Genomic DNA, 279,444 nt, shown 5'->3' with positions numbered 1-279,444 from the left:
CTGGCAACACTGGTTTAAATGTACATAGTATTTTACTGAGGACATGTAAATTCAAACAATGAAGCACAAAAAAGAAACAGTGTATGCTGTTACTATATATATATATAGACTACTGTTCAAAAGTTTGGGTCAGTAAGATTTTTTAATGTTTTTAAAAGAAGTATCTTCTGCTCACCAAGGCTGCATTTATTTGATAAAAAACAATTAAAAAAACAGTAATATTGTGAAATATTATGACAATTTAAAATTACTGTTTTCTATTTTAATATATTTTAAACTGTAATTTATTCCTGTGATCAAAGCTGAATTTTCAGCATCATTACTCCAGTCTTCAGTGTTCCATGATCCTTCAGAAATCATTCTAATATGATTTGATGCTCAAGAAACATTCATTATTATTATCAATGTTGAAAACAGTTGTGTACAATTTTTTTTTCAAAATTCTTTGATGAATAGAAAGTTCAAAAGAACAGCATTTATTTAAAATAGAATATTTTCTAACATTATAAATGTCTTTACTGTAACTTTTGATCAGTTTAACTCATCCTTGATGAATAAAAGTATTGATTTATTTTATTTATTTCCCCAAAAAATAAAATTAAAATTCTTACTGACCCCAAACTTTTGAACGGTAGTGTTTAATGTTACAAAAGCTTTAGATTTCAGATAAATGCTGTTCTTTTGAACTTTCTATTCATCATAGCATCATGAAATAAAAATGTAAATTTAACTGTTTTCAACATGGATAATAATCATAAATGTTTCTTGAGCATCAAATCCGCATATTAGAATGATTTCTGAAGGATCATGTGACACTGAAGACTGGAGTAATGATGCTGAAAATTCAGCTTTGATCACAGGAATAAATTACACTTTACTGTATATTCACATAGAAAACAGCTGTTTTAAATTGGAATAATATTTCACAATATTACTGTTTTTGTTTGTATTTTTAATCAAATAAATGCAGCCTTGGTGAGCAGAATATATATATATATATATATATATATATATATATATACATACATATATATATAATGTATATTTAAAACTGTACAAAAATTTATGAATATACTTATAAATAGCAACTGGTCCCTGTCTTTGATTGTCAAGTGCAAATAATCATGTAACGCTGACCAGATTTAATGAGTGATTCTTAGAAAAAATCTAAAGACATATTCCTTCTACCATTTTAATATAAGGGTTATACAGTGGTGGAAATAATTATTTGATTCCCTGCTGATTTTGTAAGTTCGCCCACTTACAAAGAAATTAATGGTCTATCATTTTTATGGTAGGTTTATTTTAACGGATAGAGACAGAATATCAACCAAAAAATCCAGAAAAAAACACATTATATAAAGGTTGTAAATTGATTAGCATTTGATCGAGTGAAAGAAGTATTTGATCCCCAACCAACCAGCAAGAATTCTGCCTCCCACAGATTAGTCCTGTCACTTTAAGAAATTACTCCTAATGTCAGCTGGTTGTGTGTATAAAAGACACCATTCCAACCTCTCCACCACCATGGGCAAGACCAAAGAGCGTTCAAACGTCAGGGACAAGATTGTAGACCTGCACAAGGCTGGAATGGGCTACAAGACCATCAGTAAGAAGCTTGGTGAGAAGGAGACTTTTGTTGGTGTGATTATTCAGAAATGGAGAAATGAGAAAGGTGAGGGATCAGCCCTGAACTACACTGGAGGAGCCTGTTAATGATCTCAAGGCAGTTTGGACCACAGTCACCAAGCAAACTATTGGTAACACACTGAGCCGCAATTAATTGAAATCCTGCAGTGCCCGCAAGGTCCCACCGCTCAAGAAGGCACATATAGAAGCCCTTCTAAAGTTTGCCAATAAACATCTAATGATTCAGAGAAGGCTTGGGAGAAAGTGCTGTGGTCAGATGAGACCAAAACTGAGCATTTGGCATCAACTCAACTCGCCGTGTTTGGAGGAAGAGAAATGCTGACTATGACCTCGAGAACACCATCCCTACAGTCAAGCACGGAGGTGGAAACATTGCGCTCTTGGGCTGTTTCTCTGCTAAGGGTACAGGACAATTTGACTGTATTGAGGGGCCAATGGACGGGGCCATGTACCGTCAAATCTTGGACGAGAAACTCCTTCCTTCAGCCAGAACACTGAAGATGGGTCGTGGATGGGTCTTCCAGCATGAGAATGACCCAAAACATACCGCCCAGGCAACAAAGGAGTGGCTTAAGAAGAAGCACATTAAGGTATTGGAGTGGCCTAGCCAGTCTCTAGACCTTAATCCTATAGAAAATCTGTGGAGGGATCTGAAACTTTGAGTTGCCAAGCGACAGCCAAGAAACCTTAAGGATTTTGAAAGTATCCGTAAAGAGGAGTGGACCAAAATCCCTTCTGAGATGTGTGCAAACCTGGGGCCTCATTTATAAACGTTGCGTACGCACAAAAGAAGGTGTACGCCGCTCTCTACACAATAATTGGTATTTATAAAAAGCAAACTTGACGGGAAAATGTGTGGTCCTTCACGCAAACTCTGACCCAGGTGTACGCACAAAAACGGGTGAAATGAGAAATGGCGACACCGTCGGCAGATGGAAGAAACACGTGAAAGTGTGTGAAACTGTAGACCGTTGTGTAAAAGAAATGGCAATACTGCCCCTCATAAATACCATGAAGACTTCACAAAGCAAGTCTTACAATTAACAGCCTACACGAACACCCGTTTGATCGATCTGCAGTGTAAAACAAACAAAATCAAATGAAGATTACAACAGAAATACAAATTAACACATATTTGCAAAAAGAAAAGTGAAATATGTTCTGCAATAATATTGGCATGTTATGCAATTCATCACTCCACTTAATAGGGATTCCCCAATAATTGCCGCCAGTCTCTCATCAAGAGGGGTCAGCTCCGGTGTCCCCATTCCCCCACCCGTGGCAGACACACTCTGGCAATGGAGCGCTAGATGCTTTTTTGCATCGACTTTGATGTCCGACCATTTCTTTTTTATTTCGGCCACGGTCCTAGGTTGTGAGGCTGCAGCATTAACGACGTCTGCAACCTTTTGCCACTCAAGTGCCTTTTTGGCATTAGTAATGCCCACACTGTGCCCTCCAAACAACATTTTACTCCTCTTTTCCACCTCGCCAACGATAATTTCTACTTCACATTGAGTGAAGTTACGTTTCTTGGTTTTCCTCTCTGTGTTTGCCATGATTTCGCAGTCGATGAATATTAACTTGTGGGCGTTTCACGGACTATTTATGGGCAACTATGGGCGTGACATGAAGCCGCAAAAGCTGCGCTACATTTAGAATTGATTGTGATTTATTAAGGGAAAACTGCGTAGGATGTGCGTGCGTACGGTTTTATAAATCCAAATATTTCTGTGCGTACGCACGTCCTCTGTTTCATCCGTACGCCACTTCTGACGCAAATCCTACGGAAAGTTTTATAAATGAGGCCCCTGGTGACCAACTACAAGAAACGTCTTATGTGATTGCCAACAAAGGTTTCTCCACCAAGTACTAAGGCATGTTTTGCTTGGGGATCAAATACTTATTTCACTCACTGAAATGCAAATCAATTTATAACCTTTATATAATGTGTTTTTTTCTGGATTTTGGTTGATATTCTGTCTCTATCCATTAAAATAAACCTACCATAAAAATTGAAAAAAAATAAAAAAAGTGGACGAACTTACAAATTCACCAGGGGATCAAATAATAATTTTTTGCTCTTTAAATTATATTATATTATCAAATGCTCTCTAGAATCTAAAGCGTCCTGCACCTTATGCTATAAATCCCACCGGGCCAAAGCAAATGTTGACACGTCATGGAGCAACATCGGTTGGAGATGTGTTTTCGGTTGCTCAAACGCTCCGTTTTATTCTGTTTTCAAACTGTACATTGGTTAAGAATGAAATGGCTAGAATGTATTCACACCTCTACTATTGAATCCAATGTATCATCAGCGCTCGGATTCGCTTCCATGGTGCTGTCAATAGCAGTCTGTGAGGTAAACTAAATGCTATTGGCTATTTGAAAATGGGGAGGAGCCATTCAATATGTCCCGCCTTTGCTTCCTGTTCCAGTGGAAATTACATCAACCCATCATACAAAACTGTGCATTCCAAGGCACTTCAGTAAGCCTTTAATGTTATGAAGCGACGAGAATACTTTTTGTGAGCAAAAAAAAAAAAAAAATAGTAACGACTTTATTCAATAATCTCTTCCATGTCATTCTCCCACGCTATTCACGTAGTGTATACAATGCAGCGCTTCCAGCTTCTACGCCAGAACACTGGCTCATTATTGGCTGACGCTGTTCACGTGAGCACCACGACACATGCGTGTGATGCTTTAGTATCAGCTGACTAAGGAGCTGGCCAATAATGAGCCGACGTTCTGACGTAGAACCTGGAAGCGCTGCACTGTTCCCACTACTAATGTAGGGAATGGTGAATGGGAAACAATTTCGAACACTGCCACATTTATTTCAGCTGATGTAGTGCGCCCTCTAGTGTTTCATTGTCTAAAATGCAGCTGAATTGTATTGAATATTCTCCACAGTGTGGTGGCTGGAGAGCTGATCTCAGGCAAGCAATATTTGTTTTTACCATCAAACGTTTTGTTGGGCTATTTCCATTTGTACAGCATTCAACCATTCAACCATCTAGAACAGTGGTCACCCCGGTCCTCATGTCCCAGTAAAATCTGATTATTACCACAGTATTCTGCTTACAGGCACAAAATATCATCATCAGAACTTAAAAAACTTCTTAAATCTTGCTGTGGTGAAGCTATAGAAGGAACAAACCTATGGTTCTACATAATTCGTTACCATAGAATTCATATATGGTTGTCACTTTGAATATAGCAACATCAGAGCGCTTTGTTGAGCATCTGACTTCCTGTTCTGCCTCTCACCAATTTCTGTCAGCTTCACCCCACCACTGCAGTGCACTACACATCTGCGATGAGCGTTCTCAAACACTGCTGAGGAGAGAGAGGAGGGGGGAGGAGAGGAATGGATAATGAGAGAGGAGGAGAAAAAGGAGGGGGAAAAGGAAGCCAGGAATAGCAGGTTGGACAGATGTGCGGAGTCAAGAGCTAGTGTTGCCATTCAAAGCCCCGAAACACTGGTGAACAGGCACAAGCAGTCCTGCAGAATCACCATGTAGAGCTTCAGAGCGGAAGAATGGCAATGCAGTAACTGCAGTTGTGGAGGATCAACCTCAGCAGATGGTAAGACTCTGCAAAACAATGGGAATATCATCATTCTAAGGAGCTTGACAACATGGGAATGCCATCATGATTTGTTTTGGTGGATTTGCTACTGGAGCTGCGGTTTAGTAACACTTGTCTGATTGTATTGCAGTGTGGGAGGAGCAGAGAGATGCTGTGAAGGAAAAGCATTTATTTCCAGCCACTGTCGTTATAACATCCGCACATCAGGAAACATGTATGCCTTCTATTCTTTGCTGGTGTACATCTTCTACACCGTCTTTAAAAAGGAGGAGGAGGCAGCGCTCGAGGGGGCGTATGGAGAATCCCCGGAGGTATGTGTGGCCGCAGTGGACACACGTCGATAGACATGTTAATATATGCATTCCTTATTGTCCTCAGTACAATATATGCAAACAAGAAAAATAGAATGATTTATTATATTATAATATAATATATTAAATATATAGAAACAATATAGAAAACTAGAGGTAATTTCATTCAGGTGATAATTCGTTTATGCACGCATGCATGCACACGAATCGAATGTCCTCAGTGGTAGCTTTAACACCTTCCAATAATCACATTCATCTCCCTCTGTAACTGACAGGAGCCTGGCCATGTTTCCATGGAAACAAAGAGCAAGGGGAAGAGTAGCCACACCCCCAGGTTGGGCAAAAGAGGGTGTGGAAGACTGAGTGATTCAAGTAAGAATGTTTTGTTGCGTGATGTTCTAAATACAATGAAGTGCTGCTCCACATAATCAGCATTCAACCATAATCACCTTAAATTGCAGGCAGCAGCAGTGATAGTGATGGGGCGTCTCTCAGTGATGAAGATGATGAGTTTGATGAAGGTCATGGATTACCTGCCAAAACACCATTAACAGCTTTCCTGTCTTTCAAGCAAGAGGCAGAAAAGAGAAGAGCCACTAATTCTCCAACAGAACCTAGTGAAAAGGTGAAGACCTTCTAACTACACTCACATTTACCATGTTTCATAGTGGTGGTGATTTGGTGGTGGTAGTATTTCAGCAGACCCTTAGCTCTACAGTATGGCACGTCCTGATTATGCTGAGTTAGAATATGCACAATATGCCTGTGTCAACATATTTTGTTGATCCTGGAACAACATTCCTGTCTGAAAATTTAATCATAACCATATCCCTACCCCTAAACCTAACCCTACCCATAAGTTACCCCTAAAATCAGAGGGGAATAATAGATGAATAACACTGATGTAGAAGGACCGAACCCTGGTTGTAAGCCTAAAATCAAGCGTAGCGTTAGTTCTGGCAGGTCACGTTAGTCTCTCAGCTGATCCACGTCAACTTACAGGAATACGACGCCTATCACAGCATCCTATATAAGCTCCTTCAGTATTATCAGCAGCTATTGCGTTTCTCAGGAGCGAATTACCCTCCTCCATCCCCAGCTCCTCCTCTCGTCTAGTCAGGATTTGGCATTCTGATTCCTCTTGAATAATTCCTCGAATTATGGTGTATATTAAAATAGTGACATTAATGATATCTGCATACATTTATGTTGGTTCTGTTCTGTTTACCCTAACGGGGGTTATCACTGCGCTCCCTGCTCTTATCCATGCTAGGCTGCATGGATGCGCAGGGAGTTCTCGCCCAGGGCTGCGTTTCCCAAAAGCATCGTAAGCCTAAGTTGATCGTAAAAACGATCGTACGACTGATCTTAATATTATGGTCTGTTTCCCAAAAGCATCGTAGCTTAAGTAGCACTTGAAAATCTTCGTAGATCTACGAGTGCTCTGGAGTAATCGTACATCCCCAAGTGCATCGTAAGAAGACAGATTTATGAGGACACCTGCAGGACAACCGGCAGACTACACCTTTAACTTTATTCAAATGCAATGTGATTATAATATAAGGTTTTGATTGTACTTTATTGAACACTTTATTACTCTTTTTTTGTTGTTGGTTAAATTAATGTATAAATTAAATAATTAAAAAGGTCAGAAAACAAAACAAAAAATAGAAATAATTTAATCTAATAATTTTAATCAAAATTAAATGAATGAACAAAACAAAAAAAAATCCTTTAAATCTGTTAAAAATAACATCTTTGTTTCGCTCTATCTCCTCTAAAAGGACATTAATTTCATCTTTTTGAAAGGTATCTTTTCTTTTCTTTCTTTTTTTTTTTTTTGTTCAGCCATTTTGTCAGTGACTCCACCTGTAGGTGTTTTATATAGACTTGTCTTGATTGCTAATCCACAACAGATGACAATTATTAGGTTAAACGTTCAGAATACGATTCCATATAAGGTTATATTTCAGCACTATGTTAAGTGCATTTTTGGGAAACGCTCGTGGAATTGCTGCGAGCGTTCGTAACCTTGCACGTAGAAAGCGCTCTTATAAGAGCTAAGATACATCGTTATCGGGAAACCCGGCCGATACAATTTATTCACTTTAAATAAATTATAATATAAAATTATAGGATTAACAGGAATTGTAGTTGTTCAACACCACAGGAACAGTTAAAAAAAAAGTATTTTCAAAAAAAAAATACGATTGACATCGTATTCCCCTCCATGTCCGATTGAGAAGGACGTTTTGCAAAGGTCACAAAAAGCCCTCTCGGTATCCCCCTCAACACCTTTCAGCCACAAATATTCATTTTCCCAGTCTTTCTTGAACCCACACCTTCTCTTTTTAATTGATGATGGCGGTGCCTCTCAGACAGTCTCTTTCTCCATTTTTCGCATTGGAAAGCGCGCATTTAAAAGTTCCTTCCCAGTGTGTCTGGTATGCGCGTGCGTGCGCTGTCATGACAACAACGAAAAAGTTGACAACAGTCAGCAGTTCAACTGAGGGGTGGGTGTGGCAACAATAGCGTGCTGAACTGTCAAGTAATGTTCGTTTGGCTGCCTGGGGCTCGAGGATATAGAGCGACCAACTTTTTTTTTTTTGAGCAAGCATGGATTATGCGTGACACGGTCTCAATTTGCGGGACGCATGAATTGGGCTTCAAACGCTGTGCGCGCACGCGCTACGCGGGACGGCACGGGTGGTCACCCTACAGACAGGGGAGAGTCGAAAGCCGGGCGATAAAGGTCGGTAATCGGAATCAGTCCAGGAAAACATCCACAAACCCGAGGAACAAAGAAACGAATGAGACTAAATAGCAGACAAATCTAATGAAAAACTAAACAGTGCGAGCGAGGCTACATTAGTCACATTAGAAAATGAAGTTGTAGGTTGTGTTTGAATAATTACGTATCTTATTTAGCTGAGGTAAATTAAACGCAATACTCACGTATCCTTCGATGAAAAATGAGACAACACAATGAACCCAACGGGCGGTTGAAATTTAAAGGGCTGATTTTCGCACTTCAGGGCAGTGACGAGTACATGTAGTCCAGTCAGTGGTTGTCAAGACACCAGAGGCACAACCTTTAGCAATGGTGAACGGTGGTTTAATGTCAACATTGTGACAACGCTGTAACAACCTTCACCACACAACGTAGTTATAGCAACCTTTTGGCCATGTTGTTAAAACGTTGTTAGAAGGTTGGGTACGTTCAGAGCCGTAGAGAGAGTTTTTTTTTAATCTATAGTATTCTATACTCTCCGCTCGTAGTATAAATGTAGTAAAACATGTTTTTTCAGGGCTTTAGCCCTTTAAAGGGCTAAAGAAGCCCTGAAACCCTGTATATTTATATTATTATTATGGTTGTTATTAATAGTGAATAAATCTAAAGCTTTTGTGACTATTATTTTGTGTTGAATTTCTCATGAAGATGTGACCATTTTTTCCTTTTATGTAGGCTTACTAAATAATCTGGGTGCACATTTTATGTGCACATTTATTTTTTAATAGTTGAGTAAATATGAAATGTGTATTTTCCAGGTGACAGAGTCTCCATTGCTGTCTGTGATGTCCCACCTCCTGAGCTTCCTGGAGCAGTATTCCCACCTGCAACAGCTGCAGCAGCAGGCAGATCAGTACCGTCTGCAGCTATGCAGACACCGTGCCCAGCACCGGCGGAAGATGAAGGCCCTGCGTACGTCCTACCGCCAGCGCCTCAGAGACAAGAACAGTGTGATTAACAACCTGGAGGAAGTGATCGCTCAGCAGCAGAGCCCATCACCTGAAAATGAGGGTGAGAACTTTTGAACCTAAATAAATCACAGAATCTCAGTGTGAAGACTTTAGATGTGGATAATGATGAGTTTAATATTAGATGCCTCCCTTTATGTACTGTACCTTGACATTCATTGATTTTTTGGAGGCTGCCTTTTACCTTACGCAGAACCTGATTTCATCAAGTACAACATGTTCCTGGATCAACATTTTTGTTGATCCTGAAACAACATTCCATTCACCAATCAGATTTTAGGGAAAAGTTTTCCGTTTATGTCAAGTTTAGGCTTACAACCAGAGTTAGGTGCTTCTACATCACTGCTATTCACCTATCATTTCCCTCTGATTTTAGGGGTAACTTATGGGTAGGATTAGGTTTCGGGGTAGGGATATGGTTACGACCAAATTTTCAGACAGGAATGTTGTTCCAGAATCAACAAATTATGTTATATACCCAGGAACTGGTCTAACTCGGCAATATCAGGAGGTGTGTCTGTTTCTGTCTTTGCTGTTTGGTCTGTCTGAAAGATTCAGCCTTTACGTTAAAAGAATGTTTCTGAATATTTAGGCTTACATTGTATACATGTCTGTCAACCCATTTTTATTTATTTATTTATTTTACAAACTGTGGTACAGATTCAAATTATTCTTACATACTGTAGCTTTACCCAGCTAATAGGAAACTTTCTCAGAAGCTAATGTTCTGGCAAGGTTTTTCAAAGTTCTGAACAAATGTTCTTTCAGTAACATTGCAGTTTTTTTTGTTGTTGTCTTTTTTTTTATTGCTAACAAGCATCGGTCAATACTGAAGCCACATTTTCAAAACTCTTCATGCAGTCTGCATTACCATGATGAATCTTGGCCAAACAGTTAATCACCTCAGACCAACAAAACACTTTATGTATGTCTCAAAATAAGCTCCTTCCACAATAACACTGGCAACAATTCTCATTCAGAAATCATGCATTTCATTCATAAAACACTGATCTTAAAAACACTAACAACAGGGAGCATTACATAAATCATGAACTTTTATTTTTTAAGTTTGAATGATTATTTTTCACATATATGATAAGAATCAGATCTTTTTATTTTACTGACTGTATTACAACATAAAGAATTAATGAGAAATGCAGCAATTTTTCTATAGCTTTACATGTAGTAATTTACATGCAAAAAATAAAAAGTGGAAACAACAACAACAAAATCCTGAAGCTATAATAATAAGAAAAAAACAACAACAACATCAATAACATCAACAACTTGTCTAGTATAATCCCGTATGTGCAGTATTGGAGACGCAGCTGTGTCAAGAGGCCGTTCTGTTTGGAGTTTGTATGCTTTCTCTGTGTGATTTCCTCTGGGTTTCCCACACAATCCAAAAACATACAGGACATAAACACAGGAAGTGCTCAAAATACAAAGTTTCAGACATTTCTCAGAGTAGCATAAACTAGATTAGGAAGGAAGTAAAGGAAAGTGAAATATCATTTTTTATTTACTTATTTATTTATTTTTATAATGAGGTTAAGTGCTCCCAGAAAGATGAGTTTTCAGCTGTCTGTTGAATGTTGTCAGGGATTCTGCATTGAAGGCATGAAGCCTGGGAGATCATTCCACCAGCAAGGAACAGTGAGAGAAAATGTTCTGGAGAGTAATTTTGTGCCTTTCTGTGATGGTACCACAAGCCTTTCACTCATTTACCAATTGTAGGCCTCTGGTAGGGATGTAGACTCGTAAAAGCGAGTAGACCAATCACAACAGACTGGGCCATCTGACCAATCAGAGCAGAGGAAGCTCTCGAAAAGGAGGGGCTTAGAGAGACTGAATCTTAAAACGAACCAGAGAAATTAGGTGATGTTCAATGTATATTATGAGAAAATGAAAGTGTTTTTGACCTTGGATGCATGTAAACCTATTGTAGGAGACCTCCAAAACAAAATTAGGAGCCTTTAATAATAGCACAATAGGGGCACTTTAAGTTAAGAATTAAGAATGTTTTGTGAATCTGGCCCCAGATGATGTCATTGTTTGTTTTTGGATTCAGAATTTTGTTTGACGTCAATGAGGGAAGAGATAATGACCTGTTCACATCATGTGGACAGCTTAAAATTGTACTTTAATTAAATGAGAATACTGGGGAAAAGTGCCAAAAATAGCAGCTTGACGGTTTTAGAAACCGCACCTGGCAGTGACCTCAGAGCTATATGGGGCATCTGGACTCTCTGGCGGTCTGTTTCTCCTCAGACAAACATTGCATGTGTTTAAAATGCACGTCTCTTGCACTAATTCAATGTCAGATGTACTTGGCTTTGTGGTGTACTTGCACATGACTCTTAATGATCAGGATACTAGAATCTAAGGAGCTATATTAAGGTGTTTGAAAAAAGAAGGTCTACACTACCTGGCGAAATATATCCATTCCTTTTCATCTCTTGCACATTCTGCATAATTACATCATAACAATTCTGGTTGGTTGATGACACTCCAAAAATGCTCACAAACCCTTATCCTGAATAAACTGCAATAGCAATTATCCTGTTTCTTGAGAGGTAGCAGACAGAGAAAATGTAAACATCCCTCCTAAAAAGAACCAGCATTGTTAAAATTTATACTAATGAAATATATGTAAAATTAATTTAAATGTTGTTGCACAAAAAAAAATTCCATCAAATGAGAAAAATAGGTAGTTATAGCTATATACCAGCAATCTGGGCTATGCTAACCCACCAAACCTTGACCCCTTCGTCACTTTCACAAGACACTTTCAATTAATCCATTAGCCACATGAAATACAGATACAGTATGAATCATATTAATCAGATGGCTAATTGACATGGGAATACATGTGTTTGTTGCTCATGAGACGTCAATGTCTTTTATTAGCATGTAGTAAAAATACCCATTTGCCTGGATGGTACATCTACAGCACTTGGCATGTTTCTCTGTGGCTCACAGAGATGAATAAAACATTGTGAGAGCTGCTTCTCTTACAAATGCAAGTGTACTTACAAACTAGCACAGCTGAACTTCACGTGTACTGCTGTAAGATACTATATAAATCCAGTGTACAGCCGAGAGGAAATTCAGCTTTAAACACGAAAGCATAAAATGAATAGACCATGCTCTCAAGATTTAAGTTTTATTTAATGTGAGGAGGAGAACGATGAAAAAAGCACAGCAGGAAATCAGTTTCAAGGAGTATCGGTCAATTATATATTGTTTAGCGTTCATTGTACAGAAATATTGAGCACAAAATCATTCAGAATCAAATATCCCAGCCAACATTTATTGGTGGAGCCAATTTAGGCATGAAATGGGCTTGAGTTACATGTGTTCCATGTCTGCCCATATCTGAATTAGCCCATACTGTAGCTCATACCCATATTGTGCCTAGATTAATCCCACCATGAAATGTCTGGAATTACAGAAAATTGTGTAATATTTTTTGTTCAAGCCTGTTCCTCCATCACGTTTGTTCCACATCACGTTTGCGGTGGCGTCCCTGTGTGTCTCCATTCATCCTTCCCACCAACAGACTTGCTCCACCCGAGACTGGAAGCTCATATCTGACGCCGTCTGCCTCAGTAATTAGTGTAGGCTACAGCACAGGAAAAGACAGCAACTCTGACTCGGCATATCAATAATAAATGGCGGGAATCTAAATAAAATGTTGCAGAACAGTTAGGCTGCCAGGCACGTTGCACAAGTCTTTGAGTTGACAAAACCAGGACATGACAAAACCAGGAAGTAAAGGTGTGCACGCCATGTCGTAATTACCATAATTAAGAGATTTCAACTTGTAAAGAGCCTTCACGTCCTCGTAGTGCTCGTAATTACAACTTGTAAGCTGGGAATTTTCTGCAAGCTCCTGCTTGTACCACATGACCATTGTACCACCTGACTTAAAAAACGCATAAAAACGCATAATTCCCAGTCCAACGACGTGAATAAAGCTCTGAATAAAACGTTTCATAATTTCCGGCATGGCATTAACGCAGCATATGACTGTGAGAATGAATACTGATAAGAGACATGAACAGAAGAGCAGAAGCCAAAACATACGATACAACTATAAAATTAATGTGAGTAGCAAAAGAATCAGATGAGAAATGTTTGAATTTTTATTAAAATCTTGAACTTTGAACCGAAATTTAAATTGGCAACTTTTGATGGAAACACAGCTAATAACATTTATTGTGCCTTTTCAGACATAGAGACAATTACTCAAGATCCCCTTCCTCCAAAAGCTGAGTTAAAAAGACATGTTTTCAAATGAGACCTAAAAACCTCTATAGATGGAGCCTGCTGAATATGTGGAAGATTTAGGAGCAACTACTGTGAAAGCTCGATCACCCTTTGATGACTTCTTAGAACGAGGGAGTACCAACAACATTTGATCCGTCAATCTCAGCGTCCTAGCCGATGTGTAAAATCCTAAAAGGTTAGTGATATAAATTGGAGACATGTTGTAAAGAGCTTTAAAAACCAATAATAAAATCTTAAAATCAATTCTATACTGAATAATTTTTCCTTTGAGAGGAATGTCGGGCAGTGGGAGTTCTCTTTTGATGCAAAGAGGTCCACTTCTGCATCCCTGAAAATGCTCCAGATCATGCAAACCGACTGGGGGAGGATTCCCCACTCCCCCATTCCGGGACAGCATATCTGCTCCCGTGTTCATGGAGCCTGGTATGTGGACCACTCTCACTGAGCAAAGATTGTACCGGGCCCACAGGCGACATTCCAACTTTTTTAGCAGATGAGACCTGAGACCCCCTTGGTAATTTCTATAGGCTACCACTGACATGCTGTCTGATCGGACCAGGACATGGTCCCCCTTGAGTTCTGACTGGAACTCATTGAAGGCCAGAAGTACTGCCATCATTCCCAGGCAGTTGATGTGCCAATTCGTCATTGGTTCCATCCAGGAGACTACTTTCTTTCTGGATACTGAGCCCAGTTCTACCCCCAACTGATACAGATGGGGCCATTTGGTATTTGGACCAGGGATTTGGTAAAACCATGGTTCACCCTGAGAATGAGGCGGCCTTCGCGCCACACTTTAGATGGGACGGGGGCCTTCTGTGTTGTAGTGGCCGAATATGTAACAGACCCAAGGGAACTACTGAGGAGGCTGCTGCCATGAGGCCCAGTAGCTTCTGAAACATTTTCAGGGGAAGGATATCCCCGATTCTGAAAGATGCCGCTAGCCTCTGAATTTTCAGAGAGCACTCCAGTGGAATCCAGTGGAGTCCAAGACTTTCCAAGTGGCTGAGGAGCTAAGACCTGTGCGTGCATAGTTTTTCTTCGATTGGGCTAAGAGCAACCAATCATCGAGGTAGTTCAGGATGAGTACTCCCAACTGTCTCACGGGGGAGAGGACCGCATCCAGACACTTTGTAAAAGTCACGGAGCTAGGGACAGTCCGAATGGTAGGATTGTATATTGGTAAGCCACTCCTTATGCCAGATGAACTAGCTTCTTTTGAAATTCCATTCTAAACGGTCATGCCATGTGTGTGTTTGTGTGTAGGTGAGTACATGCTACCTGCATCATCTCCGGTTGGGCTGCATAAGTTGGTTCAATCTCTATGTGGGCTGCAGGGAGAGAGGAGTCAACTGAGAGGAGAGCTGCGATCGCTTCATTCACAGCTTGAGCAGAGAGAACGAGATCGCCACACTAAAGTGCAGGCCTTCCAACAGCAGGTGAGGAGCATTACTCATCCAGTCACTCATTCTATACATTCATACTATCATTCAACCCACAACATGTATTCATGCAATCAGTGATGCTTTCACATTCAGAGTATTTAATAGCACATCTCCACTTATTCCTCTCTCTACCTCACCAATGATCATGAAAGCATCTCTTTTTTACCTTTATCCAGAGAGTAATATATATAAGTCTGCATATTTCATCCATTCAGCTACCTCTCCATCAGTTTATTCAGTTTCATCCATCCTCTTCACTCATTTTTCTTGCCAGACTTACTAAGCTGACACAATTGATTTTCTCCCTGTAGATTGATGAGCTGAAGAGCTGTATTGAGGAAAGAGAAGAGGAGCTGTCCAAACTCAGAGTTACATCAGTAAGTGCTCTGCATTTGAAACTGAGCACATTAAAACCAGGCCAGACAGCCTCAAAATGATTTGTGACCAAGAGCTAATCTAGGTTGTTCTATCAGACACTTTTTTTCCAGGTCAGCTGTGACTTTTTTCTGTTTTTTTTCTTTCACCAGGGAGTAACAGACTCTGAAAAACGATTGCTTTGCTTATCAGCAGAGAATGAGAGTTTGAAACACAGTCTCACAGTGACGCAGGGTCTTCTGCAGCAGCTGTCGGTCATCCCATCCCAGTCCAGCTCTGTGCTCATCAAGGTGAGAATGTCTTTTAATGCATTGGGTACAGTAACTTATGACAACGAAACTCATATGACACTCCTGACTGTTGTCTTTACTCCCTCCCTTGTGACATTTTCAGTACGCCTCACCTCTGTGGCCCATAGACATATGCTCTCATTCACTAACCATGGGCATGCACATATTTGTAAAATCTGCAAGCAAATTTTCTACATTTAAAGGTGCAATGTGTAATATTTCTGATGATCTATTGACAGAAATGCAATATAAGATCCATAACTATGTTTTCAGTGGTGTATAAAGACCTTACTTAATGAACCGTTATGTTTTTATTACCTTAGAATGAGTCATTTATATCTACATAACCGCGGGCACCCCCCTTCTATGAAGGTCGACATATTGTGACGTCATGTTTCTACCGTAGCCGACAGCGAACAAACAGCGCTACAGAGCGCGTTTCGTCACTAACTTGAATGAGAAGCAGCAGAAAAATACGCAGCAGAATACTCAGGTTATCCCTGACTCTGCAAACGTGGAGAAAAACATGCTGTCTAAACGACGCCTCGGACATCGTAACATTAGCTATTTCCCCTTACCTAGCTGCTTTGATGCTCTTATCCATAGCTCTTATCTTATACTAACTAGCATGGAAACAAGCTATGGTAAAGTCAGTGAATAAAAGACTAACGCAATGATGAACAAGTAAAAATAACAATCGCAATAACATGTGGTTTTACTGAATAATTAAGTAAATATAATTTAATATAAAATATAATATAAAGAAACCTCATTGCTTGACTTGCTACTCTCTGCTGACTCAGACTCAGACATCTTCTGATCATCTTTTGTGTACATAGAAAAAGTCTTAGATCTTTGAGTTCAGCTCATGAAAAATGGGGGCAAAAACAAGTGTTGCGTTTATAATTTTGTTCAGTGTAGCTTGGACGTCATTATGTGTATAAGCAACGATTGTATGAATTATATGAATTATTAGTATACTATTGTACCCTATAGGAAAATGAGAACTTGCGCAGTCGTGTTCTGCAGCTGGAAAGTTCACTGCAGCAGCGGGCAGAGCAGCTGTCAACTCTGGAGCACCAGAAAGAGCAGAGCGAATGGAGGAAGGCAGAAGAGCTCAGGAGACGAGAGGACTGTGTGAGAGATCTGCAACTTGAACTAGACAAAGAACGCAACAAGGAGCCTGTGATTAAAGTAAGAAAAATGCAAGAATATTGTTGTATTTTTATCCCACTGTAACCTATAAATCATTCTCAGACATATCCATAATCTGCTACAATTAAATATTGCCCTTACCTTTTAGATTAAGGATGTAGGATGTCGATTCAGGGTCCTCAGCGGTGCCTCTAACCAGTTCAATCTTGAATTCGAATGCACTGGGTGTTTGCCAATATTAATATTCCGTTACCAAAATCATGAGATATTGATAGGGAAAAATTACTCTGAGACTTATTTAACAAATTTTACGAATCACCACAACATGATTTCGTTTTATTTTAAAAGATTCAGAATAATACAAAGACAAAAATTCCAAAGGCAAAAATAACATAAACACGACATTTCACCCAAAATGCGGCCCCAAAAAAAACTCTTCAAGGCTTTTTATACTAACCCTGTTTTTTTTGGGCCGCCTTCTAACTGTAGGCTGTCATTATAGTACAGTTAATTCCCTTATAAGGTAAATACTTGGGACTTATCCTAGTCCCTTTATTAACATAAGCTTGCAAAAGTACATATTCAAATTATCTATTTCTTCTTTCACACTTATTCTATGCAGCACATACACAAAAGCTTTATATGATAAGTTCCTCTATCGCAGCCCTCTTGACCTTTCTCTAGCTTCACACATTTTCTATGTCTGGAGCAAAAGATGTTCAAAGTCCCTTTAAAAATACATGTGGTCTTAACAACCCTAAACATGTCGTGTCCATATAACTACACACACACACAGTACACTTCTAACAATGACTCTTAAGTTCCCAAGTAATTTGAGCTTGTCCTGCAAATTCAACACATCTTCATTTGAACAGTTTATCCCATTTTCAACCATAAAACTATTTGCAATGTGTATTATTTTTTTTATTTAATGTTTTATTTAATGGCTTGTCTGATAATTTTTATTAACTTCTGTGCATAATGAATCAGTTCGTTTCAAGGAAGTTGAGCCTTAGTTGAAGATCTTCGCCAGCGCCTTTCTCTCCTTCTCCGCCTTGCGAGCTCTCTTTGCGTTGTCCCTCTGGAGGTGTTCAACTATAAGATCGTCCATAAAAATCTTAACCTTGTCTGTGACATTAACATTTCTTATTTCTGTTTCATCTTCATCCGTTACATTCAATGCATTCAGCCAGTCTTTAATATATATCATTTCTGGGGAGTTTTTAGAAGGTTTTTCAGAAGAAGATTTATCAGAAAAATTCATAATCAATTGTTCTCCAATATTTATTATGATATATATATATGTATATATATATATATATATCATATATCAATATTTATATGAACTTAAAACCTAAAAAAAGCCACAACAAACTTGATCAAATTGATTTTTAACAGATACACAAACACATACACAAAAGATACTGTATATAGGTAAGCATTTAGTGTATTACGAGAAACCGGACCAAAAATACTGATGATTTATCTTGCACTCTGGGGTATAGTATTTTGTCCAATCACATACTCTTTAGAATGAGAATCAATAATAATAAATCATCTTTTTTTTCCTGTCTTCAAGTATGTTACCCAAACCGTTGCGGTGGAGTCGCCTTCAACTCTGCGTCAACTATCTGAAGCCAGACAACAGAATGCACAGCTTTCTGGGAAGCTAAGCAACCAGAGCGAACGATGCAGACAGTTGGAGGAGAACATCAGACATTCAGATGAAGTCAGCTGCAATTTGCAACACAAGGTTTCTAAGCTTTATCCATTTGTTTTTATGATTGTATATACTGTATAACTTGAAGCTAAAGATCTTAACAGCCTATGTCGATGGGATCTCAGATACAAAATTCATGAATCATACAGTCCATGTCAGAACACAACTAGAAAACCTCAGCTCTTCTAAAAAAGCAATGGCTCCACAGATTGCTGCATATGAGAGGGAGATTGGGACCCTGAGGGAGGAGCTGCTGAAGGAGATTGGACATCTTGAGGAAAAGAAAGAGGCAGCTGTAAAAGCGGCAGCCAACTGCTCTGAGGAGCATCTCCAGAGCCTGCAGAACCAGTTCATAAGTGCGTTTACTGTATATATATACTACAAATCTTAATAGATGGTTCATGCATGTTCTTTAAAAATTGTTTTGGTGATTTCATGTTTTCTGATCCCTATAATCTTCCTTGTCTTGAATGGCACACTTGATATTGACTATAGCAGGGATGGGCAACGTCGGTCCTGGAGTGCCGCTGTCCTGCAGAGTTTAGCTCCTCCAACCCTAATCAAACACACCTGAACAAGCAAATCAATGTCTTCAGGATTACTTATGCCAAAGCCACTTGAAGGCAAGCCTGCAACCTCAGCCATAAAAAGCGTAATGACAGATAACACTGCGGTACGCAGGGAAGGATACAAGAGGCCATTTTCTTTATGTTTGTCGATGGAGAAGAGGCTTCACTATGCTGAATTTAACCGCTTTTGTGAGGAAATAGCTTATCATGTGATGAATCGACTGCCCATCGGCTAATCTTCAGCATGTAGCACATTTGTTTACGATTGATCTATTTTTAAAGTTTACACACAAAAAAAATGCTGTCTCATAAGAGAAGTCACGAACAATTGCGCAACAGGTAGGGCTCAGTTTATGGCACTTCTCATTCATTTCTATGGTATAGCGACAGAGCGTATTTAGGCCACGCCCACACGGGACGGGGGGGGGGCAATCCAACCATCTCCATTGACTTTGCATTGCGAGAGGCTGCCTTCTTGTCATTTATGACTTATAACAAAAAACAAAACAATGTCTAAAAACTGCTATGTGACAAGGTGTACAGCAAACAAGCTAAATAACCCAGAAATACATTTTTATAAGCTGTCGACCCCAAAAAACGGTTGTTTCAGGACATAAAAGTCACAGGACAAGGACACTCAAGGATCAATTGAGACAGAGCGCAACTAGTTCTCGAACTACTCTGAGAACTACGCCCACTGGAACGCGACATGATATTGTAAAAAATGCTACAGCTTAGCTTACATAAATATAATATATAAAACTGACATTTGAATATTTGACTTACCAGTGACAAAATGTTTACTGCACACGTAGACATACTGAGTGTCAGGATCCCACAATTTACCCATTCTTCCTGCTGATGCTTCATGTCTTATTGCCTGTATCCACTTTTGTCTCCTTAAAGGCTGGCTTTTACGGTTCGGAAGCTTATAAAAATTTATTTCTGGGTTTTTTCGCTTGTTTGCTGTACACCCTGTCACACAGCAGCTTTTAGGCATTTTTCTGTCTTTTGTTATAAGTCATAAATAACAAGGAGGCAGCCTCTCGCAATGCAAAGTCAATGGAGACTGTTGGATTGTTTTCCCCCTCGGTGGGTGTGGTCTTCAGATTATGATGCGTTGCCTTCAGACAGCAGCACTCCAGGACCGAAGTTGACATCCCTGGTCTATAGTGTTCGCTACACTTGTGAAGTCCACAAGACATATGATTTAGGTGTGCTCATGTGCACCCCTATTGTTGACATTGTTAAAGGTGCAGCAATGTGTATGGCTCCGCGCATGTTTATATGTAATTTCCAGCCCTCCAGAAGCGTCTGAGTGCTCTCCCTCCCACGTTACGCTCCATGAAGACCGACTATGCCAGTCTGCGCAGTCAGGTCCGCAACTTTTCTGACTTCTATGGAACAGCTATCAAAGAAGCCAAGAAACAGGTAAGCAAATATCCACTGCTGCACAAACCTGTACTAAATGTACAACTTCTGAGATCGAAGAGTTTGATATTGTCACATTTTATTTGTTGCTTTCATTTTTAAATTGTTTTCTAATATTACAACATTATTCCCTAGATAATGGCAGCTATAAATGAGATGTCAGAGGCCAACAAAGACCTTTTGGAAAAATACAGAAAGGAGGTAGCGCTCCGCAGGAAGTACCACGAGCAGCTGGTTGAGCTTAAAGGTTGGCAGTAATGACCATTTTTACCATTTCTGTCCATATGACTTAAGCAAAATATAAGAAAAGTTTTTTTGTGTGTTTTTTTTCCCACCAGGTAATATTCGTGTTCTGTGCCGTGTAAAGCCAGTACTGAAGGAAGATCAACATGAGGAAGGCCAAGCGGTAGTTGTGACAACAGACCCCCATAATGAATCTGCACTCACAGTTTTAAGCAAGGGAAAGGCCAAAAACTTTGAGCTTGATAAAGTATTTCACCCTCAGGCCACTCAAGATGAGGTAAGCAGAGTAAAAGTCATACTCACATGAAATACTAAAAGACTTATAGGCCTATCGTTAGCCTATATAGTAATGATGCACTGATATTTAATGTCTGGTTGCTATCGCTAAGTTAGTCATTATTTTCATGGCTGATATTAAAATTCTATTCTATTTTGTCTAAATAAATAAAACACTAAAATCAATCTTTTTAAATGCTACAAGTGAATTTAAGCATCACAACATTTTTAAAAAAGTATACTGCATTAATTTTGAGATTAGCTAAAGATTACACTGAACTGTAATTAAGTTATTTGTTAAGATTAAGTGAGCATTTGATGAAATTCGGGTAAAGCATGCACAAGTAGATATCCAACACTAAAGTGGAACAATAAATCTCTAAAACCAGCCAATAACCGTTGTGCGTAATAAGCAATAGTACATCCCTACAGTATAGCTTGCTTAAATGGCTTAAAGGGATAGTTCACCCAAAAAAATCTGTCATAATTTACTCACTCTCAAGTTGTTCCAACCCTGTATGAATTGTTTTCTTCTGCTGAACACAAAAGAAGATATTTTGAAGAATGTCGGTAACCAAACAATTGATGGACCCTATTGACTTCCATAGTATTTTTTTCCCCCAAACTATGGAAGTGTGTGGTTACCATCAGGTGTAACGGTGTGGGACCGTAACCGTGTGGTTACGGTCAAACATCAGCTGTTTGGTTACCCATATTCTTAAAAATATCTTCTTTTGTGTCCAGCAGAAGAAAGAAACTCATACAGGTTTGGAACAACTTGAGGGTGAGTAAATGATGACAGAACTTTTCTTTTTGTGTGAACTATCCCTTTAATTGATCAAGAAAGCATTTTTAGTAATGTTTTTGATTTTTATACCATTCTTTATCTCTCAGGTGTTCCAGGAAATTGAGCCGCTCATCACATCCTGTATAGATGGGTATCATGTTTGCATCTTTGCTTATGGCCAGACAGGATCTGGCAAGACCTATACTATGGAGGTAATATATAGGGATCTGTAACTATATACCTGTCATAACACATAGTTTCGATTTCATACTTTTGACCCAGATGATGTTTCCATTAATTATTCAATAAGACTGTCAGGTCTCATTAACCATCCGTGTCTGCTCAGGGTACTGTTGAGAACCCCGGTATCAACCAACGAGCCCTGAAACACCTGTTTAACGAGATTGAGGAAAGAAAAGACATGTGGACGTATACCGTCAGTGTCAGTTCAGTGGAAATTTACAACGAGGTCCTGAGGTATTGTATTTTACCTCTTTATCATGAAAAACTCTTTTGAATTTCAAATAAATTGTTGCCCATTCAATTAAATGTTAGAAGCATCCAAGTAAAAAGTCTAAGAATGACAGGAGGGTTGAGTAAATAATGAGTTTTCATTTTTGGGTGAACTAACCCTACAATTCAATTGTTAACAATATTGTTAACAACAGAGATCTACTCAGTAAGGATGGAGAGAAGCTTGACATCAAGATCAACCCTGATGGGACAGGACAGCTCCATGTGCCAGGACTCAGGGTCAATGAGGTCAAAAGCTTCCAGCATATCAAAAAAGTGAGTCCCAGGGTGTCATCTGTCAAGATAATGCTGACTATACAAAAAACGTCTCTCTAATAATCTGTTGTTTTTTGTAGATTTTGGCCATAGCTCGAAAGAACAGGATTACATTTGGAACGCAGATGAATGAGCATAGCTCTCGATCACATGCCTTGCTCACTGTGACTGTGCTGGGCACAGACCTCGCCAGTGGAGCCAAAACCACCGGTCAGTCCCAACGACTCTGGAACTTTAGATTGGTTGAGTTGTGAGTTCTCAAATGTCTTGAGTTCTGCTCAAACAGCCCTCTGCATCCAAAATCCCTGACCTCTCCTTTGCAGGCAAGCTGAATCTTGTGGATCTGGCTGGTTCTGAAAGGGTGTGGAAGTCTGGGGCAGAGGGGGAAAGACTGAAGGAAGCCCAGAATATCAACCGCTCACTGCTCGCTCTAGGAGATGTGATCCAAGCTCTTAAGGCCCACCAGACTCATATACCCTTCAGGAACTCACGACTCACCTACCTGCTGCAGGACTCACTAGGAAAGGGCAACAAAACCGCCATGGTTGTTCAGGTACAAGGATTTACCAAGACTCACAAGTTAACCCCATTAGCTTAGCTGTGCTAAGCCCCTTTTAAAATGACAAATGTGAAACCCAGGGTTAAGTGGAGTGTGACTATCAGGACAAAGTCTGGTCTATACTGTTACACCAAATTAGACAGGAAAGGGCCAAGGTAACTGTCCGAAATATATATCTAACAACAGTTCATTCTATTTCATATGATGCCAATGAGGTTCAGACATTCTGCCATGCAAAAACTAATTTCAGGGAGGTAGCACTCGCACAACAAAAGGAATGTAGAGTTAATATTTAATATAGTTTGTCTTCAGGGAGACACTATCAATGTGCGGGAGACAAAAACAAAAATGATAAATAAATAAATAAAAAATGCTCTGGACTGCATAGGAGGCACAACCAATAATAAAAATGCACCTTTTTTCTCAAAGGTTTTCTTACTGCCCCCCGTAGTCAATAAATCCCTTAAAACTCATCTTTGATGACCAAAATGGCATATTTAAAGTTTTTTTCCTGTGAGAATGTTTTTATTCATGCCTTAAAATAGCTTGAATGTAACACTACACCCTTGCCTCATTTAGTATACACACTGATCCATGAATATGCAAATGTGACCTGCCTCCAATCACTCATATCAGAATAGTAATGCGTTTTATGTATCGTTCTCTAGAACGTCGGACACATAACCGTAAATTAATTAATCCCGTTCGCCATCTCAGTCTGCCATCTAAAAATCAGTATACTTAGAAACACTTTGAACAACTTAGAACAATAATGGAGAAAGGCATATAGTTCATCATAACATTGCAATATACATCACATACATAATCCATCCGCTATATTGCTAAATGTACCCGATTTTTCATATCATACCTGGCTTCTCTTGAAACTCGCCTGCTTCGCAGCAGTTAATGATATGCTAAAGCCCGCCAGCACGTTGACGTGATTGGTTACAAGGAAGTTTGTGACATAAGAAACACCGGCGATTTCAAACCACGATTTTAGTCTTTTTTTCACTGCAGTTTTAAGGAGAAAATACTCAGCAATGGTGTTGACTCATGAATTTGCACATGGTTTGACAATGCGTAGACTTTGTGATAAGAGTTTCTGTCCATCCAAAAGTAGTGAGTACTGAATAATTCAAGGACGTTGGACATAGAGGACATACAAGGACATACAGTTGGGTACATGAATAGCTTATTTTTCATGTTACTAAATGCTTCAAATCTCTTACCTTACCATGAACCTTTTTAATTTTAGCTAATCTAGCAATTAGTTATCCTGGCAGCACTCATATTCTTAACAAAACCTTGTACTTAAACAATTGCATGTACTAAATATACTAAAGCAATTTTAACCAGCTTGTTCTATATGTTTTGTAAAATATCCCTCAAAGTTCTTGAATGGTCTATAGGTAGTCCATGGGAATGCCATTTGATGGATCACAGAGTTAAACAACCTCCTACACAGTAATGTCAATTTTTAAATAAACCTAATTAACTAAAATACTTGTGTAAAAATAATTTGTCTTCTTTAGGTTTCATCTCTTGAGAGCAACGTCGGAGAGACCCTGTGCTCGCTAAAGTTTGCCCAGCGAGTGTGCAAGGTGGAGCTGGGCCCTGCTGCAAGAAAAATTGAGACGGGAGGACATAATGAAAACAAAAGTTAATGCATACCATCAACCCTCACAAGTAACCACAGGACCAGAAATGGCATTAAGTGTAGATGGACAAGCCTTGCACTTTTCAGGCCGTGGCTGAGGCTTCCAATCCTACTCAAGGGCTACAGTTCTGGAAACGTCTGTGACGCCACATATTTAGCAATGGCTTTTCTCTATTAGCGGATCTGCATGTCAGTCTCACCAACACCCACCACCACCAAGACAAGCTCTCCATCAACGTAAGTTCAAAATATCACTAAAGTTCAGAGGATATTTCAGCAAATCTTGCATAAAAAAAAAAAAAAAAACATTTTTTTTTCTTCTGATTCACAACACAGGAGACCACAGTATCTTAATCGCTTGAAGTTTATACTGATATTTACTCAAAACCATAAATTATTTGGTATAATATATTTAGAAAGTAATGGCCAAAATATGTTTGTTTGTGTATGGTTGGTGTGGACGTCCATGATTATGTTGTGTATGTAGAACCAGTCGATCTGTATTTTATTAGGTACAAAGGATGTGAGTTCAGCCGAATTGCACAAAATCAGCATATGCTGACTTAATTTCCCTGCAAAGGTGGTAGCTTAGCATTTTAGATCCAGGCTAATAACCAAAAGGTCATATTTTCAACAATCTGAGGGGGTGATTCATAAACCAGATAGTTCTTGAGTTATTTGACAGCAAGAAAATGAAGCCAGCCTTTGGATAAGAAAGCATCTGTTAAAGATAAGAACGAATGTAACTATACTTGACAACAATATGTGCAATAGCTTTTTTCTTAGTGGTGTACATCTCATTTTTCGGTTTGAGAGTAAACCACACTGAATAAAATGTTACTCTTAAATATTATTATATATTTTCATTATTAATTTGTAATAAATATACAACAAAATATACATTTAAATGAATGATATAGCAGTATTAACTTTCTGGGATGTTTAGGGTAAGTTTACATTTGATGTGAATTGTCATAGTCTCTTTAGTTTTACCCATGTTAAAGTGAGAGAATAATGAATGCACTTTATTGTCAAACACTTGTGCTGTTCATACAACTTGTCTTTTAACCTAAAAAAAAAAGTGTAGAGTAGGTCTATCATTTTGTTTGAGAAAATTGGCAGAATAATTCTGGGGAAAAACAAATATTTGAGACTTGGTATGTTATAAAGAAATTGTCTCAAGTACCCAAATTAAGTTATTAACATAAAATATATTAAGTTAATGAAGTACTGCAGTTTTAGATGTAACATTCTCTTGAATATGATATTTTGTATTCTCCTCTGTAATGAGAACCTCCCATTTAATGTAGATTAATGAGGTAGGAAAGAAATACAACATGAACATGTCAGTCAAGTTTAAATGAAACCTACTGACATTGGATAATGTTTTATCATAAAGCCCAGAAAGGAAAAAGACAGAGTCAATTTAGAAAAGAAATAATTGTTTACTAATAAACAACAACAAAATAATAAAAAAGGAGAGATTTTATGTTCTTTGTGTACTCCACATGAAAACACATGCAACTCTTTCTATATCATTCTCTCTCACACAAACACTCACACTTATTATCACCTGATCTGGTTTGTGTGTAAACTCATTCTGAGCTCAGCATAAGAAATGCATTTTAAACACACACTGCAATGTAATGGGGAATAGGCCGTAAAGTTCTAGAAAATCTGTTGTGTGGGACCATCATTCAGTCGGAGTCTCCCTCTTCCATGCCAACTGCTGCGACCGCTCCCGCCAGCTCTGCCTCGCTGCCCTTGAGCCGTTCCCCTGTGGAATCACACATGCCCAGACATAAGCTATGAACATGGGGTATGAATACATGACTCAAAAACACAAGTGAGCTCTAGCTCTGATTGGTGATCTACAAAATATTTATTTTCTAGATAATACAGACTTTCATTTTTATTGTGGGTTTGAGAGAAAAAACTAGAGTGTAGTAGTAATGTGTGTGCCATCCATATATGATGTCATTAAGAGACATCAGATCTCCAGGGCTTTTTAAATCCTCACAGCAATTAGCCTTACATGAAGCACAGGCGGAGCTCATTACAAAAAGGCTTTACAACTATATAACTGATAAAAGTGATGTAGAGATGGGATAGTGCTCAGTGCTACATTGCTTTTTTTTTATGTCACCAGTCAAAAGCCATTCACACCAAGAACAATAACGATAACTATATTAGCATCCACACCAATGGACAACACCATTCTGTTTAAGTGCCTCAGTTATGTAATTTGCCACTTTAAATCCTCAAGCTCTTTAAAGTAAAAAATTTTTTTATCATTCATCAGCTGGTTCTGAATGTGATTCCAATTATATAGTTCCTGTGTCATTAACATAATAGCTCTGGTATGGAAATCTCAGAATTTTATTATTACTTAATATTGTTATTGTTATCGTACTCTTGTGTGAACGCGCCTTAAAGGGGTCATAATATGCCCTTTTACGAAGTCTTGATTTTGTTTTTGGGGTGTACTAGAATGTTTTCATGCTTGATATGTGAACAATAATGCTTTTTTAAAACAATTTTACATTATTACAGCACCTCTCTCCTCAGTCTGGCTCGAACACACCGATTTCAATAAAGCCCCTCCATCCGAAATGTGCTGTGATTGGTTAGCTGGCCCATTGTGTTGTGATTGGCACTGCTTAGCATGTGCTCAGGAAATGTCCCACCCCTCCATAACTGCAAGCTCTTCTCTATTAAGGTTATTTCAAACCAATTTGAGCCCGATTCAGACCCTGACATTGTTAACGAATAAGAGGATTGTCCAGAACAAATTTCATGCACGGCTTTCACAGGACGTTTGAGAGTGGTATGTTTTTTGTTATATTCTTATACATTATAGATACGGCGTTATCCACCATTTAATCATGATATTTGTCAGAAAACTAAGATAATAGAAACCGTAATCAAACACAAAACCATGGTTAATTTTCCTAAGGAGTGGTGAACCGTCTTACAAAAGCTACAGAAAACAAGCTGTTCTCCATAAAATTTGCAGCGCACAGTTAAATGTCCCTATTAAGTGCTGAGGAAGCCTCCAGAGCTGAAATTCAGATATGACACACGTTGTAAGTGGTACACCAATCACAACAGACTGGGCCATCTGACCAATCAGAGCAGAGCAGGCTCTCGGAAAGGAGGGGTTTAGAGAGACCTAATCATGCATCAAACCATTTCTGACACTATGTGAAAAAGAGGTGATGCTGCAATGAGAATTATGAGGAAATTAAAGTGTTTTTGACCTTGGATGCTACAATAACCTATTGTTGTAGGCCCGCTAAACAAAATTAGGAATCTTAAGAATAGCATAATAGGGTCACTTTAAGAATTCCTGTCTCAGTTAGTGTCATACTTACGTATAAGTTCAGCAATGGCTTTCTGTGTTCGCCTCTCTAGCTTCTCAAGCTTCTTGGCAACGTCCCTCTTTAGATCCCTTTTACAAATACAAAACAGTCCTTTTTTTATTAACAGCATTAAATTAATTAAACTTTATCCAAAATCAAATCACAGTGAATATGATGTATGATTCTGTTTTATCAATAAAAATTGAAGGTTTGTACCAGTCTGGTTTTCTGGGGGCAAGATTGGCCAGATCCTGAGAACACAAGTCAAGAGAAAAAATATTTATTCAAACGTTTGACAAGTAGTGTAACTGAGTGTAAGGAAACTGATGCTGTCCATATGGCATCATGTTTGAAAACTGAGACTTTGAATTGAGGGAAAAATCCACTCACCACTTCCTCAATCACAGGCTCTGGGTTTGCAGCTTCCAGTTGGTCCTTGACCTTGTCCTCCACTACAGGAATATGAAACAAGACCATTAAAGGAATAGTTCACTTAAAAATGAAAATTCTGTCATAATTTACTCACCCTCAAATTGTTTCAGACCTGTATGAATTTCTTTCTTCTGAAGACGACAAAAGCTATTTTGAAGAATGTTGGTAACCAAACAGTTGATGGACTGTTGACTATACCATTGACTTCCATAGTATTTTTTTTTCCTACTATGGAAGTCAATGGGGTCCATCAACTGTCTGGTTACTGACATTCTTCAAAATAATCTTCCTTTTTGTTCAGCAGAAGAAAGAAATTCATACAGGTTTGAAACGATTTAAAGGGTGAGTACATGATGACAGAATTTTCATTTTTAAGTGAACTATTCCTTTAAGACAACCTGTAACTCAACACCTGATCACCTGATGTAACATTATCAACCAGCATGAAAGGTCAGCTTAATTTGCAAGTTTAAACATTTGAAAATATCATTTAAAGGTACAGCCAGTAATATTTATTGTGCAGGTAAGCCAGAAGCGTTCTCACCTGATGCAGGTTTTGCTTTGGGCACCTGTCTCTCCTTCAGCTCCTCGTCCTCCGGTGTGTAATTCCTCAGCTTCAGCTCTCTGCAAACATAATTGCAAAACTATGCAATTCACTCGCAGTTATGAACAAGTGCTTAGTCACTGCCTCCATTATAACTTCTTATTATATTCAAGAAGATAATACAAAGGCTATCACAGGAAACCCCAGTAACCAGCAGGTGGCAGTGCAGATAAACGTAGTTTGGACAGTGGGCAGCTGGTGCTATATGAGTGCTGAATCCATTCTGTGGCGGCATCCAGAGAGCACATTCACTCACCATGTGTACAAAGCCTCCCTTCATCTTTGAAGAACTAGCTAATTAGCATGTAGCACCTGACCGTGTCTAGGGAGCGCAGCTGAGAGGGGTTGAAACAAGCCCAATTATGCCATCACTCAGCCGACAGGTCTATTAACATCCTTGCAAGTTGCAGCAAAATGTGCTGCTGCATCTTCAGGGAAGCACTGAGGGTTCTTCACAGCATGATCAACAGAACATGAAAGTTTGTTTCAAACTGTCCTATAGGAGACTGAGAATTCATTTTCATCAAATTGCTTACTCGTTGGTCTCTTGAGATGTGTGCCAATTTTGTTCTCAAAAAGGGGGCTACAGCAGGCTCACACTCATCACCGCCTTATGATTTTTTAATAATTCATGATATTTGTAAAAAGTGTTTACTTTGAGAAGTAGAAATTCATTAAATTAATTATTAAAAAGGTTTCACATTACATTTTTAGTCATTACACTGAAACCTTTTTTGAAAATGGAATACAAATTTCAAAAACACAAAACCAACATTAATACAAAAAGTACGTTTCTAAGAACCTGGCACATGTGCTTTTAAACTAGATTTTTAAAAACATGTTTCCTCTTCTCAATCGTGAACACTCTTATTTGTCATCAGCAATGTTTCCATCCAAAGTCGCAAATTTGACTCTTCGCACAAAATTGGAATATCACATAAAACAGTTTCCATCCCATGTGTTCAAGACAACAAAACCTGAAAATATCAGTAGTAAAAAAATGGAAGTTTCTGAAATTGGGGAAGCCACTGTGGCTCTTTTTTGTACATCATAAATTACTTGCGCCTCAGAGCAAAGCAGACAAAACGCATGTTTTTTTATGTGCATTTTTAGAATTGATGCACATCTTTGAGTTTCCATCCAGAGTTTTTTTATGCGATCTCTCAAAATTCGCATAAAAACGGGTGGATGGAAACAGCCATTTACTACAGAAGGTCCACATTCATCACCATCTGATCTAAATCAGAGCCAGTATTGAGTCAAGTGTCAACAATGTGATGTTTATTTTGTTTGTTCAAATAAATAATTCTTCTATAATGAACATAGAACTAAAAAATGTGTTTTAATATTTTTGGGGGGGACATGACATCAAACATGTCAAGGTGGTAATGAAAAAAAACCTAATTAAAAAATCTAATTCTAATCTAATCTATTTCTTAGGAAAAAAAACAATATTTTAAAGGGTACTATACGGTTATCCGGACCACATGTGATGACCTACCCCAACCCCGCCCCTAAACCTACCCGTCACTGGGGTTACGACCAACCAAGAGCGGTTGTGGTCACGTGTGGTCCGGATAACCGTATAGTACCCTTTAAAGTGTTTCATTGCTTATTTGTAAAATTTTTGTCCTCCAAATCAAAGTCATGTGGTGCGACCAACATTTAGAAATCAGTATAAAAGTTTCTCAAACCCATATGAAACCAACATGAATACAACAATTATTTATAATTTTAAAAAATCTATATTTTTAAAAGATTATTCCTCTTGTTTATTGTGGACACTTGTTTGTTATTGACCCGGCTACAGCAGGCCCACATTTGTCACTGCTTGATCTAAATGAATTTCAGTAGAGTCAAACCATGTAATTAAATGGGCTGGGAACAAACAGATTGTTAATGTCAGCTGTGTCACCACTCCTTTTCAATAGTCTTGGGTGTAGGGTTGTCAAAATAAAGCATAATGAAATGGAAACGACGTCACCCAACACAAAGCATTGCGACCGCTACCATAATAATACTCAAATTTCATAGCCAAAACCCATCAAGGGCAAGGCCCTGGAAAGCTGCACAACATATTATGACCCCAAACAAGAGTTTTGAAGCATGTTGGAAAAAAACACTCAAAGCAACCGACTGAAACAAAGAGCCGGGAACGCCTCCCTGTCCTCAACTTTCCTGAAAAGACTTCCTGACCACCTGCTGGAACAATACCGGACCACTGGCTTTCCTCATCTACAGTAGAACAGCCAAACAATCCAACATTTTCAGAATGTCAACAGCCGTTTGTCAACCCCAAGTGAGCATTTAGATTTAGAACATCCTGAAGTCCTGAATAACTTGTGGCCAAGGGTTTGGACGCACTGCCTAGAACAGTATCCTGCTTTCTAATTTAATCACATACAGAAAGATGGGACTAATGCTCAAGGGACGGAGCTGAATTGAGGGCCTTGACAGTTTGGTGGAAGGTCTCTCGTTTCTCAGAGCCAGCAAAACAACCGAGGGGACCAACATTGGGCTTCCTTCACTCTAAAATAGGCAGCAGTGGAACAATAAATCCTGGCTGCTGACAAAAGTCATTTACAAAGTACAGCAATGACAAATGCGATGTGGTGAGATGGGCTGCTGCTTTGCTTGGGAAAATTCAAAGTCAAGATGGAATTTTGATATTTGTCTTACTGCTTAAGGTGTCAAAATACTGTCTGGTGAAAGGGTGAGGTTCATTCAAAGCCTGAGCAGATATTCATTATCTGACTCACCTTACTTCAGATTTTTGACAGCTTAAACAAAAAGCCCAACAAAAGAGGATGTTTCCTCTTATTCAGGCTGGAAATAAATAAGCAGCAAACACTTTCAAGCATGATAAAGTACACTACCATTCAAAAGTTTCTGAAATAAATCTCTTAAGCCAACTTACAGCAGCATTTATTTGAGCAAAAATACAGTAAAAACAGTCAAAGTTGTGAAATATTACAATGCAAAATAATTGTCTTCTATTTAAATACATTTTAAACTGTCATTTATTCCTGTTATGCCAAAGCTGAATTTTTAAGCATCATTATGCCAGTCTTCAGTGTCACATGATCCTTCAGAAATCATTCTAATATGCTGATTTGATGCTTATTATTATCATTGTTGTTGTTGTTATTATCAAACAGTTGTGCTGCTTAGTATTTTTGTGGAAACTGAGATAAAAACAAAATCATATAAAGTTCAATAGACCCGCATATATTTGAAATATAATTATTTCATCTTTACTGTCACTTTTGATCCATTTAATGTGTACTTGCTGAATAAACATTTTTTTTTAAGTATTACAAAAGTTAATTTTGATTAATTCCAGTTGTCTCCATGAAAAAAGATCATAAAATATTTCCCTCTATAACCAGTTCAATTTTTGTTTCCCCGATTTAAAAAAAACCTGAAAGACAATTCAAACTGTCATTTTGTTTTTGTTAAGACAAGTAAATTATTTGTCAGGTATTGCAGCATTGAAGTGTCACAATAACAAGTGTGCTGGGTGGTGAATTACACCTCATTGTTTCCAAGCTGTGTCGCCATTTCAATAATGAATGTTTAAGGAGACACACCTTAAAACATTCTCTCCCAGACAATGTCCCATATCAGCTCCATTTCAAAAACCTCCTCGAAAAAAAAGTAAAGCCTTATACCCACAAAACTGTATATCAATTAAGGTTAATAGGTTAATTTGGTCATCATTTACCCGCCCTTGTGTCCTTCCAAAACTCTATGATTTTCGAACATAAAAGAAGATATTTTACTAAATGTCTCAGTGTTTTTAGTTCATACAATTGGAGTAAAAACTGTTTGGTTACCAACAATCTTCAAAATATCATCTTTTTGTTCCACAGAAGAAGGTCATACAGGCTCGAAATGACATGAGAGCAGTATTTTCTTTTTTTCGTGTGAACTATGTACTAAGGTAGACATAGTCCAGATATTGGGGACAAGTGTTTAGGAACCTTTGCAAACTGTTAATGCCAAACACGTCTTGAGCTCAGGGAGGAGGAGAGCACAAGGGTTCTGTGAATCTGAAAGTAAACAACGGAAAAAAGCAGAGAGCTCGAGGCCTTGGCTTGAGCCTGAAATAGAGCTGAGAGCAAGAGAGACCTTTACCTCGCAGCCCTTCTTAAGATCATGTAAACGGAGTACAGCTTTGTTATTTATTGCCCATTTACAACAGGCAGTCTTTTCAACGAACTCCTATTTGTTTCTAAATGGTGGAACTGAGAATTTAGTTTAGTTCTTTGCAGTATTCTTCGGTAGAAGTGACACCAGACTTTATATCTGTGTGTTTACCTGTGTCTGTCCTCTGTCTCAGAGACCTCCAGAGCTCTTTTGCTCGCAGGCTCTCCATCCTCGGGTGCCTGTCCCTGTAGTTAAAAAACAAGAACTAGTTAACGTGAACAAAAAGAAAAAATCCAAATGCTGATCCAAACCTCTGATGAACACTGACATAAAATAACACACATTAAAACTCTGATGCACAATGAATCAGAGCAAAAGCATGACTGTGCGCATTTAAGGAAACAGGTTAGTTCAACTCTAACGACAATTGTGGTATGTCGATTACCACTGATAATAACGGGCTTGTTCCAAGGAAGCACTGACTGAATCTAGTTATAGGGTGAATTCAGGGTGATTGGGACACTTTTTGCCATTGAGATTACTTGGAAAAAGTGTCTCATATTATCAACCTGAATTCACCCCTATGTTATTGTATAGAGAAGACAAATCTTTATTCCATGTAATTGTGATTATTTCTGTTATAAGTTACCAGCACAGCTGATCGGTTTGCATGACCCATCCTACTGGCGAAAAAAAAGCTTAAACCAGCCTAAAACATGCTTGCTTACCAAGCCATTCTACAACCATTGTAAGTATTTGTTCAATGATCATTCAAGCATAAAAATAAAATATCAACTGAGGCGGAAATGCTAATATTTTTAGAGCTAACTTCTTTGGATTACAGACTGGAAAAAAACTGGAAAATAAATTAATTAAAAGTAAGACGGGGGGAAACATTAAAACATTAAAATTACTCAATCCTCTTGATGACAACTGATGCTAAATGTCTCATAAAACAATCTGAAATGCTTAACGTTTAATTGTTTTGCTAACATGCTAACTAAAGCAAGTTGGCCAGTGAGCGCGCTTTATTTACCCGATGTCTTAAAGAAAATAACATTTATTACGCAACTCACTTGAAACTGTCGGTCTCGTAGAGCTTTTAATCGTTCTTTCCTTTTCAAAGCTTGCTCTTGTAAAGAACCCACAGGCTTCTCCATGGTAAAATGAAAGCATGGGTAGCAGGATCGATGAATCTGCAATCGATCATAAGGTCTGTCCGAGCGAGGCTGCTAGAGGAGCACCGAAAACAGCGATTTTGTATAAACTACCAGTCAATAATGTAAATAACTATAATACATTGACTAAAGTGATAACATAATGATAATATGATGTTTATTAAATGTTTAAAAATAGTCATTAATAAATAAACAAATGGCTGTATTTACATCATTTGATAAAATAATTATTATCAGGGATGCACCGATATTAACATTCTAGCTAACATTAATAAGCTTATAATTATGGCTGCTAACTGATAAATGGCTGATTTTAAAAAATCCAGAAAATAAAATCAATAGTTTTAAATGCTACAACAACTGCATATATAGACTTCAAAACATTCAGTAGGCTACTTATGTAAGATGGACAACTAAACGAATACGCTATACGCTATGGTCCATTCAAATAAGATATAAAGTAATAAGATAACAAAGTAATTTTAAGAAAGATTGAACAACACGTTTTAATAGGCTACATGCACACACAGCTCTATTCATAAAAGAAAAAAAGAAAAGAAAATCAAAAATCATAACGCCAAAATATGGCCTGTACAAGTTCTCCGAACAGGCAAACAAACACCCCGAACGTGACATGGTGTGGAATGTAGGGCATTGCCATGGCAATACAGCTGCCTCAAGGTCCATCCTCTTCCCAGTCACCATGTTGGCCAAACAGTCACAAATATGCACTTAGTAATAGGATACAAATATTGCATTATGAACCTTAGACTGTCATTTTTATTTGATGGATTACTAAAATGAGTAAAATGTTAAATATTTTATTTATTGTTTAAGGGTAATGGGCTAACAGTGTGGTAAATATTTGCTTTGATTTAGAATGGATCTATTGTTTAGGTTGTGGTATCTCTTGTGTCAAAGCACCATCAAAAGCATTGTTGCTCCACCCTTCAGAACTCAATAATTATGTTAAATATGGTGGTGTCGCTGCACATGCCTTTAGGAAGGACACTAAATGAGATCATTCAGACTCTCTACCATCACCAGTTTATTTGCATTGAGTTTGCATGGGTTCTCAATGGATCCAATGGCCATTGTATGGATGAAAATCTTGAATGATTTTGACTGTAAAATAGTGGTATTTTACTTTTAAAAGACTGGGCTGTGGGGAAAAAAATCACATTGTTTTGCAATAAAAACAGCAACAAGAAGGAATATTAATACGTCATAAGCCATGACAGGCCAAATGCAAGTATTAGAAAAAAAATGGAAAATAGGTTTCATATACAATACATTAATGTAGCAAAGTATGTTGTTGTGGGAAGAAGGAGGTGGGAACCAGCAAACGTGTAACACACTTTTATAATCATTAAATAAGCAAATATAAAACGAAAGTAAAGGTGGCAGCCCCTCACTGACGACGGACGACTGCCGCCACATATAAAAACAAAACATAACATAAATAGTCCAGCCAGGCCTGGTCCTCGTCCTTCACTGCCGTCGCTCCTTCTTTTACGCTTCCGAAGCTCCTCGTGAGAAATACGAGACCGGTGTCGCTCATCAGTAATCACACCACCACAGTTTAGAGTTACATTGTTTCTTTTCCAATTGATTATGTAAAAACAATTATGTACATGTACATTAGCAAAAATGGACAGTATGAGCCCTTTACTGTGTTAAAAGGAAAAAGTGATATAAAGTCATGGGATAGCTTTAATGGTTTTTGTTTTGTTTTGTTTTTTTGTGACTGGGTATGTTTAGGCATAAATTAATAATTAAAAAGACAAACAATATGGATCATAAATTTTTCTTTGTGGAGAAGAGATGATGAGTATCCTTAGCTGAACAGAGCTGCTCCACTAACATGTTCTGTTAAACTAAAAAGAGAAAAATACATTATTGGTAGGAAACCAGTTACTATTTTTAAAGGTATAATTTATAGACATTTTAAGAAAGAAATCATTTACCTGTTGAGAGTATGTTGACAGTCTGTGTTGTTGTATAGCTGAGCTCCAGAAAATCAGTAATGAGGAGGCTTTGACAGTTACAGATTTGAAAAACAAAAAGGCGGGAATAAAGAACCCTAAACTCCAACACAAAGAACCATTTCAGCATATACAGGGTTCTTCAGGATGATACGGTTCTAAATAGAAAAAAAAAAAAATAATACTTGTAAAGAACCATCTGCAGTGTCCTTTACAATGATGGAGAATTCTGTTTGTGCTTTGGTTTTACCTGTGCCTCCAGAGCTTTTTCTGGCTCTCCAATCTCAGGTGTCCATCCCCGTAGTTAAAAAAAAAACCATAATAATAATGATTAATTTATTAAAATGAGCAATGAGACAAATACCCAACGCACAGCAAAACCCTGAGACACAATGAATCAGTGCCAATGTCCTAATGTGTACAGCTCAATTTTAATCAAGATAGAAACATATCAAAACAATGTTTTCTCTTTTTTTTTGAGGACTGAGATTTTATTAAGACATGTGTTTTAATAAGTCAATGGTAATAATAACTATATACCAGCATTTACAGAAGAAAGAAAGTCATACAGGTTTGAAACAGCATGAGAGTAAGCAGCCTAAATGATCACTGGGAGCACTATCCCAAATAGGATGCAGGGAACTTATGAATAAATATAAATAAATAAACATAAAATACCCAACAACACATTATTTACACTTATTTATATTGTTTCTGTACCTATAGATTATTTTGTACATACTTCTTATATATCTTGTCTACATATATATGTGACCCTGGATCACAAAACCAGTCACAAGTTGCACGGGTATATTTGTGGCAATAGCCAACAATACACTGTATGGGTCAAAATTATCGATTTTTCTTTTATGCCAAAAATCATTAGTATATTAAGTAAAGATTATGTTCCATGAAGATATTTTTGAAATTTCCTAATGTAAATATATAAAACATTTATTTTTGTGAGTGAATGCTGCACTATCGCGAACATTAATGAACAACTTTAAAGGCGATTTTCTCAATGTTTAGATTTTTTGCACCCTCAGATTCCAGATTTTCAATAGTTGTACTTCGGCCAAATATTGTCCTATCCTAACACAGCATACATAAATGGAAAGCTTATTTAATCAGCTTTCATGTGATGTATAAATCTCAATTTTAAAAAAATTTACCCATGTGACTGGTTTTGTGGTCCAGGGTCACTTATAGTATATAGAGTATATACAGTCAAACCAAAAATTATTCAGACACCAGATATATATTTTTTTAACAGTGGGTGCAGGACACTATAGTTAATTTATGTAAGTGAAGATAGCAAAATAAAGTAAACTGTGACATATTATACCCAAAAATTCTTCATACAGTGGACTACCAGTAAAATTTATAAAAATTTGTGACCAAAAATTATTCGACACTTTGACCTGACCATGTTTTGCTTAAGTGTTTTTTCTTTAATTGCTAATGTGACCTTTTTACACCACAGACTGAACAAAATTAAGCATTGCTTGGTAACTGGTTGACCTAAATTGGTATATATATAGACAAGATAGATGAAAAAGTATGTACACAATAATTTATATAGGTACAAATGTCCCCACAAAGATGGCAATATCCAAAATCCTTGTCCTTGTTTGGACATTTTTTGGTCCCCATCCTTATAAATCATACTTAGAAACATAATCTTATAAACAGCTTATAAATGAAACTAAGTTGATGTTTTTTGAAAATGTAAAATGCCTAAGTTTCCTGTGTGGTAGGTTTAGGGTCAGGGGATAGAATATAGTTTGTTCAGTATAAAAATCATTATGGAAAGTCCCTATAAAACATGTAAACCAGGATATGTGTGTGTGTGTGTGTGTGTGTTCATGTTTTTCTATCCCGGTGGGGACTTCAACCTGAATGCACAGACTCATGGGGACTCGTGTCACCGTGGGGACGTACATTGAGGTCCCCATGAGGAAACAAGCTTATAAATCATACAGAATTATTATTATCTTTTTGAAAGTGTAAAAATGCAGAAAGTTTTCTGTGATGGGTATGTTTAAGGGCAGGGTTGGTGTTAGGGGACAGAATATACAGTTTGTACAGTATAAAAAACATTACGTCTATGGAGAGTCCCTACAAAGATAGTAAACCAGACGTGTGTGTGTATGTGTTTTATGTATATATATATATATATATATATATATATATATATATATATATATATATATATATATATATATTCTGATCTTTACTTCTTAATTACAATTTTGTTTCCACAAACCAATCCAAAAGGAAAAGTATGTGCGCTCCAGTGCAGTGACACTGTGATGCTTACTGGTTTTCCTTCATCTGTGTGTAGCTTTGAGGCAGACAGAACTCCTCCCGGCTCTTCCTCGGTTTGCTCTCTACTGCCACTGTAATGCTATAATGCTCAAGAGGAGGGCAGTGTGAACAGGGTTCTGCGTGCACTGACAAGTGCGTTTAACTCCCTTAGAATTCCTCTAGCAGAGATGCACGTTTATCCAGCGCCTATTCGGCGACATTTCTCAAATGTTGCTCTCTACATTCTCTAGTTTCTCAGGACGGAATTGTCATTTTGACCCACCCTCCGTCTAAAAGACATGCAACTTTGGGAGAGCTTGGCAACCAGGTAGTGGACCGCTGTACAGCAGCATGCTGTTTCTAGCAAACAAAATTCCCTGGATCTTCGCTGAGTCAATCCACGGATACTTCGTTTGTGGATGTATATTCAGATGGTTTGATTGACGCATAAGTGGAAGGAATACGCAGAAAGGCGAGTGAGAATGGCTTCGAAAGAGCGACTGTACGAGCTGTGGATGTTATATTACACTAAGGTGAGTCATGAGCAGGCGAACGCGCGAGCCGCTCGACACCTGTTGCCTTCTGAGTTTAATGTTGTCGCAAACTTGCCACTGTCATTTAATATTGTGTCGCATCCTGCATATATAGTTATGTGGTAAACATATTTGCCTGCCCCTTTGTGTTGGAACAGTTTCAGGAAGTGCGCCTATGGTTATTTTTTGGGAAGGTTGCGCGTGCACGTACAGAGTGAAAACATTTGACGCTCAGTTAATATTTCATTAGTATTTTGTTATGAAGCGATTGACACTTGTGATGACAAGGACTGGTAATATTTTAGCTAAGCACGACAGTTCATCACAGCTCAGTTTGGTGTTTGCAGTTATTCTGTACAGTTCTAGTGTTTACCTGTGTGAGCCAGGTAATGTCATGCTTCCTTCTCCTCACGTCTCTTAGGTAACTGTTACGTGTACACGACAACGATGTAACGTTAGCCTACTAAAAACGGAAAGTTTATTTATTTATTTTGCGGACAGGCGACAGCGTTATAAAAAAAAGACCCTGTTCACACGGATCCGCAAAAAACGATTCAAATCGCTGTAATATTCATGCCAGGCCAGTAGTTGGCGAGGTCACTTTGTAAACAAAAATTACGCGCCTCTGTTAAACACGTAATACGCATGCGCGTGACGTCACCTTTTTCACAAATTCGCGATTTTGTAGTTTTCACGGTGATAATAACTCAAACACTTGCACTTTGAAAACCGTTTTCAAAAATTTGCGTTTGCAGGCACCAAAATGCCGTTGTCGTGTAGCCTAAATGAACAGCCAAAAACGCATAAAAAGTTTTTCTTTTTTAGTTGAAATGTCTCTTGTTCATATGCAACATGACTTGCAAATTCTGTGGTTTGTTTATTTGACCAAAATCAACGGCAGTAATAAATCTGCAATGTATTATAATATTTTCATTTTAATTTTACATTGCCGTGGGTTGTCTATAGGCCTACTTCAACTAAACTTGAATTGTTTATTTATTTATTGTTTATAGTTTATTTAAATAATTCATTTTCTTTGTTATTGCTGGGATGTTTTAGATTTATTTCTCAATTAGCCATGTCCGATTCGCGAACAGATCAAGTCGAATCTTTTCAGTGAATCAGTCAAACCGGCTTCTAACGATTCGGTCTAAACATAGACAGTAACAGAAATGGACACAGTGACCCCATTGGATTCAACGGAGAAAAGTGAAGTCAATTAGAAGCACTCACTTCCTGATGGCTGAGCGTACTGCGCAGACTCAAACTGAGCTTGACGACATAGATGTGACGTGAGCAACCCGTCTGTCTTCTAGTAGCTGTGCCAAGAGAAATCTGAATCATTCCCTTCCGAAACTTGCAGAGACGGAGAGTGTGAGTAGGAGGTGTCCATGAGCTAGGAGCAGGAGCAACTTTTGTATTCTGATGAATTCATTTTGCCTCCACGTCCCCCCGATTGCCCGCGAGCTTCTCCTCCTGTCCATACGGTAATCTCTCTACTGTGCGACAGAGAGTCGCGTGGTTATGACGCAATCGTTAGCCTATTTTTACAAAAACTGCGTCCACGGGGCCATAACGTAAGATACAAGGTAATGGAGCCTTTTATACATTTAGTGTTTCTTTAGAAATAAATAATGGAAATATGGAGTCTTTAAACGCCTCAGATGTAAAGTTATTCGCTGTCAAAGTGACGCCAAAATGAATGGGAGTCAATGGAATGCTAACAGCAGGTGATGGTCTGCTAATCAATGGCGGCCCCCGAGGAAGCTTCAGTTTTGGCTGAAAGATTAGCCCCTTGGGTCTAAACAATAGTTCACGAAATCGAAATCAGCCATTAAGTGTGCTGCACACATTCTGAAAAATGAAGTACGAAATCGCATACTCTCTTGAGTAGGTACTTATTTTGAATAAGTAATTACTTCACGACCGCTAAAAAAAATTCCAGTGTATAGTCGCGACTCACTCCACCTCAGGATCACTACTGCGCACACTCTGGCGCCAAATGACGTAACCAGTGCAAGACGTCAACTGTTATTTCATGGATATTATGACATTCATCTTTTTTACAGTCTATGGTCCGAGCAGTATACTTGTCAACAGTTCACAGATTTGTTGAATCTAAAATAGAATGTTTAAGGTTTTGAGAGTTGACAGTTTTATCAGCACTTTTATGACTTTGTTTTTATGAGCTAAATCACGGTTGCAACAAACTGAACTGGGGCTCATGAAATCACGATGCAAACTATTAATAATAAAACTTAATCAACAAAAAATTGATTATCAACAGATAATGTCCTACCATAAAAAAAATAATTAACAGTTTAATCAACATCAATATGTGCACGCCAGGATATCAGGGGACACTTGATTATGCTGTGACATAAAATAATCACTGAATCATTTTTTAACTGGTTCATTGAACTATTCTGGAAGAACCCTTCTCTTCACTATGAATAAGAAATGGACATGCCCCAAGAAGAATGGTTGTTTGACAACACCCTCTGGCGGTGTATACAAAGACCAAATTGTGTATTTTTGAGAGAGATTATTTATTTTATATTGTTAAAACAAAATGTAAAGTTAGACATCCATGTATTCCATCTGAAACTCTTTCATGACCACTTTTTAGGGTCAGCAGCTGAAGTCAGCTGTAATGGCTCACTATTTGAAGTATTCTTTATGAATGGCTACCATGGTAACCAAAACAGCAGGTGCAGGATACAAGAAGCACAAGGGGTCACCATAGAGAAATGTTGACTAGCAGATCACTGTTTTAATTTGGTGCTCGCACTCTAAAATATTGTATAGTTAGCAGATTGCATGGAATAGCAGCTGTATGAATTATGCAGTGTTCTAGTCTGGTCTTGCCATTGGCACAAAGTTGTCCAGATAGCTTGGAATGTTTCTCTAGATCTCATTCATGGTATAATCCAAACCCTTTGTCATTCCATTCCCATTTATTAATAACTGCTCACATACAGGTTACAGAAATCCACACATACCAGACATGCAAAGTAGATGACATAAATGTGATTTTCCGTTAAACAATGATAAAAGGTGAAGTGTATGTGATGTTTGTACACTCATGTTTATGGGGTGGTTTCGCCCTCATGATTCAAACTCTGTTTGAAACACCCATTTTAATGGCACTGCTTGCGACTGTCTGCTGAGATTCTAACTGGATAAGGCCGACTGGATAGTTGAAAATGGACTTGTTTTTCTCTGGGCTCTTGAGGCTGTGCTCTGTTTTAAATCAATGTAAACCTCTCCTCACCTATTATGCAAGTCATTTGACCATAGAATAAGTCCTGTGTCCAGTCCTCCCAATGTAATGAGGTCTCATGGGAAGCTAGTAAAATTGGACTGACACAATGTTTGCCTTTAAGCTTTTTTATTCATTTTAAATTTGTATCATTTGCTATTACATGTTATATCAAAGTCTGGTTGTTAGTTTAAAATCGTCATGAAATGAATATTCATCCAATCTATTTTCTAAAACAATTCAGCCATGTAAAAAAATGTTTCAAAAAAAGTTTTGACCTCGTAATTTTTTATCAAAATATCATACCTGGATCTTCTGGTGAAAACCCCATCCCAGCAAGCTTGCTTTCTTCTGTCTTTATTGAGTGCAACGCACACATCTCAAGAGCCAATCAATAATTGCTGCGTAGAACCAAGTCCCCATCCTACTTTTTCCCCAATAATGTATTACTTTCAGATGTGCATCACAATATGGAAGAAAATATACTGATATACACAATATGGAAGAAATTTAGTAATATTTTAATTCTGGCTCTGATCAATATGGCACTCATTTTGGACTTACTGACACCTAGTGGTGTGGATGTAGCATTACATTAAATCAAATGTTTGCTGGTATAGATAGGCGCCATTTGCAGTCAGACATGATTAATGCATTTAATGAGGAAGTACAGAATTACAGAAAGGCTACCAAGATAAAGTGAGTCATGTGATCTCAAGATGACCACCCCCATGAGGTGACCCACTCCATATAGCTTCTATTAAACAGCTTCTATAGGCTGTTATGACAGGAGTCTTCATCACATGTGAGTCTGTGATTTCATAATACGAATGCTGGCTGCCTGACTTTAGAACTGAATACTCCTTCCCCATCAGAGGCAGCAGTACACAATCTGTGAAGAACAGCTAAGTTTAATGTCATGTCATTCTGATGATCTTGCTGTATTGTAATGTGCCAGCCTTTTTTAATTTGGCTGTTGGAGCAATGCTGCCTCTCTGTCAGACCACTTCCTCTTGAGTGTGCTGTTCAGAGGACAACACTGATGTGATAAAAACCACTTCCCGTCATGGTTGCTACCATTTGTAACCTCCCAGAACAACCTGTTTTTGAGTTGACAAACACATGGTACACATCATCATACCAGTTCAGTTCAGCTGAAGCCCAATGAGGAAGAGGTTTTGGAAAATAACACTCTTGTGTTTGTTTGTTGTGATTTCTCATGGTTGACACTGTACATTCTATGAGCATCTGATATTTGGAAGGCCTTCATAGAGGGTGATGTACAAATGAGCTTGAACTAGTTGTCTGGATCTGTATTAGAAATAGTTTTCTAATTTCTACAATAGAAGAAACAGTCCCACAAAAATAACAAACATAATGTAATTTATATCTTCCAATGTCTAACTTTGTGTGTGTGTCTGTGTATGTCTGTAAACAAAAGGAGATTCTGGAGCTTCTGGCTTCCACACAAGGAAAGTGAACGATGATTTATATTGCAAAAACTGAAATTATGTCCGCATTGGTTGTTGCATGTCACATAACCAATGTAATTTTGCGTCAATGATATCAAGCCTGGTGCGCATCTAAAGACACACATTTTTATCTGTTATAAAGAAGTTTGATGTTAATTGGCACTGGTTATTTCCTATTTGTTATTATTTATTTTTTTATTTGTTAGTTTTCATGCAAGTGCAAAAAAAAATCAGAAGAGTAGATTATCAGAGATTAACAGTTTATATCACCATCTTTGTGTGAAAAACAGAAGCGTCAAACAAAATATCTCATGTTGTTTTTCACAGAAGAAAAAGATAATACAGGGTTGAGATGAGGATGAATAAATGATGACTACTGATAGAACATCATAGAATTTTCACTAATTCTATGTTACCATCAACATGAAGAAGTACAGAACTTCTGGATTCCCTGTTATATTACAAAAATTTTTTCATTTGTTGGTTGCTCCTCACACATGTTCCTCCTAGGAGGAGGCTGACTTGACAGGTGTCTATGTTTTTACAGACTTGTTCTACCTGCTTGTTAATCTGAATAGATTTTAGTATTTTGTCACAAAAGGCTGAGAGTCCTTGTGTAGGCAGCGGTGAAAAGACATCACCCACCTCAATTCTTTCAACTGCCATTATGTACCATTGTCATGTACCAGTAAGTCAAGTTTTTTGAGATATACGTCACGTTTAAGACAAATGTTTGTGTACAGGTGCCATTATTTGACCTTAATCTGGTGTAAATGCCAGCGTTGTGCATGCGAGGCACTGAAAAGCATTTTCAGCTCTGGTTTTATCTATTCCCTCACATTCCTGCAAGCAATGAGAAACGGCCCTCGGATTCCCCAGTGTGGTGGAGCCAACAAAGAGCAACTTCTTAAAAGCAAATCTAAAAAGACTTTGTGCTGTATAGTTCAATACTTAAAGTTATTCAACAGGGCTTTTCCTTTTCAGAGCAAAACGCCCAGAGAACTAATTTAACACTCACTCTTAAAAATACAGGTTCTTTATTGGCATCTATGGTTCCAAATCCCTAACCCTAACCTGTTTTTTTAAAGAGTGTTGTGTAATCCAGGCCATCCTCTTGATGGATGCAGTTCGTACCATTCAATTACATAGCTTTGAAGAGTTTTGCTGATATATTGGATTGCCAGTTTTTTTCATACAATCTCAGAAAAAAAGGCACAAAAGCTGTCACCGGGGCAGTACCATTTCAGAAGGTACACCTTTGTACCTAAAGAGTACATAATAATACCTCAAAGGTACATTGGTACCTAAATTGTACATATTAGCACCTTTTTAAAGGGTAATTAATTTATTAATTTCCTTTTAAATATTTTTTTATCGTCACTTGACTAAGCTTCCAAACAGTTGAAATGGTTTGGGCGTTTACAGAGTGCATACTTATCACTTTGTTAAGGCCTAAGGCAGGGTTCACCAATCTCGGTCCTGGAGGGCTGCTGTCCTGCAGAGTTCAGCTCCAACCAGCTCCAACACACCTGTTTGAAAGTTTCTAGTATGCCTAGTGAGACCTTGATTAGCTGGTTGAGGTGTGTTTAATTGGGGTTGGAGCTAAACTCTGCAGGACAGCGGCCCTCCAGGACCGAGATTGGTGAACCCTGGCCTAAGGTCACTCACTGCCCAGTTTTGAAGAATGAAAAAAGCTTTATATGTAGAGCATATTACTATACATTGCAGTTCACACTGCGTGCTTACTGTAAATTGTTGTAGTGCATACTAGATCTTTCTACAGATATGTTCATATATTTAGTACGTTTAGAGGCCGAGTATAACTGCCAATGTCCACTCTTGCTCACTAATGTTTTTATCAACAGAAACAAGATCTTTCTAATAAATGCACAACAGCCCAGGATAGCACCAAAATGATTTCCATCAGGGTCTGAGTATGTAACGTTTTAAGCAGACATGAGAATGACTCTGCACTGTCAAACCCAAACCCAATTTCACAGTGCAAGTTACAGCAAACAGTTACAACCTGTTCTTTGAACAGCAGATTCATCAAAAAGATACTAAAAAAAGTTTGCTATTTCCTGATTTTGTAATGCGTTTTATGACCTTCACACATATTTAGTTTGAGTCATTGACGCAACCACTGACTTCATCACCCGCTTAAAGTGGCTGGGGATGTGCACACAAGCAGGCTGTCTGGATGAACCAGAAAGCTGTGATCTTAGCCTTGACCTCAGGCTTTTGCATTGATGTGTCATTGTTATCGTTTTTGTCCAGTGGATTTGTTTTATGTTGCAAGACGTTCTTTATTACTCAACTGCATGGTGATTTATTGGGAGATCTAATCATTCTTTTTTATGTAAATCTATGAGTCTATGTATCCGCTTGTTTGCTCCAGACAGTAGTTATAGGCTTTTCCTGTGACCAGAAAATATGAAACAGGAGAGCAGGATTTGTAGTTCTGTTTCAGTAGTAGACAGGTTTCAAAAAAAGGTTTCAGGTTTCAGACACGGTTTAATTTATGGTATTATAATCGGTTGATTATTTTGATGATTAATCGAGTAATCGGATACTTTTTTGTGGTAATAAAAATAGACCCATGTGAACAATAGCCTTTAAAATGACTTAAAATATTTTTTGTAAATATAGAATAATAATAATAATAGGTTCAAATAAAGTTTTAAAAGCAAGTAATCATATGGTTTTATTGAACAACACTTACACTGTTAAAATGCATTATGTAATCTACATAATATAACATAATCAACTTATGTACATTATGTATTAACAAATGCCTGCAGAGGGCCAACGGCCTGGTGATTGTTGTTGTTACACTTTACAGCATGATCAAAAAATCGAGATAATAAAAATTATATTTTTGCGGATGATGTTGTCATGCTGGCCCCATCAGACCAGGACCTTCAGCATGCACTGGGACGGTTTGCAGCCGAGTGCGAAGCAGCTGGGGTGAGAAACAGCACCTCCAAATCCGAGGCCATGGTTCTCAGTCGGAAAAGGGTGGCTTGCCCACTTCAGGTTGGTGGAGAGTTCCTGCCTCAGTTGGAGGAGTTCAAGTATCTTGGGGTCTTGTTCACGAGTGAGGGAAGGATGGAACGGGAGATTGACAGACGGATCGGTGCAGCTTCTGCAGTAATGCGGTCGATGTACCGGTCTGTTGTGGTGAAGAAAGAGCTGAGCCGCAAGGCGAAGCTCTCGATTTACCGGTCAATCTACATTCCTACTCTCACCTATGGTCATGAGCTGTGGGTCATGACCGAAAGGACAAGATCCCGGATACAGGAGGCCGAAATGAGCTTTCTCTGCAGGGTGGCTGGGCGCTCCCTTAGAGTTAGGGTGAGGAGCTTGGTCACTCGGGAGGAGCTCAGAGTAGAGCCGTTGCTCCTCCACATCGAGAGGAGCCAGCTGAGGTAGCTCGGGCATCTGTTCCGGATGCCTCCTGGTGTTCCGGGTGCGTCCCACCGGGAGGAGACCCCGGGGAAGACCTAGGACACGCTGGAGGGACTATGTCTCCCGGCTGGCCTGGGAACGTCTTGGTGTCCCCCCGGAAGAGCTAGAGGAAGTTTCTAGGGACAGGTAAGTCTGGGCATCTCTGCTTAGACTGCTGCTCCTGCGACCCGGCCCCGGATAAGCGGAAGAAGATGGATGGATATTGTTGTGTGCTACTGTGTTTCTTTTATTATTATGCTTATTTGTTCTTATTTGTATTATTAGCTATTTTAAAAATACTCACGGGGAACATGCTAGCACTTGCAGCATGTTAAAACATACTACAAACATGGTAAACATTTAGCAATATGCTAAAACCATAGACATGTAGGTAGGCTTTTGCCGCTCCAGACATGTCAATGTGTCTGCCATCTTGGAACGGCCAACATGATGTAGTTCATCACTACACTAATAAATCAATGAATTTTCATCAAAAAGGCCACTACATTGTGCAGCCTTTTGGTTGTAATAACCGCCAAGCTATATATTTTACACATTCTATGACTCGATCGGTAGTCACTAAATTTGGCCGATCTCACAAACCGATCACAATTTAAAGCTGTAGTCCATAACTTTTTTGTTTTCAAAATGTATATAATAAGCGAATACATAATGAATCCATTTTCCAAACCGTGTTTTTGTCTGAATCACTACAGTACCTATAATAAGTGTTTATTTTCAGACTATTAGACTGGTTCGGGTCGTACCACTGCGGAGTAGCCCAGTACCTGCGTGACTCGTCATAGACATAAACGGAGAGAAGGAGCGCCGGCTACAATGTTCTTTTGAAAGACGCATGCAGTTCTGTTTATTAACCGCTAGAGCGCCAAAAGTTACAGACTGCACCTTTAATTATATAAAACCTTAAAATGTCGCCGCTGGCGCATATGTGAATGGTATACAGATGAGGCTTTTGCGCTAAGTTCTGCTTTGTAACTTCACAAAACATTAGTAAACCATAGTAAATCGCACATCTTTATTTAAAAAAGAAGGTTGTATCGATTTAAACGAGTCCACACACAACATAACATGATGCGCAGATCTTGAGAAAATTCTCACGGGAGTGACATCATGGCATGCTGCTTTGCTAAAGGTAGGACTGCCGGGATCCAAACTCATCGTGATCATGATGCAGTGTTTTCTAACGTCATTTAAAAAAGTTATACCAATGGAATCTGGATCTCAGGTATGGTCGGTAGGGTAGGGACGATGTTTAAAGATTGGACTGTCACTGGATCGATCACTCAGATTGACAGGTCTTGATTAACCGTGTGTGTGCCATAGAATAGAAGCGCAAAGCTGAAACAGCGCTTACTCATCAATCAGGATCTTATTACTTGTTACTTTTTATATGTTATTATATAAAAAATTATATATTATATTATATTATATTATATTATATTATATGCATTTACACTTGTAGTTTTTATGTTCACTAAAACATTTGATCATTTGTTTGGAGAGGTTTTTGGACACTTGATTAAAAAGGTTACCATGGTTCCAAATGTCATAAATTTAGATTGTTTTGAGATATCAACATATAATAATAATATCAACATAAAAAATTTGGCCCAGATGCAGTTGGCATGATTGTGAACAAGCCCAAACTTGATTTTATGATCTGTCTTATATACTTTCCAATCATTTCAAGCATGAATAATAACAAAATAAATCAATAAATTGCATAACTTTTCTGGGATTTTCTCAGCAGTAATATAAGATCCTCCAAACGTGATCAAAATCTATTTTCTTTCAAATTTGAAAGGTTTTCTATCAAATGAACCATGTACTTGATGATGCCTTGTTTTATTGATTGATTGTAGAGTTATAAGCCATTACATTTAAGTATGCCACTTATCATTAAAAAAATCATTAAACATGCCTTCAGGTGTTAAAGGGTTAACAGTGACAGTCAACAGAGAGGTTACATATCACTTATATAATGTTTGAATGATCGGTATCGGCCAATCACGATAACAAGAAATCGGTAGTCGGTATATCTGCTAAAGACTGTTACAGCTATATACTGTAGATATGCATACTTGCGAATAACTATGGTTACAGACAAACACTTGCTCTCGTCTCAAGTGTTTACGGACTTACGTATATTGGCCCTTAGAAACAGCCGCTAATGATGAGGAATTACGTGTATATATATACTGTACATCTATGGCTAAAACATGATAGCAATGTTAACACATGCTATATGCTAAAACATGCTAGAAATATAGCAATGTGATAATACATGTTAGAAATGTGTTAAAAACAACTGACCAATTTACAACCTTAAACACATACTTGATCTCCACACACATTTGATTAAACATACTTATACTCTATGCAGAAGACACATTTTTAATATGACTTCGGTTTTGGAAATGATACTATTTGTTGCTTTTAAAGTCTGGCCTTGATATAGTATTGTATCTAAATGTTGAGACAATGTAACATTTAGCTAAACGTTGACTTCTTATTTTTCTTATTTTTGTTTGTTACATTTTTTTCTACAAAACCAAAACTGGCAGGCCTGGTAAAAAAAAACAGTTCAATAGAGGTGCAGTAACATTTTCAATGCTGCAGGGCAATCCACACTGCTTTTTAGAGAAAGACTTTAAAAAAAACCCAGGTGGAGGGACAAGTCCAGGCCGCTGCTGTCAAGGAGCTCCAGTACTTTCCGAGACTTCCCCATGGGACTGTTTGACTATATTTAACCCTCTTTGACTCATTTAACTTCAATCACCTGGAAGAAGGCTAATCAGGAACAGTAATTCAGCTACACTACTTTGTTCAATGGTATGTCATGAAGCTACCATTTATTCTATAGTAATTTTGATCCCCTAATACCTAATTAAGAGGAAGTGATTGTTGCCTTCTTTTAGGGTTATGTTTAAAGGACATTATCCTGTTGCTATTGTGGGTGAGGCTTGTGGCAGTTGGTGGCGGCTGTTTGTATGGAAGCCACACAGTACATGGTGCGACTGGTTGAGCCTTTTAAGTTGGTCTAGGTGTGCATAGAGTTAATTTGTCTTGAATAATCATGAAAATGTTAAAGTATTTTTAATGTTTTGCCTCGTGAAAAGTCTTTTTCACATGTGCCTTGGGGCCTGTGTTTACTGACATTGAGAATAATTAATAGAAACCCGGTGAAAAACTCTCTTTGTGTCCGCTGAGCAGCTGCAGGCGCTGAGAGCTGCAAGGAATCTCAAACAGAATGGCTCATCTGTGATTTGCCATCTTCAGAGAATACCACTGCACTCAAATATACCATTCAAGAACTGACCTGAATGTAACTAACTCTCCTTAAATCATCACAAGACAATTATCATATTTATGGAAAAGGGGAATGAATAGCAATTAGTTCTCATGAATAGGGTACTCATTAAAAAGACCAATTTGATACAATATTGTCTTAACATGGAATTAATCTCGCATGAAAAGCATGAAAGTCTCCATCTCCCCCTTGAAATGGGGATTTTGGTCTGTTCCACCTCAGCGGTTTTGACTTTCTTGACTATAACAAAAAATGAAAATCACACAACGTCAAAGTTTCAACATCAAATGTGTTTTTATTACCAAAAACTGTATGACTATACTGTATTGAATTATGACACCCAGGATTAGACTGGAAGACATAATCTCATTCGATGTTCTTAATTATTTTATTGAGAATCATTCTGTAACCAAATTCTGTAAAAAAAAAATATTTTGCAGTGTTCTTAATATTAACTGCCACTGGCATATAACATATTGTAAGAAAAATGATCAAACATATTTTTCTTGATTTTTTTTAATGCAAGTTCTATAACTTATCTTCAAAAATGTACATACATATGTTTTTTTATTTTTTATTTACTATTACGTGCCAAAAATAATAATCACACAATATCTAAAATGTATTTCGACCAAATTTTAGTTTCCATATGTTGACTTTGTTGATTTGTTCAAGTTTTGTACCTTATTCATGAAACGTCAGAAGTAGTTAAAGCTTTATTTAGAAAGTATTTAGTGTAGCTCATTTTTGTTGGCAGGTATGGCTTGTAGTAAGAGTGTTTTCCACATGACATATGGATGTGAATATGAATTTACAATGGTTTCACAATAGTTTCAGTTCTGAGATCTGCATGAAACATTTTCATTTCCCATTATCAATTAAAAAGGTTTAGCATGTTGGCTGTTGTTTTTATTTTTAACGGTTAGTTTGAGGAAGTGCAATTTTAATTCTGTTGAAATGAAGCAACCCTGACGGATTATGTAGTCGAGTAACAGCGGTTATAAGACCACCCAACCTCTGTACATAAATATAGTTATTCTCACATATTTTGTCTGCCTAACTATAACTTTTTATGTTGAAATTGGTTAAATTATTTTGAGTTAAAGTAATGGAAAAACATACATTGCCATGACTTATTGATCATATATATATATATATATATATATATATATATACACAACTCTTTTTTTTTCTTCTAAGAAAAGTGTCCAAAATGGTCTTGTAAATCTGGTATTCTCAATAAATGAAATCTGTGTCAAGTTCAAAAACTAATTTACTGGATTCAATTGTGCCAGAGCTTAAAATGGAAAACTCATTAAGGGTGATGATATAAACAGTAGGCAACACTGGGTCCACAGAGACACACTGTTGGCATTTCCCCCATTAAGCTCAGCACTTAGTTCGGATCAAGTGATCAATCGGCATAGTGAGTCAATACCAGCTCAACTGCAGTTCCGTGTCATTGCTTTAAGAGTTTAATTTTAGGGTTCCCTTCCCATGCAGATGTATGCATCTAATCAAGTCAAGGCATGCCATTTCCACCTGACTATTGATTCATACCGATGACAGAATCACTGATATATCGTCGCTCAATCTTCAGGTTTCCCTTCAGCTATTACTTGAAAGCCACACTAAATCTTTTTGACTTTTGTGGGATGAATGCACGCTATTACAGCACTCAGCCAGAGTCTGTGTGAGTCTTTGCCGAAATGAGAGGATTCTCTGTTGCACAACTGGGCTTTCAACTCTGTCAAGGTCTTTAGAAAGAATTCAGTTCAATTTACAGTGTCACAACGTTTTTGATCAGCCTTTGATAGCATGATGATTTACAATGAATTTGTCGCTGTAAATAAAAAATGTGATTTATTATTATTATTTTAATAAAAGTGAATGAGAACGGGTAAGCTCCAAAATGACAAAATAACTTCTGCACTGTATACCAAATCCTCCAAATCCAAGTCATTTGATTAATTTGATGATGACATTTCGGTCTGTTTCTCACACAGTTACACACCCTCATGATCGTTCCAGACGTTTGTTCATCTTTGAAATTCAAACGAAGATATTTTTATTGAATCCTGAGAGATTTTCTATCCCTCCATTGAAAAACTTTGATGCTTTAAAAAGTTCATTAAGAGATTGTAGAAGAAATCCATATGGTTTGAGCAATTATTCTGAAGAGACATGATCGTTTTATATGATGCACAGATTTAATTTTGGTTTTATTCACATGTAAACAATGATCAACTGTGCTTGACGTGTGAAAACAAAGTCAATGGTTCTCGGGCGTCAAGCAAGCTTCTGTTGAGTTTCCGTTTACCGTTTTTGATGTTCTATATGCGCTGATCAATGTTTATATGTTGATATTAAAACCCTAAATTAAATCTGTTCAATATAAATTCATTGCCTCTTTGATTAAACGGCTCAATTCATTTGGGATTCGTATGGGTTTGGAATGTCATGTGAGTAAATGATGACAGAATAACCCTTTAATTTGTTATTCACTGACAATCTTGAAATCTGCAGTAATTATATAAATCAGATGTCTTTCAGTAACTCAATTGATCCAGTTTACAAAACCAATGTGAATGATTTGCTCAAGAATCAGGGTGATCTTTTTCTCAAGTTCAACTCTCATAGCAGTTCGGTCATAGCTACTAACACCTCACTGGAGAGGAAGATTATCAGTGAATAACAATGTACATTTCAACCTGTTTGTAACACAAAGCTGTCGTATGTTTACAGAAGACTTTGGTGCATTAGTTGTATACATCACTATTATGAGACTTTTATGCTGAATCTTTTTTTTGTTGTTGCCCTTTTCGAAACTTAAAAAGCTCCATTCCCCATCCATCATTTTTCATTGTGTTCCTCTAATGAAAGAAAGTCATACAGGTTTTGAACAACCTGAAAGAGAATAAATAAAGACAGAATTTTCATAAAAAATGTTGTGAAAGGTTGCATGCATCATACACCGTATAGCTCACCGGTTGTCGTTCATGGCAAGGTGATACACACTCTTCCAATAAAGCTGTGGTAGCGGCAAAGAAGGAAGCGAACATGGTGACGATAAGCCCAGCTGAGAGAAGACAGGAAATGTGGCTCAGTTAAAGTGACTTGCCATTTCCTGGTTGCTTGACAGACGTACAGACAGCAAGAGAGCAGAAAAGAGCAGAGAAGTAAGCCAGTGCGTCTAAACCGAGGCATCATGATGGATTCTGATTGATACTGAGGCTTACAAGTGGACACATTCTGGACGTTTTAGAACCATTTTGGTGGGGGCTCAGCAGAGTCCGGGGTAACAAGAGCCCCTCCACCGCACATCACCTGCCATGAGACATGGACTGGCCCCTAAATGAACAGCAATTGGTAAAGTTCATTTTTTTCTACCTTGAGCAGGTTTAATGTTATTTTACAGTTGCATTCTGCTGTAGTGCACATTGCTTTAGTATACCAGAAGCCCCCTGTATTTTGTGATCAGAGTGTGTACATTTCAGAGAGTGTTTTATGAAGCTGCTGACAGCCCAACTTCCCCTATATGAGTGGGCGGATCAAGCCGCATCATTTAAGCTAAGCATAGCTCCTCGCTCTTTGAAATGTTTTCCACCAGCCGCTTTCAAGTGACAGTCACATGCAAGGGTTTATTCGTCTTGATACACATGTTCTTGCTTGTGACTCATTCTCAACAGAACTTTACAGTAAAGGTTATTGTGATCTCTCCATCAAAAGGTGAATTATATCAGCAGTTATTTTGATTCATTGATTATGCCTGGAAATACTTAATGTCAGAGTTACATTCGATCGTTAGGTCTACATTCGATCAGTTCATGCATTCCCTTGAATTTGAACCCATTGCTAGTGCCATGCTAGAGAAGTGTTCTACAAAGACTATCTCATTAAATTACCCAGACAGGACATGTGATTTGTTTAACCAGGCCTCCTGTTTTAGTTATAATTGATTCATGAGATCGAATAGCAGGGTATGACTGAAGGTTTATGCACCAGTTGTTCATGCTTCACAGCTGAGAAAAAGGGAATTTTAACAACAATATGATTTGAAGGCAGACAATGAGAATTTCTTGCAGAGTAGGTTGCAATGGTAGCGATAATAAGGAACCCAATAAAACTACATATAAATGTTTGCATTTGGCAAATGTTGTGATGTACACTCTCAGAAAAAAAAAAAGATACCCTTAGGAGTACAACAGCTTGTCACTGTGGCAGTTCAACTTTGGGACAACGCTGTACCATCTACCCCTTAAAGGTGCATACATACTACTTTAAAGTTTTAATGTGTATGTTTAATGTACTACTATGAACATTTCATGGATAAGTAAGGTACAAAGATGTCTCGTTGAGAGTGTTTGTCAAACCATATTTAATCAGATTTACTCTTTTATATTTGCACAAACAGTCTAATGGGAGACATTGCAAGTGCTACTTATTTTTGTAACTCAGCACACTATTGCTTTGAAAAAAAAAAGAGAAAAGAAATATATATATATATATATATATATATATATATATATATATATATATATATATATATGTTCTTCATCATCATCATCATCATCACATATATATATATATACTACTTGGTAATACTATAATGCGAACTATAGTAGCGAACACTACTTGTCCTATTGACGAAAGTATGGGTGTCACTGCATTGATTGCATTAAGAATTCACAGTATCCACTGTTACATTGCACAAGTTTGCATACTTTGTAGTTTCCTGTTGTGTTAACACAAGGGTGTGCATGCTCTGATTTTGGAGATAGCGCCCAGTCATGCTTTAGTAAAACCTTGTGGTGCAAAGACTTATTACGCATGTGACTTATTTTGACTATTTGGTGGGTTGCCTGAGAGACTATTGATTGTACTAGTTGATACTGGTCTTAAGGAAACAACAAATAAGCTGGTTTCGGGTTCACCTGTCCCTGATCAGATGCATTTCTTATGGGAGTTTTATGTGTTCAAAAACAGCTGGACAGAGCACAATGGACTGGAGAAGTGGTTTTAAAAGTGGAACTTTTTTTGGATTACCAAAAGTGTGCGTTTCTTCGTAACCCATTCCTTTGACAATGGGGCTGTCCTGTCAAAAGATGTTTTACCGACTCTTACTCTTTCCCTTTTTCTTTCTTTCAGAAAGATGTTGTTTACCTGCAGCAGTGGTTGGAGGCATTTGTGGCGTCTTTTGAGAAGATCATTGATGTGCAGTCGACGGAGCCTCGTCGGTGAGTCGGTTACATGCTGACCTATCAAAATGTCACAGACACAGGGAGTTGATCTGTAGGTGGTCAGGTCCAGATGGAACTCTGACTATGATGGTATTAAGCGGTCTATATTTGTTTAATTGCATATTTAACGGTTGCTGAGTTTGAAAAAATCCATCTTTTGAAAACTTACAGCCCAGTGTTGTAGTTCAGCAAGGGCTACTAATTAAAAATTTTGAAGAAGAAAAAATTGAGGCTGTCTGGAAATATGTTAATGGAATGTGACGCAATAGCCTAAGACATTCGCCTACTTTTTTTAAAAAGAGCAGACGAAACAAGGATGACCAAGGCTTATGTTCAATGACTTCAGTTAAATAAAACAAACAGTACTTTGACTTTTTTGATGTCTATTCATCAATCCTTCATCAAAACAAAACAAAAAGCAAAGCAAAATAAAAAGCAACAGCAAAACTAGACAAAAACAGCAAAACAAACATGTTTTTGTCTGCAGGCTGGAGGAATGGAGCGCCGATGTTCCCCTCCTCCCCAAGGAGGTACTGGTGTTCCTCAGCACCCAGCTGTGGCACAGCGCCCTCCACATGTCAGGGCAGGACAAGAACAGCACTGCTCCACACCCACTGCTCCTCATCAAGTTCTTCATCATCATCTGCAGGTCAGTTCCCACGGAGCACATAGTGAACACCATCATTCTCTTTGTGACAATGCCCCAGTGGCTCAAACCCCTGTTGATATGCTTCTATCTTCGAACAACAGGGATAACGCAAGGCAGCGGTTTATGCTAAATATGCTAAATTTGGTGTGTACAATAATACCAGTGCTGATGTGAATCCTTTTGAAATCTCTGCCTGCAGGAATATGGAGAACATAGACTCTGAAAAGACCCCTGGGTTTGTGTTTGAGACAATCAAGCTCCTAAACTTCTGTTTGTCTCAGGTAAGAAGTCAAAAAATCTGTGAAGCTGTTTCACTGTGGTTTGCACCACTGCTGATACATGTGGGAAATATGAGTCTAGTTTGCGTCATTTCCTAATCCCATTCCCCTCCTCTTCTTATTTTTTCTTGTCACCTCTCCGTTATCTTATCAGTAGAAGAAAGCCGCAAAATTTTCTAGTGTTACTCTAGTGTTAGATATCAAAACTAGTTCACTTAATTTGTATTGCATTTTTTGTTTATTCTAAACATACCAATGAACATTTTGTCCACTTAACTGTATGTTATGCAGCTATTGTTATCACGATACACGTGTTTACTGTGCTGATCTAACAGGTTGCATCAGAAAGCTTTGGGTGGAAGACCTCTACTTTATTCAAAGGAGTGTTTGTGTGATAACAAGCTAGGTTTGTGTATTCACAAGACTCAATCAAGCATGTGTATGTATGTTTGTTACAGCTGAAGAAGCAGCCAGATGATCAGAGCACTTTACAGTCGGTGGTACAACACGGCCTACTACTGTGCGAAAATCTCTTTGACCCTTATCAGACGTGGAGGAGACGGCAGGCAGGGTGAGTGTGTGCTGTGTGTGTGTGTGTCTGTGAGTTGGGCAGGGTGTTAAACCACAATAGGAATACGTAGGAGCCGTTGAGAGCTGCAAGCTCTGTTTCAGCTCCACTTTAACAGTTAATAACACACCCAGACCTCACATCTCAGCTCTCAAGCGTTCTTATGCTCAACTGTCTGATTTACACAAAGCATAAACTCCTCACAGCACCAATGCATCTCTTCAAACAGCACTGTTCTACCCATCCACTAAAGTGAAGTTCATGGAATAGTATGTGTTATAAAATGGATATTTCCAGCTCTACAAATGGATTGGATGTTAAAAACTGTTGTATAACAGTGACTAAACAGAAATTTAATTCTATAAACAGTCACTGTTTTGGCCTCCATAAACAGTATATTTTGGTAATTGGCAGAGGAATTGTGTAGTCCCTTGTACTGTAGTAAAGTATTACAGTGTTACCACATTCTTATGGAAACAGCCATTATGGTAATTCTGTAAAGTACCGTGGAATATGGAATGCATAAAATACCATGGTATTACAGCCTGAAAACATAATTGTATTGCTTTTATTATTATTGAATAGTTTATTACTTTTAAGAGATTTTTGCTTAAAACAAGAAAAATAAACATAATTCATGTCAATTCCATGGTGTATAAGTAGATTAATGAACTTGATGTATATATCAAAATACCACGGTATTACTGCCATTTATTATTATTATGGAATAATGTATTAGTTAGATTTATGCTTAAAACAAGAAAAAAGCAAGTTGAGAAAATAAAGAAAAGTAACAAGTCTTAATATTCTATGCTTCTACTGTTTAAGATGATTTATTGCAGTGTCCTGTAGCTTATTGCTTGAGTGATAAGTAAGAATGTGTCAAGTATTTCCACAAAGAGCTTTGATATGTGTTTTTCAGGGAGGAAGTCAGTATGCTGGAGAGAAGCAAGTATAAATTCTCCCCTCTTGTTCTGCCAGAGGAGCTTCCTTTGCTCTTCCACGGTATGTCACCCACTCCTGCCTTCTAACACAATCTTTACCCCCATTTACTCACTTCATCACATCCTGGGAGATATCACACATCCTGCCTTACATGAGACAAAATGGCTTGCTGTTTGTAAAGAACTATTGAGTAACTGAGTCTTGCAAAGACCATTGATGTAATGTACATGACAGATGAGACAGAAAAAAGAGAGAGAAATGGGATCAAGACGTTACATTTGAGGCTAGATTCCAACCGGTCTCCTCATCAGCACAAATCAACACATAAGAGAAGCAGGACTGTGTTGCAGCCTGCAGGCAATGGCCAAAACATGCGCCCTGCATGTTTACACGGACTTCTCTTACATCTTTGTCTGCTTTTGGAGGTCAGCAGAAGGGAAAGGCTGTCTCCAAGCAGACATTGGCCCACTTACCAATCCCAAGTCAAGCCGTGTCCCGTTGGAGTTAGGGCTCACTCCACTTGGAGAGTTGCCTCCTCCTGGGCGTTGGCACGTGGCACCTCTTTGCCAGACATCTGCAGAGCTGTGGGCTGATCGACGCCTAATATCTTCACGAGATTCTACAATCTCCGAGTAGAACCGGTTTATTCCGGTGTGTTGGGTACAAACAGCTAATGTGTGGGAAGGCTGGCTCGGTGTCTCGCTTGCAGCGCCATTCCCCTCTAAGGGGGGTAAGAGTGCCTTCTTGGCTCTCCAGGTGAGTTCCCCTCTTGGCATAAACCGGCTGGATTGAGTTTCCTCCGAGCATCCTCCGGGAGTCAGACTCGACTGAGTTGTCCAACGCCAGGCCCAGTACTCGAGTGCATGCCCGCTCAGTCACGCCCTGTACTGGGCTAGATGCCACATATGTTGTGCTTGCCCCTTGGTAATCCCATATGTGTATACTTCTATGGTACGGTTTCCCAGTTGGTAAACCCGTGTCTTTCCCTGGGCAGATTTTGCTAGTTGTAGTAGTTCCATTCCTTTCTAGGCAGGACCTACCGCAGAGGTATTTCCATATTTTGCACTGCCCCAAGGGTCAGTCTATATGTGTATTTCCACATGTTTCTCCCTACGGAACAGGTAAAAGGAACAGCAGCTACGACTGTCTCCATGGTAAGCCCTGTCCCTTCCACCCCGTTGGCATGGAGGACTAAAATTCAAAGCTTACATGAGGCACTAGTTAGGTTACGACTTAATGGAAGCAGTTGCCAAAAGGGCACGATACATCTTGCCAGCATCTGCATCTCTATCATTTGTAACACAGTTCAGTGGTTGTGGAGCTTTCCATTGGACCCATGGAATGTCCCTGCGGTGCCTGACCACAATGATCCACCTTCTGCACTCCATGTCAGTCTTTTCATCATAACGTCGAATGTGACTGAAAGATAGGGAACGTCTTGTTCCCTGATGGAGGGAACAGAGACATTATGTCCCTCCTGCCACTTTTGGTGAACTGAATCACAGTTGAATGGCCGGGGCCCTCGTCTCGGCTCCTCAGCATAAACCTGAATGAGTTGATGCGTGCCGCCATCTCATATACCCATATGTACGGGGAGTGGCTCGGCATTCAAATTCCACTTGCCATTTTCATTGCCCGTATTTCTAAAACTGAGAGGTGAGTGTCTCCCAAGTGAGACCTAATTTTTCAGTCTTTTTGACAAAGACGTTCCTCATGTCATGACCTCTTAAAGATTCTTGTCACTAAATGACTGGTTACACCCACAGATTACCTACAAGAGAGTGAACTAATCCCAGAGCCCCTCGTGGTGAGGCTGGTGCACCTACAGGGAGCCGTAATCAGTGGGTGCAAGGTAAATTAGACTATTTGGCCCTGTTTACATGAATTATCTACATGGGTTATACATGGGTTTCATGGGGGTCCACATACCTTACTACATGAGTCTGTTACTTGCTGTCATTTCTGTGGTGTGTGTGTGTTTCAGAGGAACGGCCTTCTCTCCATCACCCTCCAGGCTGTGAAGGACCTCATGTCTGTGTTGCGTTCCTGGTGCCTCTGTCCTGCTTTATCCCCGCAAGAGCCCAGGGACCCTCGGCTGCTTAGAATGTCCCTGCGGTGCCTGACCACAATGATCCACCTTCTGCACTCCAGCAGCCCATGTGATAGGCAGGTGGAGATCCGGACTGTACTGGACAATTACTTCCAGCTGCTCAACTGGAACCGGCCACCAGAGAGCCAGCAGGGAGATATCCTGGCCTGGGAGGATAACCTCATTATCCTTCTCGAACATATGCTGAGTAAGAGAATATTTGCCATCACTCTTTAACATTTTTCATCATTTACTCACCCTAATGTCGTTCCAAACCTGTGTGATTTACTTCTGTGGAACACAAAGGAAGATAAAGATAAAAAGTTGCACCCCATTGACTATTTATTTTGTGTTCTGCAGATTAGGGCTGTGCGATTAATCATAATTGATTTTCAATTTTCAATTTTGGCTTCCAACGATTATGAAAACAAGTTATTCGAGGTAAAACGATTATTGTGCTGCTGCCGCATTCTGTCCAGCGCACCTTTCTTTCCTTCACATGGGTGCTCTTTCGCTCCTCCCTAAAAGCCCAAAAACTTAATACACAAATTAGCCAAATAAGCAGGTGTTGTAAAATGCAGTCTACTGTTGCTAAACTGCTAGACGTGCTTGATATTAAACAGTGTTATTAAAAGTGCATTAAGCCGCAGAAGACCCTTTTCTGTGTGCGCACTCTTATTCGGAGCCAAACGCAGATAAGCAAAGTATACTAAATGGTCAAATACACACAAAAATGCCATTTTAGCGAGTATTCACGTAAATCGTTAACGTCTTAAGTGAATGTAAACAGTTGGAAGAAAATAGGATGTGTATCAATATACTGTATTGATTCAGTGCAGCTCTTAAAGTGACAGCAGCCTAATAAACCTGCTGCTGTTTGTGTTGTTAATGAGAATCAAACAACAAAAGACTGAAAAATCACCCACTGATCTTGATTGAATAACTTAAGTAGCTTTATTAAGGATTAATCTGTATTTAATGTACAGTTTACATTTGATTATATTCATTATATTAGCTATTACTTAACTGAATACCACTGATCTTCCTGAAAAACTTAAAGCACTGTTTATTTAATTTGTTGTATTTATTTGCCAGTTTTGTTTATAATTATTATTTTTTTGTTCTTATTGTGTTTTTGACTTTTGTCTTCTAAAATTGTCTTGAGGAACTTTACATTAATAAACCTAGTATTAGTTTATGCTGAAGTATCTGTAATTGTGAAATTTCACAGATACCTATATATCTGATATCTGAAATAAGACTTTGATCATATCGCCCACCAATAATTGTGTTAAAATCTTGATTTCAATATTATTATTACTAAAATAATCATGATCGGGGTTTTTTTCACAATCGAGCAGCCGTTCCTCAGAATAAAGAACTTCATACATGTTTGCAAGGGTGAGTAAATGATGCCACTAGTCTTTGGGTTTCAAATGTTAACTTGAAGTGTTCATCGGGACAATTAAGATGTTTTTGTTTAGTTTTTCTTTCTTGTAGTTTCTTTAAGTAAAGACACAGTAACCTTAGGTCAGTCATCAGTTGGTTAGTTCTGCGTTCATTTCAAGTGTTCATTTAAAGCATCCAGTGTTTTTCTATGGTGGGAGTTTCCATTTTCATGACAAATCATTTTAAAGGTATAATTCCCCTAAACATTATTTCTGTCATCTTTTACTCACCCTCATGTACGGCCTTCCAGGATTACATATATTTGAACACACCCCTTTCATTAAACAAATCATTATATGTAATGCACTGGCTTGTTTGCTTTGTTAATGAGTTGTGTTGTATTTGCACTGTCTGTTTTGTTTGCATTTATTAGGTTCTCAAGGTCTGTTTGTGTTTTTAGTTTAGTTTATTCAGTGTAGCTTTCACGTTGCCTCTAGACCTTTATATCCTCTAGGTTTCTGTTGAAATTGTGGGTTAAATTGATCATATTATTATTATTATTAATAAAATGTGAGGGAAAGTGCATATCTTATGTCCTCTACTTTCTCATCATTTCCTTTAAATAACTTTTCACTCTTTTTAAACACCTTTTCTGTCTTCACTAGTTCAATTATAATTAACATACATTTTTAAAACACAAACATTCAATTAATATAAGGTCATGAAACTGCATGCATTATAATTTTGAAACAAATAGCAAAATGCCTTTTTAGAATAGTTTTATGTGGAGTATAGTATGTATGTGTATATTGTAATGTGATATTACGTCATGATGAAACTGTCGGCATTTTACATCAAGAAAAAAATCGTTGAGATTGCATGTCAACTCAACAAAACTGTATCATGCATGGCAAATTGTAGTGCTTCTGATTCTGAATATTTAACCCAGATCACTGTGTCTGATATGTTTGATGTTGTTTAAACATTTATATTATGTTCGTGGTGAACTTCCTTCTCTTTTGGAGAAGTTCAGAGTAATTGTAGACAGTTCTCTGGAAACAATTTGAATAGAGAAGCTGTTGCATGTAGTCTCTACACCATGAGTAATGCAGACGTCCCAGTGCTTGAACGACAGGTCTGAATGTTCTTGTGTTTTTGCCCTGCAGATGCTATCCCAGAGATCCTGCAGTGTTCAGACCGGCCAGTGTTGCAGGCCATCTTTCTAACTAACAACTGTTTTGAGCACATCCTCCGCCTCATCCAGAACAGCAAGGTCAGAACGCTACCCTCTTTAACCCTCTGAGATATCTGCAGCAGCGTTTCACAATACCAGCCCTGAGGATTCAAACCATTCTCATGGCTGAAAATGGAAATGTGGCAATCTGCTGGTGTTTTTTCTGAAAGATAACAAGCAGACACCTGTCCTCGAATAAACTAATCTGAACCACAGATTTGCTACGGTTCCATCCAGAGCTTTTAGAAATAGTTTATATGCTTTCTATCATTTTTACATAAGGTATTTCTAAGGTATGTTTTTCCCTGCTTTTGAAAGTTTCCGACTAAAGGATGTCAGTAGGGATTTGAAGCTGTTCTTTCACATTTCATGAGCAGAATAAAAACTGCAACACAGTGCTTGATAAGACAGAAATGTCTCAGAAATACCATGGTCAATGGCATTTTTTTAGTCTAGATCTATTCATTTATTCAAAAATACAATAAAGGTTTAATTTAGAACATTTAAACATGCTTTAGTTTCTGAATTAAAATTCACAGTTACACTATATTTTAAGGTGTCCATGTTACAGTGTAATTATACATTTAAGTACTGAGTAATAATAATTATCTACATGTACTTACTATAAGGTTAGGGTTTGGTTTAGGGTTAGTTACATGTAATTATGCATAAGTTATAGTTATCACTTTAGTTACTACATACAAGGACACTGTAAAATAAAGTGTTACCAAATAATGTCAAACTGTCCCAATATTAAAAGCCTCACGTTTTTTATTCTTTTAATAAATAAATATTTGAAAAATATGTCTACCAAATCAAAGTCAGGTGATGCAATCATTATGCAAACATAACATAAAGAGGAAATGATATCATAGAGTGGATCCCTGCAAACCCTAATGACTGTGTGTCAAGGTCAATAAGTATCTTAAAATATTAGACAATTTGACATTTGACATGGTTAGTTCAGCTGAGGTAGTTGTAAAAGTCATGTGGTACAACTCATTAAAATATAATGATATAAAAAAATAAACAAAATCATGATATTTGCACAAAAATACTTTTCACCGTAAACTGTATTTAAAAATGTTTTTACTATAATGATTAAGATGTGTACCCTTAAAATAGGTTTCTACTTTTTACTTGATGGTTACACCACATTAGAATTTTAAGTCATAAAATTGATATAAATTGATATAAGAAAATAGTATACATTTTTCAAACCAATATTAATACAAATGTCGCAATTCTGGGAACTTGGAACAAGCTAGATTTGTCATTGACTCATCAAGCTTTGCAATATTTTACAGACAGATAAAAATTGACAACATGACAGACAATTTACAACCCAGTGCGTCAAAGTGACGAATAAAAATTATTTGTAGTGCAGCCTCTGTTTCCATCAGGTGATGAAATCTAGGTGCTGGGTCACTGGTTTGTATGTGATCCCAGTCGGTTTGGCTAAGCGGGGTGGTTTTTGAGTGTGTTGTAACTAGGCATTATGTTGTGTAATGAGGATTGCGAAGAGCTTCTCTTTTTCATCTATTACCTTTTCAGTTCTTTTTGCTTTATCTATCAGTAAGTTTAATTTCTGCTTGCTTATTTTATCTCTGACTCACTTGTGTTCATGTGTTTGTTTGTGACGGTACGTGTGTGAATGTGCGTCCGTCCTGCAGCTCTATCAGAGTAACAGGTTTATGGTGGAGTGTGAGGGCCAATGTGACCTCACTACACGTTTGCTCACAGAGGCTGAAGTGGAGCAGGTACTTTCCCTTCACCGCTGATCCAGTGTGGTGTTCGTCAGCAGGAAACCCACCCTTCACTCGACTGACACAAACGCAGACAAACACACTAATGTACAGACAGACAACTGCTGATTGAGCAACATTAGATTCTGCATAACATAACGTGCAATGTTGCCTAGGTGAATATGCAGTAGCAAAACATTTGCATGCATGTACACTTGTCTTTGCACCTGTCAGTTAGTTCACAGTTGACTTAAATGCAACAAAAGAAATGTGGAAAATAACAACATTATGCGGTTCTCTTACATGGTGATACATCCCATGATATTTGGTATTTGGATGTGAGATTGATGGTAATCACTCGTGTTCTGATGTAGAAATAAATTGCAAAAACATGTAACACCTGTTAACTTTGTCAACTACTTTATTTCCATTGTATATCAGTGTTATTTTAATATTATTTATATAATATTATACTATTGAATTACGTTTTATATTTATATTTTCAGTTATTATTTAAATTTTTAGTTTAGATTTTAGTACATATTATTAAAAATATTTTTAAATAGTTGTCATTTATTAATTAATTAGTTTCTATTTCAGTTTTAGTGTATTTATTTCAGTTAGTAATTGTATTTCTTCAACTTAAACTCATTACAGTTTTTTTGACAGAAAGAATTATCACCTTTGCATAGTTTTTTCCTAATATTTATATTTTATTTTGTAATAGTTTTAGTTAACAATAGTAACACTGTCGTGTATATACATATGGTAATCATATAGTACCATGAAATTGTAGCATTTGATACCATGGTACCATCTGAGTACTTTTTTAAAGGTTAGTGCAGTGTCAGTACACAGAGGGTGAGGATCCTGCTGATGGTGGTTTAGTGTGTGTGTGTGTGTGTGTGTGGAGAGAGAGAGTATGTGTGAAGTTCTTTGGATGTATTATTGCAAGGCCATGTCACCTTGCATGTTGTCTTGCAGTTTGCAGAGTGTTTCTAAATGTTTAGCATGTGTAGTCTGGCTGTGGTGCTGTGGGTGTAACATTTGATGTGTGTTTCATTTGGTGGTCTTTTTTGGTGGGATATTTGTGGTTGAGTGGTGGTTAATATTTCAAGGTTAAAGTGAGAAAATTGCTTTACTGTTGCATGTTTTCAGAATTTATGAATTTATCAACCTCGCTTGCTTCTCTCTGAAACTCTTCAACTAAAATTAATATTTCGCACAAAATTCCATTTTGCTCACCAAGGCTGCATTTATTTGATTGAAAATACAGTTAAAACAGTAAAATTGTGACATATTTATTAATTTAAAATAACAGTTTTTTATTATTTCTTTATTAAGTTCCTACTATTATTTTATTGTTTCTTATTATTATCAATGTACAAAACAGTTGTTCTGCTTAATATATTTGTGGAAACTGGACACATTTTTTTTTAACCATATAAAAGTCTGCAATTTGTAATCAATTTAATGCATCCTTGCTGAATAAAAGTATGATTTTTTTTTTTTTTAATAATCATACTAACTCCACATTTTTGAACGGTAGTGTATATCATTATTTACTCACTTAAATGTCATTCCAAACCCATAGTCTGTTGTTTTTGTCCATGGAAACAAAAGGAGAAATTCTGAAGTATCTTTATGCAGTTCTTATAACAGTGACCATGTCTGTCAAGCTAAAATGGACTACAAACACCATAAATGCAGAATATAAGTGGTCCATATGACTTGTGCACTCCATTCTTCTAAAGTCTTCTGAAGCCATATGATAGCAGACAAAAACACAAGTCATTAATCATCGAAAATTCACTGCAGCTTTAAATTCTCTTTTGTTTCCGTGTCACATTCAGAAATGTCACGGCCTTGGTATTATTCAAATGGGGTTGGAAATACATTAGTATGCTTAAATAATGACAGAACATTTATTCTCGGGTGAACTAATCATTTAACGTGAGATTATATGAAGATGTGAATGTGAACTAAATGATGTGTGTATTTTGCGTGTGTGTGTAGGTCTGGGAAAAGGGCTCTGACTGCATCACAGTACACGCCATTCGAGTCCTCACCGCCATTATGAGCAACTCGCCCTCTGCCAAGGTATGACATGTCTCCATCGACTCATTTCTCACACCTCCTCTCCTCTCGTTCCTTATATATGTTTCTCCTAAAGTCTCTGAAAGGTCAGCTTAGAGACGTCGCTCGTCTTATCAGCATGATAAGTCAGAGTGCTTGCGTGTGATAAATGTGCCCCTTATGCGCGTGTGGTTAATCTTATCAGCACCTTTGATGTTGTGGTGCAGAACCAGGTCACCCATGGTGACGTTATAACATGCGCTTCCTCCTTTTATTTTATGGTACTTACAGGTTAAAAAATGTCCTATTTTTTGTTTATTTATAATTTCAAAGTTTCCTCTATCAAAACTGAAATAAAGTATTTTTTTGTGACTAATTTTCAGAATGAAACTGCTACTTCTTTATGTAAATGCCTTCTATTATTATTAGCTAAACTCTTCACTGTTAGGTCAAATATAGTGTGTGCCGCCCTGTTCTTCTATAACATCATCTTTGCAATACAAACATTATACTGCAGCACAATGAAGATTTATAACTTTTTGTTTTCTCAGTTTTTGCAGCATAGTTTAAATAAATAATCTTGGTGGCCTTGTGTTGTGAAAGCAATTTACATAGTGTACTGGACTTTTTTATTTAACTTGAATTTAAAGTAAGATTCTGTTGTTGTTTTTTATGATATTCCCACTTGGAAAACATTTCTACTTTATATAATACCTTTTGTGTTTTGGTTTATTTTGGGTAACTGGGTGGGAAAAACTCCCATTGTATTCTGTGCGTGTTCAATTGTAATGTAACTGGTTTTGTATGGTTTGTCTTCCCAGGAGGTATTTAAGGAACGAATTGGCTACTCGCAGTTGTTCGATGTGTTGAAAAGTCAAGGACAGCCCACCAAAAGACTCCTGCAAGAGCTGATGAACATGGTAAGTGAGAGGAGACTAAGGCTGTTATTTTATACCCTTCCCTCACTAACTTCCCTCCGTCTCATTCACTACGATGTATGTCATTGCTTACATTGCACAAGTGCCCACTACTGGCGGATCCCTTGCAATATGTTCAAATGAAACACCCTAAGCCCTTGATCACTTGGAATCCGCAATTATTATTTACATTAAGAATATGTTTTACGCTCCATTCTATAGGCCTGTGTGTATGCTTGGGCTGTTTTTGTATATATTTTTTTGAAAATATAAAAAAATTACACAAACGAAAATAACAGTACAATAAACTATAACAGTCAGCTTAGGGTAGCTACAAGTATTATGTGGTTAAATGTCAAATTAACTCCAATATTATGCACTAGAGTTGTGTCGGGTGGGGGTAAATTAAGCGTGATCTGCTGTGATGTCACAATCGTGTTGCATTGTGGTCTATGGATCTGCCTGAAGTTTGCATATTGAGTAGACTCGCTCCCTTGATCAAAATTGAGGGGTCTAGGGTCTGTCCAAAGAAACTTCCCTCACCCACTTGACGAAGTTATGAAAGGGGTCGCCTCCCGGGGGCGGCCATCTTGAGATCACGTGACTAGCCATAATATTTGAATGGGATTCAATTTGAATGGTCACATTTTTTTTCAAAACAAAGTAATAATTTATTCAATAATAATTATATTAAAAGCCTTCTGAAAAAATACAGTAGCAATTGTGTGAAGAACTGCACGAAAGGTAATTTGATGTATGATGTGTGTTAGTGTTTAGGCTTCTTGTTATTTTACCTACATTTTACCTGTAAAGCGCACTGGTCAGCTTCTGTTGTTGTTTAAATGTTCTATAGTAGGGATTCTCAATCCCGGTCCTGGAGGACTCCCAACACTGCACATTTTGGATGAGTTTGACTCACATTTTAAAAAATGCTTCACATTCAAATATAACTGCTTCCATCCTATATAATATGCAAAAAGCAATGTCAAATGAGTAGCATGTCCGCATACAAAGTATTCAGAAAATAGTAGATGGAAAATCTAATGTTTCCACCAAGATTCTGAAGTGTGCATCCGATGTACACTTAACTATCCCACTAGGCCACAGGAGAAGAGTCTTAGTTAGTATTCAGAAATTGTGGAGAACATGACGGATATTGAAGGTCACCAATCGTTAAAGCTACACTATGTAATTTTTTATTTTTTTTTATAAATACTATAATAATCTGTAAAATAACACTGAATTCATACTACACGCATGCATACTTCTAAAACGTCGAACAAGTTCTTCATCAAATGCAATATTCAAGAATCATGACTGAGAGTCACTGTGCTATTAATAAACTTGTATCCTTACATCATTTTTTCTCTCAGGCTGTTGAAGGAGAGTATTCCCAGGCCATGCAGTTGGGCATCAGTAACGAACAGCCTTTGCTCCTGCTTCTGCAGTGGTTGCCTGATCTGGGCTCTCGCTCTCTGCAGCTGCTGGTGTCCCAGTGGCTGGCGGCCGTGTGTCGAGGAACTCTGTCCTGCCGCACTGTAGCCGTCGAGGCGGGTTTAGTGGGCGCTCTGCTGGAGGTGCTTTCCGAACCCCCGGAGCGGCTTGACCGGCAGTGTGCGGACGCCCTCCTGGGCTTGCTTCAAGACTTGGGATCTCTTTCTTTACGGCCCTGTGAACTGAAGAGTCTGCTGAAGCTTTTGCGGACTGAGCCCGGTGCACCCCCTCACCCGTACTGCGGGCGCGTTGTAAGGGTGCTCTCCGCCATAGCAGCCCGTGGGGAGGGTGGGTGCAGCGCCTTGCAGTATTTTGACCTTATGCCCCCTATGGCGGGTATTATGGTGCCAGCTATACAACGCTGGTCAGGGAGTGCGTTTGCTTTCCATGCCTGGCTGTGCCTCAACACGGACTTTCCTCCACCCCAGCACTACTACTCAGAATCCCACTTGACAAACCCGGATAATGCAGTTCGCATGGCCAAGGGACCACGCAGGAAACAGCTTTACAGGTTTAAATTATTATTATTAATAATAATAATTAATAATAATTAATAATAATTATTATCTTTATAATGTTTTTTGTTTTTCTTGTTTTTTTTCTTTTTGAAATATATATATATATATATATATATATATATATATATATATATATATATATAGTTACAATTTAAAATAACTGTTTTCTATCTTAATATATTTTAAAATGTAATTTATTACTGTGATGGCAAAGCTGAATTTGCAGTATCATTACTGCAGTCTTTAGTCACGTGATCCTTCAGAAATCATTCTAATATGCTGTTTTGCTGCTCAAGAAACATTTCTTATAATCACAGTTGAAAATGGTTGTGCTACCATTATACCATTAAGCAAATACTTTTATGCTAATTATAATAAATTATATTAAAATAAATTCAGTTTTTTTCTGAATAAATAAAAACACTAAAAACTTTAATGTCACAGGTGAGTTTAGGCATCACAACATTATTATGTACAACATTACATATTACCTTTGTCAATGTGTGTGTAAACATGTATATCATGCATCTGCAGTATTTGATCATTTTAATTTGTCTGCATCAATTAATTACAACTTAGGAATTTAACTATAACAGCAACTTTACTACTGAGGTTTGAATCAGAGATGATAATGAAATATGTGTCTTAGCACTCTCACGACCGTAATTTGTTTACAATTATATGTTGCAAACAAAATCATAGCGAGTAAGCAGTGAATATTCAATATATTTCCCAAAAAATGTTTTTACATATTGTGTACCTGTATGAGTCTAGTACATTTGTTCTAATCTATAACAAAAAAATACAAGATTCTGTACTAGTGTGTGTATTTATACATTTTAAAGCTGTATTGTGTCCTGTGTGTAGTTTCTTCACAGCAAGCGGAACTGGCTTTGAAGCTTTTTTCACCACAGAAGAAGTTTTGGTGGTTGCAGTATGTACCAAAAAAGAATACATGGCCGTTTCCTTGCCAGAACACCCATTCAATGACTGTGCCTGGGTTAGTAATCTTGCAGATAACTCACACACACATTAACATTATTTGAAGAGAAGACTGAGAACTTGTATGAAACTATAAAAATATTGCTCAAAATGGCAGCGGAAAAAGAGAGTTCCTTTCAGTTATATATATATATAATCTGTCACATGTCTCTGTCACAGATATGTCTGTCACATGTATTGTTGCTGCAGTATTAGCTTAAGCTAACTTTATGATACCAATATCAGATTTTATTGCTGAATTGACATAATATTGAAATATAATATTGAAAAACAGTTTTTCCCCATTTAAGTAGATAGGAGATTGGACTTGTATCCTACATAGGAAACAGCAGTTTTAGTATTTAAACTTAAAATTATTTTATTCCAGTCATTTGCCAAGGCAACATTTATTTAAATTACCAAAAATGATTTTTCATAGTTTTAGTTAACAATAACAACACTGGTACTGTAAAGTTGGATCTGCACAAGTCCACTGTCTATATGCAAAGTCTCATTCTTACCCTTCTTTTCTTCACTCTAGCACTCAGTCGCCATAGTTCACGTTCCTGGCCGTCGACCTTTTGGACAGAATGTGGTCACTGTTTATGTGGATGGAGAGCTGTGTAAAACAGCACCCTTGCGCTTTCCTTCTCTGAATGAGGTGAGTAAGTTTTATTGTTTGCGGTAGTTTTTTTTGTTTTTAATGTTTTGTTTTATTGGTCTTTTTGACTTTCAACGTTTCAGCCTTTCACTTCCTGCTGCATTGGATCAGCTGGACACCGGACTACTACCACTATGACTACCTCTCCAACCTTGACCAACCCGTCCCACTCGCCCTCCGAGATGGCATTTGCAGCTCACACTGGGCCGCCTACCCTTGCACGCTCCCAGTCCTTCCCAGCATCCTTTGCAGCAGCCGCAGGGGGGAGGCCAGGTTTAATTCGTGACAGTCCGGTCCACACCATCCCGGCAGGGCTTCAGGACACGGCATGGGGTTCTCCTACATCACTGGGTGGTCTTTTAGCCACGGCGTTCATCTGCCATGAAGCTCTGCAGCCTGCTCAGGCGCGAGCCTTGTTCACTGCAGGTATGAATGAGACATATAAAGCATTCATTCACAGCTCCAACCACAAAGAAACAAGCGTTAAATATGTCTATCTCTGTTTCTCTCATTTTGCTTTTAGGTCCCAATAACGTATCCCTTTTCAAAGCTGATGGTGAGCCGTCAGAAGTCAACAGTAAACTAGTGCTATACTATACCCCACAGGTAATTATCTTCTCATTGATCCATACACGTTTTGTATATTTATAATAATAGTAATATAAAATAAATATAATATAAAGTTAGGTTCTAAAGTAATAAATATATATATAGATTTTTTGTGTAAAAAAAATCTAAATCCTAAAACTTTATTTCCAAGTTTATCAAATATTTTGAATCCCTGTTGATTTTCAGTTGTGACCCCACTGTATATTTCATGACAATAATATCTACTGGCCTTATATCGAAGGATTGCCCACATTCTTTTGTCTTGTAGGCCTTTAAGAGTCAGATCTGCTTGGATCTGTCCCCGAATCATCTGTACGATGGCAGGTTGACTGGTCACAGAGTGGTGAACTGGGACGTCAAAGTATGTGTCTGTCACTGAGCTTTATTGTCTTTTAAGATCAGAATGATTTATCTATTCCTGACACCAGTACGGCCTTTTGTGTGTACCAGTGTTTGGAAATGTGTGTATTCAACACATTCTTCTGGAACAAAGCTTATGCTCACACATCTCTGCAGGAGAAGTAACCGCTAATTAAGTTTTACTATCTTGTCTAATGTGTAGGATGTGCTGAGCTCAGTAGGTGGGATGGGGGCTCTTTTGCCGCTGTTGGAGCAGGTATGTTTACTGGATAGGGGCGAGACTGTAGGTCAGGAGACTTCAGATCTTCTCGGGCCAGAGCTCACGTCCTCCAGGGGTCCTGCCGGCATGCTGCTGCCACTGGGGAAGTCATCTGGTTAGTACTCTCTCTCTCTCTCTCTCTCTCTCTCTCTCTCTCTCTCTCTCTCTCTCTCTATCTGTCTATCTATCTATCTATCTATCTATCTATCTGTCTGTCTGTCTGTGTCACTAAGTGTAAAACTAAAAACAAAAATGCTCATTGAAAGGAAAAATTTTAGACGGACTTAAGAGTTTTTTTTGCATCTGAAGTCTTCATATATATATATACACATACACACATACATACATACATGCATACATATGTGTGTATGTGCGTGTATATATAGAACTTGGTAGTATTTGTTGGAAAATAAACAAATCATTGTTTTACAGTAATTGTAGAGATAAATACATTTTATTTTTTGTAATGCATATAAAAAATGACATTATATTACAGGACTTAGAACCTAGATGAGAATCACCATTGAGAATTACAAACAGACTTCGACGTAAAACATTTTGACGCATTAAAGTGAAAAATCTGAGGGAAATGCATTTAATTCTCATTTAAATAATGTCACAATGAAAAAAATATATTAAGGGTCCTAAAATAATCCAACTTATTTTAATGGAAGTCTGCAGCATTACAGAATGAACCATTAACATATTGTTATGTGGCGCTTTGAGCTGCTTAGCACATTGATGATGTAAATTTTCTGTAATTGCTGTATGAGTCACTATTGATATTTTCTGAGCATGCTGTTTTTGCTTTGAGTTAGTGATTCATGTAGTTGTGTTTAAGTGTTTGCGTATGTGTGTATATGCCTGCGCAAGAGGCTGAAGGCAAGATTGTGTTTTTCCTGTTCTGTTATTAAACTTTTATATTTCCTTTGGCTGTTGATTTCTCATGTAATGCTGCTGTTGCAGTTATTTGTCAATGGTGCACTTCACTGATATAAAACCAATTGCTGGTGTGTGTGTGTTTGTGTGTTAGAGGGCCGTTTAGAGAAGAACAGTGTGGCAGCGTTTTTGCTGATGATTAAGAACATGCTGCGCAACCACCCGACCAATCAGGAGAGTCTGCTCCAGTGCCACGGGCCGCCCATCATCGGAGCCATGCTCGGCAAGGTACGCACACACACACACGCTGGTCAATAGAGAGGGCGTCTGGAGATCTAACAGTGTCTTCAAGGCGTAGCATCCTGTTAGGAAACACTTGTGCTAACAATCTCATGATATTACACAATACACACACATCCACAGTTTCACATGCTTTAAGGTTTTATCTGGTGCCAGGAATCTTTCAAGAAATGAACAAGCAGTGTTTGAGCATCTGGCGTAAATGCATTCAAATCAAGAGTTCACATGTGTAGCAAAACAGCACAATCAACTTCTGTGAGACATTTAACGTAATCAATATAAAGAAAAGCTGCATAGTTGTCTTTACAAAGATCAGTTACTAGGCACGTGATATTAATAAGGTAGTTTGATTAGAAGTTGATAAGTGAAAATGATACAGCATGTAATTAATAGAAACAGATGCTGATCTGCTGCGGAACATTAGGCTCAGCTTTTGGCTTATATTGTTCCACAGATTTAAAAGTCGTATCTAATCTGCTTCTGATGTACTGTGACTTGACAGGCATGTGAAGTCCTTTGAAGAGAGATTCTTGAGTTTGAGAGTTGAAAAGTGTACACACACACACACACACACACACACACACAGTTATGCAAGTATACATCCTCAGGCATAAATGCTCAGGCTGTCATTTATATACATTAATGTAGGACAAGCATTAAATTAAATTTAACTTGAAAATATATAAAAAATAAGAAAAAAGAGATCTGCACACGAATATAGGCCAAAAAGCCCACAGGATTTTATTGTCCTGAAAAAAAAAAAAAAAAAAAAAAATATATATATATATATACAGTGAGGAAAATAAGTATTTGAACACCCTGCTATTTTGCAAGTTCTCCCACTTAGAAATCATGGAGGGGTCTGAAATTGTCATCGTAGGTGCATGTCCACTGTGAGAGACATAATCTAAAAAAAAAAATCCAGAAATCACAATGTATGATTTTTTAACTATTTATTTGTATGATACAGCTGCAAATAAGTATTTGACCACCTGAGAAAATCAATGTTAATATTTGGTACAGTAGCCTTTGTTTGCAATTACAGAGGTCAAACGTTTCCTGTAGTTATTGACCAGGTTTGCACACACTGCAGGAGGGATTTTGGCCCACTCCTCCACACAGATCTTCTCTAGATCAGTCAGGTTTCTGGGCTGTCGCTGAGAAACACAGAGTTTGAGCTCCCTCCAAAGATTCTCTATTGGGTTTAGGTCTGGAGACTGGCTAGGCCACGCCAGAACCTTGATATGCTTCTTACAGAGCCACTCCTTGGTTATCCTGGCTGTGTGCTTTCGGGTCATTGTCATGTTGGAAGACCCAGCCTTCACCCATCTTCAATGCTCTAACTCGCAATACATGGCCCCGGTCATCCTCTCCTTAATACAGTGCAGTCGCCCTGTCCCATGTGCAGAAAAACACCCCCAAAGCATGATGCTACCACCCCCATGCTTCACAGTAGGGATTGTGTTCTTGGGATGGTACTCATCATTCTTCTTCCTCCAAACACGTTTAGTGGAATTATGACCAAAAAGTTCTATTTTGGTCTCATCTGACCACATGACTTTCTCCCATGACTCCTCTGGATCATCCAAATGGTCATTGGCAAACTTAAGACGGGCCTTGACATGTGCTGGTTTAAGCAGGGGAACCTTCCGTGCCATGCATGATTTCAAACCATGACGTCTTAGTGTATTACCAACAGTAACCTTGGAAACGGTGGTCCCAGCTCTTTTCAGGTCATTGACCAGCTCCTCCCGTGTAGTTCTGGGCTGATTTCTCACCTTTCTTAGGATCATTGAGACCCCACGAGGTGAGATCTTGCATGGAGCCCCAGTCCGAGGGAGATTGACAGTCATGTTTAGCTTCTTCCATTTTCTAATGATTGCTCCAACAGTGGACCTTTTTTCACCAAGCTGCTTGGCAAATTCCCCGTAGCCCTTTCCAGCCTTGTGGAGGTGTACAATTTTGTCTCTAGTGTCTTTGGACAGCTCTTTGGTCTTGGCCATGTTAGTAGTTGGATTCTTACTGATTGTATGGGGTGGACAGGTGTCTTTATGCAGCTAACGACCTCAAACAGGTGCATCTAATTTAGGATAATAAATGGAGTGGAGGTGGACATTTTAAAGGCAGACTAACAGGTCTTTGAGGGTCAGAATTATAGCTGATATACAGGTTTTCAAATACTTATTTGCAGCTGTATCATACAAATAAATAGTTAAAAAATCATATATTGTGATTTCTTGATTTTTTCTTTTTTTTTGATTATGTCTCTCACAGTGGACATGCACCTACGATGACAATTTCAGACCCCTCCATGATTTCCAAGTGGGAGAACTTGCAAAATAGCAGGGTGTTCAAATACTTATTTTCCTCACTGTGTATATATATATATATATATATATATACACAGTGAGGAAAATAAGTATTTGAACACCCTGCTATTTTGCAAGTTCTCCCACTTGGAAATCATGGAGGGGCCTGTTATAGCTATGCTGAATTTTCAACATCATTACTCTAGTCTTCAGTGTCACATGATCCTTAAGAAATCATTATAATATGCTTATTTGGTGTTTAAGGAAAATGTATTATCATTATGAATAGCTATGTTTCCATCCAAAGTTCTGAATTTAACTTGTGCGCAAAATTGGAATATTGCATAAAACATTTGCGAATAAAGCACGGATTCCATCCCATGTGTTTAAGAGAAAAAAATCGTAAATCCCTGGGTAATCCAGTTATCCAATCACATCCATTGCTGAGGCAAAGTCACATGACTTTTTTGTCAATTGAGCGTATACTTTTTTTTTAATGCACATTTTTAGAATTTATAAGCATCTTGGTGTTTCCATCTAGCATTTTTTTTTTTTTTTGATATATCCAAAAATGTGCATAAAATAGGTGGATGGAAATATAACTATCTATCTATAAATTACAGGAACGTCTGTCTGTCTGTCTGTCTGTCTGTGTGTGTGTGTGTGTCTGTTAACCACATATCTCTCGAACCGTTAGTCCGATGGATTTCAAACTTGACAGGTGTCTTGCCACAGGCATGAGTAAGTGCAGTGCCAAGTTTGACGTTGTTTGGATGAGAAATGCTAAAGATATCGTTAAATATCTCATTTTTAGAAGGTTGTTGTTTAAAAATAAACATTCTGACATTATGGGTTGTATCGGTCAAAGAAGCCCCAAGAAGGTTGTGGTTTAAAAATAAACATTCTGACATAAACACTCAGTCAGCTACACTGTTTACTTCTGAATATTATAGTTTGGTTCCTTCTGAATATTATAGTTTTCTTTACCAAGAAACCAACAATTACTAAAAACACACACAAAAACTGATTTTGCACGGGCACTTTGCACTGCTCCCTGGATCGACGGATGTGGATGTAATTCATTGTGGATGTAATTCATATTCATTTGTGGATGTAAACTGAATCTATAAGTCAGCTATGCTGTTTACTTCTGTAATTTATAGATAGATTCTGGTGCGCTTAACGTTATCGCTACTGTGTAATAGTAGCCTATGCTATTCACCAACTAAACATATCCTATTCAATGCGACCACAGTCTCTTTCACGGGCATCATTTGTAGTAGCCTATTCACAAGCTGTTTGCTCAAGCATAGCGTTTTCTTAAATATATCGGTAAAAGAAGCACTTAGAAGGTTGTGGTTTAAAAATAAACATTCTGACATAAACACTCTGTCAGCTACACTGTTTACTTCTGAATATTATATTTTATTCACGGCCATCAATTGTAGTAACCTAGCCTGCTCCCTGAATTCAATGCGTTCACAGTCTCTTTCACGGGCACCAAACCAACAATTACTAAAAACACACACAAAAACTGATTTTGCACGGGCATTTTGCACTAGTTTTTATTTAATTTTAATTTTACTTTTGATTTATATTTATTAGTAAAAAAAATATATATAATGCAAAACATAAAGCAAGCCTCCTGATACATATGTAAAGTAGGTAAAAGAGAGTTTCCCTACCATCAGAGCAACTCAAGATTGAATTGAGGTGCTATGCAACAATTAAAGTTGTGCGTCTCATGTTTAATTTAACCATAAACAAGACATTTCTAAATATTTATTTCTAATATTAATTTTGAAATATGCAAATAATGTGATAAATCATCATATCATTTAAAGGTGCAGCAAGCGATTTCTGAGAAACAATGTTGATATTTAAAATCGATGCCAAAACAAGCACACCCCTCCCTTCATTGCTCAGTCCTCAAAATAGCGAACATGCTTTGCAACACAGGCAACAACTAACAGCTGGCACAAGTATGAATGAATCAGCTGTGATTTAAACAACAGCATATCATGGTTCCATGAAACAGCAAAAAAACAATGTTACTCTCGTATCGGGCAGAAACAGTGCAACCTCTGTGTACGTTTTCAGGCCTTCCCACTCTCTAATATCTCTCCAGCGTTGGAAAGCTTTCCCAATATTAGTGCGGGTCCTAAAGCTCTTGCCTGATTGTAACCCTTCTTCTTCCAATTTTATTCCTCTGACCTTCTCCTCTTTTGTAATTTCTCTCAGCCATCTCTCTTTCTACAGTCTTTCTACAAATGTCCCTCTTGCTCACTCTCTCTCCTCTCCAATCATGAGCATATACGCCCCCTATTGATGAACTGGCTACAAGAATGTTTTGGTGCTCTGCGGATCGGTCCAATCCACATTGTTTTTTTCTCCCATTTACACAGCCAGGACTATTTAGAAACAGCACACACACCGAACACACATCTAGCAAATATTCAAAAAATTGTTTATTTAGGTTGATTTAAATTTCTCAGAAATCGCTTTAGTTAATTTGATTACAAATTGATGGATGGCTATAATAACTACAAATGCTGTCTGATCGTATTTGTCTTTTCCAGGTCCCCAGCAGTATGATGGACATGAGCGTTCTGATGGCCTGTCAGTTCCTGCTCAAGCAGGTGTCCAACGAGGGCAACAACGCCCTCCTATCACAACTGTACCAGTACCTGCTCTTTGACTTCAGGATCTGGAGCCACAGTCACTTTGCTGTCTGTCTGGGTAAAAAAAAAAAAACATCAACAACCACGACACATCACAATAGCATAAGCCATTGTTTTTTAACTGTTTGGCATTAAATGCAAATAACAATCAGGTCCTAAAGGAATAGTGGATACGTCTGTTATTATTCACCTGATTATGTCATTCCGAACCCCTTTCTCTGAATTTATGTTGCTTTGTAGGTCATGTGCAGTACCTAACCACTGTCATCAATGAAGGCAAGCTAAAAACACGCAAGAGGTACGGTGTTCAATACATCCTGGACTCGATTCGGTCACACTACAGGTGCGTTCAGATTTAAATTGTACTATTATGATTTTGGTGATAGATCCAAGTAAAAATGAAACATGTAATGCTGATGTAATTTTTTTTGGGGTCAACAGTGCGGAGAAGGATGGCAGTCCTCTGTCTGAAGAGAGGCGGACGGTGCAGATTTCTCTTTTCTCTATGCTGAAGGACCTTCTGAAATCTCCCACTGCTGAGGAGTTGCACAGTGTACTAGCCTACGCTGCTATAGTGCAGGATGAGCAACAGGTGAACCACACTAGCTCTGTTTAAAGTGTAGTTATCTGTAGCTGCCTTCAAAAGCAGTATACTAACTCCCATGGAAACTCATAAGAGACAGAAAAATAGCTGTTAGTAGTCAGACACTGGTAGGTTGACTTCCTGAAAAGAGTAAACGGTGTCTGTTTGTGTCAGATCATTGTTTATTTGAGTATCTCAACCAGCTTGACACATTAGATCAACCAGTTTTTGGGGCGGGACTATATTTGCCCAACCAATGGAATATATTTGACCCTAGAATGCATAAAGAGGGTCAAATTGACAAAATAATATATGATTTGTAGATTTCTTCAATAAATAAATAAAAATAATAGTAATAGTGAATCTAATTCTGTATTGTTCAAGTATAAAAGTATTTCTCAGAAAGGTCAATTTCATAGGATCAGGAAAATATTATATTTTTGTATGACCACCGCAGGTTTTCATAAAGAGGGTCAAACTGACCCATAAATAATTGCTTGGCATGCCATGGATTGCACATTTATCATTAATTAAAACTAAAACCATAGAAAACATTTCCACTATTTAAAATAAATTAACATTAACTTAAATTAAATTAAGTATGGAAATACAGCTAGTTGTCAAGGCACCATTTCTCATTTTCATTTAAAGTTAAAGTATTAACATTAATAACTAAAACTAAATAAACTAAAAACTGAAACTTATCAAAAACTATATTTTAAAAACTAATCAAAATGTAAAAAATTATTATTAAATATTATTAAAAATAATAACAACAAAATGACTAAAAATTCAACTTTAATTAAAATTACTATAGAAAATATAAAAATAAAATCTAATTGAATATAATTGAGAAAAATTGTAATAGTATATCAATGTTACTAATGTTACTAAACACTGACACAACATTTAGGTTCATTTACAACATTACTGAACATTTTAAGACAAATTCTTTTAATTTTATTACAGTGAAAAATAAAGATTAAAACAGAAACTTTTCTTTAAATTATTATTATTATTTTTTCATTTATTATAATGGGAATATTCTGGTAGGACTAGAGCTCGCAGAGTCGTGACTGAATATTCTCTCTCTCTCTCTCTCTCTCTCTCTCTCTCTCTCTCTCTCTCTCTCTCTCTCTCTCTCTCTCTCTCTGTAGTTGATCAGTATTCTAGATGTGTTATACACTGTGTTGAGGAGTTCTCCTCATCCACGTGAGCAGGCTGTGACGGTTCTTCTGGATCGAGGGGTGGAGCAGCTCTACTGTCTGCTGCTCAAACACAACTATGGCGACGAGGCTCGTGAGAGATTATTCCGGGTGAGAAACACTTTAAATGATGCAGAAATTGTTTTGCAGTAAGGCATGTTTTGAGTCATTGAAATCATCACGATGAGATCAGTGTCTTTCAGTGTGATATTAACACATCTTCTGCTCTTCTGCAGGTCATGTATAAAGTCCTGAAGAGCGAGCGTGTACCTGAGCGCAATAAACTGCGCATCAAACTTAGGGACTCCAGTTACCTTGGGCTGGTCTGCTCATTCGGAGACGTCCCCATCACCATGACAACTGTGCGCTGTCTGTATGAGCAGGTGCTCGCCACAGGTAAACTGAAGAAAAGGTGGGCAGTAGTTTTCAACTTATGCTTCAGGTGTTGATCGGTCTGTTTTGTTGTCTGTTTTGTGCAGATCCCAATCCTAATTTTAGAGACCTGTTGGCAGTGGCGTATCTGTCCCATCGCGCCGACCTTAATGTTCGACTAGATATTTGTCGTAAGGTGAGTGAATGCTGAAAAAATAGCTAAAACCACCCTCAGCTGGTTGGCTGGTTTTGTCAGCCTGGTCATAGCTGGTTTTTGCAGGCTGGTTTTATAGGGGTTTTGACCACTTCTTTATCTGGTCCGTTTGGTCTTAGCTGGTCAGCCTGGAAGATCAGCTGCACAACCAGCTAACTTGGCAGGGCTTGGAGACCAGCTTGATCAGCTTAATAATCAGTTTGTTTGTTTGTTTGTTTGTTTCCCAGAAGGATCAGGGAAAATTATTTTCTCTTTTAGTGAAATTAAAAGTATTAATGATAAGCTTACCCTTATGAAAATTTAACTATGGTTTTACTACACAAACCATAGTTTAACCATAGTATTTGTAGTAAAATTGTGGTTATACAAATGGTAATCAATCCGCCGGAAAAAAAACATTTTTCATTTTTGTAATGGTATTTTAAGAGGTGTTGTAGCTTTTCCCTTTCTTTGTGTTTGTCAGTTAGCCTTTGGTTAGCAAACTTGCTAAGCCTACCACCTTAGCATAGCGATAACTGTTTAAGAAAAGCTCTTTTGATACTTTGGAACATTATATCATAATAATAAGTACGTTCATGATCATGCATTACAAACCAAAATGGGATTAGATTGTGCTTTCAGTTAGCCTTTGTGGTTAACAAGCTTGCTAACGGTTTTGCTTGTTACCTTACCTTAATTGGTTAAGAAAGGTTATTTTGATTAGCTAGAACAAGATATCACAATAAAAAGAAAAAAAGCATAGTTACTATTTCAACATTTGACTCACTCTGCAAATCATCTTATCAAGTTCACACCGCCGAACAAAGCGAATCTCTCAGGTATTTCACAAGTTTTAATGGAAGATACATTCCATCTGATAATATAGATTCCCTTTGCAAAATACAACACAGTGACAGTGCATATTTAAAACTGCAAAACCAAGCCTATTTCTAAACATACACATACATACTCATCTAAATGACTAATTATTATAAGAATTAATTAACATTTCTGTCTTCATCTTTCATTCCTGTAGCTCTTCCACTTGATCTACTCTAATGAAGAGTATGTGAAGCAGCTCGCTCGTCAATCAGGCTGGCAGGATGTTCTCACCAAACTCTACGTCAAAGAATCGTACGAGGCTCGCGTTCGCAGCCAATCCAATTCTTTATCCAGCCCCACCACCTCGCTGGACCCTGTTCTTTCCAGACCCGTCTTCCATCGTGAGGACAGCGTAATGGAGGACACTCGGCAGAACGTCTACATCTCCCTCACTCCCCGCCCTGAAGAGGAGTATGAGGAGGAAGAAGGAGAAACTCAGGATGTGTCCGAGGGCTACTCTGACCTCTCCCAGTCTCCCCCATCAACCGAACAACTCAGCAACTCCCTCCACTTCAAGCCATTTGACTCTGGAGAACAAAGCAGTCATTCGTCCTCCCTGTCCAACACCGTGGACATTCCATCATCGTCCCGCCTGTTAGAGGAAGAGGAAAGTGTGTATCAGCCTCTCTCGCCCTTCAGCTCACCCTTTGAGTTGGAACTCCAAAAGGGACCTCAGACCCCTGTGGGTAGCCAGCCAGAGACCCCTTCTCCTCTGGAGCACAGCAAGACCTTCCCAGGCATGAGACCACGCAAGAGCTCCAGTCTGTCCAACGTTCTGGACGACACAAGCTATAGCACTGAACCACCTACAGACACCATCTCCAACACATCCAACCCACAGGTACATGCTGAACACCCTGGAGGTGTCCGAAATCACCCCCATACCCTATTTAAGGGGACAGCCATTTGCGCTTGTGTCCAAAACCATAGGGGACATTATCGAGTACACTCATTCAATCCCAGTTGCACTCTACTCAAAATCAAGTGTACAACAGATGTATACTCAACACCTAGCTGCTAGACCCATGCACTGTGAGCTTCACACTGAATACATATAGCATCTACAGCACTTCCGGCACACAAGTTGTCTGAATTCGCTCACTCATTTTCATTTGTTTACTCAGTGTACTATAGTAGTAAAATAATGTAGGGAATAGTGAATAAAGGTTGACGGGGTAAATTCGGGATTTAGATGCTGAAACAGGATAAACAAGGATAGACAATATAGCAGGGTGTAATTATAGACCAAGTGAAAAGCAAAGTAAAAAGCATGATAAAAGTAAACAAGTTACTTGTTCAGTGTTTAAAATTTTCAAAAAATAAAGTAAAATAGTTGGATTGAAACCCAATAATTAAAGGATGTACCAGAGTGTAGGGAGCAGGATATCATGGACACTTGACCATGCTGGAAAAAACAGACTTGCTAGACAAGATTGGCCAGGCTGCAAGATCGGTTTAATCAAGCTAAGACCAGCAAACAACCTTTTTTTTAAAGCTATTTTGACATGGGCTAATAGGTAACCATCTTGCATCCACCCAGAACCCCTCCACCAACCACATAATAATATGCTAATATCCATTCAGAACACACATGAGTCAAACTTTGTGATACTTTGATAGCTAAAAATGTGCCTCTTTATCCCCCCATTAGGCTCCAGAGGAGGAGTTGTGTAATTTGCTGACAAACATTGTATTCTCTGTGCTGTGGAGTGGCACTGAGGGATCTGAGGATGTGATATGGAGAGAGAGGGGTCAGGTGTTCTCTGTCCTTACCAAGCTTGGCTCGTCCTGCCAACTGGTGCGGCCACCTGACGACATCAAACGCAGGTCAGAAACGTAGAACTTCAATGGTTTTAATGTTGCATTAACAATTCCTCTGTCCCAGAGAGCTAAAATGAAGACTGATGTTTTTTTCAGACTGATTGAACTTTGAAGATTTAACCTTTTGAAACTGAATGAACTTTGAACAAAACCCTATCACAAAGTATTTAAATTTTGCATCTGATACCTCAAGTTGTGCAGCTTGATTTTTTAACGTAGCATGGCCGAGAAAACTGTCATAGACTTGAATTAATCTTAGACACTTGGGGATGGGCTTCTTCTTACTTGGACCAATAAGCAAAGCCATAACAACTGCACAGAACACCCTAGCAACCATACTATTGATTGCACAGAAATGGGCATTTTTCTGTTTTATACATTGTACAGCTTGTTTTAAAGAGGACCTATTATGCTTTTTTTACATTTCCATCTTTCTTTAGTGTGTAATGTTGCCGTTTGAGCATCCAAAGGGAGTTGTTCTCTATAGCAGTAAGCACTGTTTCTGAGCTCGATTGTAGTCTTTCAGGAACGTACATGTCACAATATTCCTCTTTATAATTATTCCCGTCCAAGGCATACGCAAAAAAAGGGGGACAAGGTTGAGTTGCGTTAGTAGTGTGTTAAAACTCATTGGCATTTCTGAAACACGCTCAAAGCGGTTGACCAATCACAACACACTGGTCTAGCCGGTCAATCAGAGCACATTGCTCTTTTTTTAGAAGGAGGGGTTTCATAGACACAAGAACTAAACTGGGAAGAGACACGTTAGAGACAAACTGGGAAGAGAGGTGCTGTGATAGTGTACAATATGTGGGGAAAATGTTTTAATAATTTTTTGAAAATTCAAGCATGAAAACCTGTTCTAGCAGATCTCAAAAACAAAATCAAGGCATAATATGGCCTCTTTAAGTTGCAAATGGCCCCTGTTATAAGAACAACAACTGCAACTGAAATCCAGTAGAGATCAGAGGCTGAAGGGAGGTACTGTACATTAAAGCGTTTTCTGGAATCCTTTGGTTCAGATGAGGGCAGGGTGGGGATCTCTGGAGGAGAGATCTTTGCGCTACTGGGCTGTTGCTTTTTTTGGTGTGGCTTCAGCATTGCATCAGCATAGAGCTTGTTTTTACTTTAAGTCTCAGGGCGTGCCTGTCTGATGACTTGTTCAAGACAAATTCTATTGTCTTTGTTTTGTGGCTGTGAACGAACATTATAAGCTGGTGGGGGTGGTGCAGATGCCTCATGTGTGTTCTGTGTGTTGTAGTCTGTTGGAGATGATGCTGGAGTCGTCTCTGTCAGATCTGAGGGACTCTCAGGGCGTGTCTCTGCACCATGTGCCTTCTTTGCTTCGCCTCCTCAGACTGCTCCAGGACTTCCTATTCGCCGAGGGCACTGACAATCACACACTATGGAGTGAGAAGGTTAGGAATGGATTGATATATTCTTGTACTCTGAGAATTGATTTAATAACTCACAGACTCTTATTCCAAAGCCAGAAGAGTCTGAAACAAGAAGTTGGAGGATATTCAGAAAGTTTACACTACACACAAATCCAATTTGGCTTTAAATGTGTTGGGAAAAATAATTGTATTTGGAAACAGATCATTAAGATCGTTGATGCATATTACAAATATTACAAAAAAAATGTGATTTTTAGATTTCAAAACACAGGATGAGTTTGTCAGATTTCTTTTTTTTTTCTTTTCTTTGCTGTTCAGACTAAACTACATAAATCTGACTTGTCATTACTGCAAAAATTCAGATCTTCACAACATAACACTACTTTTTAATCATATGGGATCAGTACAATTTTTTTTATGTTTTTGAAAAGTCTTCGAAAGACTCAAGGCTTTTTTTTTAAAGGTATTTTAAAGAAAATATAGTAAAAACAATAATATTGTGAAATATTATTACAATTTATTATAACTTTGTATATATGTTAAAATGTAATTTATTCCTGTGATGGCAAAGCTGAATTTTCAGCATCATTACTCCACTCTTCAGTGTCACATGATCCTTCAGAAATCATTCTAATATGCGGATTTGGAGCTCAAGAAACATTTATTATTATTATCAATGTTGAAAATAGTTGTGCTGTTTAATATTTTCATAGAAACGGTGATTTTTTTTTTGTTCTTTTTTTTTGATGAATAGAAAGTTCAAAAGAACAGCATTTATTTGAAATATAAATATATTAACATTGTAAATATTTTAAAAAAAAACATTACTGTCACTTTCAATCAATTCAGTGCTGAATAAAAGTATTAATTGCTTATTTAAAAAAAAATTGATCACAATCTTAATCTTTGACCCCAAACTTTTGAACATATGACACACAACTTGTAAGGATCTGGGTAGTGAGACAATATGAGCACACTATCCCACTCATATAGAATCTCATATGTACTGTATAATCATATATGTAATATAAATAATTAATTTTAAGGAAACTTTCTTCTGGTGTTGCTTTTTTTACTGTATACAACGTGTTCATTTTTGAATGACTATAAAAGTGCGTCTATTCGTGGCAGATCTTTGAAGGGGTGGTAAATCTGCTGGACAGGCTGCAAGCGTGGCACACGACCCCCGGGTCAGCCGGGTCTGCTGAGCTCAAAGAGATGTCTCTGATTGGCCTGCGTATCATCACTGGATACATTCAGCAGCAGCAGAACGCACAGGTACACACATATACACCCGTTTTAAACCAGGGATTCCAAGGTTGTTTTATAAAATTCTTGTTCTTTGACATTTACCAATTTGTTTTTATTAGCTGATTATTGTGTTGGATGAACTGAATGATTAATATGACAGTGTCAAACAAAACTAAATAAAATAAATTATGGTGTTGAAATTGCACACTTGTTATACTCCCTTCCTCAGGTGGAGTGTTAAAACACACACACATTTTCCATGGTCATGTTCAGAATTATTAGATATGCTTTTGGGCTTTAAAGAGCTTTTTTTTGTAAGTAGCTTTACTTCATTCCAATGGAGAGCAGATGTCCGTATATGGAGATGTGTGGGGTTTTTTATCGTTCTTCTCCAGACTTACTCAAACCCATCCCACACTCAAATTAGATCATATCAACTGAGGAACTGAATTACTGTTGGGCAGATCAGGAAAACATGTGCCTGCCTCATGGCTTCTTTCAGTCTGCTGTTCATCAGGTTGTCTGTTTATACAGCATTATGCTTGTAAATATTTCCTTTAGCAAAAATGTGCCTTAATTTAAAAAAATGGTTGTTTGTGAAAAAAGACTCTTAATTTGGTAGGGTCCGACTTTGAAAAAACACTTTAATTTTCGTATAACATGTTGCAGCATCACCTCTTTTCTCACAGAGTCTGAAACAATATGTTTCAGCTATAATTATAAAAAACTATATAAAAGCAGCTATATTACACACTGCATGAAAGGTAATATCCCCCAAAAAAACATAATAGGGGCAATTTAATTTTGACCATAAGGCACGTGTGAATATTCATAGAAATCAATAATTGGATCAAAGAATAAAAAAAAAGATGCATCCTTAAAACCGTAAAATGAAAATGGCTCAGCATATGAGCTCATATAAATAGCTGCTGTGCTCATAGGAACTCTATAATAAGCACAGCCTACCAAGTGCCACTCACCGTGAAAGCCGTATTTCAGAAATAACCCTTTAGTTATTACAAAGACAAAAGGCAAACATGAGTAGATAAGCAAGACTAACAAGGGATGACACAGGTGTGCACAATCATTTGGAGATTCATGGAGTTAAAACATGATTTTAGATGCTGTGCATGTTCAGAAAGGAATAATAGCTTATTGTTAACTGCATATATACTATACACTGCCTGTTGTTTTTTTTAATGTAAGACGGGATGCATTTTGCAGTGATAAACACTTCAACTGGCAGCATGCTACATTGTCACATTACTTTTTCGCATCGCTTGTTTTGTTTAAAGTGAATGGCATCCATGTCTTGGAAATAAAACCATAATTTTGCGTGTCATCAATCATCAATTTGTGTGTTTCTTAATTGCTGGAAGCCGATCAAATGATCAAGGCTGGTATTCTCATGTTAACTCGTCAAACTTGACAAGTCAAATGCAAGGCATTGTGGGATACAGTACCCTGCACAGTAGTACCTGTTAACAAAGGCCATCTCAGTATTCTATAATAGTGCATTGTCACAATTTAGCTGTATACAAACGCACAAAGATGAAGGAATCAGGTTCAAAAGTCTTTAATAATCCACACTGAAGATAATCCAAATAAGGCAGGCAAGCGAAACACAACCGAAAAAAGACGAGACCGGACAACTAAGAACAGAAACACATAAACTTAGGGGCAATTTACACTACACCGTTTTCAACTAAAAACGGAAGACTTTTTATGCGTTTTGGTCGTTCGTTTACATGACAACGGCGTTTTGGATGCCTGAAAACCCTAACTTTTGAAAATGGGTTTCAAAGTGCAAGTTTTTGAAAACGGTCTCCATGTAAACAACAAAAACAAAACCTCTGAAAACGATGACGTCATGCACATGCATATTACGTGTTCAGTGAAGTAATACATCCTTTCCATTCATCTTTTGGACCGCAACAATAGTATAATAACAAACAAATAATAAAATAGTTTAGCTTTTAACTACTTTTACATGACACTGTTTCTTTTCATGGCCATAGGTTAAAATCAGTCAGTTAATTTTTAATTAATGAATTAATTTAATTATGAATTAATTTCATCCTGATGATCTTTGGTATACTTTCCTTATGTGGGCCAGCTTTGCAGGTCATGCATTCTGCTTCACACGGATCCCGACGAGACGAAAACTTGGACATTTTCTCTGTAAATCATCTGTGAATTTACATTTGGGCTTTTTTTTAACGCTGTTCAGGAGCCATGTGCCACTGTTGACAAGCAAGCATTTTTTTAGGTCCAAAAAGAAAAAGAAAAAGAGGACGTATGGTCACCCTACTATATTATAGTATATAGAATAGTATACAGAGCATAACATTAACAAATTATATTCTGTTGCAGTATGTAATAAGCTAGTATTCCATTATAGTATTGTATCGTATCGCATAGTATAGTATACTGTAGTATATATACTATATAGATACAGTATATATACTGCAGGAATAATACGTAATATGATTGTATGCCATTCTGATCATATTCAAAATACTTTCACAATACACATATCAACATAAAAGCCTAATGTTGACAGGAAAAAAGACAATACACACAGACAACCCCAAAATCATGACAGTAACATGTAATATCTGCTATTTTTTGTCTCCTTAGGTGTGTGAGATGGCCTGTTTAAAGCTTCATAGCCTGCTACAAACTGTGCTATGTCTGTCCTGGGAGGAGGTGTGTTTTCTGCTGGGTCGTCTTGGCGCACCACTTTGGCCAGCAAACTCTGGTTCAGACCCAGGCGCCGAGGTTTTGCTGAGCCCGCTGGTGCCCATCGTCCGAACGCTTTTGGACCAGCATGCGGAACGCACCACCCTTCATAATCTGCTCCCCAACCTCCCCGCCACCAACGGCAGCCCCTCCTTCGCCCAGGACCTCCAGAACTACTGCAGCACTGCTGAGTGGCAGCAGTTCTTCCAGAACCACGTCAGTACAGCCCCATCTTCCTCAAACACACACACACAGCCGAGCAGACACACAGTTAGACTGTTTACCTTACGATAAGCTGGCAGCTTCTCCGTGTCAGTATATGTTACCACAAACCTTTTTTGTTTTACCTTTTTTGGATGCAGAATGACAAGAATAAGTCTCTCAGCCCTCATTCTCAGTCAAACACGAGATAAGCTCAGTCGTGAAGGATTAAAGCCCTTTTTTTCGTTGAAATAACCCATACCCTCGTTCACATCTGTTGCATATTATATAATCACCTTGGATTCATTTAAGTTCACCTAAATCTGTTCGACTGGTTTCAGAGCTGTAGACCCCTCTCTCTAAAACAGTGAATAACCTACTCAGTGGACGTGTGTTTGTTTTAGCATGAGGGCACTTTGACGGTTAATCCGCTTCCATTGTAGTGATGAACTCTTTATTTAGACCCTTTTGTTCATCCAATGCCAAAACAAGATAGAAAAATTCTGATTTATTCGCCTCATCTCACAAATCCAAAACAAACCATGCGTTTAAATGAAACCGACATCACGGCAGAGTGACCTAGAGAAGATTTATGAAGGCTGGAGTGTGACTGTGTGTGGTTATAAATCTACCCTGTTTAGACTGTTCGTGTATACAAATCACACGGTATATTACCATGCCTTAAATCGGGACGTAAACCAGGTTTTACACTATTCCCAAATATATATATCTAGGTGAGGGGAGGTGAAGAGAGAAAGTAAAATCTTTGTGTTTTGATTGTTCAGCATTAAAATGTGTCATGTTCATTAACTTTGTTTTTTAAAAGTTGATACAGTAAAATACATTTTCAGTATGAATGAAAGAAGCAAAATATCAACAACAGTAATATGATTGAAGATGATCAGTAATCATTATTATTTTAATTATATTATTAATGTTTACAATTTATTTAAAATGATCAAGTATTTTAATATTTGTAAATAAATTGTATACATTTATAATATAAATAAAATAAATATTATATTATATTATATTATATTATATTATATTATATTATATTATATTATATTATATTATATTTTTTCCAAACAATTCTACAAAAATGAAATGTACATATTAATATATATTTCTGATGTATGTCCATTTTAAACCATGTGACATGTTTTTCATAATGTATGCCTGTAGGTGGAGCCCACAATGCAGCAGTATGAGCTAGACACTTTTGGAAAGAGTCACGACCTGATGTCCAACTTTTGGAATTCCTGCTTTGATGACCTCATGAGCACTGCGCAGAGAAGAGACAAGGACCGTTCTGACTGCAAAGCCAAGTTTCAGGTGTCTGCTAACCCCAGTTATTCCAATACAGAGGGAATATGTTAGGCTGGTAAAGAGAGGATTGCTGGTTTAATCCATACATTGAGCAAACCTTGAGTGCTTACTGCTTGGGAATACTGGGATTATTTATTACACATCCCAAACCCCGAAACATAAGTGTTTATGATAGATGAGTTAATAACATGAGTTAATTTGTGCTCTTCTCTTTGCAGGAGCTCATCATTGACCCGTACCTAAAACGAGTGCGCACGGAAAACAGCCGCTACCACAGTGTGCAGAAGATGATTAACGGCCAGCAGGCGGTGGTGTGGAGGCACTGGAAATCACTGCGTAGATTACTGAGCAGTGAGAGAGGAGCATGGGCTCTCAGGTCTGCATGCGCTAAACCTTTCTGATGCTTAGTGAATATGATGCATTTATTTTACTTCTCATTTATAGATATTTATGTATGTAGTATACACAGCAGTTCAGTTATGAAACTCTAGATGGCGCAAGCTGATCGGTCGATATCTTGTCCTTTTAACAGTTTAGGGGGTTTCCCGTGCCCGACAGGCATGCTAGTCATTTGTCAGTCTTGCTCCTCCGTGTTCACGTTGTCTTCGGGTCATTTTGACCCGGAGAAGATTTTCTTTTTCCCGAAAATACTAGTTAATGTTATTGCATTGGACTGAAACTTAGTGACTTTGTTCGCAAAGGGTTTAACTACTTCTCAGATGTTTTTTGACAATTTTCGTACTTTTTTAGGGGGGGGGGTTGTCACCTTGTTACACTTGTGGTGTTATGACCGTCCTACAAAAAATGTATTATAAATCTCTCATTATACTATATTATCACCCAATATTGGATTCAATCTTTTTGTCAACTTTTGTCAAAAATTGGTACTGTTGATCACACTAGTCTACTTTAATTTTTCACTAGGAATTTTGTTTTGAAAAACTTTTATTTTGTACAAAATGGCACATAGTCACACTTGTGGTGTTCCCAGTCAAAAATGACCGGTCTACAAAAAATTGCTTATAAATCTCTCATTATTCTATATTACCACCCAATATTGGATTCAATCTTTTTGCCAACTTGTTCTCTTTCAATTAGGACTGGTTTTATGTTTCTATTTGTATCTGATTAATCGTAGGCCTCATTTATCTGAGAGTAGGCATCTCATTTTTTGAGTAAAAAAAGCATTATTTTTGAATAATTTTGGAAATATTAAATAAAATATGAAGAAAATGTTGATCACTTTTGATCACACTAGTCTACTTTAATTTTTCACCATGATGTTTGTTTCGAAATCAAAATTATTCAAAAATAATGCTTTTTTTACTCAAAAAATGAGATGCCTACTCTCAGATAAATGAGGCCTACGATTAAACAGATGCAAATAGAAATATAAAACCAGTCCTAATTGAAAGAGAACAAGTTGACAAAAAGATTGAATCCAATATTGGGTGATAATATAGCATAACAAGGGATTGATAAGCTATTTTTTATAGGCCGGTCATTTTTGACCAGGAAGATCAGAGGTGTTGAACACCACACAAGGGTTAAGTCCTTTCGATTTAAAACTCTCACTCACTCACTCACTCACCTCTAAAGACAGTATTTGCCGCCATCTAATGAATCTATTTTTTCCAGCGGAAGGAAGGCTTTTAGTGATTTTTACCCCATGAAAGTTGCATTGATACATATATTTTTTGGCTTTAATATTTGTAATGTGTAGTAACCATTTTGTAAAAGCAATAAGGTACTCGAGGTTAGTGCTGTATTGTGAATTGAAGGGGTTTACTCTGCTTCGTGTCGTGCCTAACAACGCACTTCAGCTGTGACTTATTCAAGATACAGCACAGCCTCTCGAACCTTATTGCTTACATCAGCAGCATATCTTATCTAATGGCAGTAGCAAGTACGTACTTGCTCTGCAGCAACAGAGCAGCAGTGTAGCAGATCTAGTCTGCCAAATTGATGCACCTCTTGATGAAAATAAATGTTGTGATATTATTTCCATCAAGAGGTGCATACATTTTTGGTCAAGATCTTGTATTGACAATGCAAGAGTCCAGCACTCTGTAAAGTCTCCTCCAGCACAACCCAAAGACTTTCAATTAATTTAAGACTATTCTTTCACTATTTGAGCCTTATGCACCTTGACATTGTCATCCTGGAATATGCCCATGATGTGTTTTCCTAAATGGTTGTTTAATAAATGAAAACACACTCCATCAGTTAGGGTTAGAAGAACTGTAGCCAAACATATAACATGCTAGAAACATAATCACTGCAATAATGATCCAATCATAGACTCTTAAGCATTTGCCTATTTAAATGCAAACAGCGATTTCTTTTTTTTGGTCGGGAAGTGTATATATACATGATACTTGGCCTTTGCATGTCACTTCCACTTTTCACTTTATATATGTATATATGTACATATATGTGTGAAAGTGAAAGTGACATGTGAAGGCCAAGTATGGTAACCCATACTCGGAATTTGTCCTCTGCATTTAACCCATCCAAGTTAGTGCACACACATTAGGAGCAGTGAGTAGTGAACACACACACACACACACACACACACACATGGAGCAGTGGGCAGCCATTTTTGCTGTGGGGCCCGGGGAGTGATATGGGGGTTAGGTGTCTTGCTCAAGTCTACACTCAGTCATTTCCTGCCGGTACTGAGAATCGAACCCGCAACCTTCGGGTTACCAGTCTGACTCTCTAACCAGCGCCACCGAAAATTGAGTTGAAGTGAGGTTCAGTTGTATACACTGATACTGTATATCTAAGTATTATATTGTGGTATGTGTGATGATGGACTGAGTGGAAGTGTTTGTGTTTCAGGGTTCAGCCAGAGGTGAGATGGAAACTGTCGAGTGCAGAGACGTACTCTAAAATGCGTCTGAAGCTGGTGCCAAACTACAACTTTGATTCTCACAGTGATGCCAGTGCGCTGAGAGATAACATGGGTTAGTATCCCTGTAATCTGCTAAATGAGTTTTAATAAATGAATGAATGATACGGAATAAAACAATAGGGAGTAATATATCTCAGAATGACTGTTGGTAAATGGCCATTGTGAATTTAAATTATTTTTATTTTTTTTGCCTAGACCAAGTACTTTAAAATCATCTCTCTCCACTTGAACTCTTTGTTATTTCAGTGTTAATGTTTATATGTTGGAGTTCTGGAGTTGGAGCTGTTTTTTTTTTCTCTGCAGGAGCCGACAGTCCTCGCAGCTCGACCGAACCCATCCCTCTTGCTGTTGCCAAGGAAGCCAAAGTTAGTGACATGGAGGATGACAAACTAGAAGATGAGGATTTTGTCTTCCTTGAAGAGTGAGTGTCATACTGTAATTCTGAGCACTCATTTGTTTCAAGCAAGTTATCTAAACCAAGAGATCTAAATTAAACTGGTTGATGCCAAGAACCACCAAATATGATGAACCCCTTGTAAGGAATTCTCATAAAATATATAATGAACATATTTGTATGTATTAAAAAATTGGTATGTGAATACAATACAATAGTAATAGAATAAAAATTATATTTTAATAATAGAATTAATATATTTTTAGCATGTTACCTAAAATTACCTAAAAAATGTTTTAAAAATAAAATATTCCGTCAGCATCAATATGACACCCAGTTTTCAAAATATAGTCTTTTCATAATAATAATGAGAATAAACATTTCTTCCACCGAGTAATAGTGTTACGTAGGGTGAACTCAAAAACAAAGGAGAGCTGGATCCAAATGCAGTGAGTTTAATAATAGAATAAACATAACAAATCTAACGTGGAGAGCAGAGTACCAGGGAACAGAATGAGTGCAGCAAACATAACATCCATGTAGGATAAGACTCGACAAGGAACACAAGAAACACTGGGGTTTAAAATACACCAGGCAAACAAGACACTCCTGGGATCAAAGAAAACTACAAAACATGGCACAGAACAGGAAATAACATAAAAGTCCACACAAGAGCAGTGGAAGAGCACTTGATCTCCAAGTAAACGAATCGATTGAGTAATGATTCAGCCTTTCTGGTACCTGCAAACAGCTGGGTTTTTTGTGACCGAGCGTATGTTAAGCAGGGTGTGTGTGTGTCTTTCCTCAGGGCGGAGGAGGTCGAGGAGGAGAGCCAGAAAGAAAAGCTGGTGCTCTCAGAGGAGTGTGAGCTCATCACTATTGTTGCCGTGGTACCAGGTCGTCTGGAGGTCACAACACACCACCTGTACTTCTATGATGGCAGCAGTGAGAAAGAGGAGACCGAGGAAGGTGAGTTGCTGCTTGTATCGGACCGTATATGCCGCCATATTTCCAACCTCTCTTGTTTGTCAAAAGTTTGGAATAATTGAAATGTTGTTGTTTTTTTTAAATAAGTTTCTTATGCTGCATTCATTTGATCAAAATTACTGTAAAAACATTAATATTGTAAAACATTATTACAATTTAAAGTAGCTGTTGTCTATTTTAATAAATTTTAAAGCTGAATTTTCAGCTTTAGTGTCACATGATCCTTCAGAAATCAATCTAATATGCCGATTTGGTGCTCACTTATCAATTGTTATTTATGAATTATTTATATTGATTAATAGTAATGGTTCTTATTATTATCAATGTTAAATTTGATGTTAATTTTTGATGAATATAAAGTTCAAAAGAACAGCATTTATTTGAAATATAATCTTTTGGAACTTTTGCCTTTACTTTCACCTTTGATCAGTTTAATGCACACTTGCTAAATATTAGAAATCCTTTTTTTTTCTTTTTTCTCACACTACCATTCAAAAGTTTGGGGTATCACGGTTTCCACAAGAATATTAAGCAGCATAAACTGTAATATTATATTGATAATAATAAGAATGGCTAATTAGAAGAAATGTTTCTTGAGCACCAAATCTGCATATTAGAATGATTTCCGAAAGGAGGAGTATTGATGTTAAAAATCCAGCTTTGTCACCACAAGAATAAATTACATTTTAAAATATATTAAATTTGAAAACAGTTATAGTAACAGTTCAAATTGTAATAATATTTCGCAGTATTTCTATTTTTAATGTATTTTAGATTAAATAAAAGCAGTCTTGGTGAGCATAAAAGACTTCTTACAAAAACATAAATGGATATTTATTATTTCAAACTTTTGACCAGTAGTGAATTAGATAAGATATGATTCATGATTATAATGTGTATGCTTTTGACTGTCCATCCAGGTATTGGGTTTGATTTCAAGAGGTCACTGTCACAGCTAAGGGAGGTCCACCTGAGGCGATACAACCTGCGGAGATCAGCACTAGAGCTGTTCTTCATTGACCAGGCACACTACTTCATCAACTTCAGGAAGGGGGTGAGTTCGACACAAACTGTGGTACTGTAGAGACAATGGACAAGGACACAGTAGATGGCAGCAAGCATTGGTTTCATTTGAGGTCTCCGTGTTTTTATATTTGTTTGGGTTTTCCCACAGGTGCGGAACAAAGTCTACTCCAGGATCCTGGGTCTCAGGCCGCCCAATCTCTTCTACTTTGGTTCTCGCTCTCCTCAGGAGCTCCTGAAAGCCTCCAACCTGACTCACGTACGTCTTATATGAAAGAATGCTCATAGCACAATTTTTTTCCATTTATGTGGGGAATTAAAACCTTACTACTTGCCCTGGCCAAGTGATTAACACAAACTCCAGACACATTGAGCCTTGGTGCTTATATGGGAGATTCTGATTGGAAACTGTTCTGCATTGCGTCCCAATCCCATTCCCCCCTCTCCCCCCATAATTTCCTATTCCCTCTGTATTGTATCTGCCAATAAAAAACCTGTTAAAAGGACCCAAAAAAAAAACATTTTAATTTTTGTTCCTTTTGCAGAGATGGATTTGCAGAGAGATCTCCAATTTTGAATATCTGATGCAGCTCAACACCATTGCTGGTCGCACATACAATGATTTATCCCAGTATCCAGTGGTGAGTCCTTACAGAGCCTAACCTTTGATTTGTTGTTTTTGTTTTGTTAAAATATTTGTTTTTGTTTGTTTTCATTTTGTTTCAATTTCTTTTTTGTTTTGTTGTTTTCATTTGGTTTCATTTCAATTTGTTTTCTTTCATTTCAATTGCTGTTGTTTTGTTTTTTGTTTTTGTTTTTGTTTTTGTTTCATTTCAATTTGTGTTGTTTTGTTTTATTTTGTCGTTTTCGTTTAGTTTCTATTTCGTTTAAATTTCTGTTTTGTTGTTTTCATTTAGTTTTGTATCAATTTTTGTTTGTTTTTTGTTTTCGTTTCATTTCCTTTTTTTTTTTTTTTTTATTATGTTTGGTTTTGTTGTTGTCGCTTCGTTGAAATTTTTGTTTGTTCTTTAGTTGTTTTCGTTAAAATTTTTGTTTTCGTTTTGTTTAGTTTCAATATCTTTTGTTTTGTTGTTTTCGTTGAAATTTTGTTTTGCCTTTTGTTTTGTTTTCCAAACCACTTGTCCTATGTAGTGTCGTGGGTAAGTTGGAGCTTGCCCAGCTTCTCAAGCTTAATTTTATTTATGCATTTTAATTAATTAATTAATTAATTTTTTTATATATTTTTTTTTTTAAATGTTTATATAACTTTACATTTTTACAAATTTTTGCATTTATTTTTTTTGTAATAAACCTACATTTAATTTAATCCATTTAAATTGGTGGTAAATATGCATTTAAAATCCATTTTGCTGAAAAATCTAAATGTGCATGATTCTGGTGTTGTTACTGGATATTGTACTGGTCACACGAGTCATCGCTTTTCTTCATGTGCATGTGTGTATTCTCAGTTCCCCTGGGTGTTGTGTGACTACACATCTGCTGAATTGGATCTGGAAGACCAAGCGGTTTTCAGAGATCTGTCCAAACCCATTGGTGTTGTCAACTCTCGCCATGCACAGAACGTCAGGGAGAAGTGAGACAGTCTTGCAGTCCTTATTGCAGAATTCTCATTATCAAAGAATGTGTATCACAAAACCAGAAGGATGGATAACAATACCACAAGCCGATAGCTATAACTATAGCTATAACATGATTTATAAATAGATTTAAATTAGGAAATTATAATAGTTTGATCTTTCATAAGGTAAAGCACTGTAATGTAGAATGTTCTGTCTTTCAGCTGACTTGTTAAGTGTCTTGTTGTTGTTGTTTGAATAGGTATGAGAGTTTTGAGGACCCAACAGGCACTATCGATAAGTTCCATTATGGCACACACTACTCTAATGCTGCCGGCGTCATGCACTACATGATCCGCACAGAGCCCTTCACCTCATTACATATACAGCTCCAGAGCGGCAAGTAAGATACACACTCTCTCACACACACACACACCAGTGCAGTCATACTACTGGGTAAATGCTGCAAGCTAAGGGCAGAGGAGTCCAATCCTGCTCCTGGACGACCAACATCCTTCAGAGTTTAGCTCAAACACACCTGAACCAGCTAATCAAGTTCTTCAGGATTATTAGAAACTTCCAGAAAGGCGTGTTTGGGCAGGCTGGAGCTAAACTCTTCAGGACGTTGGCCCTTCAAGCTGCATTGGACACCCCTGATCAAGGGTGTGCTTAATTTTGCTTTGGGCCACATTCAAATTATTATTATTTTTCTATAGCTGAAGACATTTGTACTTGTAATGTGTGCATTTATTCATTCCAAGTATTGTTACCTGAGGTACAAATTGAACTAAAATCTTATCATTAAAGAGGTCATATTATGCCCCATTACAAAGTCTTGATTTTATTTTTGGGATCTGATAGAATTCATGCTTAAATGTAAAAAAAAAAAAAAAAAAAAAAGAAACATTATTTTTCACATGTTGCATTGTTGCAGCATGTCTCTTCTAATGGCGCTTTTCCATTACCAGTACCAGCTCAGCTCGACTCGCCTCGGCTCGGCTTGGCTCGGCTCGGCTCACTTTTCGCTCCGTTTTCCATTGCAGATAGTACCTCCACAATAGTACCTGGTCGTCATAGCTACGCCGCAGGAAACTGCTATGACTTAATCTTTTACGCGAGATGCGCGAGACACACCCGCTACCCACACACACAGGACAATGGAGGAAATCGAGTGTATGCTGTTTTTGGATGTTTTTGTTTTTGCTGTTTTTTTTATTCAGGATACTCCGTCTGGCGCGTGCAATGATGACGCAGTGAATAGTGACGATTCTCTCTGACCAATCAGCAATCTGCCGTGTTTTCACGTCACATTTTAGTATCGCCTCAGCTCGCCTCAGCTCGCTTAGAACCTCGCCGGAGGTGGTACGAAAAAAAGTACCTGGAAGCAGGTACAGGTACAACTTTTACACAGTGTAAAACCAAACAGAGCCGAGTCGAGCCGAGGTGAGCTGGTACTGTGTAGTGGAAAAGCGCCATAAGTGTGTCTGAAACGCTCTGTTTAGTTCCGGTCTCTATGAAGCCCCTCCTTCCGAAAAGTGCAATGTGCTCTGATTGGTCGGCTGGACCCAGTGTGTTGTGATTGCTCAACCACGCAGAGCGTTTCGGAAATGTCACGCCCCTTACCTTTTTAGTGCATATACCTTAGGAGGGAATCATTTAAATGAGGAATATCGTGACGTGTACGTTCCCGGAAGAAAACTCAAGACATTTGTGGCATTTCAGGGAGTTCAGGAAAAAGTGCTTACTGATACAGAGAGTAACTCCTTTTGGAGTGGACTTTGTAACTTTGCAGAGCTAAAGAAAGTTGGGGAAAAAAGCATAATATGTCCTCTTTAAATGTAATTGATCATTTAACATTTAAATTAGTTTGATGGTTTTGACACTTCAAACTATAAAACTATGTATCCATACAGGAATATAGATCACCAACATCAAATTGTAAATGTTATAAATATTTATAATATTATAAATATTGTAAATAAAATAGCATGTTTGTTTGCACTCCCTTGTAATGACCACTAGGTTGCAGTGTTGTTTACCTGATGGTTTTTAATTAATCAGCACAATGTCATATGTCTGGGCTGCTCTTAAATGAGTGATTGTGTGTGTGTGTTTAGGTTTGATTGTGCCGACAGGCAGTTTCATTCAGTAGCAGCAGCGTGGCAGGCACGAATGGAGAGTCCAGCGGATGTGAAGGAGCTCATCCCAGAGTTCTTCTATTTCCCAGAGTTCCTGCAGAACTTGAACAGTAAGTGAGTCAATGATGAAAAGCACACTGCCACAGAAATATGTTAAATGGCCTTTACATTTTATTATGTCTTGTGTGCAGATTTTGATCTGGGATGCTTGCAAATGAATCAGGACATGGTCAATGATGTGTTGCTTCCCCCCTGGGCGTCTTCACGTGAAGACTTCATCAGGAAACACAGAAAAGCCTTGGTGTGGGAACTGACACAATATATATATAATTTACTATAACTAAATGTGTTGTCTTATGAATATCCAGTGAGTGAGTCAGATGTTTCAGTTACTGCTCTGACAAATTCAGTGAGTGATTCGTTTCTGATTCAAACTGATAGAGTCTTTTTGATAGATTCATTAATTCAGCTCATAGGAGTCATTTGCTTATGAATCAGACAATGTTTATGCTTTTTTGTGTTTATGTTTTGTTTTCTGCATGTAGAAAACACGGTTATTATAATAAAACATGTATTTTTATGTAATCACATCGACTGCAATTAACAATGGCACAAATATAATTCTGCCGTGACGCTGCAGGTTTAATGGCTCAATGGAAAAAATGCTTTTAAAACATGCACACTCTTTTGTTCTTCATCTGACACACATTCTCCTTGTGTATCTGTGTGTTTAAAGGAGTGTGAGTATGTGTCTGCTCACCTGCATGAGTGGATAGATCTCATATTCGGGTATAAGCAGCGAGGACCTGAAGCAGTGGAGGCTCTTAATGTCTTCTACTACTGCACTTATGAGGGTAAGAGACCTCTTGTGAGTTTGTATAAGTTTGAACATGTTCCTGCATGGAAAATATGACTGATCGGTGTGTGTTTTGGCTGTCAGGTGCAGTGGATCTGGACGCCATAGCTAATGAGACCGAGCGCAAGGCCCTGGAAGGCATCATCAGCAACTTTGGCCAAACGCCCTGTCAGCTTCTTAAGGTGGGATATATATATATATATATAGCTTAAGCTTAATTATATTTGATATATACTGTATGTAATATAGTAATATTGCACAAGTGAACCCTCTCTGTGTTATTCAGGAGCCTCATCCTCCCCGTATGTCAGCAGAGAACGCATTCAGGCGGCAGGCCCGTCTGGACTTACTACCCCCCAACCTTTTTGATCAGCTCAGTAAACTTAGATCCTTCAAGGAGGTAAGTCCAAATTTCTCAGTATTTTATTTCAACTGAATAATGTGCTGAAATGGCAAATTTGAGTTTGATTTAAGGAGATTGTTTTGTGAAACTGTGATTTGTTTTGTGATTGTTTTCGTGGAGGTGGTGAGTGATGGTCTGCCGTTGGTGCAAGCCATGGTGCCCAGAAATCAAACCCGCTCCTTTATCATCCCAGGTTCTGACATACTGGTAAGATTAGTTCACAGTTATGTTTACTTGTTGTATACTAATATTCGATTAGTATGAACCAATTACTTAGAACAGGAATTTTAGGGTGCAAGTGGGTCCATGGAATAGGGGGCCTCAGCAAACTTCCAAAGGGCCCTCAAGATTACTTAAAATTATGTAAAATAAGACAAAACAAACATGAATATAAATTTATAATGAATATAAATTGTCTTGTTATGCCAAGTTCTAAAATATTTTATGGGGTGAAAATTGTAATTATTATTATTTTTTTATTTTTTTATCCTAATGCAGTTAATCAATTAAGCTTTTTTGAATATTATTGTGGACAGTGATTTAAAAAATGTTGAGAACCACTTTTGTAGTCTGAGGAATATTTGAAAAATAAAGATTTTGTGGCTATTGTTAAATATGTTCTTTCAAAAAAATAAAAAAACATAATACTTTAAATTCATTTGCTGCATATCCCAAAAAAAGGATTACACGCTGTCATACTAGCAATCTTCTTTTATTATTATGTGCAAAAAAAAAATGTGCTCAGTGCATATTAAATGTGCACGTTTTTTTCATAATTTTTAAATAATGCACTATTTTTCAATCTAAAGATTGATCAGGAATTTTTTGGAACTATTGTGTTTCTTCTTTTTTTTACAGTATGAAATAAAAAAAGACATTTGCATTTAGTTCGAATAGTTTATATTTCTGTTGTTTCTATGGAGTTGTCTGTTCGCAGGGGATCAAAATTCTCGGTAAAACTGCTTTGGAATAATATTTATTGGAAAAGCATTGTACAAATAAATTTGAAATTAATTAGATATGTTACAATACAAACATTACTCTAACAGATGTCTTAACACAAAATACATATTTTCCAGATAATTTTGGTAACAATATGTCTATCTCACTCTTAATATTGTTTTCACTTAGTGTACAGGGATCTTTATCACGCATCTCTATATATCATACGTATTTATTATAGATCAGTGGTCTGTAAACATAAAAAAATATATACTCTACCATTTAAAATGTGGTGTTGGTAAGATTCTTTAATGTTTTTATGTGATTTATTTGATTAAAAATACCATAAAAAAATTAAAATAACTCTTTTCTATTTAAATACATGTTAAAATGTTATTAATTCCTGTGATGGCAAAGCTGATTTTTCAGCATCATTACTCCAGTATCACATGATCCTTCAGAAATCATTCTAATATGCTGATTTGCTGCTCAAGAAACATTTACTATTATCATCTGTGTTGAAAATTCTTTGATTAATAGAAATGTATTTTCATTTATTTGTAAGATTATAAATGTTTTACTGTCACTTTTGATCGATTCAATGCATCCTTGCTGAATTAAAGTATTCATTTCTTTCAATCTTACTGACACCAAACATCTGAACGGTAGTATATCTGCCTTTACATTTTAGTAAGGTGGTCCCTCACAAATGGTTCATCAAGTTTGGGGGTCCCTGACATCAGTAAGTTTATTGCAGAACAGACACCGGCATCTGAATGAGTTTTGAATGGCTTTTGTCCTGTTTTGAAGGTGACGGTGAGTGCTAATGGAATGATAGGCACTCATAGCTGGCTGCCCTACGACAAGAACATAGCCAATTACTTCACCTTCACCAGAGACCCCTCTGTGAGCAACCCAAAGTAAGTTTGAACAAGCACAAATATTCACTATAAACTAGGGCTGTCAAAAGATTAATCGCGATTAATCGCATCCAAAATAAAAGTTTGTGTTTAAATAATATATGTGTGTGTACTGTGTATAATTATTTTGTATATATAAATACACACACATGCATGTATATATTTAAGAAATATTTGCATACATATACTGTATATATTTATATATAATTTATATTATATATAAATATTTTTTTTTTATATATAAATAACACATTTTTCTTAAATATATACATGCATGTGTGTGTATTTCTAGATACAAATTTAATTATACACAGTACACTCACATATATTATTTAAACACAAACTTTTATTTTGGATGCGATTAATCGCGATTAATCTTTTGACAGCCCTACTATAAACACATTATATAATCATGTGCAGAGGCTTTTGATCAGTGATGTCATACGGTTTTAAAGACGAGGTTTTGTTTAGCCAGAAAGTAATTTTTTGGTGACAACACTGGTCCTTGGACAAATAATCAAAAGCTTTATAGAAGCATATAAACAGCAGCTATTTGACATCAAACTCTGGTGGTTTGGCTTCTTTCATCTCTATAATGTTCTTTAGTCAAATTGAGTCCTTTGTAGTAAAATCTCATTTGTTTTGCCAAGCCTTTCTTGTTATTTATGAGTGGTTTGCTAACATGTGTCTGATGCTTAAACACAACATTGATCTATTTCAAAATGTTCTCCCACTGTTCCTGCTGACAAGTTTAGTCCCGTTTGTTGGTACTAACCTTTTGTTTGATCTGTTTTTAGGACCCAGCGGTTCCTCAGCGGGCCGTTCTCCCCAGGGGTGGAAATGGGCTCCCAGGTGCTGGTGGTGTCCAGTGACGGGCGTCTGCTGTTCAGCGGGGGACACTGGGACTGCAGCCTGCGGGTCACTATGTTAGGCAAGGCCAAGCTGGTGGGCAGGATCTGCCGTCACATAGGTGAGAGCCGTCTGTCCGACATAGACGGACCCAAATAGCACTGAGCCAAGACGCAGCTGTAGGCGTATTAATGAGTTGTTCATTAAATATTTTTTTGCTGAAACTGAACAATTAATAACTCTCAGGTCCCTCTTGATTTAAATCATTCAGAATATGTATGGTGTAAATGCATTTGATTATGAATGCATGTCATGACGACTAATTAATGTGTATTTCTGTGGAATATAGATGTGATCACATGCCTGGCTTTGGATCTCTGTGGTATCTACCTCATCTCTGGCTCACGGGACACCACATGCATGGTGTGGCAGGTCCTACAGCAGGTTTGCTAACACAAAATACTTGTACTTTAGTTCCAAGTTAGTACAAAAATAATATTTGTTCTATATCAGAAGTATGTAGAAACATGTACCTACTCAATTCGATACTCATTTCTCTGTCTCACTGACAGACAGCTGCTTTGGAACGCTTGTGTTCCCATGTGAAGGGCGTCCGTGCTGCTTCATATCTCAAGATGATGCGTCATCATGAGATTTTTTTGACTTCTTGGTCAAAATGTCCATCGGTTCATTTTAACTAAATATACACTACCGTTTAAAAGTCAAGATATTAATACTTTTATTCAACAAGGACACATTAAAAAGATCAAAACTGACAGTAAAGACATTTATAATGTAACCTAAAAAATGTAAGCACTGTTGTTTTTATGTTTGTTCTGTTATTTTTTTATATATATACATTTTGCTCTATTGCTCATAACTCGTCAATTTTTTTTCTTGATTTTATTACTATTTACTTGAATAATTATTTGAAGCAGTATTTGCTTAATTGACAAAATTGAAGACTATATTCCTTTGTTTTATTTTAATTTGTTAATATTTATTTTAATTTAACTTTTTAAATAAAAGTATGTTTAGTAGCATATTCATTTTTGCTGTTATCGAGATGTGTTCATTTATTGATATGCTGAATTTTCATCACTTTATATAACTGACATGAGATACAGTACTGTTCAGAAGTTTGGGGTCAGTCAGATGTGTTTAATTATTAAATTAATTATTAATGTATTAAATAAAATAATACCGCAAGGATGCATTCAATTGATAAAAAGGGACAGTAAAGACATTTAATTTCATAATATTACAAAAGATTTGTATTCCAAATAAATGCTTTTTTTTTTTTTTACTTTCTATTCATCAAAGAATCCTGAAAACAATGTATCATGGTTACCACAAAAATATTAAGAACCAAAACTGTTTTCAACTGTGATGATAATAAGAAATGTTTCTTGAGCACCAAATCAGCATAATAGAATGATTTATGAAAGTATCATATGACACTGAAGACTAGAGTAATGACTGCTTTGACTCAGCTTTGCCATCACAGGAAAAAAATACATTTTAAAATATATTCAAATAGAAACCGATCATTTAAATTCTAATAATATTTCACAATATTTCAGTTTTTACTGTATTTTTGATCAAATAAATGTAGCCTTAGTGAGCGTAAGAGACTCAAAAACGACAAAAAAATCATACCGACTAAACACTTTTGAACGGTAGTGTATATAATAATAGTCCGAACTACAGCTTGATTATATAATATAACTAGTGATTATATTCTTTGATTACCTGTAGGGTGGTTTCTCTAGCGGTCTGTCTCCACGGCCCGTGCAGGTCCTCTGTGGACATGATCAAGAGGTCACGTGTGTCGCCCTCAGCACTGAGTTGGATATGGCGATCTCAGGGTCAAAGGTCAGTTTAAATCAGGCCATTTCTAAAACGTCCCTTCAGGAGTTGAACTTTATTGCATTGCCATCAGGGTTGATGAGTTTCCTCTCACTTGCTATCTTTGTCTCTCGTTCAGGATGGCACAGTAATCATGCACAGTGTGCGTCGTGGACAGTACCTGCGGACCCTGAGACCGCCGAGTGAGAGCTGCGTTCCTGCCCCTGTGGCGCACTTGGAGGTCGGCATGGAGGGGCACATAGTGGCACAGACTGTTATGGAGGGCCGCACGGCTGGAAAGGTGCTGATTGACTGCAGACCACTAAACACTGTTTGTCAAAAGAAGCAAATTGTTGCTGTCGGGCGGAAACCTTGTATCTTAATTTTTCGTCATTTTTATTTTTCCCCATAAATCACTACTCTTTATATCTGTCTGTGGGTGTTGCAAATCTAACCAATGAAAAGTATTAAAAAGAGCTTGTGACCAAAGCTTCTAACTCCATTGGTTTCTCAAACTGTAAGTCAAACCTCATAACTCCGCCCACCTCTATTGTGATTGGCCAAACGCGCGCGAAACACCAGCACCCGCCATTTTTTAAAACACACAGATTATAGCCTATATATTTACTCTACAAACTAACTCTACGAACATGGAAAACAGTGATAGATGGGCCTCTTAACCTTTACGCTGAGGAGAAAATCCAACGCAACTTTGAGGGGACCAAGGGAAACATGATTATGTATTTCTGCTCAGCTAGCAACACTGGACATCAACCACACGGCATACGCTAACAACTTTTCATTACTGTCTACTTTCTATGTATATCAGTTCTATCTAATAACATATTAGACAGGACTGTTAGACACAGACCGTAAACTAATGAACACGGAGAATGCGAGCACTGTGTGGCTCTGGCTGGCGTTCTCAGCGCCGTTAAAATAAAGGTCACAATAAGCGCGACTTGCGTCACTTCCTACTGGTGATGCGAATGCAACCAGGAAAAAGTTCCTAGGGGAACCATTAGTTCTCGGTGAACCACCCTGGTAGCTAGTTCCCAGAACTTAAGTGCGAAAATACCCGGAAGCTCCTAAAATAGTTATTGTAAGAATGGAAATTAACACATTATAAAAATGCAAAAAGAAATTATAAATAATAATAAAATATGTATTGTTTTTATATGTAGGTCCATCAGAGCAGTGCTTCTCTACCCTTGACTTTGGGCCCTGTTTTTTGACTGTTACATTGATATTTTTATATATTCTTTTCTGCCTGTAGGAGAAGTATGCACTGCATGTGTATTCTGTAAATGGCTCTCTCTTAGCATCTGAGACCTTGGATGAGAAGATTTCAGCTTTGCACCTGGTGCCTGACTACCTCATCGTGGGCACGCAACAGGGGAACCTTCACATTCGAGACTTGTACAGGTAAACACACCTCTGACGGTTATTGTACACTATCGTTCAAAAGTTTGGGCTCAGTGTTTTTTAATCGAAATTAATACTTTTATTCAGCTAGGACACATTCAATTGACCAAAAGTGACAGTAAAGACTTTGACATTGTTACAAATCAATTTGTTTCAAATAAATACTGTTCTTTTGAACTTTTTATTCATCAAAGAATCCTGAGAGAAGTCACAGTTTCCACACGATAATTAAGCTGTTTTCAGCGAGAAATGTTTCTTGAGCAGCAAATCAGCATATTAGAATGATTTCTGAAGGATCATGTGACACTGGAGTAATGATGCTGGAAATTCAGCGGTGCCATCACAGGAATACATTTCAATTTAAAAATATTCAAATAGAAAAGTTCTTTTGAATTGTAAGAACATTACTGTTTTACTGCATTTGTGATCTAATGAATGCAGCCTGTGTGAGCAAAAGAAAAAAGAAAGAAATGTTCAAATCCTACTGAGCCCAAACTTTTTAACGGTAGTGTAGGCGTACAGCTGTCCAGCTTAGCACAACCTGTTTGATCATTTTTATTTATTTATTTATCTTTATTGTAGAAGAATTCTTAAATCCTTTGTGTCATCACATTAAATCTTCAGCAGCTGGGTCCATGTTTACTTCTCATTCCCAAGTCTCTCTTTCTGTGTGTGTGTGTGTGTGTGTAGCTTAAATCTGGCTGTGGCGCCCTTGGCCCTGAAGGTCCCAGTGCGCTGTGTGTCTGTCACGAAAGAGAGCAGTCATATCCTGGTGGGCCTTGAGGATGGCAAACTCATTGTGGTGGGAGCAGGGAAACCAGAAGAGGTGAGTGAGTTTGAGAGGGTCTGTATGTGGAAGGGTTTTTAAGCCATTACGTTTTTACTGTTTGAAATAGAATGCATGCTACTCATTAAAGGAGTGACCAATGAAACTCTCACCTATATTCTGTGAGGTTACAGTGTTAGTACTTCAGCATAAAGTTGACAGTCACAGTTTACTGTTACACTACAATTCAAATGTTTGGAGCTGGTATGATTTTCTTTAATGTGTTGTGCTCTTATGCACACCAATGCTGCATTTATTTGATTAAAACAGTAATAATGTGACATATTGTTATAATTTAAACTAACTGGTTTCCATTTTAAATGTATTTTAAAAAGTAATTTATTCTTCTGATGGATCATTACTCCAGTCTTCAGTGTTACATGATCCTTCAGAACTCTTTCTATTATGCTGATTTGCTGCTTAAGAAACATTTACTATTATTATCAATGTTGATTTTTTTTTATTATTTAATATTAAATAATAATATTTTTGTGGAAACAGTGATACATATTTTCAGCATTCTTTCATGAATAGAACAGCATTTATTTGAAATAACATTGTAAATGTCTTTACTGTCACTTTTGATCAATTTAATACGTTCTTGCTAATTAAAAGTATTAATTTCTTCAACAAAAAACAAAACAAAATCCCATTGACCCGAAACGGTTGGGTACATTTTAAGTGTAACAGTTAGTAAACTTTTGTAAATATAGTAAAAATTGTGTAAACAGTGTAAAACAACTTTACAATATTAACTTTTAAAACAATATGTATATTACAATTAGTTTTTTATGGTGTACTAGACAAAATGATTCAAAATGGCATCCCTAAAATGTAATATTATTCATTATTAGCTCATGTTAGTTCATAATATATGAACTGTTTAAATGTTTTACTGCACATGTAGAAAATGAATCCGCACCTTCTTTTCTCAAGAATGTTTAAACCTTTGTCTTAATTCAGGTGCGATCAGGACAGTTTTCCCGGCGACTGTGGGGCTCCACACGCAGAATCTCCCAGGTGTCCTCAGGAGAGACCGAATACAACCCTGTTGAACCTCCTGGTAAATGAGCTGAAACCTTTGCCTCCACCGTTCCTTCAGCACTCGTCTGGTTTCCTGCAGTTCCAAAACAGAGATTGGGAAGAAGAGAGCATAATGGGAACAGTTGTGAACATCCAAAACATGCACTTTTTTATGAAAAGGGAACATTCTTCTTGACAATGCAATGATTTATACTGCTTTTAACAAACAAACATTCCAAAGATTTTTGATCAGGTGAATCAGGCGGCAAACTTTTTGAGCGTTGGCGGCTGAGACTGAACTTTAACTTTAAAAGCAGTATGTTCTGTCCTGTGAATCACAGACCGGTCTGGAGACCGAGGCACTGTAGCTCAGCGTGATGGACTTAGTCTCTGTCACTGAGTGACAAACCGTAATCACCTGAGCCGTTTAATAGTATAGTAGATCTTCCTATGCTGATTTTTGCTTCTGCTTTGCTGATCACGGTCAGCACAGCAACACTGGTACTCCATCTGACACTTGAAAGCCTTCTTATATTGAGCTATGAATGGGACAGGCAGCAACAGAGATATTTTAGCTCTGTGTTTATATGTGGGTGTGGGTGTTTGTATTGCTTTGCACGGTTACTTGCAGATGCTTTGTATGAGGCAATAATAATGACGATAAAGATCCTTTCACTCTTGTCCGTCGATGTGAAGCGCTTTGAGCCCTGCTAAGTCTTGAGACTTGATTCAGTACCACCAGTGCCTTAAAACAGGTAAACAATATAAATGTTCATAATTATGATTGATTATGACATTATATATATTAAAGGGATTGTTCACCCGAAAATTAAAATTTGTCATTGTTCCAAACCTGAATGACTTTCTCCTGCAGAACACAAAAGAAGATATATATAAGATATATATATATATTAATGCTGTCAGTTGATTAAAAAAAAATCAATGTAATTAATCTAAAATTCTAACTTTTTTTTTAAGTAATCACAATTAATAATTTTTTTCTGGGGGTGGGGGTAAAATTAGTAATTATAGCGATTCAACATCACAGTATAATAAAAAGCTATAATTTTAACATTTAATAGGCTTTAAAGAAAAGCAACTTTTAATTTTAGTGAACTTAAAAGAATATTTACATAAAGCCATTTTAATAAATGTTACATGTCGCCACAGAAACAAGTTATTTAGTTGTTTTTGGATTATGTAACCTTGTATTTTAATAAATAAGTTTGACACCAGCATTTTACACACCAGTGAAATGTCATAATTCTTGATTACAATTTCTAACAAAAACTGTTAGCCTAACTACGAAAAAGTTCAAAATGTAAAGAGTCAGGAAAAAAAAATTATAAGAACAAATAAACAAATTACATATATTGAAGAATTGTCTTTTGTTCCAATTAAAGTCAATGGGGTCCAAAACAACATTGTACGGTCAAAAAAATATTTAGGAACGGCATTACGGTGAGTGAATGATCACGTGGTTTTAATTTAGGGGTGAACTATCACTTTATTTTAAATGATGATATTCTCCATACTCGCACTGGGTAAATCTTTAATATCCTGTTATGTGTTATAAAAAAGAAAGTGCCTTCCTGTCAGTGCACTGAGGGATTCGCACAGCCATCACCAATATCCTCTTAAATGTTAAAGTCAATGAGTGCACTTGTTTGTTCTTCCACTGTAGGGATAAATTGCACTTGAAATGAAAAGCTTTTGGTTTCTTTTCATATTTACGATATGGTTTCAGAGCATCCTTGGATGCCCCTTAATGTGCTGCATTTCCAATCTCATTTAGCCTACACAAAATCTAAATCTTAATAGTTATCCACTTTTGAACTTTGCAAAGTGCCTCAACTGTGTTCTTCACTGTAATTATTAAACTATTTGTAATATGTGAAACATATGCCAGCTGGTCTTAATTGCCCTGTGAATGTGTCTGTTGGCTGAGGCCACAATTCTGTCTATGTTACCATTGGAATTTTTTTGTCTAGATGTTTTGGGGTTGTTGTTTTTCTCTTGACGCACTGAATACTTTGAAGGCTGTGCTGTATGAGTGGTGTCTGTGAGACACATGGGTTTCGGACACATCTTGCTGGCTTCTCTGGGATGGTTGCGTTCAATCTTTTGCTCTGTGCTGGATAGCAAAGTCAGCAGAGACAAAGGGAAGCACCGAGCACAACGGCCAGCAGTTACACACTGTTTAAAGGGGTTTTTTTTCTGGTATTTACTCACATTTGTATTGTTCTAAACTCATGACTTTCTTTCTTCAGTGGAATAAAATTGTACCGATCGCTCTTTTAGAACGACAATGACTGAGGACTGAGTCTTTCAAGCTTCAAATAGGACACAAAAGCACCATAAAAGTTGTCCATACAACTTGCATATTATATATTAAGTTGTACAATATGCGTTGTGTTAACAACAAACTAATATTTAAGGTGTTAATCACTGAAAATCTGGTGAGCTGTTAGCTGCTGTGACCGGGACACATGAGTGAGTTTGATTTACGAACGAATCAGGCTTTGTGAACTGGATCATTCACTGAAAAGTTCAAACTCAAAAGAACAATTTGTTCATGTTACACTCAAAAGCATTGATGGTTTCATGAAGATTTTTTAACATCCATGGACCTTTCAATTCCAAATAGGTTCTTGGATGTTTAAAATGTTCTTTGCAAGAATTTTTTTTTCTTTTAAGAACTCTCAACTGAAAGGTTCTTTGGGAAACCAAAAATGGCATTGCTGCGAAAATCCCCTTTTGGAGTGTAATGAATAATGACTTAAAATTCCACACTCAAAGCTACTGTATAATTTTTTTATATGGCTCTTTTTTTATGCTTCAGTCAACATTCATTTTAACTGCATGAACGAGAGTAAATAGAGCGACTCTTCAAAATCCTCTTTTTGTGTTTGACAAAAGAAAGAAAGTCATACAGGTTTGGAACTTCATAAGAGTGAATAATTTTCATTTTATTCCTTAAATACAATATATCACTATCACTCACAGTTTAAACTGCCACTGAAACCATTACTGTAAGATTATGTAACTTAAGGGAGTTTTTTTAGAGTGTGTGTGTGTATTATTTTTCACTGTATTTCCCAGCTACACACACACCTTGAGCCTTGAGAGTCTGTCTTGTTTGAGTTTAGTCTTAAAGATTGAATGATAGAATTTGATTTGTGATGAGAAACTGAAGCCATAAGAGTTTAAGTCCCGTTTAAGTCCCGTTATGAAACGCTTACGACTAAATCACTCCATGATTCTTTTTATGTAAAGACTATGATGTTGTCAAACTGGTTGAATTATGTTAAGCTTCATGTCTGTTCGAACAAATGATGGCTTCAAAAGAGATGTAAACAACCATTCTCTGTTGAACACATGCCCATTTCTGCTTGAGTGAGTGATGTGTTTGTGTAAATGTATATTGTTTCTTTTAATTAAATATATAAGTCTAAATAAATTGACTTGAGTTGTGGCTTATTAGGTTTAGGGAATTCGTTTTTATTGTTATATTTTCTGTTTTCATTTTAATTTCCATTAGTTTTAGTAATTTTCTGGTATGTTTTTGTCTTTTTAATTATTATTATTATTACTGTTTTTAATTTATTTTAATTTCAATTAAAATTAATGTTTATTTCTAGTATTTTTTATGTTTTTAGTTTAACTATAATAACCCAAATAATCTGTTTAAATAATGTGATTTATTTTAATTTACATATTTTTTTACTTTAAAAAAAATCATAAAAAGGAAATATAAAAACTTGTATCATAACTGATCTTACATTGTTTTTTTGTTTTTTTCCCCTCCTCAGTTCGACTCCTTTAAGATCCTAAAAAAGGTTCTTTTCTTTTCTCAAATCAAGTCTCAGTTTTTCCCTGACGTCTCAGCCTTTTATTCCCTCCTCCTGTCCTGACGTGTTAAACCCTATTAGAGTTGAAGAGGTCACAGTTACACCACATTTATCTGAGCCGGGAATCCTTTGATCTCTCAATGGGCCGAACATCCTGTTGGCTGAACCATAAACACCCCAAGGGGTACGTTTGAGTGGACGACGGGGAGGGGGGGGGAGGACTCTGGCATGGAGGGATGGAATGCGCCTCTTCCAGTCACTACATGCAGCGGGACGGAGAGGAGATGGGATGTGCTGGTTATGGTGGCAATTCTGCTCTGATCTGGGTGGATAACAATGGGAGGAGGGCTTGACACCTTGCTCTTAGTAGAACCAGGCATCTACCCTCCACCCCCAAAACAAGAGGTGGGGGAAGGGGTGTAGATTAAAACGTCTTGACAATCACTTGTTGTCTGGGTAGTTCCTGAACCACAACAACCTGCAAACAACCACAAAGCCTCCCAGTGTCCCCCACCCCCTTGTCCTGTCTCTGCGTTGTCAGGCCATGATCATCTTCCATTTCAACTATTATTATTTCTTTGCTGTGATCTGCAAATTCACACTCTGGTAACAGGCTGCCAAAGTCTTTGCATCTTTGGAGGGTTTATAGTCTTGTAATTTACAGTTCTCTGCTTCTCAGGGTCTGTTGACCATGATCCAAAGACTAAAAACTACTTAATGACTCGGGACTCACTGACATGGGTGTTGGCCCGATTACTCTAAAGATAACTATAATAATAACTATATTAGCGTCCACACCGAGGCCTATAACATTGTGTTTATTTTAAGCATGCACTGCAGTTATGTCGCCACATGTTTTTATCATTCATCAGCCAAAACAAATCGTTCTGAAAGCGATTCCAACAATAGCATTCCTCTGTGCCGTTATATGTTAGCTGTGATGTGGACTTTCCCTATTCTCATTATTAAAACTCTATTGTTACCGTTATAGTTGTTTTCCTCTGTGTGAACAAGCCTTAAAGGGTTAGTTCACTCTTAAAGGGTCAGAGGTCACTCTTCCGCCGAAACTAGACTCACGGATGACCGTTACCGGGATTATGATTATAGTTTATAAAGTTATAAATATGGATATTTTTCTTTCAAAAATGCATCGCTTCGCTTCAGAAGGCCTTTATTAACACCCTGGAGCCATATGGATTACTTTTATGATGGATGGATGAGCTTTTTTGGGCTTCAAAATCTAAGGTACCATTCACTCCCATTATAAAGCTTGGAAGAGCCAGGATATTTTTTAATATAATTGTGTCCGATTGTGTTTGGCTGAAAGAAGAAAGTCATATACATCTGACTTGAGAGTGAGTACATTTTGGGATAATTTTGGGGTGAACTAACCCTTTAAGTAAGACAATTTTTGGGTTGTTTTTTTGTGACAAATATGAACATCTGAACTGTTTACATTTTGTCAAAGTTTTCTCAATCACTGAACCATTTGTAGGCATATTACCATGGTAGCCTAACCATATTTTCCGCTAAAATGTGAGATCACTGCAGCTCGTAATACAATAATCTGATTTCTTCCTTATTTTTCAGAAGCTGCAACCAAAATTACATAGTAAGTAGCTACTACATTTGATGAGGAGCATACTTCATGTTAAAAAACGTATGTTGTATAGTGTGAATATGTGTAGTCTGAATGCAATCCGGACGTACTATATTCCCCATGTTGCCATTGACACTTGATTTACGGCGTCAGTTGGTTTGCTTCACTGCCATTCACGACTTCACTCCTGTGGCCTCATGGGATAGTAGTTTCCATGGGTGCGTCTCAATCGTCTCCCTAGTTCAGTAGTCAGGGCACTGATCAGACAGTCGGCCATTTTAAGAGCTGTCTCAATTGCAAAATCTTTCCAGTGCACTGAAACCTTCGCTCCCTAAAAAGTCCCACAATGCACCGTGAAAACCAGGGAGCATCAATGCTCACATGTTCTCTTACTGGAAATTATGAAGAGTGAAACATAAATCGTGTGAGCCAACACTACACATAACATTATATTTTAGTTACATACATCGCTAGACAGGTAGCCTAGTGAATATAATGTAGCTAACATTTATGGCTGAAATGTTGTATAGGGACATGTAACAGTCAAAGTATCATAATGTACTTTTAAATAAACAATTAATGTCAGCAAGATTTATGTACGGCTGTTGTTCATAAATACCAGTAGTAGACGTCGCCGGAAATAGAGCCTTCACTGTCCCAATGTGTAGTGAGTGAGTCAGGGTCCTTACCAGTGCCCGAATTCGTGTATGCAATATACTGATTCACAACCTAGGGAGCTAGGGAGCTGATTGAGACTCAGCCCATCATATGCACATCAGAATCTCACTGGAAGCAGTTGGGTCCTCCGAGTACTGTGTACTTAATGTAATATTCTGACAAAGGGATATTCTTTTATTTAAGACACCAGAAGTAATTGTAAAATGGGGCCTCAGTGAAGCTGTTACTTTGTTGGGCAAAATCACCCTTTTATGTTTAAACCTAGCTACTTCTAAAGCTATGTTAATTGTATGTTAGATAATTATGTTATGTTTATTAAAGATATCAAATGGATTTAAGATTTAACCTATTTATAGAATATTCCATTAAATTTTACCTGCAGTAAATTTAGTTTTTATGGGAACTGCCAAAGTAATTTTTATATTTGATAGTTAATATCTAAATCTTAAAATTGACGTTATTTTTAACAAATTATCAGAAAAAACAAGAATGATATTCTCTGTAAACTGACAGGGCATCTTAAAAAAAAGGGGGGGCTCTTAGACGTTAGTTCCCTAGTAGCCTACACACAGTTGAGAGTTCAGTCATTAAGACCTACCAGGAACGAAAGGAAAAGGCGAAACGAATAGGCGAAGAATTAACTGAACACCATCTCTTCTTTAGGCTACTTTCCCCCCGCTTCTTATCGGTCATTCTTTGAAGCGCTGATCATTGTATGCGAGGGAAGTCTCCATTTGTTGCTCTCTGAAGTCTCGAGACCCCATACTGAGTTTTACGACGTTACTTAAAACCCTGAAAAGTTTGTTGTGTCTCTTTTTATCTCAAAGTATTAACTGAAGCCTCTACTAGACAAAATGGGGTTTAATCTGTGCCAGTATTTGTAGTCTAGTAATTCACCTTGATAACCACCTTGTCCGTTCAAAATCTCAAAATTAACAGTTATTATAATAGGCTACACACATTTGAACAGAAAATATCAACACATTTTTAAAAATGCAAAAACAACATTTCAAAATATTTGTGCATAATTTTTACATCTGATATGACCATGTAATAAATGAACACTATGAGACAGAATTATTTTCCCACAAGAACATCATGCTGAGGAGTTTGACCTATCAACTTTTCTCCATCACGCGCCAGTCTGTCCAATCACAGAGCTCGGGCGTTTGAGGCTCTGTGCGCGCGCGTATATGGGGGTTTTATGTTCATTGTTCACCCCCTTCAGCAAAAGCTATTTAGTCAACAGCTGACCGCGACCACAGCAGCAGTCGAGTGAAGAATCGACACTAACAAGCAGATTTGACTGTGGAGACCGAAGAAAGATGATGTTGTGAACTTTTAAAGCTTCCTACGAGGATTATCCGTATTTACTGTTACAGCGCTGTTCAGTCTCGAAGGAAAAAAGACTCTTCATATATGGAAGAGAGTACCAGATACTTTCAACAGCTGCTCTATATGTCTTAAGTTTATACTTTGTCGTTATGAACATTAGTGTGTTTTGAGCACAAGAGACTCGTTGCATTATTTATTTCCCAAACACTGAGGGAAAGTCCTGAAGATGATGAAGGGAGCGATGGCAGCACTTCAACTCTGTTTGTTTATGTTGGCCGTAAAGGTGAGTTATTCTGCACTATTTATGACTTGTAAACTCGTAACAGGTCGTTTCGTTTTTTTATTTTATTTCTGGTGCGTGGCTGTAAATAGTTTTCACTTCTCATATTTTCCGACGGTAGTGTCTTTCCAGTTACGTTACTTTTAATTAGGGGAGCCCGGGGAGTGCCATGTATCTAAAACTTGATCTAGTATGCCCATGTTTTTAAGCTACATATTAAAGTAGTTTAGAAATCCACAACTTATCCCTAAACTGTATCAATTAATGTAAAGTACAAAAAGTGCCTGTTGTTACAACCTCTAACCGGTTAAGTTGTAACAACTCAAATTTAGGCTACTTGTTCAAACTACTTAAACACCCATCCTCATTTCATTGTAAACTTTTTAATTGAAACATAGAAATAAAATAGGAATAAAAACTATTTTTAATTGGAGCTAACAACAATTAAAAACATATATTGACTGACTATATGTCAGTGCAGTATATAGAAATACTTCGGGAAGTGTTACAGTTCATGTTATATATCACCTGATTCAGATGACACTTTATTTAGCATTCATTAACATTTTCACAACAAGTCAGGCATCTAATTTTACTTTCTTATATCAAACTAGCAGGTTAAGAAAGAAATCTTAGCTAAATTCTAATTGGTTAAACTGAAGGTGTGGTGTCACAACTCAACTGCATTCCAACACTCCCCGTTCTCCCTGAACTAGCATGTTAGTCTGTCAGAGAATTGCAGGATTATATTATGCAGAATGTTTGTTTGTTTTTTTCATGATTATCTTTTAATAAATTCTGGGTATTTCCTGTGACAAAAGCAAAGACAGGAAAGTAACGCCCTGTGTCTCCCTGGGATCTGCATAGCATAACTTTAATGTTTTTCTTTCACACTTAGTGCAATATCCTGCAGTTGTTCTCAGTGTGTATAAAATGTTGAAACATTACCATCCAAATGGAAAGTTTTCCAAATGATAAATTATGGAAAATAAATCAAAAATAAATACGCCCTGCAGATGTCAAAGCAGAGACAAATGGCCCTGTGATGTATTCCCATTTATCCGAACACCAAAATAAAAAGCTGCTTTTTCACTCTAAATTAAAACCGTTAATCACACAACGCCTGATTCATTTGTTCTGACTGTTACAGACGTATGCAAAACCCAAACGATGAACGTTTTTGCTTGATGATTTTGCACCCTTTTCAGGTCAGTGGTAGTTAATGCATTAAATGCTTCTGGCCTGATCCAGATCCATGTCTCCTGGTGTGTTCAAACAGTCTCTGGGGGAGCCAGGGATAGCAACAGAACCCCCCCACCCCCCCAATGCCTGTTGGTTGATAGGCAACCACAGCTTAAGAACTGCAGGGGCCCGGGATATCCGGAGCATTGTAATTATCATAATTTTCTCTTGGTCTGTGGAGAGCGAGGGGGTATAAATCGCAGCTCAGTAATTTGACTTTCCATTTAGCCACATCACTTTACTTCTTTCGGTGGGGGCCAGAATTGAGGTTTCCTCTTGAACTCACAACCTCTTTTTTTTTTTTTTTCTCTCTCTCTCTTGTTCCCCTCTCGTTTTGATAGAGAAGTCTTTGGCGGCAAACTGACACTTTTGTAAATGATCTTGAAGTTGTACAGGCCCGAGGCCGTGTTTAGCCTGTTGTGAAACAGATCTTCTGCTACTGTTGGCTGCAGGAGATAAGATAGCGGTCAGTCTCTAGCTCAGTCTCTGTGGATGTCTGTGGTTGTATGTTTGGCCGGTAGGAGTGAGGGGTCAATCCCTGTTGCCTTTAGGGGCTCATAGCTCCTTTCATGTTCTCATAATTCAGACTGCTCTTTCCAAACTCGCTCATGGCAGCACAGATGTGCTTATATATTATATTATATCATACACAGCATTGGACTTAAAGGCATAGTCAACCCCAAAAAATATTACTTACCTCACCTTCATGTCATTCCAAATCAGTATGACTTTCTTTGTTCCGTAAAGAAGAAGATATTTTGAAAAATGTCTCTGTGGTTTTTGACCATACAATGAAAGTTAATGGGGTACGATGTTGTCTTTGACCCCACTGACTTTCATTGAATGGACAAAAATAGTTCTTTAAAACATCATCTTTTTGTGTCCCGCAGGTCATACAGGTTTGGAAGGACTATTAAATGATGATTGAATTTAAATTTTTGGGTGGACTATCCCTTTACGGAAGTCCCCATCATTCAGTGTGTGGGGCATGTTTGACCTACATTATCAAGTGTGGCATCCAGACTGACATTGTCTCTCAGTGAAGGGAACGAAATGTTTGGGTAGATCAAAGATGTTTTGTGTGAAGTCGCTTCATTCATATGCATTATCTCTGCATTATGTGGAATCAGCACTGACGTGTCTGTATTCATGCCCACCCCCGTCCCTCCTCAGAGCACTACATTCCTGCTCTGCCCAAATGTTTATAGGTGTAGGTGATATATCATTTGTCCCCACTTTGTACATTCTATTTAGCTAGACTTAGGTACAAATTATATGGTGAGATATTGTCATTGAGGATGTTAAGTTCCCCTCAGCTTACTTTGTTTGGTTAGTATTAAACACCACATTAGGAAAACTGTACATTCCAATGGTACTGCTCAGAAATATCTCTGTGTCTTCCCATCTTTCCAAGAAATAATGTATACTTATTTATAGGACCCCTCCCCCCAAAAGCTTTTTCCAATTAGTTTTAATTCAAACCGTACCTGTCAAAAGTTTACTTGGGAAACTTTTAAAAATATATATGTTTTTGAAAGAAGTCTCTTATGTTCACCAAGACTGCATTTGTTTAATCAAAAATGCAGTAACAACATCAATAATATTGTGAAATATTATTACAAATTAAAATAACTGTTTTCTTTTTGAATATATTTTAAAAGTAATTTATTCCTGTGAAACATTTAACATTACTGTATTTTTGAAGAATAAGAGCATATGAGCATAAGAGACATCTTTTAAAAACATAAACAATTTTAATGTTTCCCAACTTTGGACAGGTACTATGGTAATATTATAATATTGTGAAATATCATTACAATTCAAAATAACTCTTTTATTTGAATATACACTACTGTTCAAATGTTCGGGATCGGTAAGATTTGTAACGTTTTTAAAAGAAGTCTCTTATGCTTACCAAGGCTGCATTTATTTGATTAAAAATACAAACAAAAAAAACTGTAATATTGTTAAATATTATGACAATTTAAAATAACTGTTTTCTATTTGAATGTATTTTAAAATGTAGTTTATTCCTGAGATGCAAAGTTTCAAAGAATCCTGAAAAAAATTGTACATAACTATTTTCAACATTGATGATAATAATAAACGTTTCTTGAGCAGGAAATCCGCATATTAGAATGATTTCTGAAGGATCATGTGACACTGAAGACTGGAGTGATGATGCTGACAAATTCAGGTTTGCATCAGGATTAAAGTATATTTTAAAATATATTCAAATAGAAAACAGTTATTTTAAATTGTAATAATATTTCACAATATTATTGGGTGAGTTTTGTATTTTTAATTAAATAAAGGCAGACTTGGTGAGCATAAGAGACTACTTTTAAAAAGCTAAAAAAAAATTACCGATCCCAAACTTTTGAACGACAGTGTATCTTAAAATGTCATTTATTCCTGTGATGGCAAAGCAGATTTTTTTAGCATCATTGCTCCAGTCTTCAGTGTCACATGATCCTTCAGAAATCATCCTTATACACTCTTTTGCTGCTCAAGAAATATTTCTGATTATTATCAATGTTGTGCTGCTTAATATTTTTGTGGAAACTGTGATTCAGGATTCTTTCATGAATAGAAAGAACAAAATGGCTGAATAAAAGTGATCATTTCTTTAAAAACAAAAATCTTACTGACCCCAAACTTTTGAACGGAATATATATTTTATTTACTTTATTTATTTGGATATATTACATCTTTATATATTACCATGGACATCGAGGAGGCATTTCCTTAATATTAAAATTCGTGGTTCAACAATATGGGATTTTTTACATGGCACATTCTTAAACATTTAAATTCAGTCCCTTTCAATGTATTGTATATCTGGTTAATCGCTACTCAGCTTTACTTCTTTTTAAACAATGCAAAGATCCCGGTGTTTTAAATAGACAAGTGTGGCTGAAACGCAGAATAAAGGTGCTCTTTTTACTTACAAAGTGAAGGTTGTTGCCCTGTGGGCTGCTGTGTACAAATGTGTATTAGTGTTTGAATGAGATTATGAGCTTGTGTGCTCATTCAACAGGTTTACACACGCTCTCTTGTCCCAACAGAGATCAGAGAGAAGAAGAGCGAGACATCAGAGAGGCTGCGTGGGTTTTTGCTTTCCCTCTTTGGAGGAGCTTTATATGTTAGGCATCTGTTGGCTCTTGTCAGAGCCCCAGGGGGCAGTTGGGAAGCAGAGGGGGGTGTGTGAGGGGTAATTTTCCTAAACATATGCATGTCTAAGATGCCGCAGAACTGACCTCCTCTATCACACCTGCAGGTCTGCGGGGAACATCAAAGTCTTTTCTCTTACCCAAACAGATCACACGGTCACACCCTCCCCTGAGGTCTCGAGCTGCACCGCTGTCCTCACTGCTGATGCCTCTGTTTGAACTGGGTGCAAATACACATAATGTTCCATTCCCATGAACGAGGAGTCTTTTTAAACATCCCCTAGTCACTCTCTACCCACCTCATTCTTAATAACGTATTTTATAGTTGTTTGAAAGGGTGTTGTTACACTCAGTCACTATTTATCCTCAAATTGGAGTGGTAAAGTCACACAGATTCCTTAAAGGATTAGTTCACTTAAGAATTACAATTTCCTGATCATTTACTCACTCCACATTATCCAAGATGTTCATGTCTTTCTTTCTTCAGTTGAAAAGAAATTAAGGTTTTTGAGGAAAACATTCCAGGATTTTTTTCCATATAGTGGACTTTAACGGTTATAAATGGGTTGAAGGTCCAAATTGCAGTTTCAATGCAGCTTTAAAGGGCTCTACTACACGATCCCAGGCGAGGAATAAGGGTCTTATCTAGCCAAACGGTCAGTGGTTGATAACCGTTGAAGTCCACTATATGGAGAAAAATCCTGGAACGTTTTCCTCAAAAACCTTAATTTATTTTCGACTGAAGAAAGACCGACATGAACATCTTGGATGACGTGGGGGCGAGTAAATTATCAGGAAATTTAAATTCTGAAGTGAACTAATCTTAAACTCACTTTTGGCTCTCACAGGAAACCCTGTGCAATTTAAATGCCTTTTTGGATATATTTAGTTCCCCGTCAGCTCACTATGTTTGGTGAGAATTAAACACCATATTAGGAAACTGAATTTTGTATAATTTTTATAGGGCATCCCTCTTACCATTCTTTTTTTTATGTTTTTGAGGTTTTTTAAAGTCTCTAATGCTCACCAATGCTGTATTTATTTGATCAAAAATACAGAAAATTTGTAATAATATTATTATTACTTAATATTACTGTTCTAATATATATAATGCAAAATCACAGGGAAGTGTGTGTGTGTGTGTGTGTGTGTGTGTGTGTGTGTGTGTGTGTGTGTGTGTGTGTGTGTGTGTGTGTGTGTGTTAGAAAACATAGCGTCTCTTTCACATATGCCAGTGTCAGTCTCTTAATGAATATGTACTCCACCAGGCTTCTATTGTTTAGAACTTTATAATCTTCTTTACCTATAATCTTTATAATCACCACTTATATTGTTTTTACAGTTTGTATTTATTCCGCACATTCTTTGAACATAATTGTCTGGCTGAAGATCAGTATATCTTCTTGTTTCTGCTCTAGAGACTGAAAAAATGACACTGTTAGAGAATTCCCAAAATGACACTGACATTCTGTGTCCGAGGATTGTCTTTTATGTCACTGAGAACAATATAATGCTGCAAATTCCATTTAATTATTATCACTAATTTGAATTTGACATGTGCTTGCGTGTTTTGCAGGTGGCTTTTGGCCAGGCCTGTGTCAGTGAGCAGTTCACAAAAACAGGCGAATGTTGCAGCATGTGTCCTGCGGGCTCTGGCTTGGCAACCAACTGCAGCCAGGAAGACACCAAATGTAAGCCGTGTAAAGATGGTGAGTGTTATTAAAACAAACTTTGAATAAATGCCTAAATGTGAGTATTGTTGTTTTTTGCAAATGTTTACATTCATATTCTTGATAAAAATCTCTCCCAGGCGTGTCATTCTCTGACTCTGAGAGTCTTTCAGCCTGTCGACTGTGTGCCCGCTGCCCTTTCGGCATTCCTGAACTGGCCCGCTGCACGCCCACTCAGGAGACCCAATGTGACTGCGGTGAGGGTTTCTTTCTGTGGCGGGATGGTAACAGCTCGCTGTGCGCGGCCTGCAGCATGTGTGGGCATGGAAGTGGAGTGGCTCGGGAATGTGGTCGGCTGGGAAATACCATATGTGAGCGGTGTAAACCAGGGACTTACTCAAGGGAGAGGAGCGACAGGAAACCCTGCATGCCCTGTTCGCAATGTAGTGACGAAGAGGTGGAGATCAGATCCTGCCAGCCGGATTCTGACACCGTCTGTATGGGTGAGTGTTATGTTCATTCAATTCTAGTGCACATTTATGTAAATGATCTTGGGTGTATGTATTGTGATTATTAAATCGCAAAGGATGTGATTTAATTAAATAAATATATGCACTCTATGTGTCTTTAATACTCTATTCTTTATTTTACAATGAAATATTACAATAGTAACATTTCTTGTTTTGTTTAATATTTTTATTTAAACTATTTTTTATTAATAAACTATTTTATTGTCATATATGATCATAACATGTTTGGCCAAGTTGTGCAGCCCTACAAACAAGCACAGCAAACCTGGAGTTTTTTTTTTTTTTTATTGAATAAAAAAAATTATTGCAATTTCAGAAAAATTCCAATTTGACTTTTTTTTTTTTTTTTTTTAATCGTGCAGCACTATACAACAGTGTGATTCAGCCGTCCTGATATCATAATGAAGACAAAAGCCTTATTAAAAGGATGAAAAAATAACCCTAAGTAATTTTCCGTTTAGATTTGATTATTTCTTAGGGAAAAAACTGTAAAACCGTTGTATTAAAATATTATAAATATATATATATAAAAAAAAACGTTTCTGTCAACTGAAAGTCATGTCATGTGATAAAAAAATGATATATATATATAATATATATATATATATATATATATAATATATAATATAATAAAATCTAAACTGACCTTGTCATGTTATAAAAAGGTAAAATAATTAAAAAAAATTGCTAATATGATATAGTATGTTGGGGCCGTCTCTATGAATATATATATATATAGACAATATCATATTAGCAAAAAATGTAGATTATTTTACCTTTTTATAACATGACAAGGTTAGTTTAGATTTTATTTTATATATATGAATGAATCAATGAATGATTTTATTTGGTCACAGACCCACAAGTCATATCAACAAATAAAAAAAACACAATTTACACAATGTATTTTGTGACCAAAAAGGCATAGGCTGAAGCCAAAGGCTTATTTTTTTGCCTATCCTAAATCAAAAAAGTAAAATCAAAAATCTTCCATTACCATAGAGATCCTTACCACCTATACTCACATTTTCAATCGAGTCAATATACATCCTAGCACAGCGAGAGAACAAAACAAAAACCAAAAAACATAAAACACATATGGAAAGAGAAATACTACATGAAACATTCAACGTCTAGAAGATAGCTGAATAAATAAAGTGCATAACTAAATTAATAAAAAAATAAATAAACAAAATTAAATAATAAAATTAAGTATACCTTAAATAAATATTAAATAAGCACTTCAACCACATTATATCTCATGAACAAAAAATCTTTAAACATTTTTTTAAATTGTACCAATTGTGATGATTCCTTAATAAACCTCGGTAGACTGTTCCACAGTTTTACACCACATACAGAGACACAATAACTTTTCCGTTTGGTTCGTGCACAAGCAGGTCTGAATTCAAGTTTCTGTCTTAAACTGTACACATCTTCTTTTATATTAAACAGCTGTTGTATGTTTCTTGGAAGTAATTTGTTTTTCGCTTTAAATAATATTTGTGCGGTCTGAAAATCAATCAGCTCTTTGTGTTTCATTATTTTAGATCTACAGAAAAGTGTGTTTGTGTGCTCCCTATACCCTACTTTATGAATTATTCGTATTGCCCTCTTTTGTAATAGGAATAGTGAATGTATTGAACTTTTGTAATTATTTCCCCATATCTCAGAGCAATAACTTAAATATGGCAAAACCAGTGCAAAATATAAAATTTTCATTGAATCGTGATCTACTAAATGTTTTGCCTTGCTCAATACACCCACACTTCTTGATACTTTAGAGTGTACATGTCTTATGTGAGGCTTCCAGTTAAGTTTGTCGTCTATAATTACCCCTAAAAACTTGTTTTCTCCCACCCGTTCAATGACAACCCCCTGGACTTCTAGCTGTATATGTTCATTATCCCCACGGCACCCAAATAACATTAATTTTGTTTTACTTAAGTTCAAGGATAATTTGTTTTCATTAAACCAAGTTACTAATTTATTTATTTCAAGTTTCATCATAGATAATAGTATTTCTATGTTATCCCCCGAAGAAAATAGGCTAGTATCGTCAGCAAAAAGGACCGGTTTGAGCACTGTCGATACATCACATATATCATTAATATATAAAATAAATAATTTCGGCCCCAACACTGACCCTTGAGGCACCCCGCAATTTATCTCCATATAAGAGGAAGAGTACTTATCCAGTTGCACAAACTGTTTCCTATTTCTCAAATAGTCCTCAACCCACTCCAGTGCCTTCCCCCGTATTCCATAGTGCTCTAATTTCCAAAATAAAATTTAATGATCGACAGTATCAAAGGCTTTTTTAAGATCTATAAATAATCCTGCCGCTATTTTCTTTTGCTCTATTGAATCTGTGACTTCTTCAATGGAATCCAGTAAGGCCATTGCCGTGGATCTATTTTTTCTAAATCCATATTGGTTTTCACTTAATATTTTATGTTTGTCAATGAATTTTTCTAATCTTAAATGAAACAGTTTTTCCAGAATTTTTGAAAATTGTGATAATAAAGAGACTGGTCTATAATTGGTGTACTGGTGTTTACTTCCAGATTTAAACAAAGGGATTACTTTCGCTATCTTCATTTTATTTGGAACTATGCCAGTTTGAAATGATAAATTAAATATATGAGTTAGTGGTTTTGCAATCTCTCTAATTATTTTCTTAACCAAAATCATGTCTATTTTGTTGCAGTCTATTGATGTTTTATTCTTACATTTCATTGCTATATTGATCACCTCTGTCTCATTGACTGGGTACAGAAACGTGTGTGCATTTGTTTTTTTTGCCATCACTGCATATATATATATATATATATATATATATATATATATATAATATATGTATTACAATATGGTATTAATATTGTATGATATTTTATATATATGTATGTATGTATGTATTACTAAATGGTATTAACGCCTAATAACAATGATATTTTTTAATAAAGATTTAACGATATTTGTAAAATATACAGTTTAGTTTGAAAAAAAAATAATATTGTTAAAAAATAAAATAATGATTAACGTGTGCACTCCCATGTATTCGCGGTATAAGGAAAAATATAACTTTGTACTCATTACATTTATTTATTTTTGTCAAAAATTGAATAAATGTTTTTTAAAACCATGTGAAACCAACATGGATATAAAGCATGAGTACATTTCTAAGAACTTGACACGTGCTGTTTAAACTAGATTTTTAAAAGAAGTATCCTTTTCATGGATCTTGGACCTTTTATTTGTCTTTGATTTGACGCACCTGTTAGTAAATGTGATTGTCAATCCCAAACACTGACTGTGTGAACGTAACCCGATATGCATGTGTGTCTTGGATGAAGTTTGTGCCAAGCTATATATAAAAACATTTATGCATGTGTGTGGGAGTGTGTGTGGTTAGATTGTTAACATGTGGCAGACACCTGTGTTCAGTCAGAGAGAAGCTTTTGAGAAAATGCAGCTCTCACTTTGACTTCAGATGTTCTGCTCATTCTTCAATGAGCTTAGCAACAATCCAGTCATGATCAGATTAAGAAGATAAACACGTCACATAGATTTTGTTTGATCAAATATTGTTTAGCTTTTAAAAAAAAAAAATGTATAAACTGTCATTTAAAAAGCGGCATGTCCTCATTGGATTGTGTGTTAAACTGTGGCCTGAGGTGAGTTAAATCGGTTTGGAGGTTAACCAGCTGGCTAGTGGGTCACATCCCACGTTGCCCTCTGTTCTCTACAGGGTGGAGTGACCAGTTAGATCACTTGACCTGCCGAGGTCAGGGCAGCCACACCGAGTGTTTGATCCGCACAGGCAGCCTGTGGGGTGTGTGTGTGTGCGAGAGAGAGATAGTGGACAAAAGAATGCATGCATCTGTGTGATAGTGTGTGTGGGGTGGCCTCGCCTGCACAATCTATTTCAGGATGGAGGGCGGGAGGCATGAATCCTCCTGACCATTCCACACTTTCCAACATTTCGATCTGGTATTTAGTCTGTCAGCTGTGCCTGTGCACACTGATGATGTGTTAATCACTCACAGCAGATGTGTGTCAGATGTGGGTTTCATATGTAGGCTAAAATGAGCATCTGCATTTTTCTGCAATCTAGGTGTTTGAATGCTCTAGGCTAGGGTGTACTTGAGTGTGCTTCAAACGTCTAGCCTTACTATTGTGAGTCTAATGAGTTTCACTTGATTTATGAAGACCGCACAACTACTCATTTAGTTCAACTACCAGAGGAGTATATATGCATTCATTTTTCAGATTATATCTATTTAGTTTATGTATATGTGTGTGATATGTATGTGTGTATGTATGTATGTATATTATATTATATTATATTATATTATATTATATTATATTTTTTAACATCATTACTCCAGTCTTCAGTGTCACATGATCCTTCAGAAATCATTATAATATGCTGATTAGCGGCTCAAGAAACATTTCTTATTATTATTAATGTTGAAAACAGTTGTGCTGCTTAATATTTTTTTGGAAACCGTGAAACAGTTTTTATAAGTTCATAATAACAGCATTTATTTGAAATGGAAATCTTTTGTAAGATTATAAATGTCTCTACTATATAAAAAAAACCTTTTAGTATAAAAGTGTTAATTGGCTTTTTTTCTTTTTTGAACAGTAGTATAAATATATAAAGTTACCAGTTTTTCAATATCTTGTTTGAATATATATAAAGGCAGTTCAAAATGACTTATTCTGTCAAATCTCTTTTTCCAGTGAAAGACCTCAGCATCCTGTCCCGGCCATCTGGCTCTGATGTACCACGGGAATTCCCCCGATGGCCGGCTCTGAGTGATGAAACCGAGAACAGGAGCAGCCCAACACCAGGGTCCGGATCCACTCGACTCACACCACAGGATCAAGGGGGCAACAACAACAACAACATCCTGGTTTACGTGTCCGTACTGGCTGCAGTGGTGCTCGGCCTCCTGCTCTACGTTGCCTACAAATGGTGAGGTCATACAGCGGTTTCAAGAAGAAAAACTATGCTTTACGAGATGATTTACTCAAAAATTAATTCTACTTGTATATGTAAGACAGAATACCATAATGTGTCTGTTGAGTGAAATATTATTCTTGTTGGTTTTTACTGTATATAATAAGTGTGTGAATTGGGGTGTGTGTTCAGCTGGAAGTCATGTCAGCAGAAGCAGGCTCTGGTGAAAGCACGGGTTGGCGAGTTGAATAATGCCGGGGAAGGAGAGAAATTACACAGCGACAGTGGTGTGTTCCTGGACTGTCAAAGCCTTCAGGAAAGCCAGCCCAGCAAAGGTATAAGAGAACCGCTTAAACACAGATGCATTGTCTAGGGCTGAGAATCCATTCAGATTTCCTGATTTGACTTGATTCTATAAATCAAGACCGCAAACTCAAAACAATTTATTTAAAGAACTGGCTCATAAGAGTCATTCGTTCTATCCATTTGTTGTTTTGAACGTCCAATAAGAATAATTTGTACTAATTAGTCGTCTCTTTTTACTGTTCATTAAAACAACCAGCTCATATGAGCCCTTTGTACTATTCATTCATTTATTTCAACTGTTCATTAAAATAACTTGCCAACTTTTAAGACTCATTTCTTTTTGGGAATCATCAGACTACAATGGTTGTGAGAAAGAATCGTTTCAAAAGAGCAATTTGTTGGACAATTTGACTACACTGGTTGTGTTAAGTGTTTGTTTTTGCATGTACTTGGACGGATTGTCACTCTTAGGCCCTGTTTACACCTGGTATTAAGATGCGTTTTGGTCGATCGGATCACAAGTAGACAAGGAAGACACATTCCCATTTACACCTGGTGTTTTAATCCGACAAGCACTTCTGTCCGGATTTCTTCGAGGGGAGGATCTATGTGGGTAAATGAATGGGTTTTTCAGATCTTTCGATCTAGTGAACAAAATAAGTTTGCGCAATTTACATACGAGTGCACACGGAGACGACTGAAAAACAGCTTTCGTTTCTGCTCTGACAGCCGCAAGACTACACCGAACGCTGAGTACGTGTTAGAAATCAGGAATCAGGTGAGAGAACATTGTGCTTGGTGCATTTTTCGTCTTCAAACACAACTTGGGTCTCCAGCCAACAAAGTTTGAATCCCGTCCGGCTAGCGTGCTTCACATAAAGTTTACGCGTTAGGTCAGTAAGTCATCCGATCAACCAAAACACATCTTAATACCAGGTGTAAACAGGGCCTTAGTAAGTTGCTACTGTAAGTTGCTTTTACTAAAAGTGTCTTATAAATGGCTGATTAGTAATTATCTGAACGCTTTCTCATACTCTCGGCAGGCAGCAAACGGGACAGCAAACAGGACACGCGGCTTTATGTGAACCTGCCTCCCCACAGGCAGGAGGAGGTAGAGGGGCTTCTCGCAGAAGGGGGCAGTCGGAGCTGGAGGCAGCTGGCCGCCACGCTCGGTTACGAACAGGACCGCGTGGACGTCTTTGGACGAGGCCAGGACCCCATCCACACCCTCTTAACTGATTGGGCCCAACAGGAAGGGTCCACGTTGGGCCTGCTCTGCTCCGCTCTGGCACGCATCGAGCGGCCGGACATCATCACCGCCCTCGCCGCCACCTCTCAAGGAGTGTCAGTCGTCTGAATACTTGAATATGTTCCTTACGCCTTCGTGAAAGTGAAAGAGACTCTAAAATAATAGAGGAAGAGCATCAACCGACTCATTTTCGAAGGCGAATGCCTTGCAGCGTGCACTAAGACTTTGAAGAGCAGGATTGGAAATAATAAGGGGTTTTATTAAACATAGCCTTTCACTTATGAATTTTGTTTCAACAGCATGAGATGTTCCGCCACCTCAGAACATTTTCTGCTCGAGACAGATGTTTCCTCCAGGATTCATGGGCAGTTTAAGCTTAATAAGATCCTCATTGTACTGTCAAAACAAACTCTGTTTTCTCCAAGACACATTCACGCTGAACATTTTCATTGTCAGTGTTTTGGGTGGTTCTGGTTTCAGCTGTGGTTGGTATCAAAGAACACGGACATTTCGTGAACATTTCTGCGGCCTCGTGAATGTCAGTTTTCCATTTTTGTGGAATGGGCATCATAGTGCCAGAGAAAGCATCACGCATGCGATTCAATCGTGCTTTTTGTATTTATATTTCAGTGCTTCTGTCATTCGAACAATGATCAACACCGAAGTATTCAGCTTTTATACTGTTGTTTGTCAAAGGCAATGTTATACTGTAAGGTGTTTTATGATTTCCAAAGAGGAAAACCACTAAATGGGCTGCACAAGGGAGTTGTATATTCGGAAATATATAGATGTACGGTCGAGTTGCCCTAGCGAATGATCCTCTTTGATAAAGACGAAATATGTGTCTCATTCACAATAGTGCTTGGTTTGCACTTTAATCAACAATGCAACCTAAAAGCAAAGTTATGTTTTGTGTTTTATGTGAGAGAAAAACTCTGGTGCCTTTACTTTGAACGCTCAGGTTTGTGCTTTGCTGGTCTTCTCCACCATGTATGTATTTTAGGGTCATTTCTGTATGTTAGTGCTGAGTTCTGGGCGAGACTTGATGGTTTCCGTGCTGAGAGGCTTTTCATATTAATAACATCCACGTTATGTATCTATCACTTATGTTTGTCCTTTTTTAATAATGGAATATTGATGTTTAGAGGTATCTTTGTATTTTTAAAGAAAATAAATAATGCATTGTGTGAGCAAAGAAGTAGTATTTTATGACACTAATGAGTGTTACAGTGAAAACAAGATTTGAACCTGGAATTATAGAAAATATCTCTTTCTGCACCATTAACCCTAACAGTCAAATCTGGAGCCGCCGGGTCTGATTATTCTCTTGTTGATTTAATCATAATAATACACACATCTCTTTGCCCTTCCTGTACATGTAAGCGACATGCTCTGAATAATAGTATTTCACTTTAAAACCACAGCAGAAGGTGAAGCTGTTTTTGTTTTGTTTTTTTGCTAATTGCTCAAATTGGCAAAAGAGAGAGCTGCATGTAATGTAAATCTTTTTGAGAGCCAAAAAGGTTTGTTGTGTTAATGCCAACTCGACACCCAACCGAAAACCAGTTTCTTGGCAGTCAGAATTTCTGATGTAATGACAAGCGTTCACAATAGAGTGCTTTGTTTACATAATACGAGTTCTTGCCTGTACATCTTCCTGTGATTTATGACAACAGTCAGGATTGTAAGAATGATTTAAACAGTGGGAAGTCAAGTCACCGACCGAACAATCATACAGATTGTTTCAAAGCAGCTTCACAGTGATAATAGAAAATTATTAGAACAGAGATTGTTGGCTGAACAGCAGCTCTAGAAGAAAGTCATTGTCCAACGATTGGTTAATTCCCATTGTAACAATTATTAGTCATTAGACACCGTTTTCATCTGAAAACAGAAAACTTGTAATGTGTTCTGGCTGTTCATCTACACGACAACGGAGTTTTGGTGGCCTGAGAATGCAAACTTTGAAGTAGGTTTCACATTGCAAGTTTTTGAAAACAATACCGTTATCATCTCTGTGTAAACTTCAAAAACGCGAATTTTACGTCTTTAGCAGGCATGCGCGTTTGAATGCGTATGAGTGTGGGCGCGCAGTCTTTCTTTACAAAGTGACATTGCCAATTACTTGTCTGGCATGCATAATACAGCGAATCATTTTGATAATGTTTTCAGGGAAGGGGAGGAGGCCTTCGCAGGGGATAGTGTAGTTGCCACTCTGCTGACACTTCAGGGCTGCGTTGTGGTGGTGTCTAGACACAGGTCCTTCATCAGATCTGGATATGGCCCGGATATGGCTGACTACGGTAAACCTTGGGATAAACAGAGAGACTAATATTAGCGTAGACGCCTTTCTACTTATGATGTAACAAGTACATCAGGTGTTATGGGAAGTGTTCCCGGTTCCAGCTGATCTAGTTTATGTAGCCTAACAATCATTTTACATGATTTCAATTAGAAATTGAAAATGTGTTATGTGTATTCCAGGTTAAATAGATGTGTTTTTAGTCTAGATTTAAACTGACAGAGTGTCTGCTTCCCAAACAATGCTAGGAAGACTGTTCCAGAGTTTAGGTGCTATATGGGAAAAGGATCTACCGCCAGCAGTTGATTTTGATATTCTAAGTATTATCAACTGGCCAGAATTTTGAGATCAAAACCATTTAGTGCTTTGTAAGTAATTCGCAAGATTTAAAAATGTATACAATGTTTAATAGGGAGCTAATGCAGTGTTGACAGAACCGGGCTAGAACTAGTAAGAACCAGTAAGAGCTGCTGCGTTTTGGAGCAGCTGGAATTTTTTTTTATTAAGCCATACAGGGCAACCAGCCAGTAGAGCATTACAATAATCTAGCCTTTAGGTCATGAACGCATGAACTAACTGTTCAGCATTTGTCATTGAGAGCATATGTCGTAGTTTAGATATATTTTTAAGATGGAAGAATGTGGTTTTACGGATGCTAGAAACGTGGCTTTCAAATGAAAGATTGGTATCAAAGAGCACACCCAGGTTCCTAACCGACGACGCAGATTTGACAGAACATCCATCAAGTGTTGGACAGTATTCTGGGTTATTAAGTGCAGAGGTTTTTGGTCCAATAATTAGAATCTCTTTTTTTTTTTTTTTTTTTTTTTTATTAAGTAGGAGGGAAATTACTAGTTGTCCAATTTTTTATAACAGCTATACATTCGTATCGTCAGTATCATCAGCATAACAGTGAAAACTAATGCCATGCTTCCTAATGATATTTCCCAAGGGTAGCATGTACAGAGTGAAAAGCAACAGTCCTAGTACTGAGCCTTGCGGTACGCCATACTGAACTTGTGATCGATATGACACCTCTTCGTTTACTGCAACAAACTGATAACAGTATTTTCGGGTCTATTCAAAAGAATATTGTGGTTGACAGTATCAAATACAGCACTAAAATCCAGTAACCCTAATACAACCATGATCGGATGGATAACAGCAAATCATTTGTAACTAATGAGAACCAAACAGTTGATGGGGCACAGTTTATTTCCATATGGAAAAAAAAAAAAAAAATGGATTGTGAGTCAATGGGGCCAATTAACTGTTTAGTTACAAACATTCTTCAAAATATCTTCTTTTGTGTTCCGCAGAAGAAAGAAATTCATACAGGTTTGGAACAACTTCAGGGTGAGTAAATGATGACAGAATGTTCATTTTTGGGTGAACTCTCCCTTTAAGGTAACAACTGCATGAAGGAAGCCCCCACAGAAGTTAATTTGCCTACAGACAAGGTTGATGGGAATTTTTTTTTAAAAGAAATGATTCCATTTTATTAAAAAAACTTTTTTCCCCAACCCTATGAGGTTGGCGGTAACAAAATCTGGGGCACGTTAGAGTTACTTTTACATGTCTGTGCCCTTAAACCAAAAGTGTTATTCAGGTGCTGCGGAAAACAAACTTTATCTTTTTTTAACTTTAACTTGAAAGACTCTCTCCGAATGAAACGTGTTAATGATTTCTGTGATGATCTGTTAAGTGAGAGCAGGGACTTGGGCGGCTCTGCATGCCGTCACGTACTCCAGACGGAGCTGCTTAACTGCGGTCTGGAGCAGCCCCGGAATGCCCTGGCCCTGGAGCTCTGCTCTGCACAGAGAAGGGCTGGGCTGAGGGGAGGGGAAAACCAGCTCTGCACAGATGGTTAAAGCACTGTGTAGGCAGAGTCTCTGAGCCCTGGAAGAGCCTATAATGAAAGCAGTGCACCACTTTGATTCTCTGATTTAATAGAGCCAGATCTGTGCTGTGGTGGCAGTCTCTGTCTTTGAAAACAGTGTTTAAATGTGTATAAAGTTAACATGAAACCAAAAATATAGTATTTACTTTCATTTACTACTTTGTTGGTCATATATTGTACATCAGGGTGCATGCATTTTTTTAAAATAAAAATAAAATCTCAAAAAATCTTTTATAATTTGTCATAATCTTTCATTAAATGCTATTAAATTGCCTTGTCTCTGAAATTACATTCCTTTTTGGTTAAAAGAACCAACTTTTTGATGCCAAGGACCACCAAATATGATAATCCCCTTGATAGACACGACTTAATATAAAGGCAACTATTTATTTCCATGTGCTGTAATATACAGCTCTGGAAAAATAAAATAAGAGACCAATGCTGCAAAATTAGCACTGGATTTTCTGGATTTGGTATTTATATGTATGTGTTTTAGTAAAATTAAGATTTTTGGTTTATTCTATAAACTACTGACAACATTTCTCACAAATTTCAAGAAAGAAAAAAAAAGAAGTCATTTAGAGCATTTATTTTCAGAAAATGATGAGGGGTCAGACAAAAAAAAAAAAGATGCCATGTTTTCAGACCTCGATGGAGTGTGTAGGTTTTCATTTCTTAAACAACCATGTAGGAAGACACATCATGGCCATATTCCAGGATGACAATGTTAAGATCCACCAGGCTCAAATTGAAAGAATAGTTAGGCGGGAGCATGAAGAATCATTTTCACACATGAATTGGCACCTCTGAGTCCAGACCTTAAATTCATTGAGAGTCTTTGGGATGTGCTGGAATAGACTTTACAGAGTGCTTGACTCTTGCATTGTCAATACAAGATCTTGACCAAAAATGTATGCACATCTTGTTAGGAATAACATTTATTTCCATCAAGAGGTGCATTCATTTTTGGTCAAGATGGTCAAGGGGGAATCACATTATGAAATAAATGTTTTTCTCCAAAACACGTTGGCCACAATTATTGGCACCCTTTTATTAAATACTTTTTGCAATCTCTTTTTGCCAAGATAACAGCTCTGAGTTTTCTCCTATAATGCCTGATGAGTTTGGAGAACACCTGACAAGAGATCAGAGACCATTCCTCCATACAGAATCTCTCCAGATCCTTCAGATTCACAAGTTCATGTTGGTGCTTCTTCTCTTCAGTTCACTCCACTCATCAGGTCAGGGAACTGTGACGGTCATGGCAGAAGCTTCATTTTGTTCTCCGTAACACATTTTTGTGTTGATTTTGATGTTTATTTTGGATCGTTGTCCTGATGGAAGGTCCAACCACGGCCCATTATAAGATTTCTAGCAGAGGCTGTCAGGTTTTGATTTTTTATCTGTTGATATTTGATCCACGATTGAATCCACAATGCCATGTATCTGAACAAGATGTCCAGGACCTTCAGCAGAAAAATATGCCCACAACATGGGATACTTTTTATCCTTGTGTGCACCAAACCCATCTAGCATGTTTGCTGCCAAAAAGCTCTTTTTTAAGTTTCATCTGACCACAGAACCCTGTGCCGTTTGAAGTTCCAGTCATGTCTGACCACTGAATATGCTGGAGTTTGTTTTTGGATGAGCGAGGAGGATTTACAATTGATTGGTTGGGTCCTTACATGCGCTTCGTGAACCACACGAGCACACACACGCAAGGTCTCTCGCTCCCTCTCTCTACACGTTCTTTCCCCGGTAGACGTAGAATCCACAGCTAGATCAATGAGAAACCCTATGATTACAACGACCATCATTTGAAGTGTCACACAGGTCTGAAATTATCGTACATTATAGGATTTTTTCCATTATTGATCGTACATCGTACAGAGGTCAAAATTATCGTACAAATACGATAATTATCGTACATCTGGCAACACTGATCCTCACTATCCATTAAGACAATATAGACACACGTCCTCTTCCTGGCAGATTCGTAACATCTTTAGTTGATTGGAACTTCTTAATTATTGCCCTGATGGTCAAAATGGGGATTTTCAATTCTTTAGCTATTTTCTTACAGCCACTTTCTATTTTGTGAGGCTCAACAATGATGCACATCAGAACTATATTCTTTGGTTTTACTCATTGTGACGAATGATTAAGGGAATTTGGCCTTTGTGTTTCCTCATATTTAAACTCCTGTGAAACAAGAAGTCATAGCTGGACAATTTCATGTTCCTAGTCACCCTGGTGTGCTAAAAAAAGGTAAATATTAATGGGAATATACTTCAGAGATATTTTACTCGTAAATTCTAGGGGTGCCAATAATTGTGGCCAACGTATTTTGGAGAAAAACACACACACACACACACATATATATACATACATTTTGCAGCACACATTTTTTTTTTAATGTACATTTATAATTGACAATACTTGAAAATGTCTAGTTGGGTAGGGACTTTAGTACATGACAATATAAAATTCAATTTACTTTTGGAAAAAAACTATTATATCAAGCTTTTCTAATATACAGTAAATGGTTATATATATTAGAAAAGCTTCCTAAAATATATTACCAATTATAAATGTACATTAAAAAAATTTAAGAGTGAGATAAGATTTGTTTCCAAAGATAAATTGGCTTTTTATATTGTTGTACTACAGCTAAAGCAAGTGATTAATGTATCATCTATAAAAATAATTTCAACCCATTCTAATTTAGGAAACACAATATAACAATTTGTAATATCTAAACATATAACAATTTTAACCTAATTTGCATTTTCCCCCCTTATCTTAAGAGATAATAAATGCATAAACTTATTTTTTTTTTTTTTTTTCAAGTATAGTTTTATAATTCTAAATAAATATTAATAAAATAATGGTAAATAAATTATTGCAAGTAGTTCCAGAGCAGCTTTTTGGAAGTAGTGGGAGCCATTTTCGTCACCCAGGATCAAACACGGCAGCATGTTATTGCTGGACGCTGATGAACAGACAATATTTCTTCAACACATAGCCATTAGGTGATAAGAAAACCAAGCCTTATTTTTTAGAAAACAGTTTATTTTATTTTAAAATGTTTTTACACTCAGTATGACAATGTGCTTGCACAGTACTTACAGTGGAGTGGGGTGAGACTCCTATTTGCACATAAAAAAAAAAAAAAAAATCCAAAGTCTTTCTACAGAGAAAGCAAAGGAAAAACAAACCATAATGACACCCCAACCTTTAAAATTCAACCCAATAAACGGAGCAGTGGGATAGTGCGGAATTCTGCTTGATTTAGGAACAACGGAGCTGCACCGGCGGGGCGGAGGACTCGGATCTAGTTGCATCCTTCTAATCCCGTTTTCCCAGTCTGGTATATTACACATATTTACACAAGACATTGTGGACCTTGTCTCTGCTAATGGTCTCAAAAACTAAATCTCAATATATTCACATATAAAGCAATATAATACATGTCTTGAAACAGATTTAATGCAGGTTAATAAGGTGGGGTGAATTAATTAATGGCCAGAGCTTATGGGATGGTAAACCTGATCAATCTATACGTGACAGCCACAAAAATAAGCTACAAACTGCCTGGAGGGCTTCACATATTGTGACATGAATAAAAAAAGTTAATGTAAAAACAGTGAAAGACGTTGATAAAATATCATTGCTACATAACCTTCCCCCCAGTCGAGAAGAAAAATAAGACCAGGGCAAATGGGGTTAGATCACAGACCTGCACACTTCTATAGACTAAAATCCATAAAAACAATGCTGGGCGACCCATGGCCAGTAAGTCCAAAATGACTAGTTCTGTGGATAGTTGATCTGAGACATACCATAATCCTTAGCGTCTGTCTTTCTCCTACCCTCTTTCCTCGACTAACATCAGCGAGGAATCGGGACCTTCGGCGGAGCGGGTAAGCTAATAAAAGCCCTTGGTAACAACTACAGTAATGGTGTGGGGATTTTAATGGTCCACTTATTCTTTTTTTTCCCCCTCTAGAGTTTAGGATGATCCTCTTCTCCAAATTGATGAGACTTGCCTTAGAGATAATTTGAGAAGACAAAAAGATCTTGGAAAGAGTCTGTGTAGCACCCATGGATTGCGTCCTCCGCGCTTCATACCGCAGCAGTTTATCTCATCATTAAAACGTCCCCTGTGTGGGACGGCTCAGGCAATGCCCCCTCCCAGAGCAGCATTTACGACATGGTTAGAGGGTCAGTGGAATAAAACAACAGGACTCGCGCTGGAGCCGCCCTGTCCCGACGCACCGAAACTGTTCAGGCCAGGGGTGTTCGGTTGGAAAGAGCTGCCAGGAGATTCCTGGAGTTGCTTTAGGCTAGTAAGTCCAGCTCTGTGTCTTCCTTGGGTCGGTACACAGAGCCAAACTTCTGCATGTACTTCTTGATGTACTCCTTGGTCTTGTGTTTGACGTTCTCATTGCATTCAAGATCTTCAGGGTTCTTGCAAGACTTCAGTTCCTTGTTCATCACCCCATGAGTCAGCTGTGAGCAGACACACACACACACTCAGGTTTAGAGATGTAAAATAAATCACATCTATTAACATGACATGCAGCAATCCAATGACATCATAATAAAATACTTAAGTGAGCACATCATTTGCTCCCCCTTATGCCATCCCAGATTTATATGACTGACTTTTTCAAATGAACAGAGATTTGAACAAAAATGATCAATTACTTGTGAGTCCATATAGTAGACAGATGACTCAAAAAATATATAAATAAAAAAATAACCATAGGCAGAGAGTGGCATAGGCTTATCCTTCCCCTGGCCATGGACCTGAAGCCGGCGTGGAACCTGCTGCTGCTTCTGATTGTTTTTAAAGGGAAAAGCTGCTCATAACTGCTGGTCTAGGATCAGTTTCTACGTAATAACAGCATAGCATATTGGCAATCTGGCAAACCATTCAGTGCATATCTGTGTTTACGCTATGAAGAACGTCAAATATTTTAGCAACATTGAGCAATGTAGCCAATCACAGGCATTTCTGTTGATTTCTTGAAAGCAATGGCCAATAAGGGGGGTCTTTAAAGTTAGAATCAACTCACAGCTCAAAGACAGAGTTTTTGTCCAGTGCTGAGTTCTGCTCACTCCCAAATCCTCTCGTTATAACGAAGTACAGAAAGATATAGACAGCTTTATTGATTATAACGGAACTTCGTGAGATCGCGTCATCGAAATTAACTAAGATGAGTCTCAGCTTTTTGATGATTATAAAGGGACTGATCTTTGCTCACTTTCAAGGCAATATAAAATCAGTTCAGAATTCAAATACATCTTCATGCTTGACCAGCAGCCATATACACCCAGCAAAGTTTCGGGAGTGCCATCCTCTAAATTCATGTATTTCAGCAATTATTATTGTCATGCATACATGATTTATCTTATTTTCCATAATAAAAAAAATGGTCTCATTTAATTGGGTGGACCAACCATCAAACTGAGTGGGCCAGTGTCACCCTGGCCCTTGTGCAGCCTCACCACTGCCTCTGACACGGGTCGAGTCTGATAATAGGGGTCTCGGGTCCCGGGTAATTTAAAATAAATGTGCTTTTAGAGAGTGGAATTCTTTTAAACTATCCCAACCTCGCACACAGAAAACCATTTTATAGCTACAAGATCCATCAGGAAACGCCACAGGACACTGCATCTTCATGCAGGGTTTTTCTTTTGCGTGCAGAAGCGGTTCGCCAGAGCGGAGGAGGTAAATAGTGTTGCAGTCAACACTAGCGGATCTGTGATTTATTAGGCTATCCATTTGTTTTACTTTATTTTTCCAATCCACTGGTCACGATTAAAATCTGAAATTCAAAAATCACTTGTATACATTGGGCAGGCTATAATATAAAGTAATAATAAATAAATGAAAATGAACGGAGAAGTTGGCCAAATCAGTCGGCAGGTCACGGGGATTTCTCAGAGCTCCCGATGGCCAGTCTGGGCCTGACTGGTGCATGTGGTGCCGCAGGCTGTGCACACGTCAATGCCGTTTACGTTCAGTCGGATTTGAAAAAATTGCCGTTGAGTCGGGTCTGATGTTATGGGGTCTGTCTTGGATCGGGTTTTTATTTATTTATTTATTTATTTTCATTTATGCACGGCGGGTTCGGTTAAGAAGTGATTTGTGTACAGATGTTTGGACCCGAGAAGACCTCTACTTCTTGCCTGAGTTTCACAACATGCTTACATTATGCTTCATAACATGCTGACGTTTCAGTCACATGAATGAATGCATGACAGTTGGCTGAAAGCAGTGATTTATAGCTATTTATTTTTCTCACACCCCCCTATCGTTTTGCTTCAAAAGACATCGTTTCAATTTATCAATTGTGAGGGATACATGACATGGACTCACAGAGATGGATTACTTTTTTTAAAATCTGTTTTTGTTCATCTGAAGAAAGAGTTTAAAAAAAATCTGGGACGGAATGAGGACAACAATTTGAATTTTTGGGTTGAGTTAAGGGTGTGTAAACTACATATTTTCAAAAGCAATTAGTCGGTAGGGTGGCTGAAAAAGGACACTGTGAATAATTAGAGTATTAGATAAGTTTCCTGTTTAATGTGTTCATGTATTAAATGTTTCATTTATTATATTTCTTTTTACAGTGTAATTTTTAATCAAATGTCTTAACTGCATCTTACGGTGAAATGACAGACTTATCTCTGGTAACACACACCAGACTTCTCCAATCATTTAGTCCCGCTTTACCCCATTCCTTTATTACAATCAGCTAAAAGCTTGTATTCAGATGTGCCTCCATCCAATCAACAACTGATGTATTGAACCTTTTTTTTTCTTTTCGATAATCCATTTCACACGGATGTATGTCACAGATGTAGAGTCAACTCTTTTCTTCTGTATTGTTTCACAGTTTTAAAAAGCCATAAAATAAAAAGGTGCAAGCCATCGATGTCTATGCTTGCGTAGCGATGCACGTGCTTTAACAGGTCTTATCTGAGCATTTAAAAAGACAGACATAAATGCTTTTTTGCAAAAAGAATGTTATTTGTCTGTTTTTAAAAAGCATAAAGACACACACATTACCTTTCTAGCAAGATGTTTGAAGTCTTCTGTGTTACTGATACGGCCCAGCTTGCAGTCTGGCTTGCGGTACGGATTAAGGCATTGCACAATAAACTGTGACATCTGAAGAGATAAGCAGGAGAAATTGAAAGGTTAGACGAGTCGGACACACATGAGCTACCGCTATAATAATTTGGTAAAAAAAACCCAGGAGAATCTCAAGCTCACCTCCTTGCGGAAGACTTCTTTGCTTTTTTTGGCCAGCTCACTAGACGTGTCTGCCTCGGCGGTCTTTGTAGAAAACTGTGGAAAGGGGTCAAACAAAAGCCAACGCATGAAAATAAATTGTGAATTCTGACAATTTATTTGGAATATAAAAAACACTGACGGTTTATTTGGCATATTACTCATGTAAGTGTATCTAGAAATTGTTTTAACATTTTCCAAAACATACTTGGGAGACTAAATTCTGCAACGAGCAACATTAAACACTGTAACTCCCAGAGTCCCCTTAGGTAGCCGATATGACATAAATGAGAAAAATCATGTTGAATCAATGCCAAGAGTGTCAACTCATTGTCCCAAAAAGAAATCCAAAGGGCAAATCAGTGCACATCAAACAAAATGCTGACATACTGACAACAGACAACAAAACCCCTTGGTAACGATATCTGTTCAAAGTTTAATAGTTACGATATTTTGAAGTCTAAAATGAAAGGACGATTGCTGAAAAGACAAAAGAGATTCTGCAAAGCTTGAGTCCCAAACAAGAAACCACACATAAAATGAATGCAGTTTCAGCAGCTGGGTTTGATTAGTATCAAAGAGAGCCAGAGAAAACACCAGCAAAAGGCTGGGAGAGAGAGAGAGAGAGAGAGAGAGAGAGAGAGAGAGAGAGAGAGGAGAGAGAGGAGAGAGAGAGAGAGAGAGAGAGAGAGAGAGAGAGAGAGAGAGAGAGAGAGAGAGAGAGAGAGAGAGGAAAGAAAAAAGAAATGCAGAGTGGGTAATGAGGGAGAGAAGACTTTAGTGAATGACAGACCAAGATGGTTGTGACCTTTGAATGTTGACGTCTTTAAAACAATGTTTACTGTAACTTGTTTTTGACTTTGTTTTAATTTGGTTTGGCCCGGTCATACCTCTCGTTTATTTGCATCAGATAATGTCTTAAAAGCCAATGCCTTTTAAATGCTGAGGCAAATCTAAGTGCTCTAAGTGTTTTCTTTAAAAAAAAAAAAAAAAAAAAAAAAAAAAAAAATCAAAAAAGCTTTTCTCAAATTGGATGAGCCGCATCTGCGAACCATTCCATCCTTGATGACTTGAACAACATCTTCAATTATCCAGAGAGGATAGGACAGTCTCAGGCCCCATCCACACTACTGCGTTTTAGTTTAGAAACGGAGAATTAAAACGAATACGATCTCCGTCCACACCAGCGTTTTAGCTGCGTATTAGAATTGATCTCCGTCCACATTAAAACAACTGAAAACGCGGATCAGGTGACCATTCACCAACACTGGGCATGCGCGTGCCGGTGTAAACACAACTTCATTGATAAAATTATCCCACCATGCGCTGGTTCTTCCCGGGTTAACCCAAAACCGCCGCTCCATGTATGGTCGATACCGCCGCTGCACACGGAAATTGTCACAGATCGCTTGAATAATAGCTTGCCTCCGGCGCATGTAGGCAGTTACAGCATTGTAAAATGCAGAATTTACTTGCACAACAGCTGCTAGCAAAGATATACGCCATGACTGATGACACCCAATCATAGAGCCGAGCGTGAGCCTCTACTACGTCATCGTTTCTAAAGTCCTCCGTTTTGACCTGTCTTCACTAAAACGCCCTCCGGAGATTCAAAACGAAAAAGGGGTCGGCAGCGTTTCTAAACTTCTCCGTTTTGGGTCTCCGTTTTTGCCGTTTTAGTCTGGACGGGAGGTGCAAACGTAGCAAAAGGTCTCCGTTTTTAAACGAAAACGCAGTAGTGTGGATGGGGCCTCAGGCCCAACATGCATGTACTTAAGCGAACGCTAAAAAAAGCACTTAAGTTCTAAGTTGATACTAAATCAATCAAATATAAATGAATGTATAAATAAAAAAAATAAACACCACCAGTATTTTGACAGTATTGGGTACTTAATTTGGTACCAAAACTGTCTGAATGCACGTCTTGGTCAAACATTTTTTATATCGATACCTTGACTTCGATACCAGTTCCTGAACGATCTTTTTTTGGATACCAATGAAATCTGTTTTAACAAGACTACCTTAGCCTACATATAACCTAAAAAAAAACTTTGGTTTTATTTTTTTAGTTTGTTGACTATTTTTACAGACTCATAGACTAGGCCACTGGGCGGAGGAATATATGCCCCGTGCTCAAGCGCAGCACTCGCAAAAGTAGCCTAATGGTTATCAATGTGTCTGGAAAAAATAGCAAGGAGACATTTTAATGTTGGCTGCAAAGATGAAGTTGATGTTGCGGACTCGTCATCTCCGTAGTATAGTGAACCTGTGAGCGCCTTTTTCGTTTGGATTACATAATCAGGGAGTATTTGTTTTCGATTTGAATTGGTTCGTTTAAAAGTAGACATTTCAAGCTTTCTATAAGCCCATTTCTCATGTCTGTGAGGCAAGTAGCCTATAACGCCGAGTTTCGGTTCATTTATGACGTGCTCCAGTTCTTCTTGCAGTCAAAGAAGGAGCAACTTTTTGCTCTTAAGTTTATTCCGTGCACTGTCAAGTGCTTCATCAGATTTGTTGTATTGCCTGTCTTGGCAGCAATTATCTTGTCACAAATATTGATTAATGCGCTGTTGGCATCGTGCCTGGTGAAATGTAGCCACACTTTTGATCTTTTACATCGATGGGGGTTGGGACGCTTACAAACAACAGCCTCACGTGTGAGCCACGTCTCTGGGCGTTACCGGCGTTAAACTAGTGTTTTTCCTTGATGCACTGCCACAGCCAATCATGCTGCATGCTTATTGGCTCACCGACATTGACGAGATTAACCACTTAGGTATCGAAATTTGGTACCGAACGACAAGACATTTTTTGATACTCGATGGTGTCGAGGCAATTCTGTCCGTGCCTAAAAAGTATCGAACTCGATAACCAGCCCTAATTAAAATTGGTTTATGTACCAATCTATAAATACATAGGAAATGAAGGTTGACCAGATTTTGCTGATACAATAATAATGTGTTTAAAGAAAGGCAATAAACTGATTATTGTCACAAAACTAGCAAAACCTATATACTGAATGCACTAAAACAACATTCTTAGTCTCTCTGTCTTGGAGGCAGCCCAGAGAGCCCAACTAAGTTTAAACGAAATGCCAAAAAATTATTGAAAATTGAAAAATTAAAAAAAGTTGTCAGCCACCGCCTGCATTTTGTTGTTCACAAACATTTCATGCCCCCCAGATTATTTTGTTGTATGAATATCTGAACATGCAGTATGATCTTTCAATATGAAATTTCTTTCATATCTATCATAAAAAAAAAAGAATAGACCCTCTGCTTTTAAACAAAAAAGCTGTTTTATTCTAGCCTCATGCAATCTTTTTTATTAACACTTGAATGTGGGCCAGTCCATAAAAAAAGCAACATTTGAGCAAAAAGCTGAGAAAAAAAATCACGTTTTTGTCAGACTACACCCAGATCGGACTTAGAATGATGATCAAAACATAGATGGAGCAGATCGAGTCCACCAACACCCCTAATGTTTGCACAGTCCTGTAGCTCGTCCTGGGTTGACATTTCATTCGGTAACGTTAGGCAGTTTTGATTTATATGCCGTTTAATGTTGATGATCGCATTATTTTACATATACATATCATTACATATGATATCGCTTGATTCTGCTTCTTCTTCATCTGTGTTTTGATCAGGAGATTCTGTACTCTTTTAGAAGATCAAAAAAACACGGAAAGAGATCATTTAAAAAAAATAAGTGTGTTCTTTAGCGTATTATATGCAAATACATATGACAGGCAGGTAGGACATCCTATTACTGCTATCGGACCGAAACGCAATGATTGGACACACATTTTTTGGTCCTGAGACTTCCAGACGATATATATAGAGATCTTTTAATATTAAGACCACTTCTATTATTGATTGCTATCAGGATGTGAAGAGTGTTTCAACCAGTAGAACAAAAATTGTTTATGAAAAACATAGCCTACTGTACCTTTAAGACATCTTAACCCTCTGAGGTCGGCAAACGCGCGGGCGCGTTTTGCTGGATTTTCTCCACATTGTAGCACTATAAACTTAAATTACTCCGTCATTTATGGTCATACAGAAAAAAGAAATATAAAAAAAGAATCTGTGATATTTCTACTTTTGTATGTGTCCACTTACAATCAAATCAAAACATTGTGCTTTTGTAAAATAAAGAAAATAAACAGGGTGTGCGTTCTGCCTCTCCATCGCAGTGAACTTTTTTTTCTTGAGCACGTCTATAAACTGAAACAAAACTCAGCGAATACTTGTCACACATTTATGAGCCATATACCTTTATAAACATTTAACTGTGTACTTTTAAATAATCGGATTCAAACTGAAAACAAATTTTCTCTGTTTAAGTAATTTGTATAAAACCAACAAGATGTCCAGCTTCTCAAACGCTTCCTAATTATTTTTAATTTACCACGCCCACTCGCGCAAAAGAGATTCACATGCAAATCTCCACATGGAACGTGATCGCGCTCATTAGGCCTACCTCAAAAACAAAACACCAAAACACAAGTCTCTGCTTTTAGACGCGCCTGAGCTTACATTGGATTTACATCAGAAGAAGAAGAACGCGATTTGAAGACAAGAAAGATGTAAGGTAAGAAATTCTTACATATTAGTTTGCTATTGTTGCATAAATTTCACATTGCAGTTGAACTGTTGCTAGTTATATGGTGAATATTATAATATTTAGACCCGTGTTTACTGTTACTGTGTTTGTGGATATCTGCTCAAACGTTGATATGTATATGGTAACCATAATGTTTTATATTTGAGCGCGATCGCGTTTGAATGTATCATATTTGGATCATAATCGCGTTTGAATGTATCATATTTTGCAGCGCGGCGATCGCGTTTGAATGTATCATATTTTGGATCGTGATCGCGTTTGAATGTATCATATTTTGCAGCGCGATCGCGTTTGAATGTATCATATTTTGCAGTGCGATCGCGTTTGAATGTATCATATTTTGGATCGCGATCGCATTTGAAAAGCAAACGGCTTCATGTTTTTACTATTATCTCATTTCATATCATCATAACGAATGGAAACATTTGAAGTAACATGATAATCAATATATTTTTCTCTAGCTTAGTTGTTACTGAAATCTTTTGGAAGATTTATACTGCTATAGGTTATTGTTATTATTATTTTATCCAGCACTGCGCATAGCTTATGCCTACAAGGCACAACAAACCTGGTGTTCATTATATTATATATTGTTGGAAACATTTGTGTGTGTGTATTCTGTGAATTTTAAAAAGCAATTTTAACCAGAAAAATCTCAAATTTATTCCCAAAATCGTGCAGGCCTTTCTCTTGATATCAGTATGTTCACTTTTTTTTTCAGGGCCCAGATGCCACTGAGGACTTCAACATTCACATGAGTCTCTGTACATGAACATGGTAAAGTGAAAATCAAACACCTTGGAAATGAAAGGCATGTACAATGTTTTTAGGAATGGCACAAAGGTCTCTGTCTTTGGATCATTGTTTTCAATAAGTGCTTTTTTGGCATTTGTTGTGTATCTTTGGATTATGTTGTGTTGTAAATAAATCCAAACAATTTAAAAGCCATTCTTTTTAAAATCTCCTCATTTACAGTATTGTGCAAGGTTGCTCAGAATGACAGGGCCTGATAGCTCCTAATAGGGCCGTTAGGGGAGGGTCTTTGTCTTTCTCAGGTGTGAAAAGCTTACATATTAATGACCTCCGCATAAAGCTTTTTCACACAAAACACGTCGTAAAATTTTTCAATCAATATGTTGTCTTATCTGAATGAGCAGTCGGGGTGATTTTCACAGTTTTAGAGCAAATATTCTAGGCTACGTGATACAATTTTCAAAAGTCTTGTGAAGAAATAATCAGTATGGGTTTCATGGCCTTATTTCAGTGAGAATTTTTTTTTGTATTTTCACAAACCACGCATAAATGTCATTATCTCAAAACTACAAACTTTTACATACATGCTGCTGATATATTATTGTAGCAGAGTTTGTGCTGAATACAGTGTAATTAGACTTTAGCCATGAAAATGTCACAAGTAACAGAAATAACCAGAAATGTCAGAGCATGTCAGAACACCTCCAGGGCCCAGAAAACAGCTCAGACCTCAGAGGGTTAATGCAACTAATGCAATTATTAACTCCTTTGCACATGAAATGAGTAACAAATGTCCCAAGATGCTGATCTAATGTGTAATCATGGACAGGCATCTGTTAATGTATAGTGGTGATGTCAACACTATAACAATTTCTGAATTATCCGTTTTTGCCGTTTAGATTTGGTAGATGATCTGGGTGTTATTAAAGAAGAACATTTACCATATTTCTAACTCAAGGTTGATGAAAATCCCAAGATTTTTCCCTTTAAAGCATGAGGAATCGTTTAATACCTTTGAAGGATTTTCATCGTATGTGGGCGTCCCAAGGTCCATCTCAGCCTCGTGTTCTAGACTGCCTTCCTCTGTAGTCCCATCCCAGCTGGGAGGATCCCACTGTGTTTGCCTGAAAGAGAGAGAGCACATGAAGCAATTACAATAGGACAATGGAAGACATGGTCTGTTGGTGATGTCGTAACTCAAATCAATCCATGCTGATGTCGTCAAGCTTAATTGAATAAAAGGAGGTTTGATTCTTGAAGTTTTAATGATGTACAGACTGCTTGTTTAATAAGGACCATTCATACCTGGTGATGATGTGGTAGTAATAAATTCTGCCCTCTGGGTCTCGCGCCACTTTCCAGCTGGGAGGCAGGATAATGGTTTTAGGTTTGGGAGGGGAAGGAGGCGGCAGGTCAATGATGCTGTTGGGTACGATCATTTCCTGTAGTGAATCACAGTTCAGGGGATGTTAGTCAGAATGTTGAGATTCCAGGAACCCTGTTTATAGTCTATAAAACACTAATTAGAAGCTGTCTAACAGGACCATGATAGTATATTATAGACTATGTGACCACATTAATTAATATTTAAGAGTAATAAACATATAGCTTATAGTTCTGTATCAAATTTACACGCATCACACTGAATCAACCCGCATTACAACTTGAAGACACAAATCTCCAAGTTCCTGTCTTTCAGATTTTAATTAGCATGTCTTTAAAATAGTTTTTCTTTCATCTTTATGTTTTTATTTATGCCTTTTTTTTGTTTTTTGGATAAACAGGAATAGCTTGTTCAAGTCATCTTATTTTGTTACTGGTTATAGTACGCATGTGGAATTTTTTATTTTTTTATTTGACTAATCGATTACTCATTTATGTGTTAAATTAGACTTCAAAATGACTTGAAATTCCAATTCTTAGTCCTTACATGTCTTTATGATTACCAAGAAGGAATGCTTAAAAAGACAAAGTAGGAGTAAGAGAGAAAGAGAGAGAAAGAGTAACAGCACCCTCGTCTGGTGACAGGCATGACTTGCATACCTGCTGAACTGTCTGAGAGGTGACAATGGTGGTGACGGTGCCTCCCTGCTGCACTACCACACCCTGTGGATGACCCGTGTACACCTGCTGCCCATGCAAGTAGTTGGCAGCTGGCTCAGTGTATGTCTGTACACAACCACAAACAACAGTATGCCATTACATGCTACTTGTTAAGACTGATTACGCTTAAGTGTTCACTCTTCAAAAAAACCCAAAAAACACCACCACTGAGTACATGAAGAAGTTATGCCCTGAGCTGTCATTGGGTTTAGATATTGCATGAGATGTCAGTTATACTCCTGTGTGACAACCATGATTTTCATATCTCACAGCACTGGTCCCATGGGTGATCATTTCCCAATGGACAAAATCGAGTCCCGCCTATCATTTTTTTTTTTCTCATTCGTGAAGTGGTTTCACTCAGATCCACGTCACAATAGCGAAGAAAAATGTTAGCAAATTCAGTTTCATGCAGACTTTAAAATAAAGTCAGTTACAATCTTTTTTCTTTTTTTTTCAGTCTAGCCTAACAAAAGTTGTTTTGAGATCCTTTACCCTCCCCGTAAGGATATCCTGTCTCTAGCCACTAACATAAATGGTTTGTGGTTCAAAACCAGCATGTTTCCAAGTGAAACAAAAATAAAGACAATTATTGGAAAATTCTAGCAAGAGAAATACGATATTTCACTGTAAAATTATTTTCAAATCAAGTAGAATTGTTTACTGTAAGATCATTGACATGCATTTAGAAAACAGATGGGGTTGTGCAAAACCAGTTTTATCAAACAAGAACTGCCTTTTCTTTGATGTAAATGCACAAATTTGTGCAGCGTCATAATGTTTGAATCGTGAATCCATACATTCTGGCCAACACATAAAACTAAATGCTTTAAATCTCTAAAGCTCCAAAATTAATTTAGGCATTACATTATAATGTACAGTACAAAATAGGATTTTTATTGTGGTATTTGCTAAAGATTACCACTTATTAAATGAGAACAATATTATTAAAGGTAATCTAAATGTAAAAAATAGGGGAAACTAGCAATATATTAAAATAAAATCTGTAATATCTGCCAGTAACCAATATTGTACTGATATTTTTTTCATCCCTAGTTTTTTTTCTTTTGCATGTAAAATGTTTAATTTGTAAAATGTCTCATTTGCTATCATTTTATGGAATAGCATTGCATCATATTTTGTATTTACAAAAATACCTCTCTGCTCTCTAGATATCTGCAATGAAAAACATTTACCAGTTGACCACTATGTGAGAAAAATGATTAAAAGGGAAGTACTGGTATCCAACCTGTATGACAGGAGTGCTGGTTTGCGGGTAGCCTGCAGGAATGCTATAGATGGTCTGGCAGGGCTGGCCCTGATAGTAGATGGCCGTCTGAGGCTGTGCCGTGGTAGAATACTGCTGGGTGGGCTGCGTCTGCACCGTGACCGCCTGCTGTGTGTTGGGGTCCCAGAGCGTGGTGTAGCCCTGCTGACTCTGGACCTGCGTGTTGGCTGTTTGTGCAGGCACCGACAGGACGGCCACGCTCGGGTCCTGTGCTGGCACAGCAGGCTGGATGAACTGCTGAGTCTGTGTGCCAGAGGAAAGCTCCAGAGAGGCAGAGATATGTGCCAAGCTGGAGGCAGGACAGGCCTGGGTGGTGGTGGAAGAAGAGGGTGAAGCTAGACCGAGATCTGATATGATGGGCTGAGTAGGTGTTTGTTCGAAGGGACCAGCAGCTGGGGTGACACAAAGAGGCTCTACAGGAGGTGTGGGCAGGAGCACTTTTCCTGCATTGGGATTAGTGGGATCCACATAGGTCTGGATAGGGTATCCAGGTGGGTAGGCCATGAAGCTTGGACTGGAGGTGTAGGCCAGTGGGTTAAACGGAAGCGTCTGTAATTGCTGTTGCTGTTGTTGTTGTTGCTGTTGTTGTTGTTGTTGTTGTTGTTGCTGCTGCTGTTGTTGTTGTTGCTGTTGTTGTTGTTGCTTCTGTGCTTCACGCTGAGCCATTTCCTGTTCAAAGAGCTTTCGTCGTTCCTCAGTGGACAGCTTGTTACGAGACTCTTTGGTGTGGGGTTTCTTCTTGCTGCTGTTGGCCTGCTCATAACTACAGAAAATAATACAAGAAGATCTAAGTGCCGGTAACCAGACTTTGAACATCTCTCATGTCTTTTTAAGGAATAGTTTGTACGAAAATGAAAATCATGTTTCATGTTGTTCCAAACACCTTCTCTAGGAAAGAATGAAACTTGTACAAGTTTGGAACAACATGAGGGTGATTAAATCATTTCAGAATTGTATGCATTTGTTTTATTGTGCCGTAAATCATACCGGTCATCGTTTCTGCGGCCCCTTTCATAAGCTGAAGGTGGAAGAGGGGAAGTGGAGCCTCGTCGTCTTTTCCTATCTGCACTGCGAAGGGACGATCTCTCTCCATCCCTCTCCCGTTCCCGTTCCCGTTCCCGCTCACGGTCCCAGTCCCGTTCACGCTCCCAGTCTCTGTCCCGGTCTCTGTCTCGATCCCGATCACGTTCCTTCTCTCTTTCCCGCTCTCTCTCTCGACTGCTCGAAGGAGTGCGAGGGGTCATCAGGGCTTCCCGATCACGACTGCGATCTGTTAGAGGAAAACAATGGATCAGAGGTCATTACAAAAAAGTATGAAATGGTTTAAATTAAACTGGGTAGGATAAGAGTATGATGCGTTCTTGACCTACCATTTGACTCTTTTTCAACCTGGCTCTTCTTTGGTATCCTGTAAACCTCCTGAGAGTGAAATAAAACAGCTTGTTTATTTGTGATGCATCATTATCTAGTCTTCAAGTACACTATTTCTTTTAAAGGGTAACTCTCACCAAAATGCAACCTAGGGTCTTTTTGTTAATCTACCCGAGGCAAACTTTCGTTTAAAAGCATAATTAGAATGACAACGTCAATTTTTAAGTTTGACCGTATTTTCGTTTTCGGTGAAATTACCTTTTGAATGGGAGTGCTTGAGTGCTTATTTTTAAAACACTAAGAAGGCTTGACTATTTTTGACTGACAAAATGCCGGCGGACACAGCTACAGTGAGTTGTTCAAAATCTTTTTTTTTTAGTAAACTCTGTGTACACAAACAATGTTCTCAATGCTCGAGTTCATGTGTAGAGCCCCTGGTGATACTTTGAGCAAAGTTTCATGTTGTGTCGAGCCTTCTTAGTGTTTTAAAAATAGTGATTTTGATGCTATCATTGTAGTGCCCCAAGCAATTGGAACTACAACTACAATTGAAAAAAATTCAATGCGCGGGTGCGACCTTAGCATACAGGGTAAATGTGGTTAGAAAAATCAGACTGTGTGCATACAGTATGCACTTACTATGCCAGGGTTTCTCAAACTCGGTCCTGGAGGGCCACTGTCCTGCACAGTTTAGCTCCAACCCTGATCAAACACACCTGAGCAAGCTAATCAATGTCTTCAGGATCACTAGAAACTCACAGCTAGGTGTGTTTGATCAGTGTACTCAGTGTACAGTGTACTGTGTTTTTAAAAAGTGTACTCCCGGCTTTTCTAGTATTGGCTTTATGTTAAACGCTACCTCAAAATGATCAGTCCCACTGTATTGTACTTAAAAATTACAGCATTACTAAATATACAGGTATTAGTGAGAACCAAAAAGAATCAGTATTTGCACTTGGCCTCCAAAAAAACTATATCTGCTTTTAACAAATCTTAGTCTTGCCTTTAAGTCTTTCCAACTGTCCAGCAGCCGGGCGGCCATGTCACAGATATCAGAAGCCCGAACTTGTGGCTCCTGACTGCGCTCGCTTTCGACGTCAGAAACGCCTTCCTCCTCATCTTGAGAGGGCGTTCCCACTGCAGCGCCCTCAGCTGGAACAGCCACAACAGCCAGGGCCGATGCATCAGCAGACTCTGCAGCAGCAGACTCTGCAGCTACAACAGCCTCTGATGATGTGTTTTCAGTAGAAACAGTAGCAGAAACAGGTGGAATGGTCTCCAAAGAGACAGATGGAGATTCTGTAGGTGTGCCCTCTATGGCAACAGCTGTAGAATCAGAGGTTACACTCTCCATTATAACTTCTGATGGTTGCGTGGGTGTGATTTCTGCCATGCTACAACTTTCATTCCCTTCAGAGCTGCACTGTTCAGAAGATGCATTCTCCACCTGGGTCTCAGTGATGGGAGTTTCCACATCAGCAACTACATCGTTACTAACGTCTTGTGCAGATGTGGTGTCTGTGACTGAGGGGACACTGTCTTCAACGGTCACTGACTCTGTCTGGATCTCTGATGGCTCCTCACTCTTGGTCTCTTCCACCATCTTCTCATCCTCTAGCTGTTCTTCAGGCTTACAGATGAGTTGTTCTTCAGGTTCTTGCATTACAAGTGTCTCTCCCTCACTGACAATGGCCTCTGGTATTGAAAGTGAGATTTCTACAGTTTCAGGGGGTTCCTCTTTCAATCCTGCCTCAAGCTCAGCTTGACTTTCAGAAGGTGCTTCAATGCTTTCTACTTTCACCTCCCTTTCAATCGTGGCTTCCAACCGTGAAGCCTCATCCTCCATCTCTTCCTCTTCCTCTTCCTCCTCTTCTTTTCCATCTGAAGCTTTACTAGCATCGGACAGTGCGCTGTCCAGACTGTTTTCACTGATGATCTTCAACCTGCGATAGACAGCTCGCTTGGGAGTGTCCCCGTCCAGCTCAGTGACCAGCTTGGCCGGTGGACCATCAGGAGTGTTGAGGGGCGTTTGGGCACGGGAGGTGCTCTCACTGGAGTAACCATCCTGTTCAGCCGGTTGGCTGAGTGGTCGGCTTTGAGCCCAGCGCTGGATAAACTGCAGCACTCGGCTCTCCTCCAGCATGTTCTTTGTTGAGATGGGTAGCACTGCCAGAGCCTTCATTATCTAAAAAATTTGCAACAACAACAAAAAAAACCTTTAAGAGGCTGCACCTTAAATTTCTATGTATGAGTTTAAAACTATACAGCCTTATTATAATTCAGCAACATATACTAAAATATCAGGCCACAAGGAATTTCTAGAGTTTGCTAAAGGAACATAGCAGAAATATTGAACTTTTACCTCCATCTGTAGTTTAATGTTGTTTACAGAGTTGCTCTTAGCCTCAGAAAGTTCAACCATAAATATCCACAGCAGCGAGAGGCCGTGGTGATCCAAAAACTGCTTCAGGCACAAGGGATTCTGGGTATTCTGCACAGGTGTGCAAAAAACTCAGTAAGACCAGATATCAATCATTTTTAAATGCTTAACACAAAAACATGCAGCAATATGTCTTCAAACACTGCAATGCTGTGCAATCTAATAAATCAAATTCATCTCAATGTGACATTGTTGTAGTTTACCTGGATGAGTTTAAGGCAGGTAAGTCGCTGCTCCATCGTCTCCACTCGCACCATTAGTCTGCAGAGTGCGATCACATCTTTCTCTCCACATAAGCCTTCTCCATTCTCCTGCAGAGCCTCCAGTTCCTCATCCAACTGCAGAACAACGTCAACCAGTTTAGACACCAGCAGCGTCACAGGGTAAATCCTTCTTGTTCTCGATCAAACTGAGACCGTAGCAAAAGCTCACTTCCAATTTGAAGTCATTTCATTTCATGTACGAGGAGGATGTTTCCATATTATGCCAGAAATGAAGAATGCTAGAGTGCAAACAAGCTAAAAAATCCTTAAAATGCAATTAGCTTGAATGCATGCAAAATATATTAGCCACGATATTTGTAGACTGGAACAGGCCCTGAAAGTCTCAGAGCAATTAACATGCAAGCAAGAACAAAGCTGACCCAATTCAACCACAGATCACTGCTCTAGTACTGCTGGTTTAAGATTACGCTTTGCCTACAACGATTTGAAAATCTAGCAGGCCATGTTATTTGTGTCTAGTTTTAACACATAATTCTTCAAGCACAAATGTTGTGAATAACTAACAATGTGTCTGAGTAAATAACAGATCAGGTGAGGGACTTGACATGTAAAACACTATCTGTCAATGCATGGGTTCATTCTGTCTTTCTCCTGTTATTTCCAAAAGCTGGATGTAGCACAATAATTAAGCCCTCTTCCTCACCGTGGTAAGTGCACTGTCAGTGTCTTTCTTCCGTGAGCGTTCCTTCTGTTTCTTCCCACCTGCTGCTCGGACACTGACCCGAGTCTCTCCACCAATTAAACCCCGACAGCTAGGAGCTCCACAGAAACACTTCTGGGCCTCTTTACTGGTTGACAGTAGGAGGAAGTTGTGACATTATGGTCAACATTTATGTTGTTTCATTTTCAAGAACAGTAAGGCCATATGTTATATAAATTATTTGATCTTTTACCCATATCTTTGGAACTGATAATCAAAAGTGAGCTCTGTTCCAGCTGTCACAGCTTTGGTGGTGAAGAAGCCAACACGGAGCTGGCCATTAACAGTCCACTGCAAAGGGTGCAATGGATTAGAAATTCAAAACAAAGATTTTACATGGAAATCAAAGGCTCTAAGATCCAGTAGCACTTATTCCTACATGGGCAAAATCATGTAGGGATGTGCAAAACAGACACAATCAGATGCATTTCTTAGCAATATTTGGATATATGAAACAGATATTAGGTTATAGAACAAATATGGCTAAATAACCATTTACTGCATGTTAGTAAGTAATCAAGTAGTCGTCCTTGATAATTGACTAATCATTTCAAGTGCACTTACTTTCTGAGTTTCGCAATTGGGTTCACAGCTATGATTCATGAAACGGGAACAGTTTCCTTTTAAAGTAGCATCAATTATCTGCAGACATAATGGAGACATATGCTCATCAATACATTTTTTTAACTTAATTCATGATAGTTAGCAACAACACTTCTAATTCTCATCTTTTGCACCAATGACACTAACTCACCTCATTATTTTTCAAAGCCATGAAATAATAGTGAATGTTCTTGTTTCGTGCATACTCCTTCACCCGTGCTTTAAATTCCCGGTGATCCAAAACTTCTCCGCAGTATTCTAAAACAAAGGTGTTCCTGGAAAAAAAAATATATATAAATAGTTAACTTACATAAAAGACAAAAAACATATCTAATAAGCACTTGATAACTGAAGCAAATAGTACTTACGGCTGTAGGTCTTTGCCTGCTCGTAAACCCCAACCTTTGCTCTCTGTCAAAATTACCTCAAAGTCTGCATGCTGTTTCATTTGGAAGCGCCGGTTGGAGCAGTATGCCCCATTTAAACACCGGGAAGAGCTTGAAAGAGCAAGAAAAAGGAAAAAAAAAAATATATAATCATTTTGCCTTCCATGTTCTTTCTGCAAATTAGAACCAGTTGAAGATTCCAGCCTCAACAACCGCAATTTGCCAGTTATATAAAATAAGCCAGTAACATAAACACAATATATTAATTACAGTCTATCTCAACAGGTTCTCTCTGCTAGAAAGCAAATATTATGATGTAGTAGCAGGATATCTACCACTCAATCATCAGCAAGCGATTGAGGCAATCTTCCCCACAGGCCATTATCCCTCGGGCTCGCTCTTCTCTTGAGAGGATAGCACACTCACACTGCATACGCTTGATGTCACGATGAGACTTACTCTTTTTGCTGCAAGGACAAAGATCAGATTTGATGAGCTTTAAGAAAGGTTCAAATTAAATGGACAAACATTCAGAAAATCAAAAACAGTAGAGCATGGTGCTACCAACCCAAAGAATATGAATTAATTTGCCAGGGATAAAAATGGGTGCAAAAAGGAAAAAAATAGACACTTACCGTTCAGTCAGATACATATTTTCTTCGATGAGGTCAAAGTAGGGTGGCATTTTTTTCTGCTTTGCCTTTTCCCTCCACACAGATGGATCCCGGAAGTTGTTAAGACTGAGCAGTGGGCGCTGCACCTCTTGAATTTGATGGAAAGATTCCTTACTATCTTTCAAACTCCTTGAGTTCTCATCCAAACTATCCCTTTTACTGGTCAGACCGGGCTCAGCCTCATTATCTGATTCAGATTCAAAATCTTGACGTCTCTTCTTAGGTGGGCCCCTACCTCGATGAGGCTTTTGGTTGTCTTCTCGAGGGGCTTCTGAGATGTTCTGATTTTCTGTGGTGAAGCTGCAGTTGCTACTTATCTCATGGGCTTGAACAAATGGGGATGATCCTGGAAGATCAGCAGACAGGATAGATCCTTGTTTGATCCCTACTACCCTTCTCTCACTATCATAATCATGGTCATTGGTCAGAGAGTCTGGATGGATCTGGTTAACTGAATTGAGATACTGAAAAGGCACATGCGTGTTGACTAGTCTGCTGGTTTCAGAGATGGCAGAGTGAGCCCATGGAACTTGTCTGTGAACATTATCAAACAGAGCAATTCCTGGCTGAGAAGGGCGTTCGGTGCCATGACTGCTGTCGGGTTGCTGAAATGTACTGCTGGGCTGTTCTGACTGATTGAAGTCCCAGGCCAAGCAATAACCCTTCCCACCGCTGAAGTCATTTGAGTCCCCATATTGCTGCTTTCCTCCCTTCCTTCCATTCCAGCTATCTGGTTTATCATGGTACTGATGGTGATCTGATTCGGGTCGCCTGCAATTCTTCTCAAAACTCTGAATAGAGGCTTGGTTTACCTGGGCACAGATATTTGGTCTTTCTTGGGCACCCCAGTTCTTGTCCACATGAGCACTGGTAGCCTCTGAATGGCTGGTGCTATCAATCATGTTGCTCTGCGATTGGTAGGAGACACCTTTAACATCTGGAATTACAGCTTGTGCACCGGCCTTAAAAAGTGCAGCTGATGATTCTTCAATAAGCTTGGACTTATTGTTAAAGCCATAAGCAAATTCCCTATTAATGCTTCCATGTGTATCAGTCAGTTGCTGGCCAGAAAACACTGAGGACCCAGGAGACGGTTCAGTCAAATCATTTGTCTCAAGAGCAATGGTTGAATTTTTTGGCACAACCACCACAGAGTGCAACCGCTTTAAGGAGACCCGCTCATCATCTGAATCAGAGTCCGATTCTTCACTCTCACTGTCCTCACTGTGGCATTTACCATCATGGTTTAAGGAATCAGGGTCTTGAGTTTCAGGCCTTGGTTTGTCTAAATCGATTTTCTCTTTACCAGTAGAGCGGCAATTAAGGGGAAGATCACTAAAAACCGAAGAATTTGTTGACTGAGGAATTTCAACATTCTGATTTTCTAATTCACCATGGGTATATTGGTTTCCAAGGTCAGATGTGTGGGGAATTACTTTGTGATGAGATTCAACTGAGGTTTTGTCCTGTATTTGTCCTTCTACAGATTTTTCAAATGGTAATTCAGAATCCTGTTTCTGTGTACAAGATTCATCAGGGGTAGTATCATTGTTGAACTCTATTTGTTTTACTAAAATGACCTTTTTCACATCTGGATTCATTATTTTCATAGGACTTTGATATTCTGAAGTGACTTGACCAACAATGTCCCATCTGGATTTTTTAGCGCTACCATCCTTTTTCAAAATCTCACTAGGTTGTTCAGAATTCACGCTAAGTTGCTCAGAATCTTTTTCAAAAAGTTGAGCACTCGGTGTGACAGGTATACTGATTGTACTAATGCTTAGCGATGACCCATCCAATTTAGTGTTTAATTTCAAGCATCCTCCAGCTGGTAATTCTTTCACAGAAAGAGAAAGATGGTCTGCCAGTGATCCTACTGAATCCTGACTGGGAGAGTGGCCTACGCAAAATGACTCGGCCGGTCCTTCTGTCAGAGCTTCGCTTTGGATTGGAATCTCATCTTTTATTCCAGGTTTATCAGCCTCAATGGAACTTCTAACTTCAAGGCTTCTACTTGTTGTGGAAGTGGATTTCTTCAAACTTTCAGTTGTCTTGTGACTCTCAGGGACATTTGTGCACTTTTCCAAACTACTAAGATCTTGGTTTGGAGGCTGATGCTCAGTTTGTTGATTTGTTTCGAACAAATTAACTTTGAGTGTAGCTTCATGCATCTGTTGAGAAATGCATTTAGCTTTAGGCAGAGTACAGTTGTCATCAATTTTGTTGCATTCCTTCTGAGGAGTAACTGAACTGGGGACTAACTCTGACTGTTTTGTGTTATTATTTTCTGTTGATTGTCTCTCTGTTCCAGTAACATTATTTAAAGTCTTGTGATCCACTGAACCTGTTTTTTTGGATGATGAAGTCCGAGACCCAGATGATCTGTCTGATCCTTGTGACTGATTTTTTTTTCTGTGCTCCTCATCAGAGTCAGAGCTGTTTTTATGGACCTTTTTCTCAGATGTTCGAGATGAGGTAGCTCGGTTGGAATTTGAGGTTTTAGCATTAATTTCCGATTTTGAGAGGGCACTGGATTTCCTGTGAACTGCTTCTGCTTCAGGAGAGCTCTTTCTATTGGATTCAGAATCACCAGCTTTTAAATTAGATCGTTCTGATTTTGAATGCGGTGTTCTTTTGTCTGACTCAGATGATCGAGAACAATCTGTGGGTTTTAAGTCCCTGTGGGATCTGGAGTGAGTGGATGATTTTGATTCTTTTTGTGAGCTAGAGTATGTAGAGGATCGGCTTGAGTCACTACCTCGAGTCCTTGTCCGCCGGTGGTCATCCTCCGAGTCAGAGCTGTCACGAGACCTGCCATCAGTTCGAGACCGCGAGCTTCTCCTTTCACGATGAGGAGAACTTCTATGAAACCTCCGCTCAGAATCATGGTAATGTGACCTTGACTGTCTCTCACTCCTTGACCTTTCAGATCTGGAATAAGAACTAGTTCGACAGCCTCGAGATCTGGACCGTGAACGACTTTTGGTCCTTCTTCTGTCTCTGTCAGAACGAGATGATCTTAAAGACGTGTGCCTGGAGTCACGCTCAGACTTTGCCCGACTCGACCCCTTTTCATCTTCTTTCCTATCAGGCCTCTGCTTTTCTAATTCCTCTGTTTTGAAATTAGAGGATCTCTTCACTTCATTTATCTGGGATTCAAATTTAATTTTATTTCTGTGTTCACTAGATTTCTGGCTAGATGATGTACGAATGGAATCCCCATCAGACTCCGAACCTGGAAGTGTGCTTTCTGATCGTGGCTGGGATTTTCTGTTTTCCTCATGCTCAGAAATATTGGAAGAGTCCATATCTCCCTTCCCAATATGGGAAGAAACAGGACCTTTAAGGCATGAGTCTAATTTCTCCTGAGGGTTTTCCTCTTTGATAACTATTTCAGAGGAACTATCAATGACAGAGTTCTTGTGAGACTGTTGCACTGAGGTGTCAGTTTCAACCTTGGCTGAAGATCTAATTTTGTCTGACTCAGGTGGGACTACTGGCTCTGAAATGTCTGCTGAGGCAATGCTGACAATGGAGTTATCCTCAACAACAGTAACGCTGAGAAACTGTTTCTTAAAATGCATCTTTCCAAGAACATGTTTTGATTTGAGTGGGATGGATACTGGAGCAGGTGCAGTCTGGTTCTCCCCCACTGCTGGAGTACTTGTGTCCACATTCTTGGTTTCATCAGTCTGTCCTGCTAGATCTGTAGTAGGTACAGCTCCAGCTTGCAGTGGAGAAGAATTTTCACTTGCAGATTTCTCTGGGCTTGGTGGGGCTAAAAATACATTTTGACGTGGTTTCTTTGTCTGTGCAAAGCTAAAGGAGACCTTCTGTCGACCCTGTTCCTCAAGGTTTACCTTCGACTTGTTTCCTTTAGGCAGGAGATGGTTAGTCAATACGACCCTGGGTGCAAGGCCTTTGAATATGACTTGCTTCGGGAGGCTTTCAACCTTGATCTAGTGATGCATTTAAAAAAAAAAATAGAATTTAGCATTTTATAACCATGTTGTGAGTATGTACATTTAACAAACAAAAAGATATCTAAACTTAAAGACCTACCGAACAATCGTTTACATCTTCCCTGTTGTCAAATGAACAGCATGAAAGAAAGAAAGCAGAACATTAGTCCAATTTAAAATCTCATTTTAAAGAAAATTAACAACATGCAGCCAGTTGCATAAACATAGCCATTATGTTAAGACTGTGTCTTAACCAACAAGCAATTAGTCAAATGGCAATCAGTATTTTTATGTAACTGGCAGTTATGAACAGTATTAAAAAAAATGTATGACTAACTTGTTATACTAGTCATAGCAGTTTATACAACCAGCCCCTGCTGTGAAATAACATTATTTTATCCAAAACGTCAATGCCTAAAAGTTATAAAAAGGTCTATGACACACAATTATATGGTTTATATTTTCTTCCTGTTTTTTAAGTCTCTTCATATCATACAAAACTGACACACTTGCAACAACAAATAAGCATACTGCTTGCTAGTTCTAATATGAAACCTAAATGAAGCTACCAAGCAACAACTAGGTTACATGTTCCTCTGAGACCCATTTTCTTCATCTGACCTTCATAATGGAGTCACCCCACAATGATAATAGTAGTTATGGGAGGGGCTTCTCATGCCATTCATTTGTCATATCTGTCAGCAATATTTTAATTTACCATGACCCTATTTAATATTTTTTTTAATAATGGCACCATCAAGAATCAGGTATAATAGAATGAATAGCATTTTGATGTGTGACCCACTTTAGCCATTCTAATGCAACATTTCAAATGATACTGCTAAAAAATATATCCCTAATGACACTCACTAGAAGCATAAAATAACCTGAAACATAAGGCATGTCAAATTTATTTCATACATAAGCTCAAATACTGAACACTGCACAAAAGCCAAGTGCTGCACTGTTTGCTAAAAATGCATACAGCCATGTTCAAGAAAGTCCAGCACATAAACGTGGCAAGCAAATGAGTAACAAAAGTACTGTCTAATCTTAATTTAGCCCACAATATTCAGGTTTGAATACAATTACTTATGGATTATACATTATACAGCCCATGGCCCCACACATTCCAGATGATCATGTCGTGTATTGTGATAAAAATGCTTTGGCGTTTCTCTAAAATTTGTTTTAAAATAACTAAGGGGCAGACTAAGAGGTGAAATGCAAAAAGGTTTTAAAATCTTTTAAGCCTACATAATATATGCAAGCACTCGGTTATCTAAAATCCCTCAATAGTGCAAAACCAAATTTAGCCTGGAACTGGAGAAGCAGGATTAATATTGCAGGGATGCATGGCTTAACATTCTTGCATACTGTCCGTTGACATAAGGAGCTAAAGATATAGCCTATTGGCCCATGTCAAATTGAAACTGGACATTGAATTCTGCAATTCAAGTTATGTTTACTGAAACACAATTGAAGATTACTGCAAAGCCTCTGTTCTATTAACAGCCAAAAGTGAAAGTTTTTGTTTCTGCTTGCAGTTTAAACAAATGGTACAATGCACCCTACCTGAGATCGGGATTCAACAGAGCATCCATGTTGAGGCAGATCTGATGCTGAGCAGCTTGAAGGAAGCTGCAACACTGGGGCAATCCAACTCAGAGAAGTATGCTCTCTGACAAAATGTCACACCTATGGAGAAGAGACAGCATGCCTTAATTTAGTCAATGTAGATTCCCTGATGCAAATATATTTGTTCTCCACATTTGAAAGTACAGTATTTTGTCTACAGATGAAGCTTCCAGGTATCTAATTGTTAAAAGTCTCCTCCACAGATACATCACTAGATGTTTCTATAAGTGCTAAAATATATTTTAAAGTTGCAATGAAATTAATAGAGCTATAGAATATAATCATTTTTACGATGCATTGCGATGCTGATGTGAACGATTCTGAATTGATGCATGAAAACTAACTAATCAATTTTTTTAAATGTAATTAAATAGGCCTATCAAACATACTAATGTACTGGTGTATTTCAAATAAAGTACTCTTCTCATGTATTAATAAAAATGGATGCATCCTTCAGAAGCAAAGCACTTGCATCTGAATCTGATGTTGGCAGATAATGTACCAAGCTTCTTGAAAGCAGATATTTGGGCTCATTTCGGCTTTTATGAAAAGAGCATCCATGAATGAGAAAATTAAGTTATGTTAAAAGGAGTTATTAAGCACAATAAGGCACGAAAAAGATCTCAATGCGTTACCCGCACTGACTGACACACCTGAAGCGTGTGCACAGAAAGAGTGTGTACAGAAAGAGCGTGTGCATGTCCGTTTGTCCTTAGCGAGAGCATTTGGAGTACTGTCAGGAATTTAGTGTGTCATGTTGCGCCACGCCACATGTAGACAGCATCGCTGATTATAATGGGTTCAATTTGATTTTGTGTTGTCCCGCCACTTGCTTCTGGTGTAGACACATTGTTTTGCCAGTTGTGATGTTTTAAGCAAATTCATCATCTGTTTTACCTTTACCTGGCACTAGCAGTTCTTTCACAAACTTGTCCATTATATTTTTACACGGCAATACTCAATTCTGATTCTTCAATCGGGCCATGTAGTGCTCTGTTATTCCACGACAACAGCCACTACAACTGATAAGTGGTTCCAAAACTGCCGTAAGTGATTGTAAAAAATCTGATGTGTAACATGTTAGATCCGTACATTATGTCTTAATATATAATATATTTAATACCTGCTGCTGCATGCTTCATTAATGTTGATCAAACAAAAACAATAAAAAGAGGGAATCACCCACTGCTCTTGACAGAATAACTGTTGTAGTAAGAGTGCATCGTGATGCATTGAGAATCATTTAATAATTTAATCACTTTTTGACGTTACTTTCCTGCTGGAACACGCCCCCTCAGCCGGACTGAGTGGCAAAAGAGCCTGTTGTGTGATTTAATAGGGGAAACTGCGAAAACGCGGGTAAAACAAACGATTATCAGTTTAAACTAAAGGTTGGATTTGATATAGTGTTCCTTACAACTTACCAAAGATCCAGTGATCCATGGATATTGACATGCAGCCAGGAATCATGTTTCCTGACATTTATATGTGCTTGATTTCGACGTCGGGGAAATACATAAAGCAAATTTACCCGTGAACGCTTTATATAAATACAATATAGGTAGGTCTAAATTCTGGTGATCACTTATATCATGTTATATGTATCATCCAGCCCTAAAAACTGGAGTTTCAGTTTCACTTTCAGTGTTTATTTAAAAACATCCAATTATGCAGAATGTACGATGGTAAATATTTAATTAATGAGTTGTCAATACAATATATAACAATACAATATAGGGTATGATTTTACCCCTAAATTCAGCATATTAACACAAAATGGTAACTCGCTGCCTGGAGTCCAGTTGTTTCTATGAATTGCAGCATTCCATTTGCTTCTCTGCTCTGTAGCTTTTAGGGGTATTTGCTGCCTTTCACCGCTAAGAGGCACTACAATCACCGACTTTGAAAAGTGTCAGTTTATTCTCTCTATTGCGTAATCTGACGCGGCTCGTTGAGAACTGGCCAGCAGATAAATTCAAGAGAAACTTTGTAGTTAAACGAATTCATAATCCCAATACTGAAATTACAGTACAAATTTAGAACTGAAACAAATGTAGCTTTCTATTATTGCATCAAATTTAAAGGGGTGGTATAATTCCCTTTTCACAAGATGTAAAATAAATCTCTGAGTGTGTATGTGAAGTTTTAGCTCAAAATACCCCACAGATATTTTTATATAGCATGTTAAAGTTGTCACTTTTTGAGGGTGAGCAAAAACGCCTCGTTTTGTGTCTGTACCTTTAAATGCAAATGAGCTGCTGCTCCCGGCACAGAGGGCGGAGCTTCAAGAGCTCGTCATTAGCAGCTTCGATTACCTCACACAGACATGCACTGAAAATTTAAAAAACGTTTAGCCTTTTCTGTTCAAACCGCAGTCAGAAGTGAAAACATGTAGACAACATTTCTGAATGGTTAGTTGATGAATATGTGTAGTTATCTTCTAGCCATTGATTAGCATATTCTGTCTTGATAATCTATAAATCGTGTTCCGGGGGCGGGGTTTATGTAAATGTTAGGGTTAGTGATGTCACTAACCCGGGAGGAATGTCGTGTAGTCCCTACCAGCCGTTTGTTGTAGTCCTTAAAAAGCGATTTCTGTAAAAGCAAATATCTCCCTTTGCTTTGAACTTTAAGCGTTGTAACTTTGCAGATGTTGCTTATGTTCAAACAGCAACATTACACACTAACTAAAGTTAGAAAAGTGAAATCATAATCAAACACCCCTTTAAGCAAAGTACACACGTTAACACTGTGTGCCCAGTTTTTCTATAGCTAGAAATGTAAAGGTAATGGCAATGCATGTAAAGGTTATGTGTCTTTGTTACTTCGTGTTAATTTAATTTGTTAGTAGCCCTAGATTTATGAACTGAAACACAACAGTGAAATGAATTAAACTAAATGATCGTAAAATTTAAACATTGTCAGGACTTGCTAACTGATGTTAGTCGGCAGCATTTGTGTTTAGCATTAATTAAGAATTAAATAGGCTTACCGTAGGTTGTTATGATTAGCATAATTTTCTTTAATAAATAAAAACATTTAACAAACATTGCAACAGAAAAATGTCACATCAATGAGGCTCATGCTCATAAGACAGCGTTCAGACAATAGCTCTGTGGTCAACGCTTCAAACGGTCTTAGTTCAAATCTCAGCTCTGCTAGCTTCATTCTTTTTTTCTGTATGTTTCGCCCTGGCAAATTGCACCTTGCTTACAACCATTTTTTACTTTCTGTATAGGGAACATTTTTTTTCTATTTTTAACAGAACTGCTTTTGAAATTATGATTGGAATTATTATACAAATGTAAATTCAGTCATTCTGTTGGATAATACTTGTTCCTTAGTGTAAAATGGAAATGCATGGTCATTTTATTTTATAAATATAAGCAACAACAAAAAAAAATATGGTGTAACAGAGTTATAGAACTAGACATATCTCTCTCCATTAATAATAAAAAAAGAATACAGTAGCCCATGTTTGATTGGGATTTGAACCCATGTCATCTAAATCATTGAAACCTAAGTTCTACCACTCGACCACGAAAGCCCTGAAGTTCGGTTGTTTCGCTCACACGAGAGAGGAGCGCTCTCTAGAATATAATAGTAAAAATAATCAGCGTCATTGCACCTAATTTATTTTCACTGACTGTAAGATATGCCGATAATGGTCTTTTGGTGTATTTTTTGTTTTTTTGTTATCGCGCTGCTCCGCCGAGGAATAGGCTTCTGTTGCCCACCGACGTCTACAATATGAAATATAGGCTATATTGTTGTCGTCTCTATTTTTAACTTTTGATTCTATTTTTCTGTTCTAAAAGTTTGTTATATTCTGTTTAAAATGTACTTTTACATATTTAATTTTTGCTTTTGTTAAATTTAACGAATTCTGTTGTAGCCTAATAGGCATATTTTAAAAAAAAGTTTGTTCTATTCTGTTTTTTTTTTACATATGTAATCAGTCTCATTCTTGTTGAAATAATGAAAAATGTTTTTTTTACAAGACCTGTGTTTTTTTTGTTTTGTTTTTTTAAATAAACAGATAGCCTACAAACAGAGATATATTATAATATAATAATAGACGGTAATAGGCCTTCTGGTTGACTACCTACTGTATAACATACATTTTTAAATTTTCATTTCATGTTGACTTTAATAAGCAACTAATCATATAATTATATAATTGTGCATAATTAGTTCTGTCATCATTTACTCACCCTAAAGGCCCAGATATACTTCAAGCGAAATCGAAGAACAAACTGATGTGATGTCATTTCGAACAAAATCAGGCCGAAACGAAGTTCGTTTGGAGTTTGAAACAGCTGCTAAACACCTTCCTGCTACCATTGGTCTGTGGCAATTACGTATTAGGTAGGTGTGCTCGGACGCTCCGCCTTCTTTCACATGAAAATCTTTTCTGGTTCATGTGGCTTGTTCAGTCGGTCGCGGTCTGACGTCCTTGAGTGAAAACATGAACACCCTGGAGAGCTGCTTTACAGTAAAAAATGAAGTTGTACTCCTGATGAAACGAGACACAGACACTGTTTTTCATGTTTAATACGGTAAAGCTGCTTGATTTTAATCTATTGTATAAAGTGATATGTAAATAAACGTGACTTTAAAATATCCACGATGCTATGATCATATGCTTTTCTTATGCTTTAATAAAATGTTTTCTTAATTTTGTTGTGTATTAATTTTGTGATTGAGAGGAAAGTGTGCAGCACATATTTACATATTCATCTAAACAGCGTTCTCCTCTCATCAGAGTGGGCGGCGTCAGATGTTCGATAACAGTATATCGCTGCACGCGTATTTCGAACTTCGTTTTACCCCTAAATGAAAAACGAAAAAGAACTTTGTTGTGAGTATATCGGGGCCTTTACGTTGTTCCAAACCTGTATGAGTTTCTTTCTTCTGTTGAACTAAAAAGAAAATTTTCTGAAGAATTTTGGTAACAAGACAGTTGACGGTTAGCACAGTAGGAAAAAAATACTATGCAAGTCAATGGCTACCATCTACTGGTTACCAACATTCTTCAAAACATCTTCTGTGTTCAGCAGAAGAAAGACACTCATACAGGTTTGGAACAACATAAGGGTGAGTAAAGGATGAGACTTTTTTGGGTGAACTATCCCTTTAAGACAGTAAATTAAATAAGCTTATTGACATTTCAAAAGGGAAACACTTTTCATTTAGCTGTCAAAACTATCTTTACAATATTCTGCTGCAAATTAATCTGTCACTTGTCTTGAATATTAATATGGCTGCCAATAGTAAAACAATATTTGGCCTAGTGTGTGTTCCATGTTTCTGGCTGGTAAATTACTTCTGTGTTATTCATGGATTTACAAAATGACTTTTCATATTCAGCCTACATATCATGTTAAGCATTTTGCATATGAATTGGGCTATGCAGTTAATTGTAATATTCATTCATTTCAAGTTTGATTTTTAATATCTTTAAGAATAATAATAGTTGAAGCCTTAGATTTGCTATGCTTGTCAAAACGAGAAAATGTAGAATTGAAATGGTCATCTGGCTGCTTGTAGCAGCAGACAGAAGTGGAGGGAAGAGCACTTATCTGGCTCAGCAGGACAAACTGCCTTTTGTCTCAAATGTGAAAGGTAAACTACGTGCCCTGGACGCACAATATGGGTTCTAACATAAATGAGTAAGACTGGATTATGTCGTTTGTTATGTCCAATAATTATAGCTTGATCGTTGATCATATAATAAAGAATTATAACTCGACATGTTGTTGTAAAGTGGCAAAATAAATGCTTAAATACTGCATGTGGGTGACATTTGTTTGCACAACATAGCAATGTTTTGTCTACAGATGTCTCAGCTCAATTATTGCTGTGGACGACCATAACGAAACTGAGGTTATTTAATAACACGGCATTCGGTTAGTTACCAGTAACTTCAGCAATGACTGTCTGGTTCATAATGTCAACGAGCTGGCCCTAAACCGCGCGCGGGGAGCTAAAAAATTTACCTCGTGGATATGAGGCCTACACGGAGGCCTCGCTGCATCTATTTTCACTTGTGTATCCAGGACATACGATATACATTGACATTACAATATTGTCTAATAATTTTTTAGCCATTATGTGAATTTCCAGCGACAAAGAACATCACATTTTATATAATCTTATATTTTTTGATCGGTCCCTGCATGTTGTAACGTTAGTTTCCTCGGCTCGCTGGCTAACTGCACAGTGAACTGTCGCTATGGTCACCCATTTGAAACGTCTATGATTGTTTATTTTTCATAACCGAATCTATTTGTTGAGCTTAACGGGTTATCTACAATGCCCTTTTCTCTACAAACCAAAGTGTACAGTTTGACCTATGGTTTATGCTCTGAACCCATGAAAACGGGTCACCGTGAGCGTTGGGTTAGCGAGTTAGCAGTAAAAGGACTAACTAGATAGCTCAATGGCTAACTGGTTAAAATCTGTAGTGCATGTAGGTTTTCATTGGGTATGTTTTATGTGCCAAAACAAACGCACAGCAGCTGTAAAGTACTTACTTCGTATACTTCTCCAGTTCGGTCAAGCACTCCATCTTGTAGGACAATGATGGCAGTTTCTTTCACTTGTTTTCTCCCGAAACAGCAGAACACAGACGTCAAATCCACACGGGTCAACAATTCGCCTGGTGTTAGATAGCATGCAGCTAGATCCAAATGCTTGCGTTTAATGCTCGGTCCACGGTGATCAAATAAATACACATTAGACGACTCCTCTGTACTGGTTTATCAGTACGAAGCGGGTTGTGGAAGGCACCATCCTTTTTGTTTCATGGTGTAGTAGGGCAGCCTCAGATGATCTGGCGGAGTCGATATGCGATGCACCGGTCGCGGGACTCGCGGCTCCTCCTCTCTCGTTGCGAGCCACAGCTCATGCAGTGAAGAATAAGGTCGACTGATGTCTCTGCTGTCCAGAGGGACTTATGACGATCCTAGTCGACGATCTTGGGGCCTTTGTTAAGCTACGAAATCTTCCATTACTAGATAACGTGGAATCAAATAGTTTAATGCAAAGAGAACGCGCGACAGGCTCAGCTAAAGACTATTTAGTGCAATGCTTTTGGTCAGACAGACAACATGGAACCCGGATAGGCATTCAATGGTGTGCGATCCCCAAGAAGTCAGTTCAGCATACTTGGGTTAAATTGGAAATGTGAAATTCGGAGGAAAATTGGCAAGTTGTATATGGCAAGCAGTTTATTCTTTAACACAAACTAGAATCGATTTTAATGTTACTAGTTCCAGTGGTAAGTAATCTAATTGTGACTATATATTTTTCTATTTAATTTCACTAGAAACTGAATAGGCCCATTTGTCACTATTGGGAAAGTGACTTGTAGCAAAGTAATAAATAGTAGTAGGTTATCTAATCAATATACTTGCATTTATTACTTTGCTACTACTTACTTTCCAAATAATAGCAAATGACTATTCAGTTTTAATTGTAACAAATTACTAATTTTGCCATATTTTAACTGTGGTCCAGATATCAATTATTCACTTAAGACTGGTAAATGCTTCAGTTGTTGCTGATGCTTGTTTCACTTTATCTTGCCTTACCAAACCATTCATTACTGTTAGTACTTGTTTCTTTGTTATTTCCATTTCTAATATATAATATGAATAATACTAGTGACTAGTTGAATACCAGTCACTATTAGATCACTAACTACTAGTAATTAAAATAAGTATTAGTAACATTAAATACAATAATATATATTTAAAAAAAAATGCTTGCATAAAAAATATCTGAAATATAAATTGTTAGTTTTAAGAAATCAATGTTAAACAGCTTGTGGTTTATATGGATGCAGATAAAAGCTTTGGAAATGCTGACTTTTCTCCAAACTATTATTTTCCAGGAATTTCTCCATCTGTTGTATTCAGCAGTATCTTAATAAAAGATTTCATTTATAATATATATTGTGTCTGGTTTTATGAAAAGCCCTTCCAGTGATCTCGTTTTGAACCATTCCTTGTCATTTTTTGCCAGTCTTTAAAATAATCCAATTAAAGTTAAACCTGTATGGTTTATCATTGCACTCAGACTATATATAAAGTATTTTAAAAGACATTCAGTATATACAAATTGTCAAATGCTTTGCATAGTGATGCCACAGATACCTACTGGTAGGTAATTTTTAACTAAATGTCTAATTGCACAATAGCCGTTGTGTTTGATGTTTTCTGTGGTCGACAATTCACTCAGTTAGTTTAGTTACTAATAAAACAATTAAAGGCAGATATTCTCACACATAATTACTAGCAGAGATCTCAAGCCACAGGTATGGACATTGGCTCTTCAAATAAAGGCATGTCTTAAACATTTTGATGTCTATCTCTTCTGGGGTCTATTCATTTCACAACTTGCTAACAGTTTGTGTTTAGAGCTTGAGAGTCTATCGTCTTTACTTCATTACCAATTTCAGCTGAAATGTAAAAATATTTGGGCTGATAAAAATATTAAAATATATTAAAAAAACAGTAGCATGATTATTTTGTAATAACATGGTGTTTGGTGACGATGCACAAGCCTTGCTGATCGGAGTACATAATGTAAAGTGTTGGTTATCTGTGTCTGCTTTATCTCACTGTTCAGTCATTGCTCTTAGCTTCATGAGGAAATTTGTGATGAGTTTCCAGTGGGAAACATCCTGACAGTTCCAGGTGGAGCCTCGTAGTGGAAATAGCCCTGCCTAATCCATCTTGTACTGTGCAGGTCTCTTTCTTGTCTTCAGAAGTCTCACACTTGATGAATTGTTTGTAATTCTGTACATTTTCTCTTTTCTACAGGTCTGATGTTTTGTTGTTATCTTCAAATGGCTGTGTCTGTCTAAACATATTTTGTTTGGTATGTTTGTCTTTAGTGAGAGTTCACAGTGAGAACACTTCAAAATTCCAACTTGATGACAGACCTTTTTGACTCATTTACTGTATTTTCTTTTTCAGTTAATTCTTGTGTTTTATCTATGCTACATTTTCCTGATTTTCTATTATTTTATTTATTTGTGAATATGGTATCTCAGCACCAGGCTCAGTATGATTATTTAGGCAGTGTTGGCAGCTGGCCAGGGTAACCAGCACAACCCCTTTATCATAGTCTAAAGCCTCACAGAGGTTAAAATGAGGGCATCATTGTGTTCAATGGGCCACTGAATCAGTAACCCTTTGTTGTAGCCCTATCTCAGTTAAAGGGATCTGCTCAGAGGACTATTCTGAAATCAGGTTGTTTGTAAATTTCTAGATTACAGGCGTCATTTGCTTGTTGTTGTACCAACCGTGAAACAATTATAGGGTCGTTTAACCACTATAGACAAGGGGGGCCAATCCCCCCTCCTCATGGCCAACTTGTCTCCCCAATATTTGATATTATTGATGCTTCTCTGCTGCACTCCATTGCTGTTTGTTGTTAAGATGACAAAAATATTTTTAAAAGTTATATTTTAGGCTTGTCTGCCTCAGCGTTCTAACAGCGTTCCTCGATGTCAAAATGATTGAGATGGCCAGTCAAATCATGAGGTAAGGTGGCTCCCCACCTGGGGCAAGAACACTAAGAGTACGTTTACATCACACGTACTGTATTATGCTGCCAGGCCAGTACCTGGAGATGTCACTTTGTAAAGAAATAGGCTTATAGACCGAATACGCATTCGGATGCGCATGACGTTACCGTTTTCACAAATTCTTTTTCAGAAACTTGCACTTTGAAACCTGCTTTTCATGTTTCAAGTTTGCATTTTCAGGCCCCCAAAACACCAATATCGTGTAAATGAACGGTCAAAATGCATAAAAAGTTTTCCGTTTTTAAGCTGAAAATGGTGTCGTGTAAAGGGCCTCCTAAGACAAACTTTTGCAGGATCAATATAAAATGTAATTAATATAAAATACTGAATCAACTATTCTATTTAAAATTGTGGTTTGACATTTAATTGAACAATTGACCAAAACAGACAAAGCCAAATCCCAGCTGTAAAAGAGATTCATCTGAAATTTACATTTATTCTATGACTTAAATACAGCCCATATTTAGATGGAATCTAAATAGACGGCACCACCACTAGCCCATCTTACCGCAAAGGTCTACTTTTTCCTTTTAACTTCAAAATTAAAAAAAAATATATATGTTTACTCCATAAATCTAAAACAATGTGCACACAAATCCCTCATTAACAAACATGCACACAAAAAACTTGATATTCAACATAATATGTCACAGGTCACCACTATCCCCCATGTTCAAGACATGGTTATGGCAGCAGGAACCCACAGAATCTGTGTAAACATATGTCCCTAAAAAGAGAATTTCCATTGTCATCAAAGCATATTTTTTAAATGTGTAATATTAATAGTCAATAGTTGATAATATAATATAAGCTAGTCAAAATTTCTAGGTTGTGTAACTGTCAGAAATTAAAAAAGAAAAGAAAATTAAATAATCGTAGGCTAAGTATTATGTAAGCATAGAATTTGGCATAATGTTTCATTATTTATTTTTAAAAAGTCAAGGTCATTTTTTTATACATCACATTTCAACCTTTTTTTGAAATGTCATGTTTTGTCCAGGTGTATGGAGATGTTAAAAAAAATATGTTTCAAATACAGTTTGAACTTATCTGTAAATATAAAGTTGTATACACTGGTATTCAAGATGAACTAGGCCTAATTTTGCTTGATGGTTGTTACACCACATTACACTTTATAGCCATTAAATATAAATTTTATAAATAGAACGTTCAATAAATAATAGATTTGTAGTGTGCAATTTTATATACAGCTTTTGAGTGGTATCATTTATAGGAAATGGGTCGTTGAAGATATTGGAGATTTTCTAGAATGATCATACTGGCGTCTATTGTGTCTCGTCTGTTTCTCGGTTGAGTTTTTGTGTTCAGCGCCTCCGGGTTTCCGTAGTTTTACAGATGGCGTTGGAGGAGATGCGGATGCTCTAGTTTCTTTCGGTTCGTCCTTGCGTCAGATATCACAAACAACGAAATTGTTGTTTAGTCACGGTTGGAATCGGATATACGACACCGCAGATCGGCATTAGTTTCGCATTCCTTTATATTTGGAAAGGATTGATATCTTTGTTTTGTGTAAGTTTGATTAATATTGTGCGCTTCACATTCTGGGCCTCTCACGTTTAGCATTGCCCGATACTACGGAAGACAGCTGCTGCACTCTTTGTTTACGCCAATGTTTTTTGTTATGACGGAATTGACGTTGCTCTTTATGTCATATGTTTGTTGCCGAGTGTTCGTCATTGTGTATAAACGTATATTGTGCTTATTAAAACAGTTGGGTTGGTTGGTTCGGCTGTATTCGACGACGCTCGTGAATGCTAGCTGTTTGATTCGGCGCAGTTTTGATTCCGAAAGCACAGAGGAGCTCGCGGTTCAACACAAATAGAAAGCACGAGGGATACTACAGAGGTCTACTTGTCGAAAATAATTGCGGCCAGTGTTATAAAATCGTTTGAATTTAAAGAGGGGATTTTATGCACCACGGATTTTTTTTAATTATTTTTTTATTTATTTTTACCGGATGAGAAAGCGGAAGCCATGTACAGACACTGGTTTTTGTGTGTGTGTGAAAATGCGCCCTCAGTCTTGTATTGGTTACATAAAGAAGTGCAGCGAAATGGGAAACTTGGTTGTGAATTCGAGTTGTAAAAATACCTCTTTCTTTTATCTGAAGAGTATTGCAACTGAAAATAGGACTTGTTTACTGTTCTAGTGGATGGGCTCTGTGACATCGGGAATTGACAGTCTTAAATTGACTTTTTTCTAATAGAGAAGTTTGTAGAAAATTATTTTTCCTGGATACTTAAGATGTAAATGTGAGCTGTATGTGTGTTTTATTGGCAATAAAATGGCAAGTTTGCTGGAGGGTATTGCATTTCTTAATCTCATAGTTCGCATTTAAAACAGTAGTTCTCACTCTTTTCTACCCCAAGGGCTCCCATTAAGCAAAACGGCTGATATTTCTTTAAATTCTTCTGCTGTAATGACTTAAATCTAGGGATGCACCGAAAATAAAATTCTGTGACGAAAGTTCTGGATGCACATGAATGCTTTTTTAAAAAATATTTATTTATTATTTTAAATTAGCTTTTTTTGATAATTTTATTAATATAATACTTTTTAATAAAATTCAACAATTTTAATGATACTGAATTTTTAAAAATGCAAGCCAATAATCACACTTTTATTTAAAACAGTTAGTCTAAAATTGGACTGAAAATATATTTATTTAATATCAATATATTATTCTTTATCCAGTTCTATGCAACATGATCATATTTATCATATTTATTTTTTACCTTTCGCCAAAAACCGGAAATGCCTTTTTCGGCCGATAATTTTCCGCGGCCGAAGTTTCGGTGCATCCCTACCCGAGTCAAACTTTTTTTTTTTTTTTTAGCTCGTGGTCCTTTGCCGATCTTGTTCCCCTCTTTTCTTCCTCATTCTTAAGGCATGAATGGCTCAAATAATTGATGTCCTCTTTGCTGAGGCCCCTGCTTGAGAACCACTGATTTAAAAGCATTTATAATTCACAGTTTGCACACAAGTGAAGTGGAATTGTGTGTGCGATGTATTGGGCTGTTGTTTTGTTATTTGGTTTGATGGCTGTGCAGTTTGTAAGTGGCTGTTGAGCTTCATGTAAAGTGCCTTGTTATTTTTAAATACTTAATGAGTTTATGAAATCAATTGCTGTTGATCGGTTTCTGTTGGAAATTGTGGATATATAAAACAGTAGCTAACAGAATTTAAAAGGACAAAGTATTTTACAGTTAAGCATCTGCAATATGTGTATGTATGGATGCTAGCAGTGATATTTGTAATTTCTTGTTACTTGTATACACTTTTATGATGTTTCTCTCTTGTTAGTGCGGTCAGCTGATAAGCTGTATTTGTGAATGGAGTTCATATTACTTGCACATTTGCATGCGGAAGCTGAAAGAACGACGTTAAAGGTTGGAAAACTAGTCTTTCCTGTTAATCCGAGGCACGTTATCTTGTTTTTCTGGATCAGAAGCACGTTATTACTTGCTGCAAACTGGCTGTTATTGTTGTTAGCTATATTTGTTGGCCGTGAGAGGTTTGTTTCTCCTAATTTTGTGGTTTACGGTTTGAAAATGATAGTTGGGATTTCTTTTGAATATTGTTATATGGAGGCAATGGTTGTGTCAGCGATAACGCTATTATATGTACCCCTTTTGTCTGCAGGTGCTGTTGTGTGTGCTCCATCATGGCTGTGGTCATCCGATTACAGGGACTCAGAATCACGGCTGGTTCTGAGGACATTCGCAATTTCTTCACTGGGCTCAGAATCCCTGATGGTGGGGTTCATATAATTGGTGGGGAGCTTGAGGAAGCTTTTATAATATTTGCATCTGATGAAGATGCGAGACGAGCGATGGCACGCTCAGGGGGCTGCATTAAGGGCTCTCCTGTCAACTTGCTCCTGAGTAGCAAGTCAGAAATGCAGAGTGTTCTCGAGGAAAGCACTAGAAGGTCTGAGTTAAAAGGCAGGGGAATATACAAGGAGGGTGTCAAAAGACCTTCTGTGGAACGAGGTCCTCTGCCATTCAATAAAGACATAAGAGTAGACGTACGAAGGCCGGATCATCAAGACACGAGGAACAGGCCCTCTCCATCTTCATTCAGTGAGATACGACACCAGAGAGAAGCAGAAGTGCCAGAGAGAGCGGATCTTTACTTAAAATTGACAGGGATGCCATTCTCTGCAACAAAGGACGACGTCCATAAATTTTTCAGTGGGATAAAGATTGAAGATGTTCTGTTTTTGAGAAACCCCAGAGGAACGTTTAATGGACAAAGTATTGTGCGCTTGGCTTCCAAAGAGGATGTAATCGAAGGTCTGAAAAGGGATCGGCTATACATGGGGGCACGGTATATACAACTATCAAGATGCTCTGAGGAGCAGTGGCTGGCAGCAGGAGGTGTCCCTAGACAGGACATTCGGAAAAGACCGTCCTTAGAGCGAACGAGATCTCGATCTCCTGTTTCCTTCAGGTCTAGATCACGCTCGCCCCCTCACGAAGAATACTGCGTAATGTTTGAGAACTTGCCTCATGCTGTTGAAAAGAGGGATTTGAGGATGTTTCTTCATCCGGTTACTTTGAAGGATGACCAGATTATTATCTTTGCCCAAAAAAAGGACGATAAGACCAAATCGGCTGTTGTGGTGTTTAGAAATCTCACAGACTATTGTGCTGGCTTGGCTCATAATAAGGAATTGTTGCTGCATAAGGTAGTGTACGTGTCACCCATCTCCAAGGAGAAAATGGTCACCTTGTTGGAATCGTCCATTGACGAGAGAGATGAGGTGAAAGGGTCGAGACGATCAGCTGAAGTGCCCCAGCCTCAACGAAACACTCCTGACTCTCAGTTGAGGTGTGTCTACGTACGCAATCTCCCGTTTGATGTTCGCAAGGTGGAGATCATGGACTTCTTTCATGGATTTCCACTTTCAGAGGATAGGGTTGTCTTATTGCATGACGAAAGAGGAGCTGGGCTCGGTGAGGCGTTGGTGATCTTCCAGTCTGAGAAGGAAGCCATGACGGCACAGTCCCTAAACGGACAGAGGTTTCTTGGATCCGAGGTCATGCTTAAGTGCATAACGATGGCCCAGATGCAGAATTTTGGTGTGAATGAGCAGTTGACGGTTAGCCCACAAGAAAGGAATGAAATTTTGAATGATGGTCCTCGTTTTTCGAACACCCAGATGCCTCGAGATGATTGTGAGATGCAGCCTAATTTGCGCCAGGATTATGGAGGTCATGATCGTTTTGAGCCTAATTTTGGCCGCAATAATGCATTTGGACCCGGACTGGATGGTAATGGAAGTCAACGTTATGGATCACCTGACCAACAACTTGATGGTCCGACCGGTGTTAAATTGCTCAATCTACCCTCTCAGATAAGGATCGATGAGATTTATGATTTCTTCTATGGATACAGATTGATTCCAGGATCTGCTTCATTGCAGTATGACAGAAATGGAGCTCCCAGGCGTGCTGCAACCGTAGTGTTCGAATCCTACAGGGAGGCGCTCACTGCTCTTCAAGAATTGAATGGAAGACCAATTGGCACCAGGAAGATTCAGATTGTGTTTGATTAGATATGCTTTTGGGCTACAGTTTTGATGAAACTTGTGTTTTTGTTTCTTTCTCTTTTAAGTTGTATGTGCATTTTCAGAGATTTGCCGACATGTTTTCTTTTTCTTTCTTTTTTAAAATATTGCTTTAATTTAGATTCATACCTTATCTTGACTATTCGGAAATTATGCATTTGTATGCATGTCAGTGACAGTATCTAGACTCAGTATTATTTGTGCTGTTAAATAAAGAGTAATGACTTTTGAAAGAATAAAGAGTAATGACTTTTATAATCTAATGAAATTTCACTGTACAGATGTCAGTAATGTGTGGTTTGCAGATAAAAGCAAATTTAAAAGAATCTTCTTAACATTGTGAGATTGTGAATTTCCTCCTACAACCATAAAAACTGTAATTTCGTGTTCAATGCTATTAAAGACATCAGCTTGTTCTTCTGATTTCTTTCTAAGTGTGTGTTTTTTTCTTCTTTTCTTGCAGTGGTCCACAGTGGGTTTATTATTCACAGTTGGTATGGATTCATTTGCAATCCAGTAATAATAATATGCATTTTCATTAAGTCTAAATACTTATAATTGTAAAATTACTTGATTACCAACATAATCTATAGTCTAGAAAGGGTGGTCAATCCAGGAGCTGGAGGGCTACCTTTCTGCAGACTTCAGCTTTAACCCTGCTCCAACTCACTTGACTTTTATTAACAAGACGTAATCCTGAACACAGACTGCATCTGAAAGCGCTCGCTCTCTTAGTATGTTCCAATTAGGGGTAACCAAGTCATTTTTAGAGTAAGTTATTTTGAATGTGTAGTATGAATGTAACCCTAACTGTCATGTGACCTATCACCATCAGTAGTGTCCCTTCCCTGCCATTCACAAATCCTCTCCAGTGGCTTCATGAGGTAAAGTGTCCATGTTATGTGCATTTCAGAATCTCGCCAGAAGTAGTAGGTCAACCAAGTACTTTTTACCAACTCTTGTAAGAGTCCTGTGAATTCAGACATACTACTCGTCACATAGGCCTACTGTTTTTGCCTACCATGTAGTTTGGAAGCATGTCATTTCGGATGCAGCCCTTGATTAGCCAGTTCAGGATGATAGCCTTCCAGGAGAAGAGTTGGCTACCCCTGATCTATCCACATTTTTTAACACAAGCACGGACATGGCCATTTTTACCTTGAAATGTGCAAGGCTTCCAGTGCCAGCTGCTTCCAGTTATTTTAGCTGTACAAAATAAATGACCGTAAGACTACAAAATAAAGTCATTATGCTGCAGTGCTCGATACTGCAAACTGGTATTTGCAATCATATTTGAACTAATCTTAATCATATAAACACTGTAGTGCAAATAGTTTCACCGTTTACGGCACTTAGTTATTCTTTTTAGTTTAGTAGCTAATGAATCAGAAGTCTCAAAGATTCACAGGAAATAGTTTAATTTTGTGGGAAAAACTAAGGTGGATAGGGAAAGATCTGGTGGCAACAGCTAAACCACATAATGTATAATATTTATTATTATTATTCCATGTTTCAAAGGTTTTCTCATAACATTTGTTGATGTGATGAAGTAAATTGGTTTCACTTTATTTTGATGGTCCCTTTAACACGTTCTGTTGACTATAAGTAACGCTGCACCTACATGTCTACTAACTCTCATTAGAGTGTTAGTTAAGTTAAGTATTAGTAGGGTTAGGGTTCGATTAAGTTGACATGTAGTTGCAAAATTACTTATAGTCAGTAGAGTGTCTGTTGGAGGACAATCACAATAAAGTGTTTGCAGATATTAAGCAGACAGTCTATACTCCAATGAAAGTTAGTTGACATATAGTTGCAAAGTTACTTATAGTCAACAGCACGTTCAAAAGGGACCATCAAAATAAAGTGTTACCAGTAAATTTAAGGAACATTTTTTAGAAAAAAGTAAAAGGAATCGATGAAAAGGGCCCTCGCTGTTTCATAGCGAAACATTAAAATTCCGACGCGTGTGCAAAGTTTCGTGAGTGGGCAATATGTAAATACAGGAATATATTAAGAATATCTTTATATTTATTAATTATTATAGGAATATCCTTATTTTTTAGAAAAATTGACTATTTGCATTTGAGTTGCATGGATTTTTTATTAACACTAATGTTCTGATTTTTGCATGCAGTCTGTAAAATGTGTTTTAATGCCATACTGATCACACATTATTTCACATTATTAGTCTACTGTGACTAATAATGTGAAATAATTAAAAATGCACATAACTAGGTTTCTGTAGGCGTACCATGCAGCATTAAGTATCACAACATCAATTGTCTATTTGAAGCAACTGAATCAGTATTTAATGAATTATATGTCTATTTATATGTAGATTGTATAATGCTTATTCCATTTAGTTTTTTCACAGCATGCTGTTCACAAATGGTGAAACTGTTTATCAGCATTCAGGCTTTTTTCATTTTGCTTTACAAACTGTAGCTCATTGTCATGGGGCCATTTTTCCAGGTAATTCAAACCGCAGTTGACAGCAATTTTAACAGCAAACAGTCAAATACAACCCACAACGGCTTTACATACTCATATAATCTACTGAAAAAGAAGAGGCCACTAGAGGGAACTGCAGCACAACGGATACTGTAAAAAAAAAAAAAAAAAAACACTGCTATGGTAGAAATGGGCCTTATCCTTAAAAAGGAAAGTAAGAAGGTAATGCAAATCCTAGATGGTTAGTAATAATTTTGAAGTAAGAGTTTGGGACACCATGTGTGAAAAGGGTGCAAAAATAATACACTAAAGACAATGGTCATATTGTCACATGTAGGGTGCAACCAAAAAGGCATAAATTGTAGGAGTTAAACTCAAGAGATTTTACACAAAGAATGTGCTAGTTGGCCTATGTGCATCATTGTGATTTCTATTGTCAGGTATTGACAGAAGAGTTGCAGTAAACAAGTGCACAAGCAACAGGTTGGTATTGAGGTCATACTATTGGGTCACAATGGCCAGTGCAAAGGTTTTGTGCATAGTCAAGTAAACCTAAAGCAAAGGTCTGGGTGAGAAGTTGGTGCACAGGTGAAAAGGGGGAACAATAAGCCTTTCTCAAAACTAGTTTGAAAAGTTTGTTCAGCAGGTTGGCAGTCAAAGCCTTGGGCTTCCAACTAAACAAACTGACTTGAACAACAGACCATGGAACCAGTGTTTTTGGCCTCTTACTATAGTTCACAAGTTAACCAGACCAAGAATCAGGTAGCCTAGCCTACTTCAATGAAGAACTTGCGTTCTGGACAGTTTACCTGCCTGAATGCTTAGTGAAGGCTTATATAAACCTCATGACCAAATCATAACTCAAAACCTTTCCGTGAGGATTAATTTATACCTATATCAGTGGGTGTCCTAGATAAATTTTATGAATAATTGCATATCATAATTTTCTATTTTTATTTTTATTTTTGGGGACGACCTTGATTTTTTTTTTTTTTTTTCTTTTGCAAAACTTGCTGACAATCAAAGATGTGGATAAACACAGTAATTATTATTATTATTTTCTGTATGTGATGTTGGGTGAGTTCAGAGTGATAATGAACGCACAGATGGAGTCACGAGCTCAGGCGGAATGAATTTGTTTGGAAATGACAGAGATAGACAGAGCGGTGACTGAGGCTGGACGCTACAGTGAGAACAACATGTAAGTTGCCAATATTATATTTACTCGTTTATTTTAGACTGATTGTGTTGTGACATTCTTTTACATTTTTGTCTATCGTAAAGATGTTATGTGGAGAGAAAAAAATGTGATTATCAAGGGAAAAGTTCGCAGTCATGGTGGCTAGCAGCTAGCAGCACCGTTGATGCCGATCGAGTCAGATGATAAAGTTCACGCCACCTTTATTTTTTTATATTTTACACGTATGTCGGTTTTATTTAACAATGGTATGCGCCGTTCTAGTTTTTACACTTCAAAAAGTATTTTTTCATGACTTATGCGTCGTGTGAAATATTACTGAATTAAAGCTGAATAAAATATTAAAGGTGTGGATTTGTGTTTGGTAGCTTATCTAAGTTACCAATATGTAGACTAATCTATCATCATAACTTTTCCAGGGGGTTTTGTATTTGCATTACTAAAAACGCAGCAACAGATCTGAATGCACCACCTTGCACTAGATTGGTGACCATTTGCCTCAGTTGTAATGTACTGGACAGGTTATTTGTCTGAGTGTGAATCAGGATAATACCCAGTTAAACCGTGATAACAGAAGCCCAGAAAACAGCTATTGGTGATCTACAAATAACCAATATTTATTTAAACTAAAATATGCCCTTTATGGGCATCTTGAAAATTACACTTAAATAGGCTAGCCTAAACAATAAATGATTGTAATCCAAATAGCATGTTATACTGATCTAATTGACTTCACAAGGGCATGAAAAGGATATTCTGATAAAGTCATATAAACCTATTTATGAGCTTAAATTCCAGTTTTACTCAGACTTGATCCTTAAAAGTAGGGGGAGGGGTCTTTGTGGGAAGAAAACTGACATTTGAGTACTTGAGTAAACATTCTGAACTTTAATACTATAATGTTATGGCTTTTAGACAGATTAATTTGAAAAGAAAAATGTGTGGCTGATTCTAGTTGATCTCATCCATCCATGTGGAGTCGGAAATTGCCCAGAATTTACTTGTCAATTGAAATTAATGAAAATGCAAATGAAAACACATGCATTTATTACTTCATGAATGTTTGTCACACATTAATATGCTGAAATGTTTGTCCTTAAGCAGAAGAATGGACAAGAGGATTGTAAAAAATCTGGAACCAGCAAGACCACTGCGCCGTCAAGGTTCAAAATGTGAATGTTCTCACTAAGTTTGATTCTTAAAAATGCAAAACACTGTGTCACTGTTTCATTTGATGCCATTTCTTATGTATTTTTTTCTGTGTGTGTTTGTATGCTTCTTTGGATATCTCACTTAAAGTGCCTCAAAGCTGTGCTGAGATTACACCAGTAAGCCCAATTTTATTGTCCTAAGATAATATTGTCAAGTTTTGGATTTTAATTGTAGCTGCTGGCCTCTTCTTTTTCTTATCTAATTTCTCTGAAAGAGTGTATTTTTCTGTCAGGTAACTGTTTTTACTGTTGACAGGACAACATTATTAAAGTGGAGCATTTCTATGAAATCCTGCATCTTCAAAGTCCTCAACCAAAGAAGAAAGGCATGTGTCCACCTCAACGCACTCTTCAGAATAAAGGTGCTCTATTTGGTATTTATGGTCCAATGGAAAAAATCTATGGAGCCTTTCAATTGCACAGAAAGTTCTTTATAGCAGAAAAAGGTTCTTTAGATCATTTAAAATATACTTCACACTATTTTAAGAACCATTTAATAAAAGATTATTTGGGGAACCCAAAATGGTTCTTATATGGCATCACTAGGGGCTTTCGCACTGGGTAGTTATAGGACCTATCCACCAGAGCAGGGCAGACAGCTAAATATTATCCTGGTGCCATTTTCCTTGTTGCATTTGCACCGCCAGTTGAAAATCTGAAATGATGTAAACTGGCCGACAGCGAGGAGTACCTGGACTTTGGCTTCAGTCCATCTGTCACTGTTTTCCATGTTCTTGGAGTTAGTTTGTGAAGTAAGTATATGTAAACTGTGAGTTTACACGTCTTTTTAAAAATGGCAGATGCCAGTGTTTTGTATGGCATGCGTTTGTTCAATCAGCATACACTTGTGTCACTGGAAATTCCTATTTTGCCTGGATGAACCCTACTCTGAAGTAGGATCTAACTGAGTCCAATGGGTGGAGCTTACGTCTAGCTCCCCTTCGCTAGACGTCCAGCGAAGAGGAGCGAATGTAATTTGGGTCTAATGAGTGGAGCTAGAATATCCAACCACACCCTAACCCTATTCACGACTCTATCCCTCCACCACATTAGACGTCCAGAGAGGTGGAGCTGGATGTCATTTGACTCTGCAGTGAGTACCACTTGAAAGGTGTTCCTATAGATGAATATCAGATGACGTCACCAATGTCTCCTCACTGATGTCACTCACTTCTAAAACTTGTCTGCCGCCATCTTGAGTACCTGATTCACGTCAGTCGCAAAGGAGCTAGCTATGCCTTCAATATGTTGTGTGGTGGGGTGCAACAACAAAAAAGGAGACCCCAAAATATCCTTTTACAGGCTACCTCAGGACGAAAAAAGACGCCGTAATTTGCGGGTGGGACATGTGTCCCCACCACTTTTGAAACATCTCTCGGCACGATTGTACCAATACAAATAAACAAAACATCTCCAGTTAACTAGCAGAGCATTCATTTCGTTCGTTTGTTAAATATGAGGCGATCTACTGCTGAAATATGTTGTTTCTGAAATCAAGTGATCAAAGTGCTCGTTGCGGCTGCGATCAGTGGCGCGGATACTGTGTTTGTTTGTGGCTTGCGCACAGTCTTCACTCGGACTTCAATGTGGAGAGACTCTATTCGTTCTGGTGAAATTACAAAACAAACTGCACACAAACGTGTCCCTGCCTGATATACAACCACTGATAAACATAATCGGTTTTGATGAGAAAAAAAATATATATATATGAGTGCAGATTAGAACCCAGAACCTCTGACACGCTTGGCAAAAGTTCTGCCCCTGGACCATTTAAATACAAGCTTAAAATAGTCAGATCAACATATAATATCATTGAATGCCAGGATTGGTAGTTCGGTAGCAGCGGACAGAGGCTGGAAGTACGCATCAGGTATCGCGTAGGGATCACACCCTAACGATATTATTTTTTTGAAAGTAGCGTTTCTTTTCATGGCAGTCGAGGTGCGAAATGTTGTATTTCGTAGCCATTTACTGTATCCGTACGAAGCTGTAAATAGTAGCAAGCTAGCTAGTTAGTGCTTGTCGGTACCATAGACAGTACTCGGTAGGTACTCAAGATGGCAGCAGTCAACTGGAAAAAGCGGATGACGTAAGAGGTCACGTGACTGATATTCATGTATAACTTATATTGCTCCCAGTTCCTACGGGGTGAACAAACCAAAAAGCTGGTACTTCTGCCAATAGTTATAAGAACCATGAAACCGTTCCTCTGGTGCAAAAGCCTTTTGGAGTTTATTTTTAAACTTTATAGAAGTATTAGGGAGATGACTATATCTGGAATTAGAAGTAAAACAGTGGGATGATAATATAGAGTACAGGTAAAATATTTTTCATTTTACTAAAGCAGCCCTTATAATACTTTTTTAAATATTTTTTTTACTGTAGCCGAAAGAATTTGCTACACTCGGGACTTCCTCATCAAGATGGCAAGTTGTCCAATGGCTAAGAAGAAACCTGAGTTTTTACCAGAACATCCAATCGTTTTGGAGAATGGAGTGAGTTATCCACAGATTTGATTTAGATTTTTGAAGCACTTATTTGTCAGAAGATGGTTTTATAGGTGTGTGTGATAATGAAAATGCATAGCACAACTTCCGATTATCATCTTTTCACCCAATCTAGAGAACCAATGCCGTGCCCAGATACTTTTTCACCAACTACAATAACAACAACCACGACGACGAGGACATGTAAGTGCATTCATCAAACTAATATCACAACCAATTCAAGAGTTGAAATTAGTATTTTGTGTGTTGCATATTAACGGTTTCACTTAGGGGATGATTAACAGTTTATCTATTTACATGTCTTTACACAGGGCTGCCTAATGTGGAATTTCTTAGTCTTTTTATACAATGGTCTAAAACTGCAGTGCATGGGGGCCAAAGTGGAAAGTGTTAAAAAAAAAGTTAATTTATTAACTTTCATTGTTTAAAAGGTAAAAACAACCTTGTTTTTGTAAAGAAAAAAAAAATACTGTCCTTGAATTCTTGAACACATTTGTATTCTATGTAGGTGTCGCAATGCTTGTTCCTGACCAGTCCACAGTACAGTGTTAAATGATACTAACAGGACTGATGCCTTGATCCTTGCAAAAGATTCCACATCCTAATTTGTATTAAACTCACTCTTTGTCCTTTCTTGACCATAGTCTTTCATTTTACCTTATCTGACGGTGGTGATGTCGAACTCAGGCTTTTGATCCTTGCCTAATATAGGTTGTGTTACTAGTCTAGTTTCATGATCTGCTGTGTGAAAATTTAATTATTGTGGATATTTGGACTTGAAGTGTTTAAGATTGAAGTGAAGTGCACTTTTGACTTCTAGCAAGTTGTTATGTCAGATTGGGAATTTGTTCACTTTGCTTAATTGTATTAACACTGAACATTATGGCAAGCAAAACGGAACTGCCACTATTTTTTGACAATTATTGAGCCTGTGGATGGGTAATAATAAGCTTTTTTTTTTTTAAAGGTACAGTAAGTTATTTTTTTCTTTGCAAGCATGACACTCGAAAATAGATCTCTTTTGTTCACATATGCCTATGTTTGAAATGTATTTAATTCACTGCTGTAAACTGGATTAGAGCACAGAATAAGTGTTTGTTACAGTACTGTAGCCCTTTCAGTATTATCATATTGTCTTATTAGGGGTTGCTAAAAATGGTAAAATAATCAACCACTGTGGATCTTATGCAAGAATTCCCCCCCCATGATTTGCACATCTGGGCAGAGGCAATATTTTTTTTTTTTTTTTGCATCTCATTGTAATCTGTTAACTCATTGTCTTAACTTGAAATTGGATTTGAGATGGAGATTGGATTTATTTCCGCTAAATTCTTTACATTCAATAAAATAACATGTTTTAGTTGCTGTTCTGCTTTATCGTTTTATTGAATTTCTTGCATTTTATATATACAGTATATATATATTATTTTTTTTATTATTTTTTTTACTATTTTTAATGTTTTTGAAAGAAGTCTCTTACACTCATCAAGCCTGCATTTATTTGATCAAAAATACAGATTTTTTTTTAATATTGCCAAATATTATTACAATTTAAAATAATTGTTTTCTATTGTAATATACTTTAAAATATAATGTATGTCTTTGATGCAAAGCTGAAGTTTCAGCATCATTACTTCAGTCTTCGTTGTCACGTGATCCTTCAGAAATCATTCCAATATGCTGATTGATTTATTATCAATGTTGGAAACAGTTGTGCTGCTTAATATTTTTTGGAACCTGTGATAACCCTGTGAATAAAAAGTAAAAAATAACAGCATTTATTCAAAATAGAAATCTTTACTATCACTTTTTTTCAATTTAACACATCCTTGCTAAATAAAAGTTTTAATTTCTTTAAAAAAATTAACTGACCTCAAACTTTTGAATGGTAGTGTATAGTTACAAAAGGTTTCTCTTCTAAATAAATACTAATCTTTTTTTTCTTTTTTTTCTTCTTTTTATTCAATACCGAAAGAAAATCAGCATATTAGAATGATTTCTGAAGGATTGTGAAGACGAAAATGATGCTGAAAATTCAGCTTTGCATCACAGAAATAAATTATATTTCAAAGTATATTAAAATAGAAAACCATTATTTTAAATTGTAATATTTCACAGTATTTCTTTTTTTTTTTCTTCTGTATTTTGATCAAATAAATGGAGGCTTGATGAGCATAGGAGACTTATTTCAAAAGCATTAAAAATAATGTTTCCAAACGTGTGTGTGATATTTCAAAAGTACAAATTTTATTGCTTTGATATATCAAACAAAAGCTGTTGTTCAAAATGAATTAAAATATTAATTAATACAAATTATAATTATTATAAAGTAAGTGTAACACATCTATAGTTAATGTAACGTGATTTCAGGTAAATTAAGCAACTTGTGACGGTCATCTTAAAGGAGAAGTTCACTTTTAAAATGAAAATTCTGTCATCATATAATCACCCTCATGTTGTTTCAAACCTGTATGAATTTCTTTCTTCTGCTGAACAGAAAGGAAGATATTTAGAAGAATATCAGTAACCAGGCAGTTTTTGGGTCCCATTGACTTCCATAGTAGGAAAAAAATATACTATGGAAGTCAATGGGACCAAAAAACTGTCTGGTTACTGACATTCTTCTAAATATCTTCCTTTCTGTTCAGCAGAAGAAAGAAATTCATACAGGTTTGAAACAACATGAGGGTGATTATATGATGACAGAATTTTCATTTTAAAAGTGAACTTCTCCTTTATAAATTAAAAAGTAGCCCAATGTTGTGTGATTTTTGAATGACGTCAGTGGTATCCCGCCTATGGAATCGAGGCCCCGCCCTTATCCTGATCGTTGCTATGAAGGACTTCTCAACTGTCAAATCCGTTGCTTCATCGAGCTCATCCTGCCGCAGGAGGCGGGGCTTGCGTGAAAAAAAAAAACAAGATACTCGTGCTGTGGCGTCACGTACACCAGCGGCACAGCCGGATGTTTTACAGCAACCGCTACTGACAGAAACTGGCCGTATTTTATCAAGTGACCTTCCCGGTGGACACTGAATCAGGAGGCGTTATAAACATCTAACGGTAACGAACACTGAGCTTCATTGAGAGAGACTATTCTTTTAGGAATGCTGTTCAGTCAATTTTATTGTTCGACAAAGTTCATTCTGCATAAGTTAGATGTAGGCTAGCCTAATATTTATTTGTTATACCAGACGATTTTTTTTACGTGGAAAAGTAATCTGTTGATGTGTCCATCTCAGGAGAAAACTGAAAATGCCGCTGGATGAAGAGACGAATGGAGCATGCGCTAGGTACGAATGAATCTAATGTGTTAGTGTGTTAATTTACTTCCTTATTCCGTTTGATATGCCATTGAATGATTTATGTAAATATTTCATATTCTTTACCCAACTCAAAGTATTGTATAGCGCACTGGATAAATGGCAGATTTCATTCGCTGGACACAAATGTTACGTTTAAATTACTTTCAGTTTTATGAGAAGTGATACAAAACGGAAATGATGTTCCTCACAGTGCCCTTCTCACGACCCCTGTGTTATAGTCCTCCTGATTGACTGTTTATGTTATGGTGTGTTGTTAAAGTGTTACTTTAAACCGTTTTCGTAATACTAGGGATAATAACCAACAGCTATGCTGTTTCACACCTAACTGTCAAACTTGTATTTTACCTGAATAGGTCAATATATGTGAACAATCCCCATTTAGACTCCATGACAGATGACATCCTTTACCATTTTAACCTGGGAACATCCACTCACGACTTGCCAGCGATGTTTGGAGATGTCAAAGTAAACTTTACTTTATTTCCTTTTCACTCTAAAACATGACGCCTTCAGAATGATCTGGGTCTGTCTAACTCACTTGGTTGGACTTTTTGTCTCAGTTTGTGTGCGTAGGGGGAAGCCCATGGAGGATGAAGTCTTTCACTGAATACATTGCCATAGAACTGGGACTTTCAGGCACCAACGCAGAATATCCAAATATATGTGCAGGAACCGATCGCTACGCCATGTACAAAGTTGGACCTGTGCTGTCTGTCAGTGTGAGTGAACTCAAACTCATCCATCTGTACACTACTATTCCAAAAGTTTGGGGTCAGTAAATGTTTCTTGAGCACCAACTCATCATATAAGAATGATTTCTGAAGGATTATGTGAAACTAAGTATGTTTACATGCACTCATTTTAATGGGAATGAATGTGCACAAGATCATTTTGAATCTGACTGAGAAATCACATTCAGGCGTTTACATGCTTCATTTTTTTTCAGGTCTACACCATCCCGTTCAATCAGGCCGTAATTAAATTTAGATTGCGTTCTGTCAGATCGATTGAGGTTTACGTCATTGCAAATTAAGTTTTTCTGAATATTAACATTGAATATTCTCTGTTCTAGCATGGCATGGGCATCCCATCAATCTCTATAATGTTGCATGAGCTTATCAAGCTCCTGTACCATGCCCGCTGCACTGATGTCACCGTAGTGCGCATCGGAACGTCAGGTGGAATAGGTACACTGCTTTAACCATTGAACTGCTTAATCAAAAGGGTGTTTCCATGCTTTCAAAATCAGCTCCGACCTCACCCTGGTGTTGTAAACCAGGGGATTTTTGTGAATCATTTCCTGAGTCTCAGAGTTGTCTTTGAGCTGTGTTTTTGTCTGTCTTTTGTCAGGTTTAAAGCCAGGGACTGTGTTGATTACCAAACAGTCGGTGGATTCTGTGTTTCAGCCTCGCTTTGAGCAGATCATCCTGGGTAAACCAGTGGTCAGGAGCACAGAACTCGACGGGGAACTTGCAGAGGAGCTGCTTCAGTGTGGCAAAGACCTTGCAGAGTTTGACACCGTCATTGGTAACACAATGTGCACCCTTGACTTCTACGAAGGTAGAAATATTTTCAAATGCACTCTTAAATATAATAGAATGTTTGATAATTTTGCACTGAGGTGTTTGCTGTATTTGAAGGCTCTGTCTTTGTACAGGTCAAGCACGGCTGGATGGGGCCTTCTGCTCATACAGCGAGGAAGATAAACAGAGATATCTTGCCGAAGCCTATGCCGCTGGGGTTCGTAACATTGAGATGGAGTCGTCTGTGTTTGCGGCCATGTGCAAACTGAGCAATCTTCGAGGTATGTCGTCTTTAACACACCAATTCTTCAAGTTAATGAGTAATTGTTTAGGTTAATGTAAATGGGCGTTTATGCATTTGAAATGGGTGCTAGAGGTTTATGGTCTTTTATTGCAGTTAGTCTGTTTGAGCTGACTGCTTTTGACCTCTTGTCAGACATTAAGCCTGCTAATGTTGTTTATTGTGGACTGGTTGAGATTTGATAATACGAAAGAGCTTTTTTCCTGTATTTTCAGCTGCGGTTGTGTGTGTAACACTGCTGGACAGACTGAAAGGAGACCAGATGACCAGCTCTCATGACGTCCTGAATAACTACCAGCAGCGACCTCAAGCCCTGGTCGGACATTACATCAAAAAGAAGCTGAAAGCCTCCAAGAAAAGCTAGTACACTACTAGTCAGAAAGCTTTCCAGGCAAACTTTCAGAACAGTCCTGAGCTGAAGGTAGGGAACAGTATAGTGCAGTTTTGATCAGGACAATGATTATATTAATATATGGTAAAAAGAAGAAACGCAGCTCTTATAAGTTGACCGATTTCATAAAAAATGACCAAAGTAACATAAATATCTTAATTTTCTACGATTTAACACTGCACAAGCTCATATAAATTCATGCCTTGAATATAATAGCTTCATTTACTTTTTTTTTAAATGGTAATAGGCACATTATGTTCTAGACGGTTTGATTTGTCTTAAATACCAGCTATTTATTATTGTTTTAAAATGCGCTGTATTTAAACTACTCCTGATGAAGTAGTTGTGTAAAAGGGAAATATGTTTTAGAAATGAGAGAGAACTAAACAGTTTTAGCACTAGTTACTTTATAAGAGTCCAAAAAGACTATTTAAATGACAGTAAATCTCTCTTGCTTATATTTGTCACTGTATGGTTTTGCTACAAACAAACTGTTTGTAAAATTCTACTGTAATGATTATAATCGTCTTAAGGAGAAATATTATGCAATATGTAATTAAGTTTGCAATGTTTAACATGCAAAGTGTTATTTTAATTATGTCACTGAATGTTTTGTTTTACACCATTCTGAGAAAAAAACACAAAGATTAAATAATTTAATAAATGAAAGTTGAATGAAGTTAATTTGTCTCATAAATGCAAAAAACAAGTGTTAACAATGTGACAACATTATTATGCACATCAAAGTCCATTAAGACTTGAACATTAGAATATTAAAATATGAAAATGTAATAGAGAATATTAATAGAAATGTCTGACGGAGCCTACTGAGTTGCCTCAACAGCAATTATGTTTGTATGCAGACCTTTTAGATATATTTGATATATATACTGTATATTTACTGTTATTAACATAAAATTAACCTAGCATGGTGGTTTAGACCTTTATGACTTTATCCAACAATTGAAATGAAACAGTGTCATAATTTTAGCATATTACATTTATTTATGTCTGACGTTTAATTATGCTTGGTTTCCATATGAACCCTTTTCACATTTCTGGGTTTCTCAGAAGCGGAAGTCATCATAGTTGGGTAAACTTTAAATATATAGGCTATTTTTGTGTTCCCATTTGCTCAAATAGCAAAAGAAAAACTCTGTAATAGTGTTTTCACAACTTTCAAAAAGAGGAAAAAATAGATGGAGATTGAAAATGGCAGTCAGAAGAGAGGAAGATGTCGATTTTACCTTCACTCCCATAGACGCTGTATTAAAAACACCCAGTGTCGGCTGTTATATCTGTTATAAGTGCAGACAGATCTGAGGGCAGGCCATGCAGTGCCTTATATGTGAGCATAAGGATTTTAAAATCAACGTGGAACCTGACTGGGAGCCATGTGTTATATATCTTTCTTAAACCAACATTTGGTCCCAAAGTGGCATTTTAATAAAATAAAAACTCTGTTCCCAATTTTGCCTTTTTTTATGATTTAGTTTATTTAATGTTGATGTTTATTAATTGTTACGAAATTGCACAAATTAGAATTATAAACATTTGTAACAGCGTTTTAATATTACAGCTAATATTATATTTGATTTTGTCCTTGTAATGGATCAATGAAATTGAATGGATCATTGTTGTTTGCCATTGCTGTAATGTCATATGAGTGACAGGTTGTCCCGCCCCCGCGGCAGTAAACACGTCATCGGAGAAGAGATTTCGTTGCAATACGGAGGGGAAGTTATTTTGATTAAAGATTACGGTGGCATATCAAAACAAAAAATGATGTGAACGGATAAATCATTTAGAATACTTCATTATTCCATAAAAAATATAGTCGATTTTGATTTCATGGTGTATTTGATCCAAGTACATGACTAAAATATAGCGGACCGCGATGGTTACAGCATCTAGCGCTCGATGAGATGCAGGCCAGTTTTTTTCCTCCCACACACGTCAGTGAAGTGCTGCCTGTGGCCAATCTGCTTTTGCGCGCGGACTGGATCATAAGTCAGCCGCTCCCATCCTCACATCTCTCCGCGCTCCTCATTGTGCTCTGCTGACTCAGTGCCTTAAGCATCATCCGCTCTCAACGCCACTGGCACAAACCACGACCATTGTGGAAAATAACACGGATTCAAGAAAGGACACCATGGCCAAAACAGCTATCGGTACGTGCTGCGCATTTCTTCACTTGTCATCTTAATCTATTGTTGCATTTGGAAACGCGTCAATGGAGACTGAATATGTCTATGAAAAGATCCACTGAGCGTTATACCATGTACGATCTATATAGAAAATATACAATGCTATATTAAAAATATTTTTCATATATAGCCTATTCGTGCATAAAACACATTGTACAGCTATAAGCAACTGCGACTAGAGTCTACGTTTACATGATCGGAGGCATCCCAGGTACGTTTGGCATTTCCCCCATTAATATAGTTTAGAATATTCAGTGAAGTGATTGTACCTTGCATTATGAATTAGAATAAATGGCGTACTTCGTACATTTCTGAATATAGTGGCATGTATGGAAGATGATTGGCGATGGCGCACCTGCTCCTGCTGCCTCGCATCATAATGCAGAAAGACCGCACCCAAGAAACGCTGCCCAGACAATATAGCCATAAAAACACACACACATACCTCCTCACGGAGCATTTACCTTAATAAGACATATTTAACCAGCGATACTTGCTTAATATGGAGTAATCATGAAAATTAAAGCAGCTTTTTTGTTATGGATGTCATCGTCCTTGTTTCATAGTCATGAAGTCTGAGTGCTGTCATAAACTGGCATCGAGGATAAGGTGACAGATTCTCATTCACACTCCATTTTATGTTTTAAAATAGCCACTTTATGCATTTATGAACTGAAAGCAGACTAATAAGGCTCGTCTAGAGATATACCACACAGGCCTGGCTCATTCATCATGTGCATTGTTATAATAGGCTATAACAACATTGATATTGCTCTGCTCATTTTAGTATATAAAATAGATTTAAAAAAAAAAATCTAAATGATCTATTGTGTTTATTTCCCTTGTAAAATCAGCCTCTATTTTGTTGTGGAGTCTGGTCCATGCAATTCATGACCAGATGGCATGGGCGGATTTCACTGTGCATTTTTTTTTCGGGCTCTGGTTATCTTGTAGAATTACTGAAGCAGTAAAGTCGACTTTCCGAATATATCACGGGCTGTTCTGTCAGGATGCATTGATCAGTGTAAGGCTCCTGAGCCGTGGGCCTGCTTGTTGATATTGTTAAGAGTTGCAGGAGGCCGAGGAGACGTAGATTGGGAGAACGGCCAGCCCTGCAGCAGTGGGATGCTGCATGGTGGCCTTTGCAGCACCGGACAAATAAGTATTGACACTATTTTGGACACCAGTATGTGACCCTGGCAGGAAATTGCTCCTGCGTGTGATTTGGACATCGGAAGTATGGGATATGTAGCTCATCCTAGGTTAGAACTACTTGATGACTATGATATTTACTTTATTTTCTTATGCTTGTCTCCTAGTCTGACTGATGTCTGACTGTAATTTTCTAGCTAATGTGCTTGTAATCTGTAAAACGCTACAGAGGGCAGGAAATGGGAAGTGTCATTAGTGTGCCTGCTGCATTTTTCATGAGTCTGCCAGCTCCATTTGTTTGAATGTAGAAAAGTCTCTCAGTAGACTCCATTTTTATGCTTTGTTGTATTTCAGTATTGCGTTTATCCACTTCAGTGTGTATATATATAGTGATAGTGTTTCGAAATGTCCCATATTTTTTATGTATGTTCACTGAATTCCTGATGAATCTACTTTTTTCATTGTTCATAGCTGTAATGATGATAATAAGCTTTTGAAAAGAGCTAATGTAGCTAAAGTAGCAGTGTCAATCAGTCACTCAGTTGAAGCATCATAGAGACAGACACTCAGAGATGAAGTACAGGGTATGTTATAGCCCCCAATTGAATCCTCTAGAGACCGGGTGATATGCTCCGGCCTGTAAACTTCAGCACATTTGTGCTTGAGTAGCCTATAGTGGATGTGTGTATGACTAACAAGGGGCCAATTTTGTGTTGTTCCAGCATACAAAGAGAAGATGAAGGAGCTGTCCATGCTCTCGCTCATTTGCTCCTGCTTCAGCCCTCAGACGCGCAACAACCTCGTCTGTGAGTTTGAAGGTAAGAGAGAGAACAAATTAGTTTTCATTTGAAGCAATATAGGCCTAATATTATATATGAAATGCATGCTGTATGCTATTTTGGTAACACTTTACAATAAGGTTCCATTTTAGTTAGCATTAGTCATCTACATTAGTTAACATGAACTTACAATGACAAATAGTTCTACTTTTTTTTTTACGTTAATTTCAGCATTTACGAAAACATTAAAATCAAAAGTTGTCTATGTTACCTGAGCTAACATGATCTAACAATGAACAGTTGTATTTTTATTAACAAATGTTTATTACCAAAGATTAATAACTACTGTAACAAATGTATTGTACATTTTTAATCAATGTTGTTGTTAACATTAGCTGGGGCTTTGTTGTGAAGTGGTAATGATATTTTATATAATAAATAAAAAAATAATACATTTGACATAAAAAATATAAGATGTTTATATAATAAATATAAATAAATAAATATAAGAACATATTTAAAATGCTGATAATTTCTTGATCAGAATCTTGATTAATTATGCTCTGAAATTTATGAAAAATAAATTAATTGAAAGCCCATTTGCACCACATAAGAAAAAAATCATCCTTTAGTAAAAAATGTCAAATTGATATAAAAAGTCTTAATTATTACATTCTAAGTCATAGTTATGAGACAAGTTGAAATTATGACAAAACGTCTAAATTATGAGATAAAAAGACAAAATTAAACATTTTGTCATAATTATGACTTTGTAACTTAATTAGTAATTAGTGTAATAATTTCGACTAATATTCTCATAATCGACTAATGTCAACTCAACTTTTTATCTCATAACTATGACTTAGTATCTATTTTATCTCATAGTATCTCATTATTATATTATCATTTCTACTTTTTGGCATAATTATGACTTAGTATGTCTCAATTTTGACTTTATCTCATGATTATGACTTTTTTTTTCTTAAGTGGAGGAAATGGGCTTTTTTATTTTTTTATTAAGTGAGGTCATTTAACATTGGTCATTGTCTTGTAGATATGGAAGTAAAGCCCATAAACAAAAGGGCATCAGGCCAGGCCTTCGAGGTGATCCTGAAACCACCCTCACCTGTGTCAGATGTGGCCCACAGCATCACCTCCCCTCCAAAGAAGCGGGATGTGTCACTGGAAGACATCCAGAAGAAATTGGAGGCTGCTGAGGACCGCAGGAGGGTGAGTGGAACTGAATGTATAGAAGCTTACTTATCTGTAGCAATAAAGCTTAGAATTTTATTAACACAGACAAGTGTACATGAATCAATGCATCAATAAATATTACCACTTTGAAATCCATTTAACCCTCAGGATTCAGGAAATGCATGCCCTTCCATGCCTTAATGCTTGAATGCTCATGTAGATAATGACTTTCCTCAACAGTCCCAGGAAGCTCAGGTGCTCAAAGCTCTGGCTGAGAAACGTGAGCATGAGAGAGATGTGCTGCTCAAAGCCATGGAGGAGAACAGTAACTTCAGCAAGATGGCAGAGGAAAAGCTCATCCTGAAGATGGAGCAGATCAAGGAAAACCGGGAGGCTTACCTGGCAGCCATGATGGATCGCTTGCATGAGAAGGTGAGCAAAATATGTTACACACTATATAAAATTATTTAAAATATTATATATATGGTAAGTTAATTGCTTATTTTTTATACTATTGCATTATATCTAATAATAAATAATAATAAATTAGTTTGTTAGTTAGAGGTACACTATGTAACTTTTGGCCCTGAATTCTTCATTTTGTGGAAGGACATTGTTTTGGTTGTGCTTCAGCTCTGTGTGACTGCGGATGAATATGGTTCTTTCTCATTACTTAAAAGAGAGAGAAAGATTATCCTACTGCTAATAAAACATTTACTATAGGCTTAAAGGAACACGCCACCATTTTTTGAAATAGGGGTTATTCACCGTCTCCCCTACATTTAGATAGGTGGGCAAATGCATTTTTGTCTCAGTGCATGCATTGTCTTAGTCTGGCAGCACCGCCGTTAGCTTAGCTTAGCATAATGAATTGAATCCTTTGTTGCCGGATAGCATGTCGTGAGTAAAAGTGATAAAAAAACAAAAAAACAAACAAATTACTTCTTGTGGCCTGCGTATTCACAACGAGTACAAATAGTAATGCAGATTAAGACTAGGCGATTTCCTAGGCAGATATTGACTTGGGACTATATTGAGGGAGAAGCACAGGCAAAGCACTGCTACTTGGGCGTAGAGATATCACGCTGACGCAACACCTGAAATCCGCTATCTCTGCGCCCAAGATATCTGATATATCTTCTCCCAAGTAGCTTTTTTTTTTTTTTTTGATCACTTTTACTCATGACATGCTATCCGGCAACAAAGGATTCCATTTATTATGCTAAGCTAAGCTAGCGGCGGCGCTGCCAGACTAAGACAATGCATGCACTGAGACAAAAATGCGATTGCCTACTTATCTAAATGTAGGGGAGATGGTGAATAACCCTATTTCAAAAAACGGTGGGGTGTTCCTTTAAGAGATATCATCAGTTTAGATGGAAGGGATCTCAAGCTGGCTTAAGACATTGCTGTAGCTTTACCCATTAATAGACACGGTACTTCCTTGAAAAATAAATTCCAGCACAGCGTTACAACGACCCTAATGAAATGACCCTTCACAATAGATAATGCTTTACAATGAACTCTGTTAGAGAGCTGCATATGGCAATTAATCTGTTCAATAAAATACTTTACTCACCTGTTGAGTAACCGCCATCTCCGCATCGCTTCTACATCATTTCTAATCGCTCAATTCTCGCCATCTCCAAAAATCCTAGCCAATGTTGATTGTCGTTTTATTAAGAGCTCTGTTGCGTTCTTTTTTTGCCAGAAGACTCTCCTCTGTTTGATGGTTGTTTTTTTTAACTGGTTATTCCCCGAGGTTTAGTTGCTTCATGTCAACCTTTCTCACTCGCTGTGACAACTAACCTATGCCTTTCCCACACCATACACGCATCAAAGAAGCCAGAGCAATTTTTCTCTATTCACAAATATGAGGAGATCGGCACGACGAGTGACATATGTACGCAATTTCCAACGAAAACCATCACAGTCTAAAATATAAACACTTATAATAGGCTTACCATTGTGAATCAGGGTAAGACAAAAACATGTTTGTATTGATGTATTGACTCATTTAAATTTTGTTAATTTTGAACAACAAAAAAGTTAGTGTACCTTTAATTATTCTAATGTATACTTAAATTAATGATCAGTATTATAGTATGTGATACTATGTGTCTGTTTTGGTCCTATCAGGAGCGACATGCTGCAATTGTCCGCAGGAACAAGGAGCTGAGGGAAGAGCTAATAGCATGAAGTTCTCCTCCTCCTCCTCATACTCTACATCAGCCAACCTGTCATCCTATCCTGTCATCCTATCCTGCTTACGCACACTCACACACAACCACTGGTCAAAACCAGTCAAAACAACTAGTATCACACTCGTATACTGTTTGAACGGTCTTGCTTGATTTCATAGAGTAATGGGAAGACACAAGTATTATTTTGTAAATACATCTTTTTTTAATCTATCTATCTATCTATCTATCTATCTATCTATCTATCTATCTATCTATCTATCTATCTATCTATCTATCTATCTATCTATCTATCTATCAGATTGAATGATAACAAATCAAATGTATCAAATCTACACGATACATTGTTAATCCTTTTATTATTATTGTAAGTCAGTTTCTCAGTTTTTATGTTTTGTTTTTTCGATTCAGGCACGTCTGGTTTGATCATGTGAAAGGTTTTTGGTGTTGTGAGAAAGCTGCTCGCTTACGTTTGCAGTGTTAAATGATGTGAAGTTTGGTGTAATTGTTAAGAATGCAAAAAGCTTCAGTGCTCAGGCCCCAGGTCAACATAGATTTACATTTTAAAAAGCAAACATACCCCAAGACTCATAAATATATATTGCACTTAAGTTTATATACAGCATGATCAAGACATAGCTACTTTTTCCTGACCAAATAGCTTGAGATATGAGTACTGAAACGAATAAAAACATGTTCATAGTGTCTCATTTGAAATTCTGTATTTTAGTTCCTTTGCTTAACCTCTGTGAAATGAAATATCCCTTTCTTGAAATGTTATGAACATCTGCATGTCGACATCTGCAAACGTACTCTTTTGTTGGCTGACGATTGGAAACACTGCACCCTTTCTGGACCCTTTGGACTAGACAGCTTGATATCGCCTGCATTATATTAAAAGAAAAGGAAAGAATAACCAGCCAGTTCCTATCCTGTTGCTCTATTTGGTGGCCTGCTCCACACCCACACATTGATTCAGGCCTTCGGCTCTCAAGGCTGATGTTTGTCATCTGTCTTTAGCAGGACATCTTCATTAGTACAGCGGTGTAATTAAAGGAGTTGTATCTCCCCGAATGTTCTGACATGTGTTTGGCTTGATAAAATAGGTAACATCTTTACCAGCTGAATGTATCCCCATATACTCCCAACTACAGCCTTTGACGTGTGACTATTTTCTATTTGGTTTATTTTGGTGAGATTGGAGTGAGTGTGTGTACTGTAAGTGTGTGTGTGTGTCCATGTTAGGTTGACCGAGCATTTGTGTCCTTTCTCTCCAGAGGTGAAGTGATGGGCAGATGCAGAATATGCACTGAATGATTATGATTTTATTTCGATTAATTTTCTTTCTTTTTTTAGATCACTGTCTCTTCTATAAATATGCTTGAAGTGTCTCCGGCTGCCAAACTTGTCTTTTCCCCTCTCATTTCTGTGTGTGCAAACTTTGGTGAAAATAAAGGTTTGGGGTTCTGTGAACATGGTAGACTCTGTTGTTTGCTTTTTTTATATAGCTTCTCGTAATGTCATTATAGCGCTTCACCAGCAGATGACAGTAAAGCTACTGTAACATGGGCTAAGCGAAAATGTAAATATCTAATCATCCAATTGCATGGCAGCAACTCTATGCATGTAGGCATGCAGACATGGTCAAGACGATCTGCTGAAGTTCAAATTGGGCAACAGAAGATTGGAAAAACGTTGCCTGGTCTGATGAGTCTCTATTTCTGCTGCGACATTCAGATGGTAAGGTAAGAATTTGGCGTAAACAATGTGAAAGCATGGATCCATCCTGCCTTGTATCAACGGTTCAGGCTGCCGGTGGTGGTGTAATGGTGTGGAGGATATTTTCTTGGGGCCCCTTATTACCAATGAGCATCGTTTAAACGCATCGTTTATGACCACAGTGGACAGTCTTCTGACGGCTACTTCCAGAAGGAAAACGCACCATGTTGTCAAAAAGCTCAAATCATCTCAAACTGGTTTCTTGAACATGACAGTGAGTTCATTAGTAAGTAAGTAAGTAAAGTATATTTATATAGCACCTTTCACAGACAAGGAAGGGTCACAAAGTGCTTTACAGTAAAAAATAATAATATCAAAACAAATAAAATAACAGCTGTACAAATACCATAGAAATGTAATAAATGCCAAACCATATTTTTAATTAAAAAGCTTGTCCAAGAAGATGTGTCTTCAGGTTTTTTTTTAAAGATTCCTCAGAAGCCATAGTTCTCAATGCTAAAGGGAGAGAGTTCCATAGCCTTGGAGCCACAACACAAAGCACAGTCACCTCTTGTCTTAAGATGTGTTCTGGGAATAGTTAAAAGGACTTGGCCTGAAGACCTCAGAGACCGAGGGGTGTGTGCATGTAATAAATCCTGGATGTAGGGTGCTTGACCATGCAAGGCTCTGTAATATGACTAAAGTTGTAAAATGTGCTCTTAAACCAATAGGAAGCTCCTAAACTCAAATGGCCTCCACTGTCACCAGATCTCAATCCAATAGAGCACCTTTGGGATGTGGTGGAATGGGAGATTCGCGTCATAAATATAATGATATCATGTCAATGTGAACCAAAATCTCAGAGGAATGTTTCCAGCACCTTGTTGAATCTATGCCACGAATAATTAAGGCAGTTCTGAAGGCAAAAGGGGGTCCAACCCGGTACTATATGTGTGTGTGTGTATGTGCATATGTTTGTGCATAGGTTTGCTTTGAATGTTACAGTATACTTTAATGGTAAGTACTGTTACTGTAATTAAATATAATATAAAGCTATTTATCTTGCATATATCTGTTTTGAATGTTAGATTTAAATTATACTATTCTTGTTACTGTAACTGCAAGCTGTTCCGAACATGCACCACATGCGAAAGAGATGGGGCTGTACAGGAATAAAACATAAAAAATGAAATATAAATATAAAAAAAATATAATATAAGCTATATAATAATATAAACTCAATATATCATTTTAGAGGGCAAAAAAGAAAACCCTTTTGTCTCATTCTTTCCACACGGATTCCACTTTACCAGCTGCTCAGCAGCAGTGAGAGCAGGTTCAGCCTGTGGGAAAATATGCGGAAGGCAGTAATTGATGCTAGTGCAGCAGAACAAGCAATAACATAATCATCTCTCTGCAAGAAGCCTGTTATTGCCCTACATTTTCTTATTTTCCCCCTCGTTCTGCTCTCTACAGATTCCTAAAACTAATTATTGTTTTGTTGAGTGCAGATATTTGCACTCAAAGACCTTTGTGCTATATTGTGTACTCCATTATGGTTTGCTTCATTCTGTATTTGCGGTTTCAACCACATAATTGTGATCCCCTAAAGTCCCCTAATGTGCTATTTTCATGTGCTGCACTGTTTGTGAAGGGAGTAGATTAACTTGACACACAAACACAAGTAATATTATTTACTACACATGCAACTTTTTTTCGTAAATTACTATTTACAATACTAAAGACATATTTGCTTGTAATTAATAGCAGTTATCTGGTATAGGTCAGAGATTGAACAGCAACGTATGCATGACTAATTAAGGGGAATTAATGTCTGTGTTTTATTATAAATTAATAATTAATTGGAGGTGAGCTTGATGCCGATGCACCTGCACTGCCAACATGTTTGGGTTTACAGCGAAAGGCACAAAAATTAATATGAAAGTCTTCATGATTTTTAATAATAGACCATAGGCGAATGGTTGGTATTTGGAGGTCTGGTTGGCAGGAGAGGCCAGGGAGGAACCGGAGGTGGCAGAAACCAGGGATGTGATGATGGGTGTGACCAGGACGGAGCAGAAGGTGGTAGAAGCCAGAGTGATGTGATAACAGGGTGATTCCCAGCTTCCCACGGTGGCGTTGCCGGAGAGAGGAACCATGGTGGTACGGAGTTTAACACCACCATGAGGACATTGCTGATGGAGAAGGAGCCCTGGGTGCAGACGGAGGGTAGGAAATGGTATGACTGAGGACTGTCGCGAAGCCTGAGGGAGGGCGGAGCCAGACTGAGCCGCAGGGGTAGAGTCCATGACGATAGGCTGGCGAGGTCTGACCCAGGCGGAGCTGGCAGGTCAAGGGAGCCCGGTGACGTTGCGGGCCTGATGGTCGACAGAGGAGCCAAGGGAGGGAGCAGTGGAGGCAGAGGAGTTAGGGCGAGGTAGAGGGACAGTGGCCGGAGGCAGAGCCAGGGAATCCCCCAGCCAGGTCGAGGATGGCTCATGGGATGTCTCAGGTGAATCCCCGATGCAGTGAGGAGGTAAGGGATGAACAATGGGGTAGACAGGAGGTGACAAAGACAGGGCTGGAACTAGAGGTGGTGGTAGAAAAGGGAGGGAAGGTGGGATCAGCATATCAGTATCCCAGTCCAGCACGCACTCTCTGCAATGAGGTTGTGGACGGGGAACTCCTCCATTCTCTCAGACTCCACTAGTATTTACTCTGTCACGGGCTCGGTGGCCGTCTCGCACTCCAGGTTTGACGTAAGGGGCTCAGGTTCCGGTGCGATGGTGGGCATATCCACTTCCATTGCCGTTGGCAGCTCCATCGTGCCAGGCGCTGGCACTCAATCTGCTGGGAGCTCTGGCTGTTGCTCCGTGTCGCAGGGTGGTAGTGGACTGGGCTCTGGGTCCGGTGATGAGATGGACCGGGGGTATAACCACTCTAGACATAGCAGAATCGCATTCCTCCATCTGAGTCCTTGCATGTCTGGGAGGTCTACTTGATGTTCGTAGTTCGCCCTGATCCAATACAGAGGTTTGATTATTTCGTCATCAAATGGTGAACGAATGGAAAGGTGGCAGAATTGAAGGGTGTTGTCCAACAAATTTTGGCCACTCATGGCCAGCGTAGCAAATTCAGCTGCATAATCCCTTTTGTGGTCGGTTATTCTGTTTCAATTATAAAGGTCCAAAGATGAAGATGAGTCAAAAGGTAGTGATGTTACGTTCTGTGCCAAGGTTCTCCTGTCTATACGGTAATTTCTCTACTGTGCGACAGAGAGTCGCGTGGTTATGACGCAATCGTTAGTCTATTTTTACAAAACACGGCTTCTACGGGGCCATAACGTAAGATACAAGGTAATGGAGCCTTTTATACATAGTCTTTAAACGCCTCAGATGTAAAGTTATTCGCTGTCAAAGTGACGCCAAAATGAATGGGAGTCAATGGAATGCTAACAGCAGGTGATGGCTTGTTAGCCAATGGATGCCCCATAGAAGGTACGCTTTCCGGATGCTGGATTACCCCCTTGATTGAGGCTTGTATCGCTTTAGACCAATGACGTCATTACTGACGTCTGAAGCCTCGCTTCCGCTTGACTGGTTCAGGAAGCAGTTTGAATATTGGCGCGATATTTTGACATTGAAACCCATGGGATCCCCTCAAAATGTGTGGTTGTAAAAGAGGTGAGTTTGGGTTATTTGATAGTTTTGCATGTTGTTTCGATGGAGCCAGCAAGAAAGAGAAAGATTTCCCCTGTATGGGAATACTTTGATCTGATTTCTCCATAGTTATGTTATACAATCATTATATACCACCAGAAAATACACATTATATTCATATATATAGATTAGTCTATCTGGAAATTGATTTTTTCTTCACCCTTATTTCTAAGCCTTAACTGGCGCAAAATACAGTGTATTACAGATCACATCAGGTCATCTGTAATGTATCTGTAATGTAATATTGTTTTACACTCTTTGACCACCAGGTGGTATTGTGAGCAAATGAAGCCTCGGGAAATGAACCCTTTTGTGAACCACTTGGCTGAAAAGCTTCAATGCTTCATGAGGCTTCATCTCACCACCACTATCAAAAGGTTCCAATACAAATGTATTTAATAAAGATATAAATTCAGATAATCCACAACATAACAGCGTGTCTACACACAAACAATAACCGACAATGAACTGAGGAAACACAGGAACTTAAGTATACAAAGATAACAAACTCATATACAAACAGCTGTGATGATTAAATGAATATCCATGGTAACAAACAAGTGGCGGGAAAAGTGAACAAAGACAACAGGAAATAATGGTTGCGTCCAAAAACTTAGACAGCTGACTTGTTGCCTCACTGCCCTATCAAGCAATGAATCTAAAGGCAGTGTTTGCGCACGAATGTCGCGAAACTGATTTCGGACAGACTTCTGAGGCAGCGTAACAGTTTAATGATCTACAACAAAAAAGAGCGAGCTTTGGTGAAAACTAAGTGAATATTTAATGCCTACAATAGTAATTTCTCGCTAGAAATGACATCAGGGGAAAACGTTGATCAAAAATGTTCATTTACACACAAACTGACGACCAGCCGCAAATTTCAGATGCCATCTTTATTTTTCTAGCTCAACTGTCACAGAATGGAAAGCACAGGATTGTAGGATATCAAAGGCAGCGAAGGATCCATCTATGCGGCCTTCAAAAATCGATCAGATGAAGGTATCTCAGGAGACAGGAAGTGAAACTAACATTGCATTCCGACGTGCCTTGATGCCTTCCTACCTTGGAATGCGTCCTCTGAAGGCAGCATTTATCAGCTTTTGGACACAGCCAATGATGATGACCAAACTAAAAGTCCATAAAAATGAAAACTAAACTGACAGTTCATGACATGTACATGGTTTGGATGTTGAGAGGACAAATACTAATTCAATTAATCTGACAAAAACACAGGAAAAAAGTAAATACCTTTATCATCCGACTTTTTAAGGTAACATTCTTTTGAAAATATTAAGCTTGAAATTGCTGAGTTTTTTTCTCTCAGACGAATTATGATTGTAAGTTATGACTGAGGATTGCTGTGGATTTGAAATGTTGCTTATGATGGCAGGGCTGAGACTTCTTGCATTGATTTTAGATTGAATACCAAACTGTGAACACTATCTCTATTTGACATGTCAGTGTAACCTCCAGCACTGACCCTGAGTGAATAAAAACAGAAACCCTATTGATGGCCCATCTGTGTGACTATAATGCTCTTTAATATCAGGACTATAATCCTGCCGCCTATTCTTTGTTGCAGAATTGCTTTATTATTAATCATCACCAGTAGATGTCACCGTTTCCTTTCTGCACTAAACTTGAACAGTGAGATTTATTAACCTATTTATGGACTTGTGCCAATTTTGAACTGTTTTGCTCATCAAGAACAAAGCTTCGGTTTTGCTCTTGATGTGCAGTCTGTGATATCTAAACTGCATCAGGTTAGTCCATATGGTAATTCTTCTTGTTTAAAGAAGTTGTCAAGTTAAATGTCTTATTATCATTATTATTAGCATGATCAACATGCCCACTTTATTTATTCTACAGAAGTAAACGATTTTTTTTTTTTTTTTATGGCTTGACTTTTGACCTTGTATTTAAATACAGATCTATCAAGCCCTCCCCTTTTAAAATCTGTTTATCCAATCAAATTCTCAAATATCACAGCAATGCTACTGATTGGTCAGCGGGTGGTTACTCTTATCCCTGCACTCTTTAAATCTCCCTCTGGTCTGCGCTTTTGCAACACTTTATAGCCTATACAAGTATTAAAGAGTAAAACGTCTTGTCTTGTAATTATCCTGTTGTTTCTTTGTTGTAACAATGGTTGAGCAATTCGTTGGTAAATGGAAAATGACTTCAAGTGACAATTTTGATGAATACATGAAGGCTGTAGGTAAGACAGAAATCAACTAATATTATTGTAAATACACAATAATAACTATGTTTGTAGCCTACTATGTTTTGTTTTCATGCACTTATGTCAGAATGCAACTTTTTGTCCAGTTGTATGCCTACAGTCATGCACCTGTTGTAATACCATAATGTCATTTTTTGCTTTGCAGGTGCTGGTTTTGCCTCTCGGCAAATGGCTAACCTAGCAAAACCCAGTCTGACGATTGCTTTGGATGACCAGGGGTTCATCTCTATGAAAGCTGTCACTACTTTCAAGACCCTGGAAATTAAATTCAAATTAGATGAAGAATTTGATGAGACGACAGCAGATGACAGAAAAGTGAAGGCAAGGGCATTGAAACAAACAAATAAATAAATGTGTGTTAGAAATAATTAAAAAAAAAAAAAAAAAAAAAAATATATATATATATATATATATATATATATATAGGCTATATATATATATATAATTTTTTTTTTTTTTTAAAGCATTATGTGTCCTTTCATTTTCATTCATTTCTTCATTCTCTCATTCAGACTGTTATGAGCCTTGCAGATGGTAAACTTATCCAAACGCAGACCTGGGAGGGGAAGACCACAATAATTGAAAGAGAGGTTCTGGACACCAAAATGATAGCGGTATGTGTACAAGTCAAATGCTTTCTTTACCTATGAAAATATTTATAAAAATTATATTATAAAATAAAATATGAATTTTATATATATATATATATATATATAATATAATATAATATTTTATTAGAAAACCATCTGGTTTGATTAGGCCATTGTTAATATCTCTCTCTCTCTCTCTCTCTCTCTCTCTCTCTCTCTCTCTCCCTCCTTTTTTCCACTTATCTGTACAGAAATGCACCATGGATGATGTGGTCGCTATCAGGACATATGAGAAAGATGCATGACCGGATCAAACTGTGTTTTTAAGACAGATTAAAAACTTTGTTAGATTTGAATGACTGACTCTTAATTTGATATGATATATAAATTGCTTTGTTGCAATAAAAACCTTTTTTTTGCTTTATAAACATAATAAAATAATAAAAAAGATCAAATGTCTCTTTACTCATTATTGATTGGATATAAATGATTTTTGTTCCTATATAAGAACAAAATATATGAGCAAATAGGTAAAGAATTGTAAAATAATTACATGAAATTAGTTTAGTACACACAGCATAACTTAACATAATTAGAATTAAATAATCCTAATGTAGACACTTTCATTTGAATTTGGACACAGATAAAATGGTAATCAACATGTAAAAAAAGTTGCTGCCTTAAATTAAGTACAATCAAGTTGAATGTTTAAGTCATTTCAACTTAAATTACATTAAACTGACTTGGACAAATGAGTTGAATCTTGAAAATGGCTTATCTTTTTGACGAGTTAAAGCAATGTAAAAACACATCTTGTAATAACTCATTGATCATATAATTTTTTACAGTGCAAGTTTACAAGGTCAGATCAAGTTCTGCTAGTTCAATGCTATTGCACATTTCTCTCTTCAGACTCTCCTTAGAGATTTCAAAGGCAGCCAATGCAACATTGCAGCTTTAGAATAAAAATGATATCAATTGCCATGAAACAGCTGCCACATTATGAGCCTGCATCATGCCCAATACTGCTTTCCATGCAAAATGTTTCATATTTCCATTCATCTGTGGTGTAAAATTCAAACCGCAAATGACTGCTATGGCAAGATGCTTAACATCCAATCACATACGTAAAAAGATATCATCCGAGCACCATTCATCAGCACCTCCTATAGTGCCCAGTGAACATGTGATGTGTTAATCCTCAGCAGTCCAGTTCACAATAGTTTCCTGAGTCTAATAACCTCAATACCCCCAGGATTAGCACTACTTTAGCAGTTGGAGTGGCTGACCATGCACTCCTTGCAAACTTCTGCTTCTAAAATATTTATTCCTCTTCTGTGATCCTAATCTTACCGAGTATTATAATGCAATTTATATTAAAGCATGTGGTATGAAAGAGGATTTTGATTTACTTGTAAGGATTAATGTGCATTCATCGGGACCCAAGTTAGGGTATAATTTGACAAAATAATATTTTAGGAGAGGCAACAAGTATTGTGCATTGATATGCTTTTAATTAGCTTGCTGGAAACCATTCTTTTTTTTTTCATTTAATTGTCACGGTCTGTGTGTTTAGTTTCGTTTTCATGGACTTTTAGTTTACATTCGTCAGTTACCTGTTTCCTGTGTTTCCTTTGTCCCTAGTTTCCCGCCAGTCATCAGTTGTCATGGACACTCATTTGATCATAACACCTGTTTGTTATGTTGTCATTGGCCCTGTCCCAAATGACACCCTAAACACTCGCGGTCTTCCTACGAGTCCGCACTTTCATGATGTAACGCCGCTTTGACTGTCAAGAAGAAGTCTGCTGCGAAGCTCGCTTCAGTGCGGGCTCAATGAAAGTGCACGTTGAGAGCGCATATCGACCGCAAAGGGGGCAAACTTTCAAAAAAGTCCAGTACAAATGTTACTGCCGCTCGGCAGCTGTCACAGTTGCTAGGCGACAAAAACAGTCCTCCGTAGGCTAGAACGTCCCACTTAACAACTCTCAGTCCAACCTTCGTGGCCTTCAAAGGATCCAGCCTCTGAAGTCTGAGTCCTTTGAAGGATGCAGCCTCTGAATTGGGATACACTGTGTATTTAAGTTCCTCTTTGTGCTCCTTTCAGTTGTCTGGTATTGTTTGTGTGTTCACTCTTATTGAGTTCTACACGCTGGTCCATTGCTGTTTCTAGCCATTGGATTACCTGAGTTTACTTTGTTTCACTTTATTTCAATAAAAGGACTTATATTTGATCTTATCTGCCTCTCCTCTTTTATCATCATACTTACTACATTGCAGAACACCAGACCTTAAAAGAAATGAAGCTGGATCTTACCTCCATTAATTTTGCTCCAATGGGGAGCTCTAACAGACCCAACAGGGCCACGATTTTTATGTTTCAGGGAGGTAGAGACGTATGTGGATGAATTAGTCTGTGTCAGTAACCTCACCCATTGCAATGCAACTCCTGCTGGACACTGGCCAAGTACATACATTTTTTTTTTTTTTTGCCTCTTCATGATGATTCGCTTAATCTAGTCCTGCTTTGTAAGTCGCTTTGGATAAAAGCGTCTGCCAAATGACTAAATGTACATCAACTTTGCCCTCTAGGTAAATGGATCTTCTTTAACTGTGGGCTAGGTAGAAGAGAATCCCGCCGCCAGCGTCCAGCCTCACTCACCATCCATCACCAGCCCAGAGCCAGACCCAGCGACCAGACTCTCCGCAGATAAGGAGCCAGAGCACACAGCAGACAGAGACCCATCATTACCCACCATGGACATCACTCCTGAGGCTAAGCCCGCAACGGAGACAGTGCCAGCTGCAGAGTCTGTCCCGGAAGAGATGCCTGAGGTCCCGTCTAATCAGGTGTGTGAGCCAGCCATTACATCCGTGCCTGTGGGAGTTTTAGTGAAGCTGGATAAGGAAGAGTGGCTCCACCTTGTCCCTCTGGGTACTCAGCTCCACCTCGGACTGTTGACCCTTCAGCTCCAAAGGACTTCGTCCCACCAGCTCCGCACTGGTCAGTCGTCACTCCACCAATGCCAAGGACTTCCGGGCTGTCGAATGCGCTCCATTCCTCAACCCTTACGGCATCCCTCAGGCTCCACCGGGGACCTCACTCACACCGACATCGCCTTAAGGTACATAATAAATAATACACTGGCTAACTTTTTGAGCAATGTTTGTTGGGTAATGTTGCTGTCAACGGGCAACCAGGTGAGACACAGGGCCCATGACTGATCTAAATTATCCAGATAGCAATTTGTTGCCCATTCTCAATGTAAAAGTGCCAAAACAACAATCGCTCGGCAACATTAGCCGCGGTTGGGCCAGTGGGAGCCAGAGCTTTAAACCGGTCGTGCCGGGCTAAAAGCCTCGGGCCTGTAGCACCGAGCCCAAAACCACGCTGCGTTTCCACTGTAGTGCCAGAAGCTCCACATCGCTTCACTAAAACACGCCCGTAACACGCCTCTCTGGAACAACATCACACAAACCCATCATTTCACCAACAAATGGAAGTTTTATCAGAAAACTAATCAGAAAGAAATCACTGGAAACAGTGAGATCACAAAACGAACATGATAAAAGCGACCGTTTGCCGTTGTACAGTGGCTAATGCCCAGCAACATTGCACAAAAAGTTACCCCGTGTATCATCACCTTCAGTCTTCCAGGCCCACTCAAGCAATGTTGCCGGGTCTTGAGGTCCATCGGACGTCGCCTGGGTCTCACTATCTTCCTGCGTCACCTCAGTTGGTTGGGCTCAAATTACCATCTTGGCTCCTCCCTCCATCACCGCCGTTTCCTGGGTCAGTCTGAAATCTCGTCTACCGTCCGTACCTCCTTGGACCCTACCACCATCCACTCCTCCATGGGCCCTTCCACCGTCATCTCCTCCATGGCTTCTCCTGCTGTCTTCTCCGCCCTGGTTCCTCCCATCTGCCCCCTATGGGTTTTCAGAGCATCGCCGGTGCCTCGTCCACCTCTAGAACCTCCTCCCTCTTTTCTGGCTGCTTCGTTGCTGGTTTTGTTTTACTTTATTTAAATAAAAGGACTTATATTTGATATTATCTTTATCGGACTTACTACATTACAATAATGTTCACAATTCAAAATGATTATTTTCATATTATTTTCATAATTAATTATTTGTATTATTAATATATACAATTAAGTGTTATTTTCATTAATTATTCTTCTCCTACATACAATTATAACAATTATTATATATTATAGGTTAATTATATATTGTTTATTATTATTATTATTATTTAACAACAGAAACAACAACAAAATATGATATTAATAATAATCCTTCTAAAAAAAATCCCCAAATGCTGTATTTCAGTATGGCTTCAGGCAGTTTTATATCAAATGATGTAAGCTTTATAGGGTCATGAGACAGGTTTAAGTCTGAGAGAGAGAAGCCTTGCATTTTCTCTCAATGGTCCATTGTTTTCGAAACTTTACTTATAAGGGACACCCTTTCAAGAATGCCCTTACAGCTTAAAATGTCATGGAATTTGATGATATTACCCTGCAGCAGGAGCAAACTGTTGGATTTGAAATAGCCTGTCAAGTAATTAAAGGGATAGTTCACCCAAAAAGGAATTAACTCTCCCTCAAGTTGTTCCAAACCTGTATGAATTTCTTTCTGCTGCTGAACGCAAAAGAATATATATGGGTAACCAAACAGTTGATGGGCCCCATTGACTTTTATATTATGAAAAAAAGACAAAGAAAGGAGATCAAAACATGCAAAAAAATATTAGTTTAACAGAGATCACTGTAAACTCTTAGAGTTTTATATGCTACAGTTAAGCTAACATCTGTCTTTACAAATGCAGTCTCGTCTTTGTCTGACAGTTTAAACAGTAGTTACATTTATATTTGGTTATTTATAACTAAAAATACTTATTATAGTTATTTATAACTATAATATTTATAACTAAATACTTATATTTAGTTCATTTGTGCAACTTTAAGAGTGTTTGCAACGTTAAGTAGGCTATGAGGAGCAACATTTTATTACAGCACTGCCACCTGGTGTTCAATATCATTACTATCACGTTTCTTGTTATCGTGTTCAATAACTAATCGAGCTTCCCAGTACTAGTGATGTCATACTCTTCAGTATTTTGTAAATTCCAAAATGTAAAATGTATGCTATTGGGGGTGAATGCCTTAAAAACATTTTCTATTTAAAAGACATTGACATGTATCAAAAATAGTTAATAAAGAATTAAAGATGAAAGAGAAATTTTTGCAACTTTTAAGCATATTTGTAATCATCACCTACAAGGAGACACTATAAAAGTCTTGTTTACCCATTCATTGGTAAGGGGACAATGAATAGAATCGCTCCAAGTTTGTGAAAACAATATGATTGTATGAGAGACAATATGATAAATGTAAGGTAACACTTTATTTTACAGTGTCATTGTTACATAGGTTACATGTTAGCATACTAATAACAGTAAATTATGCATAATTACATGCAACTAACCCTCAACCAAATCCCAATCCCTAACCCAATAAGTACATGCAGTTTCTTAATATTACCCAGTACTTAAATATATAATTACAGCAACGTAATAAGGACACCTTAAAATAAAGTGTAACCAAATGCAATAACTATAATCAGATTCCAAAAAAATAGGCTTATAATTAGACTATACTCTGCTTTAAAATGCTCTTAATCAGATTACAGTTTTTTTTATAGATTACATGATTACGTATTCACAGAATGACAGAAAATTATTCTTAAACTATTGATTCTACCTAATTATTCTTGTTTCACATGTCAGATATAAAAAATAAAAATAAAACATTTGAAGATATGATGGTTTTCTCAACACTGCATATCTAATCAATTCCTGCATGGCTAACAAATTTAGTCTTTCAAATAATTTTTTCCCCCCAAACACATTTCATCAACTCACAAACCTCCTGCAGTTCTTTCACAAACCCCAGTTTGAGAAAACCCAGTGATGTAATTTTAATGCATTTCATGATGTCCATATCAAAGAACGGAATATATTTTCTTTCTCTTTTCTGTGTTTTTACACAGTAATCCCATTCAAATGTGATAAAAGTAATATAAAAGTAATCAAAACAAAGTACATTACCTGAAACATGTCTAATAGATTGTTACAATTTTCTTAATGTAATTTAACCAGTAACGGACTGCAATTTTAACACAGTAAATACACATCTCAGCATGTATGTCATTATAAATAGAAATTGTAACTATATACCATGGAACTGGGATAAGGGATTACAGTTGTTCCAATTTAAAATATGATAAATTAATTCAATAACACCAGGGGAACTGGCAAAAGTTCGATCTGTGCTGCAGTGCTGCTGCACTCTACTGGAAGTCAATTGATTAATCTAATTTATTAATTTTTAAAATATACAAAGCAAAAGCAAAGTTGTTTATTTAACGATTATTTTCTTTTAGAAATACTTGCATTACCACTTCTAAAATAGAATAGTTAGCCTACCAAAAATTATTGTCATTACATTTAAACTGGGCTAACTTAGCAGTCATAAAATATTTTACGGGTGTCAGAAAAATAAATGATTATAACAGATTAAAATTTGTATAATCGTATTTTATTTACAACATCGTATTTTTTTAATCTAAGATTAATAAACAGTGAACTTGGAACATATTTCGCTTTGTAGTAACGAAAAGTCGCGCTTAAAAATAAGACCACCCTTCCTTTCGGTACTTTAGTATGGGAGCGCAACTGGTGGGACTTTTAATTTGAAATACAGAATTTCAGTGAAGGCATCGGCGTGATTGACGGAGGCTTCACGGCGGCCGAGGAGGACCCGTTCACAACAAAGGCGAGAGGCAGATTTTTATTTGGTCAAGAGTTTCACCAGACAACCGCTAAATCCTTCGGAGTCAGAAATAGAAAAAACGGCCGCTATCGTCGTGCTAATTTGGTAAGTAGGTTATTTAGATTGTATTGTTCTCCATCGGGGAAATGACTTGTTTATAACGACATGCAGTATTATTATACGTGTATGTGTCATATGGTTATAAGTTATGCTTATAAACAATCTGCATCTCTCTCTTTGATGCAACATCTTGGTTGACAAGTTGCCAAGCTAACACAGTTATCATGACTGATCTGTACATAAGCGAGCAGCTCATGTATTGATTTTATAAAAAGAAGTAACAGATGCGCTTTTGTGCGCAATAAGGAACGTGCAGGAAAAAATAAAACCGTCCAGCTATTAAAACAGTCGCTGAAAATACGCCCCGGTGACTATTTTCGTCAGTGTAAATAATGTTTTGCAATACATGACAGCACAGTCGAGTGTTGATTTCCTCGTGATTCGAGTGTGTATCTAACTTATATGTAATGTGTATGTAAATTGCAGAGGCTGTAAACACGTCGCCCAGCCCCTTCTAGGAAATCGACGTTTGGCTATAAACAGCGCAAATAATCTGGAGCAGCAAGAGCACACACACACACACACACACACACACACACACACAACAGCTGACTTCCTGCATGCCGAGCATTTCACTCTCCAACTGGAGAAATTAAACGTTAACTTATCTTAATACCCTTACAAAAGTTACCATGGTGCCCATAGTGTCCGCTCCAAAATGCCATAGTTACTACATTTGTTGTTGCTACTGATGACGAGCCATAAAAGATTTAATGAGCTCTGCTTCAGATCGTGTTTTACAGTCTCTCTGTGTCTTAAAGGTGCAGTCAGGAATTTTTGCTAATTAAACATTTGCACACAAAGGTAGCATTTTTGAGAAATTTCACATAAATGATGTACATCCACATAAAATGAAGGCTCCAGATAAATCAGGCTTCTAGAAAAAGCTGTTTTGTTCTACATGGAGTGGGTCGCCCACTTGTGGGTGCTGCCATGCTGACACCACATGACTAGCATTATTGTAATGTAGAGGCACGCATTTTCTGTAAGCTGCTTTGAAACGATATGTATTGTGAAAAGTGCTATGCAAATAAATGTTAGAGTTATGCAGTTGAGATGCATATAATTAAAAGTTTACTTCATATAGGCCTAATGTTTTACATAGACATATAAAAGCACAAAAGTTATTGAAAGTCCGTTATATGGATGCGTTTAGAATGTGATGGAGAAAAACATACATACAAATGAACAAAACAAGAAACCAACAAGCACTGCTGGTACGAAACAGCTGCAGCTGTTAAACAAAAACTTATTTTTGTGAAATATTTTGAAATTGCCATAGTATTATCAGGAGTATTTCCACCAACTGTTTTATGGTGGTGGTGGAAACTATGGGTAGCATGGTAATATCTTTTTGTAAGGGTAGATATGACAAGCGCATTACAATTTAGGTTACATTTTATTTTAAGGTGTCCGTCTTACATTGTAAGTATACATTTACAGTGAGGAAAATAAGTATTTGAATTTTATTTTTGCAAGTTCTCCCACTTAGAAATCATGGAGGGGTCTGAAATTGTCATTGTAGGTGCATGTCCACTGTGAGAGACATAATCTAAAAAGAAAAATCCAGAAATCACAATGTATGATTTTTTAACTATTTATTTGCATGATACAGCTGCAAATAAGTATTTGAACACCTGAGAAAATCAATGTTAATATTTGGTACAGTAGCCTTTGTTTGCAATTACAGAGGTCAAACGTTTCCTGTAGTTTTTCACCAGGTTTGCACACACTGCAGGAGGGATTTTGGCCCACTCCTCCACACAGATCTTCTCTAGATCAGTCAGGTTTCTGGGCTGTCGCTGAGAAACACGGAGTTTGAGCTCCCTCCAAAGATTCTCTATTGGGTTTAGGTCTGGAGACTGGCTAGGCCACGCCAGAACCTTGATATGCTTCTTACAGAGCCACTCCTTGGTTATCCTGGCTGTGTGCTTCGGGTCATTGTCATGTTGGAAGACCCAGCCTCGACCCATCTTCAATGCTCTAACTGAGGGAAGGAGGTTGTTCCCCAAAATCTCGCAATACATGGCCCTGGTCATCCTCTCCTTAATACAGAGCAGTCGCCCTGTCCCATGTGCAGAAAAACACCCCCAAAGCATGATGCTACCACCCCCATGCTTCACAGTAGGGATGGTGTTCTTGGGATGGTACTCATCATTCTTCTTCCTCCAAACACGTTTAGTGGAGTTATGACCAAAAAGTTCTGTTTTGGTCTCATCTGACCACATGACTTTCTCCCATGACTCCTCTGGATCATCCAAATGGTCATTGGCAAACTTAAGACGGGCCTTGACATGTGCTGGTTTAAGCAGGGAACCTTCCGTGCCATGCATGATTTCAAACCATGACGTCTTAGTGTATTACCAACAGTAACCTTGGAAACGGTGGTCCCAGCTCTTTTCAGGTCATTGACCAGCTCCTCCTGTGTAGTTCTTGGCTGATTTCTCACCTTTCTTAGGATCATTGAGACCCCACGAGGTGAGATCTTGCATGGAGCCCCAGTCCGAGGGAGATTGACAGTCATGTTTAGCTTCTTCCATTTTCTAATGATTGCTCCAACAGTGGACCTTTTTTCACCAAGCTGCTTGGCAATTTCCCCGTAGCCCTTTCCAGCCTTGTGGAGGTGTACAATTTTGTCTCTAGTGTCTTTGGACAGCTCTTTGGTCTTGGCCATGTTAGTAGTTGGATTCTTACTGTTCGTATGGGGTGGACAGGTGTCTTTATGCAGCTGACGACCTCAAACAGGTGCATCTAATTTAGGATAATAAATGGAGTGGAGGTGGACATTTTAAAGGCAGACTAACAGGTCTTTGAGGGTCAGAATTCTAGCTGATAGACAGGTGTTCAAATACTTATTTGCAGCTGTATCATACAAATAAATAGTTAAAAAATCAAATATTGTGATTTCTGGATTTTTTTTTTTTTTAGATTATGTCTCTCACAGTGGACATGCACCTACGATGACAATTTCAGACCCCTCCGTGATTGCCAAGTGGGAGAACTTGCAAAATAGCAGGGTGTTCAAATACTTATTTTCCTTACTGTAAGTACTGAGTATTAATAATTAACTAGTCTAGGCCTACATGTAGGCCTACTTACTGGGGTTAGGATTGGGATTTGATTTAGGGTTAGTTGTTTGTAATTATGCATGATTTATAGTTTTACTACAGTACATGTAGCGTGTGTAACAATGACACGGTAAAATAAAGTGTTACCCAGTTCCCTGCAGATATGGGACACTTTGATATGAAAATAATAAAATTATGTGTGTGTTAAGCCATCATAACCGAGTGGCTTTCTGGTATATTTTGACATGGAGAAGCTTAAAGAGATTGTTCATTAAAAAATTAGAATTATGTACTCACCCTCATGCTGTAACAAAACTCCATGACTTTCTTTTGTTCTGTGGAATATAAAATAAGATATTTGGAGAAATGTCTTGGTGTTTTCCCCACCAGATACAATGGAAGGCAATGGGAATCAAAACAATTTGGTTACCGACATTCTTCAAAATATCTTTTGCATTTTACAGAAGAAAGAAAATGACATGAGGCTGAGTAAATAATGGCAGAATAATTTTTTTTGCATGCACTATCCCTTTAATGTTGTGACTGAGACCCCTCTTTAAAATATAGTTCACTCTTATAGCTCTATAAAAGCCAACTCAAGACCACCCAAAGAGGTTAGCCATGAAACTAGGCCAGTCGAGTTTTTACCCATGAGGTTGCCTGTCTGTGGTGAAATTGAGTCTGTTTTTGCAAATGGCCTGATTTATTTTTTTCTGCTGTTGAGATACTACACCCATAATGTCAGTGTAAATATGAATACAACTGACACCTCAGGTGTCCATGTTGACAGATGGCATTTGTGGGGGCATAACTTTTGCCCTGCTGAATCCTGCCCCTCGACAGAACCTGCTCGCAGTAGGCCGACAGCAGTTGGCGGAGGGAGCCGGAAGCCCCTAGTGTTCCTGGAGGAAGTCTGTTTCTTTCCTCACAAGCTCCTATGGAGAATGAGTCAGTGTTGTTGAGACAATTAGCCGTCTGCTTCTGATCCAAGACCTGTTTTAATTTCTCTCTCTGGATGGTTGACAAGGATTTGTGTAGAAGATGGGCTGGTTTTAGGTCAGTTCTCAGTGGCGTCTATGCTCTTGCAGGTCTTCTAAAGGGTACACATGTGAAGTGGGACACGTTTAGCATCTGTCTCTGTCAGGCCTCTTCTGTGGTTAAACACATTAGTTTGTTTTGTAAGTGCTGTTTGGTTATGGTGGCGACTCGGGAGTCAGTTCACTCCAAATAACACTTCAGGCCTGTTCCTGCAGGTTTTGAGTAAACGTGGTTGTAAATGTTATACATTTAAAAGATTTTCAAATAGGATTTATTTTCTATTTGGCTAGTTTTGCGAATAACATGCTCTGTGGTGGAGTTAGATGTTTCCGATATTTGCTATGACCATGTGGACACTAATGTTAAATTCAGTTGTGAGTTCGCCTTTTAATGCTTAATCCTGTTCTGTAAGCACATAATTCAACTACATTCTACAACCGAATTGACTCCCAAAAAATTCAGGTAGTAACAACTGCATTTACAAAAATTCTATGCAGTGTGTACGGAGCCGAACTGAACAACTTGGCTGTTTGTTAATGATGTATTTAAACACCCATCAGAGATCTTTCTCTCTTCTGTATGCATGGTGCAAGAAAACCACTGGGAAAGAGGCTTGACTCATTCGTGTTGACAGATCTTGTTGGAAATGACACCAAACAAGAAAAATCCCATAATAAACCGAAATAAATCCAAATGCTTTAGATTGAAAATAAGACCAAATATTTGTTCCTCACCTTTCTGGTTTAATAACTTCATAAACCTGATTGTTTTATGTGCCAAGCCCTAAAATGCTTAAGTGGAGTTAAGTGTTAAGTGGACATGGCAACACTTCAAGAGAATGCTTCACAAAGCAGCCTTCGAGCATAAACAAAACACAACGTTTGATGTTTGTTGACAGTGGTTTAGTCAAAATCGTAGGAAAATAACGAGGATTTGGTCGCTGTAATATTACTTTGGTCAAAAATAGTGGATAACAAACGTCAGAAATCTTTGCAATTGTGGGAGTCACAAGTCTTGTTCCATTCACACACATAATAATAATTCAGGGGATTCACTCCTGTATTTAAATGCAGTTGTCACTCCTGAAACTCTACAGTGTGTAATTGGCCTATATCAGGGGTGTTCAATCCTGCTCCTGGAGGGTCCTGTAGAGTTTAGCTCCAACCTCAATTAAACACACCTGAACCAGCTAATCAAGCTCTTACTAGGCATACTAAAACATCCAGGCAGGTGTGTTGAGGCAAGTTGGAACTAAACTCTGCAGGACAGTGGCCCTCCAGGACCGAGTTTGGCCTACATGATGTAGCCAATGCCTATCTGATGAAGTTCTCCGTACATTGGACACATTGTTTGTTTTATTCTTGTTCCCAGGAAGCACACCATGTCTGCTATCTGTGGGCCCACAGGCTGAAGAGGTCTGATCGTTCTGGAGAGCTGGGAAGCGAGAGATGGGGAATACGGCCACCAAGTTCCGTAAGGCACTGATCAATGGCGATGAGGTTCTGGCCTATCAGCTCTACGAGGGCAACCCTCAGTTCAAAGAGTCACTAGACCCCAACACCTCATATGGGGAACCGTACCAACACAACACCCCACTCCATTATGCTGCCAGACATGCCATGACACGCATACTCAGGTAAGACATAGTTTCTCCTGGATATTTAGCATTTGGGCATTCTGCTTTGTTTTTATTTATATCTAGCAATCATTATGGGTCAATGGCATCTATTAGGCCTAATGTATTATTTTGTAAAAAAATTTCATTAATTTATTAAAGTACATTTCATCAGTGACTTGAATACACATTTTCTTTGATGAGCATATTTTCAATTTCTGAATTAAAATTAATATTGATATTTTTTGGGGGGCATAAAATAAAATGCCAAATGCAAGTCATGTGGTCCAACCAACATGAAAACATTTTACAATAAATAATACTATAAATAATCATGAAAACCCAAATGACTGTGTGTCAAGGTCAATATGTGTCTTAAAATATCTCATAATTTGACCTTTTTATGACAAACTAAGGTCGGTTCTGGTTATAAATTTCGTAAAATGTCATGTGGTGCAACAACTCAAAAATATAAAGATATTTATGAATTAATAATCCATATTTGTTATATATTTCAAGTAAAAAAAAAAAAAACATGATTAAGACTCAGATTTATTCAAAGTGACAGGAAAATAAATATGATATTACTTTTTGATGGTTACACCTCTTGACATGAATACAGAGGGAACAATTTGAAGAATTTGGCATGTTTTAAACCTTTCCATCATTGTGGATTCTCCTATATGTCATTGAACCGCATAACAATTGAATCTGACACTCGTAGGCCGTCTGTCAGGCTCTAGGCGTGATTTTATAAAATATTTTATTTGTTCTTAAATGCTTTCATACTGTTAGAAGTACTCAAGTCATGTACAATCAGTTTCTGCTGTTTTTCCTGTCCAGTTTGAAATGCTTTGGCCTAAAAAGTTAGGAACCTTAGGTGCCAAGCTTTGAAAGTTATTTTAAGGCAAAACAGCTGTTTCAACTACAAATGTGCTGAAGATTCTGGGTCTGAATCAGCAGGCCAGTGTTGCTCAATTTATAATTTTTGGAAAGAGATTTGGAAAGCTATATGTTCTCTCTGGGGGTGGTGTGATGTCAAAATAATCAACAGCTTATTGTATCGTCAGAATTTTAATATCGATATATTCCCAAAATCTGTTCCTTCAGCAAAACCAATGATTACTCATTTATTTCGCAGTATTTAAGTGCTTTAGTTTTTCCATTTATTTGTGACTCATCATGCCATCTTTTCACAGGTCCTTCCTCTTCAGCAAGGATGGGAACCCCAACAAACGTAACGTGCACAATGAGTCCGCACTGCATGTGTTGTGCATGGGGCCGCATATCCTGCTATCTGAAGGGGCGCTGCAGCCGCGACTGGCCCGGCCCTATGAAGATGAACGCAGGCGGGCTGAGTGCCTCCAGATGATCCTAAAGTGGACTGGTGCCAAACTGGACCGTGGTGAATATGAGAGTGCAGACGCCAGTGCCACTGATAACAAAAAGAACACACCATTACACTATGCCGCTGCCTCAGGGATGAAGACATGTGTGGAGGTATGTAAAACACATTGTAGCCTAGGTGCTTGTATTTGTCAAAATGTGCATGTGCACTGACACTGTTTTTCTGCCCCAAATCATGTGTAGTGAACACTATATAGAGAATAGGGAGTAGTCTTTGCACACAGCACCTGTCTACACCGAAACAGGTATAGCACGATACTAAGGGTACGTTTACACGACAACAATGTACTAAAAACATTTTTCCTTTGCTTTTTTTTTTTTGGTGTACAGACGACAAAGTTCCCCATTCACATCACAAAGTTCCACGGAAATTATTAAAAATGCTGTGTGTTATGCTGCCAGGCCAGTAGTTGGCGATGTCATTTTGTAAAGAAAAGCTACACGCCTATAAACTGAACATGGTATATGCATTCGCATGACGTCACTGTTTTCACGAATTCACGTTTTTTTTGTTTACATGAGGACGATAATGGTATCGTTTTCAAAAACTTGCACTTTGAAACCCGTTTTCAAAAGTTTGCGTTTTCAGGCCCCCAAAACGCCATTGTCATGTAAATGAACGGCCAAATCGCATAAAAAGTTTTCAGTTTTTAGTTGAAAATGGTGTTGTCCATTTAAACGGTCCATAACATCTCTCTGTATAGGCAGATCATAGGGAGACATTTTAATCTAATATCGTCATGTCACTTATTTAGACCCCTGACCTGGAACATTGTTTGTTTTGACAGTAGAGATGATTAAATCTTCTGTTTGCAGAAGCCTAAGAAATCCATTCAAAGAACATTAATTCCTAAAAAGTGTGCATGTTTATTGGGCAAGACTTCAATAAGGTTAATGTTAGTTACAGTGGAGAAAAATATTATTCGATCCACTGCTGATTTTCTAAGTTTGCCTACTTAAAAATAAATGAAGGGTCAATCATTTTTATGGTAGGTTTATTTGTACGGATAGAGACAGAATATCAACCAAAAAATCCAGAAAAAACACATTATTTAAAGGTTATAAATTGATTTGCATTTCAGTGAGTGAAATAAGTATTTGATCTCCAAGCAAAACATGCCTTAGTACTTGGTGGAGAAACCTTTGCTGGCAAGCACAGAGGTAAGACGTTTCTTGTAGTTGGTCACCAGGTTTGCACACATCTCAGGGGGGATTTCGGTCCATTCCTGTTTACAAATCCTCTCTAAATCCTTAAGGTTTCTTGGCTGTTGCTTGGCCTTTCGAAGTTTTAGCTTCCTCCACAGATTTTCTATAGGATTAAGGTCTAGAGACTGGCTAGGCCACTCCAAGATCTTAATGTGCTTCTTCTTAAGCCACTCCTTTGTTGCCTGGGCGGTATGTTTTGGGTCATTCTCATGCTGGAAGACCCATCCACGACCCATCTTCAGTGTTCTGGCTGAAGGAAGGAGTTTCTCGTCCAGGATTTGACGGTACATGGCCCCGTCCATTGGCCCCTCAATACAGTCAAATCGTCCTGTACCCTTAGCTAAGAAACAGCCCAAGAGCGTAATGTTTCCACCTCCGTGCTTGACTGTAGGGATGGTGTTCTCGAGGTCATAGTCAGCATTTCTCTTCCTCCAAACACGGCGAGTTGAGTTGATGCCAAATGCTCAGTTTTGGTCTCATCTGACCACAGCACTTTCTCCCAAGCCTTCTCTGAATCATTAGATGTTTATTGGCAAACTTTAGACAGGCTTCTTGAGCGGTGGGACCTTGCGGGTGCTGCAGGATTTCAATCCATTCCCGGCTCAGTGTGTTTAATAGTTTGCTTGGTGACTGTGGTCCCAACTGCCTTGAGATCATTAACAGGCTCCTCCAGTGTAGTTCAGGGCTGATCCCTCACCTTTCTCATTTCTCCATTTCTGAATAATCACACCAACAAAAGTCTCCTTCTCACCAAGCTTCTTACTGATGGTCTTGTAGCCCATTCCAGCCTTGTGCAGGTCTACAATCTTGTCCCTGACGTTTGACAGCTCTTTGGTCTTGCCCATGGTGGTGGAGAGGTAGGAATGGTGTCTTTTATACACACAACGAGCTGACATTAGGAGTAATTTCTTAAAGTGACAGGACTAATCTGTGTTTCACATGGGCACATAACCAATCTGTGGGAGGCAGAATTCTTGCTGGTTGGTTGGGGATCAAATACTTATTTCACTCGATCAAATGCTAATCAATTTATAACCTTTATATAATGTGTTTTTTCTGGATTTTTTGGTTGATATTCTGTATTTATCCATTAAAATAAAACTACCATAACAATTATATTAACCATTAATTTCTTTGTAAATGGGCAAACTTACAAAATCATCAGGGGATCAAATCATTATTTTCTCCACTATAATGCATTAGGTATCAAGCTAACATTGAACATCACTTTTTTTTTTAAAGCTAATGTTAAATAATAAATATACAATTTTTCATTGTTAATTCATGTTGATAACAGATTAACTAATGTTAACTAATGTGTACAACTTGAAATGTTAGAATGTATTAGTACATATTGAAATTTAGATTAAAATTAGATTAAAGGACCTATAATGCACTTTTTCAAAGATTTGATTTTGTATTTGGGGTCTACTAGAAAAGGTTTTCATGCTTGACATGCGTCAAAAGACGCATTATTCTTCACTTATACTACGGGGCTGTTGAATGCTTGAAACTGATTGGTTGACGAATGTTAAGGTGTGCAATTATTTTCAGGGAAACGCGTGGCTTAAGTAATTCCAGGCAGATCGTGACTGCATTACAATTCCATATCACTTCGCCAAATGATTTCAGTAATTTCAAAGGTCCTTACAGCCTACAAAAGCAAAAACAAAAAAACAAAACAAAAGAAAAACACAATGACACTGACCGAGCAAATAAATATAGTAAACAATAGGATAAAAACGACAAATTATTTCCATGTTTTTTGCCACAGAATTATGTTTTATTATGTACGGAAAGCACATAATTATTTTTCTCTTTCTCATGCTCTCTCTCCCACTCAAACACACTCATACAGTATGGATACACACTTGCACAGATACGTGTTGTCAGCGCTGCTCTGACGATTTTATCTGTAAAATAATTTAACAACTTAAAAGCTACATTAATTTCTCACTAGCGAGATCATAACTGCCCTGTTCTTGGAGCAGATAAACTTACAGTTTCGCTATTACTGACGCTGCTGCCGAATACTGTTGAGACTTCACTTGCTCTCGCTCGCTCTCTCTCTTTCTCTCTCTCTCTCTCTCTCTCTCTCTCTCTCTCTCTCGTGTTGATCTTCATGCATTCAATTTACAGTATGTTTTCATAGTTCAATGGACACTCATTTCAAAAGTGAACATATGAACTGTATATTAACAGTATTTCCCTCTCGAACCCCTCTGCAGTTTCTGGTGAAGCGTGGTGGAGACCTGTTTGCGGAGAATGAGAACAAGGAGACCCCATGTGACTGTGCAGAAAGGCAGCATCATAAGGAGCTCGCGCTCAGTCTGGAGTCTCAGATGGTCTTCTCCACTGACCCCCATGCCGAGGATATCGAGGCAGAGTATGCAGCCTTAGACCGCAGGGAGGTAAGCTCTCCAAATAAACTCTGGAATTTCTGGACATTAACATTGGCCTCAAGCCCTGATGTCCAGATGTGACAGATTTTAACCTGTGTTTTTTTTAGAACAATAAAAATATAAGAGTTTATTGCAGATGACTGAATACTGATTTCGCTGTGACTGAATGATTAACATGTAACTCTGTCTGTTTTTAAGTTTTATGAAGGTTTGAGAGTGCAAGATCTCAGAAGACTGAAGGACATGCTGATAGTGGAGACGGCAGACATGCTGCAAGCTCCTCTCTTCACCGCAGAGGCTCTTCTTCGGGCTCACGGTACGATTGTGTCACAAGATATTTTGACTCCATTCGCAGGCCCAAATTTAATTGTTATGTGTTGAACTACATATTGGTAGCTAAAAACTGAGTTTTTCTGAGGGCAACCCTCTACAATGCAAGGTTACATACCAAATTTTAAGATAGGCACCTAAAAATGCCTTTAATTAGCCAATGGCTAGTAAATTGTATGATTTCACTCGCATGTGATTGTAAGAGGCAAAAAACTAAGTTTAGCTCAGATATAATTTCATTGCCTTCTGAGCTTTATGCACTGTCGATTGGCCGATGCCCTCTGTCGCTTTCTCTCACACATGGCACTCACCGTGAGAGAAAGAGAGAGGCTTACACATGCCATGTAAAGAGAATTGAAAGTTGATCATTTGCACATGTTTTTAAGTCTTGGCACTTTATTTTTATTTATTTTTTATTGAATTTTTAGAACTCAAAAGCAACTTCCATTCATTGACAGAATATATTAACAGTATATTCAAAACAAACATACAAGAAAAGAAAAAAGAAAAAAAAGAAAAAGTAGTATAATCTTCCATTGTAAACTATTAGCTCACATTATGGATAAACAAAGTGCTCATCAGGAAAATCCAAACAACAAAGTCTTGCCAATTTAAACATTCAAGCGCAAGGAGACCTGAAAGAGAACTCAATTTGGTACCCGCTCGCTGTGAGAAGTTTTGTGTGGGCACACATTTGAAGCGCGTGCCCAGAAATCCACTTCTGACAGCAAGTGAATACTGATTTGAGTTCTCTTTCATGTCTTCTTGTGTTTGAATGGACAATTTCACACAAAATTGTGTCAAAATGCCCATCTTGGCGAGTATCCTAGTAAACATAGCTGGTTATGTCTTAAGTGAATGTAAACAGTCGAGAAAGACTATGCATGTGTATCAGTATATTGGATCTGTGCACCTTCTTAAAGTGACAGTAGCCTAATATGCCTGCTGCTGTCTGTGTTTTTAATGTTCATCAAATAACAGACTAACTACAAAAAATGCTCTTGACTGAATAACTTTTGTAACTTTAAAGGAATAGTTCACTTAAAAATGAAAATTCTGTCATCATTTACTCACCCTCAAGTTGTTTCAAACCTGTATAAATTTCTTTCTTCTGCAGAACACAAAGGAAGATATTTTGAAGCATGTCAGTAACTAGACAGTTGATGGACCCCATTGACTCAATGACATTTAAAGGGTTAGTTCACCCAAAAATGAAAATTCTGTCAGTAATTACTCACCCTCATGTTGTTCCAACCCCGTAAGACTTCTGTTCATCTTCGGAACACAAATTAAGATATTTTTGATGAAATCTGAGAGCTGGCTCACTGCTTCATAGGCTGCTAGGTAATTGATATCTGCCAGCCCAGAAAAGTTAGTAAAGACAACGTTAAAATTGTCAAAGTGACTACAGTGGCTCAACCTTAAGTTTTTCAATACTTTTTGTGCACAAAACCCCTCAAAAATAACAACTTTATTCAACTATTCATTTTCTTGTGTGTGGGCCTCTGATTGAGTTCACGTAGTGTAACAGCGCAGCGCTTCTGAATACTTTTCAAGAATACTTTTTGTGCGCAAAAAACAACAAAAATAACTACTTTATTCAACAATCTCTTCTCTTCCATGTCATTCTCCTAAGCTGTTGACGTAGTGTAACAGCACAGCACGTCTGGGTTGTACGTCAGAACGTAGGCTCACTATTGGACGACGCTGGTCATGTGTGTGATGCTGGCCAATAGTGAGCCTACGTTCTGACGTACAAACCAGAAGCGCTGCGCTGTTACACTACGTGAACTCAATCAGAGGCCCACACAGAAGAAAATGAATAGTTGTCGCTTGATAAACTTAAGGTTGAGCCACTGTAGTGACTTTGACAATTTTAACGTTGTCTTTACTAACTTTTCTGGGCTGGCAGATATCAATTACCTAGCAGCCTATGGAGGAGTGAGCCAGCTCTCTGATTTCATCAAAAATATCTTAATTTGTGTTCACAAGATGAATGAAAGTCTTACGGGGTTGTAACAACATGAGGGTGAGTAATTATTGACAGAATTTTCATTTTTGGGTGAACTATCCCTTTAAACATTTTTTCTATCTTTTCGATCAAAACCTGCTTGACTAAAAACTGATGGGCATGTAATTTGGTTTGAATGGATACAGTGCTTCTTACTTTTATGTATATGATGCTTCTGACTATTATTTAACTAACAAACATGCAAGGGGCGAGAAATTTGTAGAACTTTGTGTTGGCTGGCCGTTTGAATTCTGTGTAAATATGTAGGCATATATTCAGTGCTGGTCTACTGAGGTTCATTCTGATGTTATCCTTCCAGTACATTTGAAACCGGTATGGTATTGTGCCTGGAGAAGTTTAATAAACTAAGGTATTTTGCTTTAAAGGCAAATCTAAAAAGCAATTGTAATCTCAGAGCAGACCAAGATTCTTTCTCCTTAATTTTACAAGAGCACTCATGTTTCGGGCTGCTAAACTCTCTGGCACAAGACTCATAATTGGATCAGTGCTTTCTTTAATAATCTCCAATTATGTGAGCAGGCTGTCTAGCAGGCCTTGTTCCAGATGACTAGAACCCATGGGAGAAAAGGGCAGAGCTCTGATTCGTGTGCGCTGCTATTATTGCCACAACCTCTCTTGAGACCACCAGCTGAGGCTCAAATATGCAGTCTCACCTTCTTTTAATCTTAAACCCAAATTCACAGTTTTGACTCCTAAAACTATGATACTAAACACAGTTGAGTACAAACAATTGGGCTTGCCGATGTAATGCATTTTGAGGATTTTCATTTGGGAAAACCTTTCTTCTTTCTTTGGAAGTAAATTTTATTTGGTTGTAATTATTTGTTTAGCCTTGGTCGATGGACTGTTATCTGTCTTTTGCTGTCTGGACTGTCTCCAGGATTTCCTCTGAGAAGTGGCATGTCTTATCTATTCTTACCCTAGTGCTCTTCATTGATTCTGACCGATAAGTTCATTCAAAGATATCAAAGTATATGTCCTTTTTTATATGTCACCACTGTCCCATTGTGTAGCCTTGAACAAGAGGAACCTTTGTTCTGTTAGCAGAAAACTGGAGCTTGGAGCTAGTTCAAAATTCCTGTTTTTTTTGTTTTTTTTAAAGAATGTAATGTCTTTTTGGACTTATTATGGATTGAATGTCTTGACATGCGTTTTAATAGCTTTTTTTATTGTCTTATTCTTAGTCCTGTGTCAAATGCCGTTTTTATTTATTTTTTGTTTAATCAAGTTTTAGATGACTATCCCCTGGTTTCACAGACCAGGTTTAAACCTAGTCCCAGACAAAAATGCATGTTTGAGCTGTTTTAACTGAAAGCAACTTGTACCGACATATCTTAAAATATGTCAGTGCCATTGTTTTGTCTCATGATGCACATTTTGTAAGGCACGTTTAAAAAAGCGACTTAAATGTCCTAATTGAATTAAGATCTAATCCTGGCTTAATCTAAGCCCTGTCTGTGAAACCAGGCCTAAAAGTCTGGGTTTAGTCTAGTTTTAAAACTTTAGTCATGCTGCACAAGTTAAACTGATAACAACTAGTTTGCTCCAAATTGTTTACTGATCATGTCATTTTATTTTATTTTTCATCAGAATTATTGCACTTTCACTTACAAGCACAAATCAAGACAACATCAACTCATAAGCTTGATATATTTTACTTATATACTCATCAAGTTTCCTGGTTTATAATATTATCATATAAATTAACACTCTCTCTAAATTATGAAAACTGGTGAAACTTCTCTCAAAAAGCTAAAACAGTGAATTTCCTAATAGTAATCTCAAAATACGCTAATAGTAATCCCAAATTGCGTTAATGTTTTTCAGTTACAACAGCAAAAATTAATTTGTTGTCATGCAGAGATTTCGTAAGCAGCTTTAGGCCTATTCCATAACCAGAATTGCAAACAATATGGTTGAGATCCATGTTTGGATTTATTACAGTTCATCACTAAGAAGTTTTGATTGCAGGTTTAGTCGCAGCGGTGGCCAGTTTTTTGCAGTTTTATTTGAGCAGAATATATAATGCTTTTTTGCAGCCCTGAGAGAACGCATGCTCATGCGTGCTAGGTTGCGAAGATTAAATAAAACACCAGGCAGAAAATGTATTATTTTAATACAGCGAATACGTGCACATTAACAGCCTTGAATTAATCATAATCGACCCAGCAAACACAGAACGTTGGCACAACGTTTCCAACCTTCTAACAACGTTTTGACAACATGGCCAAAAGGTTGCTATGACTACGTTGTGTGGTGAAGGTTGTTACAGCGTTGTCACTATGTTGACATTAAACCACCGTTCAGGGCCATTGCTAAAGTTTGTGCCTCTGGTGTCTTGACAACCACTGGACATCATTATGTACTCGTCACTGCCCAGAAGCGCGAAAATCAGCCTTTTAAATTTCAACCGCCCGTTGGGTTCATTGTGTTGTCTCGGTCTTCATCGAGCAAGGATACGTGAGTATTGCGTTTAATTTACCTCAGCTAAATAGTACGTAATTATTCAAACACAACCTACAACTTCATTTTCTAATGTGACTAATGTAGCCTCGCTCGCACTGTTTAGTTTTTCATTTGATTTGTCTGCTATTTAGTCTCATTCGTTTCTTTGCTCCTCGGGTTTGTGGATGTTTTCCTGGACTGATTCTGGTTACCGACCTTTATCGCCCGGCTTTCGACTCTCTCCTGTCTGCCATGTACAGAACCCGGTTTTGTTCATTAAATGTTCTGATCTTTGCTCTTTATGTTTTATTTATTATACTTAAAATAAATTTGTATATTCGTTTATTACGTTTTTTTCTTTATTCACAAATGCATGACTTTTGGAAGTGCAATTTGATTACCATATAATAAAGTTGAATTAACGTAACCTTCTGTCATTTTTACTCTTCAAAGTGTACACTTGCATGTGTTGATTATAATTAGGCTAATTTACTGATAGCCCCATTCAATAATAAGGATAAACAATATTTAAAAAGTATATAATTATCTAACATCTGACTAAAAATTAACCTCAAAACATAAAATGCTAAATGGGGGATATATCTAATAGGCCTATCTAGCATAAAAATGTTTTTTTCAGAACGTCGTCTCTCAGTTGCTGAATGTCGCGCAACAACGTTGCTACGGCCCTGTCGCGTCTTACAATTCTACGTTGTTACAATGTTGCGAGCACGTAGACAGCGACGTTGCCATAGCAGAAATGCAACACAACAACCTTTTTGCTGGGGAGGATCACTCACGCAGTCGAATTGTGTAAGTTAAAGTTCCCGTACGAAACAGCGCGGGGGCGAACCTGTGCTTATGATTTTCCGATGGTAAAAACAAATTATATGTTGTTGTTGTATTAGCCTACTTATCAATATATTGTTAACATTTTACAAAAGTCAAACTCAAATGCAGTTACGGGGGTTTTGACCAGCGAATGTGTGCAAATGTGCATTTTGTCCGTCATTAAAACATCATATTACATTTTCATTAACAAGTTACAAACTAGTTTGTTGTAGCTATATGGGCGCTCAGTTTTTCCTGTTGTAAAATAAATTTGGCCAAAATCTCATTTTATAAAAGATGAAATGCTACCTTATGCACAGGCTATTTAAGTGTAACTTAGGCTATGTATTGGCTATGACTAGATGGCAAATGCTAGACCTCTCTCTCAGGTCCCACATGTGTCAGTCAGACATCAAATAAATCAAATATGAGCCTTTATATGTTGAGCCCTACCTGTGCACTTGCCTGCTGGCAGGTTTAATTGGATGGCAATAAAGTTTTCTCATATCCAGTGGGAAAACAACCTACTAAACATCTGGGTATTTGTTTTGTTCCCACTCAGAGGAACAGCCTTGTTGAAACGGTTTAATTATTTGTAAATTCCAGCTAATTCAAAACATTTGAAATGTGAAAATGTATATTTTTAGAATTGGTGTGACTCTTCCAATTGTTGTTTTTTTGCCAAGCACACTGACCCAAGTATCCCTTTGAAATTTAGACTGGGACAGGGAGAAACTCCTGGAAGCTTGGATGTCTAATGCTGAAGACTGCTGCCAGCGCTCAGGTGTTCAGATGCCCACTCCCCCGCCTAGAGGTTACAACACCTGGGACACCCTGCCTTCACCCCGTACGCCTCGCACCACCCGCTCATCCATCACCTCTCCGGACGAGATCAGCCTGACCCCTGCTGATGACGATCGCTCCCTGGTGAGGGATCAGATTTGGTTCTCTATTAGTAATATTTGTAGTTAATTCTACAGCCTCTTCTGTGGAGATGATATGCAATAGTTTGTTTTTCATTTTTTTGCAGTTTGTGTAATAAAATGTAAATGATTCAGTGATCAATTTGAGTGGTGTAGCAATGGGGTTAGATTGGGGCTACTAAAAGTTTGTAGGTTCAAATCCCATAAATTGAATCAATGAACTGCTACCATTGTTACCTTTTAAAAAAAATTCAGTATTCCTCATTATGAATAAAAACAGTGAAATGCTAACTCAAAATATTACACAGACCTGCAATAATTAAATATGTTAAATGGCACAAATATACTTTATGTATTTAATCTCACTTTATTAACCATTGTCTTTACTGCTGACCTTCGGTGACCCAATTTAATTATACTAATAATAAGCAAAAATGACTTTAGATAAATATCACATTTGTGTTTTTTTCAAGTAGTTGGCTGCATCCGAAATCGCATACTCTGAGTTGATACTTATTTTGAATAACTTTGCAAATAGATACTTAAAATTCTGACGTACTACATTTGCCATATTGTCATTATCATAAGACCTACCAGCATCAGTTGCATCACTTCACTGCCATTCACAAATCCTTTCTTGTGGCCTCATGGGATAGTAAAGTGTACACTTTCGGTCATCCGAGTACTTTTTACAGGCTATACAGGTGTGAATTTGCATTTCCTAGACTGAGGTTTATTCATTTCTCTTTTGGTGTGAAATAGCCTTTACATTTGCCAAAAATAGATCTGTTTTTTTTTTGTTATTAAAAAAACAAACAAGCAAGACCAGCCCAGATGAGAAAAAGTAACATATAAGTAACGTAACGCATTACTTTCCATAATAAGTAACTAAGTAATGCAATTATGTAATTCACTACTTTTAAAACCATCTTTCCCCAACGCTCCTCTCAGTATAATATATTTGAGTGTCTTTTTACACCTGCCTTGTTTGCAGAGGCTATTTACCCCCACCAGTGTCTGATTGAGCCAGACAAAATTACAAAATAAATCCCACTGGTAACCAGATCAGTGGCATGGAGAGTAAGGCAGGTTGCGTTAACTTTTGACGCAACTGACCCAAGTTTGTGTTCTGAACTCATTCTTCTCCCTTTTCCCATCGAATAGCAGCTCAGAAAGGCATTTATTTTAAATCAAAATTAGGAAAATATATTTTTGAAAAGTGAAAATAAAGTGTCTTGGGTATAAAGTGTTGGGTTGAACCTGATTTTCCTGCATCCTGTGCTTCTGATAGCCGAATGGCAGACATCAGTTAAATATGAAAGCACCTTAAGTTGCTTTTGGAGTGTTATCTAAGGGCTGGGACACAACAAGGGCTAGTTTTTGCAGTGTGTTCCGCACTTCGGCTTTAGTCGGACTTCCGTTGGCTTTATTCTGGCCGGTTGAGCATGTTGGTTAACTGGTTAGCTTTGTAAACCTGTGCACGAAAAGAAAAACGAAAGTGACAAAGCAAAGAAAAGTGGGCACACAAAGAAGGTGCTTTATATTCCAATATGCAAATATTTTCATAGTGGCATGGCCATATGTAGCCCAATTAATATAAGTGAAGACAAACTGATCAGCATGATTCATATTCAAAATGGTAAGCAAGCGCTGCTTTATTTACAGTTTGTATATTCACATTCCTAGTTCACGTTCCCTTTTTGAATGAACGTACATGCTAGTTGGCCGTCGGCTGTAGTTTTTGAAGTGTGTTCAAGCACAACTTTTTTTTCCCAGACACAGCTGACGTGAGCTGTCACAGCCGTTGGCTTTCATCACTGCTAGTTCTTTTACCTAGATTTGGTGTGTACCAGCCTTAAAATGACAAAATAGTAAAAAAGTAAGCTTTTCTTACACTCACTTACCAGCATATCACCCAGGATTATCTATATTTTTCAGAAGACCTTTAAAATGCTTTGTGAAGTGAGCTTGGTTCACAAGTGAACAATCAGTTCTTTCACATATCAATAAAGACGACATTGTAGTCTAAAAACGGGTTCCTTTCGGTGCATTATCACCACTTTCACAAAGCCAGTGAAAGCCTACACCAGAAATTAACTTGATATTCATTTAAATTCAGGCTAAATTTATTGTATAGTGCAGTTTGTCATGAGATGAATCGGCTAAATGTGATTTTATCAAACTTTTATTATTCTGATCCATTTTATACTGTTTCATCTATGTATAATGTATTTTATGTCTAGGTATACATTAATTTTGCTCTTACTAAGGTTGTTTTGTTCTCCGCTGTCAGTGCGGTATTTGTATGTGTGCAGCCTCCATGTTTGAGGAGCCTGTTGATATCCCATGTGGTCATGAGTTCTGCAGAGCATGCTGGGAAAGGTGAGCGCTTTCCTTATTAGAGCCTTTCAGCATTTTAGTCACATTACAGTCACTGTCAGTTCTCACTGCTGCTCTATTATCATGTAACAGTCATATGTACGTTGTCCTTGGCAGTTTTCTGAATCTGAAGATCCAGGAGGGGGAGGCCCATAATATCTTCTGCCCAGCCTATGACTGCTTCCAACTGGTTCCTGTTGAGGTCATTGAGAGCATTGTGTCCAGAGAGATGGACAAACGTTATCTGCAGTTTGACATCAAGGTATAATTGCATGATCAGATGCACATTAGTCTGAATTATGTGGATAGATGTCATTGTAATTGTATTATTTTGTGAAATCGTGAGTTAAACATGAGGATAAATTAAGAAAAACAGCAGTCTGTCATCATTCGGCCAGAGTTTTGATTTAAACCCTGTGATTCTGCCTTCATAGCTGGTTTTCCAGTCACACAGAGCAGTTCTCAGTGGAGTTTTACGGTTAAATGTCATTGTGAAGTCAGTTCGGAACGGTGGAACATTGAAATGGAAGCTGAGAGGATTGAAGTAACTGTAACAATGGCAGCTCTCATCTGAAAATATCTCATGACACTTCTCTCGCTGGGGAGTCCCAAGCCTTTCATTATGTTGCCATGGTGATGTTGACTCTTCCACAGGGGTGTCTGCGCTCTTGCAGCCATTTTCAGGGTCAGAGTGTACTGATGGACTTCTGGAGCTGTGGGTAAAAATTAACTTGCATCCCAGCATCATAACAAGACTCAGCAAATTAGTTGAACCTTAGAGGACAACATATTTTAGTTTAGTTCTGTTCAATTAACAAAACTTTAAGGCATATTCAGAAGATTGGGGTCAGTAAGATTTTTTTGAAAGTCAAACTTTGATTCAGCAAGGACACATTCAATTGATAAAAACTGATTGAAAAGCTGTTGCAAAAGAAGCAGCACAACTTTTTTTAACATTGATAATAATAATAAGGAAATCTTTCTTGAGAACCAAATCAGCCTATTAGATTGATTTCTGAAGGATCATGTGACACTGAAGACTGAAGCTTTGACAATAAATACAAATAAATAAAAATATATTCAAATAGAATAGAAAAAGAGTTATTTTAAATCGTAATAGAATTTCACATTCACAATATATTACTGTTTTTACTCAAATTAATGCAGCCTTGGTGAACATGAGAGACTTCTTTAAAAAAAAAAAAAATCTTACTGACCCCAAATTTTTTAAATGTTAGTGTAGTACATATTACTATCTGGGACTTGAACTCTGGTTGCTCAAAGTGCAACCATGCTACATGTCGGAATTCTACCCATAAGGCCATCGCCTCCTACACATTTAAATTTATATTAATCTGAAGCCGTTTAGCTTGGATATTTGCAAAGTAACATCTTATAGATTTGATCTCATCTAGCTCTTTTTATCTCATAATTTAGCATATATTTATATATTATTACTCATTATACATTTGACTACTCAATGCTGCATTTGACCAATCGGAATCAGAGAATCAGAGCAGAGAGCCACGTAATAAATGAATAAGGAAATGTTTTATGTTTTAAATGACTCCTTTACTTGCTCTCTCCTCTGTTCTTCCTTGCTCATTCTTTTTACTTCTTTTTCTGCTTCTCCATCAGGCATTTGTTGAGAATAATCCTGCCATCCGGTGGTGCCCGCGGGCTGGCTGTGATAGAGCAGTGCGATTGGCCGGGCAGGGACCAGGTGGCAGCACCTCTGACCCGCTCAGTTTTCCTCGCCTCCAGGCCCCTGCGGTGGACTGTGGAAAAGGCCATCTCTTCTGCTGGTCAGTGCCAGTCACTGATATAAATCTCTTAAGCCATAGTTCCAGAAGAGAGAATTTATGATTCTGAACAACTCCAGTTCACTAGAACATGATTTGAAGGATTCATATTCAAGAATGCGTGTTTGTATTGTGGCGGAAGGAGCAAACAACAGACACAGTGGGAGTGGTGTCAGGCCTCGGAGAGGTATTTATTCAAGTAAATAAACATAAAATGTCCAAAAATGGGGGAAATAAAGTGTTAAAACAAAAGGGGATCTGGTGTCCTTGGGGTAATGAAGAGATGGGATGGGTCCAGGTAAGGCGGTGGTGTCTGGCGGTCACACGCGCTTCTCTCTATTTTGTCTGAGGCGATGCACTCGGCATCGTGGCTTGTCCTCTCTAGGCCCCGACAACTGAGGGGAATAGCGGCCCGTGCCCGGTTGCATAAAGCACCTTAAGTTTTTCCCTTAAGTATGATACTTAAGGGGCGATTTCCCCTTACCTAAGAGAATAACTTAAGGGTGTTGCATATAATCTCTTAAACGGTTCTCTTAGGTAAGGGAAACATTTAAGTGTTTCACGACAGCGATCCTGGATTCACGTTATAAAAGTCTGTTGTTGCCATAGATACGCAAAACACTAACACGCCGCGTCGCGTTTAGGACAACTGTATCACACACCGGACGCGCACTTTCTCAGTTTATGGCCAGCAATATTGTTATGTTTAAGGACATTATGGAATTAAGATAATGTCTGTACGTTATGTTATGACTACTGTACTGTACAATTAAATATAATCGTTGCTATAAGTCTGCAGTCTGAACACTTTACCTCAGAGCGTCCGTTAACTGAATGAATTGAGAATATCACCTGAAAATCCGATACACACTAATTGTAGCCTACATTTATTGAATGGTAGCCGATTTATGCACGTGTAAAACATATCCCACTACTGAAAACTCCCAGTTGCAAAAAAATGCAGTGCTATAAGCAGTTGTAACACCGCAAGTAAAGAGTGGTTGTTATGTGTGACATGGTCAAGGTCGCTCTCTAGTTTGTTAGCGATATATTGCGCAAATATTGCGCGTCGATCAAATCGGTATTCTTGTAACAATTTTTCATCGCTAAGATGGTCCAAAGGGTTCTCCCTATCCTTAAAAATTCTTCTTGGCACATAATGATCTTCAGCTGGTTCCATAAATTCAGCCATGTTGTCTTATTTTTGTCCGCGTTACTCTTAAGGTTACGATTTCCAAACCTTAAATTATACTTAGGGAAATGACCGTTAAGGGGTTTTATGCAACACTTAACGCTTTTTAAGGGATTATTTAAGTGAAAAAACAGCATTTAAGGGAAATTCTAAGTGTTTATGACGTTTCACTTAAAGAAACCCTTAAGTAACACTCAAGGGTTTTTTTCTGCAACACCCTTAGGTTTAAGGGAAACATAAGGGCAAACTTAATGGAAAATTACACTTAAGGTGCTTTATGCAACCGGGCACCGGCATCCTAGCCCGTCAGCGGCATCACGCATGTTTCTCCATTCCGGACCATGGGTCCGGCGACTCGCATATTGGAGGCGTGGGAATCCCTCCGTGCTCCCTTCCTGGATCCACAAGGACACCAGTGAGCATGCACAGGGAAGAGACCGGTCTCTCAAGGAGAGGCGCGCTCAGCATTTAACAACGGCGGTTCACACGCCGCCAATTCTCCTCTTCAGCGCCCCTCCTCTCCAATCACACCCACTCCAGTCGGGAACCTGGCGAAGGGCGGCAAGTTAAGGGACGGGGTGGCACTGATTACTAGGGAGAGGCAGTCGATCCGTCACAGTATGTATGTTCTGCTCGCAGTGATCTCTGCCGATGCAGCTGGCTGTGTTTCTCTTCCCCACAGCTCTGGTCCTTATGTCCCCAACACACAAACACATAGACACATACACACACCCACACAGTGGGCTCGTATCTCATCACTGCCTGTGCCAGATCTGAGCATTATATTTGAGTCAAAACACCCTCCTCCCTTTCTCATACACAAACATTTCATCTGTCTGAGTGAATATGGATTGAATCTAATATGGAAGAGCATTCCCTAGGCTGAAGCTGTCATTTAAAGGCATTTGCGGTCAACGGTCTGCCAATGTTGTTTAATAGCAGTGGTTCTCAACTTGTGGGTCACAGTTCTGTTCTGAGTGGGTCGTGGATGGCAGGAAAAAACAGTTCTAAATGTTAAACTAGAACAGTCTCCTGAAATTGTAGGGTACTCCCCAGTTAAAGATCAAAAAATGTTACGTTACACCATGTTAATATGTTAGCAATAGCATAGATTAATCTTTTGCTCATTTTTGACACCGGTTTATCCATAAAAAGCCATGCATCCAACAACTCAAATGCACTGAACAGAAATAAGATATTCACTAGAAATGGAATTTCCCTTATACTTGGGCCCGACATCATGCTGGTGTTTCTCTTCACAGGGAGTGCCAAGGAGAGGCCCATGAACCATGTGACTGCCAAACTTGGAAGATGTGGCTTCAGAAAGTCTCTGACATGAAACCAGAAGAATGTAAGCATGTTTTCCTGTATTCCTTTGCAGTAACCACCCAGATACATTTTCTGAAGTGCTGTTCCTACCTGTCCAAAAATGGTTTTGGACCTGCAGCATCTTTATTTCTGTCTTTTTCCATTTCAGTGGCAGGTGTAAGTGAGGCGTATGAAGATGCTGCCAACTGCCTGTGGTTACTCACCAACTCCAAATCTTGTGCCAACTGCAAATCTCCCATTCAGAAGAATGAAGGCTGTAACCACATGCAATGTGCCAAGGTTATTTGCGTGATAACAATAATAGGATTTATTTATATACCAGGTTAAGTATGGGGCGGAGACATGGAGTTTTTCAGAGGTGTAGAATGCAGGCTTGAAAAGAGAGTTGGTGTGAAATCTGGAAGTGAACAAAGGGTCAAACATGATATCAAGGAATTTTAAAAGGGATTGTCAAAGTCTTAAATCAATATGGCCCACTTAGTATTAATTCTGCTTTAAAAAAAATTATTCTCTGTGCCGCTGACCAAAATGAGTTGGGAGGGTGTGTATCAGAACAGGTGGTAAAAAAAACAAAAAAACTCATCAGCAAAGCAGTTATAAGTAAGACCATGATGGCTTGTGATTTGACAAATAGAAAGTTTATAGATTATGAAAACGAGAGGGCCAAGAACAGAACCTTGGGGGACACCTTGACTGGGGGGTTATGTTTCTCAGTAGAGATGAAATATTATCTTCCAGTAGGAAGTAAACCAGTGGGGAATTGTGCAGACATGGCTGTGAGCCAAGAAAAGTGTAAATCAAGAAGACCAAAAAAGTGGAACTTTGGATGAAAACCTGATTGGAAGGATTATTTGATTGGAAGGATTATTTGAAAGTGCTGAATGTAAGCTTTGCCGCTTATCATTATGGCCTTTCATTTTATATCATAATTGAATGTTGTTGTAAAGATTAAGATTTGTTTCTAAAAGTTCTGCCTCTGCAACAGCAGGTTGACGTTGAATCATTTTAAGAATAATAGATGAGGAAATCTTGATAAATCTCTTTGATTAAAGAACAAGAAATGCGTATATGTGCCTTAGGATGTAATGCTTTACTGTAAATTCAATCTTGATCATCCTGCAGCAAGGTTACTAAACAGAGACTTTGCAAATACTAGCACTCCAAAAATAAAAAGTGAGAGAGATAGTCTCCTAGCAACACACATAATCCCTGCTGTCAGAATCCCACAACTTCTAGTGTGCCTCCTGCTAGACTGATAAATGCATTTGCTAGTGACATAATGAAAGTTGACTAATGGTTTGTTTTAGCATAGGTGTTATTAATAAAGAATGTTTGTGTGTCTGTACAGTGCAAGTATGATTTCTGCTGGATCTGTCTGGAAGAATGGAAAAAACACAGTTCCTCTACAGGAGGATACTACCGTTGCACACGCTATGAGGTCATTCAGCAGGTGGAGGAGCAGTCTAAAGAGATGACTGTTGAGGTACACATTATTTACTCATGGTCCTCATGCCTTTTAAATTAGTTCTATACATTTAAAGCACCACACAGATGTAAAGGGCATTTATAGATTGTTTAAACATTATTAGATTAATAATAGAGCTTTTAATACTGAATAAAGAAAAGATCTCGCTAATGAGTATGCCTGCACTTTTACACACTCTTAAATATTATTATTGTTATATTATTATTTGCAGGCAGAGAAGAAACACACCAACTTCCAGGAGCTGGATCGCTTCATGCACTATTACACACGCTTTAAGAACCACGAGCACAGCTACCAGGTAAAAGTCTACAAAGATCAGCCTGATTTTATGTACAATCTTTGACTAAACAACTATGTCTGGTTCACAATGCAGCTTAGTCTGGCCAAGTACTGGAACTTGACTGGAATAGACCGTCTGACCGTTTTTGTTTTTACATGCTGTTTATCAGAAAAAAGATTATACCTTAATAGTAGACTGGTGTGAAACTGCTAGTTTTAATCATGACTTTTTCTTGGTGACTGGTTAAAGACCCCGTGTGTCCTTACTCTCAGATATTTCATAAAGACAGCCTATCAGCTTAGAGCTTGCCAGATCATGAAAGTTATTTTCCAGTTTTGTAGAATATGCAGTCAGTGAGCAGAGTTCTGTGGACTGACATTAGATGGTCTTTATTTTAAAATAGTGTATCTGTATTAATCTGTATTACCCTGTCCTACAGCTTGAAGAACGCCTGCTTAAGACGGCCAAAGACAAGATGGAACAACTGAGCAAAGTTCTGAGTGGAAGTAAGATACAAAACCACACTTGTATAATTTTAATAAATTATTTCCAAGCCGTGTTATGCATGGTCAACCTTGTGTCCTTTCCCTTTGTTATAATTTACAGACTGGAAGTACAGTGTAGAGAGTAAACTTCAACATTTAGCAGCAGTTGAAGTTTAATACTTGTAGAAATTATATTTTAACTCCTGTTTCGCATTACTGTGTTGTTGCAGGTGAAGGAGGCCCTCCAGACACTACTTTCATTGAAGATGCAGTGCACGAACTACTTAAAACTCGTCGTATTCTCAAGTGCTCTTACCCTTATGGGTTCTTTCTGGAGCCCAAAAGCACAAAGAAGGAAATATTTGAACTTATGCAGGTTAATAACACAGATGCTAGTTTTGGAATATTCTTAACGTGTGATTTCTGAGTTAGTGACAACGCAGCACTCTTATTTTTCTTGTTAGACTGACTTGGAAATGGTGACTGAAGATCTTGCACAGAAAGTCAACCGGCCTTACCTCCGCACGCCTCGGCATAAGATAATCCGCGCTGCCTGCCTGGTGCAGCAAAAGAGGCAGGAGTTTCTGGCATCTGTGGCAAGAGGTGTGGCCCCCAATGATTCACCCGAAGCCCCTCGACGCAGGTAAGAGCCTCTTCCCCAATGATATACTTCTTCAAATAGTTTAAATAAAAACTGCATTTGTAACCAAGAATGGCAAGATTTTAGAAAGGCTGCATTGCCTGCAATGGCTAAATAGCTTTTTGGCTGTTGGTTAACATCTGGTTAACATCCTGTGGGTGCAACACAAATCTATGCGTGTGGCCTAGGTGATGTCAGATGAAGTTGTTTCAAGAAAGTTATTACTTGTCCAGGTCTATTAATTTGTTTTATATATTTATATATGTGTATGTTTTTTTGTTTTTTTTGTAAAAAAAAAAGTTTTTTCGAAATGTGGCTTCTTTTTGAAATGTAATGTGTTTAATTTCTGAATAAACATTATATTTTTATATATATATATATATATATATATATATATATTTATATAAAAAATATATATGTTTTTTGTTAAAGCATTTTATTTTCTCATTGTGGGATAAAAAGTTGTGAAGCAGTTTTGTTAATATATTATATGCATCTAAAAATCTTTTGTCCACCAAATTAATGCCATATGATGCAATCAGCATAGAGGACAAAAACAAAATGGGAACCTTTGAAACTGTATTTAATAAAAAAAATAATGAAGATGTGTATTTGCTGGTCATGCCACATTTGTAGTCTTAAAAAAACTATATGAAACCAACAAAAATACAGGGTACATTTCTAAGAACTTACCGTGTGTTTTAAACTAGATTTTTAAAAGACATGGCAAACTCATTTCTATGAAATAAAATTTGATGAAGTATTGTTTTTCAGCACTAGCATTGTATTTCCCAAGAGCTGCAGAAACAGAACAGAACTACACCTGCAGCCTAAAAATGTATAGGATCACATGGAACTTCATTCTTTTTTTGTTTGCGTCCACAGTTTTGCTGGTGGAACATGGGACTGGGAGTACTTGGGTTTCGCCTCTCCCGAGGTAACTGTTTTGTTTTGCTTGTTTTGAGACTTTGGCCATAGTTTGTTTAGGAGTGTCTTTGTTAAATGTATATTTGTGGCCAACTTAGTTTGTGAAGGGTGCCTGAGGTTTTGCCAGTGCATACCAGCCTATAGAACAAGATGTAGTCTTGTTGCAGCAGTTGTGAATGTGTAAGTGCATACCAGCCTATAGAACAAGATGTAGTCTTGTTGCAGCAGTTGTGAATGTGTAAGACCTGTAATGTGCAGTTAAACAGTGTACCGCTATTTTGTTCTAATCTAAAGATCCAGAGGAATCATGCCTTTCTCGGGGGAATTGATCCGAGAGAGCACTGTCAGTATACAGGAAGCCATCCGCAGGTATTAAAGAATCCTCATTAGACCCCATCTCTGGAACGGCTGAACGAACCGTGGAATGGCACCTGTCATGTACACCCCATCACTTGTGTCATTGTCAACTTTTAGTTGGTTGCATGTTTTCTTTTTTCTGTTCATACTCTATTGCCGCTGTTTATATATTTCAGACGATTGCTGTGCACTCCAGATTAAGAATTCCGATGCTGTTTTAACATCATCTGGAAACCGAGATCTTTTTCTTTTCTGGTCATATTTCCCGACATGGTCTTCTAAAAGATGCCTTTGGTCTTGTAACTTCAAAAGGCAGATTTCTGCTTTTTGCTTTGACTATGCCATGAAAGGTCATGAGAAATGGGTTTTTGCAGACATTCCAAGGTGAACCAGGTCACCACTTCAGTCTGTATTGCTGGTTGCTGCTCTTCTTTTGAAATCATGTATGCAGGCTTGCAGTTTCATTTTGCTCTGGATTTATGGCTTGTAGAAAGAGGAATAATAGTGATGCACTTTATTCAACTTTTTATTATTGATGCTTGAGCATTACCTCTCAGGAATGTTTTGTCCAAATGTATGTATTATTTAATTTTTTTGAGTTTGCTACCGTTGTTGCATGCTTATTGCATTCAGCTTCAGTTTGGTTTAGATTTGTCAACCTATGGTGAAAATAAAGTTTTAAGAAGAACAGTATAGATCAGTTATGATCTGTGAACATATATTTACTCGAAATGCCATATCTTGTTGGTTTTGTAGTAATTTTCATTACAGACTGTCAGACTGTTTGAATATGTACGTGATTTGAGGAGCTTAAAGGATTAGTTATCCAAAAAATTAAAATCCTGGCATCATGTACTCTCCCTCATGCCATTCCAAACTTGTTTGTCTCATTAATTTCACCAAATACACAAGGAAAAACCTTTAGTAATGCTGGTCACCCTTTTCATTTCAAATGATAGCTCTGTGTAATTTTTGCACATTATTAAAAATGGTCTTCACAGGTCTTGAACAACATGGTTAGTACTAATAACAGGATTTAAATTTTTGGTTGAACCATTCCTTTAAAAGGCTTTTTTGACTTTCCTCATAAAGTCTATCTGTTATTGTGAAATGATAAAGCCAATAGCCCTGAACGTTTATGTCACACAACAGAATTCCTGTAGAGAGGTGTAGGGTTCTTCTGAAAGTCTGACTTGTGTCCACAGGGTCCAGTGGGAATGCTGGTACACCTCATGAAGCAGCTTTGAAATGGGGTTGTGTGCGGTTTTGTGTTATAGGAGTATGCCGAATTCCAGTACAGACGCAGACACAGGCAACGCAGGAGAGGAGACATGGCCAGCCTCCGCAGCAACACACCCGACCCTGATGACCCAGGCCACGGCACTTTAGGTACGTTTTGTGAACGTGTTCTCGTTTTGGAGCCCATATTTGGTCCCACATGTGTGCATTTGGTGCTCCATAGTTCAAGCAGCTGCAAGTACAGTTCCATGATTGTTTTGCTGTTCTTTCCACACTAAGCTCAGCAAAAAAAGCACTGTAAATCTATTTGTCACTTTCTTTTGCAATATTGGCTTTTATGAAGCAGCATAAATTCATGTAATGAATCTGTCAGGCCTGATGTTCTGCATATGATGACACTAACAGCACTTTCTATACATTAAATCTGACTGAATCCAAATTGTTTAAGCAGTTTATAGCCAAAGTTTGTGTTCCATTCTGTGTTGATTACATGAGGTGGATTACATCCAAATGATCATTAGAGGGTCTGTAATCCCTTGTGAAAAACAAGTACACTTTTTTTTTTAAAGTGTACTTAAATGGGTTGAAATGAAAGTGATGAATATGTACTTTATTAAAATTATAACATCTGCAAGTAGAGTTTTGTGCAGGTTTCTACAAGTGCACATTCAATACAATGAAGCACACTTTTTTGTTGCAAGGAATAGTTCACATAAAGTGTGTTTACATGCACTTTAAAAGGTTGATTGATTTCATTGGAAATTTGGATTAACTGACCTAGATAATGTAGCTCAGCTTCGTCCATGATGTATTCACCATAACCGGACTGGCCTCAATTGGCCTCAGTCCTGTGCACTTGTGCCGAAAGACAGCGGTGGTGCATTCATTGAGTGTGTTTAATATTTAAAATATTTGATTACGTCAATTAGTGTTATCACTGTACCAAAATTACAGTAGCCGGTACCAATACCAGTAAAAATTTCACGGTTCTTGGTAGTTGGTACCAATTTTGGTACCAGAGCAAAAATTATTGGAACTATTTTACTATTTGAACTATTTGAAAATAAAAATATGAATTTAAATGGGTTTATTATTTATGATGATAATAATTATAAGTAAATAATAAATGTAAACAGCATTTAGCCTTCAAATGCTTAGTAAATAATGCTTATAAAAGGATCAATTGAAAAATTTGTAATGGAATGAAGGACAAGGAAACATACACATTACATATTACAGGTCTATTACACTCATACTATTTAATCCACATCTATTTTGACATACTATCTGATTGTTTTGTCCCGTCTGTTGTTTTGTCCCGTCTGTAACAAATATCTCTGTGACTGGCTACAATGATAAACGCTTCAAAAACATGTTGTAAATGGAAACCTTTGACACTCTTCACAGTGCTTAGACAGACACACGTGAGCGTTTGAAAGCAGCCGCCTATCAGTGGGTACCAAATGTACTCAGTAACACCGGTACTGCAGAAATGCTGGTATCGTCACGTTTTTAAAAATTTCAGTACCGACTTGGTAAAAAAGTACCTGTACTTTTGACAACCCTAACGTCAATTATTTGTTCTGTATTTCTGAATAGACAGATGAAGACTTGAGCTCCACTGCACAAAATCCCACTGTAGATTATAACCCTATACTCAATATGTGGTATCTCAGAAATCACTGTGGTAGCAAATCCCACCATCCCAGTATTTTTCCACCATCCCCCTTGATATCAATGATTTCGTAGTGAGATGGTGACCTCAGGGTTATTCCTTAGTATGCAAAAATAGGAAAAAGTGGAACTGCTCTAGCAAACTAACAAAACAAATGATTTTCCATTTGTCTTGTCTTACAGACACACAAGAAATTGGTGGTGGTCACAGACAGGGTCTACCCATGGTGAGTCGAGACCCTTTTGACAGAGGTTCTGTGGTAGAATGTCACAGGTGTTTATCCTCAGCTGACAGTAACGTCTGATCTTTTACCCTACAGCCTCACAGTTCCCTGGATGAGGATGATCCAAATATCCTGTTGGCCATCCAGCTGTCCCTGCAGGAGTCTGGGATAACTGCTGCCGTTGATGCTCAAGAGATCCTCGCTAACGAAGCATCTCTGGGGGCCATCGGAACATCCCTGCCCACGCGGCTGGATCCGGTGCTGTGCGGGATAGACGTGCCCCGTGCTGCCCTGAGCAGCTCTGAGCTGCTAGAGGTGGGTGACAGCCTAAAGAAGCTGGGTAATATCAGTGGCCAGAATGTCCCTCTGCGTTTCGACAATCTCAACAATCCTTCCCGTGAGCCTGCAGAGGGCCCCTTCCAAGCTCCTTCGGGACGTATGGAAACCTCTGATTTCGGTTCAGACAACGCCAACCTTCTAGGCAACATCATGGCTTGGTTTCACGACATGAATCCGCAGAATATCAGTTTGGTTCCTTCAGCCGGTGCAGCTCACCAGGAATTCAGTGCTCAGTCGGCGAGGATGATGTCAGAGCAGACCGAGTGCGCCATTCCAGAGTGGACAACAGAGGGCGATAGAGAGGCGGAGTTTGACTCCGGTATCGGCGCGGGAGAGCGTGAGCCTGTCAGGCCGACACAGCTGGACCTAGTAGGTCTTGATATGTGTCCGGTACCTCTTTCGTCCATCGAGTTGGGCGATACTCCGAGCGGTTTGAACCCGTGTCACTCCGATACCCCAAAATGTGACTCAGACCCTGACCAGCCTAGCAGTAGCTCCTCTGAATGGGAGGGTCAAGTACACCTTGTATGAAATATTGACTTCACCCACTAGTTAAACCACTTTTTTGACGAAGTAGCTGCCGGATTCTCAACCTGAGGAACAAGATCAATCCTGACGAGAAGCTTTGTATTGTCAGATATATAGAAATTGAAACTGAGATATGTAAAGAGGTTGTTTTTGAGTACTCATTCAGTACTCGTGTGTTTCAGGCCTTTGTGCTTGTGAGGCACGTGTTCTTTGCTCCCTAAAAACTCTTTCCAATCCTGGAGTGTTAAACACTTTTAAAAGAGTCAGCAACTGAACTAGAAAGAGATATGAAGACGAGATAGGAAGTGAGGTAGCCAGAAAAATCTACTGTATAGAACAGGACAGTATTGGGTGCGAGTTCCTGTTCTTTTGATTAAAAAGGATGTAAAAGATACTGTAGGTGCCAAAAACACTGGCTTGCACACACCGAGTGGAGGGTGTGCTTATCGTGCCTGCTGCTGAGGGCCTAGTCGCCTTATTGAGTACACTATCCTTCCTCTAAACTAGACCTGTAGTATCAGAGAAGTACACATCAGCATCAGGCTCACAAGAGCTGTGAGGCTGATAATAACAGAAACTAAATGAACAGTAATTGTAGTTGCGGACAACATTTCTTTTTCTATCAAACGTAATCACTGTAATCCGTCATTGGTTAATTTGAACGGAAAGTACCGGCGAGATTCGACTCGGTTCAGGAGCGCCGCACCAGCTCTGGAAAACGTTTTCTCTCTGCAACTTATCACAGTGCCTTTTCTGTGAAACTTCTCTTTATTTATAGCCTCTCTCTTGTGCTCAGAGCCCGAGTGTGGGAAGTTCCAATACACATTGTACTTGTACTTTCAGGTGGCGATTAAGCAAACTGAGCTCAATGTTTTTTAAAAGACATTTTTTATATATGTTCGGTTCCTTTCGCATGCCTCTGGCCCCTTCCCCCAGGGTGTTTTTAAAACAATTATTTAAAAAAACAAAACAACGTAAAAAAAAAAAATAATAATAATAATTTGCGGATTATATCCATCTATACTATACATTGTGTGTTAAGATGTGATATCCACATGGAAACAATGTGTAAAAATCTAATTCTCAGATAAAAAGAAAATCCATAGATGTGGTCCAGGTGCATCTCTGATAGAAAATTATGAATATGTGTATTTTACTTTGGTTTTTTCAAGACGTACCGCTTTTTGAAACCATGTTTTCTCCTCAGAATATCTAAGGTCTCATCTATGGATCATTTGGTAGAGGCTGAGACGTCTCAATGTGGTGTCCAGAAGCTGTTTTAGCTGCAGATTTACAGTACATTTCTACACATGGTGGAGCTTACCCACAGTTACCTTTTTTTTTTTTACGATTAATTTAACTGTGCTGTTTCTCGATAATAAATTATGGAAATTAAATTTCTATTTATTTGAAATTGAATGTCCTTAAAAATGAATGAAGATAAAGATAAAGTGGAATGAAAAAAAAAAAGCAAAAACAAATGAGCGCCAATATATATATTTTTGTTGTGTATATCAAAATGTAATAACACGGTGCCACTTTTCAATATCTGCTTATTACTTAAAATGTGACTGCTGAAATGATTGTTTAAAGCCATTCAGATAAATTAACAGAATGTTTTTGATTTGCTTTTATTTTCTTGCGAACACCTGGCCAACTTATCATCAGACGAAACTATCATTTCAGCTAAATCAGAGCAGCACTGAGTTTTAAGCACTTCAAAAAAATTGCACAAAATTAGTTCACTTTTCAGCCTTGGAATAACCCATTTTAGCTCATAGGTTTGTCATTATAGTGGCGGTTTTAGCTGTGGGTTTGATCGAGCAGACGCCTGATGCTTTGCTGTGGGCTTGATGTCATATGTATGTTAAAAATGACCTTATGTCCTAATGCAGTATTGCATAGCATAAAACTTTACAAAAGTGAAAATGAAGGCAAATCTGTTTGCGAAGTGTTTTTTGGAATCATTCCAATAGTTTGGAGGAGTGCACACATGATTTTTTCCCCTGTATGTACAGTATGTATGTGTGATCAGAATCAGTTAAGCTCACTAAATCGCAGTATTTCTTCGGACTAATGTATATCGCCAAAGGTGGAGGTGGAGCTGATGTCTGTTCAAAAGAAGCATATGGTAGATTTTGAACATCTGTCCAAACATGACAAAAAAAGTGAATGACAAAAGTTGTCCTGTATGTGACAGTATGCTGTGCATTAAGTAATTATAATAAAAATAGATCATGTTTTCTTGACAAAAGTGTCAAGGCTATTGTTTGGGGGAGGGGGGTGGCTTTTGTTTTTGGGGTGAGTAAAGCACATTTTGTAACCCATTACAGATTTTATATTGTTAAACATCTAATCCTTGAAATGGTATTTGCACTTTCATAATCTCTACTTGATACATTCCCAATTTATATGGAAAATACAAATGTGTGATGTTTGGCCAATGAATTGGACCGATTTGAGTGTGAATCTGAATAAAGTTGCTAAGAAAATTTCATTTGTAAAAGTGGTAGTATTCTTTGAACATAACGTACAATGAAAGCCCAGGTGCAAAATCAACATGCGGAGAGAAAAAAAACTATTATTATTTATTTGTAACCTCAGACTTGCCTTCAGATTAATTTATTTGTATCTAATACTATTAGCTTAATAATATTTGTGATGTATATTTTTATCATTTAATTTGTATCATATAATTATAATAATAATAATAATAATAATAATAAATATCAGAGTTAAATTATAAAAAAGTATAGTATATATAAATCCAGTACACATAAATCCACAGCTAGGAAATCCATAGCATTAAGCATGGAGGCAGAACCAGACGTGAAGCGGAGTGCATTTAAATCCTTTAAATCACAGCTAGCCGTGGATTATCCCGCTTATACCATGGTTATGTGCCAGCACTGACAACTTCAAGCTGGTTTTGATGTTTACAGTGCCATATTTGACTGGAAGGGTTAAAATGATGGTTATTTTCGTTGGTTACGGTGCGTGCGATTTAGCATTCTGCCCGCTTTGAATCAGACACAGAGATAAAGTAGTGCGTAAGATTACATTTATTTGAATTAATAAATGAATTATAGCATTTATTAAATTCATTATGGAAAGAGAGAGAGCGAGAGATGCGTATAACCTGCGCCTGTTCAGGGTCTCTCTCTATTAACAACAAAGCTATGAGTTTATTTAGCCTACTTCAAAACCAGCGGTTACTTGTATGAGAAATATAATGTAGCGATTTAGCAGCAAAGCTATTTTAATAAAAGTCGCTGGGCAGCGTTAAGTTTCTGGGCTCTGAGTGACGTGTGTGAAGTGGAGCCGCGATATCAAGGACCCGCTCACACTCTCGCAGAAACTGTTACAGTTTACTACAGAACAACTCATTATGTTGGTGTGAAATGAACAGTTATGGAAATGTAGAAATTAAAGTTGAAGCTCCAATCTCCTCCTGAAAATCCCCCAAAAAGTCTGTTGGTGCCTCAGTGACTACTTCGTTTAGAGAAGCTGTCAATCATGATGTCACATTCCCGTTTTTATAGCATCAAATAACTGTTATATGTTATAACTGTGTATAACTAAGACCCAACTTGTTTAAAAAAACGAACACTTAAACTTACATCAGCGTTATAAAAACTACCTAAAATGACAGGAAACATCTTTGAAAATTATTTGAAGTGTAATTTGATTGTTTAGTTTCCACTGCGTCCATTAGACTACATGGAGAGGGCGGGGTTTATGACCTATACCGGGACCATCCACTGGGGGACAATCGAGACACTTTGGCTTCACTTTTCAGGGCTTGTGCGGTACGCTTGGTTTCCACCACGGCGCCGCCATTTGGTTTCACAAGCGATAGCGGTGTGACCAAAGCAGTGGCAAAAGTTTGAGCAAAGCATGCAAACTGTTCTGTCGTTGGCTGCACAGACGAGAACACTATTTGACCCAAAAATACAGCTGTCTTATAAAGACCTCAGGGAACTGTCAACTTGAGTAAAAGTTAAACATGACGGTACATGCAAGTCGATGAGATGAATCAATGTAACAACAGAGACTACATAAATGAATCCACTAACCATTCAGAAACTTCCAGGTGCGTCTAAAAGTTGCAACATCTTCCTGAGCCTCTCCGTAAGGCAGCACTCCCGCTACTGGTTATTTCTGAGATTGGATGAGAACTGAAATTTGAAAGTTGAACATTTTGTAGATGAAAGAATATTTTGAACTGAAATTTCAGAAACATTCTGGGAACACCATAGATTTATATTACATCTTGTAAAAAGAGGCACCACCTTTAAATACAAATTATATTATAGAATTTATATAATTAATTTGAATAATAATAATAATAATGTGCTTAATAAAAAATATTTTAAGGCAAGGCTGAGGTTACAAATAAGATTCTTACTTAAAATGAAATCTATGAGGTTATTTTGTGAGCATTTGCCCTCTAGTGGGAATAAATTGGAATGACGCTTTCAGGCAACACAAATTTCAATGCCTGCTTTCTTGAACTGTAACTTCCCATGAAGTACATCTAGTAGACCACAGCACTTTAACATTCAGAAATGGGCACTTTAGGCACATGCATAATGATAGTTTTCAAAAAAAAAGGAGCTGGGTAATGTTGTATAAATCCATGCATAATTTATGACTTTATTGGATGGATGCCCAGGGGTCAGAAGTTGGGGGAATACCAGGAGGTCACGAGCGCAGTGCTTTACTGAGCCAAATGTCAGAATTTGCAAACTGCTGTTGAATTAGGGCCCGTTTTATGAGGGAGGATCAGAGATCTTGCGATGTGAAGGTCCTGTTTAGGACCAACAAAGATTCACTTTCGATTAGGTGATAGTAGTACTGCAGTGGCCAAAAAACGTTTTTGGATACTTAAGCTACATTTAAAAATGCATGAAAAAGTTTGCTTTATATTTTACATAAAACAATGTCAAACCAAATGGCATTCATTTTGAAGAGAGAAAACACAAGCACACTTCTCAAGGAAAGTTTGTTAGGTTTTCCACTAAAATGATCTTGGCAACAGTGATAAAATGGTTCAGAAAAGTGAATTTTGTTCTAAAATAATAAATGTCTCTACATACGACATTCAGAAGTGTGGTAGTGTGAATAATGTGAAACACTGCAAAAATGTAATGATTAAATAATTGTTAAGACTTTTTGTTGATGTTTTTTTAAGCCTATAATTTTGAATACTTAATGATAATCTAGTTTGCTTGATGAAATGTGATACATCCAAATCTACAGTATATAGGATTTTCATATTTGTATACTGTCAACTCGAATTGTAAGATCTTCCAAATGAATTCCTAATTGATTTACATTTTTACTGACGCTTTATTATAAGTTACATAGAAAAAAGTGACAATGTCAAAAAAGTGACAATATTGATACACATTGCAGCAGCTGATGAAAGAACTTTAAAGCGCTATAATAGATGATGCCCTTGCGGTCCAGTAGAGAGTAGTAAGTTCCCAGAGAACGAGGGAAGAGTTTCGACTCTTTTCTTGGAATCACTCTGGCACGAGGGCGTCTGTGTTATTGGCAAGCGTTGTTGGCACTCTCCGTCCCAGACTCATGGAAGCAATTCAAGACATCATTTAGAGGAGGAACTCAGAGGTTCCTCAAGAGGCCATTAAAACATGTCAGCAGAACATCCTGCATTAGATTCCCACAGTCAAAGCAAATTCAAGGTAAATCATATCGTTCTAAAAGGCATGTGAAATTGCTGCTAGTGTATTTCTGCATTCATGGACATGCATCCCTGATGTTTTTATGGGGCTATTTATAAAGGCCTATGTACTGTATGATTTTGTTCTCTGGTATAGCACAAAGCCCTTGGCGTGTTTGGATGTTTCACTGGCTCAGCTGGAATTGATTTCAAAGAAAGGATTTCACTTCGTTATGGAATTCTAGAAACAATAATTTTCCCATGAAAATCTCTTTGAAAGTAACTAGGCTGAATCGTTGTCATTCATGCAACACTCACCCATCTAGTTTTTCATTAAATAGGTTTACGTTTGGAATCGGTTTACTTTCTATTGTTATTTCATTTTGAGTCACCGTTACGATTCAAGAACATCTTTAAACTTCAAAGAGCCGCAGTGAACTGAGAAGTATAGGCTAGTTCTTGACCCTTACTAAGTGAATCATCTGTAATGTAGAATGAAGGTTTCTAGACAGTGAATGGACTTTCTGAATGGTCTCTGTAATATGAGAGATATGTCTGAGTGGTTGACCCCGAGACTTCCTCGTGAAGTTTAAACAGATAGCCTTGACAAGGCACCTCACTGGAGGATGTTATTGTAAGGAAAATCTGAACCTAAAACTGGCCGTGAGGCATCTTTTGGTCATTACGCAGCAGAGAAGGGCAGCCAGATAAATGAATAAAGGGTGAATAAGAATGAGAACTTGTCTTGAGAGAATTAAGCAAGAGGAAAAACCCCAATGAGTTTATCTGGTCTGTGATTACACAGCATTTTGAGATTAAGGAGTAAATATTCCATGAATACGTTTTATCATGTATCAGTACAGATCATTTTGTTTGGAGGAAGTTGCTATTTGCAAACTGGGATGTTTTGGGACGACTCTGTGTGAAGTCCCCTGAGACAGCATGTCTCGCAAAACTTTGGTGTTTCGGGACTCTTCAGAAATCAACACATTTCTGCAATTTTCAGCCATTTCTTTGGTAACTACATTTATATTATGTCAAATAAGAGATACATGTATTGTTTTTTGTGTATGAACAAATAGTACTTTATCATTTTATATAATTTTCCTTTAAATGGAAAGATGAGTTTTATTAGCTTGTGTTCAAAGCTAATCTCTAGGTCAAACCATTAGCCTTACAGAAAGGCTAGACTGCCAAAGAATTAAGCATGTGAACTGCAAACAATAAATGTTTTGTGATTCATTTTACATTCATTTACAAATAAATACAACATAAATTGTTTTGTAGAGAAGATTATTTTCATAAATTAACTTTTTTTTAAGATGGGCTTAAATGGTACAGTGCCACAAAACGCATGTAAACTAAAGCCAACACAAGCTAACCTAAATGAAAAAATTTAACATTTCTCAATGTGGGCACAATGAAAATTACAATGATACTTAGTCCACAGTATATTTAAGCTCCATGCATGTATTTGTAAACATATCTTTCATTTTTAAAGGAAAACATTGTCTTTTTTCACCATTACTCACTGTGGAACCATTTAAGCCCACCTTATGTGTTTCAATAGCCGCTTTCCGACCAAGTAGTTACAGGAACTTAGTTCTAGGAACTGTCCACTTCTAAACAGTTCTAAGAACTACTCTCCCCCAAACTCGGTTTTGCTGTTTGCGTTCGCACTGGCCAAGTGGCCATAGGAACTGGTAGGAGGGGTAAGGGAGTGACGCAAGCACGGTGACTTTTATTTTGACGGCGTGACAGACCTTTATTTTGGCGGCGCTGAGAACGCCAGAGCCAACAATGCTCGCATTCTCTGTGTTTATTATTTAGCGATCTGTCTAACAGTACTGTTTAACATGTTATTAGATAGAACTGTTATAGAAAGTAGACAGTATATGAAAAAAAGGTTATTAGCCTATGCCGTGTGGTTGATGTCCAGTGTTGCTAGCTGGGCAGATAAACATAATCATGATTGACTTGGTCCCCTCAAAGTTGCGTTGGATTTTCTCTTCAGCATAAAGGTTTAGAGACCCATCTATCACTGTTTTCCATGTTTTATAGTTAGTTTATGGAGTAAATATATAGGCTATAATCTGTGTGTTTACATTCTAGCCGTTTTAAAAATGGCGGGTGCTGGTGTTCCGCGTGCGTTCGGTCAATCAGCGTACACTAACGTCACGGGTAGTTCCTATAGTGCTGGTTTAGACCCTACTCTGAAGTAGGACCTAAATTAGTTCCTCCAAATGGAGTTCCTAGAACTAAAATCGTTCCTAGTTCCTGCGGTGCGAACACGCCGACATCTGGGTACTTTAGCCAATAGTTCTAGGAACTGTGAAAAGGTTCCTCCGGTCGGAAAGCGGCTAATGAGGAATCCCTCTAATTGCAAACTTTGATACATTTCCAGAAAGTGTTTAATGATAACATTTCTTTGTGTGCTTTTACCTTACTAACCTTTTAACCTTACCTACTACCTTAATTTACAACTATATTTAGATAGGCCTACAAATTACACACATTCATTCAAATGAGATAGAGCCCGTTTTGTCCTAAAGCCCCTTATGTATAACCGGGCATAATTCGGGAGCCAAGCAGAGTTAAGGTTTGAGATTCCGGGCATGGAGAGGTCCCAGAGGGACCCTACATTCCACACAGTCCTGAGCCCCTGGGACCGTCCGGCTCCGAGATACTGCCACTTTCTGCCTAGCTTTGACCGGGCAAAACTCTGCAACCAAGCCGACTTAAGGCTCCATACTCCAGGCATGGGGGCCAACTATAGGGGCCAACTCCCGGTGTGGGGGGCCCACTAGGAGAACCCCCGAAAACCCAGAGTATGGAGTCCCAACTCGGCTTCCTTCCCGAGATACACCCGGTCAAACTTCCAGCTTGACTCCAGCTACAACTCCAGTCAAACCGACTTAAGGCTCCAGACCACCGGCCACTAACACCTACCCATCACACCCAGGGCTCTAATCAAACATTAGCAAAATTATTTTTTTTAATACTTCCCTGTCACTGAATAAATATATTGATGTTTTACTTCTTTAAAATCAATACATTTTTTATATTTTGTGAATCAATGCTGATGTGTGCTTATTTGGAACACACGTGGGCTTAAATGGTGCCAAAGTACCAATTAAACCCATGCCAGACTTCTGACTTCATTTCTAAATTATCTTAATTTTATATTCTAAAATGTACATCAACTAATTAATACATGAGAGATAAATCTTGCATTTTAACAAATTAGTTTTCTTATAAACCATGTCAATATCTATGAAAAAAAACCTAGATTTATATTTTGGTGGGCTTAATAGGTACACTTACCCATGGCATTCATTTTAAAGAGAGAAAACAAAAGTACACTTCTCAAGGAAAGTTTGTTAGGTTTTCCACTAAAATGATCTTGACAACAGTGATAAAATGGTTAAGAAAAGCGAACTTTGTTCTAAAATAATAAATTGCACAGGAAAAAGTAGCAATACTCACTATTTCACATGAGTAGCTTAAGTGTTGAACTTGTCGCTCTTCCATGTACTTTATTAGACAGGTGAGCAAATGTACATAAAACTAATTAATGTTATAGCTTATGATGAAATGTTAGAATATGATCAGTATGTTATTCTAATGTTGATCTAGCTTATAGTCTCATACAGCCAACAAACTAACACATAGAATAACATTATAACTTTCAACACACTCAAATGCTGTTTAGTGTGATGGTGTAGACCAAGTGAAACAGCGCTGCATTACCTCACAAGTTTAATTCGTCTAATAAACTGACCTGTGTGAGTAATTCTGCACTTGCGTGTAGTTTGGTAGAATGAAATGTCCTTATTCCTTTATATCCACAGGACTCGCGTGTGGCGCTGATATCTGTCTTTCATTAGCAATCGCGCCCTGCTTTATACCACAGTCATGTTTAAAACATCAATATTTTCACTCATCCATAAACATTATTAGATCCATCAGCATGCCGACAAGTTCCATAATTCCACTTATGCGTCATCAACCTACGCCTTTGATATTGTATATTTAGCGACCCCCTAGCCGCGAATAAAATTACATATTGTAGCTTTAATGCTCTTTCACTCTTCCATTTTTCCTGTTGTCAACAGATGCAAGTGCGTGGAGTATTTCAATGACTGAATGCGCATCTGTATTCTGTATCAGTGTAGACCGCATCAGTGATATTAGGTTCTATTTGCTTTTGACGCGACGCTCACATACAGTGTAGGCAAATGTCAGCCTTTAAAGGGGTGGTTGATTATGATTTATTATGAACTTTAGTTAGTGTGTAATGTTGCTTTTTAAGGACTACAACAAACAGCTGGTTGGGCTACAATGAGCTTCACTGTTAGTGACATCACTAACCGTAAAATGTACATAAACCCCGCCCCCGGCAACGATATTTATAGATCATCATGACATAATATGCTAATCAATGATTAGAAGATAGTTAACGTCACATCAGCTACATAAATTCATCAACTAACCATTCAGAAATATCCTGTTGCATTCTACATGTTGTCACTTCTTCTTGAGTCTCTCCATCTTTGTCCGACTCTGGTATGAACATGAAAGGCTAAAAGTTTTTGGAATTTTCAGTGTGTCTGTGTGAGGTAATTCGAAGATGCTAACACACATGCTCTTGAAGCTCCGCCCGCTGTGTGGGGAGCAGATGCTCATTTGCATTTAAAGGGACACACACAAAAACGGTGCGTTTTTGCTCGCCCTCAAAAAGTGACAACTTTACCATGCTATAAAAAATATCTGTGAGGTATTTTGAGCTAAAACTTCACATACACACTGTGGGGACATCAGAGACTTATTTTACATCTTGTGAAAAGGGCATTATAGGACGTGACTGAATGCCAATATGCATTGTGCCTATGGTGCAATGATTTTTAGCGGAAGATCAGCGGAAGAAAGTTTGGAACAATATGAAGGTGAGATTTTCTTTTCTTTTTTATGTGATCTATCCTTTTAAGATGTTATGGATTATAAACAGCAAATCATTAAATATAAAATATAATGGGATTTTGCTGTGTGTCCCTTTAAGCATTCTTTTCCATATATTTTGAAAATGGAGCCATGACTACATCACTACCTGCCTCTGAATAAATTCAGCCTCCATTTCAGCCTCAGAGTTCAGAATGAAAATCAGTGAAATCAGCCTCAACAACTGCCTGCGTGGGAACAGGTGGTTTTCATCTCAGGTAGATCTCAATAATTGCTCCTTTGGAGTTGTAGAAAAAAGGACAAATGTTGTATAAAACATTGTGAAAAATGTGTTGCCTTTTTCTTGCAAAAGTCCATTGTTATCCAGGGACATTGCTTAATTAGGTTAATAACCAAGTCTCTTCAAAGAGAGTACAGACACCATTAGGGCAACTGACTCTAAATGATTGTAATTAATCCCAGTCCTAAGAACAATTCTCATGTTGTTATCATTAATACAATTATTTATATGATGCATTTAAAAAGACAGATTTGTTAATAAGGCACATAATTCTTGCTCCGTTTCAATCACAGTCACAAAGCTATATGAAAAAGAAGTGGTCAGACTTACATCCAGTAGTTGTCTGGAGCAGAATGAATGATTTATGGGCACTCCTTTGAATGCCATTTTGGTTATCTGACTCTTAAATTTCTCAGCAAAAATAAGTGGCAGAATTGGTGGGAAGAAAAAGCAAAAGTCTTCTAAACACCAACTGAGAGGCCCAGGGGTAATGCCAAGCCCCTGGAGATGGAGCCCAAGATGTTGTCCTGAATCAGGGTTCGTGTTGGATTACGGGTATAATGACAACATGATTACCACACAATGATTGTGCCTGCCCTGGTTACAGAAACACAATAGCAAACTGCCAGGCTTTGTTATATTGAGAAACACATAAGATGGCTGGATCCATCTAATAGAACCTTTCTTATTGTTAAACTTTATGATAAACATGCGTTTTCAACAGTATAATTATAACTTTACTGTTGAAAAAGCATGTTATCATAAAGACTCTAGTGAGTCTATTCCTGAATATGTTATGTATATCTATATGTCTATCTGACAGCTTGGTCAGAAATCATGAGATTAATGGCTATTATTTTATTCTATTGAAAGTACTACCTTTTTAGCAATAAGAAAAAAAAAAGTAAAAAAAAAAAAAATAGTACAAGGGCAATATAAAGACTTAATTTAATTCAATTTGACAAATAATACATTTTGTTGTGTTTTTTTGTGTGACAACCCCCTCACACGTTTTTATCACACATAATACATATGTTTTACACAATAAAATATTATATACCTTTATATTATTTTATATTTAAAATATATACACTACGGTTCACAAGTTTGTGGTTGGGATTTAAAAAAAGTATATATATGTTTTTGACAGAAGTCTTTTATACTCATCAAGGCTGCAATTCAAAGATACAGAAAAATCTGTAATATTGTAAAATATTATTACAATTTAAAATAACTGTTTCCTATTTTAATATGTAAACTGAATGTAATTTATTCCTGATGGCAAAGCAGAATTTTTAACATCATTACTTTAACATCATTAATTTTTAACATCATACATCATTACATCATTACATGATCCTTCAGACATCATTCTAATATGCATTTACTGTCACTTTAAAAAAAAAAAAAAAAAAAAAAAAATGAATGCAACCTTGCTGAATAAAAGTATTAATTTCTTTTCATTTTTGGGGGCCCTTTCCTATAGTGAAAAATAAATATACTAAAATGTATTTGAAATACATTTGTTTTATGCTAAGTATACTACAAATACATTTACATATTTATGTACTTAATATAAATACCCTGCAATTGTACTGTTGCTATACTAAATTTATATACTTAAAGTCTGCTAAATTGGAACAACTCATTTTGTACTTAATGCACTTTAGTAATCCAGGAATAGTACTGAGTTCCAAAGATATACTTAAGTATATTTGATTGTGCTGAAGTGTAACTATTGCTAGTATACTTTAGGTGCATTTTAAATATCTTGCATTTAAAGACTGATATTATAGAGATCATACTATCCTTACTAATAGTGATATTAAAATACATTTTAGACTTAATATTAAGAAAGGTGCATTGTGCAATAAAGAAGTACTCTAAATAAAGTCTCATTATAATATTTGTATCAGTAAGTCTCAAGCAATATGTCAGTAAATAATGGATACTATGCTCAGTATGAAACATTTTTTATTTTAAATACATTTTGGTATAGTTTTTTTCCCCACAAGGGTTGGCATCAAAAAGTTTGAAAACCACTGATGGAATCAACAGAGAACACGTCAATATCTGAATTGCAGTATGTGCCAAATTAATAGTCTATTGGGGTGCCTGTCTTAATTGTTTGGAGAGCAATGACCTTTCAAAGAAATGTGTAATCGATTGAGAGATGTAAAGATATCTGAAATGACTGATATCTATAGTAGCTAAAAAGACTAATGTTTTTCAAAGGGCAATTCGTAATAACTGATTCATGTCTCCTGGACTCCTGTGAAGGTACCAGGAGATCATTCTCTGCAGGGAAAAACTAAATCCTGTATGTAAACTACCTGGGTCATACCTTCTGCTCTCTAACACCAGCCATATGGAGAAATGGCAGGCACATGTGGTTTTGATAGGGGTGCAGTGTTAGTCCTGCTCCATGATTTCTCAGAGCAGTAACCACAGAGCAGGACTGTTACATGGGCAAAACTCACAGCGACCACATGCAGAGAGGACTGAAAAATCAACACACATGTTTGAAGTAATATGAAGGAGATCTCCGTGTATTAAGTCAAGGCCCCATGCTTCTGTGACTCACTAAGAATTTAGTTTCATAGTGGAAGCGCTGTTGATCTGATCATGGGGGTCCATCACTGAAAGCTTGATCATTAAATGGAGAGGAACTAAATTGACAGATGTTTAAAATTTGTTGGGTTTACTTAAGGTTTCTGTTTACTTTACACAGGATAGTACACATTTAGCAGATCGATGCACCAATCTTGCTCCATGTTTTAAAGGAATAGTTCAGAAAATTCTGTCATCATTTACTGTACATTTACATACACTGTCATTCCAAACCTGTATGACTTTCCTTCCTTCTTTTCAAAAGATACAGTATATATATATATATTTGTCAGTGGAGTCCATAACATCATCTTCTGTGTTTTTCTAAGAAAGTCATACATTCTCCAAAATTCTTCATTATTACTTTACACATATACATATACTTGGTGTGAAAACTTGAACTGAAATAACATAATAAATAACATTATAATGAATATACTGTGCTGTAAATTCTTCATGCTTCAGTTATTTGTTGTGTTTTAGTGTGTTGTAATGGAAAGAATGGATTCACAATGCAACTTCTGACTAGCATTTAACTTAGTTTAAAGGGCCCCTATTATAGATTTTTGAAATTGACCTTTCATGTAGTGTGTAACATAGCTCTAAGTGAATGAAAATATCCTGCAAAGTTTTAAATCTGAAAGTGCACCATATATAAAGTTATTGTCTTTCAAAAGTAAGAGTCGACTCTGAGTCAATGAAATTAATTGTTTTTCAAACGAGTCATAAGCCGTTTCGTTGTGACGTCAAGACGAAACATTAGCATATTGCCCAGCCACTTAATGGGCAATTTTGTTCCCGCAGACACCAGGGAAAACTTGAACCTCGAACCAACAGCTGATTCCTGTAGATACTGGATAGCATCATGTTGAGAAGACGCTGTGCTCTTCAATGTGAAGGTAAAGTTTTTTTTCACTGCCCAAGAACGAGTGAAGAATCAGTGGTTAAAGTTCATCTTTACCATGATATCACAGCAGTATAATCCTAAACTTGTGCTGTGTTCCCTTTATTTCACTGATGACTGCTTCTCAAATCTCGGAGTTCAATGCAGGATTCGCAAACCACTTGCTCTTGAAAGATGGTGTTCAAAAAACTTAGTTTTGAGTTTTATATTGTGTAGGTCTCCTGCTAACTGGTTAACTCACATTATTACTGTCTTACTGAAGCACTTTTTAAGCACTTTTCAAGATTAAGCATGGAGCAAGATTTGTTTTACCAACGTTTGTTACATCAGTCATTCACATTAGAGCTCGACTAATACATTGCATACATGCACTGTTATTGATACAGTTTCCACATGTTCACCGCAATATATTACAAAAATACTCGGTAAATAAATTAGTACTAGTAAAATAATCGGTTTGTTGATGGACATGCACTTGTTAATGCTGATGGTGAGGAATTACAGTTGCAACATCTCATATAATGTACCTCAAACTGAGTAGTGTATCACTGAGAAATGTCCTGCTCGAGTCGTCCTTGCAATGGAGGTTCGGGTTCAATAACTAGTTCTTCCAGTGTTTCATCATCGGACTCGCGCTTGCATTGATATGGTAAAATCAAGCGGCAACCTCCCTGTCTCTCTCTTAAAACCAACACGGAAGTGAATTCAATGGCAATTCATCGACTGGCCGCTTGAGGCTGGATGCAGAAGTGAGTCAAATCTGTATCTCCCCCATGTTAAAATGCCCAACTTTACAGCAGAAAAAACATGTTTACAGCCTGGTGCAAAAAGTGGCTTTGGTCTATATAGCTTATTTTTCCCTTCATGATATCTGTGAGGGGGGTGAATTTTTTTATAACTCATCCGTTTAAATTATATTAAGCCTTAAAATTTCTGCATAATTAAGGGTGTCCACTTTAGAGTGACGGGTGGATTCCCGCTGCTGTGGTCATTAGTCATCATTAGCTGTTTGTCTGCTGTCTGTTAGCCGTCACGTTACCTCAGTTCATTGTCTGACTGTAAAAAGAAATAAATTCGGGAGTGACGCGCTGCCAAGATGGTGACAGTCGGCCACGCCCACTTTAGGCTTCAAAAACGGTCTTCAGAAACCTACGGGTGACGTCACGGACACTACGTCCATATTTTTTTACAGTCTATGGGTAAAATCGACGTCATTGTTCATTACTGTGTTTAGTTTACCCTCAGGACAGCTGACGTTGTTATGGCAATGGGCGTTTTTGTTTTCAACCCGGTAAACCAGTCACAACAGACTGAGCTGTCTGGCCAATCAGAGCAGAGTCGCTCGCGGAAAGGAGGGATTTGAGAGATTGATTCATTTGACGAGTCGTTTGAGAATCATTGAAAAATGTATATTATGAGGAAATTAAACAGTTTTTTGACCTTTGATGCATGTAAACCTGTTGTAGGAGACTCCAAAACAATATTAGGAAACTTTAAAATAGCATAATATGGGCACTTTAAATTATAGCTTGACCATTTGTGTCATTTTGTGCATATGCTTGTTGTATTATATTTTTGTTGTGTGTATATCTGTTTAATTCATATGTATAGGATGTGTTTGAGTCAATTATCTTAATCAATTATCTTTGTCAATTAACAAAGCGCCTCTGTTGTAGCTCAAGTGGATCAATCCATTATTGACTATGATTGAATGATTTAATCTTCTTCTTCTTCAAAAACATTGTTAATGTCTTGCAGCCGAATGAGATTAACACTGCTAGCAATGCTGATTTTTGTAGCAGTTCTTTCTTGCAAAAAGCATAGATTTAGATTAGATTAGACATACGAGTCAAATGTGTATTCACACAAACACAAAAATAATCTAAGCTGTGAGTTTTTGAGGAAAGTAAAGTGTTTAGTGAGACTCTTCAGTCATTGGTCTAATTCTGGGACTTTCACACAGCTGCAGGACCTGACGTCATGGTCGTCCTCTCAGTCAGGCCAAGAGTGGCTTCTAGTTTCTGTTAAACGGTTCAATGAGTACCTCTAGAGAGAGAGAGAGAGAGAGAGAGAGAGAGAGAGAGAGAGAGAGAGAGAGCGAGCTTTTGGACACACATGCTGAATAAATGAACTCACATTGGCTTTTCTGTCGCATATTTGACCTTCGGTCAGCTGTCAGCTTTCAGAGACACTCCAAATGGGCTCTGAGATGTGTGGTTCGTGAGTCACAGGAAGCATTTTCCATTTGATGGGTCGAGAATGATGACAAGAGATAATAACAACTCCTCACCAGTCTTAGTTTTAGCACATAGGCCACCTCAGTTTCTATAGGCGCCTATTGACGGCTGGACTATAACAGTGCTATAACAGTGTTATAATATCATCTAATATTCTAATTATTTAATAGATTCTATTATTCAAAACGACCTTCAAGTTAGGAATATTTGAAGCAGTTTATCATATGAGCCAACAATAATTACTGTACTGTAATGAATCATCCTCATGATTTATTATCTTTTAGCTATAATAAGTATGTGGAACTGTTGGGGGAAACAATCCTATCAGACTGAACTAATGAGTGATTCCACAGACATCCTTATGATCTTTTAACTGAATTGCTTGTGTTAACTGCAGTCTTCTTATAGCTTATTTTATTGAATCAGTCCACTGGCTGAGCAAATTATAGTTTTGGATGCTTTGCTGTCTTTTTCTTCTTTTTTAATCTCTTAAAAATATATTTTCATTTTCACCCAGAAGATACCTAGCAAGAACATAGAGATGATAGGCGCTTGTTCACAGATGCTGACTTGAGTATGGATCATATTTCATATTTATGTGCCTGATTGGACAAAGTTGAATTTCCTATAGCAAATTGTTCAAAATAGCCTGTGAGAAAATGTGTACTCTTTCATGAGACTTAAAAAGGCTACAATTCCTTGAAGTCTTTGTGTTCATGTTTGCTGAAGTTTCTCACGTTCGGGCTTCTATGGCTGAAGTGGAAATACTGGCACCAAATGTGTCATCATTTCTGTTTTAGGTTTAACAAAGCTAAAAGTAGTGAAGTGCCACCAGTTTGAAATCGCCGTAGGTCCTTTGGCATATAAATCAACTGTGAACAAAAAGCCTTTAGTGTCAGAAACCACTGCCATTGCCCTTTTCTTTTAATGACAATGGATTGTAAATCTGTGTGGTTGTGAAAATTTGTGGTTCAACAAAGGGAGGACAGGAAACATTCTTATTATTTAGTTTTGTCCTGGTGATCAAAGCAGCTGAAAAACCATTTGGTAAGAACAAATGAAACCGGTCAGATGCAACTCTCCCATGTCTTCAACAAAACCACACTGTTTGTATGGGAATCACCATATAATCATACATTGTAATCAATGTAACCTAAACAATATGATCGAAACATCTAATATTCAATTTCTGTGATCTCAAATAGTAAACCATAAATGTGAATAAATGAATGAACAGTAATAGTTGTCATATAGTCCAGTCATTTTATGAAAAAAGGTAGGACAAATTGCAACAGAAGCAAACTCGCAGATTTTGTATCCTCAATATGTCCTGAGTAAGGAAAAAAAAGTCCTGAAGAATCCCATTAGGGGAAAAAGACCCAAATATAGCCTATTCATACGCCTATTCATTCCTTTTCTCACGTGAATAGGGTAAAAAATTTAACCTTTAGATATCACCATGAAAATTACTGAGTTGATTACTTACATCAAGACAAACAAAAAATGTATTACAAGCTTTTTGAAATTGTTTGTTAACATGGACAAACGGTGCATAATCTAATTACGTATGTGCTAATTTGCATAAATACCACAACAGATCTAAACATTGGGTATAGCCAGGTGAAAATGTCTTGTTGAATCTTGTTGACATATAACAGTAAAACACTTAATGTTAAGGTCTGAATGGAACCCATTTAGGCTACCCATGAGCATTAATACATAGAGGCAGGAAGAAGTACTTTAAACCAGCCTTTATTATTGCAGAGATGGGGTTTGGGGCTGGGTCCATGGAATTGTTTCTAGGGGTTCACTTTTTATTTTACCTACATTTTGTCTTCTGCATTCTCCTTACCCTTGTCTCCTGTTCTTCCCTCAGACTCATCCCCCAGAAACAGTCCCATGGAGTCCCAATTCCATAAGTTGGAATTGCCCCCTCCTTCAGTATCAAACGGTGAGCGAAGCCTGCTTGATATTGTCCCAGGTTAGAAAAACTGTCAGTGGTGAAATGGGCAGAGCAAACTAACAACATTAAAATGGTGTGGTTACCTGTTTATAAACAACCAAACCCCATCAACCATGCCTGTTGACAGTTCTGTTCTGTGGGAAGGGTATAAGAAGTGCTCAAATCCCCTGCACAGCCTGGAACATAACATTTATATCCATGATCTGTCATTTTTGCTATTGTCCTTGCTTGCTTCACAATACCTGCAAAACTTCTGATGATTCGACTGTGCAAGTCCACGTTAATACTGCCTGGCCTACCCGTTTTTCAGTGGTCTTTTGCAAACACGAGATTTACATATGAAGTTTGAGGCTCACGGTATGTCAGTTCCATGTACAGAACTCTTATTATTCAACTATGCCAAGATAAATACAGTTTTCCATTCTATGGCACCTTTAATACATTTTCTAAAATGGGTATCTGTACTTTTACTCAAGTTCATTTTAAGGTTTAGGCTTAGGTAAAGTGATGGATTCCTTCTAAATGAGTTAAATAAGAATTCAGACAAATTTGAATGAAACTCTTATAACGTCAAATTAGGTAAATGCATTCAGTAAATTGAATGCCTTTAAACATGTCTCTAAAGTTAAAGTCATACACAAAATGCTTACACTTTAGATGCCGTAAACATGTTAATAAATGTGTGTTTCCGTGTCTATACAAATGTGACTAAATGTTTTTGTGCTAGATCCACAATATATGTACAATTGATGAGACCATTGGCAAAGAGTGAGACAGCCGCAATAAATGACTTAAATCATAAATAATTCAATGACTTGCTGTGATGTGAAAGGCCACAGTGCTAACTGGACCATTAGCCAAAAATTCGGGAGCTTTAAAGCCCTAAAATTTCTTTTTAAAGCGTTATGAACTGTTACTTATAGTCTAATGGCTGATCCAGTGAGTGATGGTAAACTGACATTGAATTATGCCTGACAGAACAATGAAGCTTTGACAAAGACTTTTCTTCGAAAGTCAGCTCTCATGTAGAGTTTTAAAGTACTTGCCCATCTGTAACTTCCTTATGACATCTGTTTTCTTTTTATTTCTTCCTCAAGCGGTTGATAAGTGACCTCTCTTGCGGTGCTTGGCTGTCATCTTCTCCTTTCCTGGATACGGGATGGATGAGCACTCACTCTCTCTCTCTCTCTCTCTCTTTTCTGTTCCATCGGGGAGAGATGATCAGAGACAGGAGTGATGAAATCCAAGAAATTTGAAAGGAAACAGGCAGTGGGAATGTTGCATTCTATGACTAAGCATTGGTGAGTTTGACATGTTAGCAATCGTCTTGCACCCCCAAAATCACATTAATCTTTATAATAACACTTAGAAATCACCTAACCAACTGTAGTCACTTGATTCATGCTTGATGCATCTGATTGCTAAACAGAAGGAGACAACCACACGTCTCTTACGCCCGTAACTCTTAAATATTTTGAGTTTGGACAGGCTAATGAGTATTGTGAAAACATTGGTAGAGGGTTGAACCGGAGGTTCAACTCTACAGACTTTATTTCCGAATCACTGTGCAACATCAGACATGCTTTATTTCCTAGACAAGGTTTTGGGTGGTCTCAGACTAAACGGCGAGAAAGCAGAAAAATTGCAGAGTCAACTGCCATCTTTTATCGCTCTATTTTAACTCTCTGACTGTATGAATTCAAAACCTCTGAAGAACTCAAATCTAAGCAAGGTTGGAATGCTGGCTTGACAAAGCTGTTTAATTTTTTTTAAAGGTTATTTTGAAATCTGAAAGTTATATAGGCCTTATACATTTTGAATACTTCAGGGAGGTTTTTGAAGGGAGGTCTGATGTTTTGAAGGTCATACAAGCTTTTTGTAGCTTGGAAACGCTTATATGCCTTGCTATGTCATTGCTAAGTTGTCAGGCAGTTGGTATTAGTGAGACAGTCATGAAATTGGGAGCTTTGTCCCTTGAGAGGGATTTTTCCGCTGATGATGACTGGACGGAATCAGTGTGGACCTAATCAAAACTCATTAAATACAGCCACACCAGCCAGGACTAGACACAAACAGAACATCCTGATCAAACCTGCCAAAAATACAAGTTGAAGATGCCGGTCACAGAGCCAGTCACAATTAACAAAGCTTATTAGTTATTTATTTAAAACGTTATCAGTGATGGCAAATAGGCTTTTCAACTAATTTAAATCAATATTTACATAATATAATAGTAGTAAATGTATCTCTCACACACATGCAAAATCACATCTACTGTCCTGCAACAGAATAATAACCAGATGGTAACCGTAGTTGGTGTGTGGTGTTGCAAGGTGACGGATTATGTGCTAATATACACTTAACGGACACTTTATTAGGTACCCCTGTTCAACTGCTTGTTAATGCAAATATTTACTTGAAACATTTAGGCATGTAGACATGGTCAAGATGATCTGCTGAAGTTCAAACTGAGCATCAGAATGGGGGAAAAGGTGATTTAAGTGACTTTGAACGTGGAATGGTTCTTGAAACTGCTGATTTACTGGGATTTTCATGCACAACCATCTGTAGGGTGTACAGAGAATAGTAAAAAAAAAACTATCCAGTGAGCTGCAGTTCTGTGGCCAAAAATGCCTTGTTGATGCCAGAGGTCAGAGGAGAATGACCAGACTGGTTCGAGCTGATAGAAAGGCAGTAACTCAAATAATGTTACAATGGAGTTCTGCAGAAGCGCATCTCTGAACAAACAACACGTCAAACCTTGAAGCAGATGGACTACAGCAGCAGAAAACCACATCAGTGCCACTCCTGTCAGCTAAGAACAGGAAACTGAGGCTACAATTCAAACACTTTGTGCCCTTTAGTACATATTGGAAGCATTTTACCAGTAAAGGGTTTGGAGACAGTGATTCATGCTTTTGTTTCCTCTATGCTGGATTACTGAAACTCACTGTATCTTGGTGTGGCTCAGTTCTCCTTATCCCACCTTCAAATGGTACAAAATGCTGCTGCCAGGCTTCTTACTGGAATGAGGAAAAAGGGAACATATTTCTTCTGTTCTGGCTTCACTGCACAAGCTGCCGGTGCCGGTTGAATATTGTGTTAAATTTAAGCTTTTATTAAATGTGTATAATGCCTAACTGATATTGTTGCTGACATGTCCATCCCTTTGTGACCAGCAGGATAACATGCCATGTCTCAAAGCTCAAATCATCTCAAACTGGTTTCTTGTAAATGACAGTGAGTTCACTAAACTCAAATGGCCTCCACAGTCACCAGATCTCAATCCTATAGAACACCTTTGGGATGTGGTGGAACGGGAGATTCGCATCATAAATCTGCACCAACTGCGCGATGATATCATGTCAATACGGACCAAAATCTCAGAGGAACCAGCACCTTGTTCAATCTATGCCACAAAGAATTAAGGCGGTTCTGACAACTCGGTACTAGCAAGGTCTACCCAATAAAGTGTATAATATAGATGAGAAAAGAACACATAGATGGGTGGATGGGTGAATGTATGGATGATGGATGGATAGGCATCTATAGATGGATGGATGGATGGATGGATAGATGGATGTATAGGATATGTATCTATCTATCTATCTATCTATCTATCGATAGATAGATAGATAGATAGATAGATAGATAGATAGATAGATAGATGGATGGAAAGGATAGGTATCTATCTAGATAGATAGACAGATAGACATATACTATATATATATATAGTAGATGGATGGATGGATGGATGGATGGGACAGGCATCTAAAGATAGATAGATAGATAGATAGATAGATAGATAGATAGATAGATAGATAGATAGATAGATAGATAGATAGATAGATAGATAGATTACTATTTAGATAATAGATAGATAACTATTTATTTGACTATTGATTTGAGAAAATCAATGTTAATATTTGGTACAGTAGCCTTTGTTTGCAATTACAGAGGTCAAACGTTTCCTGTAGTTTTTCACCAGGTTTGCACACACTGCAGGAGGGATTTTGGCCCACTCCTCCACACAGATCTTCTCTAGATCAGTCAGGTTTCTGGGCTGTCGCTGAGAAACACGGAGTTTGAGCTCCCTCCAAAGATTCTCTATTGGGTTTAGGTCTGGAGACTGGCTAGGCCACGCCAGAACCTTGATATGCTTCTTACAGAGCCACTCCTTGGTTATCCTGGCTGTGTGCTTCGGGTCATTGTCATGTTGGAAGACCCAGCCTCGACCCATCTTCAATGCTCTAACTGAGGGAAGGAGGTTGTTCCCCAAAATCTCGCAATACATGGCCCCAGTCATCCCCTCCTTAATACAGTGCAGTCGCCCTGTCCCATGTGCAGAAAAACACCCCAAAGCATGATGCTACCACCCCCATGCTTCACAGTAGGGATGGTGTTCTTGGGATGGTACTCATCATTCTTCTTCCTCCAAACACGTTTAGTGGAATTATGACCAAAAAGTTCTATTTTGGTCTCATCTGACCACATGACTTTCTCCCATGACTCCTCTGGATCATCCAAATGGTCATTGGCAAACTTAAGACGGGCCTTGACATGTGCTGGTTTAAGCAGGGGAACCTTCCGTGCCATGCATGATTTCAAACCATGACGTCTTAGTGTATTACCAACAGTAACCTTGGAAACGGTGGTCCCAGCTCTTTTCAGGTCATTGACCAGCTCCTCCCGTGTAGTTCTGGGCTGATTTCTCACCTTTCTTAGGATCATTGAGACCCCACGAGGTGAGATCTTGCATGGGGCTCCAGTCCGAGGGAGATTGACAGTCATGTTTAGCTTCTTCTATTTTCTAATGATTGCTCCAACAGTGGACCTTTTTTCACCAAGCTGCTTGGCAATTTCCCCGTAGCCCTTTCCAGCCTTGTGGAGGTGTACAATTTTGTCTCTAGTGTCTTTGGACAGCTCTTTGGTCTTGGCCATGTTAGTAGTTGGATTCTTACTGATTTATGGGGTGGACAGGTGTCTTTATGCAGCTAACGACCTCAAACAGGTACATCTAATTTAGGATAATAAATGGAGTGGAGGTGGACATTTTAAAGGCAGACTAACAGGTCTTTGAGGGTCAGAATTCTAGCTGATAGACAGGTCTTCAAATACTTATTTGCAGCTGTATCATACAAATAAATAGTTAAAAAAATCATATATTGTGATTTCTGGATTTTTTATTTAGATTATGTCTCTCACAGTGGACATGCACCTACGATGACAATTTCAGACCCCTCCATGATTTCCAAGTGGGAGAACTTGCAAAATAGCAGGGTGTTCAAATACTTATTTTCCTCACTGTAGATAGATAGATAGATAGATAGATAGATAGATAGATAGATAGATAGATAGATAGATAGATAGATAGATAGATAGATAGATAGATAGATAAAACAGTAAAACTTCAATTAAGCAACAAAAGTAATGTGATTGAGGGCAGGGGAGTGCTAGAGCCACTACATCAGTCAAAGCAAAAGAAATGTGAACCCCACTTAAGATCTCCACGCCTGGCACAGGTAGTCAATAAAAAACTGTTTTGCGCTTCATAAAAGCAGCACATGAGCGTAATGTGAGAATGGAAAACTGAAGCCCATCGGGTTTAAAGAGGGAGAGCGTGAAGAACCATGTTAAACAGTGAGTGAGATCAGATGCCACATCGACACAGAGGTCTAATCTCAGTGTTATGACCTGGCTGTCTTGCATGCACTTACACCTCTCAGCCACCAGTGGCCACTCTTGCTCAACGAGCCGAGCATGGCTGTGTGCCTCAGACTTTCACTCAAAGACAATTTCCTTAATATTCACCTTCTTATGACTGTATGACTGTGTTTATGACAGTAAATTGGCAGGCCCCATAAAATTAAGTGGGAAAGTGACTATTAGTTTCAAATATATTTCAGCTAGTGGCACTAATGAAATGTAACATTAGCCATTCGACCTTTAACATGCACAAACTGCTACATGTGTGACCCAATCCCTTAATACTTTTACATGTTGTGATTCTCCAAATGAAAAGGTAATCTGATACATCTTACTTTAGTATGAAAATATACATAATGGGGTTTGATTCCAATTAATTCCCAGAAGACAATTTTTGTGGTTTTTCCATATGGAGGAACATCTGTATAAAATACAACTGAAGAAACCTAATGCATGATATACAGCAAAATAACCTCTGGATTATTTCCAGCTTCAACAAACTGACAAATAAGAGTACATTTACCATTTAGATAAAGTTACTACGATGGAATGTGAGGTGTTGTAAACATTTAATTATAACATGACTCAAAACAAAAACTGCAGCTGTGGAAAGGTAATGTACACTATGAACTCCAAATGAGGACAGAGAATAGAAATGACATATTTAATGGAGTTTGACAGGATTTGGAATGAAAATTTCCGTCCTATGTGGTACTTAAACTTATTTCTTAAGCTTTTACAGCCAAATGTCTCTGTCTAATTAACAAGTTTGGCTATTTCAGCTGCACCCCATTTAACAGGTGCATACAATCAGGCAGACAGACAGATGTACTGTATGCCACGGTCATTCAAGAATATGCTGTCCATTTACTTTCATTCATACGCATGCGAATGTGAGACACTGTAAACACAAGCTCAAATACTTTTTGACTTCTGCTGTGTACCAAAGTTCAACTTTGAATGTGCTTTTGCATATAGTGTAACGACAACAGAGAATATAAATGTCACAGTTTAGAGATCGCTAATGGTAAATATTATAGCATATTCTGCATAAATGTTATAACTCTAGCTAGTATAGTAGGCCTATCTCTTGCTGATCCGTTTTTAAAATCTAATATGTGATGGATGGCTGGGGAGGCCTGTGCCTGTATTTATATAGGTACTAAAATGTCAGATCTTGAAAAATGGTATATGCGCATGTAGTTTTCCATGTGTTAAATGCTCTTCTAATTTCTCCTCAAACAATCTGTTCATCCACTAGGATCATGTTGCGTTCCAATCCAATTATGCGGCCGATACAGCTTAATTTGTCACTTGAATTATTTCAGCAGCACTATCATCAGTAGAGCTGTGTCCCGCTGCAAGGAAACACGGCGGGGAGCAATTTAATGGAACACAGCAGTGCTGCTGCTCACTGATCACTCACACTTCACTGCATTATAAAGCATGTTTTGATCTAATAGGATGTTGAAATCCAAACAGGATTTTTTTTTTTCAAAGTTCAAAGGAAAGTGACTGAATTGAATTGATGACAAACTAATAATAAGCTATTATTATTATTCAAAAGAATACACATTTATTATACTATAACGACTGAACTTCTGAACTTCCCTAACTTATAGCAGCAAGAAACCCCCCCACAAAACTACAGTGGTTTTTTTTTTTTTTTTTTGCTGCTAAAAGTTAGCCAGAACAAGTCTTTTTTTACAACTGAGTTTGAATAAATCGTATTTTTGGAGTGGAAACGGAGTATGTTTTCATAGTACATCAAGTTATTTTATGATTTGATCTCTAGATTGTAAATCTAACACAGTTCTGAGGTCTTTTTTCCTTCAGTGAGCATACAATTGGGGCATCAGTCTTGCAGTTTTCTCAGCATACCGGCTACATATGAGAGCCCCAGTTGTAGTCCCAGTACGGCAACCCCACCTTCCACTAAAGAGAAATCCAACCCAATAAACAAAACTTGGGTTAGCAGGACTCATGAACTTGGTCCTGTAAAATGACATGGCGGCCCTGGAAAGTGCTCAGTAGCTTTGCACAGTGAAAACAGTCTGGACAAATGCAGGGATCACGATCCAGCTGAAATACGACATGACAAGCCAACAAAGAAGGCAACGTGTCCCATCATAGCAAGACAAGTATAAAACCTAGAGACCAAGCTGATACAAAACAGCTGAGCTAATTGTTTCAGAAATACAAAGTGGATGAGGCATTGGCTAACTGAATGCAAATCTTTGGTAATGTCTAATGGAATCGTGGTCTTAAGCAAGATGGGCATTTTTAAAACTGGAATTGCTTTTTTTTTTTCATTGCCAATAAACCCCTTTTAGGTTGAATGGTGAAAACATCCATTTCAATTTTCATGCCAAAAATGTTATACTTTCAATTTTTACTTAATTTATTACTTTCCCTTTTTGCCTTCACTAGTTTGTTTTAATAGTCCCGACTCTTGCAGTGTGACAAAATATATATTTTCCATTTAGTCATAATTAGCAAAATGCTGTTTAAATAGTCTAGCAAGTCACACCCCATGACGTTCTTACGAGCAGTATTTATTGTCAAGTACCCATTTAGACTGAATTGGCTGTTCAAATAAAGGCTATGTAAAGCAAAGTAAAAGTCCTCATGAACCATGAAAAAAATCCAAAACATAACACTGCAGTTATTTTGGACCCCATGTAAAGCCAATGAAAATATTGACCATTACCACTGACATTTCCTCTGGTGCTTTTCTGAAAAATATTGCAAAATAGGAACAAGGGAACTCCAAGTTAATAACAAAAATCCTTCAGTTCATTTGCATTTATGAGTGGATGATATTTCTTTTTCCTTTGGTAGAGCCCGAGAGTGTTCTTAATGTGAAAGACGACTCAACTTTTCAGAGAATCCTAGATGGCGATTCAATAAAATATGAGTATTTCTCAGGAGAGTTGGGTTTATATAGTAAATAAAGTACTCTCCAGCTCACATTTGGAAATAATATCTCTTGGTTGGTTGCATCGTTATTTTTAATGATTGTCTTGAAAGATAAGAAATGAATGTAACACTTTATTTTGACATTCTGTTGACTATAAGTGACACTGTGCCTACATGCCAACTAACTCTCATTAGAGTTAGGGTTAGTGGAATAAGGGGTTAGGACTAATAAGTTAACGTACTTGCAAAGTTATAGTCAGTAAAATGTATGTTGGGGGAGGATCACAATAAAATGTTCGCAGATATTAAGCAGACAGTCTACTAATACTCTAATGACAGTTGGTGGACATGTGCAGCGTCACTTATAGTCAAAAGAATTTCTAAAGGGGACCATCAAAATAAATTTACCAAAATAATTTTCTTAAAGCATGTCAACACATGGTAATTCGCTGTCATATAAGATGTATGACAGAAGATTGCATGGTTTTCTTTAGTGATGATGTATTTTTGTAAGCCAACCCAGATCACCCTGGTTCCCTTGACAAAATCCTAATAGGATTTTTCCATTGGCTTTTGGATTATTGCAGAAAATAAGCTCTGTGACTAACAAAAGTGTATGCTTCTTACACACGATAATCACAAATGAACAAAACTTGAATTTTAATGCCAAAATTCAATTGCTAAAAAAGCTAATCGTAGGCTGTAAAAAACTACATGCAAAGACTTCTCCTTCAAAGAACTCTTTTTCAGTCTTTGGAATAGTGAAATGATAGAGTGTGATGATAAACACAATGAGGTTGTGAAAGCAGACTAGTGAGTAGATGAGGCTGATCAGACTAGTGAGGCTGGGTGCCATGTAATATATCACTGATTCACGTTCACGCGACCTCAACATCTTCTGACACCCAGTGGCGAGAACATGCTCTCAATGGTGATACTGTAGTGCAGAGCCATCTCAGGGTTGTCTGTCAGCATTTTGTGCTTGCTTGGAATCATAGGAGATAATAAGGGGGAAAAAAAAGGAAAGAAAACAGAAAAAAGTGTCAGATTCACAACAATTAATGATGTATTTTATGTCATAAATGTGTAAATACTGAGATTGTGTGCTGTGCACATTTAACATTTCAGGCATTTAACCAAAACCCCCCAAAAAAACAATTTCAGGGTTTTCGCCTTCAAAAATACATCATCCCTGCAGCACTCTACAGTAACAGATAATATTGTATTATCTCTCAAATATATTATAGTGGACAGTCAAATGTAAACTTCTTGAGGAGGAATTATACAGCTGTACTCACAAAACGTGAGTAAATGAGTAAAGGTCATAAAAAACAGGGCAAATGTAATCAAAGCTTTGAATGCACAGAAATGCCGTCCTCTGGGGTGTAGTGATAATAGCTGCAGTGCTAGTTAACTAAAGCCTATTTTGAGCAGAAGAAGGTAAAAAAGCAGTTTCTGCATGTGAAAATCATTTCACTATAATTATAAACTAATTGTCAATAAGTGCACATCCCAATTAGCACATTAATTCCTAATTTGTGTAATAGGAAACAAATTTATACATAATCAAGACCCTCATATCCTCCATTTATCTCTATGTATATTATGCCTTGTGTTAGAAGGATTAATGATGGTTTCAGTCAGCTGAGTGTGGTGGCTTTAGTTCAAAATAACAATCACTGTACCACAAATCCAACACTTAGTGGTAATGATGATAAAATCACTCTCCACTCTCCATCTAGATCACTTAATCTCCCCCTTTAGGGAGGAGGAAGCAAGCAGAGCAAAATTGAACGAATTAGTGGATTGATTGATTTCCTGACAGTGAAAACACCAGTAAGGTCTGTGGCAGATCTCATTAAATGACAAGGAAGTCCAGCCCTGAGTGAGAACTTTGAGTCCCGGGCCAAGAGTGAAAGGGTGCAGAGCGTTACTTAGCAATAAAGTCAACATGGCAATTACGGTTCTATTTTGCCGAATGCGTCTGGCTTCACGTCTTCCATGTGTTCCAGAGGGACACACCCGACCCCTGGACGTCACGGAGAACAGTTCTACTCCTGGTCACGCTCACAGGAGGATTTGGAGACGTAAACACGAAAAAGACCCATGATCAAGCTCAATCAGCCTGTGGGTGGTGTGTTTAATCTGACCGAAAGCTCCAAGGCAACATACAAATATCGAAAAAAAGAAGACTTTTTCGTCAGACAAATTGGCTAAAAAAACCTGTCCCTAATCAAGTGCTGAACAACAAAGGCCTCACATCTCCTCTGGTGCAAGCCCTGTGACTGCTGTTCAGGGATCGTGATGTTAATAGGATAACATGACCCAGAATCAAACCCAGCTCTGTGTGAAAGGGAGTGACAGCAGGGGGTGTTCCTTCCAGTAAACAGTCAAAGTGCTCAAAACATCATCTGGGGTTTAATTGGCTTTAAGGTGGGCAACAGGGCGATGAGTTCATGCCAGCATTTAACCCCAGCCTGTGAGATTTGTCAGTCCCTCAGTCCCTCAGTCTGATTCATCTCCAGTTTTTTTTTTTTTCCTCTCTCAAGGAAGAGTTCATTTCCAGTCAGTCTAATAACTAGTGCTTACATGCTGAATATGACAAATAACCACTGTATTGATTGGGAAATGTTATCTGGTCTGTGTCTATTGGTTAATCACAATGTTTTAGCATTTTCCCACGTAGTATCAAGAGTACACATTTTAGAATAATTTTCAGATTTTAACCTCCTAACTGTCAGTGTCCCGCTAGCAGGATGCTACTGTAGGTGTGGCTCCACAATTTGTCATGATGATTACTAAAATCTTTTAGTCATCATCATAAATTAAGGATCATTTGAAAGCTTAAAAACTCAAAATTCAGCCTGTGAAATCCGTGTCGAAATAGGACAGTGCCTTACCATGGAAACTGTACTTTAAAAACTGTGGGGTGAGCAGTTTTTTGTTGTTGTTGTTTTTAACGTTTTTACAAATTTGATTTGACTATTTTACAATCAAATTCTTGATTAATCTTAACAAATCACATTTCACTGGAAAGGACTGGGATATTGCATATTGGGACAGATATTTATTGATTTGTGTCAAGAAAATGCATGACATTTTTTTTTTAAAACTATTTTAAGCCATCCTGCAGCCCCCTTGGAAGTTTGCTTAGGCCTCTAGTTGAGAAACACTGATTTAGATTCTTCAGAGCTGACACATTTTGCCTACATTCATGGCTGGATCCTACTGGTGAAATTACTCATTTTAATTGATACCATTAGAGTAAATGCAGACACCAGATCCTTGTGGAATATCGCTACCACAGTATCATCACATGCTGACAAATCATTGCTTTTCTGAATAATGGATGATTCAGTCATATCTCCTCTGAAGCAGGCCTATGAATGAAAGCCAGATTCAGTTCGTGTATATACTAGAATTAAGTTTCAATAGGTTTTTGTCACTCTTTAGTAGTATAAGATGACAAGGCGCTACTGCTTGAGTGAACATGGAAACCTTTTTTTTCACTGGGAGCATGTGTTAAAAAGATTGGACTGGGTTTTTGGCACATAGACTTGGATTGAAGCCCATGTCACATTTGCATTTTGTAATTTATACAAAATTAAAGCATGACAAATGATGATGAATACTCTGGCCTATAAATCTAGGAGATATAAAATATAATTTCTAAAATATTAATATATTTTTTAATGTGTATAATAAACAGTAAAGAATGACAAGCAAAAAAATAAAGAATCAAAAAATAATAAAGAAATAATTGTAAAATTCAAATAAACAATATAATTATACCATATAACAATACACTTATTTTATTTATTTATATTTATATTATTTATATATTTTTCTTGTTTTTGAAAGTAATGTAAAATTATACGCATATCTGAGAATAGAGTTACGACTGTAATGTCGTAATCCTTTGTTTTCATTTTTGGGCTGTCAACACACAACACGAAGAGTATCAATCATAATTTTAGGCTCTGCATCATTGGGACACACTCGCCACATAGTGTTGATCTAATAATATGAACCCCCAGAATCATTCAAAGAATGAGAAAAGGGTTTCATGCGTTCTCCAGAACACCGTAGGCCTGTTTTACTATTGCTAAATGTGGTGATCTATGCATGTAATAACATGCACAATCACCCACCAAGGAGAAACCGCATACTGTAAACATATGCTGTGTCAGAGTACGGTTTATTGGCATTTAATGCAAGCTGGGTCCAATCTAGACCCTGAGGGGTTTTTGTAAAAATGAGACATCCCTCTTGCACATAGTGCATTAATATTCAGGCTCAAAGGCCGGGGCTGAATCACAGAGGAAATGATCGTCATTTAAGTGTTCAGTGTTGTAAAGTAATTGTCCAGCAACCTTAAACCTTGTAATTGACATGCACGGCTATTCCGTGTGGCCAAAACAACTATATGGGGGGTGGGGACGGGGGCTGGAGTTCTGCACACAGCCCATACTGCCAATAAAGAGTCTGTGTTTCATCATGTGATTATTGTTGCGACATCAGAGTTGCTTCAATAAGCTTTTTAGAAACAGCTGGTTGTTGAAGGTGCAGTACTGGTTTACTGTATGAAACCATTATGTGGCACCATGTGAGATTTAAACCACTGTCTTTATTCCAAGAACTTTAGAAATGGACAGAAACACAATCATTCAGCGGGGTCATGAACCTATTTTATTTTTGAGAGGGCACCAATGCAGTCCTGGCTCACTTTTGATCTTAAAATTCCCGTATTATGCCCCTTTTCACAAGATGTAAAATAAGTCTCTGATGTCCCCAGAGTGTGTATGTGAAGTTTCAGCTCAAAATACCCAACAGATCATTTTTTACAGCATGTTTAAATTGTCATTTTTTGGGGCTCAGAAAAAACGCGCTGTTTTAGTGTGTGCCCTTTAAATGCAAATAAGCTGCTGCTGGACGACCCAGCGGGCGGAGCTTCACGAGCTCGCGCTCAGTCTGAGGAAAATTTCATCTCATGGAATGATGATAATATGAGAAACTCTCAGTAAGGGTGTTCATTTCGAGTCGGACAATAATGCCTACAGAGTCAGAGTGCTGTATAGAGATGAAACAGGTATAGTTTAGTAGTTTAATTACGGTTATTATAACATATTTGTCATCTGCTTGTATGTATCCATTATTTATTAATAGCCTACAAGTCTGCTGTTTCGGACCAGGTCCGAATGATTATCAAACATATACTGATGAGTTTAATAAAGTTTATTGTACATCACACAAAAGATGAAGCGTCAGTTTTACTTCAGAACATCACCGTAAGAGCTGAGTAAACACAGTAAGTTATAAGAAGTGCGCAAGTACATAAACGAATTTCGGTAGAGTTGAGGGAGCATTCCTGTGGGCGGAGGTTAGTCAAAAAACGGTTCTAGTGACGTCATTAAAGAAGGAAGTAGAGGGATGTAGTCCAAACGGGCCATTCAATGTAGGCAACTTCTGTTAAATAAAATATCTCGCTTGGCATTGAACTTTGAGCTTTATAATTTTACAGATATTATTTATGCTCTAACAGCAACATTACACACTAACTAAAGTTTGAAACATGGGATCACGAAGAACGGGACCTTTAATCTAGGGCCGTCTGCGATCTTTAAATGGTTATGTTAATACAAAACTTGCTTACGAAAACAGGCACATTGCTGTCTTTTGAAACTTTATACCATCATTTGATGTGACTGTAAGAAGTTTAACCCTCGTGTTATGTTGGAATTCTGTGCACTCCCCTTATGGTCCGGGTCAAATTGACCCGCATTGGATTCAATACAATTCCTCAAAAATCACACTATGAAAAACAACAAAGATTCAGGTTCAAACTGTAAACTTTTAATATCAGCATTTGTCAAATATTCCAAAAAATATATATCTGAAGATATGATTTAATGAAAATGTTTTTTAACCATTTTTTAAAACTATTTAAAATTTGAATATATGTTATATTTATATATATTTGCATATACATTTTTTTAACTTTTTTTTTTTTTTTTGCTTAAAACATCATAACTGAACAATTAATCAATTAATCTGAGCTCATTTTTCCTGCTGTCTATGTCGAAGTCTCAAGATATTTCAGATATCTTGAATATATAAATGAGAGCTTATTTTACTATCTGTGTCTGTCAAAGATTTTCATTTGTAATTTGCAATTAATTCTGAACACCATGATTTAGCTTTTTCTAGTGTGTTTGGTTTGGGTTAGAGCACCTTTAGATACACTTACACTTTAGAACTGGAGTTGATGCCCTGACATACATAAAATAAATGTTTTTATTTTGTGTCTGTACAGTTGCTTTTGAATAGCTGCCAATGATGGACATCACAAACGTAATAGTAATTTTGTTTGTATTTGTCAAAAAAAAAAAAAAAACACCAGTATGTTGAAACTTTGCATGCATGTTCATGATGATAAATGAGAAAAAGTCACAAAATATCAAGAAAAAAAAAAGGTTTAATATTATTTCAGGTAGCTTGAAAAAATAAATGATAGGTAATTTTTACCATCTGTGGCTGACAAAATATTTTTCTGTATTGAAATTAGTGTGGAAAACCTAATTTTTTGCTTCATAAGGTAGTAAAAAAAAAAATAAAAATAAAAAAAATATATATATATATATATAACCAAGAAATGTTATTATT

At 37.7% G+C, this 279,444-nt stretch overlaps 11 protein-coding genes across 21 annotated transcripts; 9 read left to right on the top strand and 2 right to left on the bottom strand.

Annotated features, from left to right (window-relative positions):
* The first annotated feature begins 4,991 nt into the window (after nt 1–4,991).
* On the top strand, nt 4,992–25,198 carry LOC311067154 (kinesin-like protein KIFC3). 2 transcript variants are annotated; one of them, XM_084088809.1, is made up of 20 exons: nt 4,992–5,244; nt 5,378–5,558; nt 5,834–5,930; nt 6,020–6,183; nt 9,108–9,360; nt 14,877–15,049; nt 15,367–15,432; nt 15,583–15,720; nt 16,717–16,914; nt 18,455–18,628; nt 18,804–18,951; nt 20,465–20,595; nt 20,731–20,842; nt 20,934–21,115; nt 22,009–22,113; nt 22,248–22,378; nt 22,570–22,690; nt 22,771–22,900; nt 23,014–23,243; nt 24,785–25,198. In XM_084088809.1, exons 2-20 carry the CDS (start codon nt 5,460–5,462, stop codon nt 24,914–24,916), a joined length of 2,784 nt encoding a protein of 927 aa, XP_083944935.1. In that variant the 5' UTR covers nt 4,992–5,244; nt 5,378–5,459; the 3' UTR covers nt 24,917–25,198. The 2 variants fall into 2 exon arrangements, with proteins under 2 accessions (XP_083944935.1, XP_083944936.1); XM_084088810.1 differs by lacking the exons at nt 4,992–5,244; nt 5,378–5,558; nt 5,834–5,930; nt 6,020–6,183; nt 9,108–9,360 and adding an exon at nt 14,592–14,792.
* A 1,136-nt stretch (nt 25,199–26,334) lies between these two features.
* ccdc12 (coiled-coil domain containing 12) lies at nt 26,335–34,672 on the bottom strand. Its single transcript, XM_084088811.1, has 7 exons — nt 34,533–34,672; nt 33,628–33,701; nt 29,248–29,327; nt 28,662–28,723; nt 28,488–28,522; nt 28,284–28,360; nt 26,335–26,686 (listed from the first exon to the last, which is right to left on the bottom strand). Exons 1-7 carry the CDS (start codon nt 34,614–34,616, stop codon nt 26,607–26,609), a joined length of 492 nt encoding a protein of 163 aa, XP_083944937.1. The 5' UTR covers nt 34,617–34,672; the 3' UTR covers nt 26,335–26,606.
* A 4,350-nt stretch (nt 34,673–39,022) lies between these two features.
* On the top strand, nt 39,023–111,248 carry nbeal2 (neurobeachin-like 2). The gene is made up of 54 exons (XM_084089975.1): nt 39,023–39,459; nt 56,120–56,208; nt 56,699–56,860; nt 57,060–57,141; nt 57,597–57,709; nt 58,629–58,711; nt 60,418–60,503; nt 60,636–60,948; nt 63,296–63,402; nt 67,125–67,208; nt 68,006–68,104; nt 69,475–70,106; nt 70,981–71,113; nt 71,636–71,755; nt 71,839–72,181; nt 72,279–72,361; nt 72,633–72,725; nt 72,927–73,098; nt 74,017–74,150; nt 79,051–79,210; nt 79,393–79,495; nt 79,594–79,744; nt 80,893–81,051; nt 81,177–81,336; nt 81,420–81,508; nt 82,542–83,228; nt 84,039–84,214; nt 85,470–85,626; nt 86,737–86,883; nt 89,497–89,814; nt 90,985–91,134; nt 91,347–91,504; nt 93,973–94,097; nt 94,349–94,466; nt 95,248–95,408; nt 96,347–96,480; nt 96,601–96,708; nt 96,995–97,090; nt 97,919–98,043; nt 98,289–98,429; nt 100,144–100,274; nt 100,356–100,465; nt 100,901–101,018; nt 101,105–101,202; nt 101,307–101,420; nt 101,544–101,630; nt 103,176–103,285; nt 104,083–104,255; nt 104,484–104,578; nt 105,893–106,009; nt 106,122–106,283; nt 107,259–107,407; nt 108,098–108,233; nt 109,197–111,248. The coding sequence occupies exons 1-54, from the start codon at nt 39,409–39,411 to the stop codon at nt 109,302–109,304; spliced, it is 8,310 nt and encodes a 2,769-aa protein (XP_083946101.1). The 5' UTR covers nt 39,023–39,408; the 3' UTR covers nt 109,305–111,248.
* Nucleotides 111,249–116,703: 5,455 nt separating this feature from the next.
* On the top strand, nt 116,704–131,242 carry nradd (neurotrophin receptor associated death domain). Its single transcript, XM_084089514.1, has 7 exons — nt 116,704–116,823; nt 116,856–117,003; nt 122,992–123,124; nt 123,226–123,588; nt 128,365–128,599; nt 128,777–128,919; nt 129,934–131,242. Exons 2-7 carry the CDS (start codon nt 116,947–116,949, stop codon nt 130,245–130,247), a joined length of 1,245 nt encoding a protein of 414 aa, XP_083945640.1. The 5' UTR covers nt 116,704–116,823; nt 116,856–116,946; the 3' UTR covers nt 130,248–131,242.
* A 6,159-nt stretch (nt 131,243–137,401) lies between these two features.
* setd2 (SET domain containing 2, histone lysine methyltransferase) lies at nt 137,402–169,393 on the bottom strand. 2 transcript variants are annotated; one of them, XM_084088706.1, is made up of 22 exons: nt 169,018–169,393; nt 162,419–162,541; nt 160,944–160,965; nt 156,840–160,840; nt 156,540–156,671; nt 156,187–156,315; nt 155,970–156,093; nt 155,780–155,857; nt 155,409–155,506; nt 155,159–155,303; nt 154,435–154,569; nt 154,154–154,282; nt 152,795–153,976; nt 151,791–151,839; nt 151,408–151,690; nt 150,382–151,183; nt 149,073–149,198; nt 148,335–148,471; nt 148,042–148,153; nt 141,630–141,704; nt 141,423–141,524; nt 137,402–138,853 (listed from the first exon to the last, which is right to left on the bottom strand). In XM_084088706.1, exons 2-22 carry the CDS (start codon nt 162,445–162,447, stop codon nt 138,683–138,685), a joined length of 8,061 nt encoding a protein of 2,686 aa, XP_083944832.1. In that variant the 5' UTR covers nt 162,448–162,541; nt 169,018–169,393; the 3' UTR covers nt 137,402–138,682. The 2 variants fall into 2 exon arrangements, with proteins under 2 accessions (XP_083944832.1, XP_083944833.1); XM_084088707.1 differs by lacking the exon at nt 169,018–169,393 and adding an exon at nt 167,214–167,313.
* A 4,032-nt stretch (nt 169,394–173,425) lies between these two features.
* rbm12bb (RNA binding motif protein 12Bb) lies at nt 173,426–178,095 on the top strand. The gene is made up of 2 exons (XM_084089974.1): nt 173,426–173,609; nt 175,743–178,095. The coding sequence occupies exon 2, from the start codon at nt 175,765–175,767 to the stop codon at nt 177,658–177,660; it is 1,896 nt and encodes a 631-aa protein (XP_083946100.1). The 5' UTR covers nt 173,426–173,609; nt 175,743–175,764; the 3' UTR covers nt 177,661–178,095.
* Nucleotides 178,096–180,468: 2,373 nt separating this feature from the next.
* gra (granulito) lies at nt 180,469–186,407 on the top strand. Of its 8 annotated transcripts, XR_014603288.1 has the most exons (9): nt 180,469–180,606; nt 181,211–181,324; nt 182,426–182,493; nt 182,621–182,649; nt 182,789–182,894; nt 184,918–185,027; nt 185,155–185,222; nt 185,351–185,470; nt 185,548–186,404. XR_014603288.1 is itself a non-coding variant. In XM_084089970.1 (8 exons), the coding sequence occupies exons 2-8, from the start codon at nt 181,269–181,271 to the stop codon at nt 185,358–185,360; spliced, it is 447 nt and encodes a 148-aa protein (XP_083946096.1). In that variant the 5' UTR covers nt 180,469–180,606; nt 181,211–181,268; the 3' UTR covers nt 185,361–186,407. The 8 variants fall into 8 exon arrangements, 6 of the variants coding, with proteins under 6 accessions (XP_083946096.1, XP_083946095.1, XP_083946099.1 ...); XM_084089970.1 differs by having other exon boundaries at nt 185,351–186,407; XM_084089969.1 differs by having other exon boundaries at nt 182,423–182,493; nt 185,351–186,407.
* A 1,528-nt stretch (nt 186,408–187,935) lies between these two features.
* Nucleotides 187,936–191,259, top strand: upp1 (uridine phosphorylase 1). The gene is made up of 8 exons (XM_084088904.1): nt 187,936–188,102; nt 188,282–188,332; nt 188,719–188,830; nt 188,926–189,084; nt 189,438–189,552; nt 189,716–189,925; nt 190,023–190,169; nt 190,405–191,259. Exons 2-8 carry the CDS (start codon nt 188,295–188,297, stop codon nt 190,551–190,553), a joined length of 930 nt encoding a protein of 309 aa, XP_083945030.1. The 5' UTR covers nt 187,936–188,102; nt 188,282–188,294; the 3' UTR covers nt 190,554–191,259.
* Nucleotides 191,260–192,529: 1,270 nt separating this feature from the next.
* stmn2a (stathmin 2a) lies at nt 192,530–199,586 on the top strand. The gene is made up of 5 exons (XM_084089808.1): nt 192,530–192,751; nt 194,662–194,757; nt 195,773–195,948; nt 196,153–196,344; nt 198,052–199,586. Exons 1-5 carry the CDS (start codon nt 192,733–192,735, stop codon nt 198,109–198,111), a joined length of 543 nt encoding a protein of 180 aa, XP_083945934.1. The 5' UTR covers nt 192,530–192,732; the 3' UTR covers nt 198,112–199,586.
* A 6,031-nt stretch (nt 199,587–205,617) lies between these two features.
* On the top strand, nt 205,618–206,826 carry fabp4b (fatty acid binding protein 4b). Its single transcript, XM_084090037.1, has 4 exons — nt 205,618–205,769; nt 205,939–206,114; nt 206,306–206,407; nt 206,635–206,826. The coding sequence occupies exons 1-4, from the start codon at nt 205,697–205,699 to the stop codon at nt 206,686–206,688; spliced, it is 405 nt and encodes a 134-aa protein (XP_083946163.1). The 5' UTR covers nt 205,618–205,696; the 3' UTR covers nt 206,689–206,826.
* A 6,315-nt stretch (nt 206,827–213,141) lies between these two features.
* ankib1b (ankyrin repeat and IBR domain containing 1b) lies at nt 213,142–248,009 on the top strand. Of its 2 annotated transcripts, XM_084088333.1 has the most exons (21): nt 213,157–213,324; nt 218,817–219,081; nt 220,260–220,560; nt 223,902–224,084; nt 224,274–224,391; nt 230,432–230,640; nt 232,930–233,018; nt 233,133–233,277; nt 234,654–234,820; nt 237,272–237,360; nt 237,487–237,617; nt 238,687–238,821; nt 239,036–239,122; nt 239,544–239,610; nt 239,820–239,965; nt 240,054–240,232; nt 241,115–241,166; nt 241,451–241,525; nt 242,791–242,902; nt 244,610–244,653; nt 244,747–248,009. In XM_084088333.1, the coding sequence occupies exons 2-21, from the start codon at nt 218,894–218,896 to the stop codon at nt 245,518–245,520; spliced, it is 3,291 nt and encodes a 1,096-aa protein (XP_083944459.1). In that variant the 5' UTR covers nt 213,157–213,324; nt 218,817–218,893; the 3' UTR covers nt 245,521–248,009. The 2 variants fall into 2 exon arrangements, with proteins under 2 accessions (XP_083944460.1, XP_083944459.1); XM_084088334.1 differs by lacking the exon at nt 241,451–241,525 and having other exon boundaries at nt 213,142–213,324.
* The last annotated feature ends 31,435 nt before the right edge of the window (nt 248,010–279,444 follow it).

Source organism: Abramis brama, assembly GCF_963993115.1.
Source record: "Abramis brama genome assembly, chromosome: 17".
Lineage (NCBI taxonomy): Eukaryota > Metazoa > Chordata > Actinopteri > Cypriniformes > Leuciscidae > Abramis > Abramis brama.
This window is presented reverse-complemented; position numbering and strand designations above follow the sequence as displayed.

What these genes read in the sequence shown, in the direction of transcription:
- setd2 (XM_084088706.1), bottom strand. Translation starts at nt 162,447, where the DNA reads ATGGATGCTCTGTTGAATCCCGATCTCAG. An exon ending in AAGATGTAAACGATTGTTCG is followed by an intron (nt 160,841 to 160,943) that starts GTAGGTCTTTAA and finishes ATGCATCACTAG; the next exon opens with ATCAAGGTTGAAAGCCTCCC. An exon ending in TACTACCACATCATCACCAG is followed by an intron (nt 148,154 to 148,334) that starts GTATGAATGGTC and finishes TCTCTCTTTCAG; the next exon opens with GCAAACACAGTGGGATCCTC.
- gra (XM_084089969.1), top strand. Translation starts at nt 181,269, where the DNA reads ATGACAGAGATAGACAGAGCGGTGACTGAGGCTGGACGCTACAGTGAG. An exon ending in GCTGTGCTGAGATTACACCA is followed by an intron (nt 182,650 to 182,788) that starts GTAAGCCCAATT and finishes TACTGTTGACAG; the next exon opens with GACAACATTATTAAAGTGGA. An exon ending in CAATCGTTTTGGAGAATGGA is followed by an intron (nt 185,028 to 185,154) that starts GTGAGTTATCCA and finishes CACCCAATCTAG; the next exon opens with AGAACCAATGCCGTGCCCAG.
- upp1 (XM_084088904.1), top strand. Translation starts at nt 188,295, where the DNA reads ATGCCGCTGGATGAAGAGACGAATGGAGCATGCGCTAG. An exon ending in ACGAATGGAGCATGCGCTAG is followed by an intron (nt 188,333 to 188,718) that starts GTACGAATGAAT and finishes TTACCTGAATAG; the next exon opens with GTCAATATATGTGAACAATC. An exon ending in CAAACTGAGCAATCTTCGAG is followed by an intron (nt 190,170 to 190,404) that starts GTATGTCGTCTT and finishes CTGTATTTTCAG; the next exon opens with CTGCGGTTGTGTGTGTAACA.
- rbm12bb (XM_084089974.1), top strand. Translation starts at nt 175,765, where the DNA reads ATGGCTGTGGTCATCCGATTACAGGGACTCAGAATCACGGCTGGTTCT.
- nbeal2 (XM_084089975.1), top strand. Translation starts at nt 39,409, where the DNA reads ATGGCTTCGAAAGAGCGACTGTACGAGCTGTGGATGTTATATTACACT. An exon ending in CAGTCGACGGAGCCTCGTCG is followed by an intron (nt 56,209 to 56,698) that starts GTGAGTCGGTTA and finishes TTTTGTCTGCAG; the next exon opens with GCTGGAGGAATGGAGCGCCG. An exon ending in TGGCGATCTCAGGGTCAAAG is followed by an intron (nt 106,010 to 106,121) that starts GTCAGTTTAAAT and finishes TCTCTCGTTCAG; the next exon opens with GATGGCACAGTAATCATGCA.
- stmn2a (XM_084089808.1), top strand. An exon ending in CTGCTGAGGACCGCAGGAGG is followed by an intron (nt 195,949 to 196,152) that starts GTGAGTGGAACT and finishes TTTCCTCAACAG; the next exon opens with TCCCAGGAAGCTCAGGTGCT. An exon ending in TGGATCGCTTGCATGAGAAG is followed by an intron (nt 196,345 to 198,051) that starts GTGAGCAAAATA and finishes TGGTCCTATCAG; the next exon opens with GAGCGACATGCTGCAATTGT.
- fabp4b (XM_084090037.1), top strand. Translation starts at nt 205,697, where the DNA reads ATGGTTGAGCAATTCGTTGGTAAATGGAAAATGACTTCAAGTGACAAT. An exon ending in TGAATACATGAAGGCTGTAG is followed by an intron (nt 205,770 to 205,938) that starts GTAAGACAGAAA and finishes TTTGCTTTGCAG; the next exon opens with GTGCTGGTTTTGCCTCTCGG. An exon ending in TGGACACCAAAATGATAGCG is followed by an intron (nt 206,408 to 206,634) that starts GTATGTGTACAA and finishes TTATCTGTACAG; the next exon opens with AAATGCACCATGGATGATGT.
- LOC311067154 (XM_084088809.1), top strand. Translation starts at nt 5,460, where the DNA reads ATGTATGCCTTCTATTCTTTGCTGGTGTACATCTTCTACACCGTCTTT. An exon ending in CAACAGAACCTAGTGAAAAG is followed by an intron (nt 6,184 to 9,107) that starts GTGAAGACCTTC and finishes TGTATTTTCCAG; the next exon opens with GTGACAGAGTCTCCATTGCT. An exon ending in ATTTACAACGAGGTCCTGAG is followed by an intron (nt 22,379 to 22,569) that starts GTATTGTATTTT and finishes TGTTAACAACAG; the next exon opens with AGATCTACTCAGTAAGGATG.
- ankib1b (XM_084088333.1), top strand. Translation starts at nt 218,894, where the DNA reads ATGGGGAATACGGCCACCAAGTTCCGTAAGGCACTGATCAATGGCGAT. An exon ending in CAGCCTTAGACCGCAGGGAG is followed by an intron (nt 224,085 to 224,273) that starts GTAAGCTCTCCA and finishes TCTGTTTTTAAG; the next exon opens with TTTTATGAAGGTTTGAGAGT. An exon ending in TGCAGAGCATGCTGGGAAAG is followed by an intron (nt 233,019 to 233,132) that starts GTGAGCGCTTTC and finishes TGTCCTTGGCAG; the next exon opens with TTTTCTGAATCTGAAGATCC.
- nradd (XM_084089514.1), top strand. Translation starts at nt 116,947, where the DNA reads ATGATGAAGGGAGCGATGGCAGCACTTCAACTCTGTTTGTTTATGTTG. An exon ending in TTCTGACACCGTCTGTATGG is followed by an intron (nt 123,589 to 128,364) that starts GTGAGTGTTATG and finishes CTCTTTTTCCAG; the next exon opens with TGAAAGACCTCAGCATCCTG. An exon ending in GGAAAGCCAGCCCAGCAAAG is followed by an intron (nt 128,920 to 129,933) that starts GTATAAGAGAAC and finishes TACTCTCGGCAG; the next exon opens with GCAGCAAACGGGACAGCAAA.
- ccdc12 (XM_084088811.1), bottom strand. Translation starts at nt 34,616, where the DNA reads ATGGAGAAGCCTGTGGGTTCTTTACAAGAGCAAGCTTTGAAAAGGAAA. An exon ending in GAGACAGAGGACAGACACAG is followed by an intron (nt 29,328 to 33,627) that starts GTAAACACACAG and finishes TTATGTTTGCAG; the next exon opens with AGAGCTGAAGCTGAGGAATT. An exon ending in GCCCCCAGAAAACCAGACTG is followed by an intron (nt 28,361 to 28,487) that starts GTACAAACCTTC and finishes TATTTGTAAAAG; the next exon opens with GGATCTAAAGAGGGACGTTG.